Source organism: Xenopus laevis, chromosome 4L (assembly GCF_017654675.1).
Source record: "Xenopus laevis strain J_2021 chromosome 4L, Xenopus_laevis_v10.1, whole genome shotgun sequence".
NCBI classification, from domain to species: Eukaryota; Metazoa; Chordata; class Amphibia; order Anura; family Pipidae; genus Xenopus; species Xenopus laevis.
This window is the reverse complement of record NC_054377.1, coordinates 139,058,314-139,346,671: the sequence shown is the minus strand read 5'-3', so window position 1 is coordinate 139,346,671 and position 288,358 is coordinate 139,058,314. Positions and strand designations below refer to the sequence as shown.

Sequence of the window (288,358 nt, the reverse complement as noted above, 5' to 3'; positions counted from 1 at the left end):
TTAGGTTGCACTTTGTATTTTTTATTCTTTAGTATGCACTAAAATTAGCAGCCGATCGCTATATAGGCCCAGGACAAAGCATTCCCCATCCTCCAAAAAAATCAACTATGATATGATTTTCATACTAATACTACATATAGAAATATAAGATTAGTTGGGACCCTCTATACTCATGCGCCCTCTTAACGCTTGCTGGCTCTGCAGCCTATATCTGAAACAGCATTGTCCTACCTGTAATGGAAAATAGAGTGTCAGCAGCAGAGAGAGAATAGAGACAGTATATTCCTTATCTATAAACCATCCCAGTTATTGCATTTTTATCAATACAGTTTATTCCTAAACAGTGAAACAAAGGATGAACTTTTGTACATATGAGACCCGTTATCCAGAATGCTCAGGGCCTGGGGTTTTCTGAAGAACGGATCTTTCTGTAATTTGGATCTTCATAACTTAACTAGATTATCTAACATTAAATAAACCCAAAAGGCTGGTTTTGCTTCCAATAATTATGTCTTAGTTGGGATCAAGTACAGGCTACTGTTTTATTATCACAGAGAAAAAGGAAATCATTTTTACAAATTTGGATTAGATCATTATAATGGAGTCTATCGGAGACAGCCATTCCATAATTCTGAGCTTTCTGGATAATGGGTTTCTGGATAGCGGATCTCATACCTGTAATGCATTTCATGTTTAAAACTCACCCTTTCTCAGTGACTGTAATACCAAAGAGGAAACAAACATGAGCCATCTAGGATACTGAACGGATAGAACTTGAGCTGGGCTGGGATTGTCCACAATAGATCACCCTCCTGTTATTTCAATTTAAAGCACTGGGAATGCTTCACTGTAATGTTATCTCAGTATAATACTTGCATATGTTGATGGAGCTGCCATATTGCTTGCGTAATCATAGGCAGCCTCAGACAACACTATCCATGTATGTATGTATGTATGTATATTCCATAGTGGCACTCATCTGTCTGGACCAGCTTTAGGCAAACAATAAAGCTTCCTGAATACATTTGGATACATTGTGCATATGTATATTCTACTGCCTATTTAATGCAAAATAAACCTTATTATATATCCCAGGTAAGTGTGTAAACTTCATGAAAGCAATACTGTTGTTTATGCAGCACTGGCCAATTTAAAATGCATGGATGCTTAGAGAGAAAGCTTTGCATCTCCTCCTCCCATTCATTGTTATATTGGCACATAGCTGAGAAAGCAAATGCAGCCTTTGTTATTATAATAGGCTTGGATTTGCACATGCCATTCAGGCCATTGTAAAGTGCCTATTTAGATTACAATATGTTTTACAAACTTTATTTTGTAAGCATGTATATACATATATATATATATATTCACACTGTACTGCTTCTTTATTTGTATACTTTTATTCCACCGCCACTGTTTTGCTGGCAAATTAATTCTCTAGACAAAAATTAATAGTGATATAGCTAAATCATCCAACGTATAGCCTTAGCTTTCACCTATGTTCCCAGCCTAGCTGCCCCCCTGGGCAAATGCCCCTAACTCTTTACTTTCCCACTCCGTGCAGATTCTGTCCAGAGGAGTTCGCGGGCGCCATCTTCTTCTCTTTGGTAATCTTCGGAATGAGATCGGCAAAGCGGCGCATGCGCAGTTAGAGGAATTCTGTTTTGCGCCAAAACTCACGAAAATTGCTGAAGGGCTGGTCTCATTCTGAAGATTACTGAAGCGACTGAAGATGGCGCCCGCGAACTCCGCTGGACAGAATCTGCAAGGAGGGGTAAGTAAAGAGTTAGGGACATTTGCCCAAGGGGGGGTGGGGTGGGAGGGCAGCTAGGCTGGGAGGGGAGGAGGGTCTATGTAGGGTAGGGTTTTTTTTTTATTAAGGGTTTGTTTGTCCTTTAAAGGGGAACTCCGGCTTCCAAACCAAAATCTGATAAAGAGGCCCACATAACACAGAAACTCCTAATGTACCCATCACAGTTATCTGTTTCTTCTAAAAGTATGAATACTTTTTCTATGCTGAAATCCAGCTGTTTTAGTTCATCTCTTGCTGCATCATTTGATGCATTTAATGTGCTGCCTGGTACAGTTCTGCAGCTGAGCGGGTATCCTGTGGGATGAGGGTAGGATTTTCAGGTGCAGGTATAGATGCAGGTCTAATCTATATTTCGTATGTTAAGATTGTATACATTATACTCCTTTTAAATTTTACAAAACTTTTTTCTGTCTCCTCCCACCTTTGATGATGTCACTTCCAGTCTGGAGCGACAGCTCTTCCTGTTTAATGGTGGTCGGCGGGTTGCACACAAGGAAGTTGCAGGCCGGGGTTGGGCAATGGATCCAAGTTGGTAAATGTGAGCTGCCGTTCAGGTCACAGGCTGTGGGTTCAGGTCGCAAAAATTGGTTCCGCGCAGGACAACATTATGAAAATAAAAAGAGGGGCAAAAAAAAAAGTTGCAGCATGTAGCGCCCATTTCTGTGGCCATACCCCCTAATTACCATGTGCATTTTCCAAAATTTGGCAGGTTATGAAAGTTTTAACATATTTCTGTGTTTTTTTCAGTTATTACAGTTTTGCTAATGAAGGTGAATTGCCCTTTAAGCTGGGAGTCTAACTTTTCCCAAGGGACCCGTTATCTAAATTGTTACAATTACTTATTTGCTTATCTCGAAATTGTAACAAGTATCTTATCTGCACCTTGTGGCTATTCTGGGCTCTCTGCCAAAAGCCAATTAGGTTAAAAACGTTGTTTCTTTTTCTGGCTGTTCAGTGCAGAAAAAAATGGGACTTTCCAGTACAAATAAGGGACTGCGGGTTGAGCTGTCAAAAGAGCAACTGTCCCTCTAAAAACAGGACAGTTGGAAGGTATGTGCTAGGTGTAAACTGGACCCTATCAACCAAATAGCTGCTGAAATTACAAACCTGAACGAATCCTAAGGGGCATATTTATCAAGGGTCAAATTTCGAATTGAAAAAACTAGACATTCCAATGGTCGAATAGGTCTGTTTTTGATTGAATAAGTCCGTATTCGGCCGAATTAGAATCGTACGAATCAAAGGAATAGCGCATTCGATCCGATGTTTTTCCCCAAAAAAAAACTTTGGAGTCAATTGGTGGACTTTGAAAAATCAAGTAGGTTCTAGGAGGTCCCCCATCAGCTAAAACAGCAGTTTGGCAGGTTTTAGATGGCGAATGGTCTAAGTCGAATTTTTAAAGAGACAGTATATGATAAATTTAAATATTCAATTTTTTTTTCAACTTCAAATCGAATTTGGACTATTCTCTAGTCGAAGTACACAAAAAATAGCTCGAAATTCGAATTTTTTTCATTTGAAAACTCACCTGGACCTTTGATAAATCTGTCCCTAAGAGTCACCTTCGAGTTAACTTCCAGTATGACGTAAAGAGCGATATTCTGAGGCGATATGCAATTGGTTTTTATTATTTATTATTTGTGGTTTTTGAGTTATTTAGCTTTTTATTCTGCAGCTCTCCAGTTTGCAATGTCAGCAAACTGGTTGCTAGAGTCCAAATTACCCCAGCAACCATGCATTGATTTGAATGAGAATATTAATAGGAGAGGGTTTGAAAAGAAAGCAGAATAATAAAAAGTAGCAATAACAATACATGTGTAGCCTTACAGAGCATTTGTTTTTAGATGGGGTCAGTGACCCCCATTTGAAAGCTGGAAAGAGTCAGAAGAAGAAGGCAGATAATTAAAAAAAACTATACACAATAAATAATAATAACCAATTGAAAAGTTGTTCAGAATTGGTCATTCTATATCATATTAAAAGTAAACCTGAAGGTGAACCAGCCCTTTAATGACTGCCACGTGTTTTCTCATTTTCTGTTGAGCTGCAGAAATCCACAATGGACACAAGCATGGGAAAACCTTTTTAATGAAAAAGCAGGGAAAGTTTTCCTGAAGGACATTAAATTGATATAATACAGAACATTTAGCCCACAATGATCGCACATTTTAACCACAGTTACTGTCAGAAATCTTTTTGCCCTTTGTCATGTAAGTGCATCAAAGCAAGATCCAGCGCCGAACAGAATTGGTCCAATATGGAGAAACGGTGTTGATGACTAAGTGTTTTATCTCTGCCTTCCCAACAATATGACCTTTATTTGCTGCACAATCATAAACATCAGGAGTTCCATCACAATAACAATCTAAACTAACTCCCTGGTTGGAGACGTTTTGTTTAGAGAAATGTTTGAATACTGAAGCTAATTTTCCTGCTTAAAAGAGATAATGTCACAGGGAAACATCAGTTAACAGTGCTGCTCCAGCAGAATTCTGCACTAAAATCTGTTTCTCAAAAGAGCAAACAGATTTTTTTGTATTCAATTTTGAAATCTGACATGGGGCTAGACATGTTGTCAGTTTCCCAGCTGCCCCCAGTCATGTGACTTGTGCTCAGATGAACTTCATTTACTCTTTACTGCAAGTTGGAGTGATATCACCCCCTCCCTTTCCTCCCCAGCAACCTAATAACAGAACAATGGGAAGGTAACCAGATAGCAGCTCCCTAACACAAGATAACAGCTGCCTGGTAGATCAAAGAACAGCAATCAATAGTAAAATCCAGGTCCCACTGAGACAAATTCAGTTACATTGAGTAGGAGAAACAACAGCCTGCCAGAAAGCAGTTCCATAGTGCAGCACTGGCTCTTTCTGAAAGCACATGACCAGGCAAAATGACCCGAGATGCACCTACACACTAATATTACAACTAAAAAATACACTTGCTGGTTCAGGAATGAAATTTTATATTGTAGAGTGAATTATTTGCAGTGTAATTTAGAAATAAAAACGACATCATAAAAATCATGACAATCCTTTTAAAGGCGAAGGTATGTCTGACTCAACACTGCAGATCAGTATAAATATCTACGTTTTTATTATTACATCTCACAGTTTTGGTGCAGGGCCCTCCTTGCAGGTGCCACATTGCCTGCCACTGACTGGATGGCCCATGACCGCATCATTCTAATTTAGTAGCCGACCAAGGTAATTGGACAGGAGGGGGAGCGACGTAAGCCAAGGCTTACCATTTTCCCACTATTATAAACAGACAAGGTATGCATTGTGGATTTCATTTAAAGGATAAATAAACCTTAAAAATAAGTGAATGTAAAATTGAGGAGTGTTATTCTAAGCACTTTTGCAATGTATATTAGTTATTTATTTTTGTTTTAATTCCAAGATATTAAAGGATTCATGTACGGTTAACAGGAATCAATCAATTGCTACAACAGCGCCACCTCCTGGTTATTTTGTGAGCACCAAGTACCGGTAGTCAAGTAAGTTGTCAGGAGAAAGAAAGAGGCTGCTCTGATGTACATACATAATGAATGTACATTGCAAAAAGTGCTTAGAAAAGCACCCTCGTCAATTTTACATTCACTTATTTTAAAGGGTTACTTATCCTTTAATCAAAAGCAAGACTGGAAGAAGAACAACAGACGGCCTGAATAGAACGATAAAGTAATTAAAAGTAATAATGCAATTGTAGCCTTACAGAGCAGGTTCATTATCCCTAATTTTCAAAAAAACAATAAAAAAAAAAAAATTAAGACCAACTGTAAACTTCTGAGAACAGGAATTATAAAGAAAATCTACATTCTTGGCCAGCCAAATCCAGTTTATCCCTAGATGTTATTTGCAGAATTTTCCTGAATACAAGATTCTCACTTTGGTGCTGGAAAAAAAAAACAAGACTAAAAAACATAATAGGAATTTACCAGTTGTCCAGCAATGCTATTGACCAATCAGAACTTGGCTTTCATCTTTTCAGTATTTTATAGTGAAGCTTCTTATGTGAACAATAATAGTTAATAATTGCTTTAGACTTAAGTAATTTGCTGAAAAATTAAAACATTGCTGTAGGGTATGCTATGCTAATTCCCCCAATTTCAGGTTTGCTTAATCTATTTATAATCAGATCTCTACAAAAACCCTAGCTGATTGAGAGCATTAACAATGTTGTAAATATCTAATACTAGTATGGAAAACAACGCTTCAGGTTACAACATTGTGTGTGCACGAAAATGCAATAAAAAGAAAATCCCTCCAGTGAAATTTTTAGGGGTAGTTTACCTTTTAATTAACTATTAATATGATCTAAAGTAATATATTGAGACAAATTTAAATTTGGTCATTTTATATCCGGTTTTTCATTCACCAGTTCTCCAATTTGGAATCTCAGTAGCCATCTTGTTACCAGTGACCAGTTTACCCTAGCAACCAGTCATGTTTTAAGCGAGTGACTAGAAGATAAACTTTTTGCATCCCAAAAGTCACTGGGTCTGAGGTATTATAGATTCAATGCTGCTTAAAGAGCATGTAAAGTCTAAAATAGAATAAGGCTAGAAATGCTGTATTTTGTATACTAAATATAAACATGAACTTACTGCACCACAAGCCTATTTAAACAAATGATTTATGCTTTCAAAGTTGGCCACAGGGGGTCACCATCTTGTAACTTTGTTATATATCTTTGCAAGACCAAGACTGTGCACATGCTCAGTGTGGTCTGGGCTGCTTAGGGATCGTCATAAACAAAGCTGCTTGAGTTCTGCATGGCTGGGAAGTAACACAGGGGCTCCCCCTGCTGTTCATAAGTATGATTGTTTCCCTGCAGAGCAGTTAGGGACCATCTGACAATTCCTATCCACAGCAGTAAATGAAGGGAGAATTTTGCTACATACAGTCAGGTTTCTTATAAAAACGGTACACATTTTTTAATTAAAGTATATTGGAGATAGGCTTCTTTTTATTAAAGAAAGTAAAAATGGGATTTTATTTTTTGCCTTTACATGCCCTTTAACTGAAAGATAAGGAAGGAATAAAAAGGAAGAGAATCGTAGAATCACAGCAATAGTTTTTCGGTTACAGGGGTCAGTGACCCCCCTTCTGAAAGCTGGAAAGATGCAGATATGGAAGGCAAATAAAAAAAACTATACAGGTATGGGACCTTTTATCCAGAATGGTTGGGACCTGGAGCTTTCCCGATTACGGATCTTTCTGTAATTTGGCTCTCCATCCCTTAAAGAAGTAAACCCCTTATTAAAAAAAACCCTACCCTACATAGACCACCCTCTGTCCTCCCCCCAGCCTAGCTGATACCCTGGGAAAATGCCCCTAACTTTTTACTTAACCCTCGGTGCAGATTCACGGCATCAGAGTTCATGGCAGCCATCTTCTTCTCTGCGGTCTTCATCGGGAAGTAAGTTCCGTATCACCACATGCACAGTTGGAGCAGTCTTCGGGTTTTTATCAACTGCGCATGAGCAGAAAGTAACAGAAATTGCCGAAGTGCCTGAAGAAGACCCAAAGAAGAAGATGGCTGCCGTGAACTCCAATGCCGTGAATCTGCACTGAGGGGTAAGTAAAATTAGGGGCATTTGCCCAGGGTAGAGGCTAAGCTGGGGGGGGGGATCTATGTAGGGTTTTTTTTTTTAAATAGGGCTCTACTTCTCCTTTAAGTTTACTAGAAAATTATATAAACATTAAATAAACCCAATAGGCTGGTTTTGGTTCCAATAAGGATTAATTATATCTTAGTTGGGATCAAGTACAAGATACTGTTTTATTATTACTGAGAAAAATTTGGATTATTTGGATAAAATTGTGTCTATGGGAAAATGTAGATGAACAGGACATTCTAGAACATGCTAAATATGAATTTAAAGGTGAACTACTCCTTCAACCCCTTGCATAACATGGTATAGATCAAAGAGTAACTCACAAATGTAATCTGCCAAGGGGTCAGCTGGTGCCAAAAAAAGCAATTAATACTATGCAGTTAACAAACCACAACTGTACACACTGAGCAGGAGAGCTTACACTCACTGCATGCTAAATAAGTCGGATTCGGCTGAATCCTTATGCCTGTCCAAATGAATCCTAATTTGCACATGTAAATTAGGGGCAGGAAAGGAAATAAAGTGACTAGGCATCCCTAAAATAAAGTACCTCCTCTTGTAAATTATGAGGATATAAGTTACCGAGGAGTTTTAGCGAGTCATGTGACAGAAATGACATCACTACTCACCGTTTATAACTGATGACATCACTAGTCACCTTTATAAGGATATCATTTACAAGATATTCATGGCTTTTGTGTATTATATAAATATATACACACATCCTAGAGGACCAATCAAAATACATCAATGTCATTTATGCTTTTTCTAAACTTGATGCTGTGAGTGCTTGCATTTGCTTTATATATATATATATATATATATATATATATATATATATATATATATATATATATATATATATATATATATATATATATATCTATCTATCTATCTATCTATCTATCTATCTATCTATCTATCTATCTCTATATATAGATATCTATATATAGATATCTATATATAGATATCTATATATAGATATCTATATATATAGATATATAGATATATAGATATAGTGTTCTATATCAGCTGGTGTTGGCAACAGAAAATGTCTATTGTGTGAGCAGATAGTTTAAGCAAGTTCATACAAGGTTATTTTCTATAACAATGACTAACAGTCACAAGCACAAAATACTCAGCTTGAACACTACTGTGTGGCTTTTTCTGTACAATAAATACTTGGTTCCAAGCCAGGCGTTTATGATATCCCTTTTCTTAAGCCTTGATTGAGCAGACTCCAGGGATAAAATGCATTTTTTTTTTTTCCGGGCGGATTCCAGACTGGAATTCTCCACTGAGCGCTCTCAGCAACGTGGCTGTTGTTTTCTTGTAAACACCTTTGCAGTTTTTAGGTTTCTCAATGATGAAAAATGACATGACAAGGTTGTGCTTCTCATGTACGTTGCTCAGAAGCTGACCATTCAAGTTTGCTTTCACCCTCCGTCTGCCAGCGTGGAAGTGATTTTTGCAGCTTTCTAAGGGGAAGTGTTGGGAAACATGCTGCCAGACCTCCTTTTAATGAAGCCACAAGCGCTAAGTGGCCGACTTCTCCCGCATTTCATCTCTCTGCTCTTTTCAGTTCAGCAGCTTCAGTTTCCCAGTGACCACGTTAACGCTTTCTGCTTCGCCCATTATGGAAAGGACGGTGTATGATCCGGCTGCAATCTGTGTAACACACACAATGAGAATTAGGGCGGATTCAGTACAGGTATGAGATCCGTTATCCAGAAAACCTTTTATCCAGAAAGCTCAGAATTACAGAATGGATGTCATAGACTCAATTTTATGCTAAATCTTTTTTCAATTATTACTTTTTTCTCTGTAATAATGAAACAGTAGAATGTACTTGATCCCAACTAAGATATAATTAATCCTTATTGGAGAGATTTAACGTTTACATGATTTTCTAAGACTGAAGATGCAAATTCTGAAAGGATCCCTGATCTGGAAAACCCCAGGTCCCAAGCATTCTGGATAACAGGTCCCATACCTGTAGTTATATCAATGACCAGGTTACACGGGCAGATAAAATACTTAGTTGCTATAGAAAGGGCTTGATGGCTTTGTTAGAGATTATTGATCAAGTGACTGGTCAGACGGACATTTTTGGAGCCGCAACAGATTTTATTTCTCTTTTACCTTAAAGGGATTCTGTCACGGGAAAACTTTTTTTTCTCTCCCCAAAACGCATCAGTTAATAGTGATGCTTCAGCAGAATCCTGCATTGGAATCCATTTTTTTTCAAAAAGAGAAGCCAGATGTTTTTATATTTAATTTTGAAATCAGACATGGGGGTTAGACATGTTGTCAGTTTTCCAGCTGCACCCAGTTATGTGACTTGTGCTCTGATAAACTTAAGTCACTCTTTACTGCTGCGCTGCAAATAGAGTGATGTCACCCACCTCCCTTTCCCCCCAACAGAACAATGGGAAGGTAACCAGATAGCAGCTCCCTGACACAAGATAACAGCTGCCTGGTAGATCTAAGAACAGCACTCAATAGTAAAATCCAGGTCCCACTGCAACACTTTCAGTTACATTGAGTAGGAGAAACAACAGCCTGCCAGAAAGCAGTTCCACTCTAAAGTGCTGGCTCTTTCTGAAAGTACATGACCAGGCAAAATGACCTGAGGTGGCTGCCCCCACACACGAATATTATAAATTTAAAAAAATACACTTGCTGCTTTTGGAATTAAATTTTATAATGTAGAGTGAATTATTTGCAGTCTAAACAGTGTCATTTAGAAATAAAAATTTCGTAACAATCACAACAGTATCCCTTTAAAGTGTATCTGTAAGTGTTCATGTTAAAAAAAAAAAAAAAAAAACGGGGGGGTATTTGGCTTTTTAAAATTATCCAGTTGCTAGGGTTCCACACTAGCAACAAGGCAATAGTGTGATTAGGACATGCAAGCCACCACGCAAATACAACTAAAAACATTTACTTGCTTCATAGTTTGGTTACCTGGGTTCTGCCAGCATCCCGCACCAGGTAATTGGGTAAATTCAAGCTTATGGCCAGCGCCTGTAGTTCCAATAAATGAGCTGTAGTAGATCCCTGAAGCACAACCTTCTTTGCACTACAAAATAGAAAGCAAAACAAACCCTGTATGGGATAAATGTTTATTTAACGGCAGTACATTCAAGGCCAACTGTCAGTCTGTAGTTGGAATCTGAACCGTAAAGAAAGACAGGCCTGCTGGGTTTCTATTAGGAATCAGGATCCAGGGTAGGGAAATAGCAGATGGCTATTGTCAGCTTTTGGCTTCCCTACCCACGGAGCTACAAAGCAACAGTCTTCCTTTAGCCTTACTGGTACCAATTTTTTTTACCCTTAGTAAGGATGCACCGAATCCAGGATTCGGTTCAGGATTCGGCCTTTTTCAGCAGGATTTGGATTCGGCTGAATCCTCCTGCCTGGCCAAATCGAATCCAAATTTGCATATATGCGGGGATGGGGAAGGAAATCGTGTGACTTTTTGTCATAAAACAAGGAAGTAATAATGTTTTCCCCTTCCCACCCCTAATTTGCATAGGCAAATTAGAATTCGGTATTCGGTTGCATCTTTCGCAAAGGATTCGGTGGTTCGGCCAAATCCAAAATAGTGGATTCGGTGCATTCCTACCCCTTAGTGACAAATGGGATTCTAAATGAGAAAGTCATCAGGAATTAGGCAATTGATATTTTTTCCCCCCAACAACAATGCTAATAAAAGTGTAATATTTCATGTTTTAGTTAGAAAGTAACTCTGTAGGTAGCCATAATTCAGATGTAACATAAAGGGGCATCAGCTATTTTCAAAGGGAAACTGCAGTGAATGTTTAATACATCTGGCAAATATTCTATTTTTTTTTACAGTTGTTGACGAAGCATTGCGGTTTATATCTCACAAACAAACACAAATTATTAAGCATCTACTACAGTTTGACTGTTTTTATCAGTGAAAGTTCCCCTATAATATGAAAGCCTGCGCTATAACATGGCGTTTAAAGTGATATTTATTTTTAAAATATTAATCTGCATGTAAAGTTACCTATAGGTCATGTTGATCGCTTTTCGCTGCTAGTTCTGCTTTTGTAAGTAATTGTCACTTGAAGTTGCTAAACCAGACTGTCCCTTTTTAACCTGTCAGAGTTTCTAATGCTAACGGACTCCTGCTGCACAAATATGGCAGCCCCCTCATAAGGAAAAAAGGGGTAAGAAAGGTAATGTAAAAGCATCAGGCTGATACCTTTATGGAAAAATTATAAGTAGCATTGAAAGATAATGTTATGATAGATAAATACAAAAGTTTATTTTCTGGTGTCAGTATCTTTAAAGTAAATGGCACCAAACCTACCCATATTCATCCCATTTGTAGGCCATCTCTCTTGTCTTGGATTCCTTGATTAGAACCTGATACAGGCCAACAGCTGCATGCCCCACTTGTGCTGCAATCTGAGGAAAGAAGAGCTGACAATTCTTGCCTACCATTTTTATCATCATCATCGGTATCGATATTCGGTGTGTGTATGGTGGGGGAAAGAGCCGACCGATATCGGCAGAAGACGTAGATATCGGTCGTCTCGTCGATCAGGCTGGACCGAAAATTTTGATCGGGTGCTTTTGAAGGAACCAGAACATCGGCCATTGTTAGTGCTGAATCGTCAGATACAGGTAGAATTCTATGGTTTCTATATGCATATCTGACAATTCAGCTCTACACGTGTGTATTGAAACTAACAATATTTCTTGGAAACAGTTTCGTACATCGTAATTGTTACGTCTATGGCCACCTTTAGGCTTATGTTAAACGGTTTACTCCAAGCAACTGGCTGCAAGTGCAATCACTGGGAAAGTGTCTGTTATGTCAGCAAAGGACCCAAACAAAACTGCTGCTTGAATTATCAACCTCATATTAATACAAAGACAACTTGCTAACCTTAAAAGCATTGGTTTTCTAACTACAGGGTTAAAAATCAATTTCCAATCAGTTCAGAAAAATTATATATTAATGCTGCAAAACACAATTTAGTATAAGATTGGAGGAGTCTGTTCCAGATAAATAGCCAATTTGGTGCATAAATGGGCCAACCCGATAGAAATTGTACTAAAGGCAAAACCCAAGAGACATGAGGAAGTGGGGTTTGCTGAACTGGGTTTCTAAAGATTAAAGAACTACCCCCCCTCCAGTACAGAGGTTCTCCGATTGCTAATCAGGAGCACTGGAAGCCAGAACCAGATATTTCTATAGAAGAATACTCAGAATTACCTTTCCCACTCCCATTGGCAACTCCATATTCACTACAAATACCATTTTGTGAGAATTCTGTTCATCTTCCATTTCCTGCAAAAAGAGATCAAAGGAAAAAAAAAATATATAAAAACCTTGTATTTTTGGATGTTCCGTATGGGTTCTGTGTGATCAGACAACTTCTCAAGAACTATCCACTCATTCATGAGTCAACTGGTAATTTTGGTTATAAAACATGGGTCCACCACATGCAATGACCTTGCATATCTCTGGGCCCCATTTCATTTTGTTGTATTCAGACACAGCAAAAAGGTCAACTACTTATTGGCCCATTATTCACTCTGACCAATCATGGTACAACCACATGCAACAAAACCTCCCTAGGAGTTTATAAAGTGCTGATCTGATGTGCCATCTGTTTACCCCCCACCCAAATCATATTCCATACGAGTGGAGAACTGCTCCGCAGCTTAGAGCTAAAGCAGGAAACATCTACATAGACGTTTTAAAAGGTGCTAAGCCACCACTTTACTCCAAACTAACTCACTTACCATCGGACCAATGATATTACATCATCACATAGTATCAGAAAACTACTCATTGTTGCAAAAGAGAAACCAGATATGTAGGGGGTTTTAAGCTTGGTTCTTTGCCTGCAAAGCTGTATTAACTCTGGGTACAGGCTCACCTACCTACCCAGCAAATGACAGTGCGCCATTCGATTGGAGAACTTACCAGCAGGGCAAATGTTTTTATAACGCAGAGTGCATTTTCAAATTGTTTTTTTTTTTGACCTGAGAATAAACAAGTTAGGGACCGCCATATGGGGTTTACCTTGACGTGGTATGGTGGCTTTTCAACTTTATGATCATAACTTTGTAACTAAAAAACCCCTGTTTTTGTAAACACATGCACTTGCATTTATATTGAATTACTTATGAGACAGGGGCCCAGGGAAGTGCATTGTAAGTAGCACTTCCATTATACTTAAATATACTTTGATTTAGCCTTAGGAGTGCTTCCACAACCCCCCAATTTTGTACATTGTATTAGCCTGAAGCTGTGGCTTAGCTTCATGTGGTTTTTAATAGCACCCCATACCCACCCCTATATACTAATGGTGGTCCTATGCTTTTAAATATGGGCGTTGGTTTGGGCAATCTCTCTCTCTTAAAAGCCTTAACTGGCGGGGGAGGATCTAGGCTCCAGAGTGAAACCAATGTTCCACAAACACTGAATACAGGTAATGCTATTATGCAGAGAATTGTCTTTTTATATTATGACCTGAGAATAAACAAGTTAGGGACCGCCATATGGGGTTTACCTTGACGTGGTATGGTGGCTTTTCAAACATCTACATAGACGTTTTAAAAGGTGCTAAGCCACCACTTTACTCCAAACTAACTCACTTACCATCGGACCAATGATATTACATCATCACATAGTATCAGAAAACTACTCATTGTTGCAAAAGAGAAACCAGATATGTAGGGGGTTTTAAGCTTGGTTCTTTGCCTGCAAAGCTGTATTAACTCTGGGTACAGGCTCACCTACCTACCCAGCAAATGACAGTGCGCCATTCGATTGGAGAACTTACCAGCAGGGCAAATGTTTTTATAACGCAGAGTGCATTTTCAAATTGTTTTTTTTTGCAATGTCATATTTCCCAGGCAACGGTGAGTACATCAGCTAGAATACAGCGTACAGAGTTGGCTACCAGAGAAATATATGAACAAACAATCCCTGTTTTGTTTAAAGGGTAAGGCATTTTTTTAGTAGCTTGTGTTTCAAATGTCCTTAAAGGGGTTGTTCATCTTTAAACAACTAGTTGTTTTCACCAGAAATAATGACTTTTTCCCAATTACTTTCTATTTTCTATGTGTCACTGTTTTTCTAATATTGAAGTGTAAAGTGTAATTTTTCACCTTCTAAAGCAGCTCTGGGAGGGGGGGGTCGTCGACCCTGTAAACTGTTCTAAATCGATACATTTAGTGGATACATTTCTTATCTTTGTCCCTGCTGAGCAGAATCTCTGGGTTTCATTACAGGCAGCTGTTAAGACTTGATACAATAGTTGCTAATATTGCAGAGATGCTGCTGAGAAATGGATCAACTAAATGTTGCAAAATTGTAAGTTTAGAGTCTGCACCTGAAACACCAGAGACAGGGACATTCAACTTTCAACTTAGATTTTGGAAAAACAGTAAAAAAATAAATAATGGAAAGTAATTGAAGAACAAGTCTATTTCTGGGGAACAATCTGAAAACAACTGAATTGAAAAAAGTGTTTGGAAGGTGAACAACCCCTTTAATATAATGATAATGGGTTGAGTGCAGAAGACCTCTTGTATTTGTCTACCAGAGAAGCCGACATTGAGATCCTACTCCCATAATTATATGTTGATGTAGCCAAATGAAATAAGTGATCTTAAACATTATAGAGGAACAACAGCCACAATAGCTAAACTTGCCCTAGTAACCCACACAACCAATGGAACTAGTTCTTCCTGTAGCCGTCTGAAGTCTTCCTTCGGGTACACTACTTCATTTGCTTGTTGGAGCTCCTCTTCTTCAACAGACATACCTGTCCAGGGGACTGTTCCCTAAGCACCACACCACCATCTTCTTCAGGTCTTCCAGGCATCCCTGTTGGGTTTAGACAAAACTTTCAGAAATCTCGGTCCTGCACATGTGCCCTACTAGAAGCTCAGCCAGGGATACCTGGGAGGAGGAAAGAAAATGGTGGCATGGCACTCAACAAACAGTGTTGAAGAAGAGGAGGAGGAGTTCCTAAAATCACTATGGTCTACCTGATATCACTGATGCTTCTGATCATTCATATTTAGAGAAGAGCGAATGTGTAGTGAGTAAACGAAACAGCGCAGTCCATAGAACATTCTAGAATAGTTACCTCATTCAGCCTCTCTAGGCTCTCAAAATAAAATATTGCCGCTTCTTCTGCTGAGATGTTGCCGGTCACAATAAGGGCCTAAAATCAGAGGGAAAAAACAGTTAATGCCTTTTACTATAAAGCAATTACACGTAAAATTACCTAGCAAAGAGAAGCTAAAGACACTATATCCTCAAAAGATACGAGATCGCTTATCTGGAAACCTGGCTCCAGATTACAGATTTCCCCTAAATCCATTTTACAGCAGTTTTACCAGTGCAGGGTAACAGTACATTATATTTGTATTACTTTAAAACACTTTCAGTTTTTGATGGTACTGTTCCTTTAAACAACAGATATTTTACAATATAAAAAGATAAAGTGCTAGTGCTTTTCTGTGTGTAGCTTCCAACCATAAGTTAGCCAGAAATTCCAAATACGCCAGTAGATTTATACAAATTAAAGTGCTAGTGCTTATCCAAATGCAGCCTCAGGCTGTCAGTGATTCAAAGTTGTATTTATATTGTTGTAAGATAGTGGTTATTTTTCATTAATGAATTGATTTGTTATGGGTATGTGATTATTAATGCAACGGACAGTTGTAATAGCCATAAAACGCTAATAACACTGGCACTTTAAATGAATGAATTTTATTAAGACAATCACAACAATTAATTAAAATCATTCATGGAATTACACAGATGATAATACAGAATCAATTTAGTTAGTTCACACAAGGAGATTCGGGAGATTTTGTCGCCTGTTGAATAATCGCCTCTTCTTCTGGGCGACAATCTCCCCGAACTGCCTTCGCGTGTTTTCCCATCCGCTATAATGAAAAGTCGCCCGCGCTAAAGCACACACGGCGATTCGTTTTCCGTTGTGAGGCAACTTCGGAAAACACAGCACCGCGTGTGCTTTAGCGCAGGAGACTTTTCATTATAGCGGATGGGAAGACACGCAAAGGCAGTTCAAGAAAAGAAGAAGCGATTAGTCGCAAGGCGACAAAATCACCCCGAATCTCCTTGTTATCCACTATCTAATCTGTGCCATATAGTCTTTTTTTCAGTTATCTCCATTGCTACACAGCAGCTTGTTTATATAAACTATAGTAGTACTTATCTGTTATCTACTGTGTATCCTGTGCTTGAATGGCTGCCCCCATTGCTACACAGCAGCTTGTTTATATAAACTATAGTAGTACTTATCTGTTATCTACTGTGTATCCTGTGCTTGAATGGCTGCCCCCATTGCTACACAGCAGCTTGTTTATATGAACTATAGTAGTGTTTCTGAAGCAAACACATCAGTTTTAGCAGAGCAACACTACATTATATTTTCATTACTTTAAGAAACACTTTCATTTTTTGGTTGTTTGTGGAAGGAGATAAGGAATATGTGGGAGGGGACAGTGGACTGAGACTTCTTTAGCAAGGTTGCCAGGTTGGCGAGTTTATCACCAAATTGGGTTATTTTTAAAGCTAAGTGGCGGGTCATCCCGCCGGTGATTTACAGTCTAATTCGGGGAAGATTAGTCACCCCGAAGAAGAGGAGAGTTGTCGCTGGGGACTAATCTCCCTGAATCTGAGCATGTCTCTGCCCTTTAAGGGGAAGTAAAGTCTAAAATCGAATAAGGCTAGAAATGCTGTATTTTGTATACTAAATATAAACATGAACTTACTGCAACACAAGTCTAATCAAACAAATGATTTATGCTTTCAAAGTTGGCTACAGGGGGTCACCATCTTGTAACTTTGTTAAACATCTTTGCAAGACCAAGACTGTGCACATGCTCAGTGTGGTCTGGGCTGCTTAGGGATCCTTAAACAAAGCTCTGCATGGCTGGGAAGTAAGGCGGGGGCTCCCCCTGTTGTTCATAAGTATGATTGTTTCCCTGCTCAGCAGTTAGGGACCGTCTGACAATTCCTATCCACAGCAGTGAATGATGGGAGAATGTCACTGCATACAGTCAGGTTTCTTATAAAAACGGTACTCATTATTTAATCAAAGTATATTGGAGATAGGTTTCTTTTTCATTAAAGAAAGTAAAAACGGGATTTAATTTTTTTGCCGTTACATACCCTTTAAAATAGCTATTGGGTACTTTTTGGCTTTTCTTTTTTAATAGACTTTGGCTGGTTTTGAAATGTAAACCTGTCAACTCTGTTCTTAAGGAATGACCGAATGTAGAAACCCAGTGAAATACACTTTTATGAAAGATCAGGAAGCAATGCAACAGGAAACTTACGTCACATGGTTCCCTTTAGATCTGCTAAACACACAGGAGATAAGAACAGGGAGCGGCCGGGGGGATATTCACCTTTTTCGCTTCTTCTTCTGGGATGTCGAGTTCCTTGAGCTGAAGTAAATAATCCAGATTCACCTCCATTGCTCCCTGGGCTTCACCTGTGCTTCCCTGCTCGCAGGTCTCCATCAGACTAGAGGTTAGAGGAGAGGCAGAGAGAACAGACAGACATCAGGCCATTGCTTTTAGATTGCAAGCTCTCCTGCACAATCACAACATGTACAACGAGCTATGTGTTTGCTGTATCCTCCTCCTGTTCTACATCACTCCTCAATATGTTATATGACTTAATTGCATCTGTTTCCATTACAAGTGGTGCCAAGTACAACCCCCCAAATCCCCAGTGAGCAGGAGCCTCACCCCTACGGAAAGCATTTTAGGACATTCTGCAGCGAAATACACGACATCTACCTGACTCCCCACTGATCACTTATTCAGGCAACTCCCTGGCGCTACAACTGAACCACAACAGGTTACGCACCCACGTACCCTTTGTTTTTTATTCTCCACTACTAAAGCTCGTTCAGTGCAGAATCGCGTCTTCTCTATGACGCGCTGGTCCAATTAAACAACCACGTGTCCGGAAATACGCGCGCAGCGGCGGAAGTGTCTAGAAATTCTAAGCGCGCCATCTTGTGGCTGGCGGGGAAATGAGCTGTGTGGTGGCAGGATCAATGTCAGACTCCAGCAGATCTAGTTATTCAAACAGGAAGTGGATCTAAATCAAGTTTTGGCTTACACTGAATTCTGATTCATTAAAGAGAAACAAACGAGATCAGTAAATAATCCCAATAAATTTCCTGACACTACCAGATTTATCAAAGGTTGAGGAGAATTTTCGAATGAAAAAAATGTGAGCGTCGAGCTATTTTTTGGGGTAGATTTATCATACTTCGATTCGAAGTTGAGAAAACGCCGAAATTCGAAGGTCGAATTTTTTTGAAGTACTGTCTCTTTAAAACTTCAACTTCTACCATTCGCCACCTAAAAGCTGCAGAAGTGCTGTTTTAGCCTATGGGGGACCTCCTAGAACCTGTATTGAGAAAATTGGGGGCGTTTGGGAGATCGAAGGTCGAAGTAAAAAAAAACTTCGAATTGAAGTAGCGCTACTTGGAATCGTAAAATTCGAAGTAGGTCGAATATAGGGCCACTTCGACCCCAAAAAACTTCGACCTACATTCGACTGGTCTTTTTGAATTCGAAGTTCGACATTTTTTTAACTTCGCCCTCTGAAAAATCTGCCCCTTTGTGTACTTTGACTAGGGAATAGTCCAAATTCGTTTGAATTTGAAAAAAATTAGAATATCGAAATTTATCATTTACTGTCTCTTTAAAAATTCGACCATTCGCCATCTAAAACCTGCCGAATTACTGTTTTAACCTATGGGGGACCTTCTAGAACCTATATGGAGTCAAAACTAAAAACTTCAAATCTAATTTGAACAAATGAGCTATTCCTTCGGGCGAATACAGACCTATTCGATCGAAAACTGACCTATTCGACCAAAAAAAACCTTTGACTTAATTTCGGTTGGTCGTTTTGAATTCGAATTTCGAAGTTTTTTCAATTTGAAATTCGACCCTAAGGGGCAGATTGGAAAATTAGAGTTATTTATAGTGTACGTCGAAAAAAAAAATTCGATCCGAATTGAAAAAAATTTGACTAATCGAATATCGAAATTTATCATGTACTGCCTCTTTAAAAATTCAACTTCGAATCTATTTGGAGTCAATAGGTGGACTTTGAAATATCAAAGTTTTTTGGGGCAAATCCTTCAATTTGAATTCGATCAAAGCGATAAAAATTCTATTCGAACAATTCGAATACAGCCTATTCACCCGAAGTTTAAAACTTAGATTTTTTAAATACATTTCAATTGGTCTTTTTTTATTCGAATTTCGAGTTAATGGGGGTTTAATTTTTTTTAAAAAACTCCCATCACCTTGAAATTTGACCCTTGATAAATCTGCCCCTTAGTGTACTTCGACTAGGGAATAGTTCAAATTCAATTTGATTTTGAAAAAAATTCAAAAATTCGAATATCAAAATTTATCATATACTGTCTCTTGAAAAATTCAACTTTGACCATTCGCCATCTAAAACCTGCCGAATTGCTGTTTTAGCCTATGGGGGACCTCCTAGAATCCTATTTGGAGCCATTTGGTGAACTTTTAAAAATCAAAGTTTTTTTGTTGAAAATACTTTGGATGTAATTTGATTGCATACGATCTGAATTCAATTCAAACAAAAGAATGCAGCCTTTTCACTAAAAGTTAAAAAATGGGATTTTTTTTAAAATAAATTTTGTATTTTTAAAAAAACTCGCCATCACCTCGAAATTCGACCCTTGATAAAGGCAGATTTATCAAGGGTCAAATAGAAAATTTTAATTTTTAAATTTGCATTTTGAGTTTATTTTAACGTTATTCGACTAGGGAATAGTCCAAATTCGATTAAATTTTTTTTTTCGAAATGTATAATGTACTGTCCCTTAGAGAATTCAAATTCAACTTTTCACCATCTAAAACCTGCCAAATTGGTGTTTTAGCCTATGGGGGTCCACCTACAATCAATTTGGAGTTCATTGGTGGAATTTTTATTTTTTTGTGATAAAACTCGAATTGAATTAAATTCGAGTTTGCAGGTCGAACCTATTCACCCAAATTTTAAAAAAAATTCTAATTTTTAATTGCATTTCGATTGCTTGTTTTTTTGTTTTTTTTAGAATTTTGAGTTTATGGGAGTTTTTATAAACTTCTTCTCTTTCCTGCTTTCAAATAGGGGTCACAGACCCCATTTAAAAACAAATGCTCTGTAAAGGCCCCCATACATGGGCCGATAAAAGCTGCCGACAGACTGAGTCAGCAGCTTATTGGCCCGTGTGTGGGGCCATCCGCCTGGCTTCCCCGATCGATATCTGGCCGAAAGTCGTCCAGATCTCGATCGACCAGATTAAAAAATCCCGTCGGATCACGGGTGCATCTGTGCAGTATGCGGCCCTGCGACCCGACCTCCCATATCGGATGCATTATGATCTGATCGTTGGGCCCTAGGACCCACGATCGGATCAGCCTGATATCGCTCACTTCAATATGGGCTTTTTGGGGAGAGATCCGCTCCTTTGGGGACATCACCAAACAAGCGGATCTCCCTGTGTATGGCCACCTTAAGGCTACAAATGTATTGTTATTGCTACTTTTTTTTAATCATCTTTCTATTAAAGGGGAAGGAAACCTAGTCGGCGCAAACCCCCCACTCCCCCTCCTGTTTGTTGCCCACCCTCCCTCCTCCCCCCTAGCCTACCCGTCCCGCTGGGCAAATGCCCCTAACTTGTTCCTTACCCTTCTGCGCAGGTCCAGTCCAGGGAGTTCACAGACGACATCTTCTTCCAAGCGATCTTCTTCCTGCTTTGAACGGCGCATGCGCAGTAGGATCATTTCGCCGGTACGATCTACTGCGCATGTGCGTGACTTTTGGCGCATGCGCAGTAGATCCGTACCGGCGAAGTGATCCTACTGCGCATGTGCCAAAACGCCGTTCACAGCAGGAAGAAGATCGTGTGGAAGAAGATTTCGTCGGTGAATTCCCTGGACTGGACCTGCGCAGAAGGGTAAGTAACAAGTTAGGGGCATTTGCCCAGCGGGACGGATAGGCCAAGGGGGAGGAGGGAGGGTGGGCAACACACGGGAGGCGGGGAGGGTTTTTGCGCCGACTAGGTTTCCTTCCCCTTTAAGGTCTCTCCTATTCATATTCCAGTCTCTTATTCAAATCAATGCATGGTTGCTAGGGGAATTTGGACCGTAGGAACCGGATTGCTGAAATTGCAAACTGGAGAGCTGCTGAATAAAAAGCTAAATAACTCAAAAACCACGAAGAATAAAAAATAAAAACAACTGCAAATAGTCCCAGATTATCACTCTCTATTTCAGGGGTCCCCAACCTTTTTTACCCATGAGCCACATTCAAACTTGAAAAGAGTCAGGGAGCAATACAAGCATGAAAACCGTTCCTGGGGTGCCAAATAAGGGCTGTGATTGGCTATTGGTAGCCCCTATGTGGACTGGCAGCCTACAAGAGACTCTGTTTGGCAGAACACCTGGTTTTTATGCAACAAAACTTGTCTCCAAGCCTGGAATTCAAAAATAAGCACCTGCTTTGAGGCCACTGGGAGCAACATCCAAAGGGTCAGGGAGCAACATGTTACTCATGAGCCACTGGTTGGGATATAGGATTACTCCCCCTATAGTTAGTGGTACAGTAGTTGTACAATGATGTGAGTGCTGGGGACTGTACCATTGTATCAGCACTAAACATAGTCTTAGGGGCATATTTATGAAGGTTCTAATTTTGAATTCATAAAACTTCGAAATTCGAATTCAAAAAGACCAACCGAAATTAAGTCAAGGTTTTTTTTTCGGTCGAATAAGTCAGTTTTCAATGGAATAGGTCCATATTCGGCCGAATTCTAATCGTTCGAATAGAAGGAATAGCGCATTTGATCGAATTCGATTTGAAGTTTACCAAAAAAAACTTAGATTTTTCAGGTTCTAGGAGGTTCCCCATAGGCTAAAACAGCAATTCGGCAGGTTTTAGATGGCGAATGGTCGGTCGAATTTTTAAAGAGACAGTTCATGATAAATTTCGATATTCGAATTTTTGAATTTCTTTCAAATTTAAATCAAATTTGGACTGTTCCCTAGTCGAAGTACACAAAAATAGCTCAAAATTAGATTTTTTTTTTTCATTCGAAAATTCACCTCGACCTTTGATAAATTTGCCCCATAGTGAATGGGTGGACCTTAGGCCCCTGTCCTGAATCCTGCCATGCAGACGACTTTAACCATGTGATTACACAAGTAGGTAACAAAAACCAGTCGATAATAAATCCCAGAACGACTCTGCTTTAGTGAACGTTTCATGTTTCATCTGGCTTTAATAAATCTCTCTCAAAAAAAAAAAGAAATAGAGTTTTGCCCCAAAAAACCCGACTGGAGTTTAGTAAACAATCTCCGTAGTGTTGCAACATCACATGTTAAAAATTAAAGGGGATATAAACCCAAAAATTCAATGGTGACCAATGAAAGAAGGGGTAATTCTTATTAAATCTCGAATATACTGCATATTACACATATTAAGTGGTTTCAAAAAGTTATTTGTAAATTTTATTGCTATTAAAAAAAATGTCTGTGTCTCTTTATATAGCGCTGGTTCTGTCTCGTGAAAACAACGGAGCAGACGTCAGACTTCAATGCGTCTTCAGGGGGATGTTAATCACACAGACACCGCTCTCAATAGTAATTACATTTAATAACCAACTTTAACACCACTGAAAATGCCTAATGAATGTGTATTGGAAAGTTGCTTAGAATGACTTTTCTTTCTTGGGTTTACATCCCCTTTAATAAAGAACTACAAAGCCAGTTCAGTGTATGGAAGTACAGGTATGGGATCTGTTATCTGGAAACCTGTTAACTAGAAAGTTCCGAATTACGGAATGGCTTTTCCCATAGACATTTTATCTAAATAATCCAATTTTTTCAAAATGATTTCCTTTTTTCTCTGTAATAATAAAACAGTATCTTGTACTTGATCCCAACTAAGATATAATTAATCCTTATTGAAAGCAAAACCAGCCTGTTGGGTTTATTTAATGTTTACATGATTTTCTAGTAGACGTAAGGTGATCTAAATGATGGAAAAATCCGTTATCTGGAATACCCCAGTTCCCAAGCATTCTGGATAATGGGTCCCATACCTGTATCTTGTACTTGATCCCAACTAAGATATAATTAATCCTTATTGGAAGCAAAACCAGCCTATTGGGTTTATTTAAAGGGATACTTTCATGGGGAAAAAAGAAAAAAAATCAAAACGCATCAGTTAATAGTGCTACTCCAGCAGAATTCTGCACTGAAATCCATTTCTCAAAAGAGCAAACAGATTTTTTTATATTCAATTTTGAAATCTGACATGGGGCTAGACATATTGTCAATTTCCCAGCTGCCCCTGGTCATGTGACTTGTGCTCTGATAAACTTCAGTCACTCTTTAATGCTGTACTGCAAGTTGGAGTGATATCACCCTCCAGCAGCCTAATAGAACAATGGGAAGGTAACCAGATAGCAGCTCCCTAACACAAGATAACAGCTGCCTGGTAGATCTAAGAACAGCACTCAATAGTAAAAGCCAAGTCCCACGGAGACACATTCAGTTACATTGAGTAGGAGAAACAACAGCCTGCCAGAAAGCATTTCTCTCCTAAAGTGCAGGCACAAGTCACATGATCTGGGGCAGCTGGGAAATTGACAAAATGTCTAGCCCCATGTCAGATTTCAAAAAAACCTGTTTGATCTTTTGAGAAATGGATTTCAGTACAGAATTCTGCTGGAGTAGCACTATTAACTGATGTGTTTTGAAAAAAAAACATGTTTTCCGATGACAGGATCTCTTTAATGTTTACATGATTTTCTAGTAGACGTAAGGTTTGAAGATTTAATTTACGGAAAAATCAGTTATGCGGAATATCCCAGCATTCTGGATAACAGGTCGCATACCTGTATCTTGTACTTGATCCCAACTAAGATATAATTAATCCTTATTGGAAGCAAAACCAGCCTATTGGGTTTATTTAATGTTTATATGATTTTCTAGTAGACGTAAGGTGTGGAGATCCGTTATCCGGAATACCCCAGTTCCCAAGCATTCTGGATAACAGGTCCCATACCTGTATCTTGTACTTGATCCCAACTAAGATATAATTAATCCTGATTGGAAGCAAAACCAGCCTATTGAGTTTATTTAATGTTTATATGATTTTCTAGTAGATGTAAGGTGTGAAGATCCGTTATCCGGAATACCCCAGTTCCCCAGCATCCTGAATAACAGGTCGCATACCTGTATTGTATATGACACCATGAACAACCCATTGATCCATGAAGAATAAGGCCAAGCTAATAGTATGGCAGCTCCCATTCCTGCTACATAGAGTTCATGTATAAACATACACATAAAGGGTGAGATGATACTTTACTTTTTATTTAATGGAAAATAGGGTTCTATCAGGTTACATAGCAACATAGTGGGCAAGGCTGACATATGTCTATTAAGTTTAACCAAGTGGAAAAAATACAGGGGAAAACTCTCTATTTAGGGGCAGATTTATCAAGAGTCGAATTTGAAAAACTTCGAAATTCAAATTCAAAAAGACCAACCGAAATTAAATCAAAGGTTTTTGTTGGCCAAATAGGTCAGTTTTCGATCTAATAAGTCCGTATTCAATCAAATTCAAATTGTACGATTCCAAAAAAAAAATTAGAATTTTTCAAAGTCCACCAATTGACTCCAAATAGGTTCTAGGAGGTCCCCCATAGGCTAAAACAGCAATTCCGCAGGTTTTAGATGGCGAATGGTCAAAGTCGAATTATTAAAGAGACAGTTTATGATAAATTTCGATATTCAAATTTTCAATTTCTTTTTTTCCAAATTCGAATCGAATTTGGACTATTCCCTAGTCGAAGTACACAAAAAAATTGCTCGAAATTTAAATTTTTTAAACTCAAAAATTCACCTCAACCTTTGATAAATCTGCCCATTAAAGAGCATGTAAAGTCTAAAATAGAATAAGGCTAGAAATGCTGTATTTTGTATACTAAATATAAACATGAACTTACTGCACCACAAGCCTAATCAAACAAATGATTTATGCTTTCAAAGTTGGCTACAGGGGGTCACCATCTTGTTACTTTGTTATACATCTTTATAAGACTAAGACTTTGCACATGCTCAGTGTGGTCTGGGCTGCTTAGGGATTGTCATAAACAAAGCTGCTTGAGTTCTGCATGGCTGGGAAGTAAGACGGGGGCTCCCCCTGCTGTTCATAAGTATGATTGTTTCCCTGCAGAGCAGTTAGGGACCATCTGACAATTCCTATCCACAGCAGTAAATGAAGGGAGAATTTCACTGCATACAGTCAGGTTTCTTATAAAAACTATACACATTTTTTAATTAAAGTATATTGGAGATAGGTTTCTTTTTCATTAAAGACAGTAAAAATGGGATTTTATTTTTTTGCCTTTACATGCCCTTTATAGCCTGATTTTCCATGTGACCTGCAAGATAGAGTCCTGCAGATGGTCGGGTACCCTGCGGAATGAGGGTAGGATTTTCAGGTGCGGGTATAGATGCGGCTCTGAGGGTTGCGGGACTCATCTAAATTTCTTATCTTATGTTATATTGTCTATATTTTACTCCTTTTAAAATTTTACAAAACTTGTTTCGGTCCCGCCTACTTTTGCTTTGCAGCAACATCACTTCCTGTTTGATGGTGGTCGGCGGGTTGCGGGTCGGGTTGTGGATAAGGCAGTTGTGGGACCGGGTCAGGTAGTGGATCTAAGTGGGTAAATATGCGGGTTGTAGTTCGGGTCGCGGGCTGTGGGTTGCGGGTTCAGGTCCGGGTCTTAGACAGGGTTGGACTGGGGGACCCGGGGCCCACTGGGGCTGCTCTCCAGGCCCCCCCTCGACCCCTACTGTTATGCACCTTCTTGAACAGAAGGCGCTGCGCAGAGCTGAAATTTTTGTACAATCCCAAATATCGGAACAGGGGCAGGGCCGGATTTACATAGTGGGCACCCCTAGGCCCACTGCCATTCGTCGCCCCTGTCCCCTCCCCTTTATCCGTGCAAATTTTCATCATCTGGACTGGAGCAATGGGGATTGGCGCATGGGAAATTTAAAAAATGATTGTATCTCCAGCGCATCCCCAGTGTTTTTGAACCAATGTGGGTGTGGTTGGGCAACATGCCGCCCCCTAAAATCCTGCCGCCCTAGGCCCGGCCCTAGGTGGCCTTTCCACAAATCCGGGCCTGAACAGGGGGTCTGGCCGGGCCAGTCCGACACTGGTCTTAGAAATCGGTTCCACGCAGGACTCTACTGCAAGGTTGATTGAATTTGAAGGGGAAACCCATTTATAGGCTTGTCTTCTACAATTCTAATGTCCTTTCTGCATGTCACCTTATTACCGATATTGAGGCTGCTAAGCATGCTGGGAGGGCTCCATCCTGCCACTCCTAGACTAGGATAACATTTGGTGCATTTTAATGCGAAAGACATTCTAGGGATCCAAGGAAAGGGGTGATTGATATAAAAATAATCTAGGGTGTGCAGAGAATTACAGTCTCTCTCAGCACTGGAGCCACGGGTGTTGAAGACACGTTTCAGCTGTGGCCCTTTTTTCAGTGACATATTCCAGCATGGGCAGGAGAAAGCTGGCAAACGTGAGGGCTTCGTTCTTCTGCCAACTGTTCCGTCTTACGAGGGTGTCGTAAATCCCGCAGGGGAACAGCTGAGGGATACGGAGTAGATCCCCTGTGGGGTGGAAAGAAAAGAGCAGGCAGGGTTATATCTGTAAATATCATTTCAATACAGGTATGGGACCTGTTATCCAGAATGCTCGGGGCCTGGGGTTTTCTGGATAACAAATCTTTCTGTAATTTGGTTCTTCATACATTTAGTCTACTAGAAAATCATATAAACATTAAATAAACCCAATAGGCTGGTTTTGCTTCCAATAAGGATTAATTATATATTAGTTGGGATCAAGTACAAGTTACTGTTTTATTATTACACAGAAAAAGGAAATCATTTTCAATTATTTTTAAGAATGATTTCCTTTCTCTCTGTAATAATTAAAGAATATCTTGTACTTGATCCGAGCTAAAATATAATTAATCCTTTTTGGAAGCAAAACCAACCTATTGGGATTATTTAACGTTTACATGATTTTCTAGTAGACGTAAGGTGATCTAAATGATGGAAAAATCTGTTATCTGGAATACCCCAGTTCCCAAGCATTCTGGATAATGGGTCCCATACCCATTATTTTATAGTAGAATTAAGATACAGTATGTAGATCCCACTGACACAAAGACCAGTTATCCGGAAAACCCCAGTTCCGACCATGTTGGATAACAGGCCCATACCTGTATGTGTATATATATATATCCAGGATTTGGTTCAGGATTCGCCCAAATCCTTGTGTCTTGCCAAACGGAATACTATTTTCATATGCAAATTAGGTTGGGGACTTTTTTTTTACTTTTTGTCACAAAACAAGGAAGTAAACAAATTTTCCACACTTTTTCCTTTCCTGCCCCTAATTTGCATATGACGAATCTTTCACGCAGGATTCGGACAAATCCCAAATAGTGGATTTGGTGCATCCCTAATATATATATATATATATATATATATATATATATATATATATATATATATATATATATATGCAATGACTCCAGGCCATTTGCTTTATACCTTGCTTATTGAAGAATGCAGGGGACTTTCTCCCAGAAGAAATAACTTTGGGTGGGATGCGCCCCAGCAGTTCCATTATGCAGGCGATGTGATCTAAAGACAGAAAGAGTGAGAAATGACTCACAGGGTCTTACAGATCTCTAACGACGCTCAAAGTCACCCAATGGGACCCTACCATCGTCTCTGGTGAAGGTTTTTCCAGCGTGGGGCTCAAACAGATAGTATGACGTGGCCATTTCAAATGCCTGTAGTGGAAACACAATGCTTTACTTATTATAATCTTATTGGTTGAACACCCGCAACCCTCCATTTCTAAGTTGGACAACTGGTAGCCCTTCAGATGTTGTTGGACTACAACTCACAGCACCCTCTGATAGACTGTGGAAGGAGAAATTGAAGTAGAACAACAGCTGTAGAGCTATCATTGCTGCAAGAGATCTTCTTGGACCTCAGACTGTAGAATTGACATTCCCTGGAAATAAAGGAGGGTTGGCAAAAGGAACTGGTGCGTTAATCTTGTTCTTTAGTTTGATGCAAGGATATCTAAGGTCATTGCCTCTCTGTGGGACCTACCATGCATGCGGTGCTCCATATATCCACAGGAGTGCTATAGGTTGAGCCCAAAAGAACCTCCAGTGCCCTGTATTGTTGGGTTTGGATCTCCTCAGAAAAGGCTTTATACTGCAACAAAGATAATAACGATAAGAAAACAGGAAAGGGTCTTCTACTGAGTTCTATGGTTGACCCCCCATTAAGACTTTGGTCACACACTAGGAGATTGGCAGTTTCTTGTAGTAGAGTAGCATTGAGTTTAGGGTTGCCACCTGGCTCGTAGAAATGATACTTGATGCCAATTTTATTAATAGAGAAGGAAAATAAATATATAGGAAGGCTGGTATTTTTTTTATTTTTTTGAGAAAAGGTGGCAACCCTAGTTAAGTTTCATTGTTTGCTGTGGGCCAGTAGTCTGTTATGTCCCCATGGCAGGAATGTCTAGACCAGCACCCAACTTTCCTCTGGAGGAGAACAAGTTGCTCAAAATGCCCCTAACTCCTGAGATTTCAGTGGGAGACATTCTATCTGTAGGTAAAGGCATTTTAAGGACTGATGTTCTCCCTGAGAAGACTGTGTTGAATAAAATACAGTTATGAGACAAAGTATAGGTATGAGACCTGTTATCCAGAATGCTTGAAACCTGGGGGTTTCTGGATAATTGATCTTTTGGATCTTCATACTTTATCTCTACTAGAAAATCATGTAAATGTTAAATAAACCCAATAGGCTGGTTTTGCTTCCAATAAGGATTAATTATATCTTAGTTTGGATGATGTACAAGCTACTGTTTTATTATTACAGAGAAAAATCTTTTTAAAAAATTTGGATTATTTGGATAAAATTGAGTCTATGGGACTAATAATTTGGAGCTTTCTAGATGGTGGGTTTCTGGATATCGGATCCCATACCTGTACTGGGTAAGTAAGTGTATATATCTCTGCTTTATAGGTAAAAGCAAAGTCTGTTTAGAAGCCCATAACCATGCTTACTAGTCCATACCCATATTTACTTAAAGGAAAACTATACCCAATTTGACTTATTTCTACAGATACATCATGACCTGGATGAATGAGAATCTTCACAAATATAACCCTCAAACTCTTTAAAAAGATATTGCATAAAACAGCTCATGTGTAAAACCCTGCTTCACGTTAATAAACCAGTTTCATAATATACTTTTTAGAAGTAGCTACGATTGGCTAATCCTAAATAGAGAACTGCCATTTTAAAAAATAAGGGCCTCCCCCTGGAATCGTATGATTCACTGGGCACACAAATACATATGACACAGCACCGCCAATGCAGGAATTTAATTTAAAAAGCCTTTATTGGAACATATGACTTCCGACCCGTAAAAAATGGGCACGCAAACAAACCATACATATTAGGTCACATGAGCCAATTAACAGACAGAGTTGTGTCTTTTGCTTCCACACTTCTTCCTGTTACCGTTAGAGCTGTAGTATTTCTGGTCAGGTGATCTCTGAGGCAGCACACAGACCATCACAAAACGTGGGTTCAAGGCAAGAGATGTAAAAGGGCAATATTTACATAAATAGATATACCAGTTTGGTAAGATTCTTGCTTAAATATTTATTTTGGGGTTATAGTTTTCCTTTAACAGGCCATAACTTCGCTTATCAGTCCATAACCATGCCTAGTTGCCTAGTCTATAGCCATAAGTGTTGCACTGGCCCACAAGGATACCAGGAAAACTTCCGGTGGGCCCAGGTGCTTCTACTTGTTTGGCCTATTTCATGGCCATACCCTATTTCTTTAAGAGGCTTAATAATGGAAGAATTTAGTATAGTATGTAGAGATAAAAGACTAGGAGAATAAAGAGGTTGAGTGAGGAGAGGAATAGTTATGAAAGTGGGCCCACTGTCTAAGGTTTTTCTGGTGGGCCCCTGGCATCCCAGTCTGACACTGATAGCCATGCTTTCTAGTCCATAACTAAGTTGCCTAGTCTATAGCCATGCTTTCTAGTCCATAACTTTGTTGCCTAGTCTATAGCCATGCTTTCTAGTCCATAAGTTTGTTGCCTAGTCTACAGCCATGCTTACAGTCCAGCAACTGCTGCCCAGGTCTGCGATCTTTACTCCCAGCATGTCTGAATTTCCAGTCTCAAACAGGTGAGTTAGGAAGTTCACATCAACACCTGAAGTTGTTTAAAGAAAAAAAGGGAAAGTGTGGTAGATGGCAACAAAGTTGGCTTTATAAATCAAGCAGGACATAATAGGGGAGAACAGGTGAATCAACTACTTGGGTTCTGTGTCGTAAGGGGGCTTAGGCATTGCACAACCTATTACACCAGTGATCCCCAACCAGTGGCTCACAAGTAACATGTTGCTCACATCTTGGATGTTGCCCCCAGTGGCCACAAAGTAGGTGCTTATTTTTTAATTCCTGGCTTGGAGGCAAACTTTAGGTGCATACAAACCAGGTGTACTGCCAAACAGAGCCTCCTGTAGGCTTCTAGTCCACATTATAGCTACCAATAGCCAATCACAGCCCATATTTATCCCCCCCAGGAACTTTTTACATTCCAGTGTTGCACCCTAACTTTTATTTACATTTGAATGTGGCTCACGGGTAGAAAATTTTGGGGATCCCTGTATTACACTTTCATCAGACCATTGTCTGTTCCTGTAGCTGCTGGGAATACCTATATGCTACAGAGCCGCCTTCACTGGTCTGAATATTAGGATCGAGCATGTTATTGGTATTTAACATTTCAAGACTGTTGAAGCAGCCAAAAAAAAATAAAAACTGATCCAACGTAATATTCCTTACCATGTTCGGTATGTTCACCAGCTTTATTCTGACTCCAGATAGTAGCTTCGGCCATGCACTGCTGCAGATTGTCCGCCTTCACACACACAAGGATGTTTTCTGGTTTGATGTCTGTATGGATAATGCGGCACCTCTTGTGAAGGAAATTCAGACCTTGCAACACCTTCAACACATCAATAACTGATTAGCGGGGACTCTAAACACAGTCACTCAACCATGGCTTAGTCTAGTCTCTCTGAACTATAAGAATATTGTTGCATCATTTTGATGATGTTTACTGACATATTAATGACCAACAAGGTGTCAGTGACATCATCAACTTTTGCCCACTCCTGTTTGACTTGAAAATCCACAGAAAATCCTTCAGTATCACCTGGAGAAGGTTTGATCAGTGGTTTGACCTCTGGGCCCATATCTTTTTTGAATTGATAATTTTTCAAATCTCCTGAAGAATCTTTTGTTCTTACCTGCTGGAGAACCCTGCGCACACAGGTTAGAGGCAGTCCTTCCGGGCCATGATTCCTCATTAAATGCAGGAGAGACGGTCCCAGCAATTCAAACACCAGGCACACATTTGAAGCCGAGTTAAGGAAAACTTCTATGTACAACACGGCAACATGTTTATAAAGCATTGTAATTCCCTAAATCATAGTAACTTCTAATGTAGAAGCCATGAATATCCTGTAAATGATGTCCCTATAAACAGAGCTCAGTGATGTCATCAGTCATAATCAACTATCAGTGATGTCATTTGTGTATTATAAAAAATAATGTACCCCATGTTGTAAATATGAGGATATCAATCATCTTGGAGTTCCATCACCAAATAGTTCCATGTTTATGTCCCTTGTGCCTTTTAGGGATGTAGCGAACCGCCGAGTATGTGTTCGCGAACGCCGTTCGCGAACACCGGCAAAAAATGCGAACAGTTCGCGAACTTCGAACATCCGAAAATCGTTCGATTCGAACGATCGTAGGATTTTTAATCGTTCGATCGAACGATTTTCGTTCGAATCGAACGAAAATCGTTCGATTTTAGCGATCGAATGGTCGAATGGTCGAACGATTTTGACGCGAACGCCTATTGGCGAACGTCGCGCGACGTTCGCGAACTTGCGGCGGACACGAACAGCCGATGTTCGCGCGAACAAGTTCGCCGCAGAACAGTTCGCTACATCCCTAGTGCCTTTATATGGTCATGGAACTATTGTCAGTGTCTTCTAATATCCTTATACTGTAATACACAAGAGCCTTGAATATCCTGTAAATTGTGTTTTTATATGGTCATGGAACGCCTCGTTAACTTATAATATCCTTACATTTTACAAGAGTGGCTACTTTATTTTCTCTATATTTTACAAAAGTGGTGCATTATTATTCCCTATACAAACATAGCTAAGCTTGTATAATATTCTCCAGGCAGCAGGGGCATAGGGCAAACTAACCAATGTGGAGCCCCTATTAATGAAGGAGCCAATAAGAAGGTGATTTGTGTAATCTGCCTGGGGCTCCACACTGTCCTTTTCAGTGCAAGCCCCAGGGTAGTCTGGCAACATCATTTATCATTAGTAATAATTATTCTAAATTAAAAATAGGGTCACCTAGGTTAGATATATTTGCATACTGCCCAACCTATATTTTGGGTACAGTGGGATTTTCAAAATGGTTAAATAGAAATCTACATTATGTGTTGATAAGTTCCAGAGCTTGTTTTGGAAGATGCCTTGATGGTGTAATTGATACTAGCACTTATGTCAGATGTCTACCCTATTGTCATCCAAATGAAGTCTCCTGGATCCAACCAACAGGGTTGCAGGGGTGTGAACGTCAGCAATAGCTGGAGGATCATAAGCTGGAGATGCCTGATTGATAGATGTATCCCACCCCTCTCACACGGAGATCTGGCTTCCTGCATTACAGGGTCCCTCTCTTCATCCTATCCATGAAACTCATTTTCATTGTTAATATTCCTCATTACCTCAAGGGCAAGCTAAGATCAGACAGTGCTGAACAAGGAATAATAAGAACTGATCTTATTCCCACAGGGTACACTCTCATGTCAGCCAAGCAGTTGGAGAATTTCAGATGTCGCTTCAAATTCCTCTCGACTGTGTCATTCCTGTGCCTGTTCTATGGGCCTGTATAAAGCACAGAGCTTCCTAAACCCCAAGATGGGTTTGAATAAAAAATAGCTGCTTCTATTTGGACCCTAGCAACCAGATTGCTGGAATTGGAAACAGCAGAGCTGCTGAATAAAAAGCTAAATAACTCAAAGACAAAATGAAACCAATTGCCAACTGGCTCAGAATATCACTTTCTACATCATACAGGTATGGGACCTGTTATCCAAAATGCTTGGGACCTGGGATTTTCCAGATAATAGATTTTTCTGTAATTTGGATCTTCATACCTTATGGCTACTAGAAAATCTTTTAAACATTAAATAAAGCCAATAGGCTGGTTTTGCTTCCAATAAAGATTAATTATATCGTACTTTGGATCAAGTACAAGCTACTGTTTTATTATTACAGCGAAAAAGGAAAACATTTTTAAAAATTTGGATTATTTGGCTTAAATGGAGTCTATGGGAGACGGCCTTTCTGTAATTCGGAACTTTCTGGATAATGGGTTTCTGGATAACGCATCCGATCCCTGTATTAAAAAGTAATTCAAAGGTGGACAACTCCCTTTAAACATTTATCGTCTATGGGAGTGACCAGACTCCCAGTGGGCAATATTGCTTTAGAGGTCTGCATCCAGGCCCAATGGCTTTAGCTGCACAGGCCTCATTGATTCCAGCTAAAATAAAGGCCCTGAGAACTGAATGCAGAATCAGATCTTGTGCTCAGACACCATGACACGGATATGAAGGCCATTTTCTCCAATCAATTTAAAGTCATCCAAAAGCTGAATGACATTCTCCCCATGAGACTCTTTCTTCCGCGCACCATTTACCTGGCGAGATGAAAATAGAATGGAAAATAATGTGAGTTGCAGCTTGTGATAAAAAGTAAATACACAGAGTGGGGTTTATTCTCCTCTGGTATTACAGGGCATTATAGTGTGAGGGAATACAGTCTGATTTAGGAACCTTTTCCAATATTATTTGGTGACTAAAATAACCCAGATAATATAGACCCCTATTATGTTAAAATCATTCTCAGAAATTTCATAGGAAACAATGAGGGGCTGCTTTGGCTTTATGTACTGGGAAAGTGGTGGAGGATGCGGATTACACTTTTTGCTTTTTGCCTATTATACACATAGATTTCCCTACACAATTAAGTATTGAGATTTCATCCAGCGCCGCTTCACTGAACCTTCTGGCACTTTTGGAAATTTTCACTGCCACCTTCTTCTTTTTCCTGGGGGGGGGGGAGAGAGAGAGAGAGAGAGAGAGAGAGAGCGTAATTAGCTGGGGCAACAGAATACAGAATGTATACAATACAGAACAAAGCTTTGGCAATCCACATAATGAACTCATAAAGCCACAATCAATGGCAGGCTGGTTTGATTGCTATGCTACTTTTGGAGTGCACTGCTGCCCTTTTGATGCAAGTACCTATAATAAAAGCAATATTTGGGTGGGGGCAGAGGGAGTTTTTGGCTGGGGTGGGGGGCCCAGGGGCATGTGCAGGCTTTTCTTTTCATTAGTACAGGTATGGGACCGGTTACCCAAAATGATGCTCGGGATCTGGGGTTTTCTGGATAACAGATCTTTCCATAATTTGGATCTTCATCCCTTAAGTCTACTAGAAAGTCCTTTAAACATTAAATAAACCCAATAGGCTGGTTTTGCTTCCAATAAGGATTAATTATATCTTAGTTTGGATCAAGTACAAGATACTGTTTTAATATTACAGAGAAAATTTTAGATTATTTGACTATAATGGAGTTTATGGGAGATGGCCTTTCTGTAATTCGGAGCTTTCTGGTTAACGGGTTTGCGGTTAACGGATCCCATAACTGTACCATACATAACTTTGCTCATGGAGAATACACAGGCCAGTGGCACTTACTGTAAATCGTGACACAACCAAACAGTAGAGAAGTAGCCCCATCCCACCTTGTGAATGGCTTGGTATCTTCTGTTCAGCATCTCTCCTGTGTGCACTGGGTGATAACCACCTGAAAATAAAGGGGAAATGCTGAAAAAAAAATTTTTTCCACAAGCAGCAGTTTTGTCCTGCTTTTTGGCAGGGATTGTCTGACAAGGATCACGTATCCTTTTTCATTAAGGATAAATTACAAAAATAGTGGAAGACAGTTGTAAACCTTAAAAATAAGTGAAATGTAAAATTGATGAGAGTACAATTCTAAGAACTTTGGCAATGTGCATTCATTGTTTTATTTTTTTTAATTCCAAGATATTAAGGGAGACATGTACTGTTAATATGAATGAATTTTGTTACAACAACGCCACCTGCTGGTCATTTTCTGACCATTCTGACCACCAGGCAGTCAAGGAAGGGACAGAGAGTGTGAAAGGAATCCAGACTGGAGGAGCAACCAGTAGGGATTCCTATCTGAGTATCCAAAGGGGCTGGTAGTTGCACTGTATGTCTGAATGTACTGGACTCGCCTGAAGAGAAACTGTCAAGCATCCGAAGAGGATTTGGAGTGAGTTTTCTGTTTAAAGGGACAGTACCCTAAAGAAGCGCTTGAAGATTTTGTTGAAGGACATTAAAGGACTTTGCCTTCTTTAGTTAGGTAGATAGTGTGTGCAAGCAAGTTAGTTAGTGAGGCCCTACTCCCACCCAGTTAGGAGTGATATTTGTACTAGTTGCCCATTTATTTTAGATAAACATTCATTCAGTTTAACCAATACCGTGTGTGAATTATTACTGTATTCCTAGTTGGGCCACCCATAGGTGCATTCCCGGATCCCACTAGGTGGAGGCACTGCATAAGTAAGTAGCAGCTACCAGTCTCTCCCAATATCACTGCGGAGTGGCTCAGAGTTGTCCCGTGCCTTCAGGTAAGTGCAACACGTGGCGTGTAACACCGACAAAGTGGTGTCGATAGGGTTACATTTACATTCACTTATTTTTAAGGTTTACTTATCCTTTAAGTTACTTCTCCTTTTGGTATTCGTGATTCTTCTTTTTTTAGGAAAATCAGCCGCAAAGGTGTGTTTTATAATGGAGTTCCATATGTTTGATTACAGAGGTCCAGACCAGCCATGGACAAGGCAAGTTTATTCTGTCTGGAAGACGCACACATACTATTTTTATAGCATGGGAAGGCTGATTTCACGCTTGACTTTTCAGTGGCAGGTCGCCCATACCTTGATATATTGCCCCCTCTGGAGCTGGGAATGTGAGTGTCAGCTTTGTGCTGTAGTTGAAGTCACAACAACCATAGCTGGAGAAATTGAATCAACCCTGCAAATTGTAGTGTAAGGGCTAAACGGCTTATTCCTTCCCCTGAAGCCTAGTCTGTTGATTATGAAACAATGAGACCTTTTTTAAAGTAATTGTACAGTATAAAAAAAACTGGGTAAATAGATACTGTGCAAAATAAAAAATGTTTCTAATATAGTTAGTTAGTCAAAAATATAATCTATAAAGGCTGGAGTGACTGGATGTGTAACATAATAGCCAGAACACTACTTCCTGATTTTCAGCTGTCTTGGTTTACACTGATTGGTTACCAGGGAGTAACCAATCAGAGACTTGAGAGAGGGTCATATGGGTCATAACTGTTGCTTTTGAATCTGAGCTGAATGCTGAGGATCAATTGCAAACTCACTGAACAGTTATGTCCCATGTGGCCCCCCTTCAAGTTGCTGACTAACTCAGAGTTAGAGAGCTGAAAAGCAGGAAGTAGTGTTCTGGCTATTATGTTACACATCCAGCCTTTATACATTACATTTTTGGCTAACTAACTAAATATTTAACCAGTTTTTATTTCACCACCAAGACCATTTCAGGAATAACTTGGGGGTATTTACAACTGGCAGCCCTGGCTACACATTACCCCTCTCTTGCGCCCTACCCTAGGCATGATATGACTTTTTCTTTTACTAAGTATTTTTTTCTATACAGCCACCCCTAAAACTGCCACTCTAGGCACTAAACCCTTCAACTATGAATTTAGGATGAATTTAATGCCTTGATGGAATTGAAAAATAATACACAAATTATAAAAAAAGAAAACGGATAAGGGAGGCGCCACGGTTGTTATGGACAAGGACAAATATCTGGGAGAAGCCTTTAATCAATTGTCAAATACGGAGCATTAGGAAAAATTGAGTAAGGACCCTACATCTGAATATAAGGAGGAAATTGATGCTTATTTCTATGATTCATTCACGGAGGGTATTATTGACAAAAAGGCTAAGGAGTTCCTCACTAATGACTTCCCTATGACACTGATATTGTATTTATGATGAGCATGGGAAGCAATGTAGCTCCCAGCTATGCAATCCTATTAGTTTCCTTTATTGAGCAGGTAGTTTTGTTTGAGCAATATCGAAACATATCAAAAATGATTTCCGCTATGTGGATGACGTGTTCTTCCCTTTGGCATGGAGGTGAGCAAGAATTGTTAGCGATGAGTGAAAAAATGAACACTTTGCACTCTACATTGAAATTCACCTTGCAACATCATCATCCCAATGTGAGACATTTTTTGGATGTAACATTTATTAAACACAAGGGTACATTAAAATCTGATTTGTACAGAAAACCTACAGATAAAAACAATTTATTATTGTATAGTAGTTTCCACCCTGTCAACCCCTAAGCGGCACAAATTTACAAGCGATTGCTTTGCCAACACTTCGGAACACTTTGCCAGGCATAAATTTGCCAGGACAACGCTAGTTCCCTAAAATGCGAAGTTGCATCCAGAGCGCCTGAACACTGGCGAAGTTGCGCTAGCGTTGGCTAATTTGCATACGGCGGGAAGTGAACTTTTAATGGACTTACTGTATATGTTCCAGCAAATACATTACATTACACAAGCTCAGGGAAGCTTAATAAAATAAAATAAAATTGTTATAAGGCCCTACACATGAGCCCAGTGTAGAGTTTATGTGCCATATGTTGGGAAATTTAGAGGGGAACCCGGTTACCCAAAAAATTTTTTATGGTCTTTTGCAGCCTGAAAAAATAAAAGTTTCCAGCGTTTTTTGGGTGGCGAACTCAAGTCTGGCGCAAGAGGTAACGTGCAGTAAAATCCGCATCTTACTGAATTTGCGGAGTTATGTCCCTTCGCCAGAGCAAAAATCGCCTGTTGATAGAGTGCCAATGATCACTAGTGTGTGTCTCTTTCGCTAGCAAAGTTACACCTGCACCCGTTAGGGAATTGGTGAAGTACCAAAATGACGTCACGCTGGCAAATTTTCGCTAGCGTTAGTCACTTCGTCCTTTAGGGAATCTGCCTCTAAGAAGGGTCTACCAATTGCTTAGAGTGAAAAGGATTGTGTCTGAAGAAAACTTATGTAACAGAAGGTTGAATGAGATGGCCCATTGTTCTATAGAATGGCCTGGGGCTACAATATTAGGGATGTCGCGGACTGTTCGCCGGCAAACTTGTTCGCGCGAACATCGGCTGTTCGCGTCCGCCGCAAGTTCGCAAACGTCGCGTGACGTTCGCCAATAGGCGTTCGCGTCAAAATCGTTCGACCATTCGACCATTCGATCGCTAAAATCGAAGGATTTTCGTTCGAATCGAACGATCGAAGCCATTGGATTGAATGACATCATTCGATCGAATGGCTTCGATCGTTCGATTCGAACGAAAATCGTTCGATCGAACGATTAAAATCCTTCGATCGTTCGAATCGAACGATTTTCGGATGTTCGAAGTTCGCGAACTGTTCGCGAACTGTCCGCATTTTTTGCCGGTGTTCGCGAACAGCGTTCGCGAACACATTATCGGCGGTTCGCTACATCCCTATACAATATAATAAGTCCTTAGTGGAGTGAAGACATTAAAGAGGAAGAGGAATATTTTAGGAATAAAACGCCTAAGAAATATGAGATAGAGTCCCTATTGTTACTACCTATAATGCTAATTCAGGTCGAATTAAGACTATAATTCACAAACACTGGGAGATTTTACAAAAGGATGATGAGTTTGGCAAAATGTTTAAGGATACACACTGTTCTCATTTAAGAGATCACGTAACGTGGGTGATACGCTAATGAAAGAAGATTCATTACAGCCTAAAATGAGACAACCAATGTTTTTGGTTATCCGAGGGTGCGAACATTCCCGTGTTTGTCTTGCGGGTGTTGTAATAGCATCATTTATAGGTGAAAGCCTCAATCACCCCTCCAAAGGACATATCATTAAATAACAGTATTTTGCAACTTGTGCCACTACAGGGGTCATCTATTTGTTCAAATGCCCCCGTGGGAAAGTATATGTGGGTAAAACCAAGTGAGAAGTTAGAACCAGGATTGGGGAACATAAAAGGACAATTAGTAATTGTGACTTGGAAAACAGAAGTACGTTACCCAGTGAGTAGGCACTTTCGGCTACAGGGCCATAACAGTAATCAACTGAGGTGGCTGGTTCTATAGGTGGTGAATATGCCCCCTAGAGGGGATGACTACAATCATTACTTCAGAAAGAAACAATGTGGATTAATTGATTAAAAACCATGGCCCTGATGGGACTCAATGAACTTTTAAACTATTCCTGCTTTTTCTGAGACAGTGATAGCTTTGATCTTTATGTAATTTGGATATTTAGTGACTTGTATTGACCCCTAGTGGTGATAATTCAGTTAACAAATTTTGTCTTTATTTAATTTTTATATATCATATATGGACAAACAATCCCTGTTTTGTTTAAAGGGTAAGGCATTTTTCAGTAGCAGTATGCACAAAATGTCTCTGTCTTAAATATATTGATAATGGGTTGAGTGCAGAGGACTCTTGTATTTGTCTATATGTATTTTGTGGTCACAGCCTCATTGCACCCCCGCCTAATGGTTTTAAAAACTAGTGGTGAGCACAACTTTCTCTTGTTTGTTATAGATATACAAGAGCAGTGACCAGCTCCATGTTGTAGCTCCCACCCCCTCCAACTATAGTCAGGTGATCCCACTGGTGTCTAATAAAAGGGCAGCCAAGTATGGGGGTTTACTTTGAAAGCAGCTAGTAAGTTGCAGGTAAAACGTTTTCGTCCCTTTTATCAAATGTATAATGAAACCATAGAATTCTTAATGAATCAGATGAAAACTGAGCGTAGGACTGGCCAGATATGGGATGACTTTGACGTAGTTGGCCAGCTTAAATATATTGCAATATATGGACAAACAATCCCTGTGTTGTTTAAAGGGTAAGGCATTTTTCAGTAGCAGTATGCACAAAATGTCTCTGTCTTAAATATATTGATAATGGGTTGAGTGCAGAGGACTCTTGTAATTGTGTATATATATATATTGACATTAATGAAAGCAAGGCCCTACCCATACCTGATATCAAACTTGTGTCAGTTCTCTAGCACTCGCATCTAGCACTCGAGCTTTTGTATATGAGCCCTTGTGTGTGCCATAGCAGAAAGGAAGAGAAATGTAATCAAAAACCTAAACACCTTCTTTCCTATGTAGAATGAGAAAGTACAATGCTGCTTTAGCTCCATGCTACCATATTTACTAAAACTGTGTGCAAATTCATGCTCATTGTCACCCATGGACTATGAATGTAAAATATAAAGTACTATTTAATGAAGAGGAAGCAGCTATGGATTATTGAAATGCAAGTTTCCCTATGATAAATGTTATTACTAGGGTTATATGTCAGCAGATTAGGGAAAACTGGGGAGCTGGGGAAGAAGGGGAACTGTTGACTAAACTGCTTAGTGTTGTCTCCTGAGACTTGATTAAGTGGGGGGGAATGTGTCCATGTTCCTACTTGGTGATCACCTCTGGGGAGCTTGGGTATAGACCACCGGGTATGGTGACTGCCAACCCCATCAGAGGAAGTTACCGGAGGAGCCGGGCAGGCTCTGGGGAGTTGTGCAGTTGTGAAAGGGTAACGGAAACCTGTTCAAGGCAACTTTTAAGGGACAGGCCTGGACTGGGATTTAAATAGGCCCTGGCAGTTCACAGTACACAGAGGCCTAAACAGCCCCCCTCCCCACAATAAATAGTGACTGTCTATGGCTGAACCCAAAGATTGTCAGTCTAGGCCTGGTAGCTGGTGTCTCTTAGTACTTTAAGCAGAAGGAATTGGAGGAGCTTGAGATATTTTGACAGGGAATAGTGCAGAGAGGCCTGTCTGTGTAGGGTCAGAGTAGGCCAGGAGATGTTAATTAATATAACAGCTGGAGGGCTGCAGGCAGTGGCATAATTGGAAATGACTGGGCCCTACAGCAAATTATTTTTCAGGCCCCCAAAATGTCTTGAGGTTGACCTGTTTTACTAATATTTATTGAAATTGTATATGAATTGGGGTCTCATGGGGCCCCTATACCTCCTGGGCCCCCTGCAGCCACAGGGTCTGCTTCCTCTGTAGTTACGCCTAGGGTTGTCACCTTTTCTGGAAAAAAATACCGGCCTTCCTATATTCTTGACATTTGTTCCTATTAATAACATTGGCATCAAGCATTATTTTTACCGGCCAAGTGGCAACCCTAGTTACGCCCCTGGCTGCAGGATGTTCATGGTGTACAATATCCATTAAACCATTATTTAGTTGCCTACGGACACACAAACACACATTTATATATACAGTAGAACCCCGTTTAACATTTTTCAGGGGACCAGAAAAAAGTGGTGTAAAATTCAGGAAAATGTAAAATCAGGGCAATGTATTATTCATAATGTCTAGGTGGGACCACATAACAACAATGTAAAATGAGGGAAAACTTGAAATCAGGGGATGTAAAATTGAGGTTTCACTGTATATAGTCTGATAGCCCTACTGCAATGCCAATAGATTCAAATTAAAGGGCATGTAAAGTCTAAAATAGAATAAGGCTAGAAATGCTGTATTTTGTATACTAAATATAAACATGAATTTACTGCACCACAAGTCTAATCAAACAAATGATTTCTGCTTTCAAAGTTGGCTACAGGGGGTCACCATCTTGTAACTTTGTTAAACATCTTTGCAAGACTAAGACTGTGCACATGCTCAGTGTGGTCTGGGCTGCTTAGGGATCGTCATAAACAAAGCTGCTTGAGTTCTGCATTGCTGGTAAGTAAGGTGGGGCCCCCCTGCTGTTCATAAGTATGATTGTTTCCCTGCAGAGCAGTTAGGGACCATCTGACAATTCCTATCCACAGCAGTAAATGAAGGGAGAATTTCACTGCATACAGTCAGGTTTCTTATAAAAACTGTACACATTTTTAATTAAAGTATATTGGAGATAGGTTTCTTTTTCATTAAAGAAAGGGATTTTATTTTTTTGCCTTTACATGTCCTTTAACTCCAGTTGTAAAAACAACAACAACAACAATATGTGGGCCCTCCCCTATAATCCCCAATACAACACCCAATGGGCGCACTCACCTGGGCAGTAATCCGCCGGGTCCTCCTGCCAGCCATCCTTATCTGTCATAGCAAGAAATCTCTTGGACTTTAAACCGAATACCTGTCCCTGCAGGGAAGGAAAAGGGAAGACTGAGTTACTGGGAATTAGTGACTAAGAGAAAAATGCACCAATTTACCATGTCTGTGTGTGAGGCTCATGTCCCTCTGTCCCCGGCAGCCCTTTCACCCTGAGCTCAGGTCCTTGAGATAAATCAGCCGGGTGCCAAGTCTGCAGCTGGGCCTGACATTTCCTCACATGTTTAAATAGGGAGATGCTAATGAGCAGCAGAGACTGATGCCAAGAGAGTTGCTTCTTCTCATGTGTCTGACTCTGCTGTGTGAGTGCAGGAGGGAGGGAGGCTGCAGACTGCAGGGATAGAGGCAGCGCTTGAGATTAGCAGGATTTACACAAACGCACATTCAGCAGGTCTCGCAGGTGCCTCTCATACAACCTCACTGGGACTGGGGTTTTAAGAAAAGGATCAGATGAGATTATAATAGGCCAAAATCCCAATGCAATATAACCCTGTCCTCATGATAAAGCCAAATGCAGAAACTGGCTGTCACATTTGAAAAAAATCAATACATAATTTGAAAAAAAAAGATAATTTTTAATTTATCCATTTTTACTTGCCCAAGTTGAGTCCTTTAACATCCTGCTCTGAGCAGCATTTTCTCGGATACTTTTATCAAACATTGATATTATATTGTACTGGCCTCTAATTTATATTAGGGGGTACATTATCCCTTATAATACAAGAGTGATACTCAGAGTTCCCTGTATAACTCAGCCTGCAGCCTTGTGCCTTTATATGGTCACAGAACCCCTCAATGACTTCTAATATCCTTATCATTTACAGTAGGGGGTACATTATCCCTTATAATACACAAGTGATACTCAGAGTTCCCTGTATAACTCAGCCTGCAGCCTTGTACCTTTATATGGTCCCAGAATCCCTCAGTGACTTCTAATATCCTTATCATTTACAGTAGGGGGTACATTATCCCTTATAATACATGAGTGATACTCAGAGTTCCCTGTATAACTCAGCCTGCAGCCTTGTGCCTTTATATGGTCACAGAACCCCTCAGTGACTTCTGTTTGTGATAACTACAATTAATGTCATTGCTGTCACATATTTTACCGTTAGTGATGAGAGAATATATTCATAATTTCACCTTGTGCAAATTCTTTTGACGAAAATTCACTGCAAAAAAAAAAATGCCCAGAAGAAAAAAACGCTCATTGACTAACACCCTTTGACTTTAATGCATTAAGGGTAGGGACACACTGGGCGATTTGGGGAGATTTAGTCGCCTGGCGACTAATCGCCGCGACTTTCCACGACCAATCTTCCCCGAATGCCTCCCCTCGCTCTGCGCCGGGCTAAAATGAAAAATCGCCTGCGCTAATCACACGCGGCGATTCGTTTTCCGAAGTCGCCCGAAGTTTCCTCGTGAGGCAACTTCGGGCGATTTCGGAAAACGAATCGCCACGTGTGATTAGCGCAGGCGATTTTTCATTTTAGCCAGGCGCAGAGCGAGGGGAGGCATTCGGGGAGAAAAGTCGCGGCGATTAGTCGCCAGGCGACTAAATCTCCCCAAATTGCCCAGTGTGTCCCAGCCCTAAGAGAAAAAAGTCGCCATAAGAAAAAACGCCCATTGACTTTAAGGGTATTTTTCATTCTAGCCTATGGGGAAAAAACGCTGAGGCAGTTCGGGGAGATAGTCGCGCAAAAGACGTGGCGATAAGTCGCCAGGTGACAAAATCTCCCCGAATCTCCTCATCTGGCCTTACCCTTATGCATTATAACAAAAAAGTCGCCATGAGAAAAAACGCCCATTGACTTTAATACATTTGGAGAAAAAAGTCGCCATAAGAAAAAACACCCATTGACTTTAATGCATTAAGAGAAAAAAGTCGCCATAAGAAAAAACGCCCATTGACTTTAAGGGTATTTTTCATTCTAGCCTATGGGGAAAAAACGCTGAGGCAGTTCGGGGAGATAGTCGCGCAAAAGACGTGGCGATAAGTCGCCAGGTGACAAAATCTCCCCGAATCTCCTCATCTGGCCTTACCCTTATGCATTATAACAAAAAAGTCGCCATGAGAAAAAACGCCCATTGACTTTAATACATTTGGAGAAAAAAGTCGCCATAAGAAAAAACACCCATTGACTTTAATGCATTAAGAGAAAAAAGTCGCCATAAGAAAAAACGCCCATTGACTTTAAGGGTATTTTTCATTCTAGCCTATGGGGAAAAAACGCTGAGGCAGTTCGGGGAGATAGTCGCGCAAAAGACGTGGCGATAAGTCGCCAGGCGACAAAATCTCCCCGAATCTCCTCGTCTGGCCTTACCCTTATGCATTATAACAAAAAAGTCGCCATGAGAAAAAACGCCCATTGACTTTAATACATTTGGAGAAAAAAGTCGCCATAAGAAAAAACACCCATTGACTTTAATGCATTTGGAACAAGAAAAAAGTTGTTGCCTGTACAAAAGCCCATTGACTTCAATGCATTTTGAGAAATTTCTCCATTTTGCAAATCTTTTCATAGTTTCGCAAATTTTTTTGCGAAACGGGGACAGAATCACTCATCATTATTTAAAATAATCTTTGTTCCCATTGGCTGTGCCCATGACAAGACTGTTGCAAGGTCAGTTTCAAAGCCCATCAGATTCCCGCTGGGGTTTACCCATATGTTAGTCGGTGAGACTGTACAGATTGCGGATTATCTTATAAATGACTTAAGGCCTCTTGCATTTTGCTGGGTTAATCGGCGAATATTAACTCTAATCCAGAGAGATCAAAACAGCAATCTAGAATCCTGCAAATCCGCATGTGATGTCCCCGGGCTCAGTGCATAGCGCTCAGTGCCAGCTATTAAAGTCGGGCATCTAACGTTACATTTTATCTTGTGGCACAATCTCAGTCTGACCCAGAGCATTCCCATGAACCTGTAGAATGTGCCCTCATAAGTCTCACACTTATACCCACGGCTCATTATCATCTCTAGGGTCATTCACGAACCCTCTCACCCCCAGACTCATATCTCAGATGATTTATAGCCTCCCGGCCTGCTGCCTGTAGATGCTGGGAGTTGTAGTTCACAGCTGGGCTGATACTCCTTTTGAAACTCAAACGACAACATAGTACTAGTTTTAATGGAAAGGGGTGCTGCTATATTTAGGGTAGTGACACCTTGATCTCTCACTGTAGTGCTCATATACAGGTATGGGATCCGTTATCCGGAAACCCGTTATCCAAAAAGCTCTGAATTACAGAAAGGCCATCTCCCATAATGCAATAATGCAATTTTTTATAAATGATTTCCCTTTTTCTCTGTAATAATAAAACAGTAGCTTGTACTTGATCCCAACTAAGATATAATTAATCCTTATTGGAAGCAAAACCAGCCTATTGGGTTTATTTAATGTTTACATGATTTTCTAGTAGACGTAAAGGTGTGAAGATATAAATTACGGAAAAATCTGTTATCCAGAATACCCCAGTTCCCCAGCATTCTAGATAACAGGTCCCATACCTGTATCTTGTACTTGATCCCAACTAAGATATAATTAATCCTTATTGGAAGCAAAACCAGCCTATTGGGTTTATTTCATGTTTACATGATTTTCTAGTAGACTATAAAGTATGAAGATCCAAATTATGGAAAGATCCATAATCTGGAAAACCCCAGATTCCAAGCATTCTGGATAACAGGTCCCATACCTGTAAAAGTGTCAGGTGCAAACACACCTTAGTGTTCTTGCATCTTTGGCATCTTTAGATCTTTAGATACCCCCCCCCCAAGATGAGTGGAGACAACTAAAAACCTGACAGTAATGTCTGTGGGAATCATATTGTGTTGCTGACTGTTGTTTTGGGGGTATCTATTAACAGCCGGCATCAGCCGTTATGATGTCACATTGTTTCTATGACAACCCCTAACTGTCCGTCACACACAGTGGCCATGTCAGTTGATTTTCAGACACAGAGACTTTAACGAAGGCCAGGCTGAAAAAGCAAAGACTTCATCTCTGACAGATAAAAGACTACTGATTGCAATGAAAGGTAACGGGTAAAGAACCTGGCAATCAGAAATGCAGCATGTCAATGTCACCGGCAAAGAGATTCGCAGTGTGTCATGAACTAAAAATATTTAAGAGGGACCCGGGAAAGTGAGCTGCGAGGTGCTGGTGGTTTAGACACAGTCTGCAAGTTTCCCAGGTCACAAGAGAGACTGATAGAGACTTCTGAATTGCAAGCAAAGAACTTAAAGAAACTGTAACACTAAAACATTTTTAGCAAAAAAAAATTTTTCTACCCTGCACAAAGTTTACTATAAGCTCTGCCCTGCACAAAGTTTACTATTTGCAATGCTTTATTAAAAATACTGTGATATAACGGAGCTTCCGGTCTATTGAAATTAGGAGATGGAGCGACATTCACTCATACATACATCTCCTCCCAGCCGACTTCTGCCCAAACGGAAGTTCACTGTTACTGCTGAACGGTGGATTCTCCCTCTTCATTTGATTTAGGTACTGGCAGAGGGTGCGTGTGGGCAGTGTTTTTCCTTCTGTAATTTTATTTTTGTAAGAGCAGCAAAGACTGCGCTGACCTGCGTGCTACAGAGATAAATCAGTCTGATGCACAACACAGGGCAGTTGAAAAATCTTCCTTACAGCTGTAACAACTGACTCCGGTTTGAGCAGAGTTCAGGCTAGGAGGAGATGCTGAGTGCCGCATGTTGGATCTTGCATGTTGGATCTAAACTGGAAGCTCAAATATATCACTGTATTTTTTAATAGAGCATTGCAAATAGTAAACTTTGTGCAGGACAGAGCTTATCTTAGGGCAGGGTAGAACTGATTTTTTACTAATTTTTTTAGTGTGTAGGGACCCTGAGGCATAAGTTCCCCTTTTCATTTGGAGCCTCATGGTATATAAAGGGTTTCCTGATTGGTGCAGCATGGCTGATCCCAAAAGCAGCCACAAGGTGTCGCTGCTGTGCTATATAAAAGGAGATTACCATGTGCTCACAGCCATTACTACTGGGGGATTCCTACTTTCACTTTCATGTAGGAGGTGGACAGAACTAATGCAAAGATGTAAGGGGCTAAAAGGGAGTTTGATAGCCCTGTGGGCTGATGCAGGGTACTCCAAAAGCCTGGAAAGCTCAACCATGCTGGTTTGGAGTATGCTGGACATCTTTTGTGCTCGCGCTATGGATAGTGCTGGGAGCTGTAGTTCTGCAGAGGAAGATATTTGAGTGCTCGCGCTATAGACAGTGCTAGGAGCTGTGTTACGAGAAATAAAGAGGGTTATCATGCTGGCACTATAGACAGTGCTGGGAGCTATACCCTGAAGATAAAGCAAGATGCTCATCCTTGGATAAAAGGATTCATCACTGTGGATGCCTGTTTCAGCTCTAGGTGAGCCTGCCATCTCTGTGTGTGAGCCCTTACGTGAGTTGTGCCTTAGGGAAGGTAGAAGAGAATAAGGATCCAGTGTATCTCCTGTTTGTGAAACAGGCTGTTTGTGTGCCTGCCACGTGGGAGCCAATATATTGTCCAGTGGGAAAGGTATTTGGGGCAGGTAGCGCTACCTGGGGACAAATGTGCTCTTTTGGGAAAAGGGACTGAGAATCTTTGTCTGCAAAGGAGCAGTGCGGGACTTTGCCTGGCAGGGAGGTGTCAAGACTGGACTTGCACAGGTTCCCTAGGGTCATGTTATGTTAATGCATATTGTACAATGTATTTTACTTACCCTTTAAATTACACTTTCCTTATATAAAGTTGTTGTTTTTATAAAATAAAGTGTGTGTTTCATGTTATTCCTAATGGGTCCATCCGCAAGTGCATTCCTGGATCCCATTAGGTGGAGGCACTGCCAGAGAAGAAGAATTCCCAGTACCATTTCACATAGCAAAGGGGACTCAGGACCTGTAAGTCAGTAAATATTGTGATGTACCACTTTGGCACCAGGGGGTGGCCAAAAATGGGTTACAAGTATCACAGTTCCTTTAAAGTAGAAGGAAAATCGTCAATCTTCTTCTTTCTTAAAATTTCCAGGGGCAGACGCATGCGCAGTAGAACAAAAAAGCGAAATTTTTAGTTAAAGTTTGGCTTTTTGCTCTAATGCGCATGCACGGCCACGAAAAGAAAGAAGAAGCCAAAGAGAATTGCTTTGTGGTGCTCACTGGTGTAACCCAGGGCCGGTGCAGTTTTCTGCTGATAGGAGCACTGGCCTGGGGTTTCAGGTAAATAAATACATTCACTTGCAGATGGACCACCCTGTTGTAGATAGACCCATTCTAAGCACATTTTCAATTTGTCTTTATTATTTGTTTTATATATATATTTAAAGGGATACTGTCATGGGAAAACATATTTTTTTCAAAAGGCATCAATTAATAGTGCTGCTCCAGCAGAATTCTACACTGAAATCCAATTTTCAAAAGAGCAAGCAGATTTTTTCATATTCAATTTTGAAATCTGACACAGGGCTAGACATATTGTCAGTTTCCCAGCTGCCCCTAGTCACGTGACTTGTGCCTGCACTTTAGGATGGAACTACTTTCTGGCAGGCTGTTATTTTTCTTACTTAATGTAACTGAATCAGTCTCAGTGGGACTTGGCCTTTACTATTGAGTGCTGTTCTTAGATCTACCAGGGAGCTGTTATCTTGTGTTAGGGAGCTGCTATCTGGTTACCTTCCCATTGTTCTGTTGTTAGGCTGCTGGGGGGGGGGTCCAACTTGCAGTACAGCAGTAAAGAGTGAATGAAGTTTATCAGAGCACAAGTCACATGACTGGGGGCAGCTGGGAAACTGCCAATATGTCTAGCCCCATGTCAGATTTCAAAATTGAAAATAAAACGATTGATAAATGGATTTCAGTGCAGAATTCTGCTGGAGCAGCACTATTAACTGATGCGTTTTGAAAAAAGCATGTTTTCCCATGACAGTATCCCTTTAATCTGTCTCTTTCCTGCCGACTGCTGAAAATGCTGTCTGGTTGAACCCAGTGACCAACAAAAACAGATTTAACAGCTAGGCTTCAGAAGCCAGTATCTGCAGTGCATCTGCCAATCTTGTAGTTTTGCATAAATATTAATATAAGGTGTATCCAGAATGGTGCTGGGTATAAGGGCTAATATCCTACGATACATTGCATTTTAATATTTCTGTAGAACCGTACAATCATATGGTCACATCATTATTGCAATGTGTAACGGCTGTAAGACACCAGGGATATCGGACAAGCTGTTGCCAGGTTGCAGCGTTCAATAGCCACTCAAGGGTAGGAAGTAGTGATGGGCGAATTAGCGCCGTTTCGCTTTGCCAAAAAATTTGCAAAATTTACGAAACTGCGAAAAATTTGCGAAACGGCATCTCTTTTTTGACGCTGGTGTCCATTTTTATACGCTGGTGACCTTTTTGCCGCCGGCGTCTGTTTTTTGGACACAGCAACTTTTTTTTTGATGCCGGCGAATTTTTACCAGCGAATTTTCACAGCCGTGCAAATTCGCAGCGAATTCACGCCTGGTGAATAAATTCGCCCATCACTAGTAGGACGTTTACAATATATAATATAATATTTGGACCCAGCTTCCCTGCCATGGGGGGGGAAACTTTTTTTCCCAACTCCAACCCCAGCTATTATTTATTGCTATTGGGCCATTTCTAACATATGTTACTGGGCAGACGCCCATCAGACTGCAGATCTCTTGCTTCAGTGATGATGTGCGGGTCCCTTGGGAAGCTTACACTTTATTGCCAATAAGTGCTCATTATGACTACATTATGCCATGCAGGGGTCAGCGGGGTCTGGCTTAGTACATGCACTCATTACTGTGTCAGGAATAAGGGGAGCCAATTATGACTTTATTAATATCCTATATATAACAGTTTCAGAGTCTGAAACCCATTGTTGCATCACTGCTGGAGCTCGAGCCGGTAACATTTACTATTAGTTATAAAAGGGATGGAGATAAGAAAGCTCAGCAAGGCGAAGGGAACAACAGCACTGCACTTAAAAATTTTTATAAAATAAAAAACTATTTTTCCATTATTTCTGGTCTGTTCCAGTGATAATTAAACCCTGTTAGCACTGCCGCCGGACACATTTAGCCTTTGACTTGTGTTTGCGGTGAGAGATCTTTTCTATAGCCCAGTTATTCTCTGCAGTGTGTCTGTCAGCAGCTCCTCATGTGAGGCACCCACTGCCCTCAGACACGTCACTGAGATGTAACAAGCTGACATTTATCAGCAGTGGTGTAACTAAATGTTACTGGGCGCCACAGCAAATTCATATTAGGGCCCCCAACATATCCGGAGTTTGTCCTGTTTTACCAATCATACCTCCCAATATTTTGGAAATAAAAAGAGGGACAAAAAAGTCGCTGCGTGTTTTGACCACACCCATTTTGTGGCCACACCCCCTAATTACCATGTTCATTTTACAAAATTTGGCAGGTTATGAAAGTTTGAACATATTTCTGTGTTTTTTTTTCAATTATTACAGTTTTGCTAATGAAAGCGAATTGCCCTTGAGTCTAACTTCTCCCAAGGGACCTGTTATCTTATATTGTTATAATTACTTATTTGCTTATCTCAAAATTGTTACAAAGTATCTTATCTGCAGCTCTGGCTGTTCTGGGCTCTCTGCCAAAAGCCAATTAAGTTAGAAACGTTGTTTCTTTTTCTGGCTGTTCAGTGAAGAGAAAAACTGGACTTTCCAGTACAAAAGAGGGACTGCGGGTTGAGCTGTCAAAAGAGGGACAGTTGTAGTGATGTGCTGGCCGACCCGATACTCGTGGGTGCGGGCATGAGCAGGGCGGGTTAGGGTTGGTTGCAGATCAGTTACCCTGACCCGCACATCACTAGACAGTTGGGAGGTATGACCAATGTATATTAAAATTGCACATTAATATATAACTAGATATATAGGAGATATATAAACTATATCTCCTGACCCCTCCAGAGTCTGCTTCTTCTGTTTATCAGGAAATTCATAATAAAACAAATCTTCACTGCCATCATTTTCTTTCATATTAAATCATTTAATTTTAAATAATTACAATTAGTGGCATTTTTTGATCACTTCCATTGGGAAATCAGACATGGGCTTCTGCAAACAGCAGTATAGTGAACAATATTAAGCATTTTGGAGAAGGGTAATGGGCCACTGGACATTATTGGGTGGCGCCTAATTGCAGAATCACTGCCGTTGACTTTTACCCATTGTATTCGCCTTGTTTTCTTCTTAAAGGGGTTTTTCACCTTTAAAGGACCGGTAACATCAATGTTTTTTTTAAAAAAATGTTAGTATACCACGAAAAAAAACACTAAAACGAATTAAACTTTAGAATCGCACAGCCTTTATTAAGAAATAACTTACTGAAACTCCGCTTGCGCTCCTCTTCAGAAAAGGCGATCGGGTGATCCATTGTGCGGCGCTCGATTTCTCCTCCCTGCCTTCTTTATAGGAGATAGCCAGGGAGGAAAAATCTAGCGCCGCACGATGGATCGTCGCCGTGTCACCTTTTCTGAAGAGGAGCGCAAGCGGAGTTTCAGTAAGTTATTTCTTAATAAAGGCTGTGCAATTTTAAAGTTTAATTCGTTTTGGTTTTTTCGTGGTAAACTAACGATTTTATTTGTTTTAAAAATTTGATTTTACTGGTCCTTTAAGTTAACTTATAGTATGTCGTAGAATGGCCAATTCTAAGCAAATTTTCAATTGGTCTTCATTAATTGTTTGTTATAGTTTTTTAATTATTTGCCTCTTCTGACTATTTCCAGCTTTCCAACAGGGGTCACTGACCCCATCTAAAAAACAAATGCTCTGTAAGGCTACAAATGTATTGTTATTGCTACTTTCTATTACTTATCTTTCTATTCAGGCCTCTCCTATTCAGGCTGCTGGGGGCCCAGGTAAACCTCCTTTCTGTGCATTTTGTAACTTTCCTGCATGTGACTATCCAGCCTGGGGCGCAGTTGCAGTTGGTCATTTCATTGCATCAGTGTGTTGTGGCAGTTGACGTGCTGATGATTTGCCAGTAAGAACCTTATCCTGAGTTGGACAACAGCACAGACTTGGGTCTCACAAGCAGGGCACATGCAAGAGAATTAGTTGCACAATACACTCAGTTTATTCACCTGCCTGCTGAGGGATCCAGTCTGTGGATAATCTGTGTGTTGCTACATCCCATTAGTTACTGAGCCTGTAGCACCTCTAGTCCGGCACAGCCACAACCAATGGAAGATCACTTTATTTTCTGCAATCCTGGGTCTCCAGGGCTCCTGATTTTCAGCTTACATATGGGGCCCAAACCACAGCCTTTCCTACGTACCCCTAGCATAGTGCTTTTTATAGCAGGGGTCCCCAATTGCCGGGCCGCGGACAGTCTTGAACTGGGCCGCTGAGACTATCGACCAATTATTGTGGCGCGCCCGAATTGGATGCCAGCGAGCCGAATAGGACACCAGGATTGGACGCCAGCATGTCAGAATTTGGCGCTGACCCCCTACCGACCCCCTGACCCCCCCCCCCCGGTCCTTGGGGAAAAAATTGGCTCTACACCAGTCCCCCGGCCAAAAAAGGTTGGGGACCGCTGTTTTATAGGATTAATAATGTTATACATTTTCAAAAGATATATGGGCTTGTTTACTTTACAGACAAACTGCTATTTTGTTGCCAAAATTTAATGTGAATTGATGCCCCTTCAGCATGATGAACTAAGCACAATTACAAACAGTGATGCATTGAAAATAGGTATGCATCAATCTCTCTAATTCAATATTCGGCCGAATCCCTGAACAGGGATTTTGTGTCAATGAGGTGAGTTAAGAAATTTGGTTACCTGGGGAGGCTGTTCCTGTAACTTTAAGAGCCGAATTTTGGGTTCTAACCGGAAATTCAGCTCTTCTAATGCAGAGAGCACAACCCCCTCATCCCCCATAATGGTGAGCACAGGAGAAGGGGGGGGGCAGTACAGAATCCACAGGGCAGCAAGGGGTTTAGAATTGCCCCTGTCCCTAACCCTACTTAACATATTTGCACGAATACCAAAGTGAAACCACGTCGGAAGTGGAAAAAGCTGATGCTTTTCACACACAACTGACACATGATAAATGTGCAGCAACTTTATTGCTTTATGTAGGGTTTGGATTCGGTTTGGGCAGGTTTTGGATTAGTCCAAATTAGGGATGCACCGAATCCATTTTTTTGGATTTTGCTGAACCACGGAATCCTTTGTGAAACATTCGGCCGAATACCGAACCGAATCCAAACCCTAATTTCTTTATGGTGGTGGGGGAGGGAAAAACTGATTTTTTACTTTCTTGTTTTCTGACAAAAAGTCACATGATTTTAAGATTTTGGATTCGGTTCGGCAAGGCACAAGGATTCGGCCGAATCCTGATGAAAAAGGCGGAATCCTGGACCAAATCCTGGATTCTATCCTTATCCTGCTAAAAAGTTAGGATTTGGCCAAATCCCGAATAATTCTAATTGAAACCCTGGGATTACAGTCAACCCAGACCTGCCATTAATTCTTGTGACTTGCAGTAAGTGAGGCAGATACAAATACCATTATTAATAATTTGCATGGGAAGCCATTGAAATACAAACTTTGGGGGGGGGGTGTATAAATGTCAGCTTGCATCGTACCAACGTGGGAACACATTTGTGCCATATTGATCAACTTGTGGTGGACATAACTGACCTAGTGTATCGTAGGTAGAAAACATAGGAAAATTGTACATTTGTGAATGTGTGACGTGCTCTGCAATGTCTGTAACAAACTCTGTCGCACTGTTAAATGAGCCATATGCCATTCCTCAATAATGGATACAGGCAAATACCCATTTATTATAGAGGCCTTCAGCTCTCAGTCTAACATGGGAATATTCCAGTGCTCTGATTGGCTACAAGTTGGTCTAACCCTGTGGATGTTCCACAGTTCTTATTGGCTACAGGTTGGTTCTAGCCCTGCTCAAATCAAAGCTTGTTTTAAATGAACACATAGAGCTCAAGTAAAACATGCCACACCCAAATGCAACTAAAAGAAAAAGATAAACAAAATTTAAAAATATATTTTAAAAAATCACAAAATATATAGATTATTTCCAAAGCAAAATATTGAAGCCCACTGCCCCCCACACCACAGATTCTGATACACTCATGTAACTTGCCTTAAAGCAGCCTGAGGGTGAGCGGAGCCTTTAGGGAGTAAATTGCACCAGTTACACCTTGCGGTTGGTCTTGTGTACTAAGTCCCCCACGGCTGGAGCGATGGAATTGGATGTTCCCAGAAGGGCAGAGGGTGGAGAGATTCCCCTCGGATCCACAAGGAGAACACAGTGAGGAAAGGGAGGAGGCATTGGTTACAAGGCATGTCTGGCCCACTTGAAACTACAGTACGGGGGGATGGTGGCGGGGCAGCTGCTGATCAGGTTACTGCTCTTCCTATCATTGCACCTGTTTCACAGACTTTCTCTCTCTCTATCTGAACAGTTCAATCTTTTTACAACTAGAATGCAAGCTCTTGTGACCAGAACCAAATGTATTGAACATTTTTGGTGTTTAAGACATCATAGTTACCCGAGCAGTTGCTGAACTTCTTCTCTCAGCATCCTCCCTGCAGTACTGACTACAGTTGCCAGCATTCCCATCGACATAGAGCAACAGCAGTAAAGCTTGTGAAAACTGTCAGGCTCATTTACCAACACTGGGCAAAATTGCCGTGGGCATAAAACCCATAGCAACCAATCAGTGCTTGGCTTTATTTCAGGCCACTGCAGGTAGAACAATGAATGCAACCGTTGGATTGGTTGCCAAGGGTAATTTGCCCAGTGTTAGTAAATGACCCCCTGAGCTGAGAGTTCTTTTAAAGGGCATGTAAAGGCAAAAAAATAAAATCCCATTTTTACTTTCTTTAATGAAAAAGAAACCTATCTCCAATATACTTTCATTTAAAAATGTGTACAGTTTTTATAAGAAACCTGACTGTATACAGTGAAATTCTCCCTTCATTTACTGCTGTGGATAGGAATTGTCAGACGGTCCCTAACTGCTCTGCAGGGAAACAATCATACTTATGTACAGCAGGGGGAGCCCCCGCCTTACTTCCCAGCCATGCAGAACTCAAGCAGCTTTGTTTATGACGATCCCTAAGCAGCGCAGACCACACTGAGCATGTGCACAGTCTTAGTCTTGCAAAGATGTATAACAAAGTTACAAGATGGTGACCCCCTGTAGCCAACTTTGAAAGCTTAAATTATTTGTTTGATTAGACTTGTGGCGCAGTGAGTTCATGTTTAGATTTAGTATACAAAATACAGCATTTCTAGCCTTATTCTATTTTAGACTTTACATGCCCTTTAAATGATATTGGTATAATATAGTGTAGAAAATTAGGGAAATCTCATGACTTTTTGCCACAATACAAGGAAGTAAAAAATGTTTTCCCCTTCCCACCCCTAATTTGCATATGCAAATTAGGATTTGGTTCAGTATTCGGCCGAATTTATCGCAAAGGATTCGGGGGTTCGGCCTAATCCAAAATAGTGGATTCAGTGCATCCCTATTGTACTCACAATTGTATAATATAAAGATAGGGGGAGTTCCATGACCAAATAAAGGACAAAATGCTCCTATAGGGTCACACATTGGGTCGTCCCTGTCATGGACACGACAAAGATTGCACTCTCATTGAAAATGCCTTGCTCTAAAAATGCCCCACTCCCACCAATGGTCCCTGTTTAAACAGTGCAGCCCCATATAGTCTTACAGGCCATCGGGCAGGATATTGGGTAGATTGGAGCCATAACTGGTAACAATAGCAGATTAGTAGTCAGTACAACTGCAACTCACTTCTTTGGCTGGGTGCACGTCCTCCAATGGCCACCTCCCACTGGTAATATTGGCAAAAAAAGTTAGTCCAGCACCCACTGTTTGTTGAATAAAACGGCCTTTATTGGACCAAGGGCATTACAGCAACGTTTCAGACCAACTGATTTTAGCTTGATAAAAGACCAGTTGGTCTGAAACGTTGCTGTAATGCCCTTGGTCCAATAAAGGCCGTTTTATTCAACAAACAGTGGGTGCTGGACTAACTTTTTTTGCCATAACTGGTAACAGCCAGGGCTGATTGGGGTGAAAACGACCTTATTATATTGTTAAAACTGGCCAACTGCATAGATGCTCAGTAATCTAATGGCCAGAAATCAGCCCTCAGTTTCTGATTTCCCTCTATAATCTTATTATTGCAAAGGATTTGCATTGTTATAACCCAGTGTGGCTCCCCTTTTAGCACAGTCCTTGCCCAGTGCATTGGCCCCTTTGGCTAAAGGTGGCCATACACGGGCCGATAAAAGCTGCCGACAGACTGTGTCGGCAGCTTATTGGCCCGTGTATGGGGGCCCCCGACGGGCTTCCCCGATCGAGATCTGGCCGAAAGTCGGCCAGATCTCGATCGAATGGGACAGAAAATCCCGTCGGATCGCGGCCGCATCTGTTCGTTGATGCGGTCCCGCGATCCGACCGCCCGTTTGCCGAATGCTAGGATCCGATCGTTGGGCCCTAGGGCCCACGATCGGATCTGCCCGATATTGCCCACCTCAAGGTGGGCATATCGGAGGGAGATCCGCTCGTTTGGCGACATCGCCAAACGAGCAGATCTATCCATATATGGCCACCTTAAGTGTCCCTGCTATAAATCTGACATATTTGCAGTTCCATAATCAGTACATGGAAGTGTCTAGAGCGACTGTAGCATTCCACGGGCTCAATGGGAATCATGCGACGGGCCCCTATTTATCAAGGAGGTGTGAACAGGAACACATTTAGCAAGCAGGGGCGGTAGCCTGGTGCAGCCAAAAATGGAACACAATGGTATTTTCCAGTAAGTGATGCTGTTTTGTTTGCTATTAAAAGACTTTGTAGGTTAAGGGAAAGAATAAGCCAGCTGCCTCTTTATGTTACTGAGCCATGGCCAGCAAGTCAATGTGGGAGGCTACTGTTCCACAAGAGCTGGAGGGCTGAGAATTGGGATAGGGACTGGCCTGTTCCTAGAAACATTCTCATATGTTAATGATTTGCATCTAATTCTGCCTCTTTCCGGCTTGTAGTAGGGGTAATTTACTTACTGCAGTGCAATGGTGGCCCGGCATATTTTCCTGCAGTCAATTGCTTGGTAAATCCCATTCATTAAAGGGGTTGTTCACCTTTGAGTTTGGAAAATTGATTTATATCTCCTCCACTACACATTGCAAAGTGCCTAGTAATGTTACTTTTTTCCACTGCTTTGGGATTCCTAATCTGATTTATATGCTCCCTCGCTCTTTCTTTCAATTTTCTACCAGTACAGCCAACATAGTAACATTACTAGGCACTTTGCAATGTGCAGTGGAGGAGATATAAATCAATTTTCCATCCAGGGAATAGAGAGGGTGAGATTAGGAATAAGGGGGGGACCACCAGGAACTTTTGGAGAGGAGATAGTGAATAAAGTACCCCCTCTTGTAAAATATAAGGATATTATAAGTTACCGAGGAGTTTCATGACCATATAAAAACACGAGGCCGAAGGCCGAGTGTTTTTATACAGGTCATGGAACTCTAAGGTAACTTCTAATATCCTCATATTTTGCGACTGGGGGTACTTTATTTATTATAATACACAAATTTCAATGAGTCATGTGACAGAAATGACATCAGAACTCACCGTTTATAACTGATGACATCAGAACTCACCGTTTATAAGGATATAATTTACAGGATATTCATGGCTTTTGTGTATTATAGAAATATATTGGATTTTCCACCTGTTTGCCACAGGGGCTTAACCATGAATTCGATGTGACATGTTATACCTGAATGTATGAAAATAGTAAAGAAATATACTTATTATATAACACTATTAATGGAGTGTAGCGATAAAGATGACAGCGTACACAATCTATATCAATTTGGCAATAATGAAGTATGTGCAAAGTTGGAGATTAACTAATTGGTTTAAAAGTTAAACATATATATACTGCTGAAATACATTGTTGTGCAATAATTAATTTTAAGGACTGTGATGTTAACAGATAATCTGAATACAATGTACAACTGAAGATTACTATGTATAATATAAGGGAAATGGTACAACTACCCTGCATAGCTACTATGGGTTAATAAATACAAAGGAGGCAGGGATAATTGCCTGCGACCTTGGATTGGTTTTAAACAAAAAAAGGGGTGGGATCACCTGGGTTTAAATTCTGTACTCGATTTCTTACTGACAGACACACCTATGACTAAGCGCCGGAGGGTGTGAAACGCGTAAGGTGGGATATGTGGGGTTAGTATGTACCGAATACTTTTTTAAATGTGATTACTAATAAATTATTTGTTTTACTCTAAGAGGCCTTGGGACATATATCTTTTTTGATATAACCACTTTTGCACTGTTTTATTATTACTGAGAAAAAGGAAATCATTTTTAAAAATTTGGATTATTTGGATAAAATGGAGTCTATGGGAGACAGCCATTCCATAATTCGGAGCTTTCTGGATATCGGGTTTCCAGATAAGGGATCCTATACCTATACATATATATATATATATATATATATATATATATATATATATATATATATATATATATATATATATATATATATATATTACATTTTCGTACCTTGTGCCTGCAGCCCGGCCAGCAGACTGTGTGAGGGTGCGGAGGGGGGAAAGGGGAGAAGGAGTTTGTAAGATGAGAAATAGGAATGAGCAATGTGCAGTATGAACGATCAATGGGCCGATGATTCTTTCCAGCAGCAGAAATAGCCTCTGCCCGGAGATGTTTGTTATTGGTAACTCTCACTAACACTGTTTGTTATTGGTTCATATATTATTATATATTAGGATTCGGTTCAGAATTCGGCCTTTTTCAGCAGGATTCGCATTCCACCGAATCCTTCTGCCTGGCCAAACCGAATCCTAATTTGCATATGCAAATTAGGGTCAGGGAGGGAAATTGCGTGACTTTTTGTCACAAAACAAGGATTTGGTTCGGTATTCGGCTGAATCTTTTGCAAAGGATTCAGGGGTTCGGTCAAATCCAAAATAGTGGATTATCAGTATCAGTATTGGTACAAAATTTAGGCTATGGCCTCTGTCTTCCCCGAAATCGGGCAATCTACAAATGCCTGAGGGGCTGCTGTAAGATGTCAGAGTCACAAATTCATTGTTATTGCTACTTTGTATTACTCATCTTTCTATTCATATTCAAGTCTCTTATTCAAATCAATGCATGGTTGCTAGGGTAATTTGGGCGCTAACAACCAATTTGCTGAAATTGCAAACTGGAGAGCTCCTGAATAAAAAGCTAAATAACTCAAAAACCCGCAAATAACGAAAAATGAAATGCAAATTGTCTCAGAACATCACTCTATGGGGCAAATTTACTAAAGGGCGAAGTGGCGAAAATTGGCGTAAATTCGCTAGCGAAGTGGACCTACTCTAGCGCTACTTCACACCCTTAGGCCAGGCGAAGATGCGCTACGGCGAAGGGACGTAACTAATTCACTAAGTTGCGGATTTTACGGAGTGTTACCTCTTGCGCCAGACTTGCCTTCGCCACCTCAGACCAGGCGAAGTGCAATAGAGTAGATAGGGATTGCTTCAAAAGTGTTGTCCTAAAAAACGCTGGCGGCTTTTACTTTTTAAGGGTGATAGGCTGAAAAAAATCGTAAATTTTTTGGGGGTACCCTCCTTCCCCCCTACATTTCCTAACATGTGGCACCTAAACTATACAGTGGGCACATGTATAGTGCAATATAACAACTCTTTTTTATCTTATGAAGCTTTCCCAGGCTTGTGTAGTGTAATGTATTTGCTGATACATATTCATCCATTGTACTTTAACTTGGCGCCATATGCAAATTAGGCATCGCTAGCGTAACTTCACTTTGTTTGACGAATTAACGGTAGCGCAACTTTCCTACCTTTCACCTCCCTGAGCGCAACTTCGGATTTTAGTGAATTAGTGGCGCCCTGGCAAAACTTCCCCTGGCGAAGTCAACGCTGGCACAACTTCGGAGGTAAGCAAATTTGCCCGTATATCACACTAAAAGTTAATTTAAAGGTGAACAACAACCTTTAAATACAACATCTTTTTATGCCCGTCACCCAAAAATACCCATCTTCGTTTGGCCGGCAGTGGAATATGTACAACACCTTATATTTCCCCTTCTCATCATTCATCTAGAACTAGATCATTCTACAAAGGGCTTTTATTTGCAGCTGAGCAGTAAATGGCATATGTAATGCTTATGTTTTGCATTGAGTGGCTGTTATATTGAGGCACTTAGTGACATATGTTGTGTTGAACCTTGAACTTGATTTTTATGGCACATGCTAGAATTTTGGGTAAAAGACCTGGAGATTTGTGCTTTGCATTAGCATTAGTAAATGAGCCCTAAAATGACTTGCACCTTGTGTTCTACAGTGGGGGAAGGAGGAAACTTATGGCTAAGAACAAACAAGCTGAAATCCGAAAGGTGTAAACTAAACAAATATTGTGTGTTTTTTTGTAACAAATACAAATAGAAAATGCAGAATGGAGAGTAAATGTAAGTTGATGATTCTGTAGAGTTTCTGTACCAGCCTGATCTGCTCCTGGTGGTTTGTACTTTGCCCGAGTGCCAAGATAAATCTCTGGCATCACTGATAAGTCTCAGGCTGTTTGAGTGGAGGAATTAAGGGCTGAGTGGCACCCACAAGGTATAAACTATAAGGGAAGCGTATGAGGAGAGGGGGGCAACTATGGGAATGGGTGGGTTTCTGTGGAAGTGACTTAATCCCCTGGGCAAGTCACATGGAGGCAGTTCTGGAGAAGAAGAGAAAGCTGATATGATAACTGAAGTCCAGTGAGACTTGTCCAGACTTATAGACTTGCTCAGGCCATACAGCTACATATATTGTACCTTTGCAATAGCCCCATGAACTTCCCATCTATACACAGATCTCTGGCGGGTCTATGGTGCATTTAAACATTTTCAACCAAGTTCAGCCTATAAATATTATAGCCCACCTACCCTTACCAAAATGTTATCCCCTTATATAATGTTGGGGGTGTTATTCTCTCCTATGGTGCTGCTCAGTTTGAACTCTGCGCCAAAATGCATGCACTTTATTAAACTTGTCCTGCTATTGCTAACCCACCATCCCACCCCTCCCATGCATTCTCATCTATACAATTAATCCAGCACACGAAATCTGCTCAAGGGTTATTACCCGTGTTTAATGCCAAGCCAAACAGGTTACAACATTTCGGGGGCGTACCCCTTCGTCAGGTGTCGAAGGGGTACGCCCCCGAAACGTTGTAACCTGTTTGGCTTGGCATTAAACACGGGTAATAACCCTTGAGCAGATTTCGTGTGCTGGATTAATTCTATTTACGTACCATTTATTGGAGGTGCCGTCCTCCTATGTTCCATGCACCGTGAACGTTGAAAGAGGGACCAGGTGTGCATCTGCATTTTGTTGGCTGATTCTAACCTATAGAAACATAGAGGTCTGGACTTGGATTCAAAATAGGCCCTGGCATTTCAAGTACACAGAGTCCCAAACAGTCCCCCAGCAGCCCACTAAATATTGACTGTCTATGGCAACTTACAGCAGCCCCTCTGGCATTTGCCAGAACCCACAGATTGCCAGTCCGGGCCTGCAATGCACAGAATAAATATGCAATTCCCACAAGGATTACATTGCTGAATGTGACAAATAATGAGAGTCCTGTTGCTCCCAAGCATCTGTGTGGGGATCTTCCAGAGGCTCCCACTGTAGGACTATTACCATCAGCAATTGCTCATTGACCTCATGGGTTACATTGTTTATCATTTATTGCTGTCCAGACCCCTTTGGCCTACACTGATAAATAACGCACAAGTCCATGCACTGACATAAAGGAACCCCTAGATCTCATCAGCCTGAATCAGTTATTAAAGGTTCCCTTACCAGGTTACTGTATCTGGATGAAATCCTGAAAAGGGGCAACTCTTTAATATGTTCTGCACAAAGATCATCATTGGATTCCCATGTAAACCAATCAGCTGAAACTCAAGGTTTTATCCAAACAGCTACTGTGTCCCCATCAACAAATAATATACAGGTATGGGACCTGTTATGCTCGAGACCTGGGGTTTTCCAGTAGACGGATCTTTCTGTAATTTGGATCTTCATACCTTAAGTCTACCAGAAAATCATTTAACAATAAACCCAATAGGCTGGTTTTGCTTCCAGTTAGGATTAATTGTATCTTAGTTGGGATCAAGTACAAGCTACTGTTTTATTATTGTAGAGGAAAATAATTTTGAAAAATTTGCATTATTTGGATAAAATAGAGTTTATGGGAGCTGGCCATTCCGTAACTTGGAACTTTCTGGATAATGGGTTTCCGGTTAAAGGACCCCATACCTCCATTTATATTTCTGACTCTCTCCGAACTTTCTTTAGAGCTGTACATGGGGCTTCAAGAATGGTTCCAGCACCCACTGATGTCTTTTGGGGGGGTTCAATTCCATAAGCGCTGCACATAGAGGGGCTCCAACGAGATAGAAGGAGTGTGGGATAACATAGCAACATGGTGACAGTAGGGCAATATGGCAAAAGTAAGGTTTAGTGTAGCCCAAGCTGTGACCGTTTTTGCTTTTATAGATAAACAACTTCCAGCACCTACAGACCCATCTGCATCCAATGCTTTAGGCACAATTCCTCTGCATGTTTCGATGCTGGCCCATTAGTGCACCACACTGGTAACATCTCAGCTTCCCAAGAGGACACGCAGCAGCTGAAGTATCAGTGTATTGCTTACTGCAGTAGGTGGGTTGATCCCAAGTCAGTCTTCTGGTACACACCAGAAAATCGCCCTGGAACAGGAATCGTCCTGGGGCAGTTATTACTAGACTGTTACCTTGGCTATTGCTCTAGGGTACAAACAAGCTCATCAGCTGCTTCCCGAGGGAGCTCAATAACATAAGCCTTGCTCAGCATTATGTCAAAACACCACAACTTGCTCTTGAGACGGATTTCAGTCTTGTTTTCTGGCATAAAGTTTATATTCCAATATGTTTGTTTCTAGGGTCTATTCATTGATAGTGGTAGGGTCAATGCAGGACATCATTATTTATACTAAGTAGGAATATCCATCCTGTATTCACTGTTGCAATTGGTGGTGGGTGCTGGGCGTAGTATCTCATCTGTGGCAAATATTGTACGCTGAGTCTTGAGATTAATATTATCTTTTGTTTATATAGTGCCAGCATATTCTACAGCACTTTGCAAAGATTATACAGCATTTACAGGAGTCCCTGCCCCAGCAGAGCTTGCACTCTAGGGTCCCTATGCATCACGGTTTTATCAGGAGCCAGTTAACCTTCACTTGTGTTTTTGAAATGTGGGAGCCAATCACAGTACCCAGAGGAAACATACGCACATATGGGGGGGGGGGGAATATACAGACTCTTAGCTTAACATTTATGTATTGGTTCGGATATAGATAAGTGCTGTACTGAATCTAAGTAATGTTAGTTCTTGAGATCAGTATCTGAGTTAATACCAGAGCAACAAACAGCTACTTGACTGCACAGCAACACCTGCCCTAAGCCTTCCCAAGTCACCAGCTATTGTACAGGGACACCCAATCCCACATACCCCCACCCTGCTTGAATTGGGTGCTGGGCTCTCTGGCCAGGTTCCCTTCTGCATGTAACAGCTACTGCAGAGCAAAAAGTAATGAAGTTCAAATGGGACTCATTTATCAGAAAGATATGGGATCTTTTATCCAAAAACTCTGAAACTCTGAATTATGGAAAGGCCATCTCCCATAGACACCATTTTATCCACATAGTCCATATTTGTAAGAATGATTTCCTTTTTCTCTGTAATAATAAAACAGTAGCTTGTACTAAGATATAATTAATCCTTATTGGAAGCAAAACCAGCCTATTGGGTTTATTTAATGTTTACATGATTTTCTAGTAGACTTTATGTATGAAGATCCAAATTATGGAAAGATACGTCATCCAGAAAACCCTATGTCCCTGGCATTATGGATAACAGGTCCTATACCTGTACAGCTCTGGGGCAGAATTACACAAAACGCCAAAAAATGGGCACACACAATGGAGCACATGTAGAAGTCCTGATGTAGAAAATAAGTAAATCCTTCCACAGGACTATGAAACTCATGGGCAATTACTTTACCCAAATCAGTCTTCCCTTGGTGCTGGCTGGGCTTCTTGCTTGTACAAACATTTCTTTTACATGGTCGGTCTTCTGCCCACAAGTTTATAGAACTTTTTCCAGTAGTCTCCCCAATCATTGAGTATAGAAATGTATCATCTCTGCATAGTTACAACACAAAGCAATTCCTGGAGGCATATTATACAGTGATATGTACATCAGCTAGTGCTAAACGGGTTCCTGCAGTACCAGGTCCTCAAACATAAGATAGCACTTCAGGGATTCTGGCAAGTTGAAAGTCCTAATGGCTTGGAGGCGTCGGGGACCCAGAGTGGCTCGGATCCGCAGGCGACTGAGATGCTTCAGAGAGCGAGGCTGCCGTGAGCAAGATTCAATCCAGGCAATGAAGCCAACTTGGGAAGCAAGGCGTTTGGGAGGCAATCCTGTTTTCTGAAAGGCAAGGAACAATCACAGGTAAATATTAAGCACCAAGATAGGCCATGGACTATGTGATCATCATGTGTCAGACAAGAGGGGGCGCGCACTTGATCAAATCTGGGTAAACTAATACTGTACCCCCAGCTTATATAAAGCAGCACCTTGGAATTCAGTGACCAGAATGTGGACATGAGGCTACAGGTCAAATATCTTTATATAAAGATATATGTGTTGGTCCTCAAACAATGGTCCATTCTTACCAAGGATGACAAACTGGAGGCTCTTCACAAGTTGTTGGTACTGATACGAGGGATAAGCACTTTAAAGGCTGAGGATAAAACAATTAAACCTTTTTTGTCCTGTTCCATACCTTGTTCTTATAAGTTGTGTCAGCTCCGGCCTGCACCAAGAGCCGTATGCACTCCATTTGCCCACTGCAAGCGGCCAGATACATTGGGGTAACCCCCCAGTTATCCTGCAGGTTGACATCAGCTCCATGCTATTGGGGGAGAAAAAGAATTTCCATGTTATCGACCATTTGTCAACCAATCATTTTGCAGCACATACAGGGAGAATATGCCCAGAAGAAGACAATGCCCAGAATGTCCACAAATAGACAATGGCCACAGTGTATGGAAGTTCCGTCTAAATATTCGGAAGGGGTTTGTTACAGTGAGAGGTGTGAAGATGTGGAATTCTCTCCCTGAATCAGTGGTACAGGCTGATACATTAGATAGGTTTAAGAAGGGGTTGGATGGTGTTTAGCAAGTGAGGGAATACAGGGTTATGGATAGGGTTGCCACCTTTTCTGGAAAAAAATACCAGCCTTCCTATATTCTTACCGTTTTTTCTCATTAATAACTTTGGCATCAAGCATAATTTTTACTGGCCAGGCCGGTAAAATACCAGCCAGGTGGCAACCCTAGTTATGGAAGATAGCTCATAGTACAAGTTGATCTGAGGCAAATTGGGGAGGCTTCAAAAGTTTTTTTTTTTTTTTTGCCTTCCTCTGGATCAACTGGCAGTTAGGCTAGACTTAAATGAGAATTCAACCGTTAACTAAAAAAACTCCTACCCCCCTACCCTACGTTTATTTTTTCAACTTAACTTACAATATTACTATGTCTTGCCATAGTCAATGAGCTTCCTCTATTTCTGGGATGGCCAACCTGTGCCCAGATAGGGAACCAGCCACTAGGGTTAATTGGCTTATAATGTGTGTGCTTGTTGTGTGATAAGGAAGATAGATTGCAAGCTCCCCTGGGGCAGGGACTGATATAAATGGTAAGTAATCTGTGTAAAGTGCTGTGCAAATGTACCGGTACTAAAGAAATAAAGGATTAGTATAATGCAGCCACTTAGAAGCAGATAATGAAAATACATTATTGGGTGCATTTAACACATAAAGAACATTAAGAGGGTAATGTAACAATAGTAATGTTTGCGGCAATTGTTTTCCGAAGTTGCCTCACGAGGAAACTTTGGGCGATTTCGGAAAACAAATCGCCACGTGTGATTAGCGCTGGCGATTTTTCATTTTAGCCAGCGCAGAGTGAGGAAAGGAGTTTGGGGAGATTGTTCGCCGGAAAGTCGAGGTGATTAGTCGCCAGGCAACCAAATCTACCCCAAAACGCCCAGTGTGACCTTACCATTAATTCACAGGTGCACCGGCTAATTGTTTATTCTGGGGAACTAGAACTGCAGCAAACTTTGCACTTGAGATTGAATTTCTCCCAATGCTTCTCCCTTTTTGGGGCACATGCAGGAGCAGTATACACTGAATGAGAAATTGACCCACCTGTATAAGCAAAAGGGCACAGTCTGGGAACAATCCGATGGCGGCATGGAGTGGGGTCCCGCCATGTTTACAGCAGCTGTTTACATTTGCCCCATAGTGCAGCAATAACTCCATGGCGAGGCGTTGGCCCTTATATGCAGCCCAGTACAGCGACGTCTTTCCATAATAATCTTTCCTGTCAACCAGCTCCTTGTCTGAAATTCCCAATGGGAGAAACCTGTAGTTAGTGGTGCACTGGAGACAGGAGAAATGGAAAACTTACAGGAAGATAAAAGTATTTCCCTATGTCCCCTGAGCCATCATTATGGCACATACATGTAGGGTTAGATGTACTGCCTGCCATAAAGCATGGCTTATACCTATGTATATACAGGTAAGGGACCTGTTATCCAGAAAGCTTAGGACAAAGAGTTTTTTCGGATAATGGATCTTTCTGTAATTTCGATCTTCATACCTTAAGTCTACTCGTAAATCATTTATACATTAAAGGAACAGTAACACCAAAAAATTAAAGCGTCTTAAAGTAATGAAAATATAATGTACTGTTACTCTACTACAGTGATAAAACTGATGTGTTTGCTATAGAAACACAACTATACTTTATATAAACAAGTTGCTGTGTAGCCATGGAGGCAGCCATTCAAAGCTGAAAAGGCTCAGGGTACACAGCAGAGAACAGATGAGCTCTGTAGTGTACAATGGGATTCTTCAGAACTTATCTGTTATCTATCCTCTGCTTGAATGGCTGCCCCCATGGCTACACAGCAGTTTATTTATATATACTATAGTAGTATTTATCTGTTATCTACTGTGTATCCTGTGCTTGAATGGCTGCCCCCATGGCTACACAGCAGCTGGTTTATATAAACTATAGTAGTACTTATCTGTTATCTACTGTGTATCCTGTGCTTGAATGGCTGCCCCCATGGCTACACAGCAGCTTGTTTATATAAACTATAGTAGTACTTATCTGTTATCTACTGTGTATCCTGTGCTTGAATGGCTGCCCCCATGGCTACACAGCAGCTTATTTATATAAACTATAGTAGTACTAATCTGTTATCTACTGTGTATCATGGGCTTGAATGGCTGCCCCCATGGCTACACAGCAGCTTGTTTATATAAACTATAGTAGTACTTATCTGTTATCTACTGTGTATCCTGTGCTTGAATGGCTGCCCGAGGCTTCACAGCATCTTGTTTATATAAACTATAGTAGTACTTATCTGTTATCTACTATGTATCCTGTGCTTGAATTACTGCCCCCATGGCTACACAGCAGTTTGTTTATATAAACTATAGTAGTGTTTCTGAAGCAAACACATCTGTTTTACCAGTGCAGGGCGACAGTACATTATATTTTCATTACTTTAAGACTCTTTCATTTATTAGTGTTACTGTTCCGTTAAATAAACCCCATCGGCTGGTTTTGCCTCCAATAAGGATTAATTATATCTTAGTTGGGATCAAGTACAAGCTACTGTTTTATTAGTACAGAGAAAAGGGAAATCGTTTTTTAAAAATTTGGATTATTTGGATAAAATGGTGTGTATGGAAGGCTGCCTTTCCTTAATTCACAGCTTTCTGGATAACAGGTTTTCAGATAACAAATTCCATACCTAATTCTTTAGGGTCCTCTGTTATCTTGAGCCCATCATATCTCAATGACAGTTGCAACAGCCCATTGCAGTATGATCAGGTATATATGTATATTGATGTATATATCACATTCTATATAGCAGCATTCAGGCTGGAGTGGAGCACGAATATAGACACAAACCTGTAGTGCTGAGTAACACACGGAGCTTCTCCACATTCCCTCTGCTGGCCTCGTAGTGAACGTCTGTCCACTTGTAGTTGTAACTGGGGGCCACTTGATAATGTCTCACCTGGGTCTTGGTGCAGTGAGACCTCGACAGGGAGCTGATGTAGAAACCCATCTGTCTCAAGGGGAGAGACACTCACAGAGCGACATCTGGTGAGACAATGAAGAATAGAATAGAGAGGAGGGAGCACAAAACATAAACAGATTCACAGACATCCAGGGTAGGACTGGCCTAGTGACCATTAGGATCTCCTGGAGGCCCCGGCATTACACCAGCTTGTTGGTTCCTACATATGGTCCAACTAGGCAGTCACTACATCCATTACTGTATATCATTTTGTCCAAGTACCAAAAAAAGCAAATTGTAATGTAACCATGAAAGTTTGAGTTTCCAAAGCCAGACTATACCAGGCCTCAGGGCCAGATTTAGTTTAGGGCAGAAAGGGTGTTTGCCTGGACCCCCAGCATCAAAGAATCTCATTAGTTGTACTTGATCCAACAACTCAAATCTCAATGAAGAGTCCAAATGATCACATGACACTTGCACCTGATTGCACACACCCACTCAGAGTATAATTGCAGATTGTGTGTCTGTGCAATGGGATCATTCCATGCCAGACAATCTGATTTGTTAGATCTCACACCTGTAAGAATGGAAATTTGCATAAAGTCTGAGCTTGGTCCCCATTCACAAAATAACGGTACTGCAGTGTAAAATATACTGTATTTACAAGCAGCATGGCCAATCCTGGATTTGTGGAAAGGCCACAATGGCCCGGGCCTTGGCGGCAGAATTTATGGGGCAGCATGTTGCCCAACCACATTCCCAATGTTTGGGAAGCAATGGATATGGGCAGAGGATACTATAGTTTTTTTTAGAATTTCCCTTGCACTAATCCCCAGTGCTCTGGACCCAATGATAAAAATCTGCACATGGAATGGGGCAACGAATGGCAGGGGGCCTAGGGGTGTCTATTATGTAAATCCGGCCCTGAGCATGGCAACACCTACTCACCATGAAAATATGCAGAGAATGGACAGTTTGTACTCACTCAATAGTATTTCCTTATATAAACCTACATATAGAGGTGTCTTTGCTTTTTTTTTGTCCTAGGCCATCTAGTAGGATACTTGCTCTGTAGTTGCTGTATGTGGGGGTCAGGAAAAACTCAACCCGTGCCTGACCCTAACCTGCAAAACCTAATACTACTAATCGCCCCAAACTGCCTCCCGTGCCTTGCCGCTGGCTAAAATGTAAATCACCAACGGGATGGCACTTGGAACGATTTGTTTTCCGAAGTTGCCCGAAGTTGCCTGACAAGGAAACTTCGGGCGACTTCAGAAAACGAATAACTCCGAGTGCCATCCTGCTGGCGATTAATCTCCCCGAATCTGCCTGTGTGTCCTGACCCTTACTAGTCTGACCCGCACCCAAGCCTAACCCAACGCAATGGTTGGCCAAATTTCAAGCAGAACCCGCCCAACATATGGTCAACAACTCAAACATCACTATTACTCTTCCCCTGTGACATTTTTGGGAAATCTTGAAACCATTAGAAGTGAATAGAAAGAATCCTATGACTTTCTCTGGAAACTATAGTTTGGTAGTGACTACTTCACCCCCTGAAGCAGCAGAACTCTTACCAAGGGAGTAGTGATACATCCAATCACATGTAACCAGGAGCCCTGTAATAGCGATTAACTGAATATTGTGAGTCTGATTATTTGTGCCTTTATGAAATGCCAAGTTGTTCAGTATATTGCCACTGCACCGTATGGCACCATCAGAACTCCATGCGATTCAAAACTGTCACTTGTCTTTCTACTTTCTGACCCTGTTGTACAAATAACAGCAATGAACTGACACATTTGTACCCTGATACATTCTACACCACATTATCGACAGTTAAAGGGATACTGTCATGGGGAAAAAAAAAATTCAAAATGAATCAGTTAATAGTGCTGCTCCAGCAGAATTCTGCACTGAAATCCATTTCTCAAAAGAGCAAACAGATTTTTTTATATTCAATTTTGAAATCTGATATGGGGCTAGACATTTTGTCAATTTCCCAGCTGCCCCAAGTCATTTGACTTGTGCTCTGATAAACTTCAATCACTCTTTACTGCTGTACTGCAAGTTGGAGTGATATCACCCCCCCCCCCCAACAGCCAAACAACAGAACAATGGGAAGGTAACCAGATAGCAGCTCCCTAACACAAGATAACAGCTGCCTGGTAGATCTAATAACAACACTCAATCATAAAAACCCATGTCCCACTGAGACACATTTCTCTCCTAAAGTGCAGGCACAAGTCACATGACTTGGGGCAGCTGGGAAATTGACAAAATGTCTAGCCCCATGTCAGATTTCAAAAATGAATATAAAAAAATCTGTTTGCTCTTTTGAGAAATGAATTCCAGTGCAGAATTCTGCTGGAGTAGCACTATTAACTGGTGTGTTTTAAAAAAAACCCATGTTTTCAGATGAATCTGAATCCTGCTGAATATGGCCGAATCCTGGCGAAATAATGAACCGAATCCACGATTCGGTGCATCCCTAATATATATACAAATCTTGGTTTACCACACACCATTGTTTAATCGATTGACCTGGATGCTACCAACATGCTTGAATTCAAAGGCTCCTATGTGCACCCTCTCATTTTGAAACCTTTATATATATATATATATATATATATATATATATATATATATATATATATATATATATATATATATATATATATATATATATATATATATATATATGTCCCGTCTCCTAGTTTTAGAGGGGCCTCATACAAAATAATCATATTTGCAGAACTGAAAAAGACAAATGCATTCACTGTGCAATAACTGAAATATCTGGTATTTACACAAGAGATAGACAACCACTGTCTTGTTGTTCCCCTTTAATTTTAACTTTTAGTAGGATGTAGCGAATGACATTCTGAGACCATTTGCAGTTGGTTTTCATTTTTTATTATTTGTGGTTTTTGAGTTATTTAGCTTTTTATTCCGCAGCTCTCCAGTTTGCCATTCTAGCAATCTGGTTGCTAGGGTCCAAATTACAATAGCAACCATGCATTCATTTGAATAGGAGACAGGAATATGAATAGGAGAGGCCTGAATAAAAAGATGAGTAATACCAATAGAAAGTAGCAATAACAATACATTTGTAGCCTTCAAGAGCATTTGTTTTGTTTTAAGATGGGGTCAGTGACCCCCATTTGAAAGCTGGAAAGTGTCAGAAGAAAAAGGAAAACTATTCAAAAACTGTAAAAAATAAAAAAAAAGAAGACCAATTGAAAAATTGTTTAGAATTAGCCAGTGGCGGAACTGCCAGAGGAACAGGGGGTGCGATTGGGCCAGGGCCCCGCTGATTCGGTTGCAAAATCACGTACAGGGGGGAGGGCCCGGGTGCACGTCCTGCACCAGGGCCCACCTCCATCTAGTTCCGTCACTGGAATTAGCTATTCTGTTACTTGGGTCATTTAGACCGTAGCAACCAGATAGCGCCTAGTGATAGTTCCAGACTTGGGAGCCTCGGAACAAAAAGCTAAATAATTCAAAAACAATTACAAATTGACTCTGAATATCATACTGATTCTCCTGAATTTCAATTTCACATTCACACCACTGCTTGGTTTCTAGGGTATTTTATACCTTAGCGACCATATAGCAGCCGAAGCTGAACAAAAAAGCTAAATAATTCAAAAACCAATCATAAAAAAATGAAGACCAATTACAAATTGTCTCTAAATATACAGCGCTGTGAAATATGCTGGCGCTATATAAATAAATGTTAATAATAATAAATATCACACCTAATGTTTTTAAAGGTAAATGTGTCTATCATACAACGAACATGCCCTCCTGTCAGCCAATAGCCCAGGTCACTTTTTAGTAGTCAATGTGAATGAATGACTTGCCCCAGTTATAATGAACCCCAGAGCTGTTGGATATTAGGGTTGCAGATAATCTCAGTTTTCATTGTGGCTCATACAGTATATTCCTTTCTCACATCCCTAGACTGTAGGATTAGAGGAGGAAATAGAAGCTGTTCTAGTTGAACTACAACCACCAACAGCTGAACTACAACTTCATGGGATGTGAATGTGCATTTTAGACACAGCTGGAGGGTTCAGTGCAGTCAGCACCATCAGTTGCCCCTGTGTGATTTCTCCTGCTAGCCCACTGAGCCCACAATGGCATGTGTCACACACACTGGGCAGTACTTACTATACGCTGGGTGAGAAGTACTTACTCTACAGTGAGTGAGCAGTACTTCCTATACAGTGAGTGAGCAGTACTTACTATACACTGAGTGAGCGGTACTTACTATACAGTGAGTGAGCAGTACTTACTATACAGTGAGTGAGCGGTACTTACTATACAGTGAGTGAGCGGTACTTACTTTACAGTGAGTGAGCGGTACTTACTATACACCGAGTGAGCGGTACTTACTATACACTGAGTGAGCGGTACTTACTTTACAGTGAGTGAGCGGTACTTACTATAAAGTGAGTGAGCAGTGCTTACTATACAGTGAGTGAGCAGTGCTTACTATACAGTGAGTGAGCAGTACTTACTATACAGTGAGTGAGCAGTAGTTACTATACAGTGAGTGAGCAGTAGTTACTATACAGTGAGTGAGTAGTAGTTACTATACAGTGAGTGCGTAGTAGTTACTATACAGTGAGTGAGTAGTAGTTACTATACAGCGAGTGAGTAGTAGTTACTATACAGTGAGTGCGTAGTAGTTACTATACAGTGAGTGAGTAGTAGTTACTATACAGTGAGTGAGTAGTAGTTACTATACAGTGAGTGAGTAGTACTTACTATACAGTGAGTGAGTAGTAGTTACTATACAGTGAGTGAGTAGTAGTTACTATACAGTGAGTGAGTAGTACTTACCATACCAGGGCTCTCATGTGCCAGGCTGTGTGTATCTCTCCAGGGCCCTTGATGTTGAAGAATTTCCAGGGAAGGAGTTTAGAGGGGTCTCTTATTGTTGCGGCTGAAGGAAGTCACGTCCCTGGCCTCCCCTGCACAGACTATAGGGAATATCTAGGGACACGGAGACACAGTTACTGCGCTGCCTCCACGTAGGGTCGGACTTGTACCCGCTGATAATGGGCTCAATCAGGGACACGGGGCTAATACAGAGCAGCCTCCCCTCCTGCCCATAGCGCCCGCCCTCCTCCTCCTCAGCTTGATCTCCGGGACACGGACATTTGGATACAGAAACTACGGGATCCGGTGAGTCCTGCTGACCCGGTTCTGATGGTTCCCAGTCCCGCACTGTCCCCTCGCTTCCCCCCTTGTGCCTTGGGCTCAGTCTGTGGCCGCTCTCCAGGGTGCTGAAAACAGCCCTCACTGCGCATGCGCCGCCGCTCTCATTGCCACATCAGTAACTGCTGCTGAGATACAGCCCTGGCACAGACTAGACTCACACTGGTATCACTGGGCTTCTCATGGGCCTCTTGTTACTGCCTTCTGATCTTATCCACTGTTACATGAGCTCCTACTGCTGGGGCTTAGGGACATTATTAAAGGGGTGATTCACCTTTAAATTAACTTTTAGTATGTTATAGAATGGCTAACTCTAAGCAACTTTTCAATTGGTCTTTATTATTTATTTCTTATAGTTTTTAAATGATTTGCCTTCGTCTTCTGACTCTTTCCAGCTTTCAAATGGGGGGGTCACTGGCCCCATCTAAAAAAACATCTTTCTATTCAGACCTCTCCAATTCATATTCCAGTCTCTTATTGAAATCAATGCATGGTTGTTAGGGTCATTTGGACCCTAGTAACCAGATTGCTGAAATGGCAAACTGGAGAGCTGCTGAATAAAAAGCTAAATAACTCAAAAATCACAAATAATAAAAATCAGTTGCAGATTGTCTCAGAATATCACTCTCTACATCCTACTAACAGTTAAGGTGAGATCTAAGAGGAAAGCAGACAATTAAAAACTAAAAGCATTAAATAACAAAGGCCAACTGAAAAGTTGCTTAGAATGAGTCATTCTATAACATACCAAAAGTTAACTTAAAGGGTTTGTTCCCCTTTAAATTAAATTTAAGTATGATATAGAGAGTGATATTCTGAGACAATTTGCAATTGTTTTTCATTTGATATTATTTGTGGTTTGTGAGTTATTTAGCTTTTTATTTAACAGCTCTCCAGTTTGTAATTTCAGCAATCTGGTTGCTAGGGTCCAAATTACCCTAGCAACCATGCATTGATTTCAATAAGAGACGTGGGTCGGCGGTTCTGCGGGTTTGCAGGTCAGGCTGTGGGTCTTCTGAATAGTGATTTTTACTCCTTTTTTCTGATCACGTCTACTTACTGATGATATCACTTCCGGTTTACAATGACAACACTTCCTGTTTTACTCCCTTTTTTCTGATCACGCCTACTTCCAATGATGTCACTTCCGGTTTACAACGACAGCACTTCCTGATTCTTGATGGTCAGCGGGTCGCGGATAAGGTACTTGAGGGTCGGGTAGCAGGTCCAAGCGGGTAAGAATTCGGCTTGCGGGTACGGGTTCCAAAAAATGGACCCGCGCAGGAATCTACAACATGTTGCTCGCAAGCCATTGGTTGGGAATAACTGCTATAGAGGGATCAGACCCCACATGGGGGCCAGGTTTTGCTTCCTCTGTTTCAGGGGGTTGCACTTTACCAGTCACATGTTATATTGGTGGTCATCCCCAATTATTGTGTGCTGCAGGCAATCCATGATTTTGTCCAGGCCAGGGCCTATAACCATTGTTTGGGGAGGGGGCTCCAAATGTTACGCCACTGGGCACAGATTGATGTTTTATCCAATTCATGTTCTATTTATTAAAGCAGATAGGTTTGTGCGAATGTGTTCAGTTACTATAAGGAAGTCCAATGCCACTTGGAAGCACAAAGATGAGCTACACAAAACACACACTTCTTCTGCACTCAATACGTCCCATTATAACAACATTAACAAACCTACTCAGCTATGAATTATATCCATCCAATATCTATATTTTAATGTTGGCTCTAGCAAAATAAGAAGATCAATATTGCCTTGACACAAGGAGAACTAATTGCCCTAATTTTCAGGAATGGCATTTTCGTTTAAGATTCATTCATTAAACAGAAAATATGTTAATAAAATATTTTATGCCCTAAAACAGGGATCCCCAACTTTTTTTTTTTTTTTTTTACCAATGAGTCAAATTCAAATGTAAATAGAGTTGGGGAGCAACACCAGTATTAAAAACGTCCTGTGGGTGCCAAATAAGTCCTGTGATTGGCTATTCTGTATCCTCTATGTGGACTGGCAGCCTACAGTTTGGCAGTAAACCTAGTTTTACACCAAACCAGGAATTCAAAAATAAGCTCGTTTTGAGGCCACTGGGAGCAACATGTTACACATCAGCCACTTGGGGATCACTGCCCTAAAATATCCTTTCCTTCTGTGATTAATGCCTTTTCTCTTTGCTTCCCATTTTTTATGGTTTATTTCATTTTCTGTTGCCTTCGTCTGTCTCCCTTTCTCACACTGTGTCCTGCCTTCCACTACCCAACCCTGATTATCTGTTATTTCACCCCCCATTCTATATTTTATTGACCTTCACTTCAGTTGTTGTTGGTTTCCCTCTGTCCACCATTGTTCTACTTTACCTCTTCACATATTGCCCTTTCATTAAAACATATAGTTTTTCACACATTTCTTCCCTCCATGCATGGGTTGTGGAGGTAGCTTAGTAGTGGTGCTGTGTTCCCTGGATACCTAGAGTGATATCACAATGGTCACGCAATCAGCAAAGCAAGAACCACACACACTCCTTTATGTGAAAAATTGCTTTAACCAGTCTTTATTCGGCCACAGAGAGTGCAATAGTGGCCAAATAAAGACTGGGTAAAGCCCACCAGTGTGTGTGGTTAATGCTTTGCTAATTGCCTGGCATTTCCAGCTCACTAAGGCCCAAGCATCCCCTACAGGCCCAATATAAAGCAGAGCTCTATGGCAGTTTATAAACCCTCTAGCATTTGTCATTATTTGCATATTCAAATTTCCCACCTCATTTTGCTCTGCCTTTTGGCTGCTTTCTCAAGCTTGCAGACCCTTCAAAACGACTGAGGGGAACCCGCATCTGCTGGGTCATTAGGGCCCATGAAGCCAGGCCCACTGTATTTTCTCCCAGTCCTGCACCGGCCCAGTCCAACTCTGCCAGTCCAATGTCACCCCACAGTATCTGAGTATTAGACAACGATGCACCTAATCCAGGATTCGGTTCAGTATGTGGCTGAATCCTTGTGCCTGGTTGAACCGAATCTGAATCCTTAAAATGTATTTAATCTCACAGTGCCTGTGAGTTTCTCTTTTTCCCTCCTGCCCCTGATTTGCATATGCAAATTAGGATTCGGTATTCGGCCAAATATTTCACAAAGGATTGCAGGGTTCAGCCCAATCCCAAAATAATGGATCTTGTGCTTCCCTAGTATTAGCATTACCATAATAACCAAGAACATAGCAACATGGAAACATTGGTAGACATATTAAAGTTTATTAAGTAATCTGTGAAAGAACTACTTTATTCTCATTAAAATTATTTTTCCTAGTAATTTTTTTTACATTCATGGATCTTAATTTCACAGATCTGTAGCATTCTGAGCACTGCCTATAAATTATTAGTCTATTCCTTATGATTTCTCTTACGGGGGAGGGGCTCTCTGTTTTCTTTTTTATTAGTCGGACCATGAATTCTAATTTTTTTAAGGAATAAAACACAGTGAAAAGTGGGATTCTTGCGGCGAAACGCGAAGGGGAAGAATAGAAGAGGCGGCGGTTGCCCAGAGTAGCCTGTGGTCTTTGAAAATAAATTACAGTTCTCCTTTAGTATTTAAATATTTTTCTTTCATTACTACCGTATTTACATGTCCAGTTGAAAGCAGCAAAAAAAGCCACAAGACGTGGGATCCTACGGAGCGGGGGGCAGTGTTGCTCTACAACATAAAGAGACAGTGCTAAATTAGGCTCGTCCATTAGGCTAATAAATATATGCATTGCATCTAGCTCTGTTTAGTGCAGCCATGAAAGATGCATTGAGCAACGATGGAGTTGATGGTGCTGGTGATGTCGGCATCCGAGGTTCCTACAGCTTTTCAACCAGCTTGGATCACGTCATTGGTTGAACGGTGGCAATGAAGAATGGGGTTAGGGGTCGATATAAAAGAAGACGGAACATGATCAAATTCTGCTTGTGTTGAACTATTACAAATGAGAGGCAAATTAAAATGATGGGGTGAAAGAGGTTAGACCTATCATCAGTATACCTGTCCTACAGCTAGTTAGTTACTACTGGTCGGTGTGAAGGTTCAGCACACGCACACAGAGACACAACATAACAACAGGACAGTCAAATGAAGACAGAAGATCAAGTAAAACACGTAGCATCTACAGTACTTTGCCCATACTGATAGCCGATTGGCAGCAGAGAGAGTCTAGAACACTCTAGATCACTCAGGGAGCAGTTTCAGTGACTTCATTAGATTGGCAGCAAAGGCTGTGCCACTTCTTCAGCCAGTAGAGAAGGCCGGTGACCCACCACGTGCCTCGGATCCACAAACACCAGTCATTGTCCAAACTGCGTCCATGGGTCTCTCCCGTTGTGCACGGTTACAAATACATAGACTTGGCACGCGGGCAGATAGAGGTATCCTGGACTTGTTCAACATCCAGGATAACTACATTGTCCCATTCGTGAGATTTAAAAACCAAAAGAACAAATGTTATTACTGTTCATTAAAAAAAAGTATAAAAAATATTTCTGTTTCATGAACAATCGCCTTCTGTGTGCGCTCCCGCCGTCAGCGTATTTTCAGGTCATCCATGCCGGTAGGGTGGCATCTTGGAGACGGCGAGAGCTCTGTGCAAGGGTCTGTTTGGCCACAAATATACAAGTCTTTGAGTCTTGGTCACAAGTCAGTTACTTTGTTCTCCACAGCGGCAGCGATCTGCTGTAGTCTGTAACCCAACTGCATCTTCTGGGCTGTAGAGTCCTCTTCCAGTGCTTCTATAATCTGCCGGGGGAAAAATAAAGGTTATCAATGGAAAACCTATGAAGGTTTTCATTCATCCAGGTCATGTTATATCTATAAGAAGTAAATCTACAGCAACTGGACTTGCTGATTAATCATTGAAGACGTTTCACTACTCATCCGAGCAGTTTCTTTAGTTCAACTGACTGGTGCCAATGGAAATAAGACATATTTATATCCAGGGCTGGATCTCGGTTCAACAGTAACTTATGTGAACTACCACTGACCCCCGACTGAATCAAAGCTGCACTCACCTGATCATAGTATTTATTAATGTACTTGTAGAGTTCGTGCAGAGCCACCAAAGAATTAAGTTCACCTGAGCAATTCTACAAGTAAAAAAAAGGGTTAATAAATCACAATGCACAGGGTTCCTCCCCACCCCAGACACATAGAGGCAGTTTCAGGATCGGACTGGTCCGGAGGGACACCGGGAAAAAAAACAAGGTGGGCCCCAGCCCTCGCAGCCCCTACAGATCCGCTCCTGCCTGAGACCACATGTTACTCCCTGACCCCCCAGTCATGATTGCAGATGGCGCAAGAGAACAGGTGCGGGGTGGGTTGTGAAAGTTGGGGGAAAGTTGGGGCTCTTGTGCACCTCTATCTGACACTAAGCAGGTTCATTGGCTCCTAATAAAACTGACCCTTGTATGTGTGTATGAATGTGATAGGGACCTTAGATTGTAAGTTCAACTGGGGCAGGGAGCAATACCTTTCCGGAAGTGTAGAAACTGTCATAGCAGCAAAGATAGAAACAAAGTCATGTCAATCCCCTTCATTTGGGAATGTTGGACAGTCAGATTTACCCAAACTTTTGGCCATATAAGGAAATATCTATCCTCCTGTTGAGGCCTGACATGTGGATTAAAGAATAAAGTACTAACAGTTATAAAAGTTACTGCTGTGCATCAGCATTCACTTATATATCTATAGAAACCACCATGATGAACAGACCCAAACTCAGTCACACTATTTGCCCCTGGCTGGTCCCTATACACATGCGTTAATCAAAGGGCCACTTACCCTTGAAAGTTCCGCTAGTGCTGAATTCATTTCCTGGTCACTGGCTGAGATGGTTTGCCGGATGTCGGCATAATACCTACAGGGCAAGGAACAAAACCACACACATAGGTCATTGTCTCTACTTGTTATGAGAAAACCCCTACACCCAGGCAAAGAATGACCAGTCACAGTCCTACCTCTCTACCATCTGCTTGTAGCGCGGGATGTCTCTGGCATAAAGCAACTTGTTTATGGGGGAATCCTAGAGGAAAAGTGAAAGGCATCAGTACATGCAGTTATAGGGATATTTCACCATAATAAACTGATCTAACGGACATATGTATCATTATAAACCACCAGCACCCGTTTCTTGGGCACAACTAACCTTGGGATAAGAAGCAGATGTTTTAATTGTATAAAGCAGATTTGTATAAATAATCAGATAAGCAAGTAGGTTTACTTGGAATAGAAAAGATTGACAACTTTTCATCAGCCCTCGTCTGGACCCTCAAACCCAAGTAAATGAGCCAGAGGTGGCGGTGGGGTTGCAATCCATTGATTTCTAGGGGCAGTTTAAAGCAGGACAAAAAACTATGGTCACGAGGGGGTGCTCTTGCTTCATAAAGAGCTTTTGCAGGCCCTAGAGTTGGGGAAAACTTCCCCTGGTCCCTTAGTTGGGTTCAAACCTCAACCCCACCATAAAAATGAGACAAAGGAAAGCCCAAGAGAAAGAAGTCCAGAGAATCACTTGTGGCCTGCAGCATAGACCTTCTTGAATTATATATTAACATTACCCATTAAAGAATAAGTAAAATTAATGTAAAATTGACGAGGGTGCTATTCTAAGCACTTTTGCAATGTACATTCATCATTTATTTTTGTTTTAATTCCAATAGGATACATGTTCTGTAGAATTTTGCAACAACAACGCCACCTGCTGGTCATTTTCTGATCAGTCTGACCACCAAGTAGTCAAGGAAGTTGTCAGGAGAAAGAAAGAGGCAGCTCTGATCTTCTGGTTAGGAAAGATTTGAAAAAAGTTTTTAATTTTTTTCCTAAGCAGAAGAATATCAGACCAGGCATCTTTCTTTCGCCTTCACAAGTTTCACAGTCAGCACCTTCACCTCCAGATTGTTTTAACCCGATGCACGTCCAACGGTTTCCACCTCCAATCCGTTCAATCAGACCACATTAGTTATTGACGGCACCAGTCAGTGATTTATTTTCTTAAAATGCCTTTATTGGGACATGGGCTCTGACCTCAAACACTTGGCAACGTTTCAGACCATTCTTGGTCTTTTCTCAAGCCACTCTTTCTTTCTCCTGACAACTTCCTTGACTACTTGGTGGTCAGAAAGGTTGGAAAATGACCAGCAGGTGGCGCTGTTGTAACAAAATTAATTTATATTAACAGTACATGTATCTCTTAATATCTTGGAATTAAAAAACAAAATAATGTACATTGCAAACGTTCTTAGAATAGCACTCTCATCAGTTTTACATTCACTTATTTTAGAGGTTTACTTATCCTTTAAACAATACATGTACTTTGTACATTTGTTTCACCCACCACAAGGGTCCCCAAGTTCAGTGCAACCCAAATATCTACTGGTTCTGCAGAATGAACTCTCTTCTTACCCTTCCTAACTTGTGGTCAGCTAGAGTGCAGGAATCCATAAAGGTTTGTGCAATGACTGACAGCACAGCGTCCACATTGTCCGACGTCTGCACATCAAATACAAACTGGGGGTTTTTGATGATGTTGATCCAAAACCTCAATGGCAAACTGCAAAGAAAGAGACACTACATAAGCATCACACACAATGAACACAAAACTATTGGTTCCTTTATTCAGTGCTTGGATCTAGAAGAGACCATATGACCAATGCTGAGGTTCCAATGACCTTCCCACTGCAGCCCAAAAAGAGCCCACATCCAGCACAATGTATATGAACAGTTCTGGCAGGTGCAGTCTGGGACACCAGAGACTTCAGGTAGCATTTACCTGTTTGTTTTCCATATGTGGATGGTCTCTGGGTCATTGATACCATGGCTGGTGGCCTGCTCATCCAAGAGATCGAAGAAATACTTGACAGCGAGGGGAACGGGCCGGCTGGTGCTCAGTATGACCTGGAAAAGGTCGTCTACAAACTTCTGCAGAGTTCCCTGAGAAAACAGCAGAAATCTATGAAGGTGTCTGTTGATATCATGGAAAATGAATGTTAAATGTGTCATATCAGAGGGTACTTTGCTGGGTTTGGACCAGGGCAGTCCCACAGGTGGTGCTTCAGCCAACGGCAAAGTACATTATAAGGCAGAAAACAGAGACAAGTGAGGTGAAACCCATCTTTCTATCTTCTCTCTCAAAGGGGTTGTTCACCTTTAAATTAACTTTCAGTTTGATTGTAGAGAGTTAAATTCTGAGACAAGTTGAAATTGGTTTTCATTTTTTATTATTTGTGGTTTTTGAGTTATTTAGCTTTTTATTCAGCAGCTCTCCAGTTTGCACTTTCAGCAATCTGCTTGCTAGGGTCCAAATTACCCTAGTTACCACGCATTGATTTGAATAAGAGACTGTAGTATGAATGAGGGCATAGAAAGTTGAGTAATAAATAGTAAAACATTGCAGCCTTACAGAGCATTTGTTTTTTAGATGGGGTCTATGACCCCCATTTGAAAGCTGAAAAGAGTCAGAAGAAGGCAAATAATTCAAAAACTATAAAAAGAAAACAAAAAAGAAGACCAATCAAAAAGTTGATTAGAATTCGCCATTGTATTACATACTAAAAGTAAACTTAAAGATAAACCCCTTGAAGGGGCCTCGGTCTCTCAATGTCCATTTTCCAAAGCAAACTCTATCTTGTATCATGGACATTATGCAATTTATCTTATTTCTTCATTAAAGATATTTTTAGATGGATCTTCCCATTAATCACAGAGTTAATTAGGAGGACATAGCTCCTCTCTTCATATTCACATATCTGAGTGAGAGCTGCCATGCTGCTTACCTAGAATGATGAATTCCCTATTGACCTCCAAACAAAAGTGCTCCAAGTGGTCATAAACATATGGGAATATTGCTATTTCATGGACTATGGCAGAGTCATCATTCCACCTCCACTTCAGTTACATTTCCAGAATGGGCTTCCAGGAAGAGCCCTGGGGCTGATACATTAGAAGGTGATAATCCTTCCAATCAGTGAAACGGCTAAAGTTACTACATGATTGTGTAGAGAAGGGGTTTTTAGCCCTTCAGCTGCCGTAGGAAACAAAATCCCGCATCCTCCTCACTTGCACGAAGCTTTGGTTTCCTGTACCCTCTGTACATTGACAAATCTCCAATCACTTTCTCATGCCCTGACCTCCTCTGTCTGTGAGATCTCAAGTGTTTGAGTTCCTCTCTGTTATATCTACTTGGCCATGTTCTTCCAATCTCATATTTAACTCAGTCAATCATATCGTACCCATACAGCACCCTCTACTCCCAGCCTATCAATCAAAGCAATCAACACCATCAACTGGCACTCAGATTCTCTTCCTGGGAATCATCTTTCATTCTGAACTTTCCTTCACCCCCCTCCCACACTCTCTAAGAAAATATTGCTGAATGTAAAAAATACTGTCAGACTATTATAATTTATAACCCAAGAAGCCATAAAAAAAACTCCTTGTAATTTTACATTCAGATCATGGCAGCATTTGCTCGCAGGCCTCTAGCTGACTCCCTTCCCATCTCCATTAACTGAAAATACTGCAGTCATTCTGTATTCAGTGCGCCTCCCAGTTGAACCTCCTCCTCCTATATCTTTTTACTGTAAAAGCCTTTACATGTACCCAATTCTGGATGCCAAGGGATCATACCAATCATACTGACTTCATGGCTCTGTATATACCATTAGCACCTTCCTAGAAACCTGGTGGGCCTCCAGTGAAACCAACTATGACATCCCCAGACTGTACATAGAGAAAATAAATGACATCACAAACAAGTGAAATCATCAGACATCCTCTTACCTTCATGGAGAGCAGGCGAGTCAGGTAGATTTCAGGAATGGCTTTGGCACGCTCTCTGTCTCGTAGACTTCCCCGTCTGTGTTTCAGAAGTTCTGGTTCATCCGTCGGTTTAACAAGGTGCCAAACCCTTATCCCACCCTCGTCTGCATCTTCCAGCATAGGGGTCTCTGAGAGAGGAAAGAGGGAGCAACTTTACTTTGCTACTCAAAGCAGCCAAAATCTGCCCCTCACACAACATGATCCATAAAGGTGGAAATACATGTTACCAGAAGAGGATGCAACACTTGTGAAGGAAGTCTAATTATTCCAGAAAAGACTGCTATGGTATAACATAAGCGCCAACTCACTCTCTCCTGGGATGTAGTCGTGGTTTTCTGGGTGGATGTGTTTGCTTAGACGGGGCACCAAAGCCACTGTCGCTCCATCTGGAACCTGCACAAAGTAGAGAGTTGGTTAATTTGGTGACAGAAGCCCTGACCACTGTGGTCCATATCATTATAATTTCCTAGCCATGCACAAAAGTCAACTTCTAACTCATTTTAGAAACGTGAAGGACAAATATTTTTTAATCCCCCAAAATACTAACACATAGGTGTACTGGCATCACTATTGTCTACAGATGAGATTTGGTATATTACCCAGCAGACCAAGTGGGGAACTTGTACAGGCCAGTGTTACAGGGCAACTCCACAAAAACATAACTTAAGCTTTCTGAAAAGTAAACATAATTTCAAGCAACTTTGCAATATACATCAATTAAAAAATAGGCAGACTTTTCATGATTTTTAATGGTTTCTGACAGTTCCCTAAGCCTAGCCCCTGCTCTCCTGCTGATCTCTCTGACTACTTTGCTGAGCTGGCTGACTACTGTTACTTTGTATCAACAGCCATCTGTCCTCAGCCTGCATCCTCCAAACCCCACAATTCCCTGCACACGTGATTTCAATAAGGAAAGGAACATCCCAGTGCAATGCATTGTGGGTTATGTAGTTCCTGCATACTGTCTGTAAGCTGTGGAGAAGTTGTTACAATTTGTAACATCAGTGTTTAGTCTCTCCTTCCCTGCCAGGATTTCAAATGATGCAGAAAAAGAAGAACTGTTAAACAGCTGGATTTCGGCATAGAAAATGAAATTTATTCATACTTTTTGAAGGTAACTGTGATGGGTATATTAGGGGTTTCTGTGTTATGTGGGCCTCTTTATCAAATTGAAGGAGGAATGCTGTAGCAGTAATGTAGTGGGATCTAGATGTAGCTACAAGTGGGAGAGCTCCCTGTGCCAAGTCTCACCTTGTAATGCTGCAATGTATTCACTCGTTTCCAAGACCCGTGCACCACTGATGTCAGATCTTCATCAGAAAGGATGAGATGACCGGCCAGCCCTGATCTCCATTCTGCAGAGGTTATGGAATAAAGTAGAGGTTATAAGGATGTTTATACACTGGTAACTTGTGGGGACAGCTAGGAAAACAAATATTCATCCAGATAAACCATATTTTCCATCTTTCCTATCAAGTTGATTGCAAGAGGGCATTGAAAGCCACAGATAAACGAAGGCTGAAGGTATTATTTGATATAACTTATGGGGCCCCTCAAGGTCTGTTTTGCCCTAGGCTACATCACCACTAAATGTGGACCCTCCTATAGACAACCTGACTCACCCAAGTCCAGAGCTTCAGGGTTCGGTCGGTGACAGCATGCGGTTCCCTTGTAAATCTGGTCAAGGATCTTTTCTTTCACTTGAGTGATGGTGTCACAGTCGAGTAATTTCACCGGCAAACCTTGTTCCTCTTCGCAAGTGATGCCAGTGTTAGTTTGCATTATGGCATTCAGCGTCTACAAAGAATTATGTTCAATGTTAAGTGCACCCCAATCTATGTACTATTGGGAAAAATCACTATTTTACTCTGAAGTAGTAACCCATAAGAACCCATCAGGAAAAAGCTAAGGCCAGTCAACTGAAGTAAGATTGATGAAAGCAAAAATCTGATCTGGTTGCTATGTTTTTTACTTTATAGAACATATGTTCCAATCCTTTATTAATTCTTGACTACAGTGAGAAGTAATCGGGACAATATATTGTTCGCTATGGTTCCTATTTTAACCGAGTCTAGAGCAACCGTAATCATTACAATGGTCTCCTGACAAAAAAGCAACCCCAAGAGCTCACCAGAGTTTTGTATTCTACGTCATCCCTCAGTAGGCGGTTATCATTCAGAGTGTATTTGGCCTTCCCCGTCACACAGTCTACTGGTCCTTTGTCCACTTGGTGCTTTATCCCACGGAACAACATATAAAGTGGTTCTCCGGCTGAATCCTGCCATGAGAACACAAGATTTATTTGATATGAGCCATTAAACTAAATTCAAACACAGTTCAACCTACCCAGTGTACTGAATAACTTTGTATACATGATGTGATAACCAGCCTGGAGTTGAACCGGGGCCTGGTGCACCTGTGCTGTTTGTATTACCACTACTCTATGGTCTAAGGCCCTGCTTCACTCCTATGGCTATGCTTGGTATTGCTAGTAAGCATGGCTTTGTTTCACCTGTTGCCAATCTGGCCACAGATGATTTGTATAAGCCATTTGACTGGCTATGAAGCCCCTTAAGGTGGCCATAGACGCAAAGATCCGCTTGTTTGGTGACATTGCCAAATGAGCGGATCTTTCCCCGATGTGCCATTAACGAGCAGAACGATCCGATTACGATGCGCAATGGGCTCCGACGGGATCGGTCGGGTCAAAATCAAACCTGTCCGATCGACCAAACGACCGATCTCCGCCGGACGAAAGATGTCGGCACTCTCCACACACGATCCGAAAATCGCATGAATCCTCGATTCATACTATAGGATGTGTGCGTCTATGGCCAGCTTTACTCTGCTGTAACGCATTGCCCAGTATAGGTCTATGTTCCATGGTTCTTGGGTGTGATTTATATTGTCTAATCCTGTTATTGACCACTGCCTTACCTTGACCTTGCTAATCTGCTGCCTGAACTGACCCCTGCCTCCGCTTGACTATTCTTTGGATTCTGAATCTGTACTGCGCTTCTGATCTGTGTATGACCCTGGCCTGTGACCTTGACTACGTTTCTGCTTCCTGTATTGGTACAGTACAGTCTGTTTGGTTTTGAACCAACCTGTCCCCTGACCTCACTCCTTGTTCTCCGTTCCAGTTATATGTTACGGTTCTGTTGCCTGCCCAGAGCTTCCCCCTTGGTCCTCTCACATTAAGTCCTGGCGGCATCCGAGTAGCAGAGGGCTCCTCCTGAAGCCAAAGGCGGCTGCAATAGGCAAAAGTGTGAGCCGTGACCAGGACCTTGGGTTTTACTCTGGGTTTTGGGATACCATATGTTACACATGAGAAGACAACTGTGACAGGGGTGACCTTGCCTACACATAGATTATGGCCTCCTGGCCTTGTGACCAGAGTTTGTAAACATTAAATGTAAAATATTACCCAAATCCATGTGGGTAGGTGGCATCTTGGAGTTATAAAGTGGTGGGAGAACCAGTGCTCTCTCCCTCTACCAACTGATAAAGTAATTATCCAATATTCAGCACTCACTACTTACCCTCACAAACACATATAGACAGATGGACATCCAGTTGGTCAGCAGCTTCTCCACCACTGTCTCTGTCCTACAGCAATGAAGATCATAGATAAGAACCCAACAGCAGAAACTCAACCACATGTAGTAAATTCAGGGAAAAAGTGTCTTCCTCTCACAGGTAACCTTTCTTTATCAGTGACTAATAGACCACATTTACTCAGCTGAGGAACTACTAAAGCCTTGACCCTTCTTCTAAAAGAGAGATGTTGGATCATTATAGTGGATAAGAGCACCATAAGACCATAAGGAATGTGCACAGTAGGGAGGTCTTTACCTTCTTAGCATGAGCTTTGGGTTCTTGGCCACGTACTGTTCCACCAGATCATTCAGGAGCGTCTTCAAGATGTCAGTGAAGTATTCCAACTTTCCATGCAGAGATACAGTTAGAAGAGATGCCACGTAGGCTCGGTCTCTTGCCGAAAATGTGCGCTGGCTTTCCAGGGTGTGTATAAACTAAGATAATCAACACAGAGGATGTTAGCAGCTTAATGCAAATAAAATATATCTAGCAGAAGGAAATGCTTCTGTACCTTGGTAAGGAAGAGCTTGCTGTTAAGAAGGTTGGAGAGCTGGACCAAGCCCTGTTCTACTGTCTGCCGTCGACCTTCTGGCACATCTAAGTCTCTCTGCAATGGCGACTCTCGGTGACCAGGGAAGAAAATCCTCTCTGCGTAGGATTTGTAATCCAGGAATGGGATACCGGTGCCAACCAGGTCACTGGTAAGGTCCATCATTTCGGTCATCAGGTCTGTCAGTCAATAAAGAAGTCACAGTTATCATTGATTACCATGTCTAACTCCTCCTTAAAGGGGTCTAACTAGGAGTGAGCTTGGCTAGAGCATCAAGGATGGAAACCAAAAACAGATTCCATAGTTGGGCTTTACATCCATTGTATGATCTTCTAAGTGTTAAGAAATGTCAAATTTGGATATATTTTGGTTTGCCTGCCTGTGAATCCCACCCCCCCCTATCCTTCTTCTTTTTTCGGTACCCCTTTTTATCTCTCCTTTTTTTGAAAAAAACATAAATAAAGTACGTGAGGGCGACCACACTTCATTGGAGGCATTCTGCTTATGTCTTCAGAGAACAGATCAACCAAGTGAACCTACATGGTAGCTCCATATTGTATTGCTATAGGAGGACGTTGTATTAAAGGGGAGTCAAGGTGATACAACCACATTTTTGGGTTCCAACCCATAGGTTAGGAACTCCTGATATACACAGTAAGCTACTGTATGTCCTCTTTTTATTCAGGTACAAATGGCAGGCGTTACACAGTAAGCTCCAGTATATTTTAGATTCAGTCAATGCATTACATGCTACAATGGTATCTTATAGAGATATTCATTTGATCAGAATAAATATGAGCATCCAAATGAGCAGTGCAAGTCTATCCTGTTAGTCTGTACCTGTGAATTCCTTCTTGCAGCGATCTCTGACACTGGTTTCCAAGTTCTCCAACTGGATCTGGACTTTCTTATAGTCCCGCAGGGCCTGTTTGCTCTTCCGCCTGGAAAAAACTTCAATATTTAGATAATTTTGCTCAATTACCATGATTCCCTAACATTCCTAAATACTCAGTATTGCAGTCAAAGCCTTGTGTTGCTGCCCAAGCAATTAAGTTAGTGAGTAGAGAAGAGTCATCTGACGTCACATCTCAAGACTTGTCTTTTCTCACACATTTGTTTTTTTCTATAACTGTGTCCAGTCTACTGATATGGAGAGCAGGTGGCACTGTTGTTAAAAATAGAACAAAATTACATGAATTGCAAGAGTGGTTAGAAGGAGGCTCTGAGCAATTTTACATTCACTCATTTCAAAGGGCTTATAATTTGTTTAAATGGGCAGATCTGTAGTAATTCATTTATCAACTGCCATTGCATCTATAGACGTTTTTTTATCTGTTGCTACATACCAGGATTTGGGCCCTAAAACTGAATATAAAGGCCCATTATTTCCATGCAAAATCATTACTATACACGAATATTAAACATGAAATAATAACCAATTCAAGTATTTATCCCCCTCTGAGCTGCCATCAGTTCATTAGAGGAGGAGCCCCTGTAAATAGTAGGAACAGCTGGCTCAGTTTAATCAGATAATAATCAACATCAACAACGACCAATGAAAATACACTTGTTAATTAACAGGTAATTGTTCCTTTTTTTCACAGAAATCAATCAATTTTGGGTTGAACAGCTGCAGCATTATTTATTTTTGTTTCCATTATAAAAATGATAACATAATTATATATAATATAATATATATTCCATATAAAATGATACATTGATACATTTGCATCTTATTTTTATTACCCTGCAATCCGACAACATGGAGCCTCAATTGTTGCTGAACAATTTCAAGCAACAGCGGATATTAGGGCAGAGACACACGGTCAGATTCGGGAGATTAGTCACCCAGCGACTTCGGGGAGATTAGTTGCCCCCAAAGAAAAGGAGATTTGTCGTTGGGCGCCTAATCTCCCCGAATCTGACCGTGTGTCTGACCGTGTGTCTCTGCCCTTAAAAAGCTTCTCTTTTTTTTGCTACTAGGAGCAAGAAACACTACTAGAGTCTTACCTGTAAATCAAGACTATAATGAGGACAATCAAGGCTACAAAAGATGTGCCAACTCCCAGGCCGATCTGAGCTTCCAGGGGGAACGTTAGTTGGCTCTCTGTGTCGTACTGAACCTTCCCCAGGACCAAGTACATGCGCCCAATCTGAACCTGGATGAACAATGAATCGAAGACAACCCATTGTTTATATGAGGAGCTCATTATATCTAGACTCAAGGATGAGTGAGGCCAACTAATGTGGTTCTTACTGTAAACTCCGGCAAAGAATCCACCCCTTCTCTTTTCTGAGGCTGGCGAGGAGCTGGCTGCTTCTCAGGAGGCTCACAATACAGATGGTTTCTTGTGAGGGTCTTCACCATGCAAACCCCGTCTCCAATCATTGCAATCATCTCATCTTTGGTGACGGCCAAGTCCAAATTCTCTCCCTGAGGGGCAAAGTAAGAGTCACTACAAATTCATAGTGCACAAGCCATTGTCTTGGATGAGGACAAGTTGATACCAGGAAGAGACAAGAGACATTGCATGAGTTGAGAGGCATTACACTGTTTAAACTGCAAATAATTCACTCTACAACATAACATTTAATTCCTGAACCTGTGTAGGCGCCATCTCAGGTCATTTTGCCTGGTCATGTGCTTTCAGAAAGAGCCAGCACTTTAGGATGGAACTGCTTTCTGGCAGGCTGTTGTTTCTCCTACTCAATGTAACTGAATGTGTCGCAGTGGGACCTGGATTTTACTATTGAGTGCTGTTCTTAGATCTACCAGGCAGCTGTTATCTTGTGTTAGGGAGCTGCTATCTGGTTACCTTCCCATTGTTCTTTTGTTTGGCTGCTGGGGGGAAAAGGGAGGGGGTGATAACACTCCAACTTGCAGAACAGCAGTAAAGAATGACTGAAGTTTATCAGAGCACAAGCCACATGACTGGGGGCAATTGGGAAACTGACAATATGTCTAGCCCCAGATTTCAAAATTAAATATAAAAAAATCTCTTTGCTCTTTTGAAAAACGGATTTCAGTGCAGAATTCTGCTGGAGCAGCACTATTAACTGATACGTTTTGAAAAAAACATTTCGTCCCATGAAAGTATCCCTGTCTGAAACATGGGCTGCATTATATGTCCCACAGAGCAAAGATGTAGGGGGTATAATAGGGGAAGATGGAGGTTGTAGGGCAAAAACCAAACCTGCCAACCTGCCTCCCTTCAGAGTTTAAGCTGTAGGAAAGCAAATGATCCATAGGATTTATATAAATTATATGGCACCATGTTCTCACCTCTACCGAGATGACACTGCCAGGCTTGTGCCGATAAGGTTTCACTGGATCCTCTGGATTAAGCTGTTTGAGCACTGGGTCTGGCTCGTAGGTGAATGGAACGGAGTTGACAGCCCTGAAGTTAAAATGCAGATTATCCAGAATAAACTCGACGTTCACTTGGGAATTCCAGTGCAAGCGGTTAATGGCTGGTGTTTTGCACAGGAGCAGGAACGACGAGTTGATCAAACACAACTCTTCAAACTGTAAAAGAGAAAAGAAAATACCATGAAGCTATTGTTATTCTTTACATATAACATTAACATATTGTCACCTTGGAAAACATTTTTTACAGAATGACAGGGAACCCCGGGAATAAATACCTTCTCCACAGTGCACAGGTCATTCTCCGGACATTCTGTCTCAGGGACAATGCGCCGATGCCTCTTAAAGCTGCGTCTTCTGCGCTTTTCTCTCGGGGACACAGTTACCCGTATCTTTGGGGCCTGTACCACATCCAAATTCTGGCCAGACACAAATATCACACGTCCTCCACTGAAACATATAACCAACCCAAAAGAATATGTTAATATGAACAGCACCCAGGAACCTTCTCATATTCTGTGTCTGACTTCATAGCACCGATATAACACTCATAGTCTGGGCTTGGTGGCCATGGCTTCATAGCACCAAGGACCCTTCTCATAGTTTGTGCTTGGTCATGCCTTCATAGCACCCAAGACCCTTCTCATATTCTGAGCTTACCCATGGCTTCACGGCACCCAGGAACCTTCTCATATTCTGTGTCTGACTATGGCGTCTTAGCACCCAGGAACTTTCTCATAGTATGTACTTGGCCATGGCTTCATAGCACACAGGAACCTTCTCGTATTCTGTGCTTGGCCATGGCTTCATAGCTGTGCTTGGCCAGAGCTTGATAGCACCTAGGAACCATCTCATATTCTGTGTCTGACTATGGCTTCTTAGCACCCAGGAACTTTCTCATAGTCTGTACTTGGCCATGGCTTCATAGCACCCAGGAACCTTCTTGTATTCTGTGTCTGACTATGGCTTCATAACACCCAGGAACCTTCCCATAGTTTGTGCTCGGCCATGGCTTCATAGCAGCCAGGAACCTTCTCGTATTCTGTGTCTGACTATGGCTTCTTAGCACCCAGGAACTTTCTCATATTTTGGCTCGGCCATGGCTTCATAACACGCAGGAACCTTCTCATATTCTGTGTCTGACTATGGCTTCATAGCACCGAGAACCTTCTCATAGTCTGGGCTTGACGGCCATCACTTCATAACCAGAACCCTTCTCATAATCTGTGCTTAGTCATGGCTTCACAGCACACAAGAACCTTCTCATATTCTGTGTTTGACTAAGGCTTCATAGCACTCCAGAACCTTCCTATAGTCTATGCTTGGCCATGTCTTCATAGCACCCAGGAACCTTCTCATATTCTGTGACTGTGGCTTCATAGCACCCAGGAACCTTCTTACAGAATGACTATAGGTTTATAGCACCCAGAAGCCTTCTTATAGTCTGACCACAGGTTTAAAGCATCCACAAACCATCTCATAGTTTCACTATAGGTTTATAGCACCTACAAACCTTCTGACAGTCTGTGCTGACCATAGCTTTCCTGTCTCACCAGTCTTGTGCTTATACTGTACCTGATGAAGCTCTTGGCTGGGCTGGCCGAGGTGATGTTTGGATCAGCAGTGTAAGTGAAGAGAGACTCGTATGTTCTCAGCTCTTGGTCTCCATACTTAATGGTTACTTGCAAGTCTGCAGTACTGTTACTGGGTCCAGTCAGACATTCCAGCATGTTCTCCTGCATCTCCGAGTAGCTAAAGGACACATAGTAACATTCTTTTACTTCTCCCTTCATTCTAACAGCCTTTATTTTAATATTATTTTGTTTGTTTCCTTGATTATAACATTCCTTCCTTCTTTATAATTCCTCCAGCTTCATCCTGACACAGAGTTCCTTCTTACATATTTCTGACCTGATCTCTCTCCTATTCTGCTTTACTCTGACATTTCATCCTTTGCTTTAACATTATTTCATTAACTGCATCTTTCATTGTAACTTTCCTCCCTTCATTGTAATACTTCTTACTATCACCCTTTCATCAAAAGTACAGAAAACAAAGACTAAAGGACAATGTATGTTTCTATTATTATATGCCTTACATGTGACACGGAATATCTCCGATCAGAGCGGTGATGTCACTGGGGCGGCCAGTCAGAAGTTTGGTCCCTGTGAGAGTCAAACGAGTCCCCCCAGATTTTGGGCCGCGAGTTGGGGAAAAGGAGTGCAGTACAGGATTCTGAAATAAATATGTATATAGAACTAAAGGAGAAGAAATGCATTCTAATGAATTGCCTTTCCATTATAACACAGGATATATAGCAGTGCCTCACCAAGCAACTGTTACCTGGTAGGAAAAGACTTGGCTGGAAATGCCGTGGCCTCCACCAGGAACTTCCACAGCCACGTGGCCCAGTCTCTCAGTATTGCTTCTCGCAGTCACACACACAATGCTGGGGGAAAAAATGTAATGTGCAAGAATGAGAAAAAGAGATAAGATGAGGATAACTTCCCCTTTGATATTTGCTAATGCACCAATCCAGGAAACAGCTGGGAGATAATGTCACCCCCTAAATACCACCTTCTTATTAGAGATGTCGCGAACTGTTCGCCGGCAAACTTGTTCGCGCGAACATCGGGTGTTCGCGCTCGCCGGAAGTTCGCGAACGTCGCGCGACGTTCGCCATTTTGGGTTCGCCATTGTTGGCGCTTTTTTTTGCCCTCTCACCCCAGACCAGCAGGTACATGGCAGCCAATCAGGAAGCTCTCCCCTGGACCACTCCCCTTCCCTATAAAAACCGAAGCCCTGCAGCGTTTTTTCACTCTGCCTGTGTGTGCTGAAGAGATAGTGTAGGGAGAGAGCTGCTGCCTGTTAGTGATTTCAGGGACAGTTGAAAGTTTGCTGGCTAGTAATCGTTTTGATACTGCTCTGTTATTGGAGGGACAGAAGTCTGCAGGGGTTTGAGGGACATTTAAGCTTAGGTAGCTTTGCTGGCTAGTAATCTACCTTCTACTGCAGTGCTCTGTATGTAGCTGCAGTGGGCAGCTGTCCTGCTTCTGATCTCATCTGCTGACTGCTGCAATAACAGTAGTCCTTGTAAGGACTGCTTTTATTTATTTTTTTGTTGTTTTACTACTACTACTACTACTACTACTACTATAAGAGCCCAGTGCTATTAGTCTAGCAGTGTTGGGGAGTGGGACTGGTGTGCTAATCTGCTGCTCCTAGTAGTTCAGCAGCACCAACTTTAATTTTTTTTTTTAATATTCATTTTTTTTTTATTTTACTTTTTTTAATTTTACTACCGCTGTAGTAGTGTATAAGTTGACCTTTTAGGCATTATTTGCCCTGTAGGCATTATTTGCACAGTGTTTTCTTCAACCCGCCATCTAGCTGTGTGACCTTGTTCACATTCTGTCTAAATATCCATAATATTACCGTCTCCAGAAAAAACACCGGAGTGACTTTTTTCAAGCAGCCATAATATATTTTACGTAATCCGTATCCACCGCTGTAGTAGTGTATACGTTGACCTTGTAGGCATTATTTGCACACTGTTTTCTTCAACCCGCCATCTAGCTGTGTGAGCTTGTTCACATTTTGTCTAAATATTGATAATATTATCGTCTCTAGAAAAACCACTTGAGTTACTTTTTTTCAAGCAGCATTCATATATTTTACGTAATCCGTATCCACCGCTGTAGTAGTGTATACGTTGACCTTGTAGGCATTATTTGCACAGTGTTTTCTTCAACCCGCCATCTAGCTGTGTGACCTTGTTCACATTCTGTCTAAATATCCATAATATTACCGTCTCCAGAAAAAACACCGGAGTGACTTTTTTCAAGCAGCCATAATATATTTTACGTAATCCGTATCCACCGCTGTAGTAGTGTATACGTTGACCTTGTAGGCATTATTTGCACACTGTTTTCTTCAACCCGCCATCTAGCTGTGTGACCTTGTTCACATTCTGTCTAAATATCCATAATATTACCGTCTCCAGAAAAAACACCGGAGTGACTTTTTTCAAGCAGCCATAATATATTTTACGTAATCCGTATCCACCGCTGTAGTAGTGTATACGTTGACCTTGTAGGCATTATTTGCACACTGTTTTCTTCAACCCGCCATCTAGCTGTGTGACCTTGTTCACATTCTGTCTAAATATCCATAATATTACCGTCTCCAGAAAAAACACCGGAGTGACTTTTTTCAAGCAGCCATAATATATTTTACGTAATCCGTATCCACCGCTGTAGTAGTGTATACGTTGACCTTGTAGGCATTATTTGCACAGTGTTTTCTTCAACCCGCCATCTAGCTGTGTGACCTTGTTCACATTCTGTCTAAATATCCATAATATTACCGTCTCCAGAAAAAACACCGGAGTGACTTTTTTCAAGCAGCCATAATATATTTTACGTAATCCGTATCCACCGCTGTAGTAGTGTATACGTTGACCTTGTAGGCATTATTTGCACACTGTTTTCTTCAACCCGCCATCTAGCTGTGTGAGCTTGTTCACATTTTGTCTAAATATTGATAATATTATCGTCTCTAGAAAAACCACTTGAGTTACTTTTTTTCAAGCAGCATTCATATATTTTACGTAATCCGTATCCACCGCTGTAGTAGTGTATACGTTGACCTTGTAGGCATTATTTGCACAGTGTTTTCTTCAACCCGCCATCTAGCTGTGTGACCTTGTTCACATTCTGTCTAAATATCCATAATATTACCGTCTCCAGAAAAAACACCGGAGTGACTTTTTTCAAGCAGCCATAATATATTTTACGTAATCCGTATCCACCGCTGTAGTAGTGTATACGTTGACCTTGTAGGCATTATTTGCACACTGTTTTCTTCAACCCGCCATCTAGCTGTGTGAGCTTGTTCACATTTTGTCTAAATATTGATAATATTATCGTCTCTAGAAAAACCACTTGAGTTACTTTTTTTCAAGCAGCATTCATATATTTTACGTAATCCGTATCCACCGCTGTAGTAGTGTATACGTTGACCTTGTAGGCATTATTTGCACAGTGTTTTCTTCAACCCGCCATCTAGCTGTGTGACCTTGTTCACATTCTGTCTAAATATCCATAATATTACCGTCTCCAGAAAAAACACCGGAGTGACTTTTTTCAAGCAGCCATAATATATTTTACGTAATCCGTATCCACCGCTGTAGTAGTGTATACGTTGACCTTGTAGGCATTATTTGCACACTGTTTTCTTCAACCCGCCATCTAGCTGTGTGACCTTGTTCACATTCTGTCTAAATATCCATAATATTACCGTCTCCAGAAAAAACACCGGAGTGACTTTTTTCAAGCAGCCATAATATATTTTACGTAATCCGTATCCACCGCTGTAGTAGTGTATACGTTGACCTTGTAGGCATTATTTGCACACTGTTTTCTTCAACCCGCCATCTAGCTGTGTGACCTTGTTCACATTCTGTCTAAATATCCATAATATTACCGTCTCCAGAAAAAACACCGGAGTGACTTTTTTCAAGCAGCCATAATATATTTTACGTAATCCGTATCCACCGCTGTAGTAGTGTATACGTTGACCTTGTAGGCATTATTTGCACAGTGTTTTCTTCAACCCACCATCTAGCTGTGTGACCTTGTTCACATTCTGTCTAAATATCCATAATATTACCGTCTCCAGAAAAAACACCGGAGTGACTTTTTTCAAGCAGCCATAATATATTTTACGTAATCCGTATCCACCGCTGTAGTAGTGTATACGTTGACCTTGTAGGCATTATTTGCACACTGTTTTCTTCAACCCGCCATCTAGCTGTGTGAGCTTGTTCACATTTTGTCTAAATATTGATAATATTATCGTCTCTAGAAAAACCACTTGAGTTACTTTTTTTCAAGCAGCATTCATATATTTTACGTAATCCGTATCCACCGCTGTAGTAGTGTATACGTTGACCTTGTAGGCATTATTTGCACAGTGTTTTCTTCAACCCGCCATCTAGCTGTGTGACCTTGTTCACATTCTGTCTAAATATCCATAATATTACCGTCTCCAGAAAAAACACCGGAGTGACTTTTTTCAAGCAGCCATAATATATTTTACGTAATCCGTATCCACCGCTGTAGTAGTGTATACGTTGACCTTGTAGGCATTATTTGCACACTGTTTTCTTCAACCCGCCATCTAGCTGTGTGACCTTGTTCACATTCTGTCTAAATATCCATAATATTACCGTCTCCAGAAAAACACCGGAGTGACTTTTTTCAAGCAGCCATAATATATTTTACGTAATCCGTATCCACCGCTGTAGTAGTGTATACGTTGACCTTGTAGGCATTATTTGCACACTGTTTTCTTCAACCCGCCATCTAGCTGTGTGACCTTGTTCACATTCTGTCTAAATATCCATAATATTACCGTCTCCAGAAAAAACACCGGAGTGACTTTTTTCAAGCAGCCATAATATATTTTACGTAATCCGTATCCACCGCTGTAGTAGTGTATACGTTGACCTTGTAGGCATTATTTGCACACTGTTTTCTTCAACCCGCCATCTAGCTGTGTGACCTTGTTCACATTCTGTCTAAATATCCATAATATTACCGTCTCCAGAAAAACACCGGAGTGACTTTTTTCAAGCAGCCATAATATATTTTACGTAATCCGTATCCACCGCTGTAGTAGTGTATACGTTGACCTTGTAGGCATTATTTGCACACTGTTTTCTTCAACCCGCCATCTAGCTGTGTGAGCTTGTTCACATTTTGTCTAAATATTGATAATATTATCGTCTCTAGAAAAACCACTTGAGTTACTTTTTTTCAAGCAGCATTCATATATTTTACGTAATCCGTATCCACCGCTGTAGTAGTGTATACGTTGACCTTGTAGGCATTATTTGCACAGTGTTTTCTTCAACCCGCCATCTAGCTGTGTGACCTTGTTCACATTCTGTCTAAATATCCATAATATTACCGTCTCCAGAAAAAACACCGGAGTGACTTTTTTCAAGCAGCCATAATATATTTTACGTAATCCGTATCCACCGCTGTAGTAGTGTATACGTTGACCTTGTAGGCATTATTTGCACACTGTTTTCTTCAACCCGCCATCTAGCTGTGTGAGCTTGTTCACATTTTGTCTAAATATTGATAATATTATCGTCTCTAGAAAAACCACTTGAGTTACTTTTTTTCAAGCAGCATTCATATATTTTACGTAATCCGTATCCACCGCTGTAGTAGTGTATACGTTGACCTTGTAGGCATTATTTGCACACTGTTTTCTTCAACCCGCCATCTAGCTGTGTGAGCTTGTTCACATTTTGTCTAAATATTGATAATATTATCGTCTCTAGAAAAACCACTTGAGTTACTTTTTTTCAAGCAGCATTCATATATTTTACGTAATCCGTATCCACCGCTGTAGTAGTGTATACGTTGACCTTGTAGGCATTATTTGCACACTGTTTTCTTCAACCCGCCATCTAGCTGTGTGAGCTTGTTCACATTTTGTCTAAATATTGATAATATTATCGTCTCTAGAAAAACCACTTGAGTTACTTTTTTTCAAGCAGCATTCATATATTTTACGTAATCCGTATCCACCGCTGTAGTAGTGTATACGTTGACCTTGTAGGCATTATTTGCACACTGTTTTCTTCAACACGCCATCTAGCTGTGTGACCTTGTTCACATTCTGTCTAAATATCCATAATATTACCGTCTCCAGAAAAAACACCGGAGTGACTTTTTTCAAGCAGCCATAATATATTTTACGTAATCCGTATCCACCGCTGTAGTAGTGTATACGTTGACCTTGTAGGCATTATTTGCACACTGTTTTCTTCAACCCGCCATCTAGCTGTGTGTATTATCGTTTCCAGAAAAACCAACTGAGTTTTTGTTGTTGTTGTTGTTTTTTTAAAAATAATGCCAGGCAAAGGCAGGCCGCCACGCAGAGGCCGTGCTAGGGGCCGTGCTGCTATGCAATCCTGTGGCCCTAGCAAATTGCCCAGTTTTAAAAAGCCAATGACCCTGAACTCCCAAAATGCTGAAGAGGTAGTTGACTGGCTTACACAGCACACCCCATCCTCTACCGTTTCTAACTTTACCACAACATCCTCCTCATCCTCCACTGCTATGGCCACCCCACGTAACACTTCCTCCACCACCGGTGCCCCTTCTTCACTGGGGTCAGAGGAGTTATTTTCCCATGAGTTTCTTGAACTGAGTAATGCGCAACCATTATTGCCAGAAGAAGATGAAGGAGATGAGGACCTTACACCAGATTTAATTCTGGCAGAGAACACGACAGAGATGGACATAATGAGTGATGAGGAGGAGGTCCCCGCTGCTGCTTCCTTCTGTGATGTGTCAGAAGAAATTGATGCATCTGAGGAGAATGATGATGAGGAGATTGATGTTTTGTGGGTGCCTAGTAGAAGAGAGCAAGAGGAGGGTAGTTCAGATGGAGAGACGGAGAGTCAGAGAGGCAGTAGGAGAATAAGACTTAGAAGAAGCAGGGAGGACAGCCCGCAGGGATCAGTAGGGCAACAACATGTATCGGCACCTGTGTTCAGCCGGCCAACGCACCCGCCATTGCCGCCAATGCCGCCAACTTCTACTGTTACCGCCAGATCGCACACTTCCAAAAAGTCAGCAGTGTGGGATTTTTTTAATGTGTGTGCCTCTGACAAAAGCATTGTAATTTGCAATGAGTGCAGTCAGAAACTGAGCCTTGGTAAGCCCAACAGCCACATAGGTACAACTTCTATGCGAAGGCACATGAGCGGCAAGCACAAAGCACTTTGGGAGCAACACCTCAAAGGCAACAGGCAAACTAAAAGCCACACTCCTTCTGGTCCAGCATCTTACTGCTCTACCTCTGCTCTCCTTGACCCGTCTGAACCACCCTCCACTCCGCCTTCCACCTTGACCACCTGTTCCCATTCCCAGTCATCTGCCACCAGCCAAGTTTCTGTGAAGGCCATGTTTGAGCGTAAGAAGCCAATGTCTGACTGTCACCCCCTTGCCCGGCGTCTGACAGCTGGCTTGTCTGCACTCTTAGCCCGCCAGCTTTTACCATACCAGCTGGTGGACTCTGAGGCCTTCCGCAAATTTGTAGCAATCGGGACACCGCAGTGGAAGGTACCCAGCCGCAATTTTTTTGCTAAAAAGGGAATACCACACCTGTACCAACATGTGCAGAGCCAAGTTACCGCATCTCTGTCACTTAGTGTTGGGCCAAAGGTCCATATGACTACTGACGCATGGTCCTCCAAGCATGGTCAGGGCAGGTATGTCACCTACACTGCCCACTGGGTGAACTTGGTAATGGCTGGGAAGCAGGGAATGGGTAGCTCAACAACAACAGTGGAGTTGGTGTCACCGCCACGGATTGCACGCGGTTCTGCCACCACCTCTACTCCTCCATCGCTCTCTACCTCGTCTTCTTCTTCTTCTTACTCTGCTGCTGGGTCCTCCTTCTCCTCCTCCACACCTGTGCACCCCCAGCTCCCCCTAGGCTATTCGACGTGCCAGGTACGCCGTTGTCACGCTGTCTTGGGGATGACGTGCCTGGAAAGCAAAAACCATACCGGATCTGTACTCCTGTCATCTCTGCAGTCACAGGCCGATCGGTGGCTGACCCCACACCAACTGCAGATCGGAAAAGTGGTGTGTGACAATGGAAGCAATCTGTTGGCAGCGTTGAGACTAGGCAATTTAACACATGTGCCCTGCATGGCACATGTGTTAAATTTAATAGTCCAACGTTTTGTCTCCAAGTACCCAGGATTCCAGGACGTTCTCACCCAGTCCAGAAAGGTGTCGGCCCATTTCAGACGTTCCTACACAGCCATGGCACGCCTTGCTGACATTCAGCAGCGCTACAACATGCCAGTCAGGCGTTTGATTTCTGACAGCCAGACTCGCTGGAATTCAACGCTCCTTATGTTGGAACGTCTGCTGCAACAACAAAGGGCCGTCAACGAGTACCTTTTTGAACTGGGTGGTAGGACTGGATCTGCACAGCTGGGGATTTTTTTCCCCCGTTACTGGGTGCTTATGCGCGATGCCTGCAGGCTCATGCGACCTTTTGAAGAGGTGACAAATATGGTCAGTCGCACCGAAGGCACCATCAGCGACCTAATACCCTTCGCTTTATTCCTGGAGCGTGCCGTGCGACGAGTGACAGATGAGGCTGTAGACCAGCGTGACGAGGAGCTGGAAGCGCACGATTTCTGGTCGGAATCACCAGAACGAACCCAGGCACCTGCTGCAACGCAGGGAGAGGTGCCAGAAGTGGAGTCAGAGGAAGAAGGTGGCTTTGTGGAGGAGGAGGAGGAGGACCAACAGGAGCAGGCTTCCCAGGGGGCTAGTGGTGACCTTTTGGGGACCCCTGGTCTTGTACGTGGCTGGGGGGAGGAGACCGTGGATGATGCAGTCCTTGATAATGAGGAAGCGGAGATGGATAGCTCTGCATCCAACCTTGTGAGAATGGGGTCTTTCATGCTGTCATGCCTGTTGAAGGACCCCCGTATCAAGAGGCTTAAGGAGAAGGACCTGTACTGGGTCGCAACGCTACTAGACCCTCGGTACAAGCATAAAGTGTCAGAAATGTTACCAACATACCACAAGTCCGAAAAGATGCGGCATTTACAAACCAGCCTGCAAAACATGTTGTACAATGCTTTTAAGGGTGATGTCACTTCAGGAACTCATCAACATTCCAGGGGCAGAGGTGCCAGTAATCCTGCCACGAGCACACCTGCAAGGACAAAGCCCTTTGGCCAGTCTGTAACGTCAGACATGCAAATGTTTTTCTGTCCAAGGCAGCGCCACAACCCTTCTGGATCCACCCTCAAAGAACGCCTCGACCGGCAGGTAGCGGACTACCTGGCATTAACTGCAGATATCGACACTCTGAGGAGCGATGAACCCCTGGACTACTGGGTGCGCAGGCTTGATCTGTGGCCAGAGCTGTCACAATTTGCCATGAACCTCTTGTCTTGCCCAGCCTCAAGTGTGCTCTCAGAAAGGACCTTCAGTGCAGCAGGAGGGATTGTAACTGAGAAGAGAACTCGCCTAGGTCACAAAAGTGTCGATTACCTGACCTTTATTAAAATGAATGAGGGGTGGATCTCGGAGGGTTACTGCACGCCGGAAGACTTGTTCTGACTTCTATGCAGCTGTCCTTCTCTTCAAGCCTCATGACTCCACACACAGCTGTCCTTTAGCGTCCTCCTCCTCCCTCCGCCACCGTTACAAACTAGGGTGCAAACCCTACTGGTTTAATTTTTTCTGGCCTCTGTGCTTCAGTGGCTGCAACCAAAAAAACTGGGCAAACAATGTCTACAAGGTCAACGTATGGCAAAAAATGACTATTTTCAGCATTTATATGGCATATTTTTTCTGGCAACTGTGCTTCAGTGGCTGCGTCCACAAAAATGCATATTTTCTGCATTTATATGGCATAATTTTTCTGGCCTCTGTGCTTCAGTGGCTGCAACCAAAAAAATGCATATTTTCAGCATTTATATGGCATAATTTTTCTGGCCTCTGTGCTTCAGTGGCTGCAACCAAAAAAATTTATATTTTCAGCATTTATATGGCATAATTTTTCTGGCCTCTGTGCTTCAGTGGCTGCAACCAAAAAAATGCATATTTTCAGCATTTATATGGCATAATTTTTCTGGCAACTGTGCTTCAGTGGCTGCGACCAAAAAAATGACTATTTTCAGCATTTATATGGCATATTTTTTCTGGCCTCTGTGCTTCAGTGGCTGCGGCCAAAAAAACTGGGCAAACAATGCCTACAAGGTCAACGACGTTGACCTTGTAGGCATTGTTTGCCCAGTTTTTTTGGCCGCAGCCACTGAAGCACAGAGGCCAGAAAAAATATGCCATATAAATGCTGAAAATAGTCATTTTTTGCCATACGTTGACTCAACGTATATGGCAAAAAATGACTATTTTCAGCATTTATATGGCATATTTTTTCTGGCAACTGTGCTTCAGTGGCTGCGACCAAAAAAACTGGGCAAACAATGCCTACAAGGTCAACGTATGGCAAAAAATGACTATTTTCAGCATTTATATGGCATATTTTTTCTGGCAACTGTGCTTCAGTGGCTGCAACCAAAAAAACTGGGCAAACAATGTCTACAAGGTCAACGTATGGCGAAAAATTACTATTTTCAGCATTTATATGGCATATTTTTTATGGCAACTGTGCTTCAGTGGCTGCGTCCAAAAAAACTGGGCAAACAATGCCTACAAGGTCAACGTATGGCAGTTGTTTAAAGAGAACAGTAGATTACTAGCCAGCAAAGCTACCTAAGCTAAAATGTCCCTCAAATCCCTGCAGACTTCTGTCCCTCCAATACAGAGCAGTATCAAGCAGATTACTAGCCAGCAAACTTACTATCATCTGTCCCTGAAATCACTAACAGCTCTCCCCCTACACTATCTCTTCCAAGCACACACAGGCAGATTTTTCAGATACATTTTTGCCCTTGATCCCCCTCTGGCATGCCACTGTCCAGGTCGTTGCACCCTTTAAACAACTTTAAAATCATTTTTCTGGCCAGAAATGTCTTTTCTAGATGTTAAAGTTCGCCTTCCCATTGAAGTCTATGGGGTTCGCGAACCGTTCGCGAACCGCTCGCGTTTTTGCGCAAGTTCGCGAATATGTTCGCGAACTTTTTTTCCGACGTTCGCTACATCCCTACTTCTTATTATTCCATGTTGCTTGTACTTAGTTTTATAGGGGTCGTTCACCGTAAAGTTAACTTTTAGTATGTTATAGAATGGCTTATTCTAAGCAACGTTCAATAATTTTTATCTATAGTTTTTTTTTATTATTTCTTCTGACTCTTTTCAGCTTTCTAATGGGGGTCGCTGACCCCATCTAATAAAACAAATGCTCTGTAAGGCTACAAATTTATTGTTATTGCTTCTTTTTATTCTACCTCTTTCTAGTCAGGCCTCTCCTATTCATCTTCTAGTCTCTTATACACGTCAATGCATGGTTGCTAGGGGAATTCTGACCCTAGCAACCAGGTTGCTGAAATTAAAAACTGAAGAGCTGCTGAATAAAAAGCTAAATAACTCAAAAACCACAAATAATAAAAAATGAAAACGAAATGCAAATTGTCTCAGAACATCACTCTCAGCATCATACTAAAAGTTAATTTAAAGGTGGACCTCCCCAAAAAAATGGGCTGAGGCAGTGGTTCATAGTAACTGGGGCTTTTAGAAGTGTTGAAAAAACCAATACCAATGCAATATCCTAGGGATGACACTGCCCAGACTGCATGATATTCCTTTAAATATAGAGAACTAATGTGTCATGTATGAAATCTCCAGGGTATAACCTACAGCACCTTATATCATTTAGACTGTAAGCTCTATGGGACAGGGACCTCCATTTGTTTGATCTCCTTGACAATAAGCCTTTAATATATATTGTAACTATACTTTTTCGATTTACGTGTATTGTATTTTTATACTTATTTGTACTTATTATTGTAATGACCCCCTGTTTCTTCTACTCATTTATTGTCCTGCTGTACAGTGCTTTTCCTTCAAGGAGCGCTATACAAATAAAAATATACATACTGTAATAATTAATTAATAATAAATACTGTACATAATTCATTTTAGTTTTTACCTGCTGGAAATCTCATATTGTAGGAGATCAACCTGGCACTGAATTCCAGCCACGGTCACAGTGTCCAATATGTCCTCCAGCTTCTGTCCCAAGTTGGATCCGGTGATGGTGATTCTGGTTCCACCCTCTATGGGGCCCGACAGAGGCTCGATCTGAAAATAAATGAGCCCGATTGTATTAACACTTATTCCTAAACTTCCCACAAGAGGGCAATGTAACACCTGCAGCCCTACAGTTGTTACCCAATAAAACTGATCGGAACGAGTCCCAATTCTGCACTGACTGTGTGGCACAGTAACATCTAGTTACATAGTACAATCGGGTTGAAAAAAGACAAAGTCCATCAAGTTCAACTCCTCCAAATGAAAACCCAGCATCCACACACCCCTCCCTACTTCAACATAAATTCTATATACCCATATCTATACTAACTATAGAGTTTAGTATCACAATAGCCTTTGATATTCTGTCTGTACAAGAAATCACCCAAATCCCTCGTATAGTCATTAACTGAATCAGCATCACAACATCACCCGGCAGTGCATTCCACAACCTCACTGTCCTGACTGTGAAGAACCCCCTACGTTGCTTCAAATGAAAGTTCTTTTCTTCTAGTCTAAAGGGGAGGCCTCTGGTACGGTGATCCACTTTATGGGTAAAAAGGTCCCCTGCCATTTGTCTATAATGTCCTCTAATGTACTTGTAAAGTCTAATCATGTCCCCTCGCAAGCGCCTTTTTTCCAGAGAAAACAACCCCAACCTTGACAGTCTACCCTCATAATTTAAGTCTTCCGTCCCTCTAACCAGTTTAGTTGCACTTAGTCTCTGCACTCTCTCCAGCTCATTTATATCCCTCTTAAGGACTGGAGTCCAAAACTGCCCCCATACTCCAGATGAGGCCTCACCAGGGACCTATAAAGAGACATAATTATGTTTTCATCCCTTGAGTTAATGCCCTTTTTTATACAAGACAGAACTTTATTTGCTTTAGTAGCCACAGAATGACACTGCCCAGAATTAGACAACGTGTTACGTACAAAAACCTCAAAATCCTTCTCATTTAAGGAAACTCCCAACACACTGCCATTTAGTGTATAACTTGCATTTATAGTATTTTTGCCAAAGTGCATAACCTGCATTTATCAACATTGAACCTCATTTTCCAGTTTGCTGCCCAGTTTCCCAACTTAGACAAATCACATGGAACCTACAGTTCTGCAATTTTAGTTATACCACTGGAGAGCCCCCAGATGTCATCACCCATCCCACTCGCCACCAACCCCCTGCCTTCCCAGGTCCTTCTTGGTGCCGGCTAGAATGGGGCTTTGGACCCCAGCTGAGCTTCAAACAACCAGAAGTCACTCAATCCCCTATTTACCTACCAAATGGATGAGTGGGGCCGGGCAGGTTCCTTCCACCTTCTCCTTGCACGACTCCTGATACATGCAGCTTGGCTGGCTCCCTCCGCACCACACACAGTTATACTTGGGGTCGGCTGTCTGGCAGCGGCTGCAGTCTGAGTGTCCCACTGAGCAGTTATAGAGGGTCACTGGAGTGGGAAAGAAAATGCCATGTGATTGCCCCTCTTTATTTATATTGGTACCATGAGTAGAGCCAAAGGCAGCAGGAGGAACAGCAAGCTTACCATAGAGATCTTCAGTGCTGTCTACTCGCAGGTAACTCTGTAACCGCACAAACACCATCGCATTAAACTCCAGCTGCAGCGCAGAGTAACTGTACTGGAACAATAAACGGAGAGTGAGGCATTGTGGGTGGCTGCTGAACCAACTGGAGAGAGGGACTCTATGGGGGAACTCCACCCCAAAACAGTTTTTGCATAATAAAAAAAATCGAATTCTGTGCAAATTCCATTAGACATTCTCAGTGTTTTTTACAGCTATTTGTAAATGTAACTGCTACTGTAAGCATTGTCTATCTGTTTATATTCTCTGCACTGCTGGTTCTGGCTTCTGAATCAATATACCAGAAGCCAGCTGATTAACAGAGCTGCTACATTGTTTCAAGAGATAGATGACCAAATATTAAACAAGGACCAAAACCAAAATCAGAGACGTGAATCAAGATCTACCAATTAGAGGTCCATTTCATTCTACTAATGGCCCCTTTACCAGTAAAGCTACTCATTGCCTGGCTGGTCTGGGCGCAGGACAAAGGCAAACTCACCCCATAACAATATCGGATTAAAATATTTCTTTATGGTTAATTTGACATGGGGAGATTTTGGCAATTATGGCACTTGTGATTTTTAGTAGCTCAAGAAATGGGACCAAAATGCCCCAAATCACCCTTATTTAACTCAATTGCCTGTAAACACTAATACAAGTCATTGTCCAGTAACTGTCATTTGGGGATGTGGCAGTTTGCATTCCAAGCCCTTACAGTTGATTGACAAAGGCGTGAGGGATGTGGTTTAGGGCATTTTGAGCTACAAGATGTCACCAAAATGTCCCAAATTTCCCTGGGTACTATTGTCCAATATTTGAGCCTTTGAAGCACACACCACTTAAAGGGCACCTGTTGGGTAAAAATGTTATCCCCAACCAAAGGTGAGCGCTAATAGAGCCCGCATTCCGGAAGTAGTTTTTTAAAAAGAAATGCCCCCCACCAGCGCTACGCTCCCTGCACCGGGAGAGAGCTCCCGGTGCAAGCAGCCATGTTGTGTCACTCGCATGCGCAAATCCGGGGTGAATTTGCGCATTTTGTCTCCGGCGAAAATTTGGCGCCATCAGTTTTTTTTGATGCCAGCGACAATTCTGACGCCTTCGACTATTTTGATGCCGGCAACAATTAAAGCACGCCCATTGACTTTAATGCGCATCAGAATTGTCGTTGGCGTCAAAATTTTCGCCACCGTTGATTTTGACGCCGGAGTCAAAAATAGTGTTGTGCAAATTTCGCACTAAATTCGCAAATTTTGAGGCAAAGTGAAACGGGACAAATTCGCCCATCACTAGTGGCACATTTTCATTATTCGCATGCGAGTGACCGGACATGGCGCTCACACCGGGAGCTCCCTCTTGGTGCGGGTAGCGTAGTGCTGTCGGGGCCGGTGGGCATTTAAAAAAAAAAAAAATCTACTGTTATTCAACCGGAATGCGGGCTCTATTAGCTATTACCTTTGGTTAGGGATAACATTTTTAACCAACAGGTGCCCTTTAAAGGGTAACAGTGCATTATCTGTAAATATGTATATATTTATATATGTAAATCATATGTATAGAAAACTCTTTGGTGGACCCCCCTGCAAAAAAAATCTTCAGAGGGGCCCAGCGCGCTCCAATCACCATCCTCCCACCCACTTCCCGCCTCCACCCACTTTCCATCAGGACCCCGCCCACTATCCTCCCAGTGCCAACGCGCTCTGCTTCCTCGCTGCAAGTAAGAGAGCTGCTGGGGAAGGGGTTCTTGTTGGCTATAGAGGAAGCAGACATTTGCTGTTACGCCACTGGGCTGAACTTACTGACCTGAGAGTGATTTGTAGGAGGGGGAGTGAGTGAGGAATGATGGGAGAGCAGGACGGAGGTGTAAAGGAGTAGAACAGTAGAGGTGGCTGGTGGTTCTGGGCTGTGTATTTATTACCTGGTGCAGCTGACATGTAATATAATACTTGGATTGCTCCTCTGGGTCCAGTTCCAGCACAGCGTCAGTGACCACACTCCTGCCATCCAGCAGCAGAACACAGTCATAGTCCATCTGTTGGTCCTGCAGAAGGAGGAGACATCAGTCAGGTTATATGTCCCATGGGCCATGTACTGAACAACACAACTTAAAGGGCAAGTCAACCCCAAAATTAACATTTGAAAACATAAGGAAAACATAATTCCAAGCGACTTTCCGCTATACATTTATTAAAAATGTTCAATACTTTTAAAATTATTTTGTAAAAACTGTTATCGAAAGCAGCATTAGGAGAACTAAAGTAGCTAGAAATGTTGTACATTGTGTTTTGTGCTTCTGTACCAGCCCAAGGCAACCACAGCCCTTTAGCAGTAAAGATGAGTCTCCAAAGATGCCCCAGTAGCTCCCCAGCTTTTTCTCTGCTGATTCACTGCACATGCTCTGTGCTGCTGTCACTTACTGAGCTTAGGGACCCACTCACAATATACAGTACATATAGAATAGAAATGTCACAATATAAGGCTGATTAGTAATTAATACAGATAATTACTACATGGCAACACAGAAACCAGTGCAATTAGCATCAGAATTTAATAATCAGCAAACCTGTAGCATCAGCTTATATTACAGGGGAAGCTCATTTTCTGCTGGATAATTAGTGACGAGCCCTAAGCTTATCTTCTCAACAGCCAATCAGAGCCCACTGAGCATGTGAGTGTCACAGACACTTTCCAAGATGGTGACCCCCTGTGACAAGTTTGAAGTCCTGGATCATTGCTGCTATTGACAAGCTGAAACTTTAGGTTGGTGCAATAAGTTCAGTATATAAAATATTATATATATATATTTGTGAGAAAGAGCGACACTCACAGATTATTTTCAATGCAGGCAAATTGTGTTTATTATTGAGTGGAATAAACACAATTTGCCTGCATTGAAAATAACCCTGTGAGTGTCGCTCTTTCTCACAAATATCTACCTTCTCAGTCAACGGAGTGCACCTTTGGATTTGGTATATATAGATATATTATATATAAAGTATTTTAGCCACATTCATTTTTAGGGTTTAGTTCTCCTTTAAAGGGATTCTGTCATGATTTTTTTATGTCGATTTTTATTTTTAATTGACACTGTTTACACTGCAAATAATTCACTCTACAATATAAAATTTCATTCCTTAACCAGCAAGTGTATTTTTAGTTGTAATATTGGTGTGTAGGTGCATCTCAGGTCATTTTGCCCGGTCATGTGCTTTCAGAAAGAGCCAGCACTTTAGGATGGAACTGCTTTCTGCCAGCTGTAGTTTCTCCTACTCAATTTAACTGAATGTGTCTCAGTGGGACATGGGTTTTTACTATTGAGTGCTGTTCTTAGATCTATCAGGGAGCTGTTATCTTGTGTTAGGGAGCTGCTATCTGGTTACCTTCCCATTGTTCTGTTGTTAGACTGCTGGTGGGGGGTGGAGGGAGGGGGTGATATCACTCACAAGTCACATGACTGGGGGCAGCTGGGAGACTGACAATATGTCTAGCTCCATGTCAGATTTCAAAATGAAATATATAAAAATCTGTTTGCTCTTTTGAGAAACAGATTTCAGTACAGAATTCTGCAGCTCTATTAACTGATTTATTTTGAAAAAAACTTGCTTTCCCATCACAGTATCCCTTTAATTTCTGTTGTTACTTTTTAAACAATGTTGCAAAAGTCTCAGTTCCCCCCAGGTCTGTTAATCTGCTGCCTTGTCTTTGTATCAACAGTCTGAGCCTCCAGGACAGAAAATAGAAAGGGACAGACAGACACTGGTTTCAATAGCAATACATATACAAATAACTTAAAAACCATAGAACATTGTGTAATGAATGTATATTGCAACGTTGCTTAGAATTATGGTTTCTTTTATTAGGCAAAATTTTATTTTGGGGTTGACTTGCCCTTTAAAGGGCCACTACACCCCCCCCCAAAGATGTCCAGCAGACTAGTTCATAGCACAGGGTTATACCTGGTAGTGATGGAAGTTCTTTCCAACCAATGTGATTTTCCTTTCCACGTTGACAGGCAGCAGGGAGGAGCTCTGGATACTTTCTACACACGGACAGGACTCCGGGCCCCATACAAGTTCTTCTTCATCCTGCAAAATAGACGTGATCAGGGGCTCAATGGAAAACTACAAATATATCAGGCCCTTCAGGAACTACAACTCAAAGCATGAACAACCTTCAGTTGCCAGTGGGATGCTGGGAATTGTAGTTGAACCACATTGGTTGAGCCACATGATAATAAAGTCACTGACTCAAACAGTGGGCAAAACTACAACACTTTAATGGTGGCGTACAGAATGAGAGGCATGGGAGACCTTTGGGGTTAAAAGTCATGTAGCAAGCAGTTCTATGGTTCGGAACCAGTAAGATTTAATGACATTGGGGCAAATTCACTAACCTGCGAAAATTCGCCAGCGCTGGCTTTGCGCACATCGCAACACTTCGTCAGGCGTAAATTCACCTGGACAACGCTAATTGATGAAGAACCGAAGTTGTGCAAGGGTACCGAACGCTGGCGAAGTTGCCCTAGCAAAAATACGCTTGGCAGTTCAAAGTTACGCTATCGTTGGCTAATTTGCATACGGCGTACAGTTTAAATGGACGTATATGCTGCAGCAAATACATTAGTTTACACAAGGCCAGGGAACCTTAATACAATTATATACAGGTGTTATTTTGCCCTACACATGTGCCCGCAGTATAGTTTAGGTGCCATATGTTATCAAATGTAGGGGGGAAGCCGGTTACCCCCCAAAAAAATTCAATCTTTTTCAGCCTATCACCCTGTAAAAAGGAAAAGGCACCAGCGTTTTTTGAGACTTTTTTTTGAGGAACTCCTATCTACTCTATTGCACTTCGCCTGGTCTGAGTTGGTGAAGGCAAGTCTGGGGATAGAGGCAACGGTCAGTAAAATAAAAAACGTAGTGAATTTGCGATAATTCGCCTGTCGTTAGAGTGCGAAGTTGCGCCAGAGTCTATCTCCTTGGCGAACTTTCGCCAGTGTTAAGCCACTTTACCCTTTAGTAAATTTCCCCCATAGTTGGTACCAAACAGCAATAGTATAAATTGAACATTTCATATGTGTTTCAGGGTGAGCTCAGCATAGAGGGCCCTTCCCCTGCCCATTGCTCTGGCACAGAGACAGCTGAAAAGTAAGGTGTCCTTAAAGGGGTTGTTCACCTTTGAGTTTTTTTTTTTTTTTTTTTTTATAACTTAAAATTTTATTGGATAAAGGTGCATACATATCGTAGTTATACAAACAATATGCATTGAAAATGAACACTGTATAACAGTACAGTATATTTCAAGGAGATAAATTACAATCAGAAACAAAAGAGTACAGTATATTTCAAGGAGATAGATTACATTCAGAAAAAAAAAAGAAGTTATCCATTTTTCCTTTAGAGCAAAAAATCATACATTAAGTAGTGGAAGGTGTAGAATATAGGCAATTCCTACATATCCTCCAGTTAACCAACAATCTACTGAAGATTGCATGACAAGTTATGTAATAATGGGAAGAAGCATAGGAAGAAGCCAAGGAACAATCAAAACCGGGTGTGTCTATACAAGCAGGTCAAAGTCTGCTATTTAGGTTTAGGCCCTATTCTCAGAAAGCCCGACAGTGTACACATCCCATTTTGACCACACTTTCTCCCATTTATATCTGTTACCCCTAATGTTGGCCGTCATATATTCCATCTCTCTCATATCTTTCACCCTATAAACAACATCCTCTATTTTTGGCGGGGAGGCCGATTTCCAAAGGGATGTAATAGCCAATCTGGTAGCAGTTAGAATAAAATTTGTAAGTCTTTGTTCTGCAAAGGTGATATCTGGGAATGGCCTGCCCACCAAAGTAGTATAGATGTCAAGATGTACATTTTTAGAAAGAACATTCGTTAGTAACTCCTCTACTTCGTGCCATAGTGATGTTAATTTGGGGCACTCCCACATTATATGTTGCTGTGTTCCTCTAAGACCACAACCTCTCCAACACAACGGGGAAGTGCCTGGAAAAATACGGCTAAGCTTAGCTGGAGTGTCGTACCAAAAGAACAAAGATTTATAGATGCTTTCTTTCTGTCTGACACATGTTGCACTTCTGTTTGCATTTTCCCAAATTTCAGACCAAACTTCCATAGGGAGAGGATTGGAAGTGATTTCTTCCCATTTTAACATATAAGGATGCTTGGGGAAAGGGCTAGCAGAAATAGTCATAATATTATTGTATAAAGTAGAGATCAGGGCTTTCCTAGGAAGACCTTTTAAGCATAACTTCTCAAATTGGGTTAGAGAGGGAGATGATGTGCCTCGAGGAAGGCCATGGCCGATGAAATAGAGTATTTGTACCAATTCATACATCCTATTTGGTGGGATAGAGAACTTAATCTTAAGTTCCTCAAGAGTTAGTAGCTTGAGAGTTAGGGGATTTAAAAAATCATAAGTTCTGGATAGATCTAGTGCACCCCAGTAGCTTCTAAAGTGCATCGAAAGACCAGGAGGGAAGGCAGCATTTCCTAAAAAAGGAGTGACCAATGAGTGGGGATTGGCTAGACGATATTTTGCCTTGCATAGCTTCCATATCCTCAGAGTGAATGACATTGGAGAGAGGAGTGGACCAAGTTTTCTATCCTTTGAGACCCAGAGAAGAGAGCCAGGATGTATTGGAGTAATCCATAGCGCCTCTATATAAGCCCATTTACTCGTGTGATTATATGTGGTCCACCCAGGAATATGTCTTAAATGAGACGCCTCATAGTAGGCCCTCAAAGATGGGACCGAGAGACCCCCTTGAGATTTACTAGTGGTCATAAGTATGCCTGCTAATCTATGTCTGCGTTTGCCCCATATAAACTTAAAGATAGACGTCTGAAGATCTCTAAGAACTAAACGGGGAACCGCTATCGGAGGGTCTCAAACAGGTACAAGAGCTTGGGAAGAATCGACATCTTGATCACTGTTATGCGACCCAACCATGATATAGTATATGAATTCCACTTAAGGAGAGATGCCTTGATCGTTTGTATCAATGGGGGAAAGTTGACCTGGTACAATTGACTATATGTTTTAGTTAGATGAACGCCTAAATATTTTAAGGAGTGAGTTTTCCATTTGTACGGGAACGAAGCTTCTAAAGCCTCTTTGATCGGTCTGGGTATATTCAATGGGAGCGCCTCTGTTTTATCTATGTTTAATTTATATCCTGAAAGTTGGCCGTATTGTACCAGAAGTTTATGTAGGTTTGGCAAGGAGACAACTGGGTTAGTCAGGGTAAGGAGGATGTCATCTGCGAATAGGGAGATAACAAATTCCTGATGTTGGATGACAGGCCCAGTTATATCTGTATGGTTTCTAATGGCCGAGGCTAGAGGTTCAATGCTCAAGGCATACAACAATGGCGACAAGGGGCACCCCTGCCTAGTCCCATTGCGGATAGGAATCTGTTTATGAGAAGCTTCCGGTAATTTAAGTGAGGCTGCAGGAAACGAATATAAACACTGAAGAGCTTTAAGAAAGGGGCCCCCCATGCCCATGTGTTCTAGTAGGTCAAACATAAAATCCCAATTGAGGCGATCAAAAGCCTTTTCAGCATCTAGGCTAAGCAATAATGTTGGTGTTTTGGTTTTGTTCACAACATCAATTAAATCAATTGCTCTACGAGTATTATCACCTGCTTGCCTACCATATATAAAACCAACTTGGTCTGTGTTTATGAGTCCGGGCATGAGGGGTCCCAATCTGTTAGCCAAGAGTTTAGTAAAGATCTTAAGGTCTGAATTCAAAAGGGCTATAGGTCTATAGCTACCACAGAGGCCAGGATCCTTACCCTCCTTGTGTAGTAGGGTGATGTAAGAAGACAACATAGATTGGGGGATGGGTTGGTCTGACATAAAAGAATTAAAAAGCTTAGTCAGGTGTGGGATCAATATTTCGCAAAATTTTTTATAATAGGCATATGAGTAGCCATCTGGGCCAGGTGCCTTTGAAGAAGGAAGAGACTTAATTGTGCTCTTGACTTCCTCCTCAGTGATTGGTTTGTTAAGAGTTTCAAGCTCTATTGACGTGAGAACTGATTGTACGTTGTCTGTCAAAAAGGATTGTCTGAGAACTGGAACGCTAGTGCCTAATGGAAGTTGAGGAGAAGGAAGATTATAAAGTGAGGTGTAGTATTCCTCAAATGCCAAGGCAATCCCTTTTGGAGAGAACGTCCTTTCTCCATTTGATTTGTCTACGGAGACTATGGCGGAATGAGCAATCTGTTCTCTCAATTTCTTAGCTAATAAAGAGTGTGGTTTATCCCCTCTTTCATAATATTTTTGCTTGGTCCATTTTAACGCTTTCGAGATATCCCCTGAGGCAAGTAAACTAAGCTCTTTTCGAACCCCAAGAATCTCCCTACGAAGTTCAGCTGTTGGAGTACGATGAGCTTTGTGTTCTAAATGGTTCAATTTGTGCAGTAAAGAGATCCTAGTATGTGATTTAGCTTTTTTCCGAGCTGTTGCTATAGATATAAGTTTACCCCTCAATACTGCTTTATGGGCTTCCCATAAAGTTGAGATCTTATTCACAGAGTGAGCATTGTCTCTAAAATAATCTAGGATCGACTGGGATAAATCTTCGCAAATACGAGAGTTATTCAATAGATCTTCATTTAACCTCCAATGCGTAGATTTCCGCACTGAGGAGGTCAGATGAATGTCTAGTGTAATAGCATGATGATCTGACCATGAAATAGGAATGATATCTGAGGAGGCTGAATATGCTAACAAATCCCTAGAGGTCAAAAAAAAATCCAATCTAGAATAGAGCAGATGGCGTGCTGAATAAAAGGAAAAGGCCCTCTCATTGGGATGAAGTACTCTCCAGATATCTCTCAAATCTAATCTATGAATTAGTTGGCGAAACCTTTGACATTGTGATTTATAGTGCTTGGAAAGAGGAGGGTGAGAACGATCCCCGTTTTCCGAGAGAACTAAGTTGTAATCCCCTCCAATAATAATAGGATAATCGTAATCCCCTCTAGCTTTAGGAAGGGTGGTTTTCAAAAACCTCAGCTGATTCTTATTGGGGGAGTAAATATTGGCTAGCCTGAGAGGTTTGCCTTCCAAAAGGCCATCCAATATCAAATAGCGACCTTTAGGATCTGCCTGAATACCTTGAACCTCAAAGGGACAATTCCTATGTATTAATATCATAAGGCCCGCTTTTTTAGAGCTAGAGGTTGCTTGATAAGCAGTAGGAAACAGTTTAGTTATGAATGAGATATTGTCGGATGTCCTAAAGTGCGATTCTTGAATCATAGCAATATCGGGTCGCAATCTGTGTAGCTCCCTTCTGAGCATATATCGTTTCATAACACTGTTCAAACCATTCACATTTAATGTTAGACATTTAACCATGGTGACTTATAGGTAGGATAAGCTTCCTTGAACATTCATTATACCAACAGTTTTCCCAAAGCCCAACCTCAAACCGAGAATCTATAATGGGCATTAGCAAATGTAATAATGAAAATAAGGCATGGTATAGAAAGCAAATCTCGGTAAACCATCCCCAGAGGTAAAATAGTGAAAATAAGATATGGTAAAGAAAACAAATCTCGGTGAACCATCCCCAAGGGTAAAATATAGAAAACAAACCAGAGAAAATAAACAAAAACAAACAAAATATACTTATATAAAAGGAACTCTGTAAGACAAATCCCATCTGAAGGGAGCCAGTAGGAAAAGATTCAGTTAGTCGCAGCTCTACCGCCAAATCAGGCAGGTATCGGGACCACAAGATAACCATATCTGTGATGGGGGAGTCCCAGGTGACAATCAGTAGGGTAAAACTAAGCAAAGAAATCGACAGAGACTCAGTATCCGGAGAGATCATAATACCAAAGGAAGATGCTCAGGGTGCATCTTTAGGGGGTGTCATTCGATGAGTGCTGGTCTTCACCTTTTCCCAAATGGGTGAGAGTCGAGTGGGTTGTAGCTCCGTCTTAGCCGGAGTCGGAATTTTTGGATCCAAAGTAAGCAAGCCGAGATCATGTAGAAATTTAGATCCTTGAGTGTGATCCTGTAACGTATACTGGCGATTCCCCTTTGACACAATCAACCGGAATGGGAAGCCCCATCGATAGGGGATATTATGATCCCGTAGTGTTTGAGTTGTGGGGCGAAGTTCTCTTCTTTTGTTCAGTGTAATTGGTGAGACATCATTAAAAATCTGCACTTTCTGACCTTGGTGGTCCACATGTGAGCAATTTCTAGTTTTAGCCATAATGCTGTCCTTGCTCTCAAAATAGTGCAAGCATACAACAATGTCTCTTGGCGTTGTGACGTTGGGGGGTCTGGCTCCTAGGGCTCTATGGGCCCTATCGAACCGCCATGCTTCTACCGGAAGATCCGGATTAATGGCTGAAAAGAGTGAGCGAAGGAAGGGCCTAATGTCTTGAGGAGAAATGTTTTCAGAAACCCCTCTTACCCGTAGGTTTTGTCGTCTGGATCTGTTTTCCAGATCTTCTGTATGGGACTGTAAGGAATGAAGCTCATCACGTAGTGTGAAATTCTCCTCCTCCATTTGATTATAGCGTGTGATAAGATCGTCAACCTTGTTTTCAAGTTGATCAGTCCGATCCCCAAGATTAGTTATATCCGCTTGTACATCTTTAAGAGCCAGATGAAAACTTGCCGTAATCGAGTTTGTTAACCGCTCATGAAGGTCTGTAAGCTGTTGCGCAAGTACCTGTACCGTTACCAGGTCTGGGCCTTGTGCCTGCGAGAATGCGGTACGCGGTTGTATAGTGGACTCAGCGGAGAAATGACCAGGAGAGGTAGCTATCGAGTCACTGTGTCCCGGAGAGCTAGATGGAGAGATATCAGCAAGTGCGCCATTGTCAGAGTCTCCGGCGCCATCTTGGACACGCTGTTTCTGAGATGCCGACTTTTGAAAATAAGGAGACATTGTGTCGGGTGAGACCTTAGTTCGGCGTTTCCCCAACTCGATACGCTTTCCTTTGGTGCTCATATTCGCCCGATTAGCAAAAGTTTGCAATATAGAGGCTAAGATCGGGTAATATATCTTCCGTTGGGACGGAGCTCTCTGTCTGTGCGACCGTCCTACGTCATGGCACGCATGCGCCCTGAGTTATTTTTTATTATGACGTAGAGAGGGATATTCTGAGACAATCTGCAATTGGTTTTCATTTTATTATTATTTGTGGCTTTTGAGTTATTTAGCTTTTTATTCAGCAGCTCTCCAGTTTGCAACTTCAGCCATCTGGTTGTTGGGGTCCTAATTACCCTAGCAACGATGCCCTGATTTCAATAATAGACTGGAATATGAATAGGGGAAGACCAGAATAGAAAGATGACTAATAAAAAAAGAGGAATAATAGAACATTTGTAGCCTTACAGAGAATTTGTTTTTAGATGGGGTCAGTGACCCCCATTTGAAAACGGGAAAGTATCAAAAGAAAACAGCAAATAATTAAAAAAACATAAAAAAATAAATCATGACTAATTGAAAAGCTTCTTAGAATGTGCCATTCTATAACATACTGAAAGGTGAACCACCATTTTAACGGGGTAGTTTACCTTTAAGTTAACTATTAGTATGTTATAGAATGGCTAATTCTAAGCAACTTTTCAACTGGCCTTCATTTTTTTTTATATAGAATTTAAATTATTTGCTCTGACTCTTTCCAGATTTCAAATGGGGGTCACTGACCCCATCTATAAAAAAACAAATGCTCTGTAAGGCTACAGATGTATTGTTATTGCTACTTTTAATGACTCATATTTCTATTTGGGCTCTCTCCTATTCATATTAATGGTTGCAGGGTCATGTGGACCCTAGCAACCAGATTACTGAAATTTGCCAACTGGAGAAATGCTGAATAAAAAGCTAAATATCTCAAAAACCCCAGATAATAAAAAAATATAACCCAATTGCAAATCGTCTCAGAATATCACTCTCTACAATATATATATATATATATATATATATATATATATATATATATATATATATAAAAGTTAATTTAAAGTGGACCTGTCACCTACACATAAAAAACTGCATAATGAAAGTCCTTTCCAAATTAAATATGGAACCCCAAAAAATAGTTTTCATTAAAACATCCATACCTGTTATAAAGGTGTTTAAATATCTAAACTGTCAATCAAATATTACCTGCCCGCCTCTATGCCCGTGGCATAGAGGAGGGGCAGTCAATTACTTTCACTTTCCATTCAGCACTTTCTAGATGTCACTGCTCTCCCCACATTCCCCCTTCCCTCCTCAGGCTCTATAATTGTGTACCACACTGCACATGGACATTAGGTCCCTCATTCTGGTTCATACACAAGATTTTGGGGTGATACACAATTTCCCTTAATAACCGTTTCCACAAAATGGCAGCTGCCTCCTTGCTATGATTGTATAATTCCAAAACAGAAGGAAACAAAATTTAAATAATAAATACAGTGTAAGTAAATTTATTTTGCTCAGCTAACATGATAGAAAAGAATTTGAAATTATTTCTTAGGGTGACAGGTCCCCTTTAAAGGTGAACAACCCCTTTAACCCATTCCCTTCCACAAAGGGCACACATAAAATCTGCTCTGCTTGCTGGTGATGTCAGTGGCATTGCCCTTGAAAACAAAGGGACGTTTCTCGTCACGGCTTCTCCTGATTCCCACCAGCTGGCGCTAATGTCGTTAGGCGGGTTTCGCAGCAATGAGACGGGAAAGCCAAAAAAAAAAAGATCTCCAATAATGTCCCTCTGCTCATCACTGTGGCCACTATGTGCCAGCTGGCTTCCCTGCAATGCCTCCAATATGTTAACTACTCTTTATAGACATCCTGCCAAGCCCGAGAGAGGGTATTGTACTTACTTTTATTATCAATTAAAAACAATGGTTCTTTCAGTAGGAACCCTTTCCCACTTCCCCTGCAAACCCAACGCTCCCCTCTTTTGTCTACAGAGAGAGAGAGAGAGAAAGTGAGTGAGAGAGAGAGAGCGGGTGAGAGAGAGTGAGAGGGGGTGAGAGAGAGAGAGGGGGTGAGAGAGATAGAGGGGATGAGAGAGAGTGTGAGAGAGAGAGAGTGAGAGAAATAGAGGGGGAGAGAGATAGAGAGAGAGCTGCCATTGTAAGCGAAACCGTTTTTCATTTGCAAAATTAACTCTAACCAGAAGCAACTTTCTAATATTCAGTATATTCAGTAGCAAACTGCACTTAGTAAAATAGAGAGAATATCCTGTATTGGATTGTGGGAAATAATATTTATTTCAGCAGCTCTCCAGTTTGCAATTTCAGCCATCTGGTGGCTGGGGTCCACATTACCCTAGCAACCATGCATTGATTTGAATAAGAGACTGGAATATGAATGGGAGAGGGACTGAATAGAAAGATGAGTAATAAAAAGTGGCAATAACAATAAATTTGTAGCCTTAAAGAGCATTTGTTTTTTCAAAGGGTCAGTGACCCCCAATTGAAAGCTGGAAAAGAGTCAGAAGAAGAAGACAAATATTTTTGCAAACTACAAAAAATAAACAATAAAGAACAATTGAAAAGTTACTTAGAATGAGCCAGTCTATAAAGTAATAAAATATAACTTAAAGGTGAACCACCCCTTTAAGTAGTAGTACAATGATACGGGAAGGGTCAAGGTGCCCTTTGAAGGGGGAGGAGCTAATACGTAACAAAAGGAGGATGGGAGTTTAGTTTCCTTTTAATATAAACTAAAACTGGAAACAGAAGATAATGCTGAGTAGTCAATTCCCAAAATAAATACAACTGACCATCTGTTCTTTACTGAATTAAAGGAGAAGGAAAGCTCAATGACAGTTTATTGCCAACAGATCAGCCACAATAGTGCAAGCTATAACACTATATTTATTCTGCAGAATGCTTTACCATACCTGAGTAAACAGCTCTAGAAGCTCTCTCTGTTAGTTTAGGATAGCAGCTGCCAAATTAGCTTGGTGTGACATCACTTCCTGTCTTTCCCTGCTCACTTATAGCTCTGGGCTTAGATTACAGCAGAGAGGGGGGAGGGGAAAGGGAGAGTGGGAGGAGCAAACTGAGCATGCTCAAGCCCTAGCCCTGGAGGTTTAAACTGAAAACAGGAAGTCTGATACAGAAGCCCATGAGTACACAATAGAAGGAAATAAACGCTGTGTTTCTTTTGACAGAGGACTCAGAGCAGCATTACTTTGAGGGTTTACTAGTGTATTAATATAGACCTTTCTGATAAAGCTTACTTAGTTTTAGCCTTTCCTTCTCCTTTAAAGCAGAATTATTATTATCTGCACTAAAGGGTAAGTATCCCTTCTGATGATTGTTTTAATCCCATTGGCTCATCCTATCAGTATCTGCTGCAGTAGAAAATAAACACTTTCAGGTTTACAGCAAGGCCTAGAACTAGTTTTATATCCCCAAATCCCCCGCGTGAGTGTTTAGAGATTCAGAGAACGTCAGCACTTGGCTGCAGATCAGAGGAGAGTTGGACCTTGGCGTTGCCAAGCTCTGGCCATATAAAGCCTTTCATCTTCTCAAGCGGCAGAGGCTGAGAAACTTGATGTTTCCCGAATGGCAGAAACTTGGATTGTCAGCTATGGGGCAGGAGAAATCTGAACTCTTCACTCTCTCACCGGTACCCAACAGAAAATCCCTGTGGCTCCTGGGGAAGGGGGGGCACAGTGAGCCGTTTTATTATTCAGTTGAATGTCTCGGCCTAAGTCATTTGTATTACTGTGCAATAGACTGGGGCTGAAGCTGGGAAACCTCATCTGTTACTATTCGAGCAGGAAACAAAGCAGCAGGTACCTATGGGCTGCAATTCGGTGCCCAAATAACTGGTATGGAAGGGACAATGCCAGCTGCCAGGCTCCTGTCTCTTAGAAACAAGCAAGTTGTTGTGTGACAGCAGCACCAGTTGGGTTCATTTATAAACATTGGGCAAATTTGCCCATGGGAAGTTTCCCAAAGCAACCAATTAGTGGTTGGCTTCTTTTAAAGAAAGCAAATGTTTGATTGGTTGCCATCGGTTACTGCCTAAGTGCAAATTTGCCCGGTGTTTATAATTGACGAGTGTGCCGTGCCTGCTCATCAGGCTTCTCCATTCCCTGGATAAGGAGTTGAGATGTTGGATGTGGATGACACTTGGTGGCCAATCTCCTAGGCAGAAAGTGCCACCCTAGATATCAATGTTTCTAAAACAAGTTTAGAAACTGGGTTCAGGTGGGGCCCAAACTGCTGAAAACTTGGGCAGACTAATTAAATGTGGTGAGATATAGGCTGAACAGGGGCTGAATCCTGGGTTTGGTTTCCACCTCAGTTGAGTGTAAAACATGGGCACCAAAACACTATGGCAAACGGAGACAGAAAATGATGTGGACACCTGGTACCAGACTAACTGCCCTCACAGAACTTACCATCTCGATGAGTCCTGGAGAATCAAACTGATAATCCAGATCAGACTGAAGGATGCCAGGGAAACTTGGTGAGACTCCGTCGCTCTCCCCGTCTCCAGAAAGGATAGTGGAAGCTGAAAAGGATGAAGTGTCATTGTCCATACTGGCCGAGTCTACCCAATCATCTGCCTCCGTTTGGTCCAAGTTTTCCTCTGTGTTATCCTCAGTGGGAACTGTAGGTGGCTCTTCGGAGTAAGGTATTTCACTGTCAAACTCATCATGATATCCAGCCAAGGAGGTGACACTGGATACCTTGTTAGGGGTTGTGATAGGCTGGACAGCAGAAGTCAATTCTTCTTGCGTAGGAAGGAGCATTGTGGGTGTCCATGCATTTTCCTCTTCTGTTTCAGGAACGGTTGGTGGAGGAACAGGGATTGGTGTTGTGGCCATATAAGATGTAGTGGAACTTTCTGTAGTTATCATCTCTTGGAGCATGCTTTGTTCTGATGTGACAGCTACATACTCATTATCTGTGATGGGAGGGCTTGTGGCCATATCTATAAACATGGTGGTTGGGATTGTGGTGGGGTGGCTCATTGGTTCTTCTGTGGAAGGTTCCATTGTGATATCTGGAATGGTGTCTTCTGTGGCAAAGTCCAAGATGCCTGTGGTTGGATCAGGCTGTAGAACGGTAGTTGTTTCTGGACTAACAGCAGTCGTAGTAACAGGAAAAGTAGTTGGGATGGTGGTTGGTGGGAATGTTGTAGGTGAGGTCTCTGGGATTGTTGTAAGTGTAGTAGTGCTTGGTGTGGTACTTTCAGTGGTCACTGGGGCTTCACTTGGACTTGTTTCCAGAGCAACGGTGGAAAGTAGGACAGTGGAAATCAACTTAGTGGGAACTTCCGGAGGAAAGGTTGGATCCACGAATGGAACCTGAGTCTGTTCAAGTCATGAAATAAGGCATATTTAAAAACAAACTACAATTTAGATAAATAGATAGATAATGATAGATGGATAGATAGATTGATAAATACAAAGATGATGGATAGAGAGAGAGAGAGAGAGAGAGAGAGAGAGAGAGAGAGAGAGAGAGAGAGAGAGAGAGAGAGAGAGAGAGAGAGATAGATAGATAGATAGATAGATAGATAGAGAGATAGAGAGATAGATAGATAGATAGATAGATAGATAGATAGATAGATAGATAATGGATATATATATTATGGATAGATAGACAGATAATGGATAGCTAGATGGGTTGATAGATAGATAGATAAACAAACGAAGTTAGATAGATAATGGATAAATACATAGACGATGGACAGAGAATAGATAAATAATTTACGGATAGATATATAATGGATAAATAGATAGATAATCTAATTGATGCAAAATTAGAAATAAAATGGCACACTAATTCTTTAGTGATTTATTGAGATCTCCACACTCTGATAATATATAGATAGATGATGGATAGACGTTATCATTACCAGCTTGTTGTAGATAATGGTCCCCTCCTCACACGTTGCTTTATGAGTGCAGTGATGCTGTTGGATGCACCAGTTACAGCCCCAGTCACTGCTCACACAACCACGGCACCTGTATGAACCGGGAGAGACACAAAGTGAGCACAATGACCCAAGAGCTTGCATTTCAAGATGTTTAAATGGGATCTAAACCCAAAATAATCAATTGATGTAAACTTAAACTAACCCAGAGTGGTCCTCTGAGCACGCTACCGATGCAATTTCCTATGCACTTCCTGCATTCATTTAACTCTAGTGTTACTGACTCTCATTTGAGCCAAAGCCTGGTATTAGCACCTAAAACTGCAAATATCTAAGAAACAGCTACGAATAGAAAATTAATGTAAATGAATGAATGTAATTATTTTCCAACTTTCAAGCTGTAGATCTAATTAGACATTGAAAGCAGAGTGCCTGTCCCTTGATATTTACGTCATTGCTTGTTCTGACTACATACATCACTGAAACAATATGGCTCTCTTCCAGCCAAAACTCACTTTCCCATAATGCCTTGTTTATTGTGAACTTAACACACCTGGAAAGGAGAAGAATAACAGACATTAGTGGGGAATAGTCTTGTTGGAGGCCAGCTAACATTGTTTTGTGTGTGTAGTCAGGACCAGCAGTACAGAGTGCAGGGTGCTGGGGTCATAGTACTCACGGAGCGTTCTTATAAAGCTGGGCCACAGCCATGCAGTCGTAGAAGGTGAACTCAGTGCTGGATATGGTCACCTCTCCGAAGCGCAGAACAAGCTTCACCTGCACATGATCTGAAAGCAGAAGTGGGGGTTAATGCTGCATTAATGGGGTTAAGGCATGAGTGAAAGGTGAAAACATTTTGGTGCAGAGAATTCCGCAGGCAACATTTACCGGTGCATTTACTTAGTGCCCCTTAGTGCTGAGTTACAGGGCACTTGCTTTTTGGGGCATTTCTGCACAGACACGAATATACCTTGAGACCATTTATTGCTCTAGTACCTCCTCTATAGGGGGCAATGCCTCCGGCTGAATTCCACGCCACACCCACCCATCAGAACCAGTACCCACCTGTCCCAGGCTTGATCACAGGAGTCTTGTTTGGATCTGGAGACGGACACATCACTCCAGTGTCTTTTATAACCGCGCGGCTCTCGAAATCTTCAAAGAAGCAGGAATAAGACTCTTCGGGATCCGGGGCCGGTAAATCAGGGATTGATAAAAAAACCTGGACAGACAAACAAACAACTGGTGGTTAGAAATGCTCCTACTCGTCCAGGAATAGTCAGTATAAGGGAGCTGCAAGCGTTAAAGGGGTTCATCTTTAAAGGAACAGTAACACTAAAAAACTGAAGTGTCTAAAAGAAATTAAAATATAACGTACAGCACTGGTAAAAGTTCTGTTTGCTTCAGTTTATATAAACAAGCTGCTGTGTAGCCATGGGGAAAGCCACTCAAGCTGGAAAAAAGGCACAGGATACACAGCACATAACAGATAAGCCCTATAGAATACAATGGTGTTTTATCTGTATTCTACTATGTGACCTGTGCCTTTTTTCCAGCTTGAATGGCTGCCTCAATGGCTACACAGCAGCTGGTTTATATAAACTATAGTAGTACTTATATGTTATCTACTGTGTATCCTGTGCTTGAATAGCTGTCCCCATGGCTATACAGCAGCTTGTTTATATAAACTATAGTAGTACTTATATGTTATCTACTGTGTATCCAGTGCTTGAATAGCTGTCCCCATGGCTATACAGCAGCTTGTTTATATAAACTATAGTAGTACTAATCTGTTATCTACTGTGTGTCCTGTGCTTGAATGGCTGCCTCCATGGCTACACAGCAGCTTGTTTATATAAACTATAGCAGTACTTATATGTTATCTACAGTGTATCCTGTGCTTGAATGGCTACCCCCATGGCTACACAGCAGCTTGTTTATATAAACTATAGTAGTGTTTGTGAAGCAGACACAGAAATTGTGTGAACCAGAATACAGAATGGCTAATTCTAAGCAACTTTTCAACTGTCCTTCATTTTTTCCATTTTTTAAAGTTTTTGCATTATTTGCTTTCTTCTGAACAAGATAATGAATTCAATGTAATGAGCTCATCCCATATCCTTATGTGCTGCCTGTGCTCTCAAACGTGCGTTTATTAGTCTTAAGTAGAATAACCGTTATCGATGCAGACACTTCGCGCTAGATAGAAGGTGGAGCCAGAGGCTCAATTCCAAAGAGATCATTTGTATATCTAAATAGAGCGATACTATTGGTAGAACACATCGCACCCCACTTTAGGTCACACACACGCTGCTGGTATATTTACTCACATTTCTCTTTTCTTCTTTGCTGATATTTGCCGGACTCAGAGACTGGACTGTCAGACACTGCTGGTTCTGATCGTAGGCCCAGAGCCACTGGTTCTTCTGCCCTGAGCGCAGACACTCGTAGCTCCGGCTGCATCTTGGGGTAAATGGAAATCTTCAATGAAGTATGATAGAGACCTGATCTCTGAGACTGAGCTTTATATAAGCCTTCCCCTGAAGGAAGTTAGCCCCACCCCCTGCTGTTACAGCTCCTCAGGGGACGGGTTGTATCCCCCCTACCAACATGGTAAAATCCCTATAAAGCACGAGTGCTACTTACTTGCCATGAAGCACACACCAGCCACAGTAGGGATCCCCGGCAGACAGACACGAGTCGCAGTCTGTAAACGTGGAACATTCTGAAAGTGGCACTTTCATCACCTGCACAAAACAACCAAGGCCATTTCTACTACAGATATTTATTTATAACAACTGAGGCTGCTGTAGAATTTTCAACATGGTAGCTTCCGCTCAAATAGACATACAAACGTGCAGATAAGGAATAGTCAGTCCAAATGTCCATGTTGTGCTGTCTAACAGGACTATAAATCCTCCCTATAACTGGGAAGTACTTTCCCTTTATTCAAAAGAATTAAAGGGGAAGTAAAGTCTAAAATAGAATAAGGCTATAAATGCTGTATTTTGTATACTAAACATAAACTTACTGCACCACAAGCCTAATCAAACAAATGATTTATGCTTTCAAAGTTGGCTACAGGGGGTCACTATCTTGTAACTTTGCTAAACATCTTTGCAAGACCAAGACTGTGCACATGCTCAGTGAGGTCTGGGCTGCTTAGGGATCGTCATAAATTATCAAAACAGCACAAGTCAAATAATATCTGCCAGAAGCCGATACAACAAGACTGATTAATAATCAGAATATACAGACTGCACTGGGTTCTGTGGTGTCATGTAATCTAATGTGGAGTTTATAGTTTTTGTATTGTTTAATACAAACTTTCTCCAACTCTGCAGAACCAGTGGCTGCTTGAGTTTTACCTTACCCTTAGGGACCATCAGACAATTCCTATCCACAGCAGTAAATGAAGGGAGAATGTCACTGCATACAGTCAGGGTTCTTATAAAATGGTACACATTTTTTAATAAAAGTATATTGGAGATAGGTTTCTTTTTCATTAAAGAAAGTAAAAACTGGATTTTATTTTTTAGCATTTACATGCCATTTAAAGACCAAAATTAAAGGCCTATTAAATTATACAGTTAAGTATATTACTGTGTATAATTGTACCTATTTAATTCTTGAGTAAAATGTCTGTGAAAAAAAGATTTATTTATAATGAGTGGCAATGGCATCATTTTCTGATGATCTGGTCACTGTTTCATCAGAGGTTACCTCGTCAGTTCAATCATGGCTGCTCCCATGGATACTAAGAAATGGGAATATTCGGAGAAATAATTGTGCCTATGCAGAATAACTTGCGCCCATATGATTGATGGAATATTTAGAACTGAACTTAGAACCTAATTCCCAGTTTTCCTGCCCCTAAGGCTGATATTTCTTACCGTGGACTGAGTTAGGATATACAGGTATCTCTCCGCCTGGTCGAATAAAAGATCTGGCAAAACGGCTGAGTTTGATTTGGTGTCAACAGAGGAATAGTGCTCAGTGTTCTGATCTCCTCCCAGATACACCTGCAAATTGGAAACACAGTCTGGATTAATAACCGCAGAACAACAAGGACATCAGCCCGTTTGTAGTATTGTAATCCTATCGTTCGGCCAGATATCGATCGGGGAAGCCCGTCGGAAGGGCCCCATAGATGGGCCAATAAGCTGCCGACTCGGTCTGTCGGAAGCTTTTATAGGCCCATGTAAGGCCACTTCGCACTACACCCAGACTGCTGAGGTCTGTAGCTTAACAACTATATTAAAAACTGCTAAACCATTACAGGAACAATAAGCCATTGTATGCAGTTAATAGGGTCATTTTCTGGCCCAGTCTGATATCACTTGAGCCAGAATGATGTAACTGTAACACCCGTCGTTGAGTTAATAACCCCCAAATAATCAATTTTTTCCCATCCTATGGGCAGGGACCTATTCCTTATCCCTTAATGAAAGCGAGTAGTATTGACCTTGAGTAAGTCACATTCCACTCATGGGTGCCTGTAACTCAGTGAGAACAAATCTACATCTGACAGCTTTTCATCAAAAGGTTCCATTGCCTTTATTAAATGGAAAGTGCAGGATAAATATGCCTTTAAAGAGGTACTTCCACTAAAAGGTATTATTCATATACAGGGAAAGCATAAATCCAGCTGACTTCTCGTTTATATTCCTTGGTGATTTTGTGCATTGCATTTTCCATAAGCTGTTTTCCCATTTTCTGTCTGTCCCAGTCTCCTGTTTAAATCAGTAACAGGCATCTCCAGGCAGCCGTGTTGTAACTGATTCTCCCATCAGTTAGACTCTGGCTCAGATTCTGAGTGCCTGTCTAGAATTTCTGCCATAAAGCAGGTCAGCAATGCAGTTTTCACCCGAAAGAAGTACTAGTCAATTCCAAAAAATTGTCTTTAAAGGACCAGTAACATCATAAAATGAAATTGTTTTAAAGTAAAAAAATATAAAGCAGTGTTGCCCTGCACTGGTAAAACTGGTGTGTTTGCTTCAGAAACACTACTATTGTTTATATAAATAAGCTGCTGTGTAGCAATGGAGTCAGCCATTCAAAGGAGAAAAGGCTCAGGTTACACAGCAGATAAACTCTGTAGAACATAATGGTGTTAACTGTTATCTACTATTTAACCTGTGCCATATAGACTTTTTTCAATTTCCGCCATTGCTACACAGCAGCTTGTTTATATAAACTATAGTAGTGTTTCTGAAGGAAACACATCAGTTTTACCAGTGCAGGGCGACAGTACATGATATTTTCATTACTTTAAAACACTTTCATTTTTTGCTGTTACTGTTCCTTTAAGAACTCAAACTATTTTCCCAAACTTTCTACTGCCATGGGGTTTTTTTTACATCTGTGTCTTTTCAAATAAAATAATTTCCCATTTCCCTTCTGAACTTCCTGAATAATCTCTCTCTACAAAGGATACAAGCTTTCTTTGAGGGTTAATTTGCCCTTGACCAGGACCTTCGGTTACATATTTTACCAGCAGATGGCGATGGAGGAAAGGCTTAGTGTCTGTGTGTGAGACAGACTGGCTTGTGTATGTAATGATTTCCCCAACAGGGAGCTTTAATGATGGACTGAAAAAATATGGTTATTGTACTAAGAGCTGCTGTCTGCTGTATGAGAGCCTTAAAGGTTGCCAGATATATTGCAATTTATTGCAAATAAGCACTCACCCCAAATCTATGGGCCCTCTTAGCACATAACAAAGTTACAGATATACAGAATTATTGAGGTAACAGTTACCCTGCTATAGTTCCAGGGGTACCCAGGGCACAATTAAACACTCGCCCCAAAACTCCCCCCTAACTGGCCTTCAGACTGAGCCCCCTTAGTTGGTAACAAGGTTACAGATATATAGAAACAGTGGGGTAACAGTCACCCTGCTATTGTTCCAGGGGTACCCAGGGCACAAATAAGCAGTCACCCCAAATCTCCCCCTAACTGGCCTTCAGACTGGGCCCTCTTAGCTCATAACAAGGTTACAGATATATAGAAACATTGGGGTAACAGTCTATAGTTCCAGGGGTACCCAGGGTACAAATAAACACTCACCCCAAATCCCCCCCTAACTGGCCTTCAGACGGGGTCCCCTTAACTCATAACAAAGTTACAGATATATAGAAACATTGGGGTAACAGTCACCCTGCTATAGTTCCAGGGGTACCCAGGGTACAAATAAGCAGTCACCCCAAATCTCCCTCTAACAGGCCTTCAGGTTGGGCCCCTTAGCTCATAACAAGGTTACAGATATATAGAAACATTGGGGTAACAGTCACCCTGCTATAGTTCCAGGGGTACCCAGGGCACAAGCACTCACCCCAAATCTCCACCTAACTGAAACTGAAGCATGCCTCTCCTCTGGGGGTGCAGGCTGCAGCAGCACAGCTGGGAATATTACATTTTTGCTTCCGATTACATTTTGACACTTCCATAAAACAACCCAACAAAAAAGAGCCAATAAGCTGCAACATTGGGCTGACCTTGCTATAATACAGATTTATGTACAGGCTTCATTCCAAACAGAGGGATAAAGAAGAACAGCACATAAATGGGATTGTACTTTCCCATATCATCTATTCACAGAGGGGCCTGAATTCTTTTAGGGGACAATCGTGTCACTGTACAAGGCACATTCCCACATGCTGCTGCCAACAGTGTTTAATTCATTTGAGGCAAAAAAGACATCATGGGCTTTCATTTATTTTTAATGCTTTAATTTGTTGTGAATGTTCTCTACAAGAGAGGAAACTGGTGCCCTTAGAATTTAACATTGGGGGCTACAGCACCAAATGGGTCAAAGTGCCAATCAGAATGAGCATACCATGAGATAAGCCTGCCTATTGGCCCATCCCTCTACCTCCCTGGTTACACCCCCAAGGTATCCATAATCAGAGGACTTCTTCCTTCCTTACAAGAGGGTGCTCTATTACCCCACTAAGGCAACTAAAGGCCAGCAGGGTCCCTACTTATATGGCAGCATTTATTATAATAAATGCAGAGTATAGGTGCAGATTACAGCAATGCACTTCTTGCACCTATGAATATGGGGACAAGGCACTAGGCATAGGTTGCAATTCATTGAGGTGCAAGGGAGCCCTACACTTCAGACCTGCCTCTGACAACGATTAAAGGTGCAGTTGTCCTTTTATGCTACATTTTTGCACTCCCAAACATCATCTATTTGCCCGTTTACTCCCCAGCATAAAATGATGTGCCCAAATTCTCACGTGTATATTCTGAACACTCTTTTCATTACACACAATTACGTTGGATTATGTTTGTTTTTATACAAGTCCTTTTGCCTTTATTGCATTCATTGCCCCTGCTCTGCCTTCCCTCACTCATTTCATGCACTTCTCACTGGGGCCCCAAAGCCATTAAATATCTCGTCAGCACAGAACAGGCAAGAGTTAATCTCAGCCATTGTGTCTGGGCGAATTAACACCAGGAATTTGCTTCACTACCAATCAGATGCCTGCGGCTACAGAGGACAAGACCAGATTGTACAATAAGCACACGGTTACTGGGCACTGCCAGCATCTTCCTGCTTCCGTAACTGGACTAGAATACTATGACTGGTGGCACGTACAGCCTGAAAAGCCCAAACATCCTCAGCTGGGCTATAGACTCAACATTATACACCCCCATAACTGTTATTTAGTACATACATCAGGAATGTCCAAAGTGTGTCCCTACAACATGCCACCCACACTAGCTGACTGCTCGGTCTTGTGCTGAAATCACTCAGTCCTGTGCTGACATCACTCAGTCCTGTGATGACATCACTCAGCCCTGTGCTGACATCACTCAGCCCTGTGCTGACATTACTCAGCCTTGTGCTGACATCACTCAGTCCTGTGCTGACATCACTCAGCCCTGTGCTGACATCACTCAGCCCTGTGCTGACATCACTCAGCCTTGTGCTGACATCACTCAGTCCAGTGCTGACATCACTCAGTCCAGTGCTGACATCACTCAGCCTTGTGCTGACATCACTCAGTCCTGTGCTGACATCACTCAGTCCTGTGCTGACATCACTTTGTAAAATAGATATTTATAGCTGCTGTGTCTTTATAGATATTCTTATGACTCTGGGTGCCTCCCTTCCCCCCAGCTTACCCACCTTGTTAAGGTGTCCTCTGCTGTCTCCAATGAAAGCGATAGTGTGTTCCCCCTCCACATGCACGGCAATGGCGGTGAAACGAGTGGCATCGCTCTCAAACAAAGGAGTGGCTTCCAGGGGGTCCTTGCTTGCCATTGGGCTGGGCGTATGATCTGAGCCGCATGGATAGGCATCGAGAGTATCCTGGAAAACACAGTTGCCAAAGTGCTTTGGGTGGGTTTTGGATATGATGTGATCAGTTGGGGCCCTCTAGCTGCTGATAAAGCCTGTTACAGTGACGTATATACAGCTGTCCGAAGGCCTGTGCATGGACCTTTCCATATTCAATATCTGATCAATTATTGGTCACTTACCGATTGGGCTGATGGCTGCTGCTTAGGTAGCTTGATAAAGGACCGATGGAGGTCTGAAACATTGCTGAGTATCTGGGTCAGAGCCCATGTTCCAAAATCGAAGATTTAAATCGAAGATTCTTGCTGCTGGTGCTGTAATTATACTGGTCTCTAAGTGATCCAAGCAAGCAGAACCGCCTGATTTGGCCCATCCCACAGCAAAGATCCGCTATTATTTGGCCAATCCAACAGCAAAGATCTGCTATTATGTTAACTTTACCAAGCGAGGTCCCCTCGTCCCCAAGCCCGACTAGGGGTTCCACAGACCTCTCTGCATGAAATCCCCTTTATAAGATAATCCAACCCATGAACATCAGATAATTGGCCCACTACTTGGATGAAGGCAGGGGGTGCGCATCTCACAAATCACGCTTATTCTGTTACTAGAACAACAGAAGAATAATCCCACTCAACCATATAAAAACCAGTAAATGGATTTGAAGCATGTTAAGTTCTGAGACGTGCCAAATGTATGATTAAATATTGATGCGCATTACACAATCCTTTCTCAGTGCCGCGGCCGGCACAAGCTAATAAAATCTTAATCACGCACAATAAAAAGAGTTTGGTTCAAGGGAGATGAAGCAGAAATCTACTCATTAGGAAAACCCTGGTTTTCCGGATAACTTTCTTTCCATAATTTGGATCTCCATACCTTAAAGGGATACTGTCATGGGAAAAAAATTTTTTTTCAAAATGAATCAGTTAATAGTGCTGCTCCAGCAGAATTCTGCACTGAAATCCATTTCTCAAAAGAGCAAACAGATTTTTTTATATTCAATTTTGAAATCTGACATGGGGCTAGACATTTTGTCAATTTCCCAGCTGCCCCATGTCATGTGACTTGTGCCTGCACTTCAGGAGAGAAATGCTTTCTGGCAGGCTGCTGTTTTTCCTTCTCAATGTAACTGAATGTGTCTCAGTGAGACATGGGTTTTTACTATTGAGTGTTGTTCTTAGATCTACTGGGCAGCTCTTATCTTGTGTTAGGGAGCTGTTATCTGGTTACCTTCCCATTGTACTTTTGTTTGGCTGCTGGGGGGGAAAGGGAGGTGGTGATAATCACTCCAACTTGCAGTACAGCAGTAAAGAGTGATTGAAGTTTATCAGAGCACGAGCCACATGACATGGGGCAGCTGGGAAATTGACAAAATGTCTAGCCCCATGTCAGATTTCAAAATTGAATATAAAAAAATCTGTTTGCTCTTTTGAGAAATGGATTTCAGTGCAGAATTCTGCTGGAGCAGCACTATTAACTGATTCATTTTGAAAAAAAATTTTTTTCCCGTGACAGTATCCCTTTAAGTCTATTAGAAAATCATTTAAACATTAAATAAACCCAATAGGCTGGTTTTGTTTCTAATAAGGATTAGTTGTATCTTAGTTGGGATCAAGTACAGGGTACAGGTATAGGATAAGTTATACACAAACCCACTATCCAGAAAGATCTGAATTAAGAAAAGGCCATCTCTCATAGACTCCATTAAATTCAATTAATTCAAATTTGTAAAAATTTTTTTTTTTTCTCTGTAATAATAAAACAGTAGCTTGTACTTGATCCCAACTAATGGTGGCCATACATGGATAGATCCGCTCGTTTGGCGATGTCGCTAAACGAGCGGATCTCCCTCCGATATGCCCACCTTGAGGTGGGCAATATCGGGCTGATCCGATCGTGGGCCCTAGGGCCCAACGATCGGATCCTAGCGTTCACAAACGGGCGGTCGGATCGCGGGACCGCATCAACGAACAGATGCGGCCCCCATACACGGGCCAATAAACTGCCGTCTCGGTCTGTGGGCAGCTTTTATCGGCCCATGTATGGCCACCGTAAAATATAATTAATCCTTATTGGAAGCAAAACCTGCCTATTTGGTTTAGTTAATGTTAGATGATCTTCTAGTTGATTTAAGTTATGAAGATCCAAATTACAGAAAGATCCATTCTCCAGAAAACCCCAGGCCCGAGCATTCTGGATAATGGGTCCCATATGTACAAAAATACATCCTTTGTTTCACTGTTAAATGTATTGATAAAAATGCAATGCAACTGGGATGGTTTACAGATAAGGAATATACTGTCTCCATTCTCTCTCTTGAGATGATTTCCCTTTTTCTGTGTAATAACAAAACAGTAGCTTGTACTTGATCCCAACTAAGATATAATTAATCTTAGTTGGGTTTAAAGAAAAAGGAAATAATTTTTAAAAATTTGGATTATTTGGATAAAATGGAGTATTCCTGTAATTCAGAGCTTTCTGGAGAATAGGTTTCCGTATAATGGATCCCATACCTGCATGTTACTTTAAGGGCAATGGCACAAAAGGAAATTTGTCCATATTCACCAGACCATAGGGGGTAACATAATAAACATAACATAATAAATGTCTAGTAACCCATAGCAACCATTCAGCAGGTAGCATTTACTGGTCAGCGACAATTAACATTGGACTCACTGCTATGGGTCACAAGATGCAGGCAAACTTGAAAAAAAAATATTAAATAATCCTGTTAGGTCTTTTAACCAAAACAAATGATTTTTCCTTAAAATTTTAAAAGGGCTGATAAATTATATGCAGAATTGGCTGTTGGAAGATGACCACACCGGGCACTGCACTGGCTCCATAGATTATCCAATTGTTGGGAGGCAAATGATGGGATGGACAATCAGGCAAAGATCTGCTTGTTTGGTCAAACAGGTGGATCTCTTTCTGCACGACCATTTTTGTTGTAAATGCACTGTAACTTTCTGCATTGGTACTACATAAAAATATTATTCTAATAATTAGGGGAAAATAAAGTCCTGTACTTACAGACGGCAACTGGACACAGTTGGATTTCACGTCGTATTCAATGTACGCCACCTCTCGCCCGTCCTCGGCTTTGCCGTCCTTGGTGTAGCAGGTGTCCCTTGTCTGATTAATTAAACGATCTATAAGATCCATAGAGTATAAGCACAAGCCAGACTCCTCGCCCACCTTTCCGGATGCCGCCTGCCACTGGGAGAATGCGGCAAACAAGACATCCCCTTCGGTGTTCAAGACGCCCTTGGCCAACCTCTCCCCAGGCTGAGTGACATAGGCTGCCTGAAGAAGGTTGTAACTTTTTTCCTTAGTTCGGCAACTCAGAGGCAGTTCCACGTAGGAATAATAGTGGGAGTCGTTGGGGCAGATGCGAGAAATGTAGGTTTTGTATTCTCTGGACTGTGATTTAAGATCCCTGCGATAGAACAGGAAGTAAACATTGGACCCGTGGGTGAAGGCCTTAATGAAATGGTGGTTGTACTCCGAGAGCCGCCCTACCACTGCCAATTTGGCTGTATCTTCGTAGGAGAAGACTGAATGGGACTCCATTTCACTTACACCGCCCACCTCCAAGTTCCGAGTGGTAATTGGAGGGATGCCACCAGCTCCCTTACTTGTGTAGCCCCGACCCACAAACAAAAGAGGGGATCCGTCTTTAGAAAGTGCAACCAGGCCAACCGTGGTAACGTTGGGGTCATTTGCAGCAACGTATTGTGTGTCTACTGGTCTCTCTGGCCTGAAGAGAACCATTTGTAGGGACCCCAGACGCCTTGATTCGCAGATTCCTTGGTAGACACTGCCACAAACTATAAGTTCCTTTTTGCTGGGGACCACAAGCAGGAGTTTGTTATGATTGTTTGTGTTCTGTGCTTGGGGGCAGTCCGTGGACACAGGGGGTAAACATTCCTTGCTGTCCCAAACCGGCCCAGTCCTGACCATCATTTCCACAGATAAATCCTCAGTCAGCTGGTAAAGGGAGTTTGTAGCCCCGATGTACAAGGTGCCTGTGTTGGCATCCAGGGTGAGGTGGTTGAATGCCGTGTTGTTCTGTACAAAAGCCACGTACGGGATGGTCCCAGAGATTGGTGCCCAGAGGAAACAAAAGGCGGCAAGAAGCAGCGTTCCTGGAGGCATGGTGATCATTCTGCAATTCCAGAAAGAAAAAAGGAAATAAGTTCAGCTTTTGGCATTTTAAAGAAATTAAAAAATACAATGAATAAAATTGTAATTCACTAAAAGGATGCACAAATCATCTTCATCACCCTTATCATGTGCATAATAAATAAATATTTAAATACTCAAGATTTTATTTAGGTAGTGGTTCTCAAACTCCTGAGCTTGATAGCAATGGCTGCCAGTGTGTTGGTTGGGCTTACTAGGGCCCACTAGAAAACTTCAAATCCAAGGCCCACTGTCATGACTACTGTCTGTAGATTGTGCTAAATAGTATAGTTTTTTAAGGCCTATGGCGATAAAAATAGAGTACTGATGGGACCCACCAGGAGATCCAGGAGTATCTTGGAAAGTCAGTCCAACTCTGCTGGCAAAGGGGCTCAGCCAGAATGCTGATTAGGGTAAGAATGTGTATTTTGTTTTCAAAATAAACCTGAAAGCCTAGCTTGGAGATTATTTAAGGTGAGTTTTGTGGTGAAAACATATCTGCAATCTTAAATATTATTGGAACAATGGCCAATTGACAGATACACCAATGCTCTCTGTGTTATGAGCTAAGGAAGGCCTTGACCAAAAGTTGGACCTCCAGGAGGAGATTGATGGAGGTCTTTGGTCAAGTATCCAGTAGGGTTGCTGAAGGTCACCTGCTACTTACAGCAATGGGAAACACTGTGAAAAGTATCAATCAAGGTTTTCCAAGAACAATTAAGCAACCTCCTGACTTTTTTCACCACCATTAGCAGAAAGTGGCCTCCACATACCCTCCAGTATTCTGTAGAGAATACTTTCATCAAGTAAATATCAACAATCCATACAAGTTATAATGGTAGATATTATTAAGGCAAAACATGGATCTAAATACAGCAAATATTTCCATGGGAGGAGGAGTGGGTGCTACCCCGTCCCCGAACCAGCCTGGCCCCATAGCTGTCCAAAGCAAAACTGCTACTTACCAAACTATGAAACATCTGCTGATTTTATTTATGACACTTTGGAAACATTTCATGCCTCTTACTATGGTTATCATTATATATGCATAGAGCCCTAAAGAGCTTTGCAGCCAGGAGAGCGGAACACAATGTACCAAGAATGCACAGCTGAAACATTTCAATGAAATTCTTTAATAAATATTTTTTCTTCTAGTGGGAGAAAGAGAAAAGGGCGAGGAAGTGCTAACGAGGCAACAGCTCGGCACAGTGTTCTGCAGAGTCAGCTAAATAAAACTCATTAACACGGGAGCTGGTTCTGGCAACGTGCGAGGGCACTGGGAAGTCACACAGAGACCGCAGGAGACAGTAAATGAACCAACGGAACTCTCTGCTCCAGATACAGATTCATCTTCCCTTTCATAAAGATGTCAATAGATTTGATATTTCCTCTGGCGTTTCTGATGGCTCGTGGTATTCTTTATCAAGGCACTACGCTATAACAGCCAGAATTGTGAACAATATCACATCAGTTGTGCAGAGAGTACAGATGGTCTCCCATCATGTGGGAGATCAGGAGGGCTGGTTTTAGGGTGACACTGTATTTAAAAGGTTTTCCCAAATTCACCAGCGATGGTCCACCAAAGCTAGATCAGCACCCTTCTGCCCACACACAAAACCCTACAGTTCCAGACACCCACTGGCTCATAGTAGTTATAGGGCACCCCGTTAGTGCCCTAACCCCTGGGTTTTTTACTTAAATCCGAATATATCTCATTATTTTATTATAAAAAAGCTCGACCAAACTCCCATGCCCGATTTTCCTAATTTATACTAAAATAACTTGAATAAATCGGATCGGCAAAACACCCAATAAAATTGGGCAAAAACTCAAATCATATGATTTTTTTCAGACTCCCCCCCGGATCTCTTTTTTGGATTTTTGCCAAAAACCCGGATTTATTAGATTATCTGGCAATACCCATCGCAGACCACAATATCTTCCAACTGGGATAGGGACATTTCCCATTAACTTAAGCTCCCCATAGACGCGACGATTCTTCTTGCCGAACGACCGATTTTAGGGAAGCCCGACCAATCCTTCGAAATTATCGTGCGGTTAGTGGGATTCGAACGATCGTACATCTTACGATTTTTCGGCCGACATCTGTCGGGAAATTGATCGGCCAGGTCAAAAAATCTTTGTCGGTCCCAGTGCAATCTATCTATGTTTGCAGGGCCAAGCAGGCAGCTCCCCTTTGTTTTCCTGGCAAATTGGTCTTTTTAGTTTATGGTCAATTCGTACGATCGTTCCGAGAAAATCGTGGTCTCACGATCAGGATCTGATCTTTTCAAATCTCAACATCTATGGCCAGCTTTATAAATGATCTCCACAGATCTGAGGTGGCTGATTTTTGGATTCGGGACTTTTGCGGCATCGGGGTATAAAAATCTTGAAGAAATTGAGGTTTTTTTCCCCCAAAAATTTTTTTTCCCCAAAATGCCCGACCAAATAAATTCAAGATTAGTAAATAGCCCTCAAAGTCTGTATACACATACATTTGTTTTGTATCAGGCCAATCATGTTAGTTCTACACCAAGCTGGCAGTCTAGCAGCTTGATATTCCCTCTACCTACAGGGCAGAGGGGTCATGAAGGTAAAAAGAATGAAAGGACGAAAGTGAAGGAAAACGCAGAAGAAGAAGAGAAAGGATGACAGTGGAACACAGAGAAATGAGAATGAAACTGATACAAAATGGAATCAAAAATGAGAAGTGGAGACAGAAAATATAATATAATATTTATAAATATTTATAAAGGGCTGACAATGGAGCACCAAAAAGAGGAACAAGAAGGTAGTGGAGTAGAAAGAAAAGAAGTAGAGTGTCAGTGGAGCAGAAGGATGAGCATTGGAAGGCAGTGGAGCAGAAAGTGGAGAGGACTAAGTGGAGAGGACAGAAGACAGGTAGAATGGCAGTAAAACAGATAGAAACAAACAGGGTGGCAATGGAGCAGAAAGGAGTGAGAGAAAAGAGCCAAAAAAGAGGTGTCTTAGGAGGAAGTCAAATACAAGAGTCCTCTGCACTCAACCCATTATCAATATATTTAAGACAGCGACATTTTGTGCATACTGCTACTAAAAAATGCATTTTTTAGTAGCAGTATGCACAAAATGTCGCTGTCTTAAATATATTGATAATGGGTTGAGTGCAGAGGACTCTTGTATTTGTCTATATGTATTTTGTGGTCACAGCCTCATTGCACCCCCGCCTAATGGTTTTTAAAAAATAGTGGTGAGCACAACTTTCCCTTGTGTGTCTTAGGAGGAAGACATAGAATAGGAGTAATATAGACAGAAGGAGAGAGAAAATGGCAGTGAAAAATAATGGGTGTATTACACAGTGGAGAAGAAGGAAAAGCAAAAGAATAGCAACTGAACAAAAGTGAGAGAGATATGGGAGAAACAAATGGCAGTACAAGAGAAGCAAGAGCGACCAGCAGAATAAGAAAGGGAAATTAGCACTGGGGCAGAGAACCCCATTCTGGTAAGAGAGAGAGAAAGTGGTTGGGAGAGAGGGAAAAACAAGCGTGATGGAAGAGAAATAAAGAGAAATAAATAATGTCAGGGAGGCATACAATCAAACCCTTGTTTTCCTGTCATTTATCAGGCCTGCATACACTTCTGTTCTACACAAATGGGACTATCAGCAAGGGGTTCACATCTCAAATATTAGCAGAAGATAATTTTAGCCCCTCCTGTGCAGCCCACTGCTAAATGCCCTTTAGAACCCCAGCAGAAATTTCATTCTTGCGCCTAATTCCTGGTATCCAACCTGGCTAATGATCCTTAGCCCATCTGCTAGCATTTCCCCCATAATATATTGGTTGCACGTGGGCTCTGTGCACACTCAGGAGCCTCTCAAATGAGCCTGTGAATGAGGAAAGACGAAAGCCTAAATAATAGCCCCCCTGGCCAATCATGGTTTCTAACCACAGCTCATTAGTCTGCCCATTATTTGGGATCCGTAATGTGTGGCTGATCCCATCGTTCATGGCTGTAGAAAGTAACAAAGATGGATAGGGGTTGGCCGTGCACGCTTACACCTCCTTAATGGCCTTCTAAATGCATTAAACTAATTGTTGCTCGTACACTTAGCTTGTTATGCCACATCACATTTTCTACTTAAAGGAAACCTTCATTCCGCTCTTATAATCCTATTTACCATTAAACACAAGCTTTAATAATGTAACACACTATTCTGTCCCAGGGCCAGATTGCATCAAATTCTTATGCATCAATCCCTGCGTTACTGCTTCATTTACTCCGGGCTCATTCTACTTTAACACAAATCTCTAACGGCCGGTTCATACCGGCAACTTCCGTGCATCTCAACCACTGCTTTAGCTGCCTTGCAATAGTCCCTTTATATTCTTCAGGGATCTAAATGCAGGGGAGCAGTAAAAAAAACTGGTTGCTATTGGCTACTAGACCAACAAAAATGTGCATGTGTTAAAGCAACCCAATAGTTAATTAACCAACTTCTTTAGGTTGCATAGGTCAGCAAATGTATCCACCAATATGCAACTGGAGAGGAAACAACATAGATACAATCTGGTTCAGAAAGGGCACAGCTTGGGGAATCTGATGGATTAGCAAAGTGCTGCTTTAGCATTTGAAGAAACACAAGTCATGTGATATGGGTGTAAGCAAAAAAACATGATTATACAATAAAAACAATAACACATTTGCACAGCAAATTCTCTGTTCTGAGAGACAGTGTGCGGTTAGGTAAAATCAATTTTTCCATAGAAAACTACCTGAAGTAGCAACAGGGGTAATAGTCACTGGGAAGGCACTGTGGTTGTGGGATAGCAGGTATAGTAGGGAGGGATGGTGTCTAAAGTAAAAGTGGATAATAGTCTCTGGGAAGGGAGTGTGACTGTGGGATAACAGGTATAGTAGGGAGAGATGGTGTCTATAGTAACAGTGGATACAGTGACAGTGGGATGTCTCTGGAAGGGAGTGTGACTGTGGGATAGCAGGTTAGTGGGAGAGATGGTATGTAGTGGATAATAGTCTCTATAGTAACAGTGGATAGGGGAGGGAGTGTGACTGTGGATAGCAGGTATAGTAGGGAGAGATGGTGCTATAGTACAGTGGGAGTGTGACTGTGGGATAGCAGGTATAGGATAGTAAAGTGGATAATAGTCTCTGGGAAGGGAGTGTGACTGTGGGATAGCAGGTATAGTAGGGAGAGATGGTGCCTATAGTAACAGTGGGATAATAGTCTCTGGGAAGGGAGTGTGACTGTGGGATAGCAGGTATAGTAGGGAGAGATGGTGCTATAGTAACAGTGGATAATAGTCTCTGGGAAGGGAGTGTGACTGTGGGATAGCAGGTATAGTAGGGAGAGATGGTGCCTATAGTAACAGTGGGATAATAGTCTCTGGGAAGGGAGTGTGACTGTGGGATAGCAGGTATAGTAAGGGAGAGATGGTGCCTATAGTAAAAGTGGGATAATAGTCTCTGGGAAGGGAGTGTGACTGTGGGATAGCAGGTATGTAGGGAGAGATGGTGCCTATAGTAACAGTGGGATAATAGTCTCTGGGAAGGGAGTGTGACTGTGATAGCAGGTATAGTAGGGAGAGATGGTGTCTATAACAGTGGATAATAGTCTCTGGGAAGGGAGTGTGACTGTGAGATAGCAGGTATAGTAGGGAGAGATGGTGCTATAGTAACAGTGGGATAATAGTCTCTGGAAGGGAGTGTGACTGTGGGATAGCAGGTATAGTAGGGAGAGATGGTGCTATAGTAACAGTGGATAATAGTCTCTGGGAAGGGAGTGGTGACTGTGGGATAGCAGGTATAGTAGGGAGAGATGGTGCCTATAGTAACAGTGGATAATAGTCTCTGGGAAGGAGTGTGACTGTGGGATAGCAGGTATAGTAGGGAGAGATGGTGCCTATTAGTAACAGTGGATAAATAGTCCTCTGGGAAGGGAGTGTGACTGTGAGATAGCAAGTATAGTAGGGAGAGAGTGGTGTCTATAGTAACAGTGGATAATAGTCTCTGGGAAGGGAGTGTGGACTGTGAGATAGCAGGTATAGTAGGGAGAGATGGTGCCTATAGTAACAGTGGGATAATAGTCTCTGGGAAGGGAGTGTGACTGTGGGATAGCAGTATAGTAGGGAGAGATGGTGCCTATAGTAACAGTGGGATAATAGTCTCTGGGAAGGGAGTGTGACTGTGGGATAGCAGGTATAGTAGGGAGAGATGGTGCCTATAGTAACAGTGGGATAATAGTCTCTGGGAAGGGAGTGTGACTGTGGGATAGCAGGTATAGTAGGGAGAGATGGTGCCTATAGTAACAGTGGGATAATAGTCTCTGGGAAGGGAGTGTGACTGTGAGATAGCAGGTATGTAGGGAGAGATGGTGTCTATAGTAACAGTGGATAATAGTCTCTGGGAAGGGAGTGTGACTGTGAGATAGCAGGTATAGTAGGGAGAGATGGTGTCTATAGTAACAGTGGATAATAGTCTCTGGGAAGGGAGTGTGACTGTAGGATAGCAGGTATAGTAGGGAGAGATGGTGCCTATAGTAACAGTGGATAATAGTCTCTGGGAAGGGAGTGTGACTGTGGGATAGCAGGTGTAGTAGGAGAGATGGTGCCTATAGTAACAGTGGGATAATAGTCTCTGGGAAGGGAGTGTGACTGTGGGAATAGCAGGTATAGTAGGGAGAGATGGTGCCTATAGTAACAGTGGGATAATAGTCTCTGGGAAGGGAGTGTGAATGTGAGATAGCAGGTATAGTAGGGAGAGATGGTGTCTATAGTAACAGTGGATAATAGTCTCTGGGTAGGGAGTGTGACTGTGAGATAGCAGGTATAGTAGGGAGAGATGGTGTCTATAGTAACAGTGGATAATAGTCTCTGGGAAGGGAGTGTGACTGTGGGATAGCAGGTATAGTAGGGAGAGATGGTGCCTATAGTAACAGTGGATAATAGTCTCTGGGAAGGGAGTGTGACTGTGGAATAGCAGGTATAGTAGGGAGAGATGGTGTCTATAGTAACAGTGGGATAATAGTCTCTGGGAAGGGAGTGTGACTGTGGGATAGCAGGTATAGTAGGGAGAGATGGTGCCTATAGTAACAGTGGGATAATAGTCTCTGGGAAGGGAGTGTGACTGTGGGATAGCAGGTATAGTAGGGAGAGATGGTGCCTATAGTAACAGTGGATAATAGTCTCTGGGAAGGGAGTGTGACTGTGGGATAGCAGGTATAGTAGGGAGAGATGGTGCCTATAGTAACAGTGGATAATAGTCTCTGGGAAGGGAGTGTGACTGTGGGATAGCAGGTATAGTAGGGAGAGATGGTGTCTATAGTAACAGTGGATAATAGTCTCTGGGAAGGGAATATGACTGTGGGATAGCAGGTATAGTAGGGAGAGATGGTGTCTATAGTAACAGTGGATAATAGTCTCTGGGAAGGGAGTGTGACTGTAGGATAGCAGGTATAGTAGGGAGAGATGGTGTCTATAGTAACAGTGGATAATAGTCTCAGGGAAGGGAGTGTGACTGTGAGATAAAAGGAATAGAAGGGCAACAGGGTGACAAGTCAGTAGGTCCCTCCAACTCAAACGATGGCCATTTTAACACCTTCCAAAAGGCATTTTTAACTATTTAATTTCATGCATTCCACTTTGCACCTTTAATTAAGGACACGGCAGCAAAAATTACAAACCATGGGCTCTATGAGCACGTCTTATATTTCTTTGCTCAGACACAACCGCTGGCTTTGCTATTAGGGGATATTTCTGCCACTTTCATTCAGAGTTTAATGAACTTGTTAGAAAGAGCCGATCTTGGCATTTGGATTTTTTTTTTTTTTTGTGGTGGTCTCAAGAAGTGACTCCCCCATACTTGTAGGATGTTATCATTACACTGTGCTCAAGATATAAAACTCCCCAAAGTTCCCCTTGCTATGAGCTTGCCCTACTCCATTAGGGTCAGGCTGATAAAATCACAGATTTTTACCCTTAATCTCAGGCCGTGCTCTGTTGCAGTTAAAGGGATGGAAGCAACCTCCCAAACTTTTATACAGTGTGGGAAAAAACAAAAGTCTTGCTAAGAGCAAATGTTTTCACATCACTCCCTTCCCTGCACCACAGAATATAAAATTCTATTCTTGAACCAGTACATGTATGTTTTTAGCTATATTACATACATCTCAGTGCATTGTGCCTGACCCTCAGCTTTTAGAAAGAGCCAGCACTGGAACTGGTTTCAGTTAAGTTATTGTTTCTCCTCCTGTAAATGGAGGAGCCATGGTGGGACTTGGATTTTTACAATTTAGTGCTATTCTCATATCTACCACTAGACCAGACATGGGGGCATTTTTAGGAATGCAGTTGGCTGGGAGCTGTTATCTGGTTACCTTCCTATTGTTCTGTTCAATGTTGGACTGGAGAGTCGGAGGCCCACCGGGGCTTCTGCTACAGGGGCCCATGCCCAAGCGACCAACTAACCCTCCCTGCACATGTCTTCTAGTTGCGGCCATGGTCAGGGTCTCGGGGGAGACATCAGGAGGCATTGTGGGATTACCTTCCCAACCCTCCCTGCACATGTCTTCTAGTTGCGGCCATGGTCAGCGTCAGAGACCCACAATGCCCCTGATCTTTCCCCCCAACCCTGACCATGGCTGCAACTAGAAGACATGTACAGGGAGGGTTGGTTGGTTGCTTGGGCGTGGGCCCCTGTAGAATATCATACCTCCCAACTGTCCCTTTTTCGGAGGGACAGTCCCTCTTTTGACAGCTCAACCCGCAGTCCCTCATTTGTACTGGAAAGTCCCTCTTTTCTCTGCACTGAACAGCCAGAAAAAGAAACAAAGTTTCTCACTTAATTGGCTTTTAGCAGAGCGCCCAGAACAGCTAACAGGTGCAAATAAGATACTTTGTAACAATTTTGAGACACAAAAACACAGTTTAGATAAGGAGAAATATTTTCAAACTTTCATAACCTGCCAAATTTTGTAAAACAAACATGGTAATTAGGGGGTGTGGCCACAGAAAGGGGTGTGGTCAAAAAATTTGCTGAGCTACGTGCGGAAAATTTGTTTTTGTCCCTCTTTTTACTTCCAAAATGTTGGGAGGTATGGAATATACCCCGGTGGGCCTCCGACCCTCCAGTCCAACACTGAACAGAATAGGGTCAGGGGGAGAGATCAGGGGGCATTGTGGGGTCTCAGACGGGTCTATGTCGGCAGAGGCAATCAGGTTTTTAGCCAGTGTCCTGCCATCCCAGTTCGATCCTGGTTCTGTTGATAGGTGATATGACTCCAACTTGCAGCACAGCAGTAAACAGTGACTGAAGTTTATCACATGACTGAGGGCACCTAGGAAACTAAAATGTCTAGCCCCATGTCAGCTTTCAGAATTAAATATAAAACAATCTCTTTGCTCTTTTGAAAAAAATAAATTCAGTGCAGAATTCTGCAGGAGCAGCACTATTAACTGATGCGTTTTGAAAAAAAATAAAATAATCCCTTTAAATGATGTAGCTGGATAGGAATTTGGATTACTGTACATATAAAGTGATTCATTTGTCTTCTGGGCATCTTTTTCCAACTTTTGTTTTAATTTTGCTCAAACAATAAAAACACCCCGATCACAGGCTCACAGTTCCAGGTTTCTCTGACTTTTTTCCTCCGGTCACGTTCACTATTACCCTCCAGTATTCTCATCCCCAAAACAAATCCCTGTCTCAGACCCAAGGTCATGCAACAAGTGGGCTACACCTTTAGCAATTTGCTGTGCAAGTAATTACAGGGCAGTGATTAGCAGGGAGTGCGGCTCTCGGGCACAGCTCCGGAATACTCTGAAAGGAACAGTTTGCCTCTGCCAATGCTTTTTATTACACGGTGCCTGAGACACTGGGAGGAAAACTTCCTTAGTAATGTAGTGCATTCCTGTAATGTTAATGGGCCAAGTGATTAGAGCTGCACTTAGCTGGCACCTTCTGGTACAAACGGAGCCCTACTATCTATATGGTAATCACTAGAAACAGATTACCCGGCAGCATACATTATGCTAGGATTTAACTTTCTCAGTGTCAGGCGCCTTTCAAGGTAGTCAAAGTACCCAGGACTTTTGTGAGTAAAGGTGGCCATACACGGAGAGATCCGCTCGTTTGGCGATGACCTTGAGGTGGGCAATATTGGGCTGATCTGATCGTTGGCCCTAGGGTCCAATGATCGGTAACGGGCGGTCAGATCGTGGGACCGCCTCAACGAACAGATGCGGCTGCGTTCCGACGGGATTTTTAGTCCCGTCCAATCGACATCTGGCCGACTCTCGGCCAGATATCGATCGGGGAAGCCCGTCGGAGGGCCCCTTAAGATGCCGACTCAGTCTGTCGGCAGCTTTTATCGGCCGTGTATGGCCACCTTAAGAAAGAGTCACCCTGTGCCCCCCAAGACTGGAATTAGAGATAATGTAGACTAAGACACTTTTTATCCCAAAGAATACAACTGCTTAAAGGGGTGGTTTACCTTAAAGTAAACTTTAAGTATTTTATAGAATGGCCAGTAATACGCAACTTTTCTTGTGGTCTTCATTATTTATTTTTTTATAGTTTTTAAGTTATTTTCTTCTTCTTCTGACTCTTTCCAACTTTCAAATGGGGGTCACTGACTCCATATAAAAAAAACAAATGCTCTATAAGGCTACATGTATGGTTATTGCAACTTTTTATTACTCCTCTTTCTATTCAGGCCTCTCCTATTTATATTTCAGTCTCTCATATCAATGCATGGTTCCTTGTTTTCTTTTTAACATTATGGCCACTTGAGGGCACTATCACCTTTGAACATATGGATGAAAATATAGGGGTCATTTATCAAACATGGGGCAAGGGGTAACGTGGAAAAAACAAGTGCAAACCATCATTTTTTCTCACTTTGCACCCTGCCTTGTGGGTGAGCACCCAGAGGCCTTAACTTGCACTTTGTGCATGAACACAACACTGTAAAATGCAGGCAGCACTGTATTCATCAGGAAAGGGCAGCTCCCAGGACCACAGGGTAGGGTGCGAATGCGAAATATGAAAAAACATGGCGGCCCGTCTCTGTTTTATACACTTCGTATTTATGAGGGGGCTAGGGAGGCATATAGGTGTTCCTTAGCCATGCGTGCCATTACTACTTGGCCTGGATTGGTGTAGGGTGCAAGGAGTTTCTATGGCAGATAGGGTTACCACCTTTTCCGGAAAAAAAATACCGGCCTTCCTTTATATTTAACTTTTTCCCCTATTAATAACATTGGGATCAACCATAAATTAATTAGTAAAGTACCGGTCAGGTGGCAACCCTAATGGCAGGTGATAAAGACTGCCTTGTGTCTGTCAGTGCTACACTCTGGACTGCACCATGGCCTTTTATTCTGGAGTGAGTGAAGCACAAACCATATGCACAAGTGCCAAATGAATAAGTACTAATGGGCACTTAGCGCTCTAGCACTTGCTTCTGGGTCGCTGTAAATGACCCCTCCTATCTTCTCGCTATTTCTGAACCAAAGGTAGGAGCAGCTTGTGGTTTTATCTTACTGAGCCCAAATCACAGGGCAGGGATTGAGCGTTAAATGTCGACATACCATACATCACTCAGCGAGACTCATTAGTGCTCTCTGCTCAATGGCCACCTTCCATTAAGCCGGTGCAGACTGTCTAGCTGTAATTTATACGGCTCGGGTACCAAAGTCCCATCACTGTGTGTCACGCAGGAAATTAACCCAGATACACGGCACTAAACCACAGTATTGACATAAAGATGAGAGAGACAGTAAATCCCAAGGGCAGGAAATCGGTATCTGGAGTTTTCTGGGAGATAAAAACCAGAACTCTGGCTACAGGACGGCAACGATTTACAGAACTTGGATCCACATTGTATTCCAGGATCTTCAGAAACGAAAGATGACATTGTCTGGATGGAGCTATATCTCCATAAACCTAAAACTCGGTTCATGTAGCTTTACTGTAGGTCCAAATGTAACTGCATTCGGGAAGATTCTGACCCATCAAATAAGAATTCCTACAGACAAAAATAACAAGTAAAAAAACAAACTAATTCAAAACATATTCGTTTTATTATCCGTACAATTTATCTCTATCTATCTGTAACTTACTAATTTATTGCCCATAAATACATTTCACTGATCTTACTGTATTTATGATGTGCCTTTCCAACTTTCATTTGTATTTTGCCTGACGAAGAGGCCTTGGTTCTCCGAAAGCTTGTAATATATTATTTGTTGTTAACCAATATAGGTATCACTTCACAATACTTTTTGCATTTGTTTGTTTTTTTATTTATTTTTGTAACTGGTTAACCAGATACCAGTTTTTGCTTAATGCTCATCCTACAGACAATAAGTCATTTCCTAAAAACTGATATAGAGACAAGCCTCAAGCAGGAAAATAATGGGCTCTGATACATCCTTTGCATTTTACACATGGCCTATTTGAGTTAGGGATGCACCGAATCCAGGATTCAGTTCGGGATTCGGCTTTTTCAGCAGGATTCGGCCAAATCCTTCTGCCTGGCCAAACCGAATCGGAACCCTAATTTGCATATGCAAATTAGGGGTGGGTCAGGGAAATCGCGTGACTTTTTGTCACAAAACAAGGAAGTACAATTTTTCCCTTTTGCATATGCAAATTAGGGTTCGGATTCAGTTTGTTATTCGCCCAAATCTTTCACAAAGGATTCAGGGGTTCGGCCAAATCCGAAATAGTGGATTAGGTGCATCCCTAATTTGAGTTGATCCAAGGACTCCACTGGAATGCCCTGTGCAGCTACTATGTGATACCAAACCACTTCTCTCCTGGGGGTAACAACATAACAATCTTTGGATCATAAAATTGAGACTGAACTTTAAAAGTGTTGTTACCAGTTGTGACTATTATTTAGCTCTATCGATGTGCTGGAATAGACTCCAGAAGGTGAAGGCCACAGCTCAAGGTCTTGACTACTATGAACCATATACAGGGGAAACTGTGTCATGTTCAAATGTAGAGCTTCACCCCTTGTACATAATGACACCAGCAGCTGCTCCTGACTTCTTCGTTCTTCAACACTTAGCCCTGCCGTTTAGGGTGACCTATTGGTTGGCACCTAGGCAGTATTTTACAAGCCCTGACAATAAAAGCGATACTTGATAGCAATGCCTTTAAGAAAACAGAGATGGAAAGGATATTTTTCTTCCAGAAAATGTACCAGCCCTACTGACCTGAGAGAGAAGAGAAATACAAACTGAAACAGGCCACATGGCAGCACCGGCGAGCCCATCGTATTCCTGTGCTACAAAGCAGGAGATCTTTTGTTAATATAGTTAATATTACAACATTGTGCAGGGGCTTTGACGTGTTAATGTTCCTTTATGAGCTGTTACCGAACCAACACTGCTTTTCCCTATGGAATGTGCGTGAGGATTTAGATTAAATACTCCATTACAATACCCCATTATCCTAGAATGCTTCCTCCCAAGAGACCCAAACCAATTGCTAGCACAATTTCTACAGATTAGAAGTCTGTGAAAACAAACTACTTCTAATCTCCATATATGCTTACGGCGGAGGGTAACTTTACCGTTCAAGCACCCCTTTAGGGGTCAAGCTTATAACAAGGATTTAGATAAAGGAAAGTGCTGGAGTATAAACCATTCAACTATAGTTCTACCGGTACCCAAGGCAAAGAATTAGTGTTCACCACCCAGTTTGCACTATATATGGTGTTACTAGCATACAGGCATTCCCTCCAAATATCACTATTCGTCTTCAGGTTGAGCCCTCTTCTACTGCTCCATCCATCCCATAGGGGGCAGCTGCAGAGTTTGTGAACATCCCCTTTACTGTTTCCAACTCCAGCTGCAGGGACAAAGATCATGGAGCCAGATTTAAACAGATAAACTGGGATTCTATTTGGAGGATTATTTGGTTCAACAGAGGTGGAGAAAGTTTGTATTAAACAATATAAAAACTATAAAATCCACATTAGATTACATGACAACACAGGACCCAGCGCAGTCTGTATATTCTTATTAATCAGTCTTGCTGTATCGGCTTCTGGCAGATATTATTTGACTTGTGCTGTTTTGATAATTTATGATGATCCCTAAGGAGCCCAGACCACACTGAGCATGTGCACAGTCTTGGTCTTGCAAAGATGTTTAACAAAGTTACAAGATGGTGACCCCCTGTGGCCAACTTTGAAAGCATAAATCATTTGTTTACTTAGGCTTGTGATGCCGTAAGTTCATGTTTATGTTTAGTATACAAAATACAGCATTTCTAGCCTTATTCTATTTTAGACTTTACTTCCCCTTTAAGGTATAGTCCAACAAGAGGTCCTCCCATGATTTTTTTGGGCCCCAGCCTTCCAAGAGCTAAATCCATATATTTAAACGTGGCACACGCCACGTTATCTCGAGAATTAATATTCTGTTTAGCCAATAAGCTCCACCATACTTAATATAGCTAAAGGAGAGTAAAAGGAAATCCTACTATAAATAAATTACAGATAAGTTTCAAGTTGGCTCCATGTGAAACAGTATGGGTAATTTTATGATTTTGGAAGGGGTCTAAAACAGACACAATGGAGAGAGAATTGCTTCCATCCTGCTTCTTCTGATGAAAGTCATGCAACTGCACCTAATAACACTGGAGTTGCCACCACCCTGTACCTGGCAGTAGCACCAAGGTACCCACATTGGGTTCTCTCAATAGATGCACCACACTTGGGTCCAGCAATCAGATGCACATGCCGTTTTGAGCTTGTGCTCCAGAAGTGATGCAGTCTGAAAATACTAGATTGAGATACTAGATACTAGTCAGTCTGTTTGATGCATCTGTCAGGGCATTTGTAGTGGATCTACTCTGGGTGGATCTTCATTGGGTAAAAAGTATGCCAAAATTGGACTTTTCACACGGCATTTTGTGTTCCCCCTAGCAATTCAATATTACTGAATGACAGTACAAAGCAACTGATATTTTAATATATTTCCACCACGGATGTCCAACCTGTCTCCTTCCAGCAGTTAAAAGGCTTTGATTCCCAGCACCCCCCAGACAAATAAAGAGAGACATCCCTGAGAACGATTCGGTACCTTAAACCGTATTTTTATGCAAACTAGTAATGTGGTGTAATGTGAACGTTCAAAACAATATTTAAACCTTTGTTCTAAGCTGAATAAGACTATAAAAAATGCGCAGCAAAGCGAAGATAGTTCCTTTTTAATGATGCCTTGAAGCTACTTGGTCATAATACATTCCACACAATCATGTTGGTGCCTGCGGATTTAAATGCTTGGCAATAAAGAGGCACAGGAAAGAGAAAGAAAGATCTGAACATCTCAGCTTCCCTCCCTGCTACAACTTGTCTACAAGGTTACAATTACTTCTACAGAGTGTGATCTAATTAACACTTTACCTAATTGCAGACTTCTATATAGCCCCAGGCTTGCTCCGTAGGATGTTCCACCTTGCCCCAGCTCTTTAAAGAACAATACTTATCTGCTGGTGAGCTTTCATTAACATCACAGGAGGAAAAGTTTGGGAACTGGTAATGCATTTGGGTAAGAATAGCAGTGTTAAAGACGTGTGATATTACTGTGAAAGCCTCTGTTCTTGAGAGAAGCTTCTGAGCATCCGAATACTCCACTCATAGGTGTAGGGCGAGACCTCAATTGAGGCATTTAAGTCAATACCCGAGTGGGTGAAAAGGGTCAGGTCTCCAAAACCAGGAATTAAAGGGGCTTAGTGGGATCAATGTCAAGGGTCAAGGGAAGAGCTAGACTCAAGAGTCTCAAGTCTTCAAGGCCAAAACTGGATGGCACTTAGGCCACAAGATCTGAAACAGATTCTGCAACTTACAAGGAAGCTCAAGAATCAGGACTAAGACCCAAGTGGGCTAATTCAAGCCAATACTAAGATTCAAGAGGGGTCCCAAAAACCAAGAATGAAAGGGACTTGGTGAGTTCAATGTCAAGGCAAGAGCTAGACTCAAGAGGCTCAAGTCTTCAAGGCCAAAATTGAATAGGGCTTAGGCCACAAGATTTTAATCAGATTCTGCAATTTACAGGGAAGCTCACAAATTAGGACTAAGATTCAAGAGGGGTCCCAAACACCAAGAATGAAAGGGACTTGGTGAGTTAAATGTCAAGGCATGAGCTAGACTCAAGATGCTCAAGTCTTCAAGGCCAAATTGAATGTGGCATAGGCCACACGATTTAAAGCAGATTCTGCAATTTATAGGGAATCTCAAGAATCTGGACTAAGACACAAGGGCTAATTCAAGTCAAAACTAAGATTCAAGAGGGGTCCCAAAAAGATAAACCAAGAATGAAATGGACTTCACTGTAACGGCAAGAGCAAGATTTAAAAGGCTCAAGTCTCCAAGACCATAACTGAATGGACCTTAAGCCACCAGAGTTAATGTTGCGGACTCTGCAACTTCATGGGACTACGAAAGCTAAAAATCAAATAAAGCTGTATGATAAGGCTGAAACACATACAGAGCAGAGTTAATCCTTTGATCCTGGTGTCTAGCAGTAGGAAACTTGCACTGCTGAGAATGGGAGTACAGGACTACAGTGACGTCACTGATTTTTCATTGCGCTTCCTACAGAGTGCCCGAGGCAGCCTTCAGTCTCATTAGGCTAAATTCTATAGTACTGCGCATGCTATCCTCCCTTTAACAATGACGAGCTTGCAAATGGAGCTAGGCATGCGTCATTGTTGACCCCTTGGAACACGTCCCTCAGCCAATCAGCTGCGAACATCGTGTCTCTGTGGAGACGAGTGAGCGATCCTTTTCATTCACTTACTTTGCAATTGCTTATTCTGCAAGCCATGCAGGGAGAGTTTTCGCTTGAGCGCTACATCATCTATGACATGCATCTGGGGTCAGGGGTATTGATTTTTTGCGTATGCGCAGTAGCATTAAGGAGGAAAAAGAAGTCTCCATTACTTTAGCAAGATGGCGGCTGTGTTCTGCAAAGCAAGCTGTAAAGAAGACGCTCGATTTACTACTTTTGCATATACATAGGGGACCTGAAACTATAGCGATCTAAGGCATCAGTATGAGAGCTATTCAGAAAGGTAGTGCATAACTTTTGGCTTTCCTTCTGCTTTAAAGGAGAAGGAAATTCCATGGGCGCAAAAACCCTCCCCCCTCCCCTGTGTTGCCCCCGGGAAAATGCCCCTAACTTGTTACTCAACTCTCTGCACAGGTCCTGTCCACGGAGCTCACAGGCGCCATCTTCTCCCATGCGGTCTTCTTCCTGCTTTGACCGGCGTTTTTGGCGCATGCGCAGTAGGAGCATTTACCGGGTACGGATCTACTGCGCATGCACCGAATGTCACGAAGTGAAAGTAGATCCGTACCCGGTAAATGCTCCTACTGCGCATGCGCCAAAAACGCCGGTCAAAGCAGGAAGAAGATGAAGACGAAGAAGATGGCGCCTGTGAGCTCCGTGGATAGGACCTGCGCAGAGAGGTGAGTAACAAGTTAGGGGCATTTGCCCGGGGGGACAGATAGGCCAGGGTGGTGGAGGAGGGAGGGGGGCAACACAGGGGAGGGGGAGGGATTTTTGCGCCCAGGGGGTTTCCTTCTCCTTTAAGGGAGAGCTCAAGAGCACTGAGGGCACCAGGGGCACAATCAGTAGAAAACAGGTCATTTGGTGAGACTCTTGTCTACAGCCTAGCCCTATGGTGAAGAACACTTTAAAAGTCATCACAACCACAAGAGCCAAGAGCACAGTGCAATTCTGGATGTGTAATGCTTTGTGTTTTTACCTACAAAACAGCATTTTACATACTCATACTAAATGGGTCATTGACTGTCAGCCCAGAGCAATCAACTGAAATTCAATCAAAGGCCGAGACGTAACTTAAAATGGACACCAGTGGTCATTTGGTAAAAAAATTAACGACCATATCTATTCTCAGAGGGCTGGTCTGTGAGTCTTGTGTGCCATTTCTCACAAATTCATCAAAATATACAAATTTGTAGGTCATGAACTCGTAGCCACAAATTGTGAATCAATCTTCAGTTGGTTTGCAAATTTATGAATTCAGAAACGTGCTCGTCTCTCATTGCCGGAAATACTGGAATTGTTTCAGTTAGTGACAGTGCAGGAGAAGTTCAATGCGTGCCTGCAGAGCTATTAAACTCAGGATTTACTGATCTGTCCTGTTCTGCAAGTGCTAATTTGTGTATTAGTCATTTCCAAATGATCTAGGGACCGGGAGACTGAAGGAGGGAGGGAGCGCTGGCTGGTGTTACTTTTTCCCAAGGGTAGAGAGGGGAGAATTCTCCCTGGTGACTGTCTCACAGAGCTGTCCAGGTGCACAGAATAGAAATGAGATAATCATAACCAAGCAGACTGTCTCATTAAGGGCCCCTGCCGTGCAGGTCTCCTCTTGCAACCGACACACAAACTCTTTCCTCCTGTAAATCCTTTCGGATGGAGAATAAGTTCAGTAAATCCGAACGGCTTTCGGTAATGGAAATCCGAGTCTCCCTGCGGTGCCCACAGCAGATTGAAACGGGGAGTAATCACTTTTATTCACTGTACATTAGAAGCGTCTGATAGATTCCCACAGCCTTTTATTAGAGCAAGCCGGGCCCTCACGGGGGGGGGGCCTTATCTTTTTATACGAAAAGGGGATGTAATGTTAAAATTGAATCGCTTACTATACTGACCAGACCAAAAAAGACTTGTGATTATTTCATGCTCAGGAGTCACTGTCTTAATCTGAATGGATCTTCCCTCAACTGCTCTTGCAAAGCCAGTAAGGAACAAAGCTTGGTCTTTGTCTTGTAACCAATAGCAGCCAATCAGATATTTGCTTTATACAGGTTGTTCTCGACTTTTGTTTATTATATAAATATATATTATACAGGAGCACAAACGGTAAGAGAAACCTGGAAATGATAGAGGCCCTGTCGCATCATGCCCCCCAGTCTCCACCACTAGATTGTGCCCCCCAGTATATACACCCCAACCATTATATTTACGGACCACACGGACTTCATTCTGCCAACCCATTATATATACACCCCAGCCATTCTAGTGAGGGACCACAGGAACTTCATTCTGCCACCCTATTATATATACACTCCAATCATTCTATTTAGGGACCACAGGGACTTCATTCTTCCAACCCATTACCGTATATACTCGAGTATAAGCCGAGTTTTTCAGCCCCCAAAATATGATGAAAAACTCTACCTCGGCTTATACTCGGGTCAAGCCCAAAAAAATCTAAGAATAGTTGCCGGTGTCCAAGAATAGTCGCTGGCGTCCAAGAATAGTCTCCAAGAATATTCGCCAGCGTCCAAGAATGGTCGCCGGCATCCAAAAACGAGACGCCGGCACCTCCAATGGGAGCAGAGACCCTCAATTTTTTGATTGAAACTTACCAGAAGCTGCTGCATTTCTCACCCTAGGCTTATACTCGAGTCAATAAGCTTTCCCAGTTTTTGGAGGTAAAATTAGGTACCTCGGCTTATACTCGGGACGGCTTATACTCAAGTATATACCCAGTCATTCTAGTGAAGGACTACATACAATTACAATTTGGAAGGGGCACACCCAAAAAGAAATGAATTATTAAAATCAATGCTGAGGTGCCAATCCCATGGAGACCTCCCAGATTAAGCCTCCTGGTACAAATATCAGAATATAAAATATAAGGATTGCACACTCATTTATATAAAAATCTAATTTTATTGTATCAATTGCTCGGCCAAATCACTAATATGTTAGTGTTTTTTGATACAATAAAATTAGATTTTTATTTAAATGAGTGTGCAATCCTTATATTTTGTATTCTAGTGAGGGACCACAGGAACATTCTAATGAGGGACCAGATGGACTACATTATACCACCCCATTATATATACACCCTAGCCATTCTATTTTTCGGACAACAGGGACTACATTCTGCCACCCCATTATATATACACCCCAACCAGGACCACAGGCAGTGCAGGAACAATAAGGACCCTTTGTCTGTAATAAAGCCATCACAATCATCTGTGCTGGATACCCGCCAAGCCTCTGGGATTGTTCTGACTTGCAACTAATTCCCTGTTCTCATCTCACTGAGGCCATTTCAGTATCCAGTAAGGTCCAGTCCGCAAACCTCTTTACCCATTTATCTTACATGAACCTTCCGTCTCCATTGTTTTTATTACGGTAGCACCAGGGTAATAATTTGCTCCTCACTTCCTATAGCAAACGTATACCCCTGAACAAGCAAATAGTTGCCCTGTTGCTAATATATTTATATATCCCAGAGATGCTGCTGGGACCTGTGGATATTGTCCCATAATACACAAGTCCTTTCTATCTCATTGATCAGGGCACCTATTTCTTATGTATAATCAGCCTTAAAAGCAATTTTAGGCCCCTTGGAAATATTAGGAAGTTGCTGAAATTGCTTATTAGTCTCATTGGGCCCTTTGCATTCATAGGACCCCTGCAGTTGCAGAATGTACCTTCTCTATTGTTATGCCCTTGTACTTATTCTAATATAAATGCGCTTGTGCAAAACTTCCCCAGTCCCAAATCATGGAACCCAAAAGGAACGTAACTTGCAGGGAAGTCAGTGATTATCTGGTGGGACCTGTGGAGTGTCTGGTGTGACTCCTAGTGAATTTGGGTTGCATTGTCCTATTATTTTAAGATTTTAAACTTAAGGAAGTTTTATTTAACATCCCCCCCCCCGATTCCATCTTCTACTGGCTTTGTTTGCAGTTTCAGCCTTGACTACACTCCACTGTTTCTCGGACTGACTGGCCCTGCTGCTGTATTATGATCCCCTTTGAACCATTCCAGAGGTCCAGAGAGAATGTTCCTGGGTGCCAGACCCAACTAAACAGGGACCAATCACTAGGTGTAGCCTTTACACAGAGGCCCCTGTACTAGGGACAGTTCAGTGGGAAAATGCGAGGATAAAGTTGCCCTTTAACACCTGATTTTCTCTGGAATGTACCATCCCCTTCAAGTATTGAAGTAAAAATAGAATTAATCCACATATGTTTAAACAGATTGACAGACGGGGAAGTGCTGGTGAGAAGAAAGACTTGCAGCTGGAATCTGCTCTAATGATCCAGTGCCGCCAGTGCCGCCAGAGCCTTTGAGCCGCGCATTAGTCCCACCAATTTTCGGAGCAGCAGCACTTGAAGAGGGCCTTTAAAAGTGTTCCTTTTTATGAGACATTTGATATGAAACATCCCTAGAAGCTCCTGTCATCTCTTTGAATTGTCTTTCCCACAGGAACCATATCTGTGCCACGGTAGCTTGTCCTTCTCCAGCCAAAAGTGAAAGTACTACACTGTAGTTAGAAACCCCAACAGACACTGCAATTAGAAACCTACCAGAAGGACTAACCTCCAGACCCACAGTCATGGCTGGGCCCCAGGGCCACATCATCACTCAGGTCCCCTGGTGGAAAATACAAATGAAGCTACAGTATAACATGTAACAAATGTTAAAGGGATACTGTCATGGGAAAAAAAATTTTTTGACCAGGGGCAGCTGGGAAATTGACAATATGTCTAGCCCCATGTCAGATTTCAAAATTGAATATAAAAAAAATCTGTTTGCTCTTTTGAGAAATGGATTTCAGTGCAGAATTCTGCTGGAGCAACACTTTAAACTGATTCATTTTGAAAAAAAAATGTTTTCTCATGACAGTAGCCCATGTGACAGGGTGTTTGGGAAACACCACTGTCTTAGAGCAAAAGGCACATAAAAGAGTGCATTTAAACTGCATTGTATGTGCTGCAAAGGAATATTTGGCTCAGGTAGGGTTAATATTCCCTCTCAGCCAGGTAATTAAGTGGCAGCTGAGAGAGGATCTACCTGGCAATGTAAAAGAGCTGTGTGAGCACAGTTTAGAGGTTTCCAAACACCTCCTAGAGTGGAGGGAAGTGAGGGGCTGTGAGAGACAGAGCTGGGCAGAAGCAGCTTTGCTGCCAGCAAGAGAGTTCCAGAGCTTGGAGCCTAAATCCCTTGTGGGGAAAGAAAGAGAAAAGGACTGGCAGAGGCTAGTGAGTCTGAGTCCCAGGAGGGTAAGCCAGCAGGGCTGAGTGTGAAGCCCAAATACAGTACTTCAAGGTGCAAGAGGGTGAGAGTTTCCCTTGATGGTGAGCGACCAGAGGTGGGAAAACCCTGAATGTTTTGCAGTGTATTTACTGAACTGTACCCTGCATGTTCTACAGTGAAGTTGAACTGTAACCTGAACATTTTTCTGTTGCCTTTTCGTTGGAATGTCCAGTGCTTAATAAACCTGTGTTTTTTTGTCTGAAGCCTTGGTGTCCCCGTCTCTAAGCTCTAAAATCCTACGCTACCTGTCTACCAAACGCTAATTCCCCAATAAAAGTGCATGTGCAGGCCAGTGGCATGTCACACCCTTTAAAGATTTTCAGTATACAGTATCTATGAAGGCAAGCCCCCAACAGTGGAACCTTGATAGTTATATACGAATTATCTGGACAAATGGCCTAGGGGCAGCTTTATGGTGTTCACCTTTAAATCAACTTTTAGTATGATGTAAAGAGTGATATTCTAAGACAATTTGCAATTGGTTTTCATTCATTATTATTTGTGATTTTGGAATTATTTAGCTTTTTATTCAGCAGCTCTTCAGTTTGCACTTTCAGCAATCTGGTTGCTAGGGTCCAAATTACCCTAGCAATCACACACTGATTTGAATAAGAGACTGGGATAGGCCTGAATAGAAAGATAAGTAATAAAACGTAGCAATAATAATACTGTACATGTGTAGCCTTACAGAGTATTTGTTTTCTTAGATGGGGGTCAGTGACCCCATTTGAAAGCCGGAATGCATCAGAAGAAGGAGGCAAATAATTCAGACACAAAATAAAAAATGAAGGCCCATTCAATAGTTGCTTAGAAGTAGTCATTCTACAACATACTAAATGTTAACCAACCCTTCAAGACATACAACATTTTGGGAGTAAATATGGCTGCTTTGCTCTTTTATAATCATTAGGGGACAAATACCCAAGAGGAGGCAAATGTAATGGCACAACTTTAATGGTGGCAGAAACAGTAACTTTGCCAGTTCCCCTTGAATGACAGTACTAAAGTTAGATTCTTGGTGGGAGCTGTACCCCAAGATACTCCAAGACCAATCGAAGGGGTGTATGTTGGGCAACAATGACAAAGTGCTACTGTCAACCCTACTCATTCTGTCATTGTCATTCTGTCCTCCTCATCTTTCCATACTTGTCATGCCCCATCTGCATCACAACAACAGTGAGTTTGAGAGAAGGGATGGACGTTGCAGCTCAGTCACTGATTGGGCTCTGCGGGCCCCAGACTTGGTCTCTAAGCAGCGAAACACCATTGTGCTTTGGAGGGCCGGGTGCTGTTAGTCCCATCCTGCTTTATGTTGCAGCAAAGTCATTCTGTCTCGGCACAGTCATTACTTTCTGCACAGCATTTGGATTTAATGTATTCATTAACCTGCCACATCTCTGCTCGAGAGGATATCATCTCAGTCTCACCTCCTATTTACTTCTCCCATTGCTCATCTTGTGCCTTCATTTTCCCAGACACTTAAACACCTGCCCTACTTACCCCCCAGTGTGCTGGGAAATTACTCTCACTGCCTCTTACAATTTCTGACCAATCACATGCCCAGAAGATCAGCCCATGTTTCCCTTACTTAAAGGAGTTGTTCACCTTCCAAACACATTTTTTCAATTCAGTTGTTTTCGGATTGTTCCTCATTTCCTATAGCAAGGAAGACTTTTTTTCAATTACTTTCCAATTCCATTATTTATTGTTTACTGTTTTTCCAAAATCTAAGTTTAAAGTTGAATGTTCGTGTCTCTGGTATTTCAGTCTGGCAGCTCAGTAATTCAGGTGCAGACTAAACGGTTAACGGTATCAACTAAATGTATAAATTAAGAACAGTTTACAAGGTCAGCGACCCCCCTCCCAGAGCTGCTTTAGTCGATGAAAGATTACATTTTACACTTCAATATTAGAAAAACGATGACACATAGAAAATAGAAAAGGCGTTATTGCTGGTGATCTATCCGAAAACAACTAGTTGTTTGAAGGTGAACTACCCCTTCAAAGGAGAAAAAAGGCGTAAAAAGAATATGGCTGTATTTTCAGGGACGAATCGGCCGGCAGGACACTGGAAAAAAACCCAGTGGGCCCCTGCTTCTCCGGCCAACAGCCTGTTCTTCAGTGACGCAATGTTTTCCACGTTTAAAGGTTGGGAGGGGGCCCCCAGGGACTGCTAGGAGGGCCCTTCGTTTTGCACCCAAGGCTCCAGTCCAACCCTGTGTATTTTATTTATTGAATTCACTATACCAGCCCAAAGCTTTAGCAGCTCTATAACAGTAAAGACTCCGGTCTTTAAAGGACCAGTAACATCAAAATTTTTTTTTACAAAATTCGTTAGTATACAATGAAAAATAAACACCAAGACAAATTAAACTTTTAAATTGCAAAGCCTTTATTAAGAAATAACTTACCGAAACTCCACTTCCTGTCCTCTTCAGAAACGGCGAAAGGGCGACCATCCTTCCTGCAGTGATTGATTTCTCCTCCCTGGCTATTCTCCTACTCAGTCCATGTCTCCCAGCACTCAGCGCTGTGCTCAAGGTAGAGAGTCGGGACAGCAGCAGCAGCATGTCCAGCAGCAGCCCCCACAGCATCCCATCCAACAGGTCCACGAGTCTGGAGGCTGCACGCTGCTGCAGGAGAAGGCAAGGATTCAGGAAAGGAATCCTCCGCTGCGATTGCAGCGGCTACACGGGGAAGTGACTTGAGAAGGGGAAGAGGAGCCGCCGGCAGATTCACTTGCTGTATCCTTGATTGCGGCGCTGGAGGAGGCGGCTACACGGCAAGTGACCTGAGAAGCTGAAGGGGGAGAAGAGCCGCCGGCACATTCACTTGCTTTATCCTTGATTGCGGCGGCTGGAGGATGCGGCTACACGGAACCTCCTCTGTGAATGAATAAACGAGACAACTCCCGATCGCCATTTGCCAAATGACAGAGGGAGGGAAGCGGCTGTAGTAAGCCGCCCTGAAGTAACTGTGCTCTCCGCGGCGGAGGCAGCAGCGGGCCCTGTTGGATGGGATTCTGTGGGGGCTGCCGCTGGACATGCTGCTGCTGTCGCCGCAATCGCAGCGGAGGATTCCTTTCCTGAATGGCGATCGGCGATGGCAAATGGCGATCGGCAGTTGTCTCGTTTATTCATTCACAGAGGAGGTTCCGTGTAGCCGCATCCTCCAGCCGCCGCAATCAAGGATAAAGCAAGTGAATGTGCCGGCGGCTCCTCTCCCCCTTCAGCTTCTCAGGTCACTTGCCGTGTAGCCGCCTCCTCCAGCGCCGCAATCAAGGATACAGCAAGTGAATGTGCCGGCGGCTCCTCTTCCCCTTCTCAAGTCACTTGCCCGTGTAGCCGCTGCAATCGCAGCGGAGGATTCCATTCCTGAATCCTTGCCTTCTCCTGCAGCAGCGTGCAGCCTCCAGACTCGTGGACCTGTTGAATGGGATGCTGTGGGGGCTGCTGCTGGATATGCTGCTGCTGCTGTCCCGACACTCTATCTTGAGCACAGCGCTGAGTGCTGGGAGACATGGACTGAGTAGGAGAAAAGCCAGGGAGGAGAAATCAATCACTGCAGGAAGGATGGTCGCCCTTTCGCCGTTTCTGAAGAGGACAGGAAGTGGAGTTTCGGTAAGTTATTTCTTAATAAAGGCTTTGCAAATTAAAAGTTTAATTTGTCTTGGTGTTTATTTTTCGTGTAAACTAACGAATTTTGTAAAAAAAATTTTTGATGTTACTGGTCCTTTAAAGTAGTCCACAGCAGCTCCCCATCTTGGATCTTGTTAGGCCATCTTTGTGTGTCAGTGGCCCTGCACATGCTCAGTGTGATCTGGGCTGCTGTTAAGATGCTTATGGGTTATTGGAAACCATTATTATAAACATGTATTTATATAGCGCCAACATATTGCGTAGCCATGAAGCAGAAAGGTCCATCTGTCACTGAAGCTACAGGGCTGATTATTAAATTCTCATGCAGAATGCACTGGGTTCTATGCCCAGCCTTGTATTGTGCCTTTTATATTCTATATACTCTGTATATTGTCCCTAAACTCAGGTAAGGGCTGGGCTTGTCTCTGGTTGGCCAGAATTCATTACTGGTACTTTTTTGGGATTTAGTTCTCCTTTAATACAGTCCCAGCTCTTAGGAACGGATATATTCACTCTTCATTATGAGGATTTGCAGCCAATGAAATGGCAATAATCTATATGCTATGGCCCTGAGAGACACTAAAGGCATTGTCAAGAATATAGACACTTGGTTGAAAGAGGGGTTAAATGTTACCAGTGCCAATCATTTAGCAGCAATATCATCCTCCCAGAGGTTAAGCGATACAAGTTATGTTTCTTATGCACAGCTCAATGGCATCTATCCATAAGATTTAAAGATTTTGTACAAAAACACCTGTCACTCTCCCGGCAAAGGCTTCTCCAGGTAAATAAGAGCCCCTCACGCCATGTGAGTCCACCATCCACAAACATGCTGGGGATTGACAGTAAATCAGTGAGACTTGGCACCTCTGTGATCCGCGCGTAACGCTGCAAAATACGTGATCCTCATGCACAAAGGCCTGACTGGCACAAGAGATTCAGCCACAGATCAGGCAGTTGGGACAGGCAGAAAACTACTGTAACACGCAAATGGCAGCAATGACTGACACTAAGCAAGGGACATTGGGGTAGTGGGATAGAGCAGGGGTCCCCAACCTTTTTTGGCCCAGGGACCAATGAAGAGCCAAATTTTTTTGCAAGGACGGGGGTGGGGAGTGGTTGGGGAGGAGATTGGGGGGGGGTCAGGGAGGGGGTTGGGGCTCTTGGTCCATTTTGGCGCGCCTGCGTCGCATTTGGTGCACCGCGTTAATTGTTTGGCTGCCCACTTCAGGACTGTCCGCGGCGGTTGGGGACCCCTGGGATAGAGTATAGCAGGGCAGGATGATGTTAGGGAGAGGGGGTGTAAGGGTGGGATAGTGTGTATATGGAGATACTCTTATATGGAGTGCTTTATCTGCTGCTTTATTTCCTTTACAGCCTCTCTCCCTTACACATCTTCTAGTACTATACACATTATCCACAAAATGAAAAAAAAAATGCAGAAATAATACGGATGCCGTCCCATTTAATGGTGCAGTTATAACATGTTTCGGATCAACTTCCAACAAAAAGGAGTTGGTCCTGAAACATGTTGTGACTACACCAATAAAATGGTAAAAGCACCGTTGGAATCCACGTTACCTCTATATCAGTCATTTCCATTCTGTAGATGGAACATGTATAGTAGGACAAGACGGTGTCAGGGAGAGACTGTAAGATAGTGTGTGTTTAGTAAAGTAAGAAGGTCTCATTACAGTGTAAATTAAATCAAGATTAGTCGAGGTTAGATTATTAATAATCAGGCTCTATATAGGATCTTACATAGAATATTACACCCTGGACCCCATTAACAGTAAGTACAGCACTTCCAGCAGCATTCTAGCTGTCGCTGAACTACAACCTGCAACTTTTCATATATTACCCCTGGCAATGACTGCTTAGGCTTGGTTACTGCTGATTCCTCAAGACCCACACCATCTGTACCAGCGAGGATGCCATATAATGCCCCCTGCCTTTCTTCTTTCACATAAGCCTGCAGGCAGTAACTCAGCTTTCTGTTCTCCGCTGCTCAGTATCTCATTGATTTCATTCCTATTTTTAGTCCTTCCAACTCTCTGCCTTATCTCCCACACAATAAAGAATCACATCCAACAGATTAACTGTGATTGGCTGGCAGAGACAAACTAGCTACAGGTATAGGCTAAGAGAGAATGCTGGGAGATGCAGTCAATAGCATTTAGAATAGGATGCACTGAATCCAGGATTTGGTTCGGAATTCAGCCTTTTTCAGCAGGATTCGGATTCGGCCGAACTGAATCCGAATCCTAATTTGCATATGTAAATTAGGTGCGGGTAGGGAAATCACAAGACTTTTCGTCACAAAAGAAGAATTTTTTCCACTTTTTCCTTTCCTACCCCTAATTTACATATGCAAATTAGGGTTCGGATTCAGTTCGGTATCTTTCACAAAGGATTTGGGGATTCGGCCGAATCCCAAATAGTGGATTCGGTGCATTGCTAATCTAGAGTGCCAGCAGTTGCATTTCTGGAGGATCCTGTAATAAGCTTTAAGCCAACCACATTGGCGTTGTTGGGTAGGAATGGCTTGAGAACTTGAAAGAGAAGGATCCTGGCCAATCCCATGACAGCACCAGCATCTGCCGTAGACATAGCATATACTATTAAAATGAATTAGACAAGATTGCTGGGGTCACTGTGTTCCTTTGAATTGGAGGATCCTGTAATAAGCTTTAACCCAACTACTTTGGCGTTGTTGGGTAGGAATGGCTTGAGAACTTGAAAGAGAAGGATCCTGGGCAATCTCATGACAGCACCATTATCTGCCATACAGACAAAGCATATTATATTAAAATTAATTGTACAAGGATACCCCATACCCCAGAACGGATTCTTTTGTTTTGGGTTAGGGACCCCATGGCGGACGTTTCAGATTTTACTCTAGAAAGGCACTTACTTAACGCAGCCAAGATACTTATCCCACGATTATGGAAATCCCCTCTGGCTCCCACTTTGAAAGATTGGGTCGGGAAAGTAAATGAGATTGCGAAATTTGAGGAACTTTCCTCCTCTACGGAAAAACAACTTACCAACTTTAGGAACACTTGGGTACGCTGGTTTTTGTTCAGGGACACCGCGGAGTACAAGCGAATACTGAGCTCTTAGCTGTTCGGTATATCTGGTTATGTTTGTACATACTGCATGTCTAGAGATGTGTGATTTTTACTTTGCTATGCTATGTGTATTGAATATTCCCTCCCCTCTCCCCCCCCCTTTTTTCTTTCTGTACCCCTATCCTTGCCTTTTGAAACTTTAATAAAAATCTATTATACGGAAAAAAAAAAATTAATTGTACATGATTGCTGGGGTCACTGTGTGCCCTTCAATGGTGCAGTTGGCTAGGAATGGCTTGTGAACTCTAAAGAGAGCGATTCTGGGTGATCCCATGACAGCATATCTTATTATGAATTAATGTCGTACAGGTACGGGACCTGTTATCAAGAATGCCCGGGACCTGGGGTTTTCCGGATAACGTATCTTTCCGTAAATTGGATCTTCTTAGCTTAAGTCTACTAGAAATTCATGTAAACATGACAATAGGTCAGTTTTATTCCAATAAGGATTAATTATATCTTAGTTGGGATCAAATACAAGCTACTGTTTTATTATTACAGAGAAAAGGGGAAATCATTTTTTAAAATGTGGATTATTTGGATAAAATGGAGTCTATGGGAGAGGGCCTTTTTCGTAATTCGGAACTTTCTGGATGATGGGTTTCCGGATAACCTGTATTATGAATTTTAATGAATTGTGGGAGGGTCGGCTGATATTTCAGTGCCCTACTCATCAAAAACAAAGGGGCACCTTCTACATAAGGATAAACTTAGCTGAGTCCTTTAAGAGAATGAAGGCTGGGAGCACTTGAGCCTGGAGACACCAACGCATCTTATCTCACCGCTTGTTAAGATGTCTCATTAGAGAGCGGCTGTCTGATGTTCAGGCGTACAATACACAAACTGCTGTGAATAAAACCTCTTTGAAAAGATCCGGCAGAGTTCATTCTTGTTCCGGCTCTATTCCCACTGCTCTCCTGCTGGGCCCAATGTCCCCAACATCTCTTGAGGCACTGCTGCTTAATCTTCCCCCAATATACATGATGTCCCAGCAGCTCTATATTTAATGCCATGCTGCCCCCCGTTACTTTGGTCGGGTTAAAGCTTATTACAGGACCGGCACCACCTGCATTAGGGCAAAATAGTGTATCTGCTTGTGAAGTAGCTGCTGTGTAGCCACTGGGACTGACCAATCAAGTTAAATAGGGCAAAAGGGCCCACTTTCCATTGAAGATAACAGATGAACTACAATGGGTTTAGTTCTTACACAGGGAGATAACGTGGGGTCAAGTGCCAAACATGCCTCTCTATATTTTTTGCTTTAAACACAGAAATATTTTTGGCAACACTGGCTCTTTACACAGCTTTTTAAAGGAACAGTTACATCAAAAAATTAAAGTGTTTTAAAGTAATAAAAAATATAATGCAGCATTGCCCTGCATTGGTAAAACTGATGTGTTTGCTTTATTGTTTATATAAACAAGTTGCTGTGTAGCAATGGCGGCAGTTATTCAAAGGAGAAAAGGCTCAAGTTACACAGCAGATAAGCTCTGTAGAACATAATGGTGTTATCTGTTATCCACTAATTATCCTGTGCCATATAGCCTTTTTTTTTTTCAATTTCCGCCATTGCTACACAGCAGCTTGTTTATATGAACTATATTAGTGTTTCTGAAGCAAACACATCAGTTTTACCAGTGTAAGGCAACACTACATTATATTTTTATTACTTTAAAATGCTTATTTTTTTGGTGTTACAGTTCCTCTAAGACCAGTTAAGATTAGATTGTAGCAACTGGCTGTCCCTTCCCAAACCATCACCAACAGCCTACGCTGCTGCACTATAATAAACAACACCTTTCTGTGTGAGATTAATTGCCCTTTAAATAAATCTCTGCCTGAGGTCAGGTTAATCATTTGCTAATTCCCTCATTAATATGTAACACCCCTGTTTAAATAGCAATTTCCTAGTCTCTGACCCCTTAGAAAGAGAAGAGAGACTCTAACTACCTCCTGCCAATAAATCTCCAACAGAGAGATGTGATTGGCTATTAATGGGATTATAGCACATATGATAGAACAAGCAGGCTAGATACTAGTGGCAGGTTATACTGATGATGCCCCTAAAAACTGGGGGGGCTGAGTAAGTGAAAGCTTTACATCTGTTTCTATATGGATCTGTACAGAGGTGCAGAGAGTGCCTGACACTCATCCTGAGGCTACTGAGGGTCCAATGAATACAGGGGTCCCCTTGATAATGAACGATTTCAAAAAAATCAGTTTATGTACAATTGCCTGTTTCTCTTTTTCTTATTATAGATAAAGGGGAGATTCACCTCCTATGTTATAGAATGGCTAATTCTAAGCAACTTTGGCTTTCATTTTTAATTTTTTTTTTATTTTTTTTTTAATTATTTGCCTTCTTCGTCTTCTGACTCTTTTCAGCTTTCAAATGGGGGTCACTGGACCCATCTAAAAAACAAATATTCTACAAGGCTACAAATGTATTGTTTTTGCTACTCCCTTCATTTATTGCTGTGGATAGGAATTGTCAGACGGTCCCTAACTGCTGAGCAGGGAAACAATCATACTTATGAACAGCAGGGGGAGCCCCTTACTTCCCAGCCATGCAGAACTCAAGCAGCTTTGTTTGTTTCTCTGTAGAGCAGTCGGTGACTGTGTAGTGATTTATATTGGATTTTATTTTTGCCTTTACATCCCCTTTAATGTTTCCAACTCCAGCTGCAGGGACAAAGATCATGGAGCCTGATTTAAACTGATAAACTGGGATTCTATTTGGAGGATTATTTTGCTGCAGCCGCTGGCTCTGCAGAGTTGGATAAAGTTTGTATTAAACAATACAAAAACTATAAAATCCACATTAGATTACATGACAACACAGGACCCAGTGCAGTCTGTATATTCTGATTATTAATCAGTCTTGTTGTATTGGCTTCTGGCAGATATTATTTGACTTGTGCTGTTTTGATCATTTATGACGATCCCTAAGCAGCCCAGACCACACTGAGCATGTGCACAGTCTTAGTCTTGCAAAGATGTTTAACAAAGTTACAAGATGGTGACTCCCTGTAGCCAACTTTGAAAGCATAAATCATTTGTTTGATAAGACTTGTGGTGCAGTGAGTTCATGTTTATGCTTAGTAGACAAAATACAGCATTTCTAGCCTTATTCTATTTTAGACTTTACTTCCCCTTTAAGTGCTGTCAATGGGACCCTCTCTGCAGAAAGAAATTTAATTTGGGATACATACAGTGGTGTGAAAAACTATTTGCCCCCTTCCTGATTTCTTATTCTTTTGCATGTTTGTCACACTTAAATGTTTCTGCTCATCAAAAACCGTTAACTATTAGTCAAAGATAACATAATTGAACACAAAATGCAGTTTTTAAATGAAGGTTTACGTTATTAAGGGAGAAAAAAAACTCCAAATCTACATGGGCCTGTGTGAAAAAGTGATTGCCCCCCTTGTTAAAAAATAACTTAACTGTGGTTTATCACACCTGAGTTCAATTTCAAAGGTTATAAAGCCATTTCTAAAGCTTTGGGACTCCAGCGAACCACAGTGAGAGCCATTATCCACAAATGGCAAAAACATGGAACAGTGATGAACCTTCCCAGGAGTGGCCGGCCGACCAAAATTACCCCAAGAGCGCAGAGACAACTCATCCGAGAGGCCACAAAAGACCCCAGGACAACATCTAAAGAACTGCAGGCCTCACTTGCCTCAATTAAGGTCAGTGTTCACGACTCCACCATAAGAAAGAGACTGGGCAAAAACGGCCTGCATGGCAGATTTCCAAGGCGCAAACCACTTTTAAGCAAAAAGAACATTAAGGCTGGTCTCAATTTTGCTAAAAAACATCTCAATGATTGCCAAGACTTTTGGGGAAATACCTTGTGGACCGACGAGACAAAAGTTGAACTTTTTGGAAGGTGCGCGTCCCGTTACATCTGGCGTAAAAGTAACACAGCATTTCAGAAAAAGAACATCATACCAACAGTAAAATATGGTGGTGGTAGTGTGATGGTCTGGGGTGGTTTTGCTGCTTCAGGACCTGGAAGATTTGCTGTGATAGATGGAACCATGAATTCTACTGTCTACCAAAAAATCCTGAAGGAAAATGTCCGGCCATCTGTTCGTCAACTCAAGCTGAAGCGATCTTGGGTGCTGCAGCAGGACAATGACCCAAAACACACCAGCAAATCCACCTCTGAATGGCTGAAGAAAAACAAAATGAAGACTTTGGAGTGGCCTAGTCAAAGTCCTTACCTGAATCCTATTGAGATGTTGTGGCATGACCTTAAAAAGGCGGTTTATGCTAGAAAACCCTCAAATAAAGCTGAATTACAACAATTCTGCAAAGATGAGTGGGCCAAAATTCCTCCAGAGCGCTGTAAAAGACTCGTTGCAAGTTATCGCAAACGCTTGATTGCAGTTATTGCTGCTAAGGGTGGCCCAACCAGTTATTAGGTTCAGGGGACAATTACTTTTTTACACAGGTTTGGATTTCTTTTCTCCCTAAATAATAAAAACCCTCATTTAAAAACTGCATTTTGTGTTTACTTGTGTTATCTTTGACTAATAGTTAAATGTGTTTGATGATCAGAAACATTTTGTGTGACAAACATGCAAAAGAATAAGAAATCAGGAAGGGGGCAAATAGTTTTTCACACCACTGTAATGGTGCTGGGGATTCACTGGCAGACTGAGATAAGGAGGCAGAGGCACAGAAAAACATATTTTTATGCTATGTCCTATGACAGAAGACTGCATCCAGCCTAATTAGAGGTGCAATTAAAAATGAAAGGCAATTAGGGGATGATGGAAACTCTAGCACTGCGAGCAGAAGTGTTCCTTTAAGCTCACTTGAGAAGCCAGAGCCGCACTTTGGTTCCCATCTCCAGACTGTTAAAGTGTAATCCGCTCCCTTGTGTACCAGCCAAAGGTTCTGGCAGCTGTAAAGGCAACCGAGTGTGAAAGCCTCTTTATACAAAGACTTTGTCTCCCTGGGGACGGGAATGTGACAAGTAGCACTAGCAGCCTATGGCCGAGGTGTAAAGAGGCTTGGGGGAGCCCAGCCCAGCGGGGAATACATTTTAATCATACAGACTTAAGAAAGCAGTATGACAGCTCACACACACACAGGTTTGTACACAGTTATTTATAATTATGATTCTTGTGCCACTGTTTATAAATAGGTTATACTTTCCCTTTAACATTTGGAAACCAATAAGAAAGTTCATTTTTTTTCTCAGTGAAGTGAGAAAAAACATGGAACTAACCGCGAAACCATTCTCTTCACTGGTGAGCAACCAATCACAAGGAGCCATTGGACATATCGCTGACTTCAATTTTTGAGCAGCCAATCACGATAAGCCCAGGGTGATATCCCAGGAGACAACCAACTGTCAACAAAAGGAACACCTACTGGCACAGCTACAAGCCCAGCGCCTTCTCACAATGGCATACTTATATACATATGTATGTGTCCTGTGTGCGTTTCCCCCCGGGGTTTCCGCCAATACCCAAAAAATATACAGGCAGGTTAATTGGATCCTGATTAAATTGAAAGCCAAAGAAGGACGGCACTCCGGTCAAGCAAAGAGCAGGTTTATTACATTATCCTGCAGGGATCTTATGCCTTACGCGTTTCGGGATTCAATCCCTTAATCATAGGCCTGATTAATCTGCCCTTATTGTGTGTGAATATGATAGAGACATTAGATTGTAAGTTCCACTGGGACAAGGACTTATATGAACAGTGTCAGAATGAGGTGTCTGGAGCCCATACTTCTGTGTACCTTACTTGCTGCTTGCAGACACCTACAACTGAAGTTTCCAGCAGGGCAAGGTGGGTGAGGGTGGTCCGAGGGGCCCACAAAGGCCGGAACCCACAGGGTTTTTTCCTAGTGTCCTGTTGGCCCAGTCCGATCTTGGATGTGAATGATGTACAGGTATGGGAACCTGTTATCCAGAAGCAGGGGCTTAACTAAAGAGAAAGCAGGGGGCCCCAGGAGGTATAGGGGCCCCATGACACCTTAAATAATGAACAATTTCAACATATATTGGTAAAAAAGGAAAACCTGTGGTTATGTTGGGGGCCCTAAAATTAATTTGCTGTGGGGCCCAATAACATCTAGTTATGCCACTGTCAAGAATGCTCAGGACCTGGGATTTTCCTGATAACAGATCTTTCTGTAATATGGATCTTCATTGCTTAAATTTAGTAGAAAATCATGTAACATTAAATAAACCCAATAGGCTGGTTTTTGCTGGTTTTTGCTTCCAATAAGGATTAATTACCGGTATGTCTTATTTGGGATCAAGTACACGCTACCGTTTTATTATTACAGAGAAAAAGGAAATAATTAGTAAAAATGTGGATTATTTGGATAAAATGGAGTCTATGAGAGATGGCCTTCTTGTAATTTGGAGCTTTCTGGATAATGGGTTTCTGGATAACAGATCCCATACCCGTATTATCTCTGTACAGAGCTGTGAAATATGTTGGAACGACTGTATATAAAGTATAGCAATGCCTTTTAGCATTGCAAGAAAGAGAAAATAAAAGACAAGAATGACTGCAATACTCAGGCACATGTCAGGTGATACTCATGGTGGGTGCTGGGAGCTTCCCATCACAGGGTGCGGCCCTCCCCCTGTACTTGAAGACTGGGGTACAAAGACAATATGTTACTATGGCAAAAGCGAAGGCTTGCTCGGTTCTGAAACGCAGGGCACAATGTGGGCAGTAAAAAAAAAGAAAAAAAAAATAAATTATTTGATTTGAACTAATTAGGGTCTCATCAATCTTTACCACGGATTCAATTTTGAATTCCAAAAAAGAAAGAGGAAAAGAACGGCATTATCCCGCAGGTCTTTATTCCAGCCGGAGAACTAGTCAAACAGGAGAGGGGAATGAGTTGCCCCCCGCAGAGGTATAGAGCGGGTAAGCGCAGCGCTCCTGTAGACGTGGGCTCTTAATGGAGGAAAATTACAGGCACCGAGCCGAGCAAATAGTTTCTAGTAATCACATCTTGCACTAAAAGGAAATGACAGAAGGTATTTTACATCTCCACAAAAGAAGCCCCTGTCACAGCCCCGTCCATAAAAATAAATAAATATTAGCACTCATTAACCCTGCCAGCGACATCATGTAATAAGCTCCACAGCCCCGGAGCAAATCTATGCTACTCTGGGGTGCTGTCACCCAAACATAAACTGCCTGCTAATTCCTGGAGATAATGTGCAGTACTGTATAAGGGGACTTTGTTTAGGGGTAACGACTCGCTGTTCTTTTCTAAAAGTCCCTATTTTTCTGCTAGAACATGGGAGTGTAACTCCTGGAACAAATATGCCTCCGGGGCTTTCTGCCCAAGAAAGCAAAGAAAAAAGGGCAGCTGTTATTCCAGAGAAATAGCTATTAGCTAAGCCCCCACAAACCAATGAATTTTCTACAACAAACAGGATGGAGTTATTATATGTTAGCACAGTATTTATCCTGCCATGTGTTCTGGGGGCATTATATATGAAACTGGCACGGTATTTATATTGTTGTGTTCTGGGGTTATTGTACATGAACTTGGCACTGCATTTATCTTGTTGTGTTCTGGGGGCATTATATAATTGTCACTGTATTTATCCTGCCATGTGTTCTGGGGGATTATACAGTATATGAAACTGGCACTGTCTTTATCCTGTTGTGTTCTGGGGGCATTATATATATGGAATTGTCACTGTATTTATCCTGCTATGTTTTCTGGGGGCATTATATATGGAATTGTCACTGTATTTATCCTGCTATGTGTTCTGGGGGCATTACATATGGCGTTGTCACTGTATTTATCCTGTAATGTGTTCTGGGGAATTACATATGAAAGCGGTGCTGTATTTATATTGTTGTGTTTTGGGGTTATTGCACACAAACTTGGCACTGTATTTATCATGCTATGTGTTCTGGGGCATTACATATGGAGTTGTCACTGTATTTATTCTGCCATGTGTCCTTGGGGCATTATATGTGAAATTGTCACTGTATTTATCCTATCATGTGTTCTAAGGGATTACACAGTATATGAAACTGGCACTGCATTTAGCCTGCCATGTTACAGGATTACATACACAACTGGCACAGTATTTATTTTGTTGTGTTCTGGGGTTACTGTTCATGAACTTGACACTGTATTTATATTACTACCGTATGTGTTCTGGGGGATTACACAGTATATGAATCTGGCACTGTCTTTATCTTGTTGTGTTCTGGGGGCATTATACATATGGAATTGTCACTGGATTCATCCTCCATGTGTTCTGGGAAATAACATATGAAACTGGTGCTGTATTTATATTTTTGTGTCCTGGGGGCAATACATATGGAGTTGTCACTGTATTTATTCTGCCATGTGTCCTGATGGATTACACAGTATATGAAACTGGCACTGCATTTAGCCTGCCATGTGTTCTGCAGCATTATATACACAACTGGCACAGTATTTATTTTGTTGTGTTCTGGGGTTACTGTACATGAACTTGACACTGTATTTATGTGTTCTGGGGGCTTTATATATGGAATTGGCACACATGTTTTGGTATGTGTGAAACTGGATCTGTGTTTATCTTGGATGCATTCTGGGGTATTACCACTATATTTATTCTGCAAGGTGTTCTTAGAGATGTTTTACATGAAATTGCAAATGCATTTATACTCCCACTGGGTATTATACATGCAAGTGGGCCTGGAATACTATATAGGACTTTACCTATGCAGAGAAAGAATTAGTCTAAACACAAAAATTCCTCTCCGCCTGTGCCCTATTCATAACCGATTGGTCAGGAGCCAAAAATAAGCAGTGAATGTTTCCGGTTCCATAGCTTTCCTGTTCTTTGTAAGAGTGTCATTAGAGCTGGACCCTTCAAGGGAACTGGGAGGAAGGGAGATGTGTTCTCTGTCACTTCAAGGGCAGCTGGTTTACGGTTATACACACACAGAATGATGGGAGGCATGACTAGAAAGGATATGCGCTCTGGAAAGACCGGGATCTATGTCATGACCAACCTAACTCTCCTTCAGCTTCAGCCTTGCATAAAGGCTCTATTGTTCTCTTCTAACTTTACCACAACTTCTCCTATGTCCACCCTAGTCCTCCTGTAATGTGATCATCTCCCTAAAAAAGCAATCAAGGGTCCCAAATGATTGCCCCTTGATTGCTTGTGTAAGGGAATGATCACATCACAGGAGCACTTGAGTCCTCCTATAGCAGCAGCTGGAAACTTATAAACAGTGAAAGGTGAATGGCCAGACCTGCTACACATCAAATTGACATGAAATCACTCACCATTTGTCCTTAATGCAGTGATTAGAATCTGCTCTTCCCTGTCATCAGTCTCTGAGCTGTGCACACCTGAAATACACAAACAGAAAATATGATTTAGTAGGTGCCTGCACTGTTATTCCAACAAAGAAGGCTTGGGGATTGTGGAATATGTAGTTCAACGGCAGCGAGTTGGACACAGTATAGATTATTCCAGTAGGGATTGGTCAAATCAGAGATTTATCTGGCATAGCCAGGGATTCCAGGTGTATCCTAGCCCCGCCCTGTCTCCTCCCACATTCTGCCCTGGCCCACCCCCTTCCTAAACATCCTGCTCTTCTGCTTTGGACAGACATTGGAGGACTATTGGGTGACAATTCCATGAATTTAATGGAGCGGCATTGGATGAAAATTACTGATAGCAGGTGACGGACCTGTTACTTTGGGTGATGAGGGTTAAAAACTGAAATCTTTGGTAGGACCTTCTCTATAAAGGATACCACTTGTGAGGGGGGGGGGGGGAGCCAAAACAATTCTTCTTTAAACAGAAGAAGGCAATGTGCAGTTACAACAAACACAATTGGGCAGTTCCTTTTAAGTTTCCATGGGTCATGTGATACAAGTGACATCACTACATGCCTTTGATCACTGATGACATCACTAAGCCCCTTTCACAAGGATATATTTCAGAGGTAATTCGTGGTTCCTATGTATATAGCGCTGGTTTGTCACGCACCGGTTTTGCGTGCGGCACATGATACACTGACAGTGGTACCTAATCCCTAGAGATGAGCTGCTGAAAGGCTCTTTGTTGCATTAATTTGCTTTTAGTCCTTCTCATAATATGAAATTCCTCTCCTGTTCAACTCAAAATTTTCTTTATTATATCAGGGATAGAGACTGCTCATTGGTTCTTTATATAAAGACACATAAAGGGTTAAAAAGCCATCTGTGCACGAATTAAAGATGAAACGTAGCATTTTAGATACTGAAAGTTGGAAATAATGTTATTATGACCCCTGTTGACTATATATGCCTAAAGAAAAAGCCAGGAGATAGCCGGTACAGGTATGGGATGCATTATCCGGAAACACGTTATCTAGAAAGCATAAAGCTCTAAATTACGGAAAGGCCATTTCAAATAGACTCAATTTTTTCCAAATAATTAAAATTTTGAAAAATGAATTACTTTTTCTCTGTAATAATAAAACATGACCTTGTACTTGATCCAAACTAAGATATAATTAATCCTTATTGGGAGCAAAACCAGCCTATTGGGTTTATTTAATGTTTAAAGTATTTTCTAGTAGACTTCAGGTATGAAGATCCAAATTACAGAAAGATCTGTTATCCGGAAAACCCAAGGTCCGAGCATTCTGGATAACAGGTCCCATACCCGTACTACAACAATCCTGGCAAGGCATGCTGGGATTTGTAGTTTTTAGATTAGTCAGAAGGGCATGAATATAACTTACAAGGAGATATAGCAAATCAGTATAAAGCTAAAAGGACCTCCTGCAGCCAGACAGCCCAGCCAAGGGTCCCACCAGGGGCATATTATTGTGTTGCCCAGGTTCCCTGTGGGACAGCATAGTAAAATACCAGCAAGGCAGGGGCAGTATTAAAGGAGAACTATACCCCCCGAACAATGTAGGTCTCTATAAAAAAATATATTGCATTAAACAGCTCATGTGTAAAACTCTGCTTCATGTAAATAAACCATTTTCATAATAATATACTTTTTTTAGTAGTATGTGCCATTGGGTAATCATAAATAGAAAATTGCATTTTTATTTACAAAATAAGGGCCGCCCCCTGGGGATCGTAGGATTCACGGTGCACACAAACAAACCAAACATGCTAGATTCACATGAGCCAATTAACAGACAGAGTTGTGTCTTTTGCTTCCACACTTCTTCCTATTACAGTTAGAGCTGCAGTATTTTTGGTCAGGTGATCTCTGAGGCAGCACACAGACCATCACGAAATGGTGGTTCAAGACAAGAGATGTAAATAGGCAATATTTACTTAAATATATATTCCAGTTTGATAAGATTCTTTAATATCTCACTTATTATATATTAATATAAAATCTCACTGTTGCTTTAATATTCATTTTGGGGGTAAAGTTTTCCTTTAAAATATTACTGGCGATGTACTTACCAATAAACTCGTAAACCCTCCCCCCCAATCTCCTCATTATCTCCACCTATAACATATAGTTTTGCTAGAAAGAAAATACATATTTGCCTTGTGAAGCATCTGATCATCAGTAAATGTCCCTTTTTTGAAAACTTTTTTAATTGATTATTTCCCATTTTTCTTTTACTACTACTCCTTTGCCTTTGTCAGTTTCTCAATCACTGCGCTATTTAATCTTATATAGGGTTAAACTGCAGTAGTGAATTAAAACATGGGTATCAGATACCACTGGGATAGAATGCTGTTATACCGATAGCTAGAATCTCAGCCATAAAGCAGAGCAGGACTGTTGCTTACAATGGGATCAGATAGGATTTCTCACCACTGGGATAGAATGCTCTGTTATACATATAGCTAGAATCTCAGCCATAAATCAGGGCAGGACTGTTGCTTACAATGGGGATAAGATAGGATTTCTCACCACTGGGATAGAATGCTCTGTTATAATGATAGCTAGAATCTCAGCCATAAAGCAGAGTAGGACTGTTGCTTACAATAGGGATCAGATAGGATTTCTCACCACTGGGATAGAATGCTCTGTTATACAGATAGCTAGAATCTCAGCCATAAAGCAGGGCAGGACTGTTGCTTACAATGGGGATCAGATAGGATTTCTCACCACTGGGATAGAATGCTCTGTTATAAAGATAGCTAGAATCTCAGCCATAAAGCAGGGCAGGACTGCTGCATATAGTACACATTTCAGGTGCATGTGCAACTATTTATTTTGGAAGCATTGTGCCCCTTTAATCACAATAACGCCTGTATCCACAAGATCACTGGAGAGGGTCTGTGCTGTTGGGTAGAAAAAGTCAAATCAGCTTAGTGCCTAATCAGAGTGATGAGCGCTTTATCACCCTGCAACATCTGTATAAAGTGCTGCGGGCCATTAGTGAGGCCGCTAGAGATGGGAGAGTTCCCAGGCTTTAATAAATGGTAATTTCATTATGTTGGAAGCCAGGCTCAATTATAAAATGGACAGTGAAGGCCAAAGGCTGGCGTGTAACACACAGGGGCTGTGATTTACAGTGTGGAAGAGACGGGGCAAGGTCGAAGGATAATTTAATAAGTGCAAAGCGCAGGTGGAAGGGAGTCTTGTAAAGCGAAACGCGTGGTGTTGTTAGGCTGGTCGTGTCTATTGAACGCAGGGCAAATGTATTGACATCTTTTAATTGCATGAAAGGTAACGCTCAGAGCTGAACACTCTCCAGAGGCTTGGGGGGGGGTGTAGGAATGCAGGAACCAAATGGTCCGACGGGCAATTTGCACCAACCCACTTGCTTTGCTTGAGCTGCTTCTGCCACTTTCAAGTTACATTGATTGTACCATAAACGGGGGGTAATGCCAAAGTAGCCAAAGGGACCACAGGCTGGTCATTTGTACACCCCTATCTACTAATGCTGATGAATGCCTGAGCACTGGAAAGCAACATGGAAGCTCCCTCTCCCATGTACAGATTCAAATATGCAGAGCCTTGAGGAACACTCACCTACATTGAATAATGTGTAGAAATCCCAGCCTGCTGTGCTTATACAGTATAGGAGTGTTTTAGGAAGCATTTACCTATAAAGCTATCACAGGGGCTCATTTATCAACACTGGGCAAATTTGCCCATGGGCAGTTAACTATAGCAACCAATCAGTGATTAGCTTATTTGAAGCCAGCTGCAAGTAGGACAATGAATGCCGGAATCTGATTGGTTGCCATGGGATACTGTCCATGGGCAAATTTGCCCAGTGTTGATAAATGACAATAACTGTATAATTACAAACTATTTACTATGAGCATTAATGTCAACCCCCTCCCCACCCATACACATATTTAATGAGCTGATGAAACAAGGGTCCCAGGTATGAGGGCTAATGCAGACAATAAATGGAAAGTTGCCCTTTAATCCCATGAACTACATACCATTTCCCTATACTCATCTCATTTCTGAGGTTTAGCTTCTCTTTATTGTTCCATATACATTATTATCATATTAATGGGGGAGAGATACAGAGGATTAAACCCACGCACTACCGGCAAATGTATATTTGCCTTTCTGCGATATTAAAGGTGCAGTTCCCCTTTAAACGATGCAGGAAATGCTTTTTTAATTATTTTAAAGGAGACATATAGGATAAATGAAAAAAACCCTAATTTTGTAGGCAATTATAAGTAATATATGGTGTTGCTTTTACATGGTGATAAAAATTAATATTATCTTTTAAAATAGCCCCTTTATTGGAGCTCCCTATAGATGTTCTCTGGTCCCTGTATGTGTTTCAAATGAGGGGTGGGCGTGTCCTAATGGTCCCTGACAGAAGCACAATAGGATGGGGACAGCCAATCACAGCCCTGCAGTCACACAACTAAAAAGTTGCTAAGAACAGATCATTCTATGACAGCAGCAGAGGAAAAACACTGCTATACAGTATTGGTCTCAGTTATGACTAGCGGCAATTCTGCATCAGCAAATCAACACATAGCAACCAATCAGTAATTAGCTTTGACTTTTCTTGCTAAAGTCATAGATTGAATGGCTACTGGAGCCAGTCCTTGCACCCGAGGCAATAGTATTTATTATGGGACATGCGCCCAATCACACTCCTGCACTTCCGCATGGTTTCCAAGGCCTCCATCCTGCCTATTCTAATGGGACACAACTGAAGTTAACTTTTAGCATGTTATTGAATGGCTAATTCTAAGCAGCTTTTCAATTGGTCTTCATTTTCTTATATTTTTTTTTTATAGTTCATAGTATTTGCCTTCTTTTTCCAGCTTTCAACTGGGGGGCCACTGATCCCATCTAAAAACAAATGCTCTGTAATTTTATTGTTATTGCTGCTCATCTTTCTATTCAGGCCTCTCATATTCATATTCCAGTCTCAAAGCAATGCCTGGTTGCTAGGGTAATTTGGACCCTAGCAACCAAACTGCTGAAATTGCAAACTGCTGAATAAAAATCTAAATAACTCAAATACCACAAATAATAAAAAATGAAAACCAATTGCAAATTATCTCAGATTATCACTCTCTACATCCTACTAAAAATTAACTCAAGGGTGAACAACTCCTTTAAGCACTAACAACACAAATCTAAAAGCAGTGCCAATGCCCCCCAAGCTCTCCCCAACATTCACACCCTGCACTTGCCTCTCGCATTCTGACCAGGCTTTATTCTTCGCGCTTCTGCCTGGGAGAGGTTTGTTGAGACGGCAAAGGGAGCCGGGAGTGAGGAAAAAAATAAATGAATAGGGAGGGGGTCTAAAGTGGGACCCGGCCAAAGTGCCTAAGCCTATGACTGCCCGAGGAAAACTGGTTCCATGTGGTATATGATATCTCTCTCTCTCAACCTCTCACACTGCCACTAACCATACACACATGCCCTTCTTGGCTATCATGATACTATGATATTTAAGCCCAGTAACATCAAAAAATGAAATTATTTTAAAGTAATAAAAATATAATACAGTGTTGCCCTGCACTAGTAAAACTGCTGTGTTTGCTTCAGAAACACTACTATTGTTTATATAAATAAGCTGCTGTGTAGCCATGGGGGCAGCCATTCAAAGAAGAAAAGGCTCAGGTTACACAGCAGATAAACTCTGTAGAACATAATGGTGTTATCTGTTATCCACTATTCAGCCTGTGCCATATAGACTTTCTTCAATTTCCGCCATTGCTACACAGCAGCTTGTTTATATGAACTATAGTAGTGTTTCTGAAGCAAACACATCAGTTTTACCAGTGCAGGGCAACACTACGTGATATTTTCATTACTTTAAAACACTTTCATTTTTTGGTGTTACTGTTCCTTTAAGCCCCTGCTAGCAAACAGAAAGAAATAGAGAGAGTTAGAGAAAACCTAAATCCCCTGAGCCTTCCCCTAGTTATTACAGGCACCCTAACAGAAAATATGAGACATTATTAGCCAATACCTGTGAGTGATACATATCAATTTATCATGTTTATTTTGATTCTTTGAATGGGGATCACATTTTTTATTATTAAACAGCACTGCAATGAATGAAGCACTTCAATGGGCACAGAACCAATTAAACATAATTTACGCAGTGCCTGCCCCTACCTCCACTCACTTATACTTGCACTGAATTTGCCCTACCAATATGCTACATGAGGGGCAAGCAACACAAGTGATGTCTATACATAACATCTGCCATTGATCAGGATATAATGGTGCTGATCACCAAAATAACTAATCATATGGAAGTGAGTACCCACCTAACACTGGAAGTCTGTGTTTGCAACAATTTTGTTGCACTTTGACCCTTGTTAGCAAAGATGCCCTTTAAAGTGGACCTGTCACCCAGACATAAAAAGCTGTATGATAACAGTCCTTTTCAAATTAAACATGAAACCCAAATTATTCTTTTTATTTAAGCATTCATAGCTGTTGCTAACTCATTTAAAAATCTCAGCTGTCAATCAAATATTGTCTGCCCCTCCTCTAAATATTTTCACTTTTCATTCAGCCCTTACTAGATGTCACTGCTCTCCCCACATTCCCCTGTTCTCATGGGGATGGACATTGAGTCCCCCATTCTGGTGCACAAACAAGATTCTGAGATGATACAAGGTTTGCCCTAATAAAAGTGTCAACAAAATGGCTCCTGCCTGCTTGCTATAATTATGAATTCCCAGACGGATGTAAACAACATTCAAATAATTTATACAGTGTAATTAAAGTTCTTGACTAACATGATAAAATAGGATTTTGAATTATTTTTTTGGGTGACGGGTCCCCTTTAAAGATCCCCTCTCCCTGTAAGTTAGGACAGGCCACAATATCCAATGGCTTGATAGGGATCGTTTTAGGGCAGGCATGTCCAAAGTCAGGCCCGCGGGCCAATTGTGGCCCATTTTCAAATTTACACCAGCCATCAGGCTCCATCATGAAATTAATAATAATTCTTAGTGTGCACCAACCAGGGCAGACAAGCTGCCTGCAATCCTCACCAACAAGAACAGTGAGCTGGGTTAGTGCCCCCAGGTGCCATCAAACATTCCCTGTTATGGGGAAAGGGAGCACCAATGCTTTAGTGGTGCCGGAGCTTCCCTGTGGAGGTGCATTGCATTTACTAATGGGAGGAGGCTGATTTATTGCTAATGTACACGGATGCGCTACTTTGTATGCAGGAGGCAGGTCGGTCTCTGACGCTGAGATACAGCCTCTTGTAAATACATAGCTGATCTTATTTCTAAGGATCAAATGGAATAAAGGTTTTTTTTATAAAATTTCAGACATTTACTTACGGATGCACCGAATCCACTATTTTGGGATTCATCCGAATCCTGAACCAAACCCTAATTTGCATATGCAAATTAGGGTAAGGAAGAGTTAAGAGGAACCACTCTCGGAGAAAAAAAGGATTCAATTTGGCCAGGCACTTGCATGAAAAAGCTGAAAAAGGCCAAATCCCAAACCAATTTGTTTATCAGCAGTTAATTGGTCAGATTTGGCCAACAATCAGATCAGGAGTGCAGACCCCCCCTGGAGAAGACAATCTTCTGATTCAGTCCTTACCCAATGGGATTTATATTCCAGTAGATATCTGGCCAGTAAGATGGACAAGTCAAATAGTAAGCAGGCACTATCAGCCCATGTCTGCACTCAGAGAGTGAGTCTACACTCAGTCCAACACTTTTTCCCTCGTACTACCAGTCATTTAGCTTTTAGGCTGTCAAACAGTTTTGAACAGGGAGGTAGGAGGTCAATCTTTGTTTTCAGAGACGCCGGTGCATTTTAGTCACCCCCATTCAATTTTGGCCATGCCCTACCCCATCTAGGTCACGCCTCTGTCCGGTGACAACTGCTTCGGAGGATTTTGGGTGCTACGTCTATAGTTTTCAGTGGAGTGGGCAAGCAGATATGTGGGAGCAAGTTACTGAAAGAATCTGCCCTCCAGTTGATGTCACCACTCCACCCACTGATGTCATAGCTCCATACCTTCACGTCATTCCCACTGCACTTGTGCCAATGGCCGGTCCCTACCAAGCCCTGGACCCAGATTTAAAAGTGGCAACCCTAGCTACACCTAAAGGTCCACTTTTATGCAAAGGTCATCAGATAAGCAGATATTTGACCACCCGGGGCCTACGGAGACCCTCGTGAGAGGACTGCAAAAGTTCCAATGCCATTTATTCAATGTGCCAAGTTACTGATAGAATCTGCCCCACTGCCCTCCAATTGATGTCATTGCTCTGCCCATTGATGTCATTGCTGTACCCATTGACATCATAGCTCTGTCCCTTCACGTCACTGCCCACTGCACTTGCGCCAAAATAAACCCAGATTCAAAAGGTGGCAACCCTAGCTTCACCTTAAGATCCACTTTGGTGGAGAAGTCATCAAACATGCAGATATTAACCCACCTTGGACACCTGGGGCCTATGGAGACCCGTCATGAGAGGACCACAATGTGCCATTTCCAAATATTCAATGTGCCAATGCCATATATTAGATACCCACAAAGAATGCAAATACATAAGGATTCCCGTGAAAAATAACCTATGCCAATATGTCTTACTGAACATAAACCCATAGCCAAGTTCTAAAACAAGAAATATTAACTCTTTATAACCTTATAGATATTCCCCTTAACCTTTAAGCACTAACAATTTACACTTAATGAGTTTTTTTCCCTGCCGACCTGAGAGGAGTCAGTTTTGGAGCAGGAAATGGTTTGATGGGAAGGTGACTTAGAAGTGAAGCAAGCGGACACTGTGTTCAGTTCAGCAGCAGAAAGGGGTCATTCTGGACCCCCCCGGCACGGCACAAACACAGAGCTCAGTGTGATGAGAAATCCTTAGGAGCGGCCTTACTCCATCCAGAGCCAAAGTACACAGGGGCCAACAGAAGTGCTGCATCTCCCGACCACAGCGGGCTGGGTTCTTTCCATGAGACATGGCTCTGTAGCAGGGAGGAACCGTGGAAAGAAAAGCTCTATTTAGGCGGCTCTGCCTGGCAGAGGTGTGGGGAGACACCAGCAGGTATGGAAAGAAACTGAGGAAGGAACACAGAATTTGTTTGTTTTTCTTTCTAATTTTCTTCCCCTTTATTTTCTTGTGTTCTGATTAAAGTAGCCGCGGCGCTGATGGATCTGCAGTCTGTCTGCAGTCTGGGATAAAGTCCTCAGCCAAGGGTGGCCCCATCATTTTAAGGAAATAGTACTGGTCCTTCACCTGTTGTTGAAGCACAATTCCCAGCACCAGAACCATCAGAATGCCTAATGAATGTACACTGGTGAAGCACGGATCAACTTTTTTGTCTGAACCTACCACTCAGGGTACAACTACATGGACGATTCCTGTGCGTTTGTGCCGGATCCGACGCACTGCGCTAAAACGCAGGCGTCAAGTCAGATGCGAAGGAAAACAAGGTAAGCAACAGGAACGTTGGATGGTGTCGAAGTGTTCGTCCAACACGACACAACTGACGGATGCAGGCGCTGCAACACCATCCGACATTTGTATTTCTTACCTTGTTTTCCATTGCATCCGACTTGACGCCTGCGTTTTGGCGCAGTGCATCTGATCCGGCACAAACGCAGAGGAATCGTCAGTGTTGTTGTACCCTCAGTAAACCCAGACCCAATCTGAATTGCAGAGCCATTATTTCTTATATAAAGGGATATACTTTATTTTGGTTTGGTGCTGACCTAACAGCTCCCCTTACGAAAGTGATGTCACTTCCAGCATGCGTCACTTTCGGGTACCAATGCAGCGGGCCCTATACCACTCTATTTTTCTTAAACAAGTTTGTTAAATTATTTAGAAACCCAAGGGCCACCCCCCCAAAAGCGGGCACTCTAGGTACAGGCTGCCGCTTGCAATAAATAATAATAAATACCACCCAGCTTATTTACATACACCTGACCCACCCATCCCTGATATGGCGGGCACAGCAATCTAAATGAAAGATGGCAGGCTGAATGGAGGAAAACTTGAAGAGACACTAACTGTGCAGGTGGGGAGTGCCAAGGGCATAGTCAAAACTATGACATCATCGGAAGTAGGCGTGCTCAGAAAAAAAAGAGTAAAACAGGAAGTGCTGTCATTGTAAACCAAAGTGACATCATCTGAAGGAGAAATGATTACAAAAAAGGAGTAAAAATCGCTATTGAGAAAACCCGACCCGCTGCAGGACTCTACAGTACTGATGCATGGGATCTTCCCAAGTGCTGATAGATAATCTGCTCAATACTCTGTGACAGTGACGTTCGCCTCATTTGTCCAGGTGTCCTAAAGCTGACAGTTGCTTGGTTCCTAGGGGGAGAAAATGTACTCAAGAGAAAATGTACTCAAGAGAAAATGTACTCAAGAGTCCATCATAAAAAAAGGTGGATCTGTCCGAGGGCCTGAGCAGGAGATAGGCCTCAGTCCAAGACCTCAGGTAACCAGTCTCGAATGAAGCCGGGGCACAAGCACCCTGTGAATGAGGCTTAGCGAGTGCCAGAAGTAACTTTATTTCTTTATACTCTCACAGCAGCTAAAGTTACTGTACAACAACACCTTTCCTCCAGACACTTCCATGCAAGGGACAATTTTTTTTCCAAAGCACTTTCTAATCTCTTATCATATATTTCAGGTTCTCTTCTACCAGAAATATGTCCTTTCTTAAAAATGACCCCATTTGTCTTCTGTGACAAGAGCAGAAAAATCCCTCAGCAACGTGAGCCACTGGAGGGAGAGCGCTAACGAATGGCTGTGACCTTCCCAAGCGTCGGACAAATGGCAGACGAGAGCTGCATAATAAAGATACTCAAACATTTTTTTTTTACAGGGCAAAATAAGTAAAATCAGAAAATAAAAATGCCACAGCAACCAATCAGATCTTGGTATTCAAACAGCATACGAGTTAATGCCACCTGCTGATTGGTTGCCATGGGCAGGACTAGAACTAGGCAGAAGAGGAGTAGAGGCACGAGCCTAGGGCGCAGCCGTGGGAGAAGATAACTAATAATGTACCCCCTACTGTAAATCATATGGATATTAGAAATTGCTGAGGGGTTCTGTGATCATATAAAGACACAAGGCTGCAGGCTGAGTTATACAGGGAACTCTGAGTATCACTCATGTATTATAAGGTATAATGTACCCCCTACTGTAAATGATAAGGATATTAGAAGTCACTGAGGGGTTCTGTGACCATATAAAGGCACAAGGCTGCAGGCTGAGTTATACAGGGAACTCTGAGTATCACTCATGTATTATAAGAGATAATGTACCCCCTACTGTAAATGATAAGGATATGAGAAGTCACTGAGGGGTTCTGTGACCATATAAAGGCACAAGGCTGCAGGCTGAGTTATACAGGGAACTCTGGATATCACTCATGTATTATAAGGGATAATGTACCCCCTACTGTAAATGATAAGGATATTAGAAGTCTTAGTATCACCCGTATTAAAAGCGTAGAAGCCCTGTGCACCAGATTACAGTTGGGGCAATTTTGCTGAACTCTGCGGTATTTGATTTCTCTTTAAAGCGACAACCCTGCAAGTCACAGCAGCTTCAGATAATAGTAAATTGCAGTTTAACATGGAAACAGCTTTACATTTTTGCCCTTTGATGTGTCACTTTACATGCGATGTGTCTTTAGATCTGCAGAACCTGCGCACTTTCACACCAATATCCCATTTATCCCTGTGAGTCAGAGGCTTCCGTAATACACTATAATCTACAGCGGGAGGCTGACAGTGATATGCTATTCAACGATTAATATACATACGAGGCACAGTGACTGGGTCAGCAACAAAATGCACATATTATATGTATACAGTATATCTCGTAATGCAGCAGGACCATATACATAAACCATAAGCCGGTTGCTTTAACTAAAACAGCTGATCTTTTCAATTCTATTCCATAGATGGTTCATGTGATGATTTCTAATCCGACTGACCTAAATACATCTCCCATGCTCCATTCCCGCGCCTACTAATCTACTGCAGCACAATCACCTTATCTCTGGATCCCCCATGCCCGATTGAGAAATCAAGAAATGCATTGTGCATTCTATGGCAGCCCCTAATAACTCACGGCTGTACCACCACAACATTCCTATGAGGTTTCCCCCTCCCGTCCCATCCCTGGAAATGTGCGATTATTGTAAACCTCCATACGTTATGAATTATGAAAATAAACCTGTTACAGAGCTTTCCCCATGCCTGAGCGGCTGATGCACAGTATTAAAAGCAATCACTTTTCTGCAACGACTAAGCACTGTGGCAGCTCTCAATAGGCTTTATTGAACTTTCCAACCCAATGGCTGCACCTAAATGGGCCGAACTAGTGAACAAGCCACCTGAGCGGCTCCTGCCTTACGTGCGATGACTGGTAATAGGTGGAAATCAGCAGTAAAGTCAGTGGCCGACAGGGAGATTTGTTGGATGCGATTGATTGTGCGCGACTGTGGGCGACAAATCTCCCGAAAATGTGTCTAATTGGAAATAACTGAAATCGCTAGTGGTAAAACCAAAATGTCGCAAAGTCGCCCAAAGTTGCCTCTGGAGGATTTCAGTTATTTCCAATGGAGACACATTTTTCAGGAGATAGTGTCGACTGCAGTCATGCATTTTTATAGCATGTCACAAATCTCCCTGTCGGCCACTGCCTTAACTTAGGGTACATTTAGGGTTGCCAGCCTGGCCGGTAAAATTGATGGATGATCCCAATGTTACTAATAGGGAAAAAGATAAATATATAGGAAGGCCAGTATTTATTTCTAGAAAAGTTGGCAACCCTAGGTACATTTACTAAGAGCAGGGGAGCAAATGCTGGAGCACTAGGGTTGTGCAAATTGTGCCGTACCCTTACCCAACACTTATCCTCCTGCTGGTCCATTTTGAAAAATACATGTGACATTTGACCAAGCACCCACAGATGGATTGAGGAGTAATGGTCCCCATAGACGCGACGATTCTTCTTTGCGAAACGACCGATTTCAGCGCAGCCCGACCGATTCGTCAAATTATCGTGCGGTTAGTGGGATTCAAACGATCGTACATCTTACGATTTTTCGTCCGACATCTGCCAGGAAATTGATCGGCCAGGTTAAAAAATCTTTGTCGGTCCTAGTACAATCTATGGATGTTTGCAGGGCCAAGCAGGCAGCTCCCCTTTGTTTTCCTGGTAAATTGGTCGTTTTAGTTGATGGACAGTTCGAACGTTCGTACGATGGTTCTCAGAAGATCTTGGTCTCACGATGTGGATTGGATCTGTTGAAAATCTGTACATCTATGGCCAGCTTAAGAGTGCGGTACCATCAGAAATACTATATATTTGCGTCGACACTCCAACTTGGATAAATTAAATAATTTAAAATAAATCTCAATTACTGTGAAATGCATAGTGATTGAGAATATATATATATATATATATATATATATATATATATATATATATATATACATACAATATAACAAGAGAGATTGCAGCACTCACAGGGTTTGCATATCTAAAAAAAACAACATTTGTGTGTATATATATATATATATATATATATATATATATATATATATATATATATATATATATATATATATATATATATAACTTTTAGACGAGTATCCGCACTACAATAGTTTCCAGACCAGCACTCCCTTTTGTGTAAAAAAGTAATCTTTTATTGTTGCATAGTATCAATGCCCAACGGGACCGAAACGTTGGGCATTGATACTATGCAACAATAAAAGATTACTTTTTTACACAAAAGGGAGTGCTGGAGGGGGCGTGGCCTGACTGCTGATGGGATAGCACGCGCTTGGTAGAGCTCCGCAGCACACCCGGCTTATATCCTGATTAACCTGCTCTATTACTTCTACTTTTGGAGCTGGAGCATTCCGACGAGCATCCTTTACCCCAACGAGAGCTCATGGGGCAGAATAAAGCGCAGAAAAGGGCATCGGAGGCTGCAGCCCGGCTAGACAAGTATGCCAGAAACTCGTCTCAAAATGGCGGCGGTAAAGGCCCAACATCGCAACGCTCAACCCCTGAGAGGGAGTCTGCGGCGGCCGACCCCAACAATAATGATGAGGTCGGGGACCCACATCCTGCAGTTGAACCGCTGGGTGAGCCAACACTTCGCGATGTTCTGAAAGAAATCCGGGCTGCCAATGATTCCTGTACTACGCTCATAGAGTCCAAGACGGACGAAATCAAAATTGATTTGTCCATTATTAAGCACGACCTCCAAAAGCTGCGGGAGAGAACTACTGCAGTGGAGTCGCGGGTAAGCACTCTTGAAGACGCATGCGGTGAATTGCCTGCACAATATCGTGAAATGCAGAAAATGATGGTGGAATGCCAGCGCAAGTCGGACGATCTGGAGAATCGTCTGCGTAGGAGTAACCTACGTTTCGTGGGCTTCCCTGAGAGGGCCGAGGGGGCTGCTCCCGAAACTTTTATTGAAGCCTGGCTCAAAACAACCTTTGGGGCGGACCAACTCTCCGCGACGTTTACTGTTGAGCGGGCGCACCGGGTACCTACCAGGCAATCCCCACCGGGAGCCCCACCTAGGCCGATGATCGCCAAGCTCCTCAACGCAAGGGACCGCGACAAGGTGCTTGCACTGGCTAGAGTTCGGGGTCGGCTGCAGTATCAGGACGCCACGGTTTCCATTTACGCTGATTACTCCATGGAGGTCCAGAGGCAACGCGCGGGATTCCAGAGCTGCAAGATCCGTTTGCGCAACGCTGGGCTCACCTACGCCATGCTCTATCCTGCCAGGCTCCGGATACAAGCGGATGATCGTACCTTATTTTTTACTGCACCACGAGATCTTAACCAGTGGTTGGATGCAAGAGGAGTAAATTAGTTTTTCAACGGATATGCTGCAATCTGTATGTGAGTACTGTGCTTGACTGCCTTCTCTTGGGCCTTGCGGGAAGTTTTTGGTTACTACCTCCGCCCATTGGGGCACTTTTACTCCACCTATGCCCGGGCATTGATGGCCTATGTCAGTTATAATGGATCCCTTTGGGTTTTATGAAGGACCGCTATCAGTACCCTGCAGCATTTTTCCTGGGATGTCCTGGAGTGGGTTACTGTTTATCTGCATGTCTGAAGCTGCGGGTTCAACAGCTCTTTTTCTTTGTACCAAGTTGCGTCTTTTTTCCCTTTGTTTTTTCTTTTTTGACTTATTTTTGACTTTTATTTTGCTTGTTGCAGCCACTATTTGTATTTACCTTTAGGGGCGCCAACGGAGTGGCACGGCACGCCCCCAACAGGAATGTTCCAACGGGTTAACTTTGGGGTTCAAGTTCTGCCTTTTGTCAGTTATGAGGTAGAAGGGGAGGGGGTTTATCTTTTGGGCGGCTTAGTGATGTTTTTATGTTATGCATCCCTAAGCCATTTGTTAAACTTTTTATGCAATTTTTTTGCTCTCTGCTCAAAGAAATGCTTTAACTTGTACTGCAATGTTTAAGGTATATATGCTGTTACATCTGGGAAGACAGGAAAATGGCGATTAACCTCACTAGTTGGAATGTAAGGGGTCTGAACTGCCCAATAAAACGTAGGCTGGTCATGGATTTCCTGAAGCGACATGCCACCTCCATTGCATTCCTGCAGGAAACCCACTTGACAGGATCTAAGGTACTGGCTCTGCGGAGGCCCTGGGTGGGTTGGGCTTACCACGCCGAATACTCGACCCATTCCTCAGGAGTGTCCATTCTCATTAGTAAATCTGTTCCCTTTGTTTTTGATAGCATTAAATCTGATCCTAAAGGCAGATATATTTTCTTGCATGGTTCTATTCATTCCCGGGAAGTCCTGCTGGCAAATATCTATATCCCCCCTCCATTTGATACTCGGGTTATCCAATGCCTAGCTGACCAGCTAATTCAATACCCTCATGCCTTGGTTATAGCAGCTGGGGATTTTAATGAAGTCATGTGCCCAGAAATAGATAGACTGCTCAAGCGTCCTGGCAGGCCGCCCCCTCAACACACCAAGCTTAGCAGAATGTGTCAGGCACTGGAGTTGCTAGATATCTGGTGAGTCACGAACCCAGCCAAAAAGCTATACTCATGCTATACGGTTGCCCAGCAGGCGCTTTCTAGAATAGACCTGGCCTTTGTCAATGCTGCTGCGGTTCCTCACGTCACATTTGCCTGTTACCTCCCCAGAGGTATATCCGACCATGCTCCTCTCCAACTTAAGCTCGCTGCATTGCATAAGCCGGATAGGCCTCGCCTCGCTATACACCCTGTGTGTTGAACATCCTGGACAACCAGGAGGATGTGGAAGAGGTGATAAAGGAATTCCTCGAACTAAATTCGGGAATCCCCTGCGTTCTACCGATTTGGGACTCCCTTAAGATCTATGTACGAAATTCTATAGCTGCGGATATCACTGCTTATAAGAAACAGTCTAGGCTAGCGACTCAGGTTTTGGAAGAAAAAGTTGCTGAGTGTGACGCTCGAGTAGCTTTAGCTCCTACTCCGGAGAATTTTAAACTGCTCCAAGTTGCGCAAGATGACTATTCCCTAAGTCTTAAAACCGAAGCGCAAAATTATCTCTATTTTTCTAAAGTTGGAGTTTATGAGCATGGAGAAAAAGCAGGGCGGATGCTTGCACACTTAGCCAAATCTCAGCACTCACCCCCACCGATCCCTGTCTTGAAGGACAAACACGGAATCCTCCATACTAATCCTACTGAGGTTAAGAGTATGCTTACTGATTTTTACACTGATTTATACTCCAGCAAATTGAATGTCTCTAGTGAGGAAATTGCAGCTTTCTTGCAGAGGGGTTGTCTCCCTGCTCTCACTCCTGAATATGGGGAGACTTTAGAAGCAGATTTAACTCTCTTAGAAATACAGGAAGCGGTGGACTCCTTTCCAGTGGGTAAAGCAGCTGGGTCTGATGGCCTCCCTATTGAGATTTACAAGCGGCACTCTAAAACCTTGACGCCGCAGCTCCTGAACATGTACAATGGAGCCATACAGCTGGGGCAGTTACCACAATCCCTATATGAAGCTGCAATAGTGTTACTTCCCAAGCCGGGGAAGGATCCCCAGCTGTGTGAATCCTTTCGCCCCATTTCACTTCTCACGGCTGATGTGAAAATCTATGCAAAAGTCCTTGCTAGGAGACTAAGTAGAGTAATTACCCAGATAATTAACCCTGACCAAGTGGGGTTCATTCCTCAGAAAACCACCAGTCTAAACACCAGGAGACTCTATCTTAATATGATGTTGGATTGCGGGGTCAAGGGGGGTAGGGCCATTGCAGCGCTTGACATTGCCAAAGCTTTTGATACGGTGGAGTGGCCCTACCTCTGGCAGGTTATGGATTTCATGGGATTTGGCCCAAAATGTATCACTATGGTTCAGTTGTTGTATAAGCTCCCCACAGCTTCCTTAAGGCTTAACTCTCTCCACACTCCGAGCTTTTCACTTACCAGGGGAACGAGGCAGGGGTGCCCTCTCTCCCCTTTGCTCTTTGCGTTGGCCATTGAACCCTTCGCCCAGGCGGTAAGGTTACATCCCCAAATCAGAGGGTTTGAAAGAGAGGGGCAAGCAGAAAAGATCCAATTATATGCAGACGACACATTAGTATATCTTGGTAATAGGGGTCAATCTTTGCAAGCCCTGGTTGAGCTCACACAAGTATTTGGCAGAGTCTCCGGTTTACAGACGAACACGCACAAATCTGTATTGTTTTTGGTCGATCCGTTGCAGCCCGGCGAGTCATTGACTGCCTGCCCCTTACAAGTAGTAGAATCCTTTACGTACTTGGGATTGCAAATAGCACTCCCTATTGACAAGTTTCAGGAACTAAATCTGGACCAGTTAATTCTTTGGTCTCAGCACAAATTCAAGACCTGGGAATCATTGCCAGTGGGGCCGGCAGGCAGGGTGCAGCTAGTTAAAATGTTTATTCTCCCTAAGTGGCTGTACACCCTTTGGCATTCGCCTATTCTTATACCTAAGAAGTTCTTTACAGGAGTGCACAGCCTTATCAGCAAATTTATATGGGGGTCCTCTAGGTCTCGCCTGCGCCTTACTACACTAATGAGACCAAGGGATGAGGGCGGTTTGGCACTGCCAGATCTCTACTTGTACTACATTGCTGCCCAGCTTACTCATTGCATACCCTGGGTGCCGGAAGCACTGTCCCCCCCGCTGTCACAGCTTTGGTCACTTGCGGCGAACCATCCTACCACCCCATGGGCGGCGCTGCTGGTGAAACAGCCCAAGAAATCCCAAATGCCACTGGTGTGGCTGCAGGGCACCATTCTACGAATTGCCCATGGGAAGGTAGGTTATAATAAACTAGCTCCCCAGACCCCTTTGTGGGGTAACCCGGAGTTCTCGGGGCTGGCAGGGCTTTCCCCTTCTCAGATATGGTGCGATCTTGGCTTGGTTTCAGTGGCGGACGTGTGGGAGGGCGCTCAGGCAATCTCTTTACTCCGCCTGCAACAAAATAGGAACCTTCCCCAAGCTCAATGGTTAATGTATCACAGAATTATTTCTAGCCTACAGGCATTTAGGCGGCGTTCTAATATAGAGGTTGAGGACTCTCCCATCATTGATGCTCTAACCGCCAATACCCCCAAGAAAAGAATATCCACCTTATATACGTTGCTTTGTAAACCACAATATGTGGATACTGAAATCAAGGCCAGAGTAGCATGGGAGGCTGATGTTGGCATGATAACTGATGATCAGTGGGAATGGGTGTTGAGCACCCCCAAGATAGTAGCCCATTCCTACAGGCACAGCCTACTCCAGCTGTACTTGATTCATAGGGCATATTATACAGTACACAGATTGTTTGTCATGAAGCTGTTACCTTCTCCCACATGCCCCAGATGTGAGTTGGAACCTGCCACCCTACTGCACACACTATGGGATTGTTGCAGGGTCAGGTTATATTGGGAAGAAATTACTCTTTGTCTGTCCTCGATGGTACCTGATTGGGGTACGGGAGATGCTAGGTCTTGTTTGTTGACCATTGATCTCAGTGATGCGCTAGACTCGCATACCAGGCTTTTTATCACTAAAGCATTATTTCAGGCGAGAAGGTTACTGACCCTGCACTGGAAAGACCTAACCCCACCAGTATTTCGTGAATGGCATCAAGCAATGGTTGATTTAGCTGCGCTGGAACGGGTGGTGTTGGGAAAACGGGGGCACATGCTTAAATACATCCAAATTTGGAGACATTGGTCTAGCCATGTAGAAGCGCTTGAAAATGGTTCTATTTAGGGAGTGGTTCCGGATTAAGGTTCTGGGCTGGGAGATGGGTCGGTATAGGCCTTGCATGTAAGGTACCCCTGTTAGAACTGCCGTTATTTACAATTGTACAATTTGTTGCAATTCTTGTACACTGCATTTATTGATGTACCCTTTTAACTTTGTTGTGCAGTATTTGTTTCAATAAAATCTTCTTTGAGCAAAAAAAAAAAGGGAGTGCTGGTCTGGAAACTATTGGTATATATATATATATATATATATATATATATATATATATATATATATATATATATATATATATATATATATATATATATATATATATAGTCAAATACAAGAGTCCTCTGCACTCAACCCATTATCAATATATCAATATATATATATATATATAAAAAGCAGCAGGTAAGGGCCGCACACCCTGAAGAGAGGATGAGACCTGGGTGCCCATGCGTCAGAAATTCATGTAGGATATAAAGTGATGGCACTCACTCATGTCTAGCCACTGGTTGGGTGGCCTTACCCTCCTTCAGTGCTTTGCTAATGGCAGAGCGATGGTTACTGATCCTTTCTCTTAACCAGTGGCTAGACATTTCTTATCTCATGGTCATGGGCTTCCCACGTTCAAATGTATGGCAATTGACCACCAGCCACCTCTGAGTAGAGGTGGTGACAGGGACAGCGCATTACTACGCAGAGAGTCGCGATGGATCTTCAAACTGGACACTTTAACCCCTAGGGGTCTCAACGAGTCCGTACCACTTGGATGCTTCATCTAACTATGGACACTACTAGTCCAATTCAACTGGACTACCATCTGTATTGTTGGACTATAATGCATCCCATTAGGTGCATATTTTTTGTACAGTTTTTGTATAATTTCTATTTACAGGTTCTGAGGTGGACCTCCCATCTTTCGTATAGCTTACTTCACTGCCCGTTCAACCCACACCACTGTATTTACACTTTTCTGGTTTAGGACACATGTAAGTGGCTCCTGTTGCTGTAAGTTGGACAGGGCACTCCATACACACCCTTGGCGGGGATGGGGAAGATTTCGGACTATGCAGTACACATGTATGCGGGCAGGGACGGATGGCAAACACAGGTGCCCTATGACCTACCTGACCTAACCTATATTGTATGGGGGTCCGTTGGGCCCACACTGGCTTTTACCCCTTTAAACGGTAGGCCTAAAATGCAGGCACCGAGGGTTTATACTGCCATGACCAAGTTTATGGATACATCTATTAACTTCAGGTCACAGGTCTTTTACCACCCCCTAGGGGAGGGGTATGGTGCGGGTGTATTGCCCCAGTCTGATGCCCACTAGTGGCTCGCCCACCTCTACTGTGTCAGGCATTTTGTTGCCAGTTTCCGTTGGCTCTTTAAAGCCCCCGAATTAGGGGCCCCCATGTTGTGTGAGTTGGCCTTTATAAGGATAGCAGCATCCAGTGCCCATTGTTATAACCAGTAAGTGTTTTTAACTCCACGGTGTGTTGTCATTGATGATGTCATCAATGTGGGTGTGGTTCTTTTTTCACATAGCCTCTCTTTGGCTATAAATTGTGTACTCTGTTACTGCACTGTGTTTCCTTGAAAAAGGTCCTTGTGTGGGACCGAAACGTTGGATCAATAAACTTTTTTCTTTTTTATCTCCAGTTGTTGTCTCATCAAATCCTGTGAGTGCCATCACTTTATATCCTATATATATATATATATATATATATATATATATATATATATATATATATATATATATATATATATATATATACATATATATACATACATACACATACATGGAATTTATCGGCACTCACCAATCACGTAGCAATTTGCCGGGTGCTAACCATAATTTGAATATAACAGTCCACAAAAGCACTCACAGCAGCCGCCATAAAGCGTGTATCAGCAAATCTTTATTTGTGCATGGTGTATACACCATGCACAAATAAAGATTTGCTGATACACGCTTTATGGTGGCTGCTGTGAGTGCTTTAGTGGACTGTTTTATATATATATATATATATATATATATATATATATATATATATATATATATATATATATATATATATATATATATATATATATATATCCCCCTTACACATAGAGCCCCCCCAACTCTCAGCACATTGAGCTCCTGGAATGGAAAAGGCAGAAGGGGCTAGCACCCCCTAACTTTTGCATCATTCTAAATTCCCAAGCCAGAACTGAATTAGAAATTCAGCTATGAATTGTCCATGTGCTGTAAACCTTGCGTCCATTTCTATTTTGGGACATCAAACTTCAACTGCTTAATGAGGGTTTTGAAACCTTTATATCCATTTGTGCATATGCTTTCATATAGGATCCACCTCTTTTTTTAGGTGTAATGGTCTTCCAAAGAGAAAATGTCCCAAAGTTCCAGTTCAGGATTCCACTCGGATTCCGTTCAAAATAACTGGATTTTTACAAAGATTTGGGTTTGCTGGAATCCGTTGCTCTCTGTTTGGGATTAGACCCATGGAAGCCAATCGCACACAATATTCCTATTCATGGCATGTTTTTTTTTCTTGGAGGTGGGTTTGGTGGCAGGGGGGGATATTTTTCATTTCAGTTGTAAGTGATGTGTTGGATGAGGGTTTCATATTCATCTGGCTGATCTAGATCAATCTGAAGGCGACACGGTACAATGTATTTCTTTCAGCAACACAAGAATCTCAGTGCTGGTGCCGGGAGCACAGGGAGATAAAGGGATCTGAAATGAAAACCCTAGGAAATTAACAGAGACAGTGAAGCAGCTTCAACCCCCCAGAGTTCAAGGCCTTGAATAACCAAGCCCCTTTCTCTAATAAGCCAGCCACCCACCATACTGCCCTGCCGTCCCTTGTTCAGCCCCTAGTTATTTATCTCCAGATATCTCTGAGTTTAACTAGGCCTTATATTTGTATTGTGACCAAACAAACAGGACGGGAACGTGATTAAACGGCTGAGACTTAAAGGAAAAACTAAAGCCTCAATTAAAGTCAGGGCTATTTTTTTGGATTAAGGGCACAGGAGCACTGTAAAGTTTCCCACCGAGAGCAGTCATATGTCATTTAAAAGGACACTTTTTTGTCCTGGTTGCATATGGAGAATTTTACTAGGATGATCACATGACCACGATGACTTGCCAATGAAATCAGTCAGTATACCCCTATCTAAGGTATCATAGGGAGCTTGGATTTCCCCAACTATAATCTGATACAGAAAGCGAAATTGCATTCACCAGCAGGTGCCTATGGTGCACTCATGTGGCTGCGAGTCAGTAGCAATGTCAACAGTGGAGAAAATGGTCCAATATTTGCAAATCAGTCCAAATCCCACCAAATGCCAACATTGCACTAAAGGTGGCCATAGACACACAGATCCGATCGTACGAATAGAGGATTCGTACGATTTTTGGATCGTGTGTGGCGTGTGCCGACATCTTTCGCCCGGCAGAGATCGTCGTTTGGACGATCGGTCAGGTTTGATTTTGACCCGACCGATCCCGCCGGAGCTCATGGCACATCGTAATCAGATTACCCCCGATATAGCCATGCCTGGTAATGGCATATCGGGGAAAGATCCGCTCGTTTGGCAACATCGCCAATCGAGCGGATCTTTGCATCTATGGCCACCTTAACTCTCTAAACCAGTGACCTAACTAGATATAACTGGGCCCCACAGCAAATTATTTTTCAGGCCCCCAAACTCTCTAGAGGTTGAAATGTTTTACCAATACTTATTGAAATTGTATATGAATTAGGGCATCAAGGGGCACCTATAACTCCTGGGCCCCCCTGCAGCTGCAGGGTCTCCTTCCTCCATAGTTACGCCCCTGCCCTAAACTCATGAACAGTCCCAGGCCAGTTGATTGCTCCGTACACGAGGTGCCTGGTTTTACTTTTTCCCCACCATACTTTGATTAGCAAGACCACTCAAATGGTACAAATACGATCTGACTTTTATAACATTTACAACCCTTCAGCTACTGCCGATTTACAACTCCCAGCGTGGGAAGCTGCCCCAGGGCCCTAGCGAGAAGTAATATCCATATATTTCCCTTTAGTGCCTCGTAAGAAGGATTCCCAATGTGCAATGCAATAGTGGAGCAGCAAGAATAATAATGATTCCCATCCATGAGCGATAGAGGTTCTATTTACTGGTTTACTGCCTTTTTATGGCACCGCAAATTGGATTGGTTTAATAGTAAGACCATAGAAAGGTTAAATTTTATGTCCCGTGTGGTGAGGCATCCTGGGATTGGTCCACACCACATGAGAAGAACTGGCTCTGCTTATTTTTGCATAAAACAGATCAAAGCAATAGAGACACTACAAACGTTCATGTCTGATACTTACGTGTTATGTGCAGTGTAAACGGGTGCCCTAGTGCCCTATTTCAACTGCCCCCCCAGCAGTCTTGTGTCAGTTGTGGGTTGCACGCCCAGAGTATAGATACTGTATATGTCATGTTAATTTATAAGGGGACTATCTGATTGTGAACATACAGCAGCAGGTACCACCAAGCAGATAGAGTATAACCACAATGGAAGTGAACTCCCTCCTTCCAGAAGAATCATGAGAAGGAGCAGCAGAACCTCAGTACAGGCAGCTAATTGGAACATCCCCCTGGTCTATTTCTCTGTGGCTTACGGCTTAATCAGACATCGTTCTGCACTATATTTACTTCTCGTCTCCCCATCAAGACATCCGTATCTTTCTCAGCAACCTGTACCAGGCCTGTTCCGGCTACTGTGCTGATTTTTTCCCCTTCTTATGTCAGCCATCTCTAGACGTTCTGTAATCATCTGGAGTTTAACTGGTGCTCTGCTGATCTGGGATACAGAAACAATTAGTAGATCTGGAGTTTATCCACTGTCCATCAGTCTCCAGAAACTTTTTCATGGGCTGCGTTCTTGTTCACAGCCACAGGAATCACTTGCTGACTCAACAAGAGAGGCTATTTCTGGGCACCTAGTGGCTACTTACTGCAGCTACTAGCAAATCTCTAGGCCTGCTTTAATAAACTTTGTTTGGTATATAAAAGCCCAACCAAAACTTGCATCCAAGCCAGGATTTCAAAAATGAGTACCTGCTTTAAGGCCACTTGAAGCAACAACCAAGGGACTGGTAAGCAACATGTTGCTCATGAACCACTGGTTGGGAATCATTGATCTTGAGGATCTAAAGTCTCCCACCCAATATACAATATAAGACCCAGCTGTAGGACCTGACCTGCCAACTACCGGATTTGCTGCAAGTTAAGCAATTGTTTTTGTGCCATACCACATAGACCAGTTGCTAAAAGGACAGATCATGGGGCACCACATTACAGACATAATTAAGTTGTGCGGAAAGAAGTCCAAATTCCAACAAGTTGAACACCTCCAGTTGATCCAAGCCACAGTAAATGTGACATGTCACACCTGACCAACCAATCAGGATCTGGTCATGAGGCTGGATTTGGGTGGCTGGAGAGTGCTACAGGTTTCCTATTTGTGAATTCAGTCTATCAAGCTCAGCCTTGCATGCTTTCTAGCCTCATCCATTTCCCAACAATAACAAAAAGATGCACTGAAGCATAAGGCAATTTAACTTCAATGATAAAAGTACATGATTCCTTCCCTGATGTCAACTGGTCTATAAGATTCCTTTTTCCCATTGATCAAGGTTTTAACCTTGAAAAGCTTCAGCTGCAATAAATCTGAGTCTGAGGCTAATATCACACTGGACAACTTTCCAGCAGTGATTAAAAGCCAAGGAGAAATCACCTAAAGTGTGATAAATTGCCACCACGAATGAAGCGAAGCAAACAAGCGAATGTCAACTCTAACACTTATTTATGATCACGGCTAAACTCATCTTCTCTCCAGAGCTCAACATCGTGGCCTGCTGGGTTGGGGTCCCAAACAACATTTGGGCACCTACAGTTTTTGAGCATCTAATTCAGCCTTAAAAGTAAGGTGCAACAGAAATTAGTAAGCTTCAATCACCAGGATCTATCCGATAGTCTTCTGTGTTTGGCCGCCATGCTGTTTCCTCACTTAAAACCCTAGACACATCCCCCTCTCCAGCACCCAGAGTAATAGCAACCACAAGGGGTGTCAAATTGAGGTCTGCAATTGCACATTGGGTATTGATGCTAGCTGCTGATGGAACCCTGGACTTACCACAAGCTTGAAGGTGGCAATCTCCAGGTAGCTCCCCTGCATCAATATGCCACTTGACTGCAATTCAGAGCAGGAGGTGAGATGGATGCACCAACAACAAGCACAACTATTCAAAATGCAAGGAGCAGCTTTGACCCAAGTCAATTTGTTCAACCACAACTGTGGTTGACATTGTCAATGAGCTCAACCAGAGGGATTGGGATATTTTGTAAAAAAAACAGAATATTTTTTTTATATATCGGCACCTGAGGGCTCTACCATGAACCCATAGAAAATATAGATGCTCCCCATTGCACCTTTGTAAAAAAGCCTGCACAGGCAGGTGATGTTCTGTTGCGCCGAATCTCCTGATTTTATATTTTGAATACAGAACATAGATGATTAACTGCAAAAGATGCCATATATATGTTTATATCTAAATACTTCATGGCTACATCACCACTGCATTGCCCTCACCAGCAGAGGGGCCACAGGCAGAACAAAGAGAGGAAGATTAGCCTTGTCCAACTATTCTCTTCTTTATAAATAGAGATCCTGACGTTGATTTTTTTTTCTTCTTCGATGCCACCTGAGCCCTTATTATCTCTACAAACAGCAATCTGTCCAGCTGGCGGGGGACCGGTGGAAATTGTCTGGTTAGAATATAAATCCCAGCAGACGGCCACACGTGGAAGCAGATAAAATGAAGCGTGTGTGAAAGATGCAGGGGATGGGAATCCTTAGTGTTCATACACATGCAGCACAGGTTAAATAGGTATTGTTGCCATTAATAAGGAACATTTCTAGTTGGGCCTGAAACCAAAAACATATTTTTTTAATAAAATGTCCAAAAAGTTACCTTACTACTAGCATGAATGTAATCACTTGGTTACTCCTCTGTGCCTTTTCTTAACAACCAGTGAGATTTTTACTAAACCTCAACATTACTGGTCTTCAATTTGCCCCCCCCCTAGCTACAGCTCTTGGCCCCCCCTAAAAGGGAACCACTGCTGGGAACTGTAGCCAAGAAAAAACTGGAGAAGAAATAAAATCAGTGAGACGAACAAGGACAAGAAACCCATATATTGTTCTACATCTGTTTCCTGTGAACATTCAGGTTGCGTCACTGGGTGAGTGGGGAATCCTCCGAACAACAGAAAAAGACAATTAGACTCCAAGGAGAACTAAGCAAAAAATTTGTCAAACTCTAAGCAGATTTAACAACATATTGGGAGAAATGATAAATATATGATCGATTTGCTTAATCCTTGGGCCAGCTGTGCATTAGAATAGGATTATGTTAGTGACAATGCAACAACATTAGGGATCTGCATTGCAGAGTCAAGGAGTAAATCTTGTCCCTATATGAGTTCTGCTTGCACAGTTTGTGAACTGGTGGGTTTCTAGGATGGTTTATGGTTTTAATGAATGAGGACTTGCAATATGGATCAATATGCGAATAGGTGCTAGCAATATGCAAAAAATGCATATTTTTATTTTATAAATGTTGACTAAAACATAAGGTATCTGTGATTCTACACAATTGGTTCCAACCAGCAAGGCATGAGGATTTGGTTAGGCAACACTGCCTAAAGGCCAACTTGGATGGCTTATTTTATCTCCTTTATGTTCTTCACTGCCTGAAGGCCATTTAGAGTGAGATTTGGGATGAGATCTCTGGAACGTGTTTAGCACTGGAGGTTAGGGTTCCCACCTGGTAGGTATTTAACCGGCCTAGCCAGTGAATTACCAGCTAAAGCCCACCCCCAAGTAACATCATTGCCGCCCAGTCCTTAGGGGCCGTATTAGATAGGAAGAAAAGGTGACAACCCTACTGGAGGTTCAATTTATGATGTCCCTAAAGATTGAATTTGAGGCTGTGTTAGGGTGGCCTAGTATGAAGGTCAGTTTAGATGGCATTTGGTCATGTGTCTATATGTTCACATAGGTATTCTTGGAACTCCTGGCAAAAGGCCACTTCAGGTGAAATTGGGGATGAACATTTATTAGTTGCCCTGGATATTCCTGGAATTATAGCATTATAGCTGGCATGTTCATATTTTCGTGTACCTGGACCATTTATAGCACTGGTCCATCTACAGGTATTTGTTGATGGAGCAGTAGGGGTTTATGATGCCCATCAAGCATGGACCTGAGGGCATGGTTGGGTGGACCAATACATTTATTTGGTATGTGGGGCAAGATTTTTCCAGAAATCCGGCCAGGAGGCCATTTGGGGTGAGATTTAGAATGAACACATATTTGTTGCCATGGATATTCCTGGAACTAGAGCAGGGTGACTGATATGTCTGTGTTTTCATATATCTGGAACATGTTTAGCACTGGTTTCCCAAATGGGCTAATCTAAGGAGAACTCATGAGGAAGGAAGGATTTTTCATGCCCATCAAGCTTGGACCTGAGGCCGTGATTAGGCAGTTTGTATGGCATTTAGGGCAACAGAACAAGACCTAGTGGAATGGCGAGGTCTGAAAACGGAACACTTCAGAAGCAATGATTTTTCAGACTGCCCAAGCAATTAATTTTTCAGGGCCCTGACAGTGACCTTGAGAGCTCGGGGGGGCCCATTCATCCCCCTGGCAGAGGGAGAATATTTAAATGGGAAACATGGGAGCAGTGTAATGAGTCAGAAACGTGTCAGTTTCCTTAGACTCCCAGGAGAGGGAATGAATACACAAATATGAGAGCACAAGCTGTACATCGACTGCAGTCTTCAGCCATAGCCAGAGAGAGGGGCAGGGCATGCCGAGAGGGGCCGCAGCTGGGCACAAAGCGCTTCTGTAAAGTGACACACCACAGAATAATCCGCCCAGTTAATGCTGAGTAAATAGCCTTAATTGGTTGTTCAGTTTGAGGGGAAAAAAGTTAAATTTAACAAGAGGAGGACGATGACATGGAACTACATTTTAAAAAGCACCATCTAGTACCGCTAAGTGTGGATAATTGCTTGCCCCCCAACCCCAGTCCAAATTGTGGACTGAAGCCCATGAATAATAACTGTCAGTAGAGTTTATTAATTGGTCCCAAGGATGTCCCCTTGAGGAATCCAAACTATGTTAATCTATTGAGTTTTGATACATACAGCGGCATATTTTGTAGCTACATCGACTACATTTGCCCTTGTTAGCAAGGAGTATCTTTGGCTACAAGTGCCTTAAATAAATGGTGTAAATGTGAGAAACATCTGTACTTGGTGCAGATCTGTCAACTTTCCTGAATTTATTGAGTTACCCAATTTTCCACCTGCCCTTCTGGTCTCCCAAAGTTAATGAAATCCCCAAGGTTCATCACTGCTCGAGGTCACAGGTAGACCCCCCTTGATCCAAGCCCACAATCTCCACAGTTTGTATTAACATTTTTCATCCCTGTGATGCTGGAGGCAAATCCTATTACAGGAGTGAGTCAACTTGAAGTTAACTTTTAGTATGCTACAGAATGGCCAATTCTAAGCAACTAAAGGTGGCCATAAACAGGCAGATAATGCTGCCGATATCGGTCGTTTAGACCAATTTAACAGCTAATCTGCCCGTGTATGGAGGCTTCCAACGGGTCTTTCCGATCGATATCTGGACATGATATTGATCTGGAAGGTTTGATTTTTTTCCCGAACAACCTGACACAGCCCATTGCACACGTCGTAATCCAATTGTTCGGCCATAGGGCCAAACGTTCAGATTACCCCCGATATAGCCCTGCCGTTAGTGGCATATCGGGGAAAAGATCTGCTCGTTTGGCGATGTCGCCAAATGAGCGGATCCTTTAGTGTATGGCCATCTTTAGATTGGTCTTCATTAGTTATTTTTTATAGTTTTATAATTAATTTCATTTCTTTTCTGACTCTTTCCAACTTTCAAATGGGGGTCACTGGCCCCATCTAAATACAAATGCTCTGTAAGGCTACACATTTAGTGCATGGTTGCTAGGGTAATTTGGACCCTACTGCATGGGATCTATATGTTCTGTATACTCTGTTTCTATTGCCACTCCAAAAACAAACAGGCAGGTTAATTGGCTCCTGATAAAACTGGCCATAGTCTTTAATAAAGACCTTAGACTGTAAGCTCCAGTGGGACAGGAACTGATGGGAATAACATATAATTTATATAAATAAAAAAGCATAATAAGAATAATCCTTTCAGTGAGTCTTCCCTTATTACTGTGCAAAGTCTCTTGAGGCCTGATTTAATTTGATCCGATACCCATTAATGATCTTCACACGTGCCTGTCTGGATATAGCACCTTTGGGATTGATCCAAATGCTGGAAATTATTGCCATAATAGTAATAAAAGTGATAAACGGGCAGCTGTCACTGTGCCAATATGTTTCCCCTTAACGGACCCGCGCCTGTAGCCTATATGGATCAGCTCTGTGAAATCTGGCTGCTCATATGAATTATACTTTTTCTCTGTTAGACAAAGACAAAATACATTAAGCAATGCCAAGTGGAACCAACTGTGCCGGTTTAGGATTAGTCTGATACTTCAATGCTGATACAGCACAGGGACTCAATTTTGTATCCCAAGTCATAGGTTAAGAATCACTGACCCAGAACAAATATCGGAAAATTATTTATTTATAAGAGACGACTTGTCTGTGGGACTTGGAGCTGGATAATACCATTATGAGAATGGGGGTAAGGGGTTTTATTCACAGGCACTATTTATAGAAGTCATTACAATTATGATCATCTCTCAGGAGGCTTCCCTCTGAGAATAAACTCATGCATATTTGGAAACTGAATCTGCCCTCGGGGTAGCATGGAGCAGCCCTGATAATGAGTTTTACCTGGGAAACAGAATGGCGCAAATCCAGCAGCCAATTCCCATAGGTTTCTCTAATGCGGAACCTTTCAGAAACCCAGGCTTTTGTCTGTCAGGTGGGACCAGCTGTTAAAACGTGACCTTTTGCTTTCTATCCTCACTCTCCAGCGGCAAAGGACACAGTCCAAGCATCGGGAATCTCTGAACTAGATGCTAAAGAGACGCTCCTTGTTGGACACATTCCTTGTCTGACCAGCTGACCCATGGAATCCTTTTCTGGTTTTGCTTTTTGTATATAATTGCAGTTTTACAAATATTCAATAAAGATACATTAAGGGCAGGGACACACGTGGAGATTCGAGGAGATTAGTCGTCTGGCGGGAAGGCAATTCTGGGAGATTAGTCCCCCGAAGAAGAGATGATTTGTCGCCAGGCAACTAAATCTCCACGTGTGTCTCTGCCCTAAAGGAGAGCCCCCTACAAGCCCTCCATCCTTAACTGGTCCATCCCAAACATAGACCTGAAACCTGTTTTCAGCACCACGGGTGTAACTACAGAAAAAGCAGACCCTGCCCAGGAGTGTAGGGGGCCCAGTGAGGCCCTAATTAATGAGCAATTTTAATATATCTTGGTAGACTTATCAATATATTGGGGCCCTAAATTGAATTTGCTGTTGGGCCCAGTAACATCTAGTTAGAGTCCTGCGTGGGTCCATTTTTTGGAACCTGAACCTGACCCATACCCGCAACATGCAATCCGCAACCCGGACCCACATTCTTACCCGCTTGGACCCGCTACCTGACCCAACCCGCAAGTACCTTATCCGCGACCCGCTGACCATCAAGAATCAGGAAGTGCTGTCATTGTAAACCGGAAGTGAGATCATCGGATGTAGACGTGATCAGAAAAAAGGAGTAAAAACAGATATGGAGAAGACCGGTGGCCTGACCCTCGACCCACAGAACCGCGACCTGCGTCTATACCCGCACCCGAAACTTCTACCCGCAACCTTCAGGGTACCTCAGGTTTTTGCGGGTAACCCGCGGGTAACCAACCCGCTGCAGGACTTTACATCTAGTTACACCACTGCTTAGCACAGCAGGGTCAGTGGCCGTCAAGTCTGGCCATGTAATGTCTTGGGTATCGGTCGGCTCGTCGATCAGGCTGGCCGGAAAATTTTGATCGAAGGCACCTGAACATCGGCCATTAGAGATGTCGCGAACTGTTCGCCGGCGAACTTGTTCGCGCGAACATCGGGTGTTCGCGCTCGCCGGAAGTTCGCGAACGTCGCGCGACGTTCGCCATTTTGGGTTCGCCATTGTTGGCGCTTTTTTTTGCCCTCTCACCCCAGACCAGCAGGTACATGGCAGCCAATCAGGAAGCTCTCCCCTGGACCACTCCCCTTCCCTATAAAAACCGAAGCCCTGCAGCGTTTTTTCACTCTGCCTGTGTGTGCTGAAGAGATAGTGTAGGGAGAGAGCTGCTGCCTGTTAGTGATTTCAGGGACAGTTGAAAGTTTGCTGGCTAGTAATCGTTTTGATACTGCTCTGTTATTGGAGGGACAGAAGTCTGCAGGGGTTTGAGGGACATTTAAGCTTAGGTAGCTTTGCTGGCTAGTAATCTACCTTCTACTGCAGTGCTCTGTATGTAGCTGCAGTGGGCAGCTGTCCTGCTTCTGATCTCATCTGCTGACTGCTGCAATAACAGTAGTCCTTGTAAGGACTGCTTTTATTTATTTTTTTGTTGTTTTACTACTACTACTACTACTACTACTATAAGAGCCCAGTGCTATTAGTCTAGCAGTGTTGGGGAGTGGGACTGGTGTGCTAATCTGCTGCTCCTAGTAGTTCAGCAGCACCAACTTTAATTTTTTTTTTTTAATATTCATTTTTTTTTTATTTTACTTTTTTTTATTTTACTACCGCTGTAGTAGTGTATAAGTTGACCTTTTAGGCATTATTTGCCCTGTAGGCATTATTTGCACACTGTTTTCTTCAACCCGCCATCTAGCTGTGTGACCTTGTTCACATTCTGTCTAAATATCCATAATATTACCGTCTCCAGAAAAAACACCGGAGTGACTTTTTTCAAGCAGCATTCATATATTTTACGTAATCCGTATCCACCGCTGTAGTAGTGCAGTAGTGTAGTAGGCAGTTGTTTAAAGAGAACAGTAGATTACTAGCCAGCAAAGCTACCTAAGATAAAATGTCCCTCAAATCCCTGCAGACTTCTGTCCCTCCAATACAGAGCAGTATCAAGCAGATTACTAGCCAGCAAACTTACTATCATCTGTCCCTGAAATCACTAACAGCTCTCCCCCTACACTATCTCTTCCAAGCACACACAGGCAGATTTTTCAGATACATTTTTGCCCTTGATCCCCCTCTGGCATGCCACTGTCCAGGTCGTTGCACCCTTTAAACAACTTTAAAATCATTTTTCTGGCCAGAAATGTCTTTTCTAGATGTTAAAGTTCGCCTTCCCATTGAAGTCTATGGGGTTCGCGAACCGTTCGCGAACCGCTCGCATTTTTGCGCAAGTTCGCGAATATGTTCGCGAACTTTTTTTCCGACGTTCGCTACATCCCTATCGGCCATTGTTAGTGCTGAATCGTCAGATACAGGTAGATTGTTTCTATATGTATATCTGATGATTCACCTCTACATGTGTGTGTTGAAACAATTGATCTTTCCTGGATTGTAATTGTTATGTCTATGGCCACCTTAATTCTGGCTCCCGGGCGCTGAGCAGAAGCATGTGCATTGGATGCCAGGTCCACATCAGCTTCCAGTGTGCAGCTTCTTCAGCAAAGCCAGGGATCTGCTCTTCTTTTTCTAATTGAGTACAGGGGAGTGGGACCATCTTTTTCTTGAGAGTGTGGATGGAACGGTTGCAATGGGGCTCTGCAGGGGTTCCTACGATATATAAATCATCATCTATTTTCCTTCTAAAAAATGCACCAGCCCAGGTACTGTTCTCTAGAGGTGCAGCTGCCCCAACTTGCCTCCTATACTGGGTGGGGTGTTTTTCATTCTCCTTTAAAGGGGTTGTTCACCTTACAACACTTTTTCCATTTCAGTTAGTTTCAGATAGTTTGCCAGAAATAAGGACTTTTCCGATGACTTTCTATTTTATATTTGTGACTGCTTGTCTAATATTGAAGCTTAATTCATTTTTCACATTCTGAAGTATTATAAATTGATATATTTCTTATCTTTGTCCCTGCTGAGCAGAATCCCTGAGTTTCATTACAGGCAGCTGTTAGAATTGATACAATAGTTGCTAATATTCCACAGATGCTGCTGAGAAATGGATCAACTAATGGAGCAAATTGTAAAAGTTCAGAACCTGCACCCGGACATTCAACTTCACTATTAAAAAATCTGTAAAAAAAAATAAAACATGGAAAGCAATTGAAAAAAGTTTCTTTCTGGTGAATAATCTAAAAATAACTGAATTTAAAAAAAAAAGTGTTTGGAAGGTGAACAACCCCTTTAAGACTTATGTTGACTTGGACAAATGCAATGGGGCAAGAGTGGAGCTCAGAAGTCCTACTCCGTAAGGAATGGATGAACTTTCTTAGTCCTAATGGCATTGCCCAAAAGACATTTACAGCTCCAAATTTTTGATTTATTTCTATGGATTCCATAACCCATAGATGCTTTGCTACCCCCTGTAACACATCAGTCAGTATAGAGAAACAATTTCCCAAGAGGCACAGCATTCTACATTGGGATCAGTGACCTCTCATTAAAAGTTGGTGATTGATTCTCTTGTTCTGTGGTTGGAGAGCCTATGAGTATCTTATTAGGTCAGTGCAATGTGGAAGGCTTCTGTCCTATTGCATCAGTGCTGAACTGGGACCCAAGGGCCCACCAGAGAACCTGACCTAACATCGAGGGCTCTCACAACAATTAGATGCAGACAAAAATGTGTCCTAAAGATCTATGGTGGAAATAAAAAAGGGATGATGGAATGTGTTTGGCTAAGGCCTACTAGGGCTGGGTCCCATTTGGAGCTCCTTTGGTACATAGGCAGGCCAATACAATCCAGACACCTTTTGGTTGAGTAAGTAGTCACAAACTAACAATATATAAAGATGTTCTTACTGAGGAAAGGCAGCCAAAGTCCATGCTAATAGGAGAACCTATAGTTCTGCTGACTTCCTATATTGGCACCAAGTCATTGGCTGTTGCATAAAGATCCTACACATCCAATCACTTGTTATAGCTCAAGGGGAAGTTATGGTAAACTAGGATTTGGGTGCGCTCCTTTACTATTTAGCATTGACCCTCCGGCTGAGATACCACCTCTGGACATCATTACAGACATGAGTACAAGATGGCCAACTGACAACTGACTCCAATCTGTTCTCACATCTACATGTAACCTGTTGATCTGGCTCAAGGGCCAATAAACCAAATGACCACAATCCTTTATGCCAGGTAACCGTCAACATTCTCCCTCACAAAAGCTCTAAGGTGAAAACAACACGTGCCTTAAGGTGGCCTTACACGCACAGGGTCGGACCTGGGGGGCCCGGGGCTCCAAAGGGGCAGCCGCCTCAGGGCCCCCCTCCGGCCTGTGGGCCCACCCGTGCTGTTGCACCGCCATGCCCCCAATGTAATGCCGATCTGTCGCTGCAACTAGCCACATTGACAGAGCGCCCCAACACGTGTGTGCAATTGCGCAAACGGCAGTAAAAGCTACAGCTACGTGCAGGTTGCGGATCTGGGGGTGCGGGGCCCACAAGAGGCAGGGGCCCACAGGGTTTTTTCCCGGTATCCCGCCAGTCCAGTCTGACCCTGTACACGCACTGATATTATTATATGAAACAAATTTTCGTAGGATATTCTGTGCTTTATGGAGGGAGACGAGCCAATGGATATCGGTAGAAGGTTTGGATACTGGTCAGCTCGTCGATTGGTCCAGGCGAAAAATTTTGATTGGGCGCATTTGAACATCACTGAAAGGTAGTAGATGTAATTAGTGAATAATTGAGGGGTTTTTAAAATTCATAATCTAATATTTTCGGCGCAGTGCTAGGTGTAGACATGTGCCTATTATGAGAGACACACGCTGCTATTTCAAGAGATTAGTCGCCCAGCTTCTTCTTCCAAACTGCCTTACTGCCGGCTACAATGTAAATCGCCGGCAAGATGGCACTCTGATCGATTCAGCTTTCCGAAGTCGCCCGAATTGTCAGATACAGGTAGAATTATATTGTTTTAAACTGTAGAGATGACGATTCAGCTCTACACGTGTGTATTGAAACAAACAATCTTTCCCTGAAACATCTTTTCCAGGAAAGATCGTAATTTCAACATCTATGGCCACCTTTAGACAAAATGACTGCAACCTTGATTAGCTTCATTAAATTGCCAGTGTTTATATTTTACCCTCTAGCTGGGAAAGCTGCTCTTCTCACAACTATGAAATAGATTCCTATGGTAACTGGGAACAATCAGGATCAGCGACAAGGTGAGGAAATGCATTAGGAAATGTCAAACAGGACCTACCCCAGCCCGCCAATAGAAAATAGTAATGGCTGCTCCTTTAAAACAGGTGCGTTCTATGCAAGTTCTCAACGTGAAAACAATTTCTGACCATATGGCAAGCGAGATATCTGGTTCGGCGGTTTTGTCTTGGCACAGATGCCGGATCCATTGCTCTTAGAGGGTTTATTTTTGGATACCATTGTCCCATGGTGTGGATGTAATGTGGGAATAAGATAGACGGATAGACGCAGGATATCTTTTAAGTTCAACGTACACAGACTCTAACCCACCTTAAGTAATAATAGGCGCAAGCACTTTATGTATGATAGGTTAAGGGCAGAGACACACTGCGATTTCGGGAGATAGTCGCCCAGCGACAAATCACTTCTTCTTCAGGCAACTAATCTCCCCAAACTGCCTTCCCGCCAGCTTTGAATGTAAATCGCTGGTGGGATGGCACTTCAAAGGCTTTATTTTCCGAAGTCGCCTCACGAGGAAGCTTCGGGCGTCTTCGGAAAGCCGAATCGATCAGAGTGCCATCCTGCCGGCGATTTACATTGTAGCCGGCAGTAAGGCAGTTTGGAAGAAGAAGCTGGGCGACTAATCTCTTGAAATTGCAGAATGTGTCTCTCATAATAGGCACATGTCTACACCTGGCACTGCGCCGAAAATATTAGATTATGAATTTTAAAAACCCCTCAACTATTCACTAATTACATCTACTACCTTTCAGTGATACTCCCCTTTGTTACCTGTATATAGGGTTGCCACCCTTTAAAAGAATACTTACCGGCTAGGCTGGTAAAATACTGGCCGGGTGCAACCCTACCTGTAAACTAGCAGACCTTGGTTCAATTCCCCTCCTATCAACTTCTAATTATCCCTGTAAATAACAGAAAACTGCCTCATAAAACCGCAAGGTGCACAGTTTGACTCCTCTGCAATGATGCTAAATCCTTTCATGGCTGGGCTCCCACCCCCACAGGCACCATCTCTCTCTCACCAATGTCCTACCCTCATTTTATCTTTCTTTTTAACATCCCCCTCCCAAAGACATATGGTGGGAGCTCAGATCGAAAAAGTGCAAGAGGGTTGGGTGATTGGACAAGGGGGAGTAACAGGGAGTTGAGTGATAGTATGGTACAGCATAGCACATGTATTATCAGCTGTCTGTAACCCTGGCAGCACTGTGTTCTAACAACAGCAAATCTACAGGAGTCTCATATTGTATAAATGTAATTATTATACACATTCACTTTCATGCTGAACTGTAACGTTCTCTGTGACCATTTAAAGGCACAAGGCTGCAGGCTGAGTTAGGGAACTCTGAGTATCACTCATGTATTATAAGGGATAATGTACCCCCTACTGTAAATTATAAGGATATTAGAAGTCACTGAGGGGTTCTGTGACCATATAAAGGCACGAGGCTGCAGGCTGAGTTATACAGTATAATAGTATCGTTATTATAAAGGAAGCTGGCACACAGGCCAATTGTCTCTGCAGCTTCACTCCTGTTTATGTGAATTCAATAGAAACACCAACAGTTTCCATTTCCATATGGTTCTAGCCTGAAGGCACTTTTTTATGTGCAGTTTCTATGAGAACAGAGTGAGAATGTCAGTAGGCAAGCCCCCTAAAAATCTTTGAGAGGGGGGACATAAGAGGCTGCTATTGCCTGATCTAACCTCACCCCCCTCCCCAATACTTGCAATGGAAATGGGCAGCTCAGAGAGTCCCCAAAGACAAACAAGAGTTACTGGGAAAATGCAGCGGTCACACACGAGTGCACTGACAGACAATGGGTCGGCCATCTGCAGCCAAAAGGTGGATCTGCCCCAGGCTAAACAGAAGCTTAGTCAGCGCTGGACTAAACAGATAGGAATAAACGAGTATTGTTTTTAGTTACTGTTCCTTTAACAGAGGCCGACTGCACTGAGAGATCAACTTTTTTCCTAAAAATAAATAAATAAATAATTGGCGTTGATGTTATTTTTGTCCACTCCGTGGAGTTTGCAGAATGGCATCAGTCTGACAGATATTACATAATGATATTAAATGGCATTCCCACAGTGCCGGCTATTATGCATAACAAAGGGGCTCTGTGGCCGCTGTTAGTTTATTCAGCCCGTCACCGAGGCAATGGCAGGGAGTTAACAGCATTTAGCAGTGTTTAATCATTACACCCTTCAAGGGCACAGGAGCAAAGCCAGAGGTACAGTATATTTAGCTGGGGCTGGGGGCAGCCAGATGTTAAAGTTTACATGGAAGTCTGTACAGACCTGGGATTCTGCAACCGGTCCCCCAATTGTGACAATTCCTGCAAATTCAATACAGGTATAGGATCCGTTATCCGGAAACCCGTTGTCCAGAAAGCTACGAATAACGGAAAGGCCGTCTCCCATAGACTCCATTTTATACAAATATTTATAAATGATTTCCTTTTTCTGTGTAATAATAAAACAGTACAGGTATGGGACCTATTATCCAGAATCCTCGGGACCTGGGGCTTTCTGGATAACGGGTCTTTCTGTAATTTGGATCTTCACACCTTAAGACTACTCGAAAATATTTTGAACATTAAATAAACCAAATAGGCTGGTTTTGCTTCCAATTAGGATTAATTATATCTTAGTTGGGATCAAGTACAAGCTACTGTTTTATTATTACAGAGAAAAAGGAAATTCGTTTTAAAAATGTGGATTATTTGATTATAATGCAGCCTATGGGAGATGGCCTTTCCGTAATTCTGAACTTTCTGGATAACGGGTTTCCGGATAACGGATCCCATACCTGTACCTTGTACTTGATCGTATAGAAATACACTGGCACTCAAGGCAATTGAAGTGCAGGGTTACCCCTTGCTATTTATTTTGTGCGAATGTGCAACGATAATGCTTGATAAAGGGGCTTGCCCTGAATCGTTGCACGTTCGCACGAAATAAATAGCAAGGGGTAACCCTGCACTTCAATTGCCTTGAGTGCCAGTGTATTTCTATACAATTGTCCTTTGGGGGTTGCCGTACCCTCTTACATTGTGCACCAGGCCACCTGAAGAAAGAAGGGAGTGTGCTCAGCTTTACCTTGTTCCTTGTACTTGATCCCAACTAAAATATAATTAATCCTTATTGGAGGCAAAGCCAGCCTATTGGGTTTATTTAATATTTACATGATTTTCTAGTAGACTGAAGGTGGCCATGCATGGAGAGTTCCGCTCGTTTGGCGAAGTCGCCAAACGAGTGGATCTCTCCCAGATATGCCCACCTTGAGGTGGGCGATATGGGGCTGATCCGATCATGTGCCCTAGGGCCCAATGATAGGATCATAACGATTGGTAAACGGGCGGTCAGATCGCGGATTTTTAGATCGGGGAAGCCCGTCGGAGGGCCCCATACCAGCTGTCGACTTGGTCTGTCGGCAGCTTTTATCGACCCGTGTATGGTCATCTTTAAGGTATGAAGATCCAAATTACGGGAAGGTCCCAAGAATTCTGGATAACAGGTCCCATACCTGTTCTATGCCTGCAACTGCTGCATATTCTGTTTCTAGGTGGCACCGCCCGATCTCAGCCAAGGTCAACTTTCCCCTATTCCGCCCCCCAGCTCCGTCTTTATCACCCTGCCACTCTATCAGCCCCCACGTAAATTCCTGCCTGATCCACCCCTCTTATGTCACCATCTAGTCCCTTTAATATAAACACCCTAGTCCCTTGTATATCAACATAACCTCCATATGGACTCATCTCCTCCCTTTTTTTAAAAATAAAATGTCAGTGGCCCCAAAAAGAGAGAGTGAGAGAGAGAGAGAGAGAGAGAGAGAGAGAGAGAGAGGCAGAATAGGTAAATTAATAAATTAAAAAACATACAAAATAAATAATGGAGACCAGCTGAAATGTAACCTAGAATAGTTATATCCATGAGATACTAAATGCTATTATAAAGGTAAACTTACTCTTTAAATTTGCGTTGCGGTAAAATAGCCACTCCCATTATTAGATAAAGCCACACCCTTATAACAGGAGACTGCAAAGTTAAAGGGGTGGTTCACGTTTAGTCTGTTATAGAATGGCCAATTCTAAGCAACTTTTCAATTGGCCTTCATTTTTTATAGTTTTTGAATGAATTGCCTTCTTCTTCTTCTGACACTCTCCAGCTTTCAAATAGGGGTCACTGACCCCATTTAAACAACAAATAATCTGAAAGACTACAACTATATTGTTACTGCTACTTTTTATTACTCGTCTTTCTATTCAGGTCTCTCTGATTCATATTCCAGTGCATTTAAATCAATGCATGGTCGCTAAGATAACTTGGATCCTAGCAACCAGATTGCCGAAACTGCAAACTGGAGAGTTGTTGAATAAAAGGCTAAATAACTCAAAAACCACAAATAATAAAAAATGAAAATCAATTGCAAATTGTCTCAGACTATCACTCGTCTAACATTATACTAAAAGTTAATTTAAAGGTGAACAACCGCTTTAAGAATAGGAAGGTTGATTGCTTCGTGCCTGGAGTATAAAGGCCAAGCATGGGCAATGTTGTTGAACTACAACTCTCTATAATGCTGCTACATGAGGGCTGCACATTACACATGCTCTAATATAGGATAACAGGTCTTGTCCCATTTTCTCTGATGGCGGTAATGAGAAGGTTTAGTAACATCTGTTAGACACCCGGGGCAGGGCAAGTCAAGCATTCAGCACTAACTGTATTTCCTGAGGAGGAGAAGGAGCTTTCACATTGCCCATGTGGCACAAATATTGACATGACACCGGCAGTCAAGCATGAAATGTGACATGCCTGGAGAGCCGAGAGCAGCGCATTGGCAGGCAGATCCTTCTGTGTGCAAGGGCAACTATCTGCTTCCAGAAGACTAGCAACAGCTGAGCGTGACCAAACTGCCAATGTATCCGGCACCTGAGCATGAGACGGAGCAGCCCTGGCCGAGCAGAATCACATCACCGGGCAATATCCTGCGGCTCTCTGAATGATTTAGGCCTTCACTGCCAGGGGTTGATATGTTATTGCTTCAGACATTAAATAGAGCTGGAAATTGTATTTCTTTTTTTTTCAGCAGTCCTGCCCTGCTTTATGGCTGGGATTCTAGCTATCTCTATAACAGCTTTCAGACCACAGTGGTCAGAGATCTTATCTGCAAACCACTGTCCACTTTTTAAATCTAGAAATCTTCTTGTTATGCGCACTTAAGGCCCCATACACTGGCCGTTAAAAGTTGGCGACAGACAAGTCGGCCCATGTGTAGAGCCCCCTGACGGGCTTTCCCGATTGATATCTGTTGGCCAGATGCCAATCGGGCAGGTTAGAAAATCCCGTCGGATTGCGGCCACATATTTTCATTGATGCGGTCCCGTGATCCAACTGCCCGTTTGCCCTCTGTTCTGATCCGATCGTTGGGCCCTAGAATTTCAGTAGAATTAAATTTGTGGCTTCAGGACTTCAACTTCAGCTATTTTCGTGACTTTGAGTCTTTTTCGCTGCTTCAGGACTTCAACTTTATCTATTTTAGCGGCTTCGGGTCTTCAGAATAGGCGGCACGGCTTTGGCGCTGTCAAGGGGGGGCCCGACTATTTCGAAAAGTGCAGCACAGCTAGGCCCCCCTTGAGGCCCAGGCCTGGTACAGGAGTAGCCCCTGTGCTCCTCTGATGGTGACTCTGAGTTCTGTGTAGTCAAATGAAGTAAATTACGGATCCGCACACACTATATCTTCAAGCAGATGGGGATTGACCCCAGTTTATTGTGCAACCACTAAGATCAACGTTTCGGGGGGGTTACCCACCCTTCATCAGGATGATGAAGACCCAGCACCACTGCACCACTGGAAGCAGAGGAGTAAATACACAGGAGTGCGGTGGTGAGAATTTTCTTAGACTCTGAGTTCTGCCCATCTGGTTGCTATACATGCCTGCTAGCTATTAAAGGGATACTGTCATGGGAAAAACATTTTTTTTCAAAATGAATACGTTAATAGAGCTGCTCCAGCAGAATTCTGCACTGAAATCCATTTCTCAAAAGAGCAAACAGATTTTTTTATATTCAATTTTGAAATCTGACATGGGGCTAGACATATTATCAATTTCCCAGCTGCCCCAAGTCATGTGACTTGTGCTCTGATAAACTTCAATCACTCTTTACAGCTGTACTGCAAGTTGGAGTGATATCTCCCCCTCCCTCCCAGCAGCCAAACAAAAGAACAATGGGAAGGTAACCAGATAACAGCTCCCTAACACAAGATAACAGCTGCCTGGTAGATCTAAGAACAACACTCAATAGTAAAAACCCATGTCCCACTGAGACACATTCAGTTACATTGAGAAGGAAAAACAACAGCCTGCCAGAAAGCATTTCTCTCCTAAAGTGCAGGCACAAGTCACATGACCAGGGGCAGCTGGGAAATTGACAATATGTCTAGCCCCATGTCAAATTTCAAAATTGAATATAAAAAAACCTGTTTGCTCTTTTGAGAAATGGAATTCAGTGCAGAATTCTGCTGGAGTAGCACTATTAACTGATGCGTTTTGAAAAAAACATGTTTTCCAATGACAGGATCCCTTTAAGGTCCAATCACAAATAAGTAGAGTTAAACTTCTTAGCTCTATTTCTTTTCTGCTGCTATAGGAACGTATATACAGGTATGGGATCTGTTATTCAGAATTCTTCTGATCCGGCGTTTTCTGGATAGCGGATATTATTAAATCTGTCATTTGGATCTTCATACTTAAGTACTAAGTAACTAGAAAATCATGTAAACAATAAATAAATCCAATAGGCTGATTTTGCTTCCAATAAGGATTAACTATAATTTAGGGTCAAGTACAACCTACTGTTTTATTATTAGAGAAAAAGGCAATCATTTTTAAAAAGAAATTTGGATTATTTGATTATAATGAAGTTTTTGGAGACGGCCTTTCCACAATTCGGAGCTTGCTGGATAATGGGTTTCCAGATAATGAATTCCATGCCTGTATATACTGTATAGATATATATATATCCCTCTTCGGGTTGGTGAAAGTCCTTGGTACTTTGCCCTGCAAATCAACAGCCCGTGAGCACCTGTTCTGCTGTGTTTCAGGTTAATTGCATCCTGGAATGTGACCTCCCACTAGAAAGGGGTCCTGGAAATACTTTGGATTCTTAGGAAGAAAATGGAAACCAGTGGCCTGTCCTGTGACAGAAGGGCCCAGCCGTTGTATGTTATCACTGTGCAGGGGCCAAACATGTGGAGCTCACAGATTGTGCTTTGGGGGACTGGAGTCCATCTGTATACCCAAACAGCTACATACATATAAATACAGTAGAACCCCAATTTTACGTTTTTCAGGGGACCAGGAAAAAATTATGTAAAATCAGGGAAATGTGTTAAAGTAACTTTTTCTTCAAGTACAGAAAGGATATAAGCACAGGAGTCCGTTTTACTTTGAAATACAATGTTTAGTGTGTTAATAACGAGGGTTAAACATTGCAGTGTTAATGTTACACTATGGGGGACATGAGCAAGACTCTCTGTCACATACACAACCTAAAGCAATAAGTGATTGGTGCAGGACTGTATAAGGGCCAGACTCATTGCAATTGACCATTTACAGGCAGAACCAGGGCAAAATATACATCTGCTTAGTATTTTAATCCTCTTTATTTCACAAATAATAACATTCATAGAGGGGAAAAAAGGAGTTTTTGGGAACATCAAAATGTTGATGTACACTGTAAAATCCAGGAAAACAAAAGCTTAAAATCTTAAAATCAGGGTACTTAAAAATGAGGTTCTACTGTATATATATATATATATATATATATATATATATATATATATATATATATATATATACTGATACAGTTTGTATAGTGCACAGCACCTGAAATGTTTAGCCTTGTTATTGTCAACAGGTGCAGTATGAGATATAAGAATAGATTTACTAGGGGCCGAGGGGCCACAATGATGGACTGAGTGAAACTAGTCCATTGCTTCCGTATGACAATCCATGGGCAGATTTATTAAAGCAGAAGGAATGTGGTGGAGTAACAGTCAAGTGCTTCTGACATTAGTGAGTGGGAGAATGTGTAAAAATGATAACAGGACCTGGGCAGCTATATTCAGTTCTACTCAGTGAGGGTCTCACTCGTGTGTGGCTAGTGTGGGGTTAAATGTAGGGATGCACCGAATCCAGGAGTCGGTTCGGAGATCAGCCAGGATTCGGCCTTTTTCAGCAGGATTCGGATTCGGCCAAATCCTTGTGCCTGGCCGAACCAAATCCAAATCCTAATTTGCATATGTAAATTAGGGGCAGGTAGGAAAATCTCATGAATTTCCATCACAAAAGAAGGATTTTTTCCACTTTTTCCTTTTCTACCCCTAATTTACATATGCAAATTAGGGTTCGTTATTCGGCTGAATCTTCAACGAAGGATTCGGGGGTTCGGCCGAATCCCAAATAGTGGATTCGGTGCATCCCTATTTAAATGTGTCCATTGCACAGACAAGAGCAGAGATAGACAAAGCATTGATACTGGTGTCTCTACAACGTATGCTGAACTACACCCCCCCCCCAGCAGTGCCAGGGACTATGAAAGGGCATCACTTTATAGGCACTCACAAATAGAGCTGGACTGGGGAGCACGGTGAAGATTGGTGACCAGTTAAAAGGATAATGGAAGAATCTGCCTAAAGGGATGTTCACCTTTAAATTGACTTTGAGTATTTGAGAAATTTACCTTTTTTTTCAGCAGCTCTCCAGTTTGCGGGTTTCCGCAACCTCTTTGCTAGGGTCTGAATTACCCTAGCAACCATACACTGCTTTGAATGAAAGACTGAAATATGAATAGGAGAGGCCTGAATATAAAAATGATTAATACAAAGCAGCATTAACAATAAATTTGCAGCATTACAGGCCACATTTTTGAAATGTGGTCAGTGACCCCCATTTGAAAGCTGTTAATAGTCAGAAAAAGAAGGCAAATAATTAAATAAATAATTCTATAACATGCTAAAAGTTAACTTAAAGGTGAACCACCCCTTTAATGCCCCAAAAACTCAGTACAAACCCTTCTACTAGAAAATCATGTAAACATTAAATAAACCCAATATTCTGGTTTTGCTTCCAATAAGGATTTATTATATCTTAGATGGGATCAAGTTCAAGCTACTGTTTTATTATTACAGAGAAAAAAGGAATTATTTTTAAAAAATTTGGATTATTTGGATAAAATGGAGTCTATGGGAGACAGCCTTTCTAGATAATGGGTTTCCGGATAACGGATCCCATACCTGTAAAGTAAACTAGAAACACGTCTCCAGTGACGTTTCAGCCCACTAGGGATCTTCATCAGGGTTTGCACACATTATCTCTATGGCCATTCATGGGCAGCACTGGTGGGTAATTAGATACACTCTGTTATGAGCCAATAGCCTCATGCATGAGTTGCTGGATATGGCTGGAAGGCCGGCATTACCCAATCAAGGACGGGAATAGTGATGACATAATGCTGCAGAGACAATGGGTGAGCGATGTACAAAGGAATGCAAGGGCCAATTCAGACAACACTTGAACCTATGAGAGATAGAGACCTGCTGTAACCTTCAAATAAACACACTCACGGGAGACACAGGAGCAATAAAGGCAAAAGCAAACAGCTGTGTTTAACCTCCTGTGTTGGCTGAGAGCCCAATAACCAATAAATAGTCTCTACTATATGAGTGTTTGTACTTGCTCAACTACCCCTGGGGCAATGGCACTAGAACAGCAGAGCTGGATTCGGTGTATCCCTATTAACTTTTAGAATGATGTAGAAAGTGATATTCTGGGACAATTTGTAATTTGTTTTTATTATTTGTGGTTTTTGAGTTATTTAGTTTTTATTCAGCAGCTCTCCAGTTTGCAATTTCAGCAGTCTGGTTGCTAGGGTCCGAATTTCCCTAGCGACCATGCATCGATTTGAATAAGAGACTGGAATATGAACAGGACAGGGCCTGAATAGAAAGAGGAGTCTAATTGAAAAGTTGCTTAGTATTAGCCATTTTATAACATACTAAAAGTTAACTTAAATGTGAAGCATCCCTTTAAAAAAAAGTCCAAAAAAACTTGTTACTTCTTGCTGCTTCCAACAGTTGGCAGAGGATGCTGGGAGGTGCAGGTCCCAACACTAAGGGCTTAAGCACACGGGCAGATTTGGGGAGATTCAGTCGCCTCTTCTTCTGGGCGACACTCTCCCCAAACTGCCTTCCACCTGCAAAAATGAAATATCGCCTGCGGCAATCCACTCTTCGCCTTCGATTTCCGAAGTCGCCCAAAGTTGCCTCACGAGGAAACTTCGGGCGACTTCGGAAATCGAAGCGCCGCGAGTGCATTGCCGCAGACGATCTTTCATTTTAGCAGGGGGAGGGCAGTTCGGGGAGTTTTTCGCCCCGAAGAAGAAGCGATTAGTCGCCAGGTGACTTAATCTCCCCAAATTTGCCCGTATGCTAAAGCCGTAAAGGAGAACATTACTCAACTATAATGCTGTAAGGAGCATTGCCGGGCTCAGAAAGATCTAAATCCTGCTGCAGCTGATGACAAGATTACGCTGGTGTTGGAGTCCTGCTGGTGTTGGAGTCCCACATCCCGTCCTCCTGCAGTCTCCCAGGTTGTTCCCCCATGGAACTGGCTGAGATAAGGCAATGAGGCAGCAGCAGCTGTTTCTGTGGGGCTGAATAGATGATAAGCAACTCCAGCACCATCCCCCAGCTTCCCATTCACATCCCGGGAACAATAGGAACAAAAGAGAATTCCAAGCCTTCTTTCACCCCCTTTTTTTTATATTTTGCCCAGGAAGAAGCATCTCTTTTAATGCAGAGAGCTCCACTGACATTGCTCATTAGGGGCTGGTGGGCACCAGCGAGGACCCCGCACGGACCATGCAGAGGTTAATTCTACCTGTTTCCCAAATCTCTTGCCTGAGTCCAGAAAATATGTCCCAGTGGCCGGCCAACCCCCTGCCGAGCCGATGATTTATGGCACAGCACTAACAAGCCTGCCGGCTCCTCCTCCCCGCAGCACTAAATAACCAAATCCTAAAGTTTAGACCCAAATCCTCATTTTATTCCCTGCTATTTTTCTTATCAGTCGTTGCCCCAGGAATGCAGATGGATTGGGAAACAGCAGGCACTGAGGACAATGGAGGAATTAAGTTGTGAAACAAGTCAATGGCACTTGAAAGCGACGAGGAGCAAATACACCTCTACTCCACCCAAAAACTGACTTCCCCTTTAAATTTCAGGGTTACCAAACACCCCCCTTCCTCACTGCAGATTCCACTGCAGCCCCCATGTACATACTAATGGCACCCCCTCTTGTCTCCTAACAACACACATGCACCCTCGGCTTCCAGGAATTTAACCTTTTAGAGACAATTGTATCAATAGACAAATGAGTCTTTGCTTCTGCTCCATCCACAAGAACAAGGGTGCTCACCCTGCACCAGAAATGGCACCAGCAATTTCGGCTGAAACGGGGGGGGGGGGGCGTATTGACTTTACAGTGGCACAGAAGGTGCTCGGGAAATACATCTCCCTGCAAACGTGACGATTCCAGGGCTGCGGGCGAGAGTACGGTCCTATAACTCATTCTCATCTCATTAAATGGACGGATCTGCTCCAGCGATATTGATGCCGTCTATGAATTGTTGTTACTGTGACCTTCAAATGCCAATACACCCTCTCCTTCTCTCGCCTGCCTCTCTATTGTCTGCAATAAATCCCTCTGCCCCAAGAGCTTACAATCTAATGTTATAATTACATTTTAGGGACAATTCACAATAAAATTTCATTTTTATGTCATATTGTTTTCTGCACTCTCCAGGAGAGGATCTATTGATTGCTACTGTGCTAGAAAGTGCGCTAACTGCGAATGTAGATTTGATTTGTTATCTTCCAATTGAAACATCAGGCTCGTTGCTAGGCCTGAAAGCCTTAGCAACCTGGCAGCAGTTACTATTTCAAGCTACACAACGGCTCGGTGCAAAAAAATGGAATGAATATAAAGATGAGTTTGATTAGCACCAACTACTTAATGATGAAAAGTTATGTTTAAGGAAAAATGCCACATTCATATACAGGTATGGGACCTGTTATCCAGAATGCTCAGGACCTGGGGTTTTCTGGATAATGGATCTTTCCGTAATTTTGATCTTCATACCTTACATCTACTGGAAAGTCTTGTAAACATTAAATAAACCCAATGGGCTGGTTTTGCTTCCAATGAGGATTAATTATATTTTAGTTGGGATCAAGTACAGGTATGGGATCCATTATAGAAAGTTCCGAATCATGGAAAGGCTGTCCCCCATAGACTCCACTATAATTAAATAATATAAGTTTTTTTTTAAAATAAGTTTTTTAAATGATTTCCTTTTTCTCTATAATAATAAAACAGTAGCTTGTACTTGATCCCAGCTTAAATATAATTAATCATTATTGGAAGCAAAACCAGCCTATTGGGTTTATTTAATGTTTACAGGATTTTCTAGTAGTCTTAAGGTGAGAAGAACCAAATTACAGAAAGACCCATTATCCGAAAAGCCTCAGGTCCCGAGCATTCTGAATAATAGATCCCATACCTGTACAAGCTAATGTTTTATTAAAACAGAGAAAAAGGAAATCATTTTAAAAAATTTGAATTATTTGGATAAAATGGGAGACGGCCTTTCCGTTATTCGTAGCTTTCTGGATAACGGGTTTCCGGATAACGGATCCCATACCTGTACATGTTTTATTTATGCAGATATAGTTTTGTGTTGAGCTATTAATGCACCTCAGATAAATAACATCTTATTAAATTGGGGATAATCTCCAGCTGTGAAACTGCCACATTCTCCCTATGGGCTAAGAAAAGTGAATCCTTAGCGTCAATATTACATTTCCATGTGGAGATGGGTTTGCCTACTCACTACCCACATGCTGGGATTGTATATTTAATTAGGTGCAATGCCCAGCTCACTTTCATGTAAAATATCCCCAAGAGGTATAGTGGCCCCACAATGCCCTAGTTCATATACAACTTCAATGAATATTGGTAAAACAAGTCAACCTCTAGACATTTTGGGGGCCTGAAAATTTGCTGTGGGAGCCAGTAATATCTAGTTAAACCACTGGCCACATTTAAATCTTTAGGGCTCTTACACATGGCGGTTCTTTTCTGCGCTCCCCTGCGTTGCGCTTTCTTCCGTTCAGCCGTAGGGGAGCGCAGGAGTAGGCACACTCAATTATTGTGAAGGGGGCTGTACTCACACAGACGCATGTAAGCGGCAAATACAGGTGGGACGCAGCATGTTACATTTCACCTGCGTTTGGTGCATACATGCGTCTGTGTGAGTACAGCCCCCTTCACAATAATTGACTGTGTCTACTCCTGCGCTCCCCCGCGGCTGAACAGAAAAAAGCGTAACGCAGGGGAGTGCAGAAAAGAACGGCCGTGTATAAGAGCCCTTATTAATGAATCACTTCCCAGAACCTGATCAGGTAGATGATCCAGTGCCATGAGTTTTGCCATAAAGACAGAAAGCAATTGGATCTTTCCACCCAAGAGTTAAAAAAAAGGTGTTAGAATTAGGGATGTACCGAATCCACTATTCCTTCGTGAAAGATTCGGGCGATTACCGAACCGAACCCTAATGCATATGCAAATAAGAGGTGGGAAGGGGAAAACATTTTTTACTTCCTTTCACTCCCCGCCCCTAATTTACATATGCAAATTAGGATTCGGATTCAGTTCGGCCAGGCAGAAGGATTTGGCCAAATCCGAATCCTGCTAAAAAAGCCCGAATCGAATCCTGGATTTGGTCCATCCCTAGTTAGAATGAATTGGGAGCCAATAGGGCCACAGTGGCTACTGACAGTCCCATCCTTCAGCCGAGTGCACCAGGCACAGACAAAAGGGAATCTCCCCTCCAGTATTTAAACTGGCTCTGGCAGAGAGTCAATAGGATGAGTAAATGCCAGACAACACTATGGGGAAGGGAACATCCTCTATAATCGAAATGAGCAGAGCTGAGTTAACTTGCTTTATTGATCCCACAAGGATCACCCAAGGGCAGCTGCTGTAATCCCCAATGTAACGCCGGCACCCCTTCTATGTGCTGCTGGCAAAATAAAGCGACTCCTGCAGCTGGAATGTCCCTGCAACTGTCAGCTCAGTGAGTTATAGCAGCAGCTCTCAGCAGGGGCCAGGGATTGGGTATCTAAGCAGAGATAATGGAGTAATATCTGTGCCCAGCGCAGCAATGGGGTCAGCCAGCGACTGTGCAGTTGGGCAGAGACCTGCCTGTGTGTGAGCAGATAGGGGGCATAAGGCTGGGGCCACAGTATATGCAGGAAATCCAGCCCCCTGACATAGAAATATTGCTACTACTAAATAAGCAGAACCAAAGGGAGATGTAGTTCAGCGACAGTCACAAGGAAAAGAATATTTTTAGATTTAATTAAATATCATTTATATACAAAACAAACGCCCCCATGGTGGGACTGAGTGTGAGCAGAATGAGCCAGTACTGAGGCTAATGTTGCCCCCATTACACACACCAGACTCCTGGGACCCTTCCCCATCACAAAGCGTTTCCCCCCGGCTTTTGTCTGCCCCCCTGAGCCACAACTGAAACACAATATTGATCTGTTTTTCCCCAAACAAAAAACCCCCTGTGTGTGTTGAGAAGGGAGAGAACTCTGTCCCCAGAAGGGTCTCACTCACACCCCCCAGAATAACACAGGGGGCACAATACAGACATCGGGCTAAAGTTACCCTGTTCCCTAAATGTGCTACACATTAACCCCTTCCACCCCAACGCCATTACACGTGTATTAACCCCTGCACCTCCACACTCCCCATACACTGACAGGATTTAACTCCAGCACATATTAACCTCTTCACTCCTCTTCCCTCTCCAGCAGCAGCAGCACAATGACATTTCTATGAAGCCCAATTCTCTCGCCCCGACCCTCACACAATGAATGGGCACAAGGTAGAGCAATGAGCAGGAGTGCCCTTACCTTGTGCGCAATGATCCGCTTGTGTCTAAGGGAATGAGTCCATGCTCACCGGCGCAGTAATCCAATCACAGACGAGCACAAGCAGTATGGCAGCTCAGTCTCCTGTCACAGCCGGTCCCTCACACTGAGTCTCCAGACACTGATGTCCCTCTTGCAGCCCAGAGTCTCCTGTGATTCTCCCGCCCCACAAACAAGCCAATAGATCCTTCCGCTCCCTCAGTCACACGATCTTCTCCGGGTCTGTGTGAGCGCAACGTGGGACTATCACCGGCCACTCCGCCTGCTCCTCTCTCCCCTACACATATCAATCTGCCTCCAAGCCGCTCCGAATTCAATGGATCGAGCCACGCCCTCGGCCCCGCCCAGAACCTATTAAACTTCCACGCTCGCTGATAGAAACCGCGCAGCAAAAGACACGCCCATTTACACAGCCACGCCCCTTACGAGACACACGGTCAGATTCGGGGAGATAAGCTGGCCATAGACTCAGAGATCCGATTCATACGAATCATACAACCGGACTTTCCCCATCTCCCGACCTGCCTCTAACCATTCAGATCAAATAAAGTAGTAAAAGAACAGATCAGCCGATGTTCTGCCCCTGACAGCAATTGTACGATAGTTATGTCCGACCAAAGCTGGTGACAGTCTGCCACTGAAAATCCTACATGCAGAGATATTAAGGTGGCCATACACGGGCTGCCGACAGACCGAGTGGACATTTTATTGGCCCGTGTATGGGGCCCCCCGATGGGCTTCCCCAATGGAGATCTGTCGGGCAGATCTCGATCGGATGGGACAAAAAATCCCGTCGGATCGCGGCCGCATCTGTTCGTTGATGCGGTTCAGCGATCCGACCGCCTGTTCCCATTCGTTAGGATCCGATCGTTGGGCCCTAGGGCCCACGATCGGATCAGCCCGATATTGCCCACCTCAAGGTGGGCATATCGGAGAGAGATCTGATCATTTGGTGACATTGCCAAACAAGCGGATCTCTCTGTATATGGCCACCTTTTCCCACAGCCGACAGAAATCTTTTAACCTGTCAGATCTCCGCCGGATGAAAAATGTCGGGACTCTCCACACGCGGTCCGAAAATCGTACCAATCCTCGATTCGTCTGATCAGATCTTTGCGTCTATGGCCAGCTTTAGTTCCCCAGGCTCGGCGACAAATCTCCTCTTCTTCAGTGACTAATTTCCCTGAACTGCCTTCCCCCGGCTAGAATGTAAATCACGGGCAGGATGGCACTTGGAGCGCTTAGTTTTCTGAAGTTGCCTGACGACAAAACTTCGGGCTACTTCCAAAAATGAATTGCTCCGAGTGCCATCCTCGGAGCGCCACATTGTAGCTAGCAGGAGGCAGTTAGAGAAGATTAGTCGCCCCGAAGAAGAGGGAGATTTGTCACCGGGCGACTAATCTCCCTGAATCTGAGCCTGTGCCCTGACCCTCACGAGGAAACTTCGGTCAACTTCAGAAAACGAAGCTCTCTGAGTGTCATCCCGTCGGCAATTTATATTCTAGCCGGCGGGAAGGCAGTTCGGGGAGATTAGGAGAAGAAGAAGAGGAGATTTGTCACCAGGCGACTAATCTCCCCAAATCTGACCTTATGTCTCTGCCTAAATTAACTTTTGGTATGTTATAGAATAGCCAATTCTAAGCAACTTTTCACTTGGTCTTCATTATTTATTTTTTATAGTTTTTTAATACTTCTAACTCTTTCCATCTTTCAAATGGGGGTCACTGACCCCCAACTAAAAACAAATGCTCTGTAAGGCTACAAATGTATTATTATTGCAACTTTGTATTACTCATATTTCTATTCAGACCATCCCCTATTCATATTCCAGTCTTTCATTTAAATCAGTGCATGGTTGCTAGGGCAATTTGGCTCCTAGCAACCAGAATGCTGAAATTGCAAACTGCTGAATAAAAAGCTAAATAACTCTAGTAAATAACAACTACTTAATAATGGAAATCAATTGTAAATGGTCTAAGAATATAATTCTCTACATCATACTAAAAATTAGCTCAAAGGTGAACAAACCAAACTAGAACCTCACTAGTGGAACTACAGTAGAACCCCCATTATGTAAAATCAGGGAAATGTAAAATCAGGGAAATGTGTTAAAGTAACTTTTTCTTCAAGTACAGAAAGGATATAAGCACAGGAGTCCGTTTTCCTTTGAGATACAATATTTAGTGTGTTAATAACGAGGGTTAAACATTGCAGTGCTAATGTTACACTATGAGGGGCATCTGCAAGACTCTCTGTCACATACACAACCCAAAGCCAGGGCCGCCATTAGAAATTACAGGGCCCGTACAAAAATTTTTTTTTCGGTGGCAAGGGCCTGTAGAGTATTAAAATAATACATTGGTGGCTAGGGCTTTAAAAAAATGAAAAAACACATTAGTGTTCAGTAGAACTGAACTTGTGGCGTCAGGACTTCAAGTTCGGCTCTTTTCATGACTTTGGGTCTTTTCGCAGCTTTGGGACTTCAATTTCAACTCTTTCTGTGACTTCAGGTCTTTTCACAGCTTCAACACTTCAAGTTCGGCTCTTTTCTGGATTTTTTGTCTTTTCGCGGTGTCGGGTAAGTTTGGCTCTTTTCGTATCTTTTCGCTGTTTCAGGACTTCAAGTTCAGCTCTTTTAGTGACTTTGGATCTTTTCGTGATTTCGGGACTTCAAAGTTCAGCTTTTTTAGTGACTTTGGGTTTTTCCGCTGCTTTAGGACTAAAAGTTTGGCTCTTTTCGCGACTTTGGGTCTTTTCACGGCTTCGGGACTTTAAGTACGTCTCTTTTCATGACTTTGGGTGTTTCCGCTGCTTTAGGACTTCAGGTTCAGCTCTTTTAGTGACTTTGGGTCTTTTCACAGCTTCGGGACTTCAAAGTTCAGCTCTTTTTGTGACTTTGGGTCTTTTCGCGGCGTTGGGACTTTAAGTTCGGCTCTTTTCGTGACTTCAGGTCTTTTCACGGCTTAAGGACTTCAAATTCAGCTCTTTTTGTGACTTTGGGTCTTTTTGCGGCTTCGGGACTTCAAGTTCGGCTCTTTTAGTGACTTTGGGTCTTTTCACGGCTTTGGAACTTCATGTTCGGCTCTTTTCATGAATTTGTTACTTCAGGTGTTTTCGCGGGGTCGGGAAATTAAATTTGGCTCTTTTCATGACCTCGGGTCTTTTTGCGGCTTCAGGACTTCAAGTTCAGCTCTTTTTGTGACTTTGGGTCTTTTTGCGGCTTTGGGTGCACAAACAAAATTTTGAGATGATACAAGGCTTGTCTAAAGAACAGTGTCCTCAAAATGGCGCTTACCTGCGTGTTATAATTATGAATTCCCAGACTGATGAAAACAAGATTTAAATAATTTATACAGTGTAATTAAAGTTTATTTTGCTTGTATAACATGATAAAATAGGATTTGTAATAATTTTTTGGGGTGACGGTTCCCCTTTAAAATCAGGGAAATGCACCCATTGAAATGCATTATAAATATGTGGGACCACAAATAAAAAATGTAAAATGCAGGAAAACTTAAAATTAGGGAACTTAAAATTGAGGTTTCACTGTAGTTTGTTATGTTGTGTGGCTCATTTTATGAGTTTTTATCAGTCACGTCACCAAATTCTTCTCGGATAGCGTTATGTTTATTTCCCTTGCTTTACGGCAACCTGTGGTATTAATATAACAGGACTACAATATAGTGGCTTATATAAACAGCCATTTGGGTGATTTCATGATTCATGGGAATAATATGTCAGTAATCTCGGTGTTCAGGCAATTCTTGTGCAGTGAAGGGATAAACTGATTCTATTATAAAAGGGGAATTATCGAAGCAACAAAAAGGCACCAAAACTGCTTAGTTGTTCATATCTATTACAGAGTGAATAAACTAGCCCCTACTGTAAACTATAAGGATAGTATTATTTCTAATATCCACATGTTTTTCAACAGGGGACACTTTATTTATTATAATACACATGTCATGTGACAGAAATGACATCACTAAGCACCATTTATAAGTATATAATTGACAGGATATTCATTTACAAGATATTCATCGTTATGTATATTCCTCTTGTGTAATGAGGGATGCGGCAAATAGTCCTGCATCGGGTCAGGTACCCACAGAACACTCACAAGGTTGTCGGGTTTTGGGCGGAAAGACCACTGTCCCCTGACAATGCGGGCTGCCCGCGGGTACCCTGTAGGGTTGCCACCTGGCCGGTATTTTACTGCCTGGCTGGTAAAAATGATGGTTGATCCCAATGTTATTAATAAGGAAAAAAGACAAATAGGAAGGGAGGTATTTTTTTCCAGAAAAGGTGGAACCATAGCTGGGTACTTGGGTCAATTGAAGGCTGCATTCCTCCCCCACCTCCTGCAGTTAAATGTAACTATTTCCAGCTTGATCTGCCTCCAGAGTGACATCACTTCTGTCCAACAGTGACATCACTTCTGGTTTTTGTGGGTCCCGGGTCAGGCCTAAAATTAGGGCACTGCGGATAGGTTTCAGGAGCAGGACGTGCGGGTTCATGTTTGGCTCTTGCCTAGTCGGTCCAGGTTGGGAACGGGTCTGCAAAACTGGACCCTCGCAGGACTACACCGAATCAAGGATTTGGTCCAGGATTCAGCCAGGATTTGGCCTTTTACAGCAGGAATCGGATTCGGCCGAATCCTTGCGTCTGGCAGAATCGAATCAGAAACCTAATTTTCATATATAAATTAGGGGCCAGAAGTAAAATCATGTGATTTTTCATCACAAAACATCGAAGTAAAAAAATATTTTAAAACAGCAAAAAGTTGTTAGTTTTCTCCAAAAGTAAAGACCAATATGAAGACTAAAAATTCAAATCATTTATTGGGACATACAGATGACTGCCTAATGCGTTTCGTGCCAACTCATCTAGCCTAACTTAATTTTGGTCTTTACTCTTGGAGAAAACTCACAACGTTTTGCTGTTTTGGACTTTTGCACCCATGGACTGGGGTGAACTGTGAGTATTTTTCTCCCTTCATTAATTATTTGTTGATACTTTTTTTCTGATTAATATTGATATAGTTACTGGCACTGCGCACCAATTTCTTTAATATTTTAAAAAAATGTTTTCCCACATTTCACAAATCTTTCACAAAGGATTCGGGGATTCAGCCAAATAGTGGATTCGGTGCATCCTTATGTATAATATATATATATATATGTTTTTGTATGGTGTAATTGTATATGCAACGCTGTATAGTCTTACAATACAGTACAAACGGGGACACATAGCACTGGAAGGCCCATTCTTACAATGGGAGATGTGGGGCATGGCTCTTGGGAGGGGGGGGCTTTACAGGAGAATGCGTTATTAAAAATGATGACAGGGGGAAAGTTCAGGAGATGGGAGGTAAAAGGTTTGGGACATGTGGGGGGGAGGGTCTAGGCAGATTCCAGGAGGAGGGCTCTTGAAGGAAGAGCCCCAGTGGACCCTGGATGCCCCATGTAGTTGCCGGTAAATTTGTAATACCCCAAAGTGCAGCCCCTGGCCTGACCCCGATCCGCCCCCTTAAAGGAGAATTCAACCCCCTAATTTGCATCCCCCTACCCTAAATAGGCCCCCTCCCTCCTCCCTCCTGGCCTACCTGCCAAATGCCCTAACTTTCTACTTACCCCTCCTTGCAGGTCCTGTCCAGCAGCCATCTTGTCTCCTTCGGTCTTCTTCCTGTACTGATCGCATTTTCGGGCGCATTCGCAGTTGGAGGAATCTTCTGTTGCGGAGCTACCGCGCATGCGCTGAAAGTCACAATATTTCTGATCGATCGATTATGGATAGATAGGGGCAGATTAACTAAAGGGAGAAGTAACGATTCGCCAGCGTTACCACTTTTAGGCACTTCGCCGATTTACTTATGGGCACAGGCGTAACTTCGCTAGCGAAAGAGATGGACGCTAGCGCTCATTTGCACTCTATTGCCAGGCAAATTTTCGCTCTGGCAAATGGATGTTACTCCACAAATTCACTAAGATGCGGATTTTACTGAATGTTACCTCTTTTGCAAGAATTGCCGTTGCCATCTCAGACCAGGTTAAATGCATTGGAGTGCATAGACCTCAATCTTCTGTCACTTACATCATATATTTAGTGGAAAAAAGTTTCTAAGTCCCAACAAACGCTGGCGTCTTTTCCTTTTTTCAGAGCGATAGGCTGCAAAAGTCCTTAAAATCTTTTTTGGGTAACGGTATCCCCCATACATTTTCTAACATATGGAACATAAACTATACAGTGGGCTCATGTGTAGGGCATTATAACAACTCTATTTTCTTTCTTTCTTGAGTAATGTAATGTATTTGCTGCAACATATATGTCCATTTTTTAAATTTCCCGCCGTATGCAAATTAGCCTGAGCGAAGACCTCTAACGAAGTTGCGCTAGGCAGAATTGAACTCTAGCGTGTTGTGTATTTGCATACGTGACCCAGCCCAGTAAAAACCTGGGATATTTATTTTTCCAGATAGTGTCTACTATGTGTATTTCAGCATTTGTCTGATCAAGAACTTTAAATCCCAGTGCCTGAAACAAATCCAGCCCCAACAGGTTTGCACCCTTCTCTGTGACAAAAAATGGAAAGCTTCCCAAATGCTTGTTTTGTGTGTAACAGGTAAGGTTACTTTTGCCAAGACTGAAATTTGGGTATTACTGTGACCTGTTAAGCATGTTAGTGTATCTTGGAGTGGGTAATGCTGAAAATATGCATTGCATTGACTTTATAATCAGTGGCTCCAGTGGCAGAGTTTGAAATTGTCATTATCCTTACCCACCGCATTAATCTCACTATTATCAGGTGTACAGTCATTTTGTTCTAGATTATGTACTGGTGTGTCTGGCACTGAGCGGCAGAATTTAGCAAAGTGGTTCAATTTGTTACAGCGCCTGCAGCGTTTCCCTTATGCTGGGCACAGTTTCATGTCACCTTTATGGCGGCTGCCTCCACAATTAAAGCAGTGTGCATTAGATGTACTGTCAGTCAGCTTGTGTACATGAACAGGGACCTCACTCCCTCCTGAAGGGGCAGCATATTCCTGGCCTCCAGCACAGCCATTTCCATGTGGCACCCAGCTCCACAGCTTTTTGTAAAGTAAGTGTAACTGGTTCCATAAGCAACCTCTCTCTAAGTTTAGCATTTGTAGTTTTTTCAATAAGTTGGTCTCTAATCATTTCATTGTGCAAGGGACCAAATTTGCAGGGGACTGCTAGCCGCCTCAGCTCTGCAACATAGTGACGTATAAGTTCCCCTTCAGCCTGACAGCGCCTGTGAAACTGTAAAGTAATTCTCCAGAGCCTGTACTGTGCCAGGGTATGAGGAATCTGCTCCCAGAGTTGTGAAAATGCGATTTGCTTCAGAGCCCAGGGAGTGAAGTAACAGGGCCCTTTTCCTCTCGGGGAGGTCTCATCCAGGACAGATGCCAGTAAATAGATAGAATACTGTTCATACCTAGGGTTGCCACCCGACCGGTATTTTACCGGCCTATCCGGTAAAACACCTGCCAAGGCCGGGGCCGGTACTACAAATTTACCGGCAATGTAGCTGCCGGGAAATATGTAATACTTCTAACAAAAGCCCTCGGCCCCCCCCCAACCTGCTCAAAATGTACCTTTTTTTTTTTTGCTGTCTTCTGGCCAATCGCGTGTTTAGGCCCCGCCCCTTTGCGGCACAACACCAGGCCCGGACTGGCAATCTGTGGGCCAGAGGGGCTGCTATAAGGTTCCATAGAAAGTCAGTATTTAATGGACTGATGTGGGCTGTTTGGACCACTGTGTGGGCTGATTGGGCCTCTGTGTACGTGAAATGCCAGGGCCTATTTTAATTCTCAGTCCAGCCCTGCACAACACGCCGCTTTTGCGTCACGACCCGCCCCCTTTTACGTCACAACCCGCCCATTTTCTCCCACCCCCACCACCACCAGCCGGTAAGCATTGTATTAAAAGGTGGCAACCCTATTCATACCAGAGATCCCAAGACTCTGCAGGCTCTCGCAGGGTGCTGCAGAAACTTTTCAGAGGGTTGCACAGAGGGTTCAGATGTCCTTGTCGCCATTGTTATATCTAGGGTTGCCACCTTTACCTCTGGCTGAGACCGTGTGCGCGGGGGGGGGTCAGTGACGTCAGTGGGCGTGTCTGTGATGTCAGTGGGTGGACCCGTGACATCAGTGGGCGGCACTATGACATCAATGGGCGGACCCGTGACATCAGTGGGCGGCACTATGACGTCAATGGGCGGACCCGTGACATCAGTGGACGGAGCTATGACATCAGTGGGCGGACCCGTGGCATCAGTGGGCGGGGCTATGACACAGCAATCAGCTATTGGCCGATCGCCGTGTCAATCAAGGGAATCCTGCCCGGTTTTCCTTATTTGGAAAACCGGGCAGGAAGTATAGACCCGGGCAGCCCCTCAAAATACCGGGCTGTCCGGGTCAAAACCGGACAGGTGGCAACTCTAGTTATATCCCAGTAATGCAGACAGGCTGTTATCAGTTCACCATCTTTATTTCACACACAGAGAGACCAGCTTCCCACTCTCCTCCCACTATTCCCAAGGCTGCAACATTCTAATATCCTTCAAAAGTAATTAACTTTATAAAACGTAACACAGCTTATGCAAATACACAACATAGCGCATCTTTGCTTTGATTGCTGAAGTAACGCTAGTGAAAATTTGCCAGTGTTCTGCGCCCTGGACCCAAGTTTGCATTTTAGTAAATTAGCGTTGTCTGAGCGAATTTCCCCTGGCGAAGTGTTGCGATGGGTGCGAAGCCACCGCTGGCGAATTTTCACCGCTTAATAAATTGACCCCATAGAGTTGGATGGAACACAGATATGATGATGATGATGTGGACTAATATGGGGGTTAGCATGGGGAATGTCTGGCAGGCTGGGGACTGAGTTCACCATAAACTCTCTTATTATTTCTGTTGCTTTGCATATGAATCTCTGGAGTGAGAGATGAGCGAGTGGCGCAATAAAATCCTAACTCCCTGCGATGCAATAAACCAGCGTGAGCAGCGATAATCTGGAACATTATGGGCAATGTTTATATCAGGTCTGGGCCGGGGACAATGTTTAGTGCCGTAAGAACTTCCCTATGTCTGTGTGGCCATAAAGATGAAATAAAAGTCAAGTCTGACTCTTGCATTATTTATGGATTTAACATTTGTCTCGTTATCAAATTGCAATTGATTTCTCTGGCCTGACCGCGCGGCTTCCACTCTTCCATTCACCAACCGCAAATTGTTAACACCAGGACTATATAATGTACCACAAGGATGCTGGGAATTGTAGTTCAGTGCCTGGAATCCTTTATTCTAGCCTACAGCTCAAATTACACAACTTGAAGTTGATTTTAAAGGGACACTAGCCCTTTCTTTTCATTTATCCTTTCTATGTGTCCAGTGGAAACAAGTGTAGGATCCATTATCTGGAAATCCATTATCCAGAAAGCTCCAAATTATGGGAAGGCTGTCTTCCAAGACTCCATTTTATTCAATAATTCTAAATTTTTAAATGAATTCTTTTTTCCCTGTAACAGTAGCTTGTACTTGATCCCAACTAAGATGTAATTAATCCTTATTGGAAGCAAAACCAGCCTATTGGGTTCAATTAATATTTAAATGTTTTTTTTTAGCGCAAGCAAATAGGTCACACATGACTGCAGATTCTATTCAGTCAGTGGCCTCCAGGCTTAATAGCCTCATATATTCGAACATTTTTCAGTCTCGGTCTGGGAGACCTGGGACCCATCAGAGAACTTGAATTCATGGGCCCCACCATATTCTCAGGAAATAATAGTGGGTAGGTTCTGCCAGCACACACTCACACACCTCTCCACAGCTAGCCAAAATACAAAGCTAGCCGGAATACACAGCTAGCCCAGGCATGGATTCGTGGAGAGGCCACCAAGGCCCGGGCCTAGGGTGGCAGGATTTTAGGGGGCAGCAATGACACCCACATTGGTTCAGAAACACTGGGGTGAGCAGGAGCTACAATAGTTTTTAAAATTTCCCGTGTGCCAATCCCCATTGCTCCTCTCCCGATGATGAAAATTTGTGTGAATAAAAGGGAGGGGACAGGGGCAACAGGGTCGGACTGGGGGGCCCGGGGCCCACTGGGACTGCTGGTCCAGGGCCCCCCGCCCCCCTACTGCGCCGCTTGAACGCCGCCATGCGCATGCGCAAGCGGCGCTTCTCGGTGCGCAAGCGGCGATGCACATGCGCAAGCGGCGATGCGATGCGCATCGCCGGAAACTTTTTCAAATTTTTTATACTATTAGAGGGGGTCTGGCCTGGCGGGGGCCCACGAGGGTCGGGGCCCACCGGGTTTTTTCCCGGTGTCCCGCCGGGCCAGTCCGACACTGAAGGGCAATGATGGTCAGCCGGCAAGGTTGCCACCTGGCCGGTATTTTACCAGCCTCGCCAGTAAAAATGAAAGTTTATCCCAATGTTATTAATAGGGAAAAAAGATAAATATTTAGGAAAAAGGTGGCAACCCTATCAGTGGCGCCTAGGCGTGCCTGCTATGTAAATCCGGCCCTGAGCTGGCCTAAATACACAGTTAGAAGAAATACACAGTTAGTCGAAATACACAGTTAGCTGAAAATACACAGCTAGCCTATATATACAGCTAGCCGGAATACACAGTTAGCTGAAATACAAAGGTAGCCGAAATACACAGTTAGATGAAATACACAGCTAGCCAAAATACACAGTTAGATGAAATACACAGCTAGCCAAAATACACAGGTAGCCAAAATACACAGGTAGCCGAAATACACAGCTAGCCGGAATGCACAGTTAGCTGAAATACAAAGGTAGCCGAAATACACAGTTAGATGAAATACACAGGTAGTCAAAATACACAGTAAGATGAAATACACAGGTAGTCAAAATACACAGTTAGATGAAATACACAGCTAGCCAAAATACACAGTTAGCCGGTGATGCCATGGATGGCTGCATTGCACCAATATTTGACATCTTGACTTTAGCAGTCAGCAGCAGTAGGAAGAGGCAACTTTAAATGGTAACAAACAAGGGAAAGTTGTGCTCACCACTATTTTTTAAAACCATTAGGCGGGGGTGCAATGAGGCTGTGACCACAAAATACATATAGACAAATACAAGAGTCCTCTGCACTCAACCCATTATCAATATATTTAAGACAGAGACATTTTGTGCTACTGCTACTAAAAAATGCCTTACCCTTTAAACAAAACAGGGATTGTTTGTCCATATATTGCAATATATTTAAGCTGGCCAACTACGTCAAAGTCATCCCATATCTGGCCAGTCCTATGCTCAATTTTCATCTGATTCATTAAGAATTCTGTTGCTTCATTATACATTTTACAAAGGGACTTGGTTTTACCTGCAACTTAACAACAGAATTCTTAATGAATCAGATAAAATTGAGCATAGGACTGGCCAGATATGGGATGACTTTGACGTAGTTGGCCAGCTTAAATATATTGCAATATATGGACAAACAATCCCTGTTTTGTTTAAAGGGTAAGGCATTTTTTAGTAGCAGTAGCACAAAATGTCTCTGTCTTAAATATATTGATAATGGGTTGAGTGCAGAGGACTCTTGTATTTGTCTATATGTATTTTGTGGTCACACCCTCATTGCACCCCCGCCTAATGTTTTTTAAAAAATAGTGGTGAGCACAACTTTCCCTTGTTTGTTATAGTTTATACAGGAGCAGTGACCAGCTCCATGTTGTAGCTCCCACCCTTCCCAGCTATAGTCAGGTGATCCCACTGGTGTCTAATAAAAGGGCAGCCAAGTATGGAGGTTTACTTTGAAAGCAGCAAGTTAAGTTGCAGGTAAAACCAAGTCCCTTTGTAAAATGTATAATGAAGCAACAGAATTCTTAATGAATCAGATAAAATTGAGCATAGGACTGGCCAGATATGGGATGACTTTGACGTAGTTGGCCAGCTTAAATATATTGCAATATATGGACAAACAATCCCTGTTTTGGTTAAAGGGTAAGGCATTTTTTAGTAACTTTAAATGGTGCCAGTCTGACACCCGTGGGAATGGAAGAATTCAAGAGAATGGACAGGTGCCCATGCAGATTTTTCCTAGTACCCCTGTGGGTCAGTTTACTTCCCTATAGCAGGGCAATTAGCCCATGACCTCAACCAAGTTGTCCATGCTCCTACACACTCCTAATCCACCCAACAGCTCCACATATTTTCAATAAAGCATCATGCCTTTTAATGTCCACAGTTCAAGGCTTGTGTCTTGTAAAAATGGGACAATTGGGAGGAAGGTAGTCTCCCTACAAGAAACTTAATAACAATATATATAAAACAACAGCCAGTCTTGATATGGTATGGAGATCCAAATCACCGAAAGATCCGTTATCCGGAAAACCCCAGGTCCAGAGCATTCTGGACAACAGGTGCCTGTACTGTTTTCAGGTTTAAATCAGATTTTTTAAAGGACAAGCAAAGGGTAAAAAGTATACGGGCGTTTTCTGGTAACTCTCCCCCAATGTGACCCCAAAAATCCCCTAAACTTTTTACCCTTTCCTTGTCCTTTAAACACTGGCATGTCCTGTATGCACAGATCTAGTTAGTACATCCTTCAGATAACACATGAAAGGGACATTACAGTCCACGTTCCATTGATAAATTCAATTTCCCACACTCTCTCCTTTCCTTTAATTCCATGCCTGCGTTACATGGGGAGTCAGCAAACATTGAGGCTTCTTGCCGACCGCCTGTGAATGTTAAACAGGTACGCCTAGTTCTTAAGGTCAACTGTGGTTTGCCTGTCGACTGACACCTCCATTGTGATTCCTCATTAAAATGCAACCCCCTTCTTTTCCTGTAGCATGTTTCCCTAGAAATGTTAGCCGGGCAAGTCAACATGCAAAACGCAGGCAAACAAAAGCGGGCTTTCTACACTCTCGCTCCCATACCCACTGGAGGGGGGAACATTATTTTTCTAGCTCAGCAGTACCCGCCTCAGACTGACAAGCGAGCTAGCAAGGTCACATACTTGGCAATAGAATAAAATTTGGCATAATTAGGGAGGCGCAAACTCAGAAAAAACAAAGAGATTTGTTATTTGATATTTCATAGAAGTTTTTAGCTATTATTACATTATTAGAGCCATTATTCTTAAAAAAAGGAGCTTTGTTGTATGTTTTTTTTTGTTAGTGCCAGGGTAAGGCAGAAAGGGCATGTGCCAAGGACAATCCAGCACTAGAAGGAATGGCAATAGGAAAGCAAACGTTGTGAAAAGGGTCAAAAGACAAGTATTGTGTGGCTGATTTAATGGGGTGGTTCAGCTTTAAGTTAAAGGGGTAGTTCGCCTTTGAGTTAACTTTTAGTATGATGTAGAGAGTGATATTGTGAGATAATTTACAATTGGTTTTCATTTTTTATAATTTAAGGTTTTTGAGTTATTTAGATTTTTATTCAGCGGCTCTCCAGTTTGCAATTACAGCAGTCTGGTTGCTAGGGTCCAAATTACCCTAGCAACCATGCATTGTTATGAGACTGGAATATGAATATGTGCTCATGTAAGAGGAAGGCAAAGCAAGAGGGGATTGCTTATACCCAAGAGTGCTGTTCCCATAAAGGGAAGGTGAGAATCCTGCCTCAGACATCAGCACCCCACAGTTTACAAAGGGTTACAAGCCACTTCTCATGCAGGTATAGAACCTGTTATACAGAATCCTTGGGACCTGGGTTTTTCTGGATAAGGGCTCTTTCCTCAATTTGGATCTCTATACCTTACGTCTACTAGAAAATCATGTAAACATTAAATAAACCCAATTAGCTGGTTTTGCTTCCAATAAGGATTATTTATATCTTAGTTGGGATCAAGTACAAGCTACTGTTTTATTATTACAGAGACAAAGGGAAATCATTAAAAAAAAATATTTAATATTATATATAATATATTTAATATTATTTATTATTTGATTAAAATTGAGTCTATGGTAATTGGCCATCCCGTTCAGAGCTTTCTGGATATCAGGTTTCTGGATAAAGGATTCCATACCTGTAATTTTAAGAGACAAACTTCCATTTTTTAAAAATCAACTAAAGAATTAGGGACTTTTACTTCCACTGAAAATATCAACATTAAGGTATAAGGGGATCCACAGTAAAGGGGTGGTTCGCCTTTAAGTTAACCTTTAGTATGTTATAAAATGGCCAATTCTAAGCAACTTTTCAATTGGCCGTCATTATTTATTTTTTACAACTCCTTCCAGCTTTCTAATTGGGGGGGTCACTGACCCCATTTAAAAAACAAATGCTTTGTAAGGCTATAAGTGTATTGTTATTGCTACTTTTTATTACTCATCTCTCTGTTCTGGCTCCCTGCTATTCATATCACAGTCTCTTATTCAAATCAATGTATGGTTGCTAGGGTAATTTAGACCCTAGCAACCAGATGGCTGAAATTGCAAACTGGAGAGCTGCTGAATAAAAGCTAAATAACTTAAAAACCACAAATAATCACTCTCTACATCATACTAAAAGTTTATTTAATGGTGAACAAACCCTTTAAACCCCGTCGTGCCTTTCCCAAAAGCTTCCTCTAAGAAAATGATACACTGTCTGATATACCGGTATCCAATTGTTTCCTGCCCAAAGCATGATGTGTAATTCCCAAATTAAATTCAGGAGTCCAATGTACAAATCCAGAGTCTCCCCCCTGTACCAGCCATTCCACTGATTTCCCAGGAAAGTACTGAGTGTTCAGCAGGATCCCTGCTCTTATCTATTATCCCAAATCAACAGCCACACAAGGTTAGTCCTTGGTCTCTGATCAATGTCACACAAGGCATTTGCTGTAATCATTTAATCATCAATGGGGGGTGTGAACAATAGAGGTGTTACAAGTGTGAATTATGCAGGGGGGATAACAGTCCGAATTTGAGGTGTAAACAATGCAGGGACCTCAGTACTGATATAAATCTTATATAACGTAAGCAGGGTCGGTCTGGGTGTCAGGGGGCCTATCGGCTCCCAGTGGGAGTAGTCAGGACCAAGGAGGAAGCTATCGAATTTAGAGTCAAAGTTCGCTGATAGGATTAGACTAAATAGAAGGCAAAAGTCAGGCAGAAAAATCAAAGTCGAGGTTCAGGCTGGGTCAAAAGTCCAGTAATCAATATAACAGGATTATCAAACACCCTGGAATGTTCAAAACAAAACCTACAAACGGGCATCGAACCAGCGCCCATGACGTCCTTTTAGATTTAATTTTGCACTGGGCGCGGGAAGTCATCACGCCGGCGTCGGCCCACGTGGTTCATGGGCGCACAGGAACGTTATCAGGCATTCCTGACACTGGGCCTTCTCTAACGGGGCAGATAAAGCTACGCATGGGGGGGAGGGGCTAGGGAAGAGAAGAATTAGTGAATGGGGGGCCCGGGGGATAGTGCGGAGGCCCTGAGACTACAGGCCCGGTGGCCCCTGGGCCCACAGTCCAACTCTGAAGGTAAGCAGTCACATTACTTAATACAGTGCTTTCTGCTGTTCCTAGTATATCATGCCCTATAGGCTTCCCTGCTGAGTAGTACTATTTAACTCATACTGTTACAGGAGTCTCACCCCTAGTCTGACAATTCACTCATAGAGAGCCCTTCTGCCGCTTGATGGGCAACCAACGCCATTAGCCAGCCACAAAGGCAACCAAGTATATTGTTCTTAAAAATACACACACACAGAAAGCACTTTGCAATTCCCAGAGTCTCCTTGAGCCCAAGTTCAAATCCTCTGGAAAAGTGCGTTAGACACTAAACCGATGTTTTGAAGGTAAGCCTTGGAGCTGAAACCTTATTTAATCATTCCTAAAAGAGGCAACAACTTCTGCTCAATTGGACTGAGAGACCTTGGCAGATCAATCAAAATGGCATTCACGTAGCCGGCCTTGTGAGAGGAGCCAATCGTATTGTTTGTTGTGCCTTAGCCGCCTGCTGAATGGAGAGCCCGATCGAGCCTGTCACAGGCGATTTATTGTTCCTGCAACACATACAGATCTGGCTACTCACCAATTCCTCCGCACAATTGATTGATTGCTTGTCTTTCACTTGGGATATGTACAAGAGGTGTCAGAGCCATTTGTTTGCAGTGCTGTCCATTAACCTTCCTCCTTCTGGGGAATCCAAAGGACACTTGTTGTCATGGCCAGAGGAGTATAGACAGAGGAATATACTGTATGAATTCTGTTCATGGGCAAAGGCAGCCCCTTTATCGCCCTATGCCAAGGCAGGTGAGGTCAACATTTTGGCCCCTGGAAGCAAGTGACATGCCTTGAGCTGCCATATTGCTTACCTCTATGGAAGCATTGTCTTTAGTCATCTTTCAAGTTCCAGATCCAAGTTCTTTTCTCTACGGTATATGGGCATTTCTATATTTGTGCTTTCCCTGTTGGTGCTTAGCTTGTAGATCCTGTACATGGTATAGAAAGCAGGCCCAATAATTACAATGGTGCAAAAAGGTGCCACTGCTAAGAGATATATTATTTCTTATATGGGTTCCCCCTACATGCCCCTTTATGAGAAAATTGATGGGACACCAAGGGCAGCTTCCCTCCCTGAATATATTTTGGTGGAGCTCCTTTAAAGCCTTTAATGGGGTATCCTAAGACTTGGGCATGAAGACAGAGACCTTCTGTGCTTCTCCCTGTCTCATAGTAGGCCTATGCAACTCTCACGATCCCTCAAGAACAGGGGACCCATGCCTATTTTACCCATGAGCTACACTCAATTTTAAAAAGAGTTTGGCTCCTGGGCCCATGGTATGCCTTCATCATGCCACTGTCACCCAGAAGATTGGAGATACAGTCTGGTTGGATCCAGTGCCATCTTCAGCACCCAATGTTATGGGGATGATAAGGCACTCCTTTTGTTGTAACACTGGTATTTTGGGAGGCTGTCAAATATAGCAATTTTAAAAAAGTGCCACCTGCATACTAGTTCCCCTTTAAATAAATATTGTTTACTCTCATGTTTGGTCTCCTTCGAACTAATGCAATGCACTCAAAAAGGAAACCAAACATACAATGTATATACAGTACAATAAGATGAATTATTCCACTTTATGCTTTCCTCTAATGTCATCTCCTATTACAATTACATTTACAGGCACTTATTCATAAGAGGGTACAGTGTGGCCTTTTTTGGAATGCCCAACACATACACTGCCCAGATACGACTGCCAAGATCTGAAGTCACAGAAACAGGAGAGCAGGAATGTGTTTATACATCAGGGCGTGTTTGGAATCTTCCTATATACCAAGTCATATTTAACGAATAAATCTTCTATCTTGCGTTAGGATTGCTGCACATGATGTATATCATCTAAAACAGTGCTCTAATAGCCGGCACATTAAAGGGAAACAAAACCTAAGATTTAAACCACTCCAATATAAAATTACACGATGTTCCAGGATTTACAGTACTGTATATGCTCAAAGGTATAAATGTGATAATAGTTGATTACTGTCTCTGGGAAGGGGATGTGGGATAGCAGGTACTGTATAGTAGGGAGAAATGGTGCCTATAGTAGCAGTGGGATAGTAGTCTCTGGGAAGGGAGTGTGACTGTGGGATAGCAGGTATAGTAGGGAGAGATGGTGCCTATAGTAACAGTGGGTAATAGTCTCTGGGAAGGGAGTGTGACTGTGGGATAGCAGGTATAGTAGGGAGAGATGGTGCCTATAGTAACAGTGGATAATAGACTCTGGGAAGGGAGTGTGACTGTGGGATAGCAGGTATAGTAGGGAGAGATGGTGTCTATAGTAACAGTGGGATAATAGTCTCTGGGAAGGGAGTGTGACTGTGGGATAGCAGGTATAGTAGGTAGAGATGGTGCCTATAGTAACAGTGGATAATAAACTCTGGGAAGGGAGTGTGACTGTGGGATAGCATGTATAGTAGGGAGAGATGGTGTCTATAGTAACAGTGGATAATAGTCTCTGGGAAGGGAGTATGACTGTGGGATAGCAGGTATAGTAGGGAGAGATGGTGCCTATAGTAACAGTGGGATAATAGTCTCTGGGAAGGGAGTGTGACTGTGGGATAGCAGGTATAGTAGGGAGAGATGGTGCCTATAGTAACAGTGGGGATAATAGTCTCTGGAAGGGAGTGTGACTGTGGGATAGCAGGTATAGTAGGGAGAGATGGTGCCTATAGTAACAGTGGGATAATAGTCTCTGGGAAGGGATTGTGGCTGTGGGATAGCAGGTATAGTAGGGAGAGATGGTGTCTATAGTAACAGTGGATAATAGTCTCTGGGAAGGGAGTGTGACTGTGGGATAGTAGGTATAGTAGGGAGAGATGGTGCCTATAGTAACAGTGGATAATAGTCTCTGGGAAGGGAGTGTGACTGTGGGATAGCAGGTATAGTAGGGATAGATGGTGCCTATAGTAACAGTGGATAATAGTCTCTAGGAAGGGAGTGTGAATGTGGGATAGCAGGTATAGTAGGGAGAGATGGTGCCTATAGTTACAGTGGGATAATAGTCTCTGGGAAGGGTGTGTGGCTGTGGGATAGCAGGTATAGTAGAGAGACATGGTGCCTATAGTAACAGTGGGATAATAGTCTCTGGGAAGGGAGTGTGACTGTGGTATAGCAGGTAAAGTAGGGAGAGATGGTGCCTATAGTAACAGTGGGATAATAGTCTCTGGGAAGGGAGTGTGACTGTGGGATAGCAGGTATAGTAGGGAGAGATGGTGCCTATAGTAACAGTGGATAATAGTCTCTGGGAAGGGAGTGTGGCTGTGGGATAGCAGGTATAGTAGGGAGAGATGGTGCCTATAGTAACAGTGGGATAATAGTCTCTGGGAAGGGAGTGTGACTGTGGGATAGCAGGTATAGTAGGGAGAGATGGTGCCTATAGTAACAGTGGATAATAGTCTCTGGGAAGGGAGTGTGGCTGTGGGATAGCAGGTATAGTAGGGAGAGATGGTGCCTATAGTAACAGTGGGATAATAGTCTCTGGGAAGGGAGTGGGATAGCAGGTATAGTAGGGAGAGATGGTGTCTATAGTAACAGTGGATAATAGTCTCTGGGAAGGGAGTGTGACTGTGGGATAGCAGGTATAGTAGGGAGAGATGGTGCCTATAGTAACAGTGGATAATAGTCTCTGGGAAGGGAGTGTGACTGTGGGATAGCAGGTATAGTAGGGAGAGATGGTGCCTATAGTAACAGTGGGATAATAGTATCTGGGAAGGGAGTGTGACTGTGGGATAGCAGGTATAGTAGGGAGAGATGGTGTCTATAGTAACAGTGGATAATAGTCTCTGGGAAGGGAGTGTGACTGTGGGATAGCAGGTATAGTAGGGATAGAGATGGTGTCTATAGTAACAGTGGATAATAGTCTCTGTGGGATAGCGGGTATGGTTTTAATCCCTATCATAAATAAAAACAGGCCCTAAATTTCAGTGTGATGTGGAGAGATCAAGCTGTGGAACAGTCTTTACATCTAGTATCTATAATTTAACCTGAGATGCTGTAGAACAGAAAGCCCCCTGTCATGCTCTAGAAATAATATTTAAAACCTCAGATCCTGTAGCTCAGATGAAAAGCAGCTTTGGCCCTTTGAAATTAAATTTTTTTTCTTTGTTTTACAGCAGGATGACCTTGCCCAGTGCTCTCTTCTCCTCGCCTAGTGTTTTCCACTCGAGGTAGAGAAGCAGTGGATTTTCCAAGTCCATCCAATAACAAATAGTTGAATTATTTCTCTGTCACATGGGTAGGTAATGAGAGCAGTGGGAGGGGCTATTCGGGGAGTGTATGTACTGTATACAGTGAGTGTACATTATAGCCGGCACTTCATTCACAATGAGGTTGATTGTGCACCAGGATTCCCAGCTTACAAGGAGCTCTCACAAGAGACGAGGGTTCCCTCAGCTGAACAACAAGCAGTTATTCCGGTGGCCTGCGGCTCATGGGGACAGATGGTGGTTCCCAGACGTGGCTCTGGATCAGTGCGTGCGGCAGTGGGATACGGAGACAGAATCGCTCTCTTTTTTTCCCTCTGTTTTTCTAACATTTCTGAGAAGTGAATAAAGTTGGGTCAGATAAATGCAGCCATTACCCATACTGTATATATAATGTTAAGTATAGGGATTTGCTGATGGAGGATAGTAAAAAAGATCCTGGCTGAGGCAGGGGTTATGCACTTCTATGTCTGATCTATTACAAGTCACATGTGACACCCAATGGGATGAGCAATATTTATATAAAGGCACCCTAGGGCTTGTTATAGTAGTATACACAGAAAATCAGGTCTGCACACTCAAAAAACGTTTTTGACTCAGGTGGTAAAATTTGAAATATGCTTTACTAGTAAAAGAACAACATATCGGCAGCTTAAGTTTCACAGAAAACAAAAAACATTTCACATGATAATGATATACATACCACCCTCAAGTACAGAAAAAGGCAGACAAGAAATTACAAGTAGCGGATACACCTGCCAAGATGAGAATAACCCCAACGTTTCGGCAAAATAGCCTTTGTCAAGGGGATTCACTTGTTATAGTAGTACTCAACTGCTGCAATCCATAAGGCCTGTCCAAAGGGCCAAGGTTATTGGAATATAGCCCCCAGTTCAAAGGGCACATATATCAAATCCAAAAGATATATTCCAAAACGTTCTATTTTAAGTTAAAAAATCAATCTTTATTTAGCATTGATTTAAAAGAATAGGCATACAGACCAATTGATGTTCCGCCTTACGCGTTTCATACCCACTGGTACTTATTCACAGGCACTAATGTTGTTCCATTTGGTCACAGCATTTAAACCCAAGGAGATCCCTCCCTCAAAAATGTAAAACCAATAACATGTTGCCACATCACACTCTGGTCTTAAAGCAACATTGCATATATACTCAATTAGGTCATATTGTTACTTTTTGTTACCTTTTGGTATATTGACTATAGGTATTCCATAAAGTAACAATATGACCTAATTGAGTATATATGCAATGTTGCTTTAAGACCAGAGTGTGATGTGGCAACATGTTATTGGTTTTAAATTTTTGAGGGAGGGATCTCCTTGGGTTTAAATGCTGTGACCTTTAGTGCCTATGAATAAGTACCAGTGGGTATGAAACGCGTAAGGCGGAACATCAATTGGTCTGTATGCCTATTCTTTTAAATCTATGCTAAATAAAGATAGCTTTTTTTAAATTAAAATAGAATGTATCTTTTGGATTTGACCCTAGGGCTTGTGACTAGGGTCGGCAGCTTTTTGGGGGAGACCCTCGGGTGCCTATATAATTGAAAACATTTTTCAAAATAAAACATTTACTGCCTAAATCTGAGCTGAGGAGGTGAGGAATACAGGGCCCGTTGCATCGAAATCAGGAAGTGACATTTTCACAGAAGTGATGTCACACGTTTCTGCATGATGTCATTCCGTACTTTGGAGGGCGCTGTAAGGACCAGGTTGGAACCGGACTTAAATACAGCCCTGGGGATGAGATAACGTGTTACTTGTTCTCATGGGGGGATGGCAGGCTGTAAGGAAATCCAAATCTACCATCACTGCCAACACTCTCTTCTGATTGGCTGCTTACAATCATGAATCTTAAATTACAAGAAGCCGTTCCTTTGAGGGACAATTTGCCTCGTTGAGAAGTTCTATCCAGTGATCCAGACATGGAGGCCTTCGTTGTTTTCCAAGCAGCTGGGAAAAGGGTTAGGGGTGTGTTTAAAGCAGGAATTTTAGACAACCCCCCTATCAAGGATGCAACTATAGAGAAAGCAGACCCTGTGACTGTTTGGGGGCTCAGGATCAGTGGTGTAACTAGATATTACTGGGCCCAACAGCAAATTATTATTCAGGTCAGGCTCCCAAATTGTCTAGAGGTTGATCAGTTTTACCAATAGTAATTCAAATGATATATTAATTAGGGCCTCATGGGGTCCCTAAACCTCCTGGGCCCCCCTGTTCAGGATGCTGGGGGGGGAATAAGCAGTTTCAGTATGTATTTATGAAAAATGTCTTAAACGTCTTCATGATGAACTGTATAAGATAGCCACAACTATAACTTGTTCATTATTAACTGTTTCAGCTAACCACCCCCAAAAACTATAACTTGGTCATTATACACATTTTCAGCTAACTATAATTTGTTCATTATTAACTGTTTAGGTTATCCACATCCAATATACTATAACTTGCTGATTATTAACTGTTTCAGATAGTCACACCCAATTGAATTTAACTTTTTCATTATTTTCCATGATTAATAAACTATAACATGTTCATTATTATTTGTTTCAACTAAGCATGCCTAATTAACTGTTTCAGCAAGCCACCCCAAATAACTGTAATTTGGTCATTATTAACTGTTTCAGCTAGCCATCCCCAATTAACCATAACATGTCCATTATTAACTGTTTTTAGCTATCTACACCCACTTTACAGTAACTTAATGATTAACTGCATTAACTATTAACTGTTTTAGTGAGTCACACGACCCTGTGACTGCTTGGGGACTCAGAAATTCTTGGGGGGGGTGCGATAAGCAGTTTCAGTATGTATTTAATTAAAAATGTGTTTAACTATTTCATAATTAACTGTTTTAGCTAGCCACAACCAGTTAGCTATGACTTATTCATTATTAACTATTTCTACTATAACTTGTACATTATTAACTATTTCTGCTAGCTATCCCCAATAAGCTATAACTTGTTCATTATTAACTGTTTCAGCAAGCCACACCCAATGAACAATAAAAAAATTAAATTAAAAATGTGTTTAACTTTTTCATAATTAACTGTTTTAGCTTGCCACAACCAGTTAGCTATAACTTATTCATTATAAGCTATTTCTGCTAGCTATACCCAATAAACTATAACTTGTTCATTATTAACTATTTCTGCTAGATATACCCAATAAACTATACCTTGTTCATTATTAACTGTTTCAGCTGGTCACACCAATGAACCATAGATCACATCATGACACCTACACTGAAGGGAACTTTCTTTGTTTTGTGCATACGCCTCTTGGGACAGTAATTAGAACTTTACTGACAAATCAGAAGGCAGCAGTTCTATATTTGCTATGAGTCCAAACCCGATTTGTCAGTAAAGTTCTAAGAGCCCAAGCATGAGTTCTAAGCTGCAAGGATCATTAGCAAGAAAATTCAGTCGAGAATCAGATTTAATTGGTACTACAAAAGTGACAGAAGCAATTTAAATTATTACTGTTACTTCCAATTAGTAGCAAGAGCCTGACTGTGTATAAAACTTTAATGCTGAAAGTGTTAATTAACTGTGAGATATTAACATATTGCGGAGCCTTTACTCGTAGCGCTCCTAATGGGAAAAGGGGGTCATTATCAAATTGTAATTAAACACAAATGCTAAAAGCACTAACTGAATATTGAATGTTTCCCAGGTGAATGTGGAAATGTTTTAAGAGAAAGAACCAGAGAGAATAGGCAAGCAAGTGCATGCAGCACCTCTGAGCTAAATATAATATAACAGAGGCTCTGATGTCTGCGCTTGATCTAGTAACCCCTAGCAACCAACCAGCAGGCATCATTGAGTTGTCACCTGTTTACAAGTTAACACCTGTGGCTATTATTTATTAAAGTCTGACTGGCAAAAACTAAAAAAATTCAAGTTTTTTTTCACTATAAAATTCAAATTTTTAGTGGGAAAAACTATTATATTATATTATTATACCCAAGGAATCTGAAAATCCTCCATCTCAGATCTACCAAGGTTTTATATAAGTCAATAGGAGAGGTCTCTATCCTATTTGGAAATTAGCCCGATAATCAGACTATTTCTGACTTATTGGGCAAAAATCCGAAAAATGCGGGCTTTTCGGGAAAAAAAGCAAGAAAAAATAGAGTGATTTGGTAAAAAACCGAATTTCTCTCTATTTCTTTGTTTTGTCCCCGATCTGATTAAATCGTGCTTTTTAGATAATAAATAAGGTCCAATCGTGGATTCTAGTTTGGTCTGACTTTTTTTTTTTTTATTAAAATACTCAGAAAGGTTCAGATTTTAATTAGAGATGGGTGAATGTTTCAGGAAACGCAAATTTTGATGCTCGCGTCAATCTTGACGGCAGCAATAAAGTCAATTTTCTTGACACACACATGAATTTTCGCTGCAGTTTTGTGAATTTATTCACCAACAGCGAAACGTGGAAATTCACAGTGGAAGTTAAGGGGTCAAAAACTCCAATAATCTGAGCGTTTCAGGAAAAAGTCTGGAAATTTCGAGTGATTCAGGGTTTTGCTTGATTTTATCAAGTTTCTCTGCAATCTGCGTAATTCGGGTTAGTTTATTAATAAATAAATGGAGCATGGTAGTTAAGTTGTGTTTTTTTAATGAGATAAATTCAGATTTTGGTAAATAACCCCTTAAGTGTGTTCAAGAGCAACCTATTCTAATCAGTGCTTCGATGGTCTTCATTATATATTTGGTCTTCCTATTCAATACATTTACCAAAAGCTCTGGGGTGCTACATAAATCAAGGATAAGAATAATTGAATGAGTGTTCAGAAATCATCGTTCTTATTTTTTTACTGATTATTATTTTTCATTTCTTATATTATATCATATTCCATTCTCACTTCTTAACTGGTTGCTAGGGTAACCCAGCTCTAGTAACCAGAAAGCAATTGAAATCACTTACTATTATGGTAATTCAAAAGAGAAAATATCAGGTCTAGCACTACTGCAGATTAAATGGCACTGTTAGGGTGACTGCACTCTGTTGCCCTTGGGAAATCACCTCTTATGGGGGGGCAACAAAGCACATAGGAGATATTGGTCAAGAGGGACAAATACAAATGTTATTCTTTGAGTTTCCTTTTTTCCAATGGGAACATTGTAATCACTCTACAAACCTTCCAATGTACTTGGGCTGCTGTTATTTGATGAATGACAACATCATAATTGGCAGTTAATGACATAAACATAAAGAGTGCACTTCACATGGCCCAGGCATGGAACACAGAGGAGCCTGCTTCATACTTTCCCCGGTAGCTGAAGGCTGCACCTCCCTCTGCACTGCTGCCTCCCACCCATTCATGACTTTAAACACTAATCCATTTAATAACCCCCCTTCCCTTTGGAAGATTGAGGGAAAGCACTTGAGAGCCAAGGCAGAGGCCGGGAGCACTGGGATTGCGTGTTATGTGTATCCTGAGAAAGGGCAAGATGGGGATTTGTGTGCTTGTGTCATTAAGTTCTGTATTCATTCCTCCAATACACTGGTCCATTCATATCCTACTCACCCTGCACTCTGTACCAGAATATTGGAGGGAGCATTTGGGACGAGGTGGGACTTGTAGGGAGGTGACGAGAAGGAAAATTAAAGAAGGAAAGAGAAGGCACGGGCTGAACATCCAAGGGGCCAGGAGAAGTGACAGGACTTTATTGTCCAAGTTTGACAAGACTTTAACACAGTCTAAATATTAACACTGCCCTTATAGTCACCCCAAGGCCATTTACATGTCCCAAGAGTAGCACTACTCCCAGTTCTCATTGACTTTGCTGGGAGTTATAATCCCCCTAAGACCACTGCCAGGTCCTCTGGAGAAGCAGTACTCCCAGGGTTAGACTGGGTCAACGGGAAAAACCCCAATGGGCCCCAGCTCTCATGTGTCCCAACTGCCCCGACCGGCACCCTTGCCCTCCCTGCCGCCCCAAACACCCTCTCTGGCCCCAGTCATGGCAAAAGAAGGTATGAGCACGCTCGCATGGGCTAAAGGGGGTTTTGGTGGGGGGTGGCCTGAGACAGCAGCCCCGTGGGCCCTCAGTCCGCCCATGACTACTCACAGTTCTCATTGACTTTCCTGGGAGTTATTATCACCCCAAAACCACAGACAGGTCCCGGGAGTAGCACTACTCCTAATTCTCATTGACTTTCCTGGGAGTTATAATCATCCCAAGATCACTGATAACTACTGGGAGTAGCACTACTCCGAATTCTCATTGACTTTCCTGGGAGTTATAATCACCGCAAAATTACCTACAGGTCCCGGGAATAGCACTACTCCGAATTCTCATTGACATTCCTGGAAGTTATAATCACCCCAAAATCACCTACAGGTCCCGGGAGTAGTACTCCTAATTCCCATTGACTTTCCTGGGAGTTATAATCACCCCAAGACCACCGACAGGTCCAGGGAGTAGCACTACTTCTAATTCTCATTGACTTTCCTGGAAGTTATAATCACCCCGAAATCACCTACAGGTCCCGGGAGTAGAACTACTCCTAACTCCCATTGACTTTCCTGGGGGTTATAATCACCCCAAGACCACCAACAGGTCCCGGGAGTAGCACTACACCCAATTTTCATTGACTTTCCTGGGAGATATAATCTCCCCAAAACCACTGATAAGTCCCGGGAGTAGCACTACTAATTCTCATTGACTATCCTGGGAGTTATAATCACCTCAAGACCACTGACAGATCCCGGGAGTAGCACTACTCCTAATCCTCATTGACTTTCCTGGGAAATATGATATATATATATATATATATATATATATATATATAAATATGATATATATATATATTTAATATATATATATATTTATATAAAATAAACAAATGACGTTCTCCGCACTGCCTTTTCAATCTTTCAAAGAATGCATCAAATCCTCGCTTGGGTAAACCGCTATCCCAACAACTGGCGAAAATTAAAGGATGAGGAGAGCACTTCTCAATAGCAAAACGCTGTGGTTGTGTTTATTAAAGGCTATATATATATTTATATAGTCAAATACAAGAGTCCTCTGCACTCAACCCATTATCAATATATTTAAGACAGCGACATTTTGTGCATACTGTTACTGAAAAATGCCTTACCCTTTAAACAAAACAGGGATTGTTTGTCCATATATTGCAATATATTTAAGCTGAACAACTACGTCAAAGTCATCCCATATCTGGCCAGTCCTATGCTCAATTTTATCTGATTCATTAAGAATTCTATTGTTTCATTATACATTTTACAAAGGGACTAGGTATTTTGTGGTCACAGCCTCATTGCACCCCCGCCTAATGGTTTTAAAAAATAGTGATGAGCACAACTTTCCCTTGTTATATATATATATATATATATATATATATATATATATATATATATATATATATATATATATATATATATATATATATATATATATATATGTATACAATACACAAGAGCCATGAATATCCTGTAAATGATATCCTTATAAATGGTGTTAGTGATGTCAACAGTTATAAATGGAGCTTAGTGATGTCATTTCTGTCACAGGACTCACTACAATTTGTGTATTATAATAAATAAAGTAGCCCCTGTTGTAAAATATAAGGATTTTAGAAGTAACCTTGGAGTTCCATGACCTGTATAAAAGCACTCGGCCTTCAGCCTCATCCTTTTATATAGTCATGGAACTTCTCAGTGACTTATAATATCCTTATATATTACAATAGAGGTATTTAATTCACTATATATTGTCATACCCTATAGAATGTGAGTTTGGCTGCACCTCGGTTCTGTTGCTCAGCAGCTTTGTGAAGTTCATTATATTTCCTTGCAGAATGGCTATAATTTGTTTCCTCCAGATTTGTAATGTGCAGCAATAATAAATGCAGACAGCGGATTACATAACTAACTTTACTTCTTTATACTGAAGAGACTGAGGAAGAGATTCATGCTTTCCTATTCCACAGGACAGACCTAATCCTCTGCTGTAGCACCAGCCCTACGGAACAATATAGACGAACACATAAAGGGTGATATATGCAAACCACTACCCACAATTCCTAGTTAAAAGTATTATTAAAGTATATTAAAATTGAATACTCTGTGCTTTTATTTGTCGCACTTTGTGTCAGTGCAGTGATACAAACCATGAATCCCTTCAGGCCTTTGGATGCAGTAAAGATGATCTCCATTCGGAGAAATGGTAACTCCGAAACTAGAACTGTCTGAGCTCCTACCCCAAGTAGAAGAACAACATAAGCCCAGTCTTGTGTATTATTTACATGCTATTGGAATTGTGTTTTCTCGTGGGGTTGTATGGAAAAGGTGCCTGTACTGTATTTTTGAATTATGGAAATTTCGTGCCTTTTAATTTTCTGATCTTTTGTATGCACCTGTGTCTGATACTGGGTAGTGTGACTGTGGAATAGCAGGTATAGTAGGGAGAGATGGTGTCTATAGTAACAGTGGATAATAGTCTCTGGGAAGGGAGTGTGACTGTGGGATAGCAGGTATAGTAGGGAGAGATGGTGCCTATAGTAACAGTGGGATAATAGTCTCTGGGAAGGGAGTGTGACTGTGGGATAGCAGGTATAGTAGGGAGAGATGGTGTCTATAGTAACAGTGGGATAATAGTCTCTGGGAAGGGAGTGTGACTGTGGGATAGCAGGTATAGTAGGGAGAGATAGTGCCTATAGTAACAGTGGATAATAGTCTCTGGGAAGGGAGTGTGACTGTGGGATAGCAGGTATAGTAGGGAGAGATGGTGCCTATAGTAACAGTGGATAATAGTCTCTGGGAAGGGAGTGTGACTGTGGGATAGCAGGTATAGTAGGGAGAGATGGTTTCTATAGTAACAGTGGGATAATAGTCTCTGGGAAGGGAGTGTGACTGTGGGATAGCAGGTATAGTAGGGAGAGATGGTGCCTATAGTAACAGTGGGATAATAGTCTCTGGGAAGGGAGTGTGACTGTGGGATAGCAGGTATAGTAGGGAGAGATGGTGTCTATAGTAACAGTGGGATAATAGTCTCTGGGAAGGGAGTGTGACTGTGGGATAGCAGGTATAGTAGGGAGAGATAGTGCCTATAGTAACAGTGGATAATAGTCTCTGGGAAGGGAGTGTGACTGTGGGATAGCAGGTATAGTAGGGAGAGATGGTGCCTATAGTAACAGTGGGATAATAGTCTCTGGGAAGGGAGTGTGACTGTGGGATAGCAGGTATAGTAGGGAGAAATAGTGCCTATAGTAGCAAGTAGAAAGATGTTAGTGTGATGAGTTGTAGTACAGCCCAACCCACAGCTGCTACATTGCAGGGCGACACTATGTGCAGAGAGCTGGGGTGCTTTATGTCTCCCATGAAGTTTTGTCCCAACTAAATTCCTGTTTCCAATATAAATCTGAAGAAAAGCTTCGTATTTTTCTCTTTTTTTTAGACATATTTTAGGACGTGTAATGCTATTCCTAGAAACAGAATAAATATATATTGCTGACCCAGAAGCCCAAAGTTGCTGATCTTTAATTGGGAGGAAACAATTCTCTCTGCAAAATACGTTTCCCCATTGAATAATAAATAATGTCTGGGAGCTGCTGATGAAGTGCGTGGGAAAATATTTGGGCTTTGCAGGTCCCTCCTTCTCGCTGGGATTCATTGAACCAACAGAGGAATCTGCAGGGGGAGCTGAACAGGAACAATCGTATCCCTTAACAACAACAGGGGCAAACAATTGGCCAATGAACAGTGAGAAAAGTCAACTGGGATCCAACTAAATCAGATTATAACTGGGATGCTGCAGTTGGGGAAGAAGAACCTGAAACTGTTGGTGCTCAAGAGCATTGAGGGCCCAGTAAAACCCACACATCAGTCTTATCAGGGATTAACTGGGCCCTCAATGCTCTTGAGCCAGAAGATTTTACTTTAGGACCATGTAGCTTGTAGTTTACCCACTTAGTCAACTTAGAGAAAGAATGTAGCACTTATCTACGCCAATATATTATGATGAACAACAAATTGACTGTAAAACCACCTAACAAGTCCTGAGATGACCTCCCTTTTATCTTTTGGGGGGCTGCTCCCTTCACCGGGTGCATAAATCCAATCCTAATGATCTTTAGCTCTTCGACAATGGCTGCTCAATAATTTTCCTCTGTTTCCTTGGAAACCAGCCTAAATCTCACACTTTAGGAATGGCATCACGTTCCAGTCCCATTGTCATCCCAAACGGTGCATACAAAGTGGAAAGTGATTTAGAGAAATTACAGGTGCACTTGGCGGGGTGCCACATGGAGCTTAGTAGCCTTAACAATAACTTTGCTGTTGCATAATGGAGACAACGGTGTGTTAAAGGCAGGGGTGTTAAAGGCAAGAAGGTACCTGCAATTGCATGCAATTATCCCAGAATACAGGGTTTAGAAGAGGAGGGAGCTTTTACTCCCATTATCTATCCCACCTTGTTCTTTAATGTTTAATTTACTTTTGGGCTTTTTATTTTTGCTTTGAGCACAGGTAGCACAGAAGGGTGGGAGGAGCTTATTGTAAAGAACAGTGCTGGCTCCATTCCTAATGCTTGATAAAGGGGCCTGACCCCAAAACTTTGCATTTTCTGCTAATAAATGCAAGGGACTGTCCCTGCTTACACCTGCCCTTTGAGTGCCAGTGATTTCTTACCTCCATTCCTAATACCCCACAACACAGGGTCGGATAAATGCAGTGCTAATTTCATATATTATTCATTTTTGGAAACAAGCATTGGCAAATTTAAATATATATATATATATATATATATATATATATATATATATATATATATATATATATATATATATATATATATATATATATATATATATATACAGTGGTGTGAAAAACTATTTGCCCCCTTCCTGATTTCTTATTCTTTTGCATGTTTGTCACACAAAATGTTTCTGATCATCAAACACATTTAACTATTAGTCAAAGATAACACAAGTAAACACAAAATGCAGTTTTTAAATGAGGGTTTTTATTATTTAGGGAGAAAAGAAATCCAAACCTGTGTGAAAAAGTAATTGCCCCCTGAACCTAATAACTGGTTGGGCCACCCTTAGCAGCAATAACTGCAATCAAGCGTTTGCGATAACTTGCAACGAGTCTTTTACAGCGCTCTGGAGGAATTTTGGCCCACTCATCTTTGCAGAATTGTTGTAATTCAGCTTTATTTGAGGGTTTTCTAGCATAAACCGCCTTTTTAAGGTCATGCCACAACATCTCAATAGGATTCAGGTCAGGGCTTTGACTAGGCCACTCCAAAGTCTTCATTTTGTTTTTCTTCAGCCATTCAGAGGTGGATTTGCTGGTGTGTTTTGGGTCATTGTCCTGCTGCAGCACCCAAGATCGCTTCAGCTTGAGTTGACGAACAGATGGCCGGACATTCTCCTTCAGGATTTTTTGGTAGACAGTAGAATTCATGGTTCCATCTATCACAGCAAGTCTTCCAGGTCCTGAAGCAGCAAAACAACCCCAGACCATCACACTACCACCACCATATTTTACTGTTGGTATGATGTTCTTTTTCTGAAATGCTGTGTTACTTTTACGCCAGATGTAACGGGACGCGCACCTTCCAAAAAGTTCAACTTTTGTCTCGTCGGCCCACAAGGTATTTTCCCAAAAGTCTTGGCAATCATTGAGATGTTTTTTAGCAAAATTGAGACGAGCCTTAATGTTCTTTTTGCTTAAAAGTGGTTTGCGCCTTGGAAATCTGCCATGCAGGCCGTTTTTGCCCAGTCTCTTTCTTATGGTGGAGTCGTGAACACTGACCTTAATTGAGGCAAGTGAGGCCTGCAGTTCTTTAGATGTTGTCCTGGGGTCTTTTGTGGCCTCTCGGATGAGTTGTCTCTGCGCTCTTGGGGTCATTTTGGTTGGCCGGCCACTCCTGGGAAGGTTCACCACTGTTCCATGTTTTTGCCATTTGTGGATAATGGCTCTCACTGTGGTTCGCTGGAGTCCCAAAGCTTTAGAAATGGCTTTATAACCTTTGAAATTGAACTCAGGTGTGATAAACCACAGTTAAGTTATTTTTTAACAAGGGGGGCAATCACTTTTCCACACAGGCCCATGTAGATTTGGAGTTTTTTTTCTCCCTTAATAACGTAAACCTTCATTTAAAAACTGCATTTTGTGTTCAATTATGTTATCTTTGACTAATAGTTAACGGTTTTTGATGAGCAGAAACATTTAAGTGTGACAAACATGCAAAAGAATAAGAAATCAGGAAGGGGGCAAATAGTTTTTCACACCACTGTATATATATATATATATATATATATATATATATATATATATATATATATATATATATATACATCCCCAGAAATTATAACATTGCAGTTATTTTAAACCAAGTCATATACTGTATTTAAGGGGATGCAAACAGGGTGATTGCCCCAAGTCCTGATCTTCGGAGCTGTGCACATGTAGGAGATCAGAGAATGCCTTATCCAGTCCTAACTGCATTACTTTCAGGCCAATCAGCTTCTGTGTCCTTTAGGGGTCAGACTGGGCCAACGGGAAAAAAAAACAGTGCACTCCGCTGACCCAGACCCGCTCCCCTCCTGAAATACTTTGGGCTGCCCAATGACCTCCTGCCTGGCCCCAATTGCTGCTGTGAGAAGAGGATATAAGGAATCTGCCATTGGGGGGCCAAAGGGGGGTTGAGGCTGGGGTGGGTGTGGGGGCCCCTAAAGCGCCAGCCCTGGTGGACCCTGGGCCCCCCATCCGATGCTGTTTAGCTTAATCTGTTTGTGACATCAACCAACTCTATTCCAGGCAGGGGAGCGATCTGATTGGCTGAGAGGACAATGGCCTGAAGCATTCTGGGTACTTCAAGGTATCTGTAAAAGCAGAGGGACTGGAATAAGTCAATCTACAGGGTGGGCCATCAAAGGCTATAATGGATCCCCTGCTGCAACTCCCAGCTAGGGTTGCCACCTGGCCAGTACTTTACTGGCCTGGCCAGTAAAAGTGATGCTTGATGCCAATGTTATTAATAGGGTGAAAAGAGGGAAATATAGGGAGGCTCGTGTTTTTTTTACAGAACAGGGGCGTTACTACAGAGGAAGCAAACGCTGTGGTTGCAGGGGGGCCAGGAGATATAGGGGCCAAATGAGGCCCTACTTCATATACAATTTCAATAAATATTGCTAAAAGAGGCCAATCTCTAGACTCTCTTACCTGAAAAATAATTTGTGGTAGGGCCCAGCAATATCTCATTAAGTCACTGGTCCAGACATTGTGGCAACCCTACTACCAGCCAGAAATAACTGTCCAGGACAACAGAGAATGTTCTGCTGAGCTGCTACCAATGGTGTAACTACATGTTACTGGGCCCCACAGCCCCTTTTTAAAAATATATGTTGAAATTGCTCATTAATAAGGGCCTCATCGGGCCACCTATGCCCCTGGGCCCCCTGCTGTCGCATGGTCTGCTACCTCTGTAGTTACACCCCTGGCTGCTACACAAATAGACCCCATATTGTTCCCTGCCAAGCTGCTAAATGCCCAGGTAATTACAGGTACCACCATGTCTGTGAGCTCTTTCTATATAAAGTTTATTACTGCTGCAAATCTCTGTGTATTTTACTTATTAGTGCCCCCCCCCCCGAGCTGTATCCCTGTATCCCTTGGTGCCCATTAGGTGGAGGCACTGTGCTGTAAGATCCCAGATTCCAAAGGGCAGATTTACTAAAGAGCAAAGTGGCTAACGCTAGTGACTTTTCGCCAGCATTGCCACTTGCAGGGACATCGCCAATTCACTAACAGGCGCAGACGCCAATTCACTAGCGAACGGGAGCATCGCTAGCGTTCATTCGCACTCTATCACCAGGCGACTTTTCTCTCTGGTGAACGATCGTTACAAATTCACTAAAGTGCGGATTTTACTGAACGTTATCTCTTTCGCCAGAGTTGACTTCGCCACCTCAGACCAGGCGACGTGCTAAAAATAGTAAAGAATTCAGCTACATCTGCTGCCTCCTCACTGGGTACCACTTACCCTTATGGGACACCCTGTCTCCATGAGGAGTTTTCAGATCTACTTTAAAAAAACTGTTCTGAACCACTGGTCCTTTATGTAGAGGGTCAGCCATGAAATTTATTCACTAACATATTTGCATACCTCCCAAATGTCCCGATTTTGACTTAACCCGCACTCCCGGATTGTTACCGACTTTCTCTTTGCTCTCCTGCACTGAACAACCAGAAAAAGATACAAAGTTTCTAAAACTTAATTGGCTTTTCATAGAGAGCCCAGGATATGTGGCAGGTGCACTTTGATACATTTGTAACAATTTAAGGTAAGTAAAGAAACAATTGTAACTATTTAAGATAAGCAGGTCTCTTGGGGAAACATTGACTTGCAGCTTAAAGGAGAAGGAAAGCTACAGAGGCATTTTATTGCCAATAGATTAGCTGCAATAGTGCAAGCTACAATGCTATATTTATTCTGCAGAACGCGTTACCATACACAGGAAGTATACACAGGACAGGCAGAGTATGACACACACAGGGAGAATAGGACAGGCAGAGTATGGTGCACACATGGAGAATAGGACAGGCAGAGTATTGTAATCACAGGGAGCATAGGGCAGGCAGAGCATGGCACACACAGGGAGCATAGGACAGGCAGAGTATGACACACAGGGAGCATAGGGCATGAAGAGTATGGCACGCACAGGGAGCATAGAGCAGGCAGAGTATGGCACACACAGGGAGCATAGGACAGGCAGACTATGGTACACACAGGGCGCATAGGGCAGGCAGAGTATGGCACACACAGGGGGCATAGGACAGGCAGAGTATGACACACAGGGAGCATAGGGCATGAAGAGTATGGCACGCACAGGGAGCATAGAGCAGGCAGAGTATGGCACACACAGGGAGCATAGGACAGGCAGACTATGGTACACACAGGGCGCATAGGGCAGGCAGAGTATGGTACACACAGGGGGCATAGGACAGGCAGACTATGGTACACACAGGGAGCATAGGACAGGCAGAGAATGACAGACACAAGGAGCATAGAGCAGGCAAAGTATGGCACACACAGGGAGCATATAACAGGCAGAGTATGGCACACACAGGGAACATAGGACTGGCAGAGTATGGTACACACAGGGAGCATAGGACAGGCAGAGTATGGCACACAGAGGGCGCATAGAGCAGGCAGAGTATGGCACACACAGGGAGCATAGGAGAAAAAAAAAGAGTATGACAGACACAGGAAGCATAGGACAGATAGAGTATGGTACACACAGGGAGAATAGGACAGTCAGAGTATGACAGACACAGGGAGCATAGGGCAGGCAGAATATGGCACACACAGGAAGCATAGGGCAGGCAGAGTATGGCACATGCAGGGAGCATAGGGCAGGCAGAGTATGACACACACAGGGAACATAGCACAGGCAGAGTATGGCAAACACAGGGAGAATATGATAGGCAGAGTATGGTACACACAGGGAGCATAAGGCAGGCAGAGTATGGCACACACAGGGAGTGTAGGGCAGACAGAGTAAGGCACACACAGGGAGCATAGGGCAGGCAGAATACAGCAGGAGACAGGGAAACGTATAAGGACCTGGTGCCTCTAGCAGTTTGTATGAAGTGTGAACAGGTGAACAATGTGGGCACTTATAGTCTAGGACTGAGATGTGAACAGTACAGGGCTTTAGGGGTATGAACAATAGAGGTATTACAGGTATGAACAATACAGAATCTTATAGTCTGAATTTGAGAAGTAAACAATGCAGGAGCCAGTTAATCTCAGTACTGATACCTTTTAAATCCTACACAAGGTAAGCAGGTACAGCAGGCAGACTTTCATGATGGGGGCCACACAAGAAGGGGTGTGATTGTGGGCTGCCAGTTGGGCAGCACTGTTTATTATGTCCCTGCTTTAATAGATACAAAATACTCTCAGATGGGAAATTTTGTTATTTAGTTCAGCAGTGAGAGTTGGTTTCACCGTATGAGCCCAATGGGCCCTTTCTGCAGCAGCAAGGAATACTTCCAGGAGAAAGATTGGCCCCTCTTCATCGTAGTAAATAAAATAATCTGCAGAAAGGTTCCACTGTCTCTAAGGGCTTGTACCCAAGGTGTTTGTGTATCCAACCGTGCTGTGTTGCACTGAACTGTGCTGAATGTGAGCCGAGCACGGCCTGAATCAGACAAAACATGGAAATCCCTATAGCATCACTGCCACATTTACAGAACTCTTTTGTGGTTCTTTAGCCAGACCGAGAATAGAACAAGAAGATTTTCAGCATTTCTTAAAAGTTCCACATGCTGAGGTAGAGGTAAGAGCTTTTTTTGGGGGAGGGGGGTCTAACGAGGGGCTAACATCCTGGCTCTGGGGTCCCAGAAAGCAATAGTCAAAGGAGTGGGGGGAATAGGTATGTTAGCCAGAGATGGGCCAAGTATTAATGGTGCCCAAGACAATACTATCTGACTCTGCACCCTGCCTGCCACCCACTCGCCCACTGCAAAGGTCGGTCTGCACAACACCATTCCTAACACACACCTCCTGCACTGTCAATGGCCTACCCTTAATCACTTCCCATGGTTCCCTGCTCCTCCTCCAATTGCACCCCACACTTCCAAGGCAGGTGCCTACTTTCGGTAAAAAAAGTAACAAATTCTATTCAAGGCAATAGTGGGGCCCTGTAAAGGAAGGAGCTGCTTAACTGCAATAAGACGATTTCCGCAGCTCTGGTTTTAGGCCATAAAAAGGTACAGTAAAACCTCATTTCCCATCGGACAGAGTCAGTATGGCATAAAATCCAGGAAAACAAAAAATCCAGGAAAAAGAAAATGCAGCTTGTCTGTATTGGGCCACGACAAAATGGTATCAATTCAGGAAAACTTAAAATCCAGGTTCTACTGTTCTTGCCTTGTCCCTTCACCATCAATAGGGGGTGATGAATTCATTGTCAGACTCGGCCCCCAGAGAACTTGTCATGCAGGGTTCACTCCTCTTACAACAATAAGGTGACATAGCCAACTAACATAGAGGTTAAATAGTGAATAAGTACCCCCTATTGTAAAATATAAGGATTTTATAAATTACCAATGAATTCCACGACATGGAACTCCAAGAAGACTTCTAATATCCTCATTTTTTGCAACAGGGGGTACTTTATTTATTATAATACACAAGTTTCAGTGAGTCATGTGACAGAAATGACATCACTAAGCTCCAATTATGACTGATGACATCACTAAGCAACATTTATAAGGATGTAATTTATAGGATATTCATGGCTTGTGTGTATTTTATAGTGAATAAAGTTCCCCCTATTGTAAAAAAACAAAGGATATTATAAGTCATGACCATATAAAAACACGGGGCAGAAGGGCGAGTGCTTTTATACAGGTCATGGAACTCCGAGGTAACTTCTAATATCAAATTAAGATCATCAACACTAGTAGGTAAATGCAGTAAATCTTGCAGGTATCAAACTGAAGAACTCACCAGTTTAGAGAAGGGGTCCAGGTGCCCCGCCCTCATACCTCCCAACATTTTGGAAGTAAAAAGAGGGACACCATTTTTTTCCGCACATAGCGCATTGAATTTTTTACCACACCCCTTTCTGTGATCACACCCCCTAATTACCAGGTTATGAAAGTTTGAAAATAATTCTCCTTATCTAAACAGTTTATTTGTGTCTCAAAATCGTTATAAAGTATCTTATTTGCACCTGTTAGCTGTTCTGTGCTCTCTGCTAAAAGCCAATTAAGTTAGAAACTTTATTTCTTTTTCTGGCTGTTCAGTGCAGGGAAAATAGGGACTTTCCAGTACAAATGAGGGACTGCAGGTTGAGCTGTCAAAAGAGGGACTGTCCCTCCGAAAAAGGGACAGTTGGGATGTATGTGCCCTGAACCTTCAGCTGAGGGAGCAGTTAACCGTATAGAAAAATTTAGCAGGCACTTCCAAGGACCAATCTTCCAGGCAGACTTTTCAATTAAAAAGTTTTTTATTTATTCCAGTGCACTAGGACACAGCCTAACGCGTTTTGTATCGATAGGATACTTAATCATAGGCTACATGTTATTTTCTATAACCAACCCTTTAAGGGTGGGTCTGACTAGAGTGAAGTCACACTGAAGGTCTCCAATAATTATACTTCTTATTGCACCATATGTGTAACTCTAGTATTCACAAAGCCAATTGACTCTCTCTCTCTCGTTTTAAATATGTTGTGGGAATGAAAATATGTAGCCTATGATTAAGCATCATACGCGTTAGGTTGTGTCCTAGTGCACTTGAATAAATAAAATACCCTTTAATTGAAGTCTGCCTGGAAGATTGGTTCTTGGAAGTGCCTGCTCAATTTCTCTATACTGACTTCTAATATCCTCATATTTTCCAACAAGGGGAACTTTATTTATAATAATACACAACTTTTAGTGAGTCATGTGATTATAATGAGATCACTACTCGGCCGCTTACAACTGTTGACATTGCTAGTCACCGTTTATAAGGATATAATTTACAAGATATTCATGGCTTTTGTATATTATAAGGACAATATAAATTACAGAGGAGTTCCATGAGCATATAAAAGCATGAGGCCAAAGGCCGAGTGCTTTTATACAGGTCATGGAACTCCAAGGTCACTTCTAATATCCTCATATTTTACAACTGGGGTACTTTATTTATTATAATACACAAGTTTCAGTGAGTCATGTGACATCAGATATCAGAACTCACCGTTTATAACTGATGACATCAGAACTCACCGTTTATAAGGATATAATTTACAAGATATTCATGGTTTTTGTGTATTATCAGGATATAATTTACAGGGTATTCATGGCTCGTGTGTATTATATAGTGAATAAAGTACCCCCTTTTGTAAAATATAGGGATATTATAAGTTACCGAGGAGTTTCATGACCATATAAAAACACGAGGCCGAAGGCCGAGTGTTTTTATACAGGTCATGGAACTCCGAGGTAACTTCTAATATCCTCATATTTTACAACTGGGGGTACTTTATTTATTATAATACACAAATTTCAATGAGTCATGTGACAGAAATGACATCAGAACTCACCGTTTATAACTGATGACATCAGAACTCACCGTTTATAAGGATATAATTTACAGGATATTCATGGCTTTTGTGTATTATATAGGGTTACGGTGGAAATAAAAAAGATAGGAATTGTCCCACATTAGGGCCCACTGGGTGCCCTCTGGGTCTGTGACAGGCCATATGAATCCCTGGGTGAAAAAAGATACTGTAAGTACAGGTATGGGATTCGTTATCTGGAAACCCGATATCCAGAAAGCTCCGAATTACAGAATGGCCGTCTCCCATAGACTCTATAATAATGAAATAATCCAAATTCTAAAAAATGATTTCCTTTTTCTCTGTAATAATAAAACAGTAGCTTGTACTTGATCCCAACTAAGATATAATTAATCCTTATTGGAAGCAAAACCAGCCTATTGCGTTTATTATATGATTTTCTAGTAGACTTAAGGTATGAAGATCCAAATTACGGAAAGATCCGTTATCCGGAAAACCCCCAGGTCCCAAGCATTCTGGATAACAGGTCCCATACCTGTACCTAATAATGTTGTTAGTTATTGTTTTATATTTTTAGCCCTCCAGCTGCTGGGAATGCTGGGAATTGTAGTGCAACAACTAAAACAGACCAGATTTCCCTGATCGTTGTAATTGCCAAGATGAGGTTCCCCCGGCTTAGCTGCATTTCCAAGACCCCGCGCTTCTCGACTCAGCCCTAATTATCTCCATAGCAATCAATACTCTGCTGATGCACTCCTCACAAACTGCGCTGCCTTCCTGACGGCCCCCCAACTGCACCTTGCATCGGGATCAGCTGACCACAAATCTGCCCAGTTACCAGGGAAACAGGCAGCAGAATGGGCCTCGAGTGTATTTTTTTTCTCTGTCTGGCGCTCGATGGCAGGAGCAACTAATGAGAATGAGAAGCACAGGAGAAGGGGAGAATTATATCACAGCCACACACAGAAATGGTCTGCGTTCAGGTGGGAACTGTTAAATGGCATAATAAAACAGTAGCTTGTACTTGATCCCAACTAAGATATAATTAATCCTTATTGGAAGCAAAACCAGCCTATTGGGTTTATTTAATGTTTACATGATTTTCTAGTAGACGTAAAGATGTGAAGATCTAGATTACGGAAAAATACGTTATCCAGAATACGCCAGTTCCCCAGCATTCTGGATAAAAGGTCCCATCCCAACTAAGATATAATTAATCCTTATTGGAAGCAAAACCAGCCTATTGGGTTTATTTCATGTTTACATGCAGTGTCGAACTGGGCCGACGGGACACCGGGAAAAAACCCGGTGGGCCTCAGGCTCTTGTGGGCACTGCCAGGCCAGATCCGCTTCTCAGTGGCGTGACCCCTCTTTGTCGTGGGTCGCTCTAAAATCAGAAGTGCGCACTAGCGTTGCATGGCGCCCTATGCGCAATAAAGTGGCGCTGAGTGCGTGCGCACTGACGCTCATACACACACATACACGGCGCCGGAGCAGCAGTCCGACCCTGTTTACATGAATTTCTAGCAGATATGGAGATCAAAATTACAGAAGGATCCGTTATCCGGAAAACCCCAGGTCCCAAGCATTCTGGATAACAGGTCCCATACTGACTGTATATGTTTATTTTCTGCCCTCTCTGACAGCCAGGGACAGAATCTAAAGGAGACACAGAAGGTATTTGTGACAGTCAAAGGTACCAGTCCCTGGTTGCAGAGGGTCCCCGGTGTGTAGGGCCTTAGATTTGTGGCTGTGTCCAAATTGTGCCCTTCAGCTAGGGGTGTAACTACAGAGAAAGCAGACCCTGCAGTTGCAAGCGGGGCCCAGGAGGGAAAGGGCCCTAAATAATGAGCAATTTCAATATATCTTCTAAGACTTGGCCGATTTACCAATGTTTTTGGGCCCTAAATTGAATTTGCTTTGGGGCCCAGTAATATCTATTTATGCCACTACCTTCAGCATTGAGTTAGCGTTGAGCCCCCATGCTCCCATATTGATGGTGGTTCCCACAGAGGGTGCATTGTGGCCCTTACTCATACAGTTTAGCTACATGTCGGCTTGATTAATGAGCCTTAGAGAGTTGTTGTGCAGGACCTTTCAGCACCACTGGCCAATAGGTCAGAATGAACAATAAGATTGTGTCAGATCCAATCAGAGCCCTGGGCTGAGTTTTCAGCACTTGCGGGTTATTATAAAGAGGCAGAGATGCTGGTAGGGCCCCCACTGGCTCCCAGGGTTCTGTTTCAGATGCAGCTAAAAGGGCTCATTACTAAACACCAGATGCAGTCACGAAGCGCCAGCACAACTGTATATTGCTGCTTTCATTTCTCATCTCGTCTTCTCACAGCCCTTTAGCAGTAAATATCTGTGTCTCCAAAGATGCCCCAGTAGCTCCCCATCTTCTTTTCTGCTGATTCACTGCACATGCTCTGTGCTGCTGTCACTTACTGAGCTTAGGGACCCACTCACAATATACAGTACACATAGAATAGAAATGTCACAATATAAGGCTGATTAGTAATTAATATAGATAATTACTATATGCAGGGCCGGATTTACATAGCAGGCGCCCCTAGGCCCGCTGTAGTTCGTCGCCCCAGTCCCCTCTCTTTTATTCGCTCAAATTTTCATCCTTCATCATTCATCATTTTCACCAGAGCAATGGGGATTGGCGCACACGAAATTTAAAAAACTATTGTATCTCATGTGCATCCCGAGTCTGAACCAATGTGGGTGTGGTTGGGCAGCATGCCGCCCCCTAAAATCCTGCCGCCCTAGGCCCAGGCCTTGGTGGCCTCTCCACAAATCGAGGCCTGACTATATGGCAGCACAGAAACCAGTGCAATTAGCATCAGAATTTAATAATCAGCAAACCTGTAGCATCAGCTTATATTACAGACCAACCTCATTTTCTGCTGGATAATTAGTGACGAGCCCTAAGCTTAGCTTCTCAACAGCCAATCAGAGCCCACTGAGCATGTGAGTGTCACAGACACTTTCCAAGATGGTGACCCCCTGTGCAGGGCCGGCCTTAGGCCAATTGGACCAATTGGGCCCAATTGGGCCCCGCACCTCTGGGGGCCCCGCACTGCCCCTTTCCTTTCTATTTTGTGCCTGTATGCCCTTATTTTCCTAAATACTTGCTGTGTCAGTAGCCAGCAACACTTTGTCTAGGGGCCCCGCCAACATGGTCCCAATTGGGCCCCACATTTGATAGGACCAGCCCTGCCCCTGTGACAAGTTTGAAGTCCTGGATCATTGTTGCTATTGACAAGCTGAAACTTTAGCCTTGTGCAATAAGTTCAGTATATAAAATATAGCATTTTTAGCACTATTCATTTTTAGGGTTTAGTTCTCCTTTAATGGTTCATCTGGCACACAGTACAGAGCCCTGAACTGAACGACTGTCTTATCACTAAAGTGCCCAGCCTTTTCCTCATCTAATTTCGCCAATGTTTGCACCAGTACACCAGACGTATTTTTGTGGTATTGTATTCATACCATTGGGAATGTGCCAAAAATGTTGCTCGTTGTACAGTAGATGTTGAGATTTAAAAGGGTGGTTCACCTTAAAGTTATATTTTTTAATTATTTGCACCTCTTTCCAACTTTCAAATGGAGGTCACTGACCCCATCTAAATAACATGCTCTGTAAAGCTACAAATGTATTGAGACACAGGGGGGCAGATTTACTAACTGGCGAAGATTCGCCATCGTCCGCACCTATCGCCAGACAAAAATTCGCCCACACAATGCTAATTCACTAACATGCGGAGTTTCATCCTGGGCGCGGAAAGCTGTAAAATTTTCGCTATCATTACTTCGCCAATGCGAGCAATTCAAAGTGAAGATGCGCTAGTGTTCATTTCTGCCTAGCGCAAATTCTCTAGAGGTCTTGCGCCCAGGTTAATTTACATATGGCGGGAAATATAAAGTTGAATGGACGTCTTTCTGTTATGTTGCAGCAAATACATTACATTTCCACTGTTAATTACAGGGAAGCTTAATAAAAACAATAGAGTTGTTATAATGCCTTAAGCTCCCCATAGACGCGACGATTCTTCTTGCCGAACGACCGATTTTAGGGAAGTCCGACCAATCCTTCGAAATTATTGTTCGGTTAGTGGGATTCGTACGATCGTACATCTTACGATTTTTCGGCCGACATCTGTCAGGAAATTGATCGGCCAGGTCAAAAAATCTTTGTCGGCCCCAGTGCAATGTATCTATGTTTGCAGGGCCAAGCAGGCAGCTCCCCTTTGTTTTCCTGGCAAATTGGTCTTTTTAGTTGAAGGTAAATTCCAAGAAAATCATGGTCTCACGATGAGGATCTGATCTTTTAAAAATCTCAACATCTATGGCCAACTTTACACATGAGCCCACTGTAGAAAATGTGTGGGGGAAATTGATTACACAAAAAAAAATGTTAGGACTTTTGTAGCCTATCACCCTGAAAAAAGAAAAAGACACCAGCGTTATTTGGTCTTTAGGATATGATGTAAGTAACAGAAGATTGAGGAAGATGTGGCTTCGCCTGGTCTGAGGTGGCGAAGTTGCGAATGGCCGCTAGCACCAATCTCTTTTGCAAGGGAATTGGCACCTACACCCGTTAGTAAATTGGCAATGTCCTTGTGGGTGGCAACGCTGGTGAAAAGTTGCTAGCATTAGCCACTTCGCCCTTTAGTAGATCTGCCCCTAATTGTTTCCTCTGAGTACTCCTCTGCACTGATCTGCTTTTTTGGTTGAGGTTTTTAACACTATTCTATATAACAGACTGTGTGGGGAGGGAGAGGTGAGGGGGGCCAAAGGAGGGCAGTTAAGGGCGGCTGTTGTTGAACCCGCAGCCACAAGAGTGGCAGAAAGAAGATGCTGATATCCTGTGATTCCGTTCCCAACCCCACCCAATTGAAAGGAATTGCTGGTGCAGGGGGGCAGGGCCCAGGAAACTACACTGGGGGGCCCACTGCCCACTGGGGCTACTGTCTCAGAGCCCCCTTGCCCCTGCCGCAAAGCCCCCTCCAGACTCTGTCCTTCTTTTGCTGCTGCCGGGACAGAGAGGGTGGTCGGGGGCAGCAAGGACGGGGTGCTAGTCTGGGCCAGTCCAACCCTGGCAGAGCATTTGGGTGTTTGTAGCTATGGGAGACTCTAGGATATAAAGATATGTCCCTGCTGGGGTTCCTTCCTATGAACAGAATATCATAAATAAAGAGCTGGTGCCTGACAAAACTCCAGGGTAAATGGTTTATTGTGGCAAAAAACAGTACATTTTCTGTGACTTTGCACCCACTAAGAAATATACTGTAAATACTTATATCCAGGGTCGGACTGAGGGGCACAGGGTCCACCGGGCCTGCAGCCTCAGGGCCCCCACACCATCTCCCGGTCCCCAGCCGTAAACTTCTTTGTGCATTCGATACTTCCCACGCACATGCGCACATACGTTTCCGGTGCTGCAGCGCGACCAAAAGGAAGAGCAAGTGCAGGAGCGGGTCTGGACCGACGGGGCCAAAAGAGTCAGGGCCCACCGGGTTTTTTCCCGGTGTCCTACCGGCCCAGTCCGACCCTGCTGATATCTGTTACTGTAGAAGCCTGGGGGGAGGGCATGGCCATAGGGTTCAAGCAGAACAGTTCTACTGAACACCAATGTGTTTTTTTTGTTTTTTTTACATTTTATTAAACCCCTAGTGACCAATGTATTATTTGAATACTTTATAGGCCCCTGCCACCAATGTTTTTTTAAAAAATATTGTCTGGGGCCTCAATGTTTCTTTTTAACTTGGCACCAATGTTTTTTTTAAAAAAAAATAACTTATAAGGTGGGCCCTGGTGCCAACATTTTTTTTAACTTATGGGGGGCCCTGACCACCAATTACTTTTTAAAAACTTTTATGGGGGGGCCCTGGTGCCAATGTTTTTTTAACTTGTAGGGGGGCCCTGAGCTCCAGAGTTTTTTTTTTACTTTTATGGGGGGCCCTGGTGCACCACCGTTTCTTATAAGGGGGCTCTGACCATCAATGATTTTTATAACTTTTGTGTGGGGGGTTTATAATTTTTAGCTGTCTTTTAACAATGGCGTGGGTGATATCTGGGGTGGGGCTTGGGGGCCGGGTGGGTCTTGGGGGCCGGGGTGGGCAGGGCCCAGGGGGCCCAGAAAATGTAGTTGTATGGGGCCCCGTGATTTCTAATGCCATCCCTGGTCACATCCCCCACCAGATCCATTACATTGGCCTGTGTATGTGTTTGTACTACTTCTTTTCATTGTGAAGCGCTTTAATCATAATAATAATAATAATAATAATAATAATAGCCATAGCATGGCCTTCATCCAAGATTTTTCCTTTTTTTATATAGTATGAGCCGTGGGATATCTTGGTGAGTCAGATTTGGCGTTAGATCCCTGCAGCAAGACTGGGACTGCATAGGTAGCAGAGAAACAGCAGGTGAGGTTAAGTGTGGATTAATGGGAGGATAAGCTCCTGGGCGGTCATTACAACAGAACACTGCACATTAATGGGCAGGTTGACTTTAAAATTCATTTTGAGTATATTATAGAGAAAAATTTTATTAGTAGCTATTTAATTGCTCTTTATTTTCCTTCATTGGACTATACACTGTCTCGGCAAAATTACATTTAATTTATTATTTAACTTTTTATGTAACTGTTTATCTTTCTGTCGGGGCCCTGTCCTATCCATCTTCCATTCTGAGTTCCTGCTGCTATTGGCTGCTGTGAATATCCAGGAGACACTGCCACCGTCAGAGAAAGGTGACAGTTGGAAATCAAGCAGAAACAGAACAGGCTGCAGGGAACTTTGTGCAACCACAACTGCACTTGTGGTCAGAAATGTAAGTAGGTTTCCATGCGGTTTCTGGTCACTTACTGGCACACAATGTGCAATGAATGCCCTATAATATAATTAATAATGTTTGCTGTCTGCTCTGAGCACAATGGTTATGTTGTCCTGGAAATGCCTTTTTAAGGATGCTGGGAGTTGTAGTTTGCAGTAGAAGGGATATAACACCCTCATCCTACCTTGTCATAGCTCATAGGGTAAAATCAAGGGCAAATATTCCGTCTGGTGGCTTTTTTCTTTCCTTTGCATAAATACAGGGAATTCCCTGTTGGTGCCGCTAATCTAGAAAACCCCAGGAGTTGCGCACATCAGCCCAGCTAATCTCTTTATATGTTCAGTGCAGTTCGGTGAAGGTTATTATTTCTCCCAGTCTTTACATGAATGTAAGAAGACAAGCCAATGGGGTGAGAATCCTGGGCTGGGCTACATCGCTCTCTTATAATGAGATGTGACAGGGTCCCACAGCTCCACTGACCCGGGGAAGCTCCTCCTGGCCAACCCTTCTGCTCGGCTCACTCAGAGGCCTCAGGTCACTCAGCTTCAATGGACGTTGGCCGCTCGCCCTGCCACTTTGGCCACGGTTCACCCTTCCGTTGCTGCGTCCGCCTGCTATGGCTTCTTTTGTTCTAAGAAAGAGCAACCGGGTGCTGGAAGATGGAAAGAAATCTCTAGAATAATGCATCTCTGTTAATAATTAAAGGGATTCTGTCATGATTTTTATGATGCAGTTTTTATTTCTAAATTACACTGTTTACACTGCAAATAATTCACTCTACAATATAACATTTCATTCCTGAACCAGCAAGTGTGTTATTTTTTTAGTTGTAATATTGCTGTGTAGGCACATCTTAGGTCATTTAAACTGGTCATGTGATTTCAGAAAGAGCCAGGACTTTAGGATATAACTGCTTTCTGGCGGGCTGTTGTTTCTCCTACTCAATGTAACTGAATGTGTCTCATGGGACCTGGATTTTACTATTGAGTGTTGTTCTTAGATCTACCAGGGAGCTGTTATCTAGTTACCTTCCCATTGTTCTGTTGTTAGGCTGCTGGGAGGGAGGGAGGAGGTGATATCATTCTAACTTGCAGTATAGCAGTAAAGAGTGATTGAAGTTTATCAGAGCATAAGTCACATGACTGGGGGCAGCTGGGAAACTAACAATATGTCTAGCCCCGTGTCAGATTTAAAAATTAAACATAAAAAAATCAGTTTGTTCTTTTGAGAAACAGATTTCAGTGCAGAATTCGGCTGGGGCAGCACTATTAAATGATGCATTTTGAAAAAAAATTTTTTCCAATGACAGTATCCCTTTAAGTACAGTAGATGTCATTATAGATGTCTTCATAACCATGCAGAGGTCACATAACTATCATAAGGCTCTTAATATCCTCTTATTACAGTAGATTAAACATAAGGCACACATTTCAGTGTGTCATGTGACCCAAGTGACATCATTAAGCAACACTTATAACCTATGACATCATTAAGCAGCATTTATAACCTATGACATCATTAAGTAGCATTTATAAGAAAGAATTAACCTACTGGCTCTATAGCAGGCTCCTCTTTGTAACTGACCCCCTTCCCTGCCAGGTATATCTCCTGTTCCAATAATCATGTATAAGAATAGTTTCCATGCATGACTCCCCCCTCTACTTTCATTAGGAACTTCCAGTTCATGACTTCACCCCCGACCCTACAACTGAACCTTTGCATTAATAAATGGATTAATTATCTCACTATTTAATTATTCAGTTTTCTTGGTGAAGTTTCCCTGTTCGTCACAACCCATTAGACTCTAATATTATTCATGTATTCTATGTTCCCCTCACATTCCCTGTGTCATGCATATGATATGAGGGAGTATTAAATAATGCAATAATGCGGGGCGGTGCCTGACCTGGGGAATGGGGGGGAGCAGGAAAGTATTGAATACGTGTTGCAGGCAGCAGGGGTGCCAGTCTGTAGGGATCACCCGGTAGGGTTTATTCTGGATGATGTCTGATCCTCTCAGTGGTGGCATGTCAGAAATAATAGGCATGGGTCCTTCACTGAGTCAGCCGCTACCCTGTCAGAGCCAAACTAAGGACGCTGGGAGTTGCAAACAGAACCCCCCATACTGCAGCAATTCAAGTGGAAGAGTCACGGAAATGTCCCTTTTTGCCTCACCCTTAGGGTAAATGTCACATAACTGGTCAACCAGAAAAACATCTCTGTAGATTTTAATTTGATGCTGCCAGTCATGTAACTGAGTGAGGCTGACATCCCTGTGTCTGAGCTCACAATGCAGCTGCCGACACTGATAACCCTGTTTTACAGGAATGTCTTCCCATTAAGATGCCTGTATACAAGTCATTGATATTGTAATTCAGCGACAAGATTGTCATGTTGCCAATAAGCTATTACTGCGCACGAAATGAGTGAGAGGCAGGATTAGAGGCCCCAGCTGCACAGGAGTGATGGGAGGTGTACTTGAACTATGGATTGGCTGCAGCCTACACTCATATAAAGTTGTCTCTGTTGAGTCCTACTGCTGCCATACTGCTACCTCCCCCCAGCCTTAGCCCATAGACTATTATCCCACTGTTACTGGCACCATCTCTCCCTACTATACCTGCTATCCAGGCCTGGACTGGCAATCTGTGGGTTCTGGCAAATGCCAGAGGGACTGCTATAAGTTCCCATAGAAAGTCAGTATTTAGTGGGCTGGTGGGGAATGTTTGGGCCTCTGTCTGGGCTGGTTGGGCCTCTGTGTACCTGAAATGCCAGGGCCTATTTTTATTCTCAGTCCGGACCTGCTGCTATCTCACAGTCACACTCCCTTCCCAGAGATTATTATCCACTGTTACTATAGACACCATCTCTCCCTAATATAACTGCTATCCCACAGTCACACTCCCTCCCCAGAGACTATTATCCCACTGTTACTATAGGCACCATCTCTCCCTACTATACCTTCTATCCCACAGTCACACTCCCTTCCCAGAGACTATTATCCACTGTTACTATAGGCACCATCTCTCCCTACTAAACCTGCTATCCCACAGTCACACTACCTTCCCAGAGACTATTATCCCACTGTTACTATAGACACCATCTCTCCCTAATATAACTGCTATCCCACAGTCACACTCCCTTCCCAGAGACTATTATCCCACTGTTACTATAGGCACCATCTCTCCCTACTATACCTACTATCCCACAGTCACACTCCCTTTCCAGAGACTATTATCCCACTGTTACTATAGGCACCATCTCTCCCTACTATACCTGCTATCCCACAGTCACACTCCCTTCCCAGAGACTATTATCCCACTGTTACTATAGACACCATCTCTCCCTAATATAACTGCTATCCCACAGTCACACTCCCTCCCCAGAGACTATTATCCCACTGTTACTATAGGCACCATCTCTCCCTACTATACCTTCTATCCCACAGTCACACTCCCTTCCCAGAGACTATTATCCACTGTTACTATAGGCACCATCTCTCCCTACTATACCTACTATCCCACAGTCACACTCCCTTTCCAGAGACTATTATCCCACTGTTACTATAGGCACCATCTCTCCCTACTATACCTGCTATCCCACAGTCACACTCCCTTCCCAGAGACTATTATCCACTGTTACTATAGGCACCATCTCTCCCTACTATACCTGCTATCCCACAGTCACACTCCCTTCCCAGAGACTATTATCCACTGTTACTATAGACACCATCTCTCCCTACTATACCTGCTATCCCACAGTCACACTCCCTTCCCAGAGACTATTATCCACTGTTACTATAGGCACCATCTCTCCCTACTATACCTGCTATCCCACAGTCACACTCCCTTCCCAGAGACTATTATCCCACTGTTACTATAGGCACCATCTCTCTCTACTATACCTGCTATCCCACAGTCACACTCCCTTCCCAGAGACTATTATCCACTGTTACTATAGGCACCATCTCTCCCTACTATACCTGCTATCCCACAGTCACACTCCCTTCCCAGAGACTATTATCCACTGTTACTATAGACACCATCTCTCCCTACTATACCTGCTATCCCACAGTCACACTCCCTTCCCAGAGACTATTATCCACTGTTACTATAGGCACCATCTCTCCCTACTATACCTGCTATCCCACAGTCACACTCCCTTCCCAGAGACTATTATCCACTGTTACTATAGACACCATCTCTCCCTACTATACCTGCTATCCCACAGTCACACTCCCTTCCCAGAGACTATTATCCACTGTTACTATAGGCACCATCTCTCCCTACTATACCTGCTATCCCACAGTCACACTCCCTTCCCAGAGACTATTATCCCACTGTTACTATAGGCACCATCTCTCCCTACTATACCTACTATCCCACAGTCACACTCCCTTTCCAGAGACTATTATCCCACTGTTACTATAGGCACCATCTCTCCCTACTATACCTGCTATCCCACAGTCACACTCCCTTCCCAGAGACTATTATCCCACTGTTACTATAGACACCATCTCTCCCTAATATAACTGCTATCCCACAGTCACACTCCCTCCCCAGAGACTATTATCCCACTGTTACTATAGGCACCATCTCTCCCTACTATACCTTCTATCCCACAGTCACACTCCCTTCCCAGAGACTATTATCCACTGTTACTATAGGCACCATCTCTCCCTACTATACCTACTATCCCACAGTCACACTCCCTTTCCAGAGACTATTATCCCACTGTTACTATAGGCACCATCTCTCCCTACTATACCTGCTATCCCACAGTCACACTCCCTTCCCAGAGACTATTATCCACTGTTACTATAGGCACCATCTCTCCCTACTATACCTGCTATCCCACAGTCACACTCCCTTCCCAGAGACTATTATCCACTGTTACTATAGACACCATCTCTCCCTACTATACCTGCTATCCCACAGTCACACTCCCTTCCCAGAGACTATTATCCACTGTTACTATAGGCACCATCTCTCCCTACTATACCTGCTATCCCACAGTCACACTCCCTTCCCAGAGACTATTATCCCACTGTTACTATAGGCACCATCTCTCTCTACTATACCTGCTATCCCACAGTCACACTCCCTTCCCAGAGACTATTATCCACTGTTACTATAGGCACCATCTCTCCCTACTATACCTGCTATCCCACAGTCACACTCCCTTCCCAGAGACTATTATCCACTGTTACTATAGACACCATCTCTCCCTACTATACCTGCTATCCCACAGTCACACTCCCTTCCCAGAGACTATTATCCACTGTTACTATAGGCACCATCTCTCCCTACTATACCTGCTATCCCACAGTCACACTCCCTTCCCAGAGACTATTATCCACTGTTACTATAGACACCATCTCTCCCTACTATACCTGCTATCCCACAGTCACACTCCCTTCCCAGAGACTATTATCCACTGTTACTATAGGCACCATCTCTCCCTACTATACCTGCTATCCCACAGTCACACTCCCTTCCCAGAGACTATTATCCCACTGTTACTATAGGCACCATCTCTCCCTACTATACCTGCTATCCCACAGTCACACTCCCTTCCCAGAGACTATTATCCCACTGTTACTATAGACACCATCTCTCCCTACTATACCTGCTATCCCACAGTCACACTCCCTTCCCAGAGACTATTATCCCACTGTTACTATAGGCACCATCTCTCCCTACTATACCTGCTATCATACAGCCAGTCTGGGAGGCTATACTTGGTGGAATTATAGCTTAATTAATATGTGCTGCTTCAAGAACCTTTCTCACACTTTAAGTACAACTCCCTGCCTGGACTGCTCACCCTCAGCTCTGATTCCCGGTGCACCCAGAAGCATCAGACTTTGAAAATAATTTGTTACACTTCACATTCTACATTTAGCCAGAGTCCTACTCTGCAAGTAGAGGGCATCCAGCTAATAAATATGGATGGCCAGGGTGTGTCTGACTTGGGTTCACATTCTGTTCTGTGCTTGATTTACAGTTACACACAAGGACTGCGGGAGTCACGTGAATCCAGTTTGGATTAAATTGAGGCATAGAAAACAGAGTGGCCGGAATTTGCTAGAATGAGCTGAACAGAACACCATTGTTTCCAGCACAGCCATGGGAAGGGGGCAAGTTACTACCATAGGTGCTACGTTGTATGAGAGCAGTTACAAGGAGCAACCAATAAGCAGTGAGCTTTCATCAGTCTAGTATAGGTAAAAACAATGAAAGCAACCTCCTGATTGGTTGCTGGGGGTTAACTGCACTGGTGTAATCACTGCCTATAAGACTCTGAGATCATTAGATCTGGTTAAGCCTTTGACTGAGACTGAGGTGCCCAGGAGTGGGGTCCATGATCCCATGTTCTGCACTTTCCTCTGCTCAACTCAGTGCTGGAAAATGACTTCTTTGATGTTCCCAATCTTGCCCCTGCGGCTTTCATTTATTCCTCCCTCCATCCTTTAATCCTCTATCAGGGAGCCACAGGCGCTGGAGTCTTTGCTGCATTTATGAGATACTTCTGATCCAGCTTCTTATTTAACCCTGTGCCCCGGCTCTGTTGCAGCACATGTCAGCGTATTGACTGGCCCCACGGGAATTGCCTTCTCTCCTCTGCTTCCTACAGCCCTGCGTAAGTAATGGCATCTCGGTTTAATAGCACTTTATCGGGAAGGGCTCGAGTGGAACCCTGCTGCAGCCTGCAATGGAAGAGAACGGATCCAACTAATGAAACAAAAATTAAATAAATCCAGAAAGATTATAAAGATAACGGTGAATTCACTTTTCCAAAAAATCTGAGACATATTCCATTGATTAAACAGAAAAGGAACTTGAGGCGTCTTGCTGCCCCCTGCTGGATATTCATGATCATTGGGTGAATTAAAGGGGTGGATCACTTTAAGTTAACTTTTAATATCTTATAGAATGGCCAATTCTAAGCAACTTCATTGGGTCTTCATTATTTATTTTTTTTAAAGTTTTCTTCTGACTCTTTCCAGCTTTCAATTGGGGGTCACTGACCCCATCTAAAAACAAATGCACTTTAAGACTACAAATGCATTGTTATTGTTACTTTTTATTACTCATCCTTCTATTCAGACCCTCTCCTATTCATATTCCAGTCTATTATCCAAACCAGTACATGGTTGCTAGGATAATTTAGACCCTAGCAACCAGACTGTGGATGTTGCAAACTGGAGAGCTGCTGAATAAAAAGCTAAATAACTCAAAAACCATGAATAATAAAAAAATAAAATCCAATCAGTGGCAGAACCACCGGGGGAGCAGGGGTTGGAATTGGGCCAGGGCCTGCACCCCGTTAGTGCCCCCCACAGCTCATGCACCACTGATTCCCGGGCGGAAAATTGCGTACGGAGGGGGGTGGAGGGGTGCATGTCCCGCACCAGGGTCCGTCCCCTCTTGTTACTGAATCCAATTGCAAATTGTCTCAGGATATCCCTCTCTACATCATATTAAAAGCTAATATAAAGGGGAAAATCCCCTTAAAGGGGTTGTTCACCTTCCAAACACTTTTTTTCAGTTCAGATTGTTCCCCAGAAATAAAGACTTTTTTCAATTACTTTCCATTATTTATTTTTTACACTTTTTCCTAAATCTAAGTTTAAAGTTGAATGTTCGTGTCTGGTTTTCAGTCTGGCAGCTCAGTAATTCAGGTGCAGACTGTAAACTGTTACAACTTTGCAACATTTAGGGGCAAATTCGAGGTGAACTTCCGAATGAAAATAATTTGAATTTCGAGCTATTTTTTGTGTACTTCGACTAAGGAATAGTCCAAATTCGATTTGAATTTTAAAAAATTTTGAAAATTCAAATTTTAAGATTTATCATGTACTGTCTATTTAAAATTCGACTTCAACCATTCGCCATCTAAATGCTTCCGAATTGCTGTTTTAGCCTATGGGGGACCTCCTTGAACTTAATTGGAGTCAATTGGTGGACTTTGAAAAATCAAAGTTTTTTTGGGGAAAAACTTTGAATCGAATTTGATATTCCTTTGATTCATACGATTCGAATTCCGCCGAATACGGACCTATTCGATTGAAAACGCACCTATTTGACCAAAAAAAACTTTTTTTAATTTTTTTAAATTTTTTTAATTTGAAATTCGACCCTTGATAAATCTGCCCCTTAGTTCTCAGCAGCATCTCTGGAGTATTAGCAACTTATGTATCAAGTCTAACAGCTGCCTTTAATCAAACCCAGAGATTCTGCTCAGCAGGGACAGAGATAAGAAATGTGTCCATTAATTGTATCATTTTAGAACAGTTTGCGCCCCCCCCCAGCCAGAGCTGCTTTAGAAGGTAAAAAATGACACTTAATACTTCAATATTAGAAACTGTCACAAAAAGAAACTAGAAAGTAATTGGAAAAAGTCGTGATTTCTGGTGATTTATCTGAAAACAACTAGTTGTTTGAAGGTGAACAACCCCTTTAAAAGAGCAGGAATTGTAATTTCCACCAGTAATAATGAGAGAAAATGAATGATTGCTATAATATCCCCTTTGGATGATTTCAATTACTAAAGTGCTTTCTTGACAGTTTGGTTGTACAAGTCCATATAATTTTACCTTCCCTGTTTCCCTGCAATTTACACCATGTTTCTGTGGTCCCAACAATATTAAACGCATAATCCATTTCCCCCATTTTACATTTTCTTGGGTTTTACACCATATTTTTCTGGTCCCCTGAAAATGTTCTACTGTATATTTTTAGGATTATTACATTTATTATTCCCATAACACTGGTCTCCTGCTGTATAAAGGTCAGGAACCCAAACATTTGCGCTTCCAATAGGGACCTCATCCAGGGACATCTTTAGTTGTAATAAGGCCCATGGTAAAACAGACTTGAAGAACATTTTTGTTATATTAAATAGGCTTATGCTAAATTTGGAAGTGTGACTCCCATCACCCCTGGACGACCTTCTTCAGTTGTCAGTGGGTACAGGGACAGGGTCGGACTGGGCCGGCAGGATGCCAGGATAAAAACCTGGTGGGCCCGGCCGGCCCAGATCCACTGCTTAATGCCGCATCCTCCCTTTGTCACAAGGTTGCGGCAAAAATATTGCACGCATGCGCGCAAGCGGGTCAGCATGCCGGAGCGGCAGGGGGGCCCTGGGGCAGTAGCGCCAGTGGGCCCCAGGCCCCCCCAATCTGACCCTGTACAGGGAGTTGCCCCTGCCCTCCCCAGTGTCCACCTTCATCCAGTGTCAGACTGGGATGCCAGGGGCCCACCAGAAAATCTTAGGCTGTGGGCCCACTTTCCAAACTATTATTCCTCCTCTCCTCCCTCAATCTCTTTATTTTCCTAGACTCTTCTCTCTACATACTGTACATCTCTTCTCTCTACATACTATTTATTCTTCCATCTACATCTATTCTTCTCTTTGTTCCCATAAAGAAACAGGAAATGACCATGAAATAGGCCAAATGGTTAGACACAAGAGGCCACTGACACCTGGGCCCACCGGTTTCTTTTGACACTGTCTTCATCATGCGCTGATGCACTTTATTTCAGCTGTGATTGGGCAGGGGGAGGCCAGTAAGTAGTGTAGGTAAGATGCGACTCCGCCAGCCGTGGAGAGTGGGTCTGGACCTGCGGGGCCCACCGGTTTCTTGTGTGCCACTTACACTGTGCTCTGTGTAGCAACCAGTCCCGGACTGGCAATCTGTGGGTTCTGGCAAATGCCAGAGGGGCTGCTATAATGTGCCATAGAAAGTCAGTATTTAGTGGGCTGGTGGGGGCTGTTTGGGCTTCTATGTGGGCTGATTGGGCCTCTGTGTACCTGAAATGCCAGGGCCTATTTTAATTCTCAGTCCGGACCTGGTAGCAGCCTTTTTTTTGCTTATTCAAGGCCTATTTTCAAAATTTGGCCTAATTCTACATGGTTCATGTCTACCCAGGGACAATGTTAGAGTCCTGCGCGGAACCAATTTCTAAGACCCGGACCCCAACCGGCAGCCTGCGACCCAAACCGCAACCCACATATTTACCCACTTTGATCCAATACCCGACCCGGACCCGCAACCCACCGATCACCATCAAACAGGAAGTGATGCTGCTGCAAACTGGTAGTGACATCATCAAAAGTGGGCTGGGACAGAAAAGAGTTTTGTAAAGCTTTAAAAGGAATAAAATATAGACAATAGTACATAACATAAGAAATTTAGATAAGACCCGTAACCCGATCCGCGACCTGCAGACCCACAACCCGCACCTGAAAATCCTCCCCTCATTCCGCAGGCTGGTAACCCGTGGGTACCCGACCCGCTGCAGGACTCTAGTCCATGTGACCTATGGGTTAAAAATTGTGGATCCCTAGGTGGGGGGCCCGGTAGTTACTGTCACCATCTTTCAGGCCTGGACTGAGAATTAAAATAGGTCCTGGCATTTCAGGTAAATAGAGGCCCAATAAGCCCCCACCAGCCCATTAAATAGTGACTTTCTATGGGACCTTATATCAGCCCCTCTGCCATTTGCCAGAACTCACAGATTGTCAGACCGGGCCTGTCATCTTTCTTTATTCACTCCATCTTGCCCTACTCATACCACTCAGTGTGAAAATCACAAGCTACTCTGCAAAACTCTGCATTATTTATTAATACTGATAAACACCTAACAGGGTGGGACTGACAGACAGGACACCCTTCTGGGGCCCCGCCGACTCAAACGCGTTCCCCACTGGAGATCCTAGGCACTGCTCATTGACTTTCCCAACTGGTCCTGCAGGGGTGTTGCAGGTGGGGGGGGAAGTCTGGGGTGGGATCTGTGGGCCCCTGACATGGCAGCTCTGTTGGGTCCCAGACCCCCAGTCCGATGTTGTACCTAAGCTAGAGAAAACAAAGCAATGTGGAGATAGTTATAGTGGTTTGCTTATCCATAACAAAGATAAATAAGGAAAATAAAAAAATAAAGGCACAGTGTCCAAACAATAAAGTATTAAACTGTAAATAGATTAGTAAAATGTATATTTCATTACAAGAGTTGAGATATGTTATACTCCCTGTTTCCTTCCCCGCGGTACAATATAACCAGAAGTGACATCTCATCTGCTTCCTCCATCAAGATCTGGAAACTTGAACACGATTGGACCCCAGAGCCGGAGCAATTCAACATCAAAAAGATGAAAATCATATTATAGCGAGTGGGGCAGATCCGTCGCCCCTCCCCCTGGCGATACCGTATTCTCATTACAGCGGGGAGTCGTTATCTCAAGTCAGTTATAAATCACTTTATTATAATGAATATCTCCCAGCAGAGTTTTCTATAATCAGGGAAATAGCGTTTTTATCTCATTGATGTAGTTCTGACCCACTGAGAGCCGCACGGCCCGGTCTGCGAGGGGATTAATCCATTATTAAACAAGTTCCACTCCGGGTGATGCAGAATGGCTGGCTCTTCTACTACATTCACATAAACAGCAGGGAGATCTCCAAACAGGTTTAATTAAGTCCAATATGAGTTTTATCATCAGGAGACACAGAGTAAGGAAGGGATTCTGCATAAAGAGAAAGAACAGATGGTGGGTTCGTTCAGTCTCACATTAGAAATCTGTATCATTTTATTTCAATTCTGGTGCAAAATATAATTTCTCTTCCACGAAATTGTGTGATTGGTCCAGCAGCGCTGCATGGGTGTGGTTTACAACCTGTGGCTGCCTGAGGATGCTGGGAACTGTAGTATGACCTTTAAAGGGGTGGTTCAAATCAATACATGGTTGCTAGGGTAATTTGGATCCCAGCAACCAGATTGCTAAAATTACAAACTGAAGAGCTGCTGAATAAAAAGCTAAATAACTCAAAAATTACAAATGATAAAAAATGAAAACCAATTGCAAATTGTCTGAGAATATCACTCTCTACACCATACTAAAAGGTGAACAACCCCTTTAATGGTTGGTGGTTAGTAGTGACTACAATAACCAGGCAAGCATATTAGCATTTAAAATGTATAGGATTAGTGGCTGTGAGCGCCCCACGTGGTGCCAGCCGAAATGATGTATTGTGCACTCTGAATGTGCACAAATGTTTTCTACCCCAAAAATGTTTTCTACCATAAAGGCGTCTGATGGCCGTCTCCTTAAAGGGATACTGTCATGGGAATTTTTTTTTAAAAAAAAATCAAAACACATCAGTTAATAGCACTGCTCCAGCAGAAATCTCAAAAGAGCAAACAGGTTTTTTTTTTATATATATTTAATTTTGAAATCTGACATGGGACTAGACATATTGTCAGTTTCACAGCTGCCCCCAGTCATGTGACTTGTGCTCTGATAAGCTTCAGTCACTCTTTACTGCTGTACTGAAAGTTGGAGTGAAATCACCCCCTCCCTTTCCCCCCCAGCAGCCTAAAAACAGAACAATGGGAAGGTAACCAGATAGCAGCTCCCTAACACAAGATAACAGCTGCATGGTAGATCGAAGAACAACACTCAATAGTAAAATCCATGTCCCACTGAGACACATTCAGCTACATTGAGTAGGAGAAACAGGGCCAGATTTACATCGTGGGTGCCCCTAGGCCCTCTGCCGTTCATCGACCCTGCCCCCTCCCCTTTATCCGTGCATATTTTCTTCATCTGGACAGGAGCAATGGGGATAGGTGCATGGGAAATCTAAAAATGTATTGTATCTCCAGTGCATCACCTGTTTTTGAACCAATGTGGGTGTGGTTGGGCAGCATGCCGCCCCCCTAAAATCCTGCCGTCCTAGGCCCGGGCCTTTCCACAAATCCGGACCTGAGGAGAAACAACAGCCTGCCAGAAAGCAGATCCATCCTAAAGTGCTGGCTCTTTCTGAAAGCACATGACCAGGCAAACTTGACCTGAGATGCACCTACACACCAATATTACTAAAAAATACACTTGCTGTTTGAGGAATTAAATTTAATATTGTAGAGTGAATTATTTGCAGTGTAAACAGTGTCATTTAGAAATAAAAACTGCACCATAAGAATCATGGCAGAATCTCTTTAAAGCTGCAGTCCTTGGCACAGGCCCTTGAGTGCCTATATGGTAAATATGCCCTTGGTTGTTAGTGAAGCAGTATGGCAGCTCCCAAAGATTTCTGTAAATTTGCCGTTATACTCAGGCCACCATCAGGTTACAGAGGGTACTGCAGTCAGGGGCCGTGTGGTAGAGGGGTCCCAAAAGACATCAAAAATGCAATTTACAGGCCACATTGGAGGTGAGGCTTGTGAGTTAGTGGGCAGGATTTGGTTGGATCATGGGCAGAAATTTGGCATAATGGGGATTGACTGTGGTCATGCATGAATGGGCTATTTTATCTTTCATTGAAATCCCATTTTACTAGTTGGCAGGTCCCTCATCTAATCTCATCTACACGATAAGATCAGCTCATTTGGCAAGGTCACTAAAACAAGTGGATCTTAACCCGGTATGCCCAGTAAAGGCAGGGCGATATTGGGTTAATCCAATAGTTCAGGCCGAAGGGCCAAATGATCAGATTACAACGAAGGAAATCAGAGCTGACGGGACCAGGACCGAATCAACTACCCAATGCAGTCGATATCGATCGGGGAGGCCCGACGGAATGCCCCACTAAACAGCAGATAAGCTGCCGAATCTAAAGGACCCATATCAGCAGCTTTAATCTACCCGTGTGGGGCCCCTGGGCAGCGCTGCATTTAGATCTGGTGCCTAGGGCGCATGGGAGATGGATGGACACCCCCTCCAGTCAGCTGGCAGATTTAGTCACATCTAGGGCAGGGGTTTTTCTTTCTGTTTATTTACCATATAGGCACCTGATCCCACCCCCTTCAGCTGCCTATAGGGTAAATATGGCCCTGGCAACTTTGTAAAATGGGGGCTTGTGATTCCTTAAGGCAATGCTGCTTATACTTACACTACACACAAAATGTATATTCCTCCCCTTTAACTCCCTTTACTGTCATTCAGATTGGCCCTTTCCCGTCACTGATGCCTTCGTGCCATATGATTTAGCCGTTGTGCATTAACCCGCAGTGTATCTCAGCATGGCAGTCATTTATCTTGTAGGCCTGGCTGTTCCAGTGTAAATATTTGCAGTTTGGGCAGCCGTTCCTCATAGCCAAACTCTTTCATTCCATTTAATGAATTACTTCTCCATCTCTCTGATCCATAATGTGTTTTTATGGACTTGTGCCCGGACTTGTATCCACAGCTTTTTTTTATATCAGATAAAGCCCCGGCCAAGAATGATAAAGAGAGAATGGCAATTATATACAATTTACCTCATGGCAAAGGTCAACGATTGTTTTGCTGCAGAGCAATAATAATCTGAATATCTCTGTAGCTTTTTGTTTTCCCTTTCACTACAGTCTCATGCCTAGAAGAGATGTTGCTAGGGCTAAAAGCCATAGCAACAGCAAGGCAGCGAGCACTTATGAAGCCAGATCATTTTCATTTATTTTTTCACCTGTATTTGTTCAATCCCTCCCAGTCATTTAGCTACTCCCTGGTTACTACTGTCACTGTCAATATCAAATATAAAGCTGTCAAGGAGAGATGCACAGCTGCAGGATGAGAAAGCAATGAGCCTAGAAAACCAAAGAAATTAAAAATATTGAGTTTAACGGTAATAAAATAGAATATTCCTCTTTGTGTATATAAGCATGGATTTAGTCCTTGTTTCCTCCAGATAATCCCCATAAGGCTGGAGCTGGGAATGGAGAGGTGTTCCCTTTCCAGGTTAGGCTTGCCCTGGGGGAAGCTGGGTGCTCCTTATTAGGCAGGGTGTCATATCAGTTAGCTAGCTCATAAAAGGGAGGGAATTCCTGTGTTTGGCCTCTTTGGACTCCAATTTCTAGGGGGATGGAAATTGTCAAGAGAGTCTGAGCAGGCCTGGATTTGAGGCGAGGCCACAAAGGCCTGGGCCGAGGGCAACAAGAAGGTAGGGGCAGTATGCCACCCAGCCGCATTCTAAGGGTGGTGGCACAGGCTGCAATTCGGGGAGATTAGTCGCCTAGCAACAAATCTCCTCTTCCTCATGAGGAAACTTCGGGCAACATAATTGGTAAGCCAAAGCGATCCAAATGCTATCCCGCCGGAGATTCACATTCTATCCGACGGGAAGGCATTTCGGGGAGATTAGTCGCCTGAAGAAGAGATTTGTTGCTGAGCGACTAATCTCCCCGAATCGCTAAGTGGCCTCGGGGCGACAAAGACTGGAATCCGGGCTTGAGTCTGAGGCAGGAGATTTCGGAGAAAGGAATATGTCTAAAGGAAATGGCACATAAAACTGACAGTTATTGGGCTTTCATATAATATTGAGGGTCTATGGAGAACCATCAGCAGAGGACGGCATCAACACACCAATGTGGTTCTACTCCAACAGAATTCTCAAACTGATTTTCAGCAAGATATTGAAACCAGAGAAGGGAGACCAGTTGGCAAAAGTGTAAAGTCTGCAAACAAGAGGGTAATAACTTGAGTGCACACGATGACTGTGCTCTGTCTGGTGCAAGAATCAATTCTTTCTGATACATTGTCTAAGGTCCTGACGACGGCCCTGTGTGAGCCGAAACACGTTGATACACCATGTACTAATAAAGATGCACTGATATATGCTGAACCTCTGCTGCCGTGAGTGCTTTCATGGACTGTTATTGATGATTTTTGGTTAGCACCTGGCTAAAAACCTATTGAGTGGTGAGTGTCGATTTGTCCATGTATATATATATATATATATAGTGATTAAAGTACACCCTCTTGTAAAATATAAGGATATTACAAGTTACCGAGGAGTATATAAAAACCTGAATTTCAGTGAGTCATGTGACAGAAATGACATCAGAACTCACCTTTTATAAGGATATAATTTATGATATTATATTTAAGATATTCATGGCTTGTGCGTACTATAAATGAAGTAGAAAAACGCTGGCACTCAAGGCAAGTGAAATGCAGGGTTCCCCCTTGCTTTTTATTTCATGTGCGAACATGCAACGTTGTGTGCGGACCTTATTGCATTTTGGTTTGGATAAATACGTGGGAGTCGAGAGTGCTGGCAACATGGAGGTTTTATATATATATATATATATATATATATATATATATATATATATATATATATATATATATATATATATATATATATATATATATATATAGTGAATAAAGTACCCCCGGTTGCAAAATATGAGGATATTAGAAGTTACCTTCGGCCTTCGGCCTCGTGTTTTTATATGGTCATGAAACTCCTCAGTAACTTATAATATCCTTATAATTTACAAGAGGGGGTACTTTATTCACTATATATATATATATATATATATATATATATATATATATATATATATATATATATAACCTCCATGTTGCCAGCACTCTCGACAAAAAGGTTTACATGCCTGGGTGTCCCACGTATTTATCCAAACCAAAATGCAATAAGGTCCGCACTCTCAGGACTTCTTAATAGGAAAAAATTATTTATTGTAGAAGTTACAGACTGACGTTTCGGCCTGGTCCCAGGCCTTTCTCAAAGTAACAATTCAATATTGAAAATGCATTTTATACACACGATAAGGCGGAAAAACAACAGTCTGATGGACGTGATGTAATCGTCAGCATTTAGTGACTTCCAATCAAACCAACTTTCATGGCTGCACATCAGTGTTGCTTAAATGGTTAATTTATCTAAACCCATTATAGGGAACCAAAAGGCTACTTTTAAATAACAGTTTAAAACAAAGTTAAAAACAAACCACAGTGTTGCAATGTTACTTGTTGAAATTATTATAATAAAATTGTAACAAAGTGTTGCTACTGTGTATAATACATGAGGATCTAATAAGACATGGACAACTCGTTCTATCGCTGAGCCATATTATACCGTAACTCCATAAAACTAAGTATATTTTTCATATATCATTATA

General features: G+C 42.4%; 4 protein-coding genes across 12 annotated transcripts; all 4 read right to left on the bottom strand.

The window, feature by feature from the left end:
- Positions 1 to 8,621: 8,621 nt before the first annotated feature.
- LOC108714701 (probable peptidyl-tRNA hydrolase 2) lies at positions 8,622 to 18,496 on the bottom strand. 7 transcript variants are annotated; one of them, XM_041590874.1, is made up of 8 exons: positions 18,279 to 18,416; positions 17,811 to 18,000; positions 15,584 to 15,661; positions 15,144 to 15,318; positions 12,691 to 12,765; positions 11,779 to 11,891; positions 10,404 to 10,518; positions 8,622 to 9,104 (listed from the first exon to the last, which is right to left on the bottom strand). In XM_041590874.1, the coding sequence occupies exons 4-8, from the start codon at positions 15,252 to 15,254 to the stop codon at positions 9,015 to 9,017; spliced, it is 504 nt and encodes a 167-aa protein (XP_041446808.1). In that variant the 5' UTR covers positions 15,255 to 15,318; positions 15,584 to 15,661; positions 17,811 to 18,000; positions 18,279 to 18,416; the 3' UTR covers positions 8,622 to 9,014. The 7 variants fall into 7 exon arrangements, with proteins under 7 accessions (XP_041446808.1, XP_041446807.1, XP_041446809.1 ...); XM_041590873.1 differs by having other exon boundaries at positions 17,883 to 18,000; positions 18,279 to 18,415; XM_041590875.1 differs by having other exon boundaries at positions 11,779 to 11,876; positions 17,883 to 18,000; positions 18,279 to 18,412.
- A 7,664-nt stretch (positions 18,497 to 26,160) lies between these two features.
- On the bottom strand, positions 26,161 to 43,409 carry LOC108714700 (SRSF protein kinase 1). Its single transcript, XM_018259140.2, has 12 exons — positions 43,159 to 43,409; positions 43,001 to 43,088; positions 35,546 to 35,654; positions 34,804 to 34,891; positions 34,388 to 34,481; positions 31,994 to 32,121; positions 31,527 to 31,689; positions 30,797 to 30,891; positions 28,752 to 28,859; positions 28,354 to 28,423; positions 28,179 to 28,271; positions 26,161 to 27,230 (listed from the first exon to the last, which is right to left on the bottom strand). The coding sequence occupies exons 1-12, from the start codon at positions 43,159 to 43,161 to the stop codon at positions 27,046 to 27,048; spliced, it is 1,224 nt and encodes a 407-aa protein (XP_018114629.1). The 5' UTR covers positions 43,162 to 43,409; the 3' UTR covers positions 26,161 to 27,045.
- A 21,640-nt stretch (positions 43,410 to 65,049) lies between these two features.
- Positions 65,050 to 74,747, bottom strand: LOC108714699 (ankyrin repeat and SOCS box protein 8). Of its 2 annotated transcripts, none has more exons than XM_018259139.2 (5): positions 74,244 to 74,747; positions 69,281 to 69,475; positions 67,501 to 67,694; positions 66,073 to 66,201; positions 65,050 to 65,714 (listed from the first exon to the last, which is right to left on the bottom strand). In XM_018259139.2, the coding sequence occupies exons 2-5, from the start codon at positions 69,438 to 69,440 to the stop codon at positions 65,493 to 65,495; spliced, it is 705 nt and encodes a 234-aa protein (XP_018114628.1). In that variant the 5' UTR covers positions 69,441 to 69,475; positions 74,244 to 74,747; the 3' UTR covers positions 65,050 to 65,492. The 2 variants fall into 2 exon arrangements, with proteins under 2 accessions (XP_018114628.1, XP_018114627.1); XM_018259138.2 differs by lacking the exon at positions 74,244 to 74,747 and adding an exon at positions 69,734 to 69,853.
- A 3,120-nt stretch (positions 74,748 to 77,867) lies between these two features.
- On the bottom strand, positions 77,868 to 226,116 carry plxnb1.L (plexin B1 L homeolog). Of its 2 annotated transcripts, XM_041590871.1 has the most exons (39): positions 225,785 to 226,116; positions 174,923 to 174,988; positions 148,335 to 148,771; positions 135,595 to 136,729; positions 132,391 to 132,573; positions 128,144 to 128,272; positions 126,897 to 126,997; positions 126,581 to 126,713; positions 125,316 to 125,472; positions 124,930 to 125,038; positions 124,233 to 124,341; positions 122,767 to 123,684; positions 111,299 to 111,427; positions 109,261 to 109,383; positions 107,306 to 107,399; positions 107,043 to 107,209; positions 105,661 to 105,812; positions 94,333 to 94,438; positions 94,088 to 94,224; positions 93,565 to 93,741; positions 92,268 to 92,439; positions 91,906 to 92,148; positions 90,880 to 91,056; positions 90,633 to 90,781; positions 89,463 to 89,563; positions 88,584 to 88,801; positions 88,328 to 88,506; positions 88,015 to 88,081; positions 86,604 to 86,750; positions 86,095 to 86,269; positions 85,724 to 85,827; positions 84,781 to 84,865; positions 84,434 to 84,600; positions 82,425 to 82,585; positions 82,058 to 82,205; positions 80,617 to 80,681; positions 80,441 to 80,516; positions 79,672 to 79,746; positions 77,868 to 79,399 (listed from the first exon to the last, which is right to left on the bottom strand). In XM_041590871.1, exons 4-39 carry the CDS (start codon positions 136,726 to 136,728, stop codon positions 79,295 to 79,297), a joined length of 6,672 nt encoding a protein of 2,223 aa, XP_041446805.1. In that variant the 5' UTR covers position 136,729; positions 148,335 to 148,771; positions 174,923 to 174,988; positions 225,785 to 226,116; the 3' UTR covers positions 77,868 to 79,294. The 2 variants fall into 2 exon arrangements, with proteins under 2 accessions (XP_041446805.1, XP_018114626.1); XM_018259137.2 differs by lacking the exon at positions 148,335 to 148,771.
- Positions 226,117 to 288,358: the final 62,242 nt, after the last annotated feature.

Bases quoted from the DNA above. Each gene is read 5' to 3' on its own strand.
- LOC108714701 (XM_018259141.2), bottom strand. From the start codon at position 17,996: ATGGAGACCTGCGAGCAGGGAAGCACAGGTGAAGCCCAGGGAGCAATG. The intron at 11,892-12,690 runs GTAATTCTGAGT...AAGAATTGTCAG, and splicing joins TGCCAATGGGAGTGGGAAAG to CTCTTCTTTCCTCAGATTGC. The intron at 10,519-11,778 runs GTAGGTTTGGTG...TCTATTTTGTAG, and splicing joins TACAAATGGGATGAATATGG to TGCAAAGAAGGTTGTGCTTC.
- LOC108714700 (XM_018259140.2), bottom strand. The intron at 34,892-35,545 runs GTAAGTGCCACT...CCCCCCCCCCAG, and splicing joins TGGTTGTGTCACGATTTACA to GAAAAAGAAGAAGGTGGCAG. The intron at 27,231-28,178 runs GTATAAAGCAAA...TCCACCCCACAG, and splicing joins TGCATTCTTCAATAAGCAAG to GGGATCTACTCCGTATCCCT.
- LOC108714699 (XM_018259139.2), bottom strand. From the start codon at position 69,440: ATGGGTTTCTACATCAGCTCCCTGTCGAGGTCTCACTGCACCAAGACC. The intron at 67,695-69,280 runs GTTTGTGTCTAT...TGGGAATTTCAG, and splicing joins TGTGTTACTCAGCACTACAG to ACAAGGAGCTGGTTGACAGG. The intron at 66,202-67,500 runs GTGGGTCAATTT...CTCCCCCAATAG, and splicing joins GTGCCCTTTTGCTTATACAG to CATGGAGCTGATGTCAACCT.
- plxnb1.L (XM_041590871.1), bottom strand. From the start codon at position 136,728: ATGATCACCATGCCTCCAGGAACGCTGCTTCTTGCCGCCTTTTGTTTC. The intron at 92,440-93,564 runs GTACAGTATAAG...TATATGTTTCAG, and splicing joins CCAGCCAAGAGCTTCATCAG to TGGAGGACGTGTGATATTTG. The intron at 84,601-84,780 runs GTGAGTTGGCGC...TTCCTCTCTCAG, and splicing joins CGACTACATCCCAGGAGAGA to AGACCCCTATGCTGGAAGAT.